General features: G+C 33.7%; 3 protein-coding genes across 10 annotated transcripts in view; 2 read left to right on the top strand and 1 right to left on the bottom strand.

The window, feature by feature from the left end:
* The window catches only part of LOC142323703 (facilitated trehalose transporter Tret1-like), an 84,455-nt gene extending 83,256 nt beyond the window's left edge, over nucleotides 1-1,199 (top strand). For all 4 annotated transcript variants that reach the window (XM_075363823.1, XM_075363851.1, XM_075363833.1 and 1 more), the window contains one exon: nucleotides 993-1,199. In XM_075363823.1, coding sequence (XP_075219938.1) covers nucleotides 993-1,093 — 101 coding nt within the window. In that variant the 3' untranslated portion in view covers nucleotides 1,094-1,199. The remainder of the gene's footprint in view (nucleotides 1-992) is intronic.
* Nucleotides 1,200-25,733: 24,534 nt separating this feature from the next.
* Nucleotides 25,734-52,685, top strand: slx1 (structure-specific endonuclease subunit SLX1). Its single transcript, XM_075363895.1, has 5 exons — nucleotides 25,734-25,932; nucleotides 33,901-34,117; nucleotides 35,943-35,994; nucleotides 39,969-40,151; nucleotides 52,015-52,685. The coding sequence occupies exons 1-5, from the start codon at nucleotides 25,923-25,925 to the stop codon at nucleotides 52,381-52,383; spliced, it is 831 nt and encodes a 276-aa protein (XP_075220010.1). The 5' UTR covers nucleotides 25,734-25,922; the 3' UTR covers nucleotides 52,384-52,685.
* A 14,026-nt stretch (nucleotides 52,686-66,711) lies between these two features.
* LOC142323741 (fatty-acid amide hydrolase 2-like) lies at nucleotides 66,712-184,908 on the bottom strand. 5 transcript variants are annotated; one of them, XM_075363935.1, is made up of 11 exons: nucleotides 184,485-184,631; nucleotides 119,480-119,657; nucleotides 115,588-115,807; nucleotides 112,778-112,995; nucleotides 111,207-111,318; nucleotides 101,612-101,769; nucleotides 96,248-96,391; nucleotides 87,632-87,739; nucleotides 86,111-86,278; nucleotides 72,715-72,897; nucleotides 66,712-68,051 (listed from the first exon to the last, which is right to left on the bottom strand). In XM_075363935.1, the coding sequence occupies exons 2-11, from the start codon at nucleotides 119,651-119,653 to the stop codon at nucleotides 67,956-67,958; spliced, it is 1,581 nt and encodes a 526-aa protein (XP_075220050.1). In that variant the 5' UTR covers nucleotides 119,654-119,657; nucleotides 184,485-184,631; the 3' UTR covers nucleotides 66,712-67,955. The 5 variants fall into 5 exon arrangements, with proteins under 5 accessions (XP_075220050.1, XP_075220040.1, XP_075220031.1 ...); XM_075363925.1 differs by lacking the exon at nucleotides 184,485-184,631 and adding an exon at nucleotides 133,363-133,684; XM_075363916.1 differs by lacking the exon at nucleotides 184,485-184,631 and adding an exon at nucleotides 184,778-184,908 and having other exon boundaries at nucleotides 66,713-68,051.
* Nucleotides 184,909-235,758: the final 50,850 nt, after the last annotated feature.

Below are 235,758 nucleotides of genomic sequence, written 5' to 3' on the forward strand. Positions count from 1 at the left end.
AGCAGTTGCATCAATGTGCCGCTTGGACTAGAAGTAGCTTATAGACCAAGGTCAAAGATGGTGTGCCTACGCAAGCTGCAGGGTTGCCACATCTTGCAAAGAAAAATCAGTCTCATTACTTTATTGCCGCACCTTGTATATGACTGAAACAGATCTTGCTGGGTGATGATTTAGTATCAATATTTTCAACATTTTCTTTTATCTATTTTAGTAATTACAAAAGTTCATTTTCTCATGGTAGTTACCCATAGAATGAGCAGTTTTCTATATTGTTAAGGGATTTTCAATCAATTCCATTTCATGTAATATTGTTAACCAAGACCGTTTGGAAAAAGGTACAGAAATTCCAGTAGTGGGTTTTTGTGATTCTCAATATTTTTTATGTGAATAAATCCTTTGAATATACATTTCATCTATATATGATCTTCACAAGTGATCTGTCTTCTTTCCTAAATTGTGTCCCTGACATAAAAATCTGTAATATTGAATTTCTGGTTTTCAATCAGCACAGATCTGTTGTGTTTATTATTTTTCTACCTAAGATCTAAGCTATGAAGTGCTCCAAGATTTTAATTATTTTCACTGAATATATTATCCTCCTCTAATTATAAATGCAATTTCAGAAATGATGGAATGCATTTTTAATAAAATAGAATTACTTACTGCATAATGGTATTACATACTATGATTATACTATATCTAGGTCACAGCATTCTAGCAAAAAAAATCAACAATATTTGGTATTACAAGATCTGTTACTGTAAGCAAAGCAATTGTTTCCATTTGAAAAGTGTAGATGATTTTCATTTAACTTGCATTTTATATTCAGTAGCTTTAATTTTGTTGAACAGTCACCTTGTTTCAATTAAAATATTCTTTTATTTTTTATAATTAATAGATTCTTATAATTCCTTTTAATCAAGTTATGCCTAGAATAAAATGTATTCATCATTTTAGCATTAGTTTATTGTATTTGGTGTTTTATGCTTTAGGTGCTGAAAAAAGAGCTTCTAAAATCATTGATGACTCCCAAGAAACAAAGATAATGCTATCTAATGTTACGGTGTCTATAGTACAATCTAAAGCTGCTTAGATCATCATAGAAGCTGAGTGTAACAAGTGTGTTTAAAAATTGTTTTTAGATCTATATCAGCATATACATAAATTTTAATTTACAAATACATACTTTTTTATAATAAGTTTGTTATTATTGTAAATGGTCCATTCCCAAACCTTTCTGTAACTTTACTGAAATCATTGTAGTCTCTGGATTATTAAACTGTATATTTTACTATCACTTGGAATTCTACTCTATAGATTTTTTATGGTTTTATTTAGTATGTCTGATAGAATTCAGATAAAAGAAATTTTATGAATGTTTATAACTTCTAAAAATAATTTCTAATTTTCTAAAAATTTGTTTAATGTTAGTATTTTATTTTATCTTTAGATAAAATAATCTGTAAGTTCAGTTCAAATTCTGAACTGAGAAGTGTTGAGTTTTATTGAATTTTTGCGTTATAAATCAGCATTTCTAAAATAACTCAGATGAGTTTATTTTGTGTAGATAAAAAATTTGAACATATGATTATTATTCACATTTTTATAATCATAAAAGTAGAAAGCATATGAGCTAATAAAAGGTGTGGTTATAGTCAATATAATAGTTTAGATCTGGATTCTTATCACATCATAATAATAATGATGGTGATGGTATCGGTGTGATGATTACATAGCCTCATCCACCATTATGATAACTAAAATCAACTTGCTGAACAATAAAGCCACTGAAATCAGTTTTTAATTATCTGTGGAAAAAATTAATCTGTGAAAAATTTGAGTTCATTTTTCCACATAAAAGAAGTTAAATCTAATCTTAAACAACAGAGAGTAGTATACAAAGGGGAAGTTTACTTCTTAGGGCTCATTTTTGATAAAAAAAAACAAAAAACCTATAAACTAAGAAACATGTTCAGGATATTCCATCAAGATGGCGAGACCCTGAGTACAATCAAGTGGAGAGCTCATTGAAAAAATCTTGTTGAGTTTGTAACTGTCATTTATCCAGGAAAAGTAGAAGATTTATGGCTCTTAGGTTTATTTTTCAGTGAAGAAATCTCATCTGAAAACTCTCAATGTTATACATTATGCAGGGATCTGTTTAACTACACTACTTAATGACTGAGTCCGACAGTGTCTGTCAGATAAAAAACTTTTGAATATAATCGTGTCTGGTCTTCTGCCCTAGTGATTTAGATGAAGTTATTACTTTGTTACCTTAGAAAGATGTTGACTTTATCTCAACATAGCAATAATAAATATTCCCATATTCAGTATTTCCTAATGCATACAAGTTAAGTGTGATACTCAATGAGTTATGTTTTTAAAAATGAATTTAAGTTATATAATCAGTGTTATGACTATTACTATACATTTAATCAGAAATAATTAACTGTTAACATCGTTATACGTAAATGCTAGTGAGTTATAAAATAGGACGATGTAACATCGAACGAGTCCTGAATAGTTACTTTACTCCATCAGTGCTGTACAAAGACTAAATAATTGATATTACATTAAGAATAAAGAAACATAGGTTGCAACTGTACATTCCTTCTCACAGTGGCTTTTCCTGGAAACTAGGGATAGGCAACACACATGGCTTATGGAATGTAATGCATCAATAATGTAAATCATCTAATGTAACTCCTTTCACCCAGATAAAAATTCAGGAGTCGCTCAGTGGCTACAGATATTTTTTTTCTTAATATCTTAACATACAATATAACAATAATAATAATAATAATTACAATCAATATGCGATTTTTTTTTTTTTTTTTTGTCTTCAGTCATTTGACTGGTTTGATGCAGCTCTCCAAGATTCCCTATCTAGTGCTAGTCGTTTCATTTCAGTATACCCTCTACATCCTACATCCCTAACAATTTGTTTTACATATTCCAAACGTGGCCTGCCTACACAATTTTTCCCTTCTACCTGTCCTTCCAAAATTAAAGCGACTATTCCAGGATGCCTTAGTATGTGGCCTATAAGTCTGTCTCTTCTTTTAACTATATTTTTCCAAATGCTTCTTTCTTCATCTATTTGCCGCAATACCTCCTCATTTGTCACTTTATCCACCCATCTGATTTTTAACATTCTCCTATAGCACCACATTTCAAAAGCTTCTAACCTTTTCTTCTCAGATACTCCGATTGTCCAAGTTTCACTTCCATATAAAGCGACACTCCAAACATACACTTTCAAAAATCTTTTCCTGACATTTAAATTAATTTTTGATGTAAACAACTTATATTTCTTACTGAAGGCTCGTTTAGCTTGTGCTGTTCGGCATTTTATATCACTCCTGCTTCGTCCATCTTTAGTAATTCTACTTCCCAAATAACAAAATTCTTCTACCTCCATAATCTTTTCTCCTCCTATTTTCACATTCAGTGGTCCATCTTTGTTATTTCTACTACATTTCATTACTTTTGTTTTGTTCTTGTTTATTTTCATGCGATAGTTCTTGCGTAGGACTTCATCTATGCCGTTCATTGTTTCTTCTAAATCCTTTTTATTCTCGGCTAGAATTACTATATCATCAGCAAATCGTAGCATCTTTATCTTTTCACCTTGTACTGTTACTCCGAATCTAAATTGTTCTTTAACATCATTAACTGCTAGTTCCATGTAAAGATTAAAAAGTAACGGAGATAGAGAACATCCTTGTCGGACTCCCTTTCTTATTATGGCTTCTTTCTTATGTTCTTCAATTGCTACTGTTGCTGTTTGGTTCCTGTACATGTTAGCAATTGTTCTTCTATCTCTGTATTTGAACCCTAATTTTTTTAAAATGCTGAACATTTTATTCCAGTCTACGTTATCGAATGCCTTTTCTAGGTCTATAAACGCCAAGTATGTTGGTTTGTTTTTCTTTAATCTTCCTTCTACTATTAATCTGAGGCCTAAAATTGCTTCCCTTGTCCCTATACTTTTCCTGAAACCAAATTGGTCTTCTCCTAACACTTCCTCCACTCTCCTCTCAATTCTTCTGTATAGAATTCTAGTTAAGATTTTTGATGCATGACTAGTTAAACTAATTGTTCTGTATTCTTCACATTTATCTGCCCCTGATTTCTTTGGTATCATTACTATAACACTTTTTTTGAAGTCTGACGGAAATTCCCCTTTTTCATAAATATTACACACCAGTTTGTATAATCTATCAATCGCCTCCTCCCCTGCACTGCACAGTAATTCTACAGGTATTCCGTCTATTCCAGGAGCCTTTCTGCCATTTAAATCTTTTAATGCTCTCTTAAATTCAGATCTCAGTATTGTTTCTCCCATTTCATCCTCCTCAACTTCCTCTTCTTCCTCTATAAAACCATTTTCTAATTCATTTCCTCCGTATAACTCTTCAATATATTACACCCATCTATCGACTTTACCTTTCGTATTATATATAGGTGTACCATCTTTGTTTAACACATTATTAGATTTTAATTTATGTACCCCAAAATTTTCCTTAACTTTCCTGTATGCTCCGTCTATTTTACCAATGTTCATTTCTCTTTCCACTTCTGAACACTTTTCTTTAATCCACTCTTCTTTCGCCAGTTTGCACTTCCTGTTTATAGCATTTCTTAATTGCCGATAGTTCCTTTTACTTTCTTCATCACTAGCATTCTTATATTTTCTACGTTCATCCATCAGCTGCAATATATCGTCTGAAACCCAAGGTTTTCTACCAGTTCTCTTTATTCCGCCTAAGTTCGCTTCTGCTGATTTAAGAATTTCCTTTTTAACATTCTCCCATTCTTCTTCTACATTTTCTATCTTATCTTTTTTACTCAGACCTCTAGCGATGTCCTCCTCAAAAATCTTCTTTACCTCCTCTTCCTCAAGCTTCTCTAAATTCCACCGATTCATCTGACACCTTTTCTTCAGGTTTTTAAACCCCAATCTACATTTCATTATCACCAAATTATGGTCGCTATCAATGTCTGCTCCAGGGTAAGTTTTGCAGTCCACGAGTTGATTTCTAAATCTTTGCTTAACCATGATATAATCTATCTGATACCTTGCAGTATCGCCTGGCTTTTTCCAAGTGTATATTCTTCTATTATGATTTTTAAATTGGGTGTTGGCAATTACTAAATTATACTTCGTGCAAAACTCTATAAGTCGGTCCCCTCTTTCATTCCTTTTGCCCAGCCCGTATTCACCCACTATATTTCCTTCCTTGCCTTTTCCAATGCTTGCATTCCAATCTCCAACTATTATTAAATTTTCATCTCCTTTTACGTGTTTAATTGCTTCATCAATCTCTTCGTATACACATTCTACCTCATCATCATCATGGGCGCTTGTAGGCATATAGACGTTAACAATCGTTGTCGGTTTAGGTTTTGAATTTATCCTTATTACAATGACTCTATCGCTATGCGTCTTGAAATACTCCACTCTCCTCCCTATTTTCTTGTTCATCACGAAACCTACTCCTGCCTGCCCATTATTTGACGCTGAGTTAATTACTCTAAAGTCACCCGACCAAAAGTCGCCTTCCTCTTCCCACCGAACCTCACTAATTCCTACTATATCCACGTTTACCCTATCCATTTCCCTTTTTAAATTCTCTAGCCTACCAACCTTTTTTAAGCTTCTAACATTCCACGCTCCGACTCGTAGAATGTTATTTTTAACTTTTCTGGTGACCCCTTCCTTAGTAGTCCCCACCCGGAGATCCGAACGGGGGACTATTTTACCTCCGGAATATTTTACCAAGGAAGGCGCCTCCATTATTGCTTTTGAAAATGCAGAGCCACATTTTCTTGGAAAAAAAAACAGCTGTAGTTTTCCATTGCTTTCAGCTGCGCAGTACTCAGAGGACTGAGTGATGTTGATACGGCCGTTTAAGTCGTCCTGACTCACGCTCCTAACAACTACTGAAAGAGCTGCTGCCCTCTTTCAGGAATCATTCCTTAGTCTGGCTCTCAACAGATACCTCTCCGATATGGTTGCACCTTCGGTCCAGCTATTCTGTATCCCTGAGCACTCAATATGCGATAAAATATTATAATTCAAAATGATATATTACCTGTGACAGTATTATTTTTCCTGAGCATTAACAAATTATTTATATTTATATTTTCTAATTTCAAACTATTTAGATTAATCAATAAATCTGAATGCTGCACCTTTTCCACATTCAATTCATTTACATCAATAAAATATTTATCATATATTTATTTGTTATTATTTATATTATTTATTATTACGATTATCATTTGGTACAATTATTCTTAAACTTTCTGATTCTAATAAATATTTTATTTCAACATATAATTGCTGGATTTTAAATTATATATATAAAATTTAAAATGCATTTATATAATATATATATATATATATATATATATATATATATATATATATTGTGTGTATTATTCTATTTCATTGTACATAAGTTGTAATATAAACTTGTAATTTTATCTTGTCACATACTCTGGTATGCAGTACAGTTCTTCAAATGTTCAACAAAATATCTTTATATACAGTCTCATGTAATATTAAATTCTTTTTTTATATAATGCATAATAAGCATCACTTTCACACAACATAATTAAATCATTTCTAGTTAAGTATTTCATAATTATATTTCTAAATTTGTAAAATTTTCTGAATTTTTCAGCTAAATTATTTTATTTAAACCTTGTCCTTTAATAATATATTTTATAATTAGTAAAATTTAAATAATTTAATATATCTAGTCTGGTTCAAATTCATTATCACTGCTATTTATTACATCCATTTTCCTTTATGAATTATTAATATATAATATTTTAAATAATCTTTATAGTAATATTTCTTTATAATGATAAATAATGCATCTTATTTTAAAACATACTGTAAAATATTTAAAATAATTCACATAATAATCAACATACGAGTATATCCTCATATTATTAAAACATATTCTATTATATATATATATATATATATATATTGTTTTACTAAAATGTGTAATCAATTAGTTCATAATTACTTACTTATTTCATTAACATCACTTTTACCACAATATTAACTTCATTACTATTTATTATTATTTGGCAACAGTACTGTTTAGCTTATTTTTTACTTCATTTAATATTATTTTGTCATTAGGATCCACATTTCCTGTAATCATTTTTATAATTGAACCTAAGCTATTTATTATACCACATTTTCTATGCCAGTTATTATTATTATTATTACCACTTAACAAAATTATTTCTTATTCACTTATTACTAACGTCTATTACATAACTTTCTCTGTTATAAACATTATACAATTCATTGCTACTTAATATTTTAATACAAGTTTGTATACATCATTTTAATTCATTCACATAAATATTATTCAATTCTATATTATAAAACAACTTGTTCTTAACATAGTAACAAAATATAAAATTACGATAGGCATTCTGCTCTAGGAAAGGGATGGATCGATGATAGGATTTAAATAAGGATTATTACTTATATATTTTTTTATTTTATTGAATTTTATTTTAATAGCATATCTATTGTAATACCTCTTCATAATGCCACTAGCTAAATAATTATTTTGGGTATTCCTTTTTTATTTAAATTATTTAAGGGACCAGTTAAAATTATTACTATTAAATTACGAATATAATTATTTCATTTTTCAAACATGTTTCGCATTTATTAATTTAATTCTACACCAATTACAGTTTCTTGTATTACAAAATGATTATTTTTCCTACACAATAATTATTTATTATTTTTTGTAATTCATCATTATTAACAATATCTAATAATTTATTATTACATTTAAATGTAGTTGGCTATCTTAAAATATTCTGCTAATATTAAATTATATTTAACTGTGTATTTTGTTTCTATATATGTGTGTTTACTTGCTTTACTGCATTAGTATCTTTTTAATGTCAGTTACTTATCTCATAATATGTGCAGCTATCCATCTTATTTAGATAATTGGCTTGTAGAGGTAGGCTGCACTTGACTTACATAGACTTTTATTCATAAAAAATATTTTTACTCCTCAATTATTTCATATATCACTTACTATAACATAATTATTTTCAAAAAATGATGTCATTCACAAAATTATCTTAGAAATACAATCTATACTGTATATTTAATATCAAATACTCTCTGACAAAATTAATTATATTATTAAAAACATTATTTTCAGATATTTCTACATTTAATTTTGTCGTAGTATTTTTCAAACAATTTAGTATTTTTCATAATTATATCTATTGGTTTTAAATGTCAATTATATTATTCTTTGCTAAATTAAAGGAGCTAAATTAAACGTTACTGTTACAATGAATCTTTTATATTTCAATTAATCTGTATATTATGCTACTTGTTCAATAAATAAAATTTTACATAATTCACAATACTTAAATCATTTATGCATTTTAATGTATTTTATTAGTTTATTTAATCTTGACCTAGATTTTTTTCAATGTCACTTACAATTATAACATCATTTCTCTTTATTTAAAAATTAATTACTTATACAACAATTCTCCTTAAAATAAACATATTATTTCTTCATTAATAATATATAACAAAGTATTTTCAAATAATCTTCATAATAACATTTATTCATAGTAATACATTTATTTCAAACAATTATATTGGATGCATAACTTACATATTTTTTATTTTTATTTTTGCATTAAAAATTATTTTCTAACATTTTATTTTATTATATATATTAAAAAGATTTTTCATTGTGATGTAGCCTTGGTAATATCATCTAATGTACGTGACGGTTAATCTTCGTTGTACAGCTGTGAAATTATCTCCTTCTTACATACTTTTATTCATCTTAACATTGTTAACATAATAAATAAAATTATTTTATTTCATAGTAAAATTCAATTCTCTTTTATTTTATTCAAAAAATTGTTTTATCTCAATAGATAAAAATTCTTCATGAAATTAATCCTATTATTTCACTTAATATTTGATTCATTTAAGTATTTATAAAATTTAATAACAATGCCCAACAAAAAATTTTTTTTTGAATGTTTCCTTCACTTCACGAGTCAAATCTTACTAATTTTGGGTTGAGAAAAACAAATATGACAAAGAAAAATTTTTATTAGCTCTAGTTTCTGTGGTATACAATAGGTGGAAGTATTTTATTTTAACGGATTAAGAGAAAACAATACATTTTAATTACATATACCAACAACATAGAAAGTTCATTTGACATTTAATGTTAGTTATATTCTAAGAGTTTTTAATTGATGGAGGAATACCTGGCAGTTGGTTGGGTCTGAAGATAATCATATGTGGCTTCATGAGATCGTTGTCTTTTGGCTTTTCTCTTGTGAGTTCTGGAGCATCCCTACACACAGACCAGCAGTAATCTGCAAGCATTGCTCATTCTAACGGCCCTGATATCTTTGTTTCATTACAGAAAATATCCTGATGGAATCTTTCTCTGTGTTCATCACTGACAACTCCACAACTGAGAGGAAAAAAGTCCAGGTGTGAGTGAAGAAAATGGATTTTAAGGGACGTGTTGCATCCAAGTTGATGGTATTTTTGCATTAGTACTGTCACCAACTGTAGTTTTCACCTTTTTGTTAACTGAAGATCCATAAATGACTGACTTCCCAAGCTTCCTTTTTTTTCCTCTAACATTTGGTCAAATGCAGGATTCTTTACAAGTTGTCGAATTTGTGGCCAACAAAAATACTTTGCTTAACTTTTGTATCACTTAATGTAAGAAACTTGTCTCTTAAGTACTTAAAGGTCTGTCCTTGGTGGTTCATACTTTTTCATAAAAAAAAAAATTTTGACAAAATTTATCATCATACCCAGCTTTATATGAAGGAGTGGAAAAAGAACATCTTTTGGGTTCATGAGAGGCTCTGCGATGACATTTTTCTTGCTAGAGTTAAGATTTCTTGCAGGCCAGTCTGCTTGAAAATAATGTGATCCCTACTGTTCCACATACATAAAAAGCAGCAGTATTTGGTGTACCCCAGTTGCATTCCTAAGAGTACAGCCATGAATTTTAGATTAGCACAGATTTTCCACTTGTGTTCACATATTTGATTGAGTCTAGGAGGATTGCCATGTTTGCATAAGTCTCTTTCATGTGAATTGCATGACCAACAGAAATAGAAGGAAGACTGTTGCCGTTGTGAAGTAATACAGCTTTCAAATTAAGCTTGGAGGAGTCTATGAATGCCTCCAATCAGTTGGATCATGATTCAAATTCAAACATTTTATCAAGCCATTAACATCGCAGCAAACAACATGATTGTTTTTCTTCTCAAAAAAAGAAAGGAGATCCCTATGATGATTGCTTGTACTGTGAGACCCTGACATCACGTTGGAGAAGATTCCATTGCTTTAGTCTTGACCCTAGAAGTTCTGCCTTATCCTTCGACAAATCAAGATCTTGAATGAGATCATTCAATTCCGCTTGACTCAGTCTGTGCGGTTTATCATCTTTTTCATCAAAATCAGAGGAGTCATGGGATGTAAAAGGCTTTCTGGGTTCTTCTTCTTCAACACTAGCTTCATTTTCTACTTCAAGCTCATAATTTTGGGGTGGAGTAGGAACTGGTAAACTATCTGAATGTGGAATAGGTCGAATAGCAGATGGAAGATTAAGGTATTGAACTGTTCCTCTTTTCTTCACTGACAATCCTGCCTTTATAGGTGGAGTGAAGCAGAAATAGCAGTTATCTGTATGGTTTGTAGGCTCCCACCAAACCGCAGGCACAGCAAAAGCCATAGATTGTTTTTTATTTTTCAACCATTCTCGTAGTATAATTGAACAAGAGTTGCAACATATATGTAGAGCCCATGACTTATCCTGGTCCCCTACCTTCATACAAAAATAATGCTGACTGGCAGACTTCACAAGAGGCGTCAAAATGTGTTTCTGATATGAAAATGTTATCTCACCACAAATTTAACAAAAATGATTCACTGAATTTATACATTTTCATAGTATTTTGATTTAACAAATGTTTCACTTCAAAAGCACTCAAAAACCAGAAACTCCAAAACAAAATTACCCCCAAACTAAAAATGTAGATTGGGTAAAAAATGACATGTCATTGTATCTACAAAGCAAAAGATAATTGGTCATTTTTATGGTAATTTTTTAATTCAGCAGATGGAAATACATTAGAATAAGCTGTTTTTGAACCCGAAACATTTTCGGGCAGGGCAGGGTAATCAATAATACTTCTTAACATGTATATAACATTTAATAAGAATTAATATCTTTAGTAATATCTTTTAATAATATCTTTAGTTCCTATTAATATATTTTCCATCATAATTTATTTTTATCAGTACAATAAAAACTATTTAAAATAAATAATTAATCACTAATAATTCTTCTTCGAAATCATTCTATTTCCTTACTAACATAATTTGAGTTAATTACAGGACATTGTTTAAATTCTATTATTACTTTATTTCAAACATTTAATTATTTTATATTCTTACCAATCCAATATCAGAGATTTATTTATTTTAATTATTTCTTACTCATCTTCCAATTCTTACGATTGGTCCTAATATCTAACATAATCAAATTTTTCATGCAATTAATCATATTAAAATTATTACTAATACTTTATTTATAATATTATTATTCTTATTTTTATTACTGGTATTTTTCTTAATTTTTATAGTTTTGGGCAACCAAAATTTATTCATAATATTATTACTTTTGTTTTTCTATTATTGTTTTCATTATCTGGCAACATTTTATAATCATTAATTCTATTTCTTTTCTTATTACCATTATTCCTTTTACTGTAATTATCAGTTTTATTATTATCTTCTTCATTAATAATATTCGATAACATGTACTTATTATTCTTGCATTTCTTCTTATTTTTTGACGATTTATGCTTAATATTCTTTTTATTATATTTAATGTCTTCTTTATTAACATCATTACTTTCATTGCCAATAATAGACTCATATCCAATAACCTTATTATATTTATTACCATAATCATTATCATCAATATCATTGTCATTTATTATTATTATTTCATTAACTTCAATATTATTTGGCAACTTAATATTACCTATCGTTGTTTCATTAACTTCATTCTTCATTCTATTAATTAAATTAAAATTATTATTAGTTCTTCTCATATTTTCCAGCAACATATTAATATTATTTATAATATCATTATTATCATCTTTATCACTATTATTTGACAATTTTTTTTTGTTTTCAGTCATTTGGCTGGTTTGATGCAGCTCTCCAAGATTCCCTAACTAGTGCTAGTCATTTTATTCAGTATACCCCTTACATCCTACACTCCTAACAATTTGTTTTACATATTCCAAATGTTGCCTGCTTGCAAAATTTTTTCCTTCTACCTGTACCACCATTATTAAAGCAACTATTCTAGGATGCCTTAATATGTCCTTAATATGGCCTATAAGTCTGTGTCTTCTTTTAACTATATTTTTTCAAATGCATCTTTCTTCATCAATTTGCTACAACACTTCTTTATTTGTCACTTTATCCACCCATCTGATTTTTAACATTCTTCTGCAGCACCCACCACATTTCAAAAGCTTCCAATCTTTTCTTCTCAGGTACTCCAATCATCCAAGTTTCACTTCCATATAAAGCTATGTCCCAAACATATACTTTCAAAAATGTTTTCCTGATGTTTAAATTAATTTTTGATGTAAACAAATTATATTTCTGACTGAAGGTTTGTTTTGCCTGTGCTATTTGGCATTTTATATCGCTCCTGCTTCGTCCATCATTAGTTATTCTACTTCCTAAATAACAAAATTCTTCTACCTCTGTAATCTTTTCTCTCCCTATTTTTATATTCAGTGGTCCATCTACATTATTTCTACTACATTTCATTACTTTCGTTTTGTTCTTGTTTATTTTCATGCGATAGTTCTTGCGTAGGATCTCATCCACGCCATTCATTGTTTGTTCTAAATCTTTTTTACTCTCAGCTAGAATTACTATATCATCAGCAAATCATAGCATCTTTATCTTTTTGCCTTGTACTGTTACTCCAGATCTAAATTGTTCTTTAACACCATTAACTGCTAGTTCTATGTAAAGATTAAAATGTAACGGGGATAAGGAACATCATTGTTGGACTCCCTTTCTTATTATGGCTTGTTTCTTATGTTCATCAATTTTTACTGTTGTTGTTTGGTTCCTGTAAATGTTAGCAATCGTTCTTCTATCCCTGTACTTGAACCCTAATTTTTTTAAAATGCTGAAGCTTTTATTCCAGTCTATGTTATCAAATCCCTTTTCTAGGTCTATAAATGCCAAGTATGTTGGTTTGTTTTTCTTTAATCTTCCTTCTACTATTAATCTGAGTACTAAAATTGCATCCCTTGTAGAGACAAGGGAAATAATTTCCTTAAAGGGAACAAGGGAAAGTACAGGGGTACTTTCCTGAAATCAAAGTGGTCTTCTCCAAACACTTCTTCCACTCAATTCTTCTGTACAGAATTCTAGTTAAGATTTTTTATGCATGGCTAGTTATACTAATTGTTCTGTTTTCTTCACATTTATCTACTCCTGCTTCCTTTGGTATCATGACTATAACACTCTTTTTGAAGTCTGACGGAATTTCTCCTTTTTTTGTAAATATTACACACCAGTTTGTATAATCTACCTATCGCTTCCACACCTGCACTGCATAGTAATTCTGCAGGTATTCCATCTATTCCAGGAGCCTTTCTGCCATTCAAATCTTTTAATGATCTCTTAAATTCAGATCTCAGTATTGTTTCTCCCCTTTCATACTCTTCGACTTCCTCTTCTTCCTCTATAACACCATTTTCTAATTCATTTCCTCCGTATAACTCTTCAATATATTCCATCCACCTACTGATCTTTCCTTTTGTGTAATAAATCGGTGTATCATCTTTGTTTATTAGATTTTAATTTATGTACCACAACATTTTCCTTAACTTTCATATATGCTCCGTCTCTTTTATCAATGTTCATTTCTCTTTATACTTTTTCTACCAAGCCATGTGGGTTTTTAGTTTTTTTGTATTATTGTGATCTGTTTGTTCTTCGGTGCAAAGGGCTGTAGATTTTTAGGTTCTGTGTGATGCCAAATTAGTTCTTTGGTGACAGTTAGGTGGTGACTGTGGGCATTTCTTGTGGGTCATGAGTCTGGTTGCAGGTTACCTTTGTGATCAATGGATCTGTCCTTTATCTGCGTTAGTCTCACTCAGTCTTTGACTGAGTGCCATAGTTAATAGTTGTGAGACCTGGTAGAGTTTCTAATTTTCCTTCAGTTTCTACCGCTGTGTTTCTTCTACACATTTTGACTAGCTTACTTCTCCTTTAATCTGTGCTGGCATCTGTGGGTACTGTGTCATGGTTAGTTTCCTGGGTGGCTATATTGGATATCCCAACAGTTTGGGTTGTTCTCTAGAAGACCATAGTCTTGAAAATAATGACTTCAATTTCAGTTTAAACACTGAACATTGCAAGGATGTTCTCACTATGGATGGATGCCAAAATTGACATCATATGGACCGTTCATAAGTGTTAATGTGATTCTCATTTATTTTATCATAAACATCTAAGGATATTAGTGTAATCCACTTATAATATTTGGCACATAATTGTTGATTCAGTGCTTTTGTTTCTGTATTGTAATCTTAAATCATTTCAAAGAGTTTGTTAAAGGTTGCCATTGCAACTGTGTGAACACCACTTCATCTTGACCATTGACTTGATACAGCATCAACTTGTGCAAATGTTTACTACATCAAGAATTTGGAATAAAATTTTGTGTGATATCACCAAATGATGTGGTAATGCAATGACATTTTTGTTGGGTTTTTTGATCTTTGTGTACAATTGTCAGCTGAAGTCCACATTTAATGAGAGAATTGTTGGCAATGATTAGTTGATTACGAAGAATTTCATTTTCTTTGTTTACCAGTGAATATTGGTTGGTTTCACAATGGAAATATTATGGTTTTACTTCTTCACCATAAAAATGGTTTTGCTTGTTCATAAATACAGTCTACAAATTTTGCTGCTAGTTTTTCTAAAGTGGACACTAAACACACTGTTACATGAAAATTGTATTTGATTGTCAGTTTGAAGGTAAAGTTCCAAGGAGGGCAGGACATCTGCCCCCTTCAGTTTATACCAAGTACTGCCATTATTCTGCTGAAATTATTTTAAATAGTGTGACAAGGATCTCTGTAGTCTAAGTAATGTCATCTCTATTGAACTAGAATTCATTTTTACCATCTAACTTAGTCTGAAGCTTAGATATTGGATAATGATAATGTATGTTATTTATCATTGATATCACACTGAGATGTATGTTATTTTCATTAAAATCCAACTATGAAATTATAGGCAGAAAAAGTACAAAAACCTCTAGTGTCACACCTGAAAAATGAATTTATAAACTTACCACTTCAACAATCATCTTTTGATTTAGGCTTTAAGTCAAGACTAGAATTAAGAAATTATAATTGAAAAAGAGAATTATCTCATTCAGTTTTATTCCAAACACTGCTATCTTTTTAATCTATTTGTTCTTAATTTATTATAATAAATTTTAAATAACATATTTTATACATTATACGTATATTTTTCTGATCTGATAAGTCAAGAAATAATATGAAAATATATCACAAGGAAAAGTTAAATTGACAGCACATTTAATACAGATTATCTCACTGAAATTTTATTATTATCATTAAATGATCAACTTTGGCTTAGGTCAGGTTTTTCTGACTGGCTTTATTTTTTTTATTACTTTTGCAATATTACCAACAGCAATATTAGAAATGAGCTTAAAGTAGTAACAGAATAAAATTATCAACAAACTTACTTTATAAGACTATAATATACTCATCATCACAGACATCTCTCAATTTTCTGTTAGGAATACTTTCAGATGTACTTCTTGAACTACTGTTAACTAACTGTTGTTAAGAGTAAAACTGAAAACAGAACACAAAAACTTAGTGTTCACAATGAGGAAGATGAATGCTCTGTAAATATAACCTACCAAACTAACTTATTAAGGTAAAGTATTTTTACTCTGTGTTTATTATGCTCTATCATTATAAAATTGCATTAATTAGTAGAACTTAAAAATAACGGAGAATCAAATATTGATTTTTCTTGATGAGTCATAATATTAAAAAAAATGTTAGTGCTAAATTAAAAATAAAAGAAAAAAGCTTGATGGGTAAGGCTCATCTTTGGGAGATTACCATTGCATGTCAATAATACATAAGGAAGTTTCAATGAGAAGATGGAAGTACAAGGCAGAGCATTACAAAGGCGGCATGAAAATTACATGTTAATTTGTGTAATCACAAATTACATATCTACAGACAATTTAACTTTTAATGCACTCAACAAGTAAAATCTTTTAATGAATAATTAATCTAGAAAAATATATCATTATTGAAGTTTGTAACTGTTTATATAATAAAAAGAAAGGAATTTTACACCAGTAATGGGATAATAATGGAGATATTTAAATTCTTGAGAAAATGACTATACTGGTAGCAAACCAAATGAATATTTAAAATCAAATCTAAAGTTTGTGTATGCTCCCTGTTAAATTAGCTTGGAAATTGAAAAAAGACAAAAATTAAATTTTCTGATCTTTAGTTGTAAAATATTGAAAGAAAATTGTTTTAATATAGAAAAATGTATCAATGTTTTAAAGCTATTTAATATCTCTTAACTTTAACTTATGAATGAGGTGAATCACAAATAAAATGAAAGAGTAATTCTTACAGTTTTTCCCTATGAGTATTCAATGTGAGTACCTTTCGTCACACAGCGCACATCCAGCTGATAGTAGAGTTCATCCCGTACTTTAACCAGCATATCTGGAGGAATGGAAACAACAGGTGTTTCAGTCATGTTCCTCAAATTGGATAGATAGTAGATAGTGGAGGCAGATGCACAAGATCCTTTATAAAATTTAAAAGGAAAGAATTAAATGGAGTCAGATCGGGTGATATTAGAGATCACTGCAAACAAATTCTGCCATCAGAAAACATGTAAGTTGGAAAGTCCCTTTTGCATTGTACGAGTTTGGGGATTTTCTGACCCCCTCAGATTTGGGCATTATATGTGCTAACTCTTTCACTAAAATGAAATCTTGACACATTACTAAACACAAAACAACCAAGAAAGTCATCATTTTCATGCTGCAACATTTTTATTGTGACGTCGGCACACACAGCTTAGTTGGTATTATGCTTCAAAGCTTATAGCACTGCTAGTTTGTGGCTGGATTTCCTAACAGATTTTTTAGGACTACACTAGAAAGACTTCTTGACATGTTTTCTTCAGATACCCTTGGTCATCTCATACTCTTCCCTTTACACAAAAATCCTGTTGTTTCAAAGTGATCAAGCCATCAATGAATGCTATTGTCATGCAGAGTTCACAATTAAACTTTTTACAAAATCTATGCCAAATGTTAACTACAGATTCAAAGTATACAAACTGCAAATCACAGAAGGCTTTCAGTTTAGGAGTTTCCATATTTGCTAGTGGCATTGTCAAGAAGAAAGATAATGGTTCTGTAAAAGGGAATCAGTATATGGTCACGTGTGCAATTAAAATATTTCTACCCTGATGCTACTTTAAATTAACACTGTACACCTCATCCAAGAGGTGTTATAACAAATTAACACCTAGATATTATTTTTTATACAACTGATATTTAAAGAAGTGCTAAAAATATGAGTCAAGAAAAATTACAGGTAACAAGAAGTATTTCATCTGATCGGAATATGAAAAACCAACAAGTTACCATTTCAAAAGTACACCATTAGTTAGGCACGGTCAAAACCAGCAACAGAACTGTTTTTAACATGGTACATACAAACAGAAATATAAATAAAATAGAATTAAAACATATTTTGAATGCCAAGGAACAACGCTGCAATCTAATTTCACAGTTTACATTGTTAACTTATTGACCTAACCAACAAGAGTCCTTATGCGATACATGGGGAGTAAGTAAGGAATGATATAGGTAGCTTTTAGTTTTGCTTTTTAACATTTAGCTTTGGTAGTTTAAAAAAATTTAATAGCAGAAGCTTTTATATTTCTTAAAGAGGTGGAGAAACCCCATTTACAGGCACCTACTCAGGGCTCACTTACCTAACAGGTTGGGCTCACTAATAGGTTCCACAAGATGTTATTAAGTGCATATGTGTTCCTGTACACTACCGACTAAACTTCCACCCCTGGCTACCCATCCTTCCTGGTACAGCTGGTGTGCATTACTTCAGGAAGGAGGGAAATACACCCCCACACACTTTCAGACACCACAGTCAACTGACACTGACCTCCCACACTCACAAGGTACCTCACATCAGACTAAAATCACACCACACACTCTACAACATCCAATCATCACTCCAGAATACATACCTCTCACTGCACATTCCACACATCACATCACATCAATCACTCACAACCAATCACATAAACAAACACTTCACAGGCAACTGAACACTACAGCATACTTACCTCACGGGTCACCATCAGTCGCCGTCGGGAGCGAAGTGCCCACGCCCTCATCGCACCCAGGCGACCCCACACGTACGGGGAACCTCCCAGGCTATCAGCCGCGTGCCTGTCCACCTCCACATCTTCCGACGATTCCTTCTTGGCCTACGATTTTCCCTAATTTCGTCATTACCGGTCTTGCAAATCCGGAAATGGCAGATCAATATTCTTCACCCTACAGCATAATCCCCATTAGTTCCTTTGAGTCAAACGTTATGTCCCTTCCAATGGCATCCATCATCTCCTCTCTTTTTGTGTTAAAATGAGGAAAACAAAAGGACACATGGAACGCCGACTCCTCAACCTCACAGTCAGGGCATCCATTCGAATAATCCAACCCAAAACAAAATAGATATTCTCTAAATCCCCCATGGCCTGCCAGCAACTGAGTTAAATTAAAATCCAGCAAGCCATGGGTTCTTTTGGACCATCTTCCAACATCCTTTATTACTCTATAGGTCCACCAGCACTTCTCACATCCGTCCCATCTTTCTTACTATGCTCTCATCAACTCCTCTGTGATCGCTGAACTCACCTCTCTCTTCTCAGTTGGATTCAAGGCACCAAGTTCTTGCAGCCTTCTCCTGCATGCGATCGCTGAGTCTACGGGAAGCATCCCCACCAAGACCTCCGCAGTCTCCAGAGAAACAGTTCTGTAGACTGTTGCAATCTCCGTTTTGGGTGGCAAGGCCTGTTTCACTGCTTCACCGAGTCCGCCAATTATTTCCTGCTTCTCTATGTCCTTTTCCAGGTCTCTTACACGGAGGGTTACCATCCGTGTCCTAGTCTGGATATTTTTGAATTCCCCTGCCTTACATATTTCCTCTTTGACATTTATTTCCATCGCCTCACCTGCCTTCCGGATCAACAGTATCTCCGCCGTCGCAGGTAACCTCACGTCGGTTCTAACTGATTTCAATAATTTAGCATAGGACGCCTTAGACTTCAGGACCAGAGTCTCCGTTTTGTGCTTGCTATCTCCTAGCTCACCACTCCTCCAACTATCGGGGATTCTGCCCACGGGTGCTGTAAGATGCAAATTCTGCCTGTTTTCCTTAGCTCACATGCTACAATCTTCCGTACGTGCATAGACGTACCCTTTCATAGATCTCGACCTGCAGCTCACCCAAATTTCCTCCGTTGTTCAACTTGACTTGTGAAAAGATGTCAACCAACGTCTTTGCGAGGTCAGAAGCGGCCCTCGTGTCCACATCAGCACCATGAAAAATATTCCTCCAGAGTATCACCTCTATCTCCTCCAAAAAGCCTCGCCTCCATCCTTGCAGATAGAACATTGCCGTCCTAACATCGGAGCCGCTCAGCAACCATGCAACCTGTGGGTGCCTTGCGGCCAGACCATCGATCAGCTTGCTCTCAGCTGCCTCCTTAATGTCTACCAGTGCAAGAGTATTCAAGTCTCTCTTTCTCTCCTTTCTGGCAATCTAATTTTAGTATTTCTGTATGCCTCCTTGGGCCAGTTCTTCTTTATAAACTCAACCATCAGCTCTAGGTGCACGCCGTTATCAAGCCCGTCAATTATTGGAAATACTGTATCCATCATAGTCTGTGTGAAGGATTCTGCAGTCTGTCTCCTCTCTACAGATGTAAGAATTGAAGCATCCACTAATTTTCTCAATTCTTTCACAGTTACTGTTAGATCGACCTCAACGTCTTTTATGGCCCGCTTAACATTCTTGTCGACATGACGCCTTAGTTCAAGTGACAAGCGCTCCAACTTTCTCACTCCATCATTCGACTCATGAGAAGTCTTCTCTTCCTCGGTCGAGGATTGGCGGATCTTTCTTGGTCTCTTAGCGCCCTTTCTGGAGTCCGCATCTGATCTATGAGCCACCGGGGGTAACCCTTCGACCCAGAACACGCCGTCGACACACCAGCCCCAGCCTGGGTCCCACAAACTCCTTGCAAATCAACCTTCGACGCAAACTCAGTATCCATCCGCTTATTGGCACCTTCTTCTGTACCAGAAGTGCGGACTGTAAAAATTCTTGCGGAAATGACTCACCCGCCTTGTTCCGAGTAAAATGAGTAAAATATTCTGAAGGAATAGGTAAAAGAAGGAAAGGTAGTAGAGTTAGGATACAGGAAAGTTTCCCTTACAAACCAGGTTAAATCCAAGTTAAACAAATTTACCCAGGTTAACCTAAAATTGTTAACCAACACAATATGGTGACTGATTCCCGCCGACTAGGTTAAAATACCGCCAAATTATAACAGCTGGCCTAAACTTATAACTAATATACCTCAGTAATGACGTCACGTTACTGGTCTTTACTTGTTACTAACCCTAATATATTAATTTATAACTGCAAACACCACTAATATTAATAGTATTACCATATTATCAATTAATAATACTAGTACACAAACCTGCAATAATAATGATCACCAAATATTAATTTTAACTATTCCTCCCATGAGTATTAAGTCTCGTAATAGACAAGTAACAAGGGAGCGATGATCTACTTCCCTCATTTTCACAGGGGTGGCAGGTGATGAGGTTGTGGACTTTGCCCGTAGGAGCTGCCCTGCGGATTGCTTCAGGAGCTCGTGAAGCATACTATTTGCAACTACCTCGAGACGGACACAGTTGCTCTCATCGACTTGATGACCAGTACAAAGGAAACATACGTGCAAAGGTCTACACCAGGATCAGGGCATCCTGGCGAAGATCTTCTTACGTTCTTCTGATGAACAAGCGACTTTAGTCAGGTTGGGCTGGGAGGCGGCCGAGGTTGGTCGGCTTCACCCAACCTTCCCCAACGAGGGAGGTTGGGTGAAGCCGTGTCAGGGCCTTGTAGATAGATCCTTAATGTATAGTTCCTTGTTCTGGCGATACAGAAGAGGTCACACTGTATCAGATCTTTGTGGTCTTTATAGACTCCAAGGGGGCGAGAAACTGGCCGTCAGCGAGGAATAAAAACAGCTCTCTAAATTCATGGAAACATCGGATACGGCCAGGCTTGATATCGGAGTCGCAGCCGACAAGACAGCAGCCAACGATGTGTTCGTCGTTTATAGAAAACCTGGCAAGGCGATCGGATAGGAAGCTCACGGGTTTTTTGAGGGGGTAGGCGCAGACAGGCCCAACAATTCCGAAATACCTACCGTGCAAGGCGACGCTAAGATTGTGATTATCATGTTTAGCGAGAAATTCTTTCCGATCTCCTGAAGTCAATTAAGCAGGAAATCCCCAGTAAGGAAGTGAAAGACATCCTATCTATAATGATAGACAAGATTCAGATCTGCGTCAAAAGCCCAGGGAATGCTGCCAAGTTGCTTCACGAGACTATAAAGAAAAAGATCGCGGGAGCTGATGTGATAATGAATGGAAGGGCGATAAGAAGTCCTTTGTCCACATGAAAGTCTCAAATCTCGGTCTTGATACGTTCTTCAGTCTTAATATAACGACTTTTGGCTATTCCCAGAGGGCTACTGTGGCGCTACTCTTGGTTGTTAATCGTAAGCTCCACGCTATGGGCAAGATCCAAATCGGGTGGATCAGCTACCGTGTCGCCAAATATGAGAAAAAAGCAGTGCTTTAGATGCTGGGATGTGAGTCACCTTGCCTCTAAGTGCAAGAGCCCTGACCGCTCTGCGCTTTTCTTCAACTGTGGCAAGGTCGGCTGCAAAAGGTCTGAATACAAAGATGCGCAGTTTACAAACCTAACTATTATAGAACTGGTAGTAAAGAGTGCCAGAAAAGCAGAAAATAAAAGTTCTCCAAATTAATTTAAACAGAAGCCTATGAGGCTTCTCGGGCGGGCCTAAGATTTGGTTTCAGATATAACAAGATGGAGAAAAGCCGTCTTCATGCTGTGTAGAGAGCCAAATGAAGCATTGGCCGCTAAGATTCAGTGGCCGTTATCGAGGTCTCTGGTGCCTTGTCCGTAATTCGTTGCGGTAGTGGCCCAGGCTATGCCTGCGTAGAGATTTAACACCGCTGTTATTACATTGCTGTATTACAATGCTTTCGAGGATTAGTTGGACGGTTTAATGGTAAAGGTAGGCAAATAGTCGGAAGAAGCCATTATGATAAGAAGTGATTTCGATGCTAAAAACACGCTGAGGGATGGAATGAGGAGTAATGCCTCGGTCGCATTCTCTACAAGGCGACGGCCAGGGCGGGATTCACCTGCCTGAATCAAGACAACTCCTCTAGTTTTAACAAGGATGAGTACACCTCCTACATTGAAGTAACATCCTTGAGACCAAGCGGACTGTGTCAAGTATTAGTGGGAAGCCCTGGAGGACGAGACATTATCAGATCACAACACGATTCTGTATGGTGTCAGTCCTTTCGAGAGTGAGCAGCAGAAGGCTCCTCATTCGTAGTCAGTCAGAAGGTTATGGCTTCCCTTCGAATTAAACTGCTGGCACGTCTCGGCAATACTGACCTCACGGACCTGGAGAGTTTCTCAAGCATCAAGGAGACCCAACCGCGCCGTCAGGCAGACCACCATGGGAAAAGGGTCTATTTCTGGACTGCCGAGATAAATAGGGTGAGACGATCTTGCATAAATGTCAGGCAAAGACTACACAGAGTGCCTGCCATTAGGAGGAAAAATATCGATCTCTGTACTTATTGGCTGTAGTAGTTTAAGGGATCTAGTAGTTTAAGACTCCTACCGCTTGCTGTAAGAAGCTATCTTCGAGAAATAGCTGGCTATCGGTCAAATATAGTTCCAAGCGCTATAATATGGTGGACAGGTACTTTCTGGCTTTCAGCGACCTAGGTGTGGCAATAAATTGCTGTCCTTGACGGAATAAATTTTAATTTATGGACATGAGCGATGGGACACGCAGACGAGTGGTGTAGGGCACCACGCTTATTCCACTCACGCAGTTAGGTAAGCGCTCCAGGAGCTAATTAGGATATTAGTCGCTAAACCGTTTTCAGGCACAGTAGCCGTTTGTGGTACGAATATTCGGTCTTATGCTTTAGGGCGACCGAATGGGGTGGTGGTGGGAGAAATGCCAGGCAAACCAAGTACCTATTGGCTGTATGAGTTTAGAAAGACTAGGCATGATCTGAAGGACAAGATCTCCAGGACCAAACTGCAAAAGTGAAGAGAACCCTGCGATGCCCTCGACGAGGATGTCTCGGGAGCCGGCTGCAAAACAATTACGAAAAAGATTGTTAGGCGTCTTCCCGTTGTCAACAGGGTACTCTATTGAGTTGCGCGGAGACTCTTCTCGTTGCGGCAAGACCGCAACGTAAGGAAATATCTATCATCAATATTCCACTCATCACCACAGAAGAACTCGAGGTGGCCAAGTTTTTACATCAAACACGGTAAGAGTTTCGGTTTGGATGACGTACTCTAGAAGGAGGTTACTGTAGAAGGAGGTTTGCAGGTTTCTGCAAACCAGGAACGGTTTGCAGAATCCTGAATGTCTGTCTTGTGCTCTTCAGGAAAAAGGGAGGCAAGGCAGTGATAGCATCCTTCGGGCCAATTTGCTTGCTCAATCACTTGAGTAAGCTTTTCGAGAGGCTGCTAATTAACAGACTCAACCAAGAGCTGGAGGCAACAGGTGGTTTTTAGCAACCTCCAGTTTGGTCGCTGAAAGAGCACGACTACAGATGCCTAGATGTCTATAGATGCCATATTTAGTCATGACCACCGTCCGGGAGGCCAGATCCGGCTCAAGGCACACGTGATTAATTCCGGTTGGGATTCTATTTGATGTTAAAAATGCATTCAACAGTGTACCGTGAGCCTCGATATTCTGGGCATTGAAGAATCGTTTCATCAGTCCATACCTGAGGAGGATAGTCCAATGCTATCTCTCTGAAAGATTGGGGACGGGTAGTTCCGCTTAGGGAGAGGTGTAGATTAGGATGAGTTGTGGTATTCCACAGGGCTAAGTGTTGAGACCGTGCTGTCGAATATCGCGTATGAGGAAGTTCTGTTTGTCACGTTTCCTATTGGGACAGCCCTAACTGGGGCTGCTGACGACTTGGCACTCTTGTTGATGGCCCGATTGGAACGGGCGGAGATGGAAACTACGAACGAGGCGATAAACATTTTCATCTCGTGCCTACAGAAGATCGGGCTCCAGCTTTCGCTGGAGAATACTCGAGTGATCATAATCTCGGGTAGCTGTAAGCTGATTCTGATTTTTTTAAGGTCGGTACCACGGCAATTTACCCTACCCCTGCAGTGAAGTACCTCTGATAGATGAGAACGCTACGTTCCAAAGACGTGGCAGGAGTGAGAAAAAATGGCTGCCACTACCGGTCTGATAAACATCAACATCGGAGATCACACACATCGAAGAGGAGGGTGTTGCACTAGATTGTGCTTTCAAAAGTTCTGAATGGAGCACAAGTCAGTCAGTCGCGCTGGAGAGAGGGAGTACCCATGCTGTTCAGGACCATCTCAGGTGATGCCGCCAGCGTAGCGGCTGGACATGTCCCCTGGATTTCTTCTTTCGGAAAAGAGAGAAGATGTGTCTATATCCCTACACTTTCATGGGGTTCGAGACCAAGAGGTGTCTGTTAAAGGTTTCCCTTCCACCGAAGAAAAAGAAGGTTAAAAGGACTTAACCAAAATAGTTTAGTTGCTTCACAACCGAATAATTATAATTTATAACTAAGTGTTTAGACTAAAGCCAAACAATATTAAGAATAAAGCAGCATAAGGAAATTTTAATTTACTTCTAGAACGCGGAGTAAGATAATTCAGGAACACTGTTCTGTAGAGCGATAAGGTGATAGATTATTATAAAAAGATCATCGTTTAACTCGGTTGTAATTTGGTATCATTTGCCACTCCATCTATCTCCTTGGAACAGTGATAGCGTCTCGATCTTTCATCCAGAGGTTCCAGGTACGAATCTCGGTCAGGCATGACATTCTTCATAAGTCACAAATTTCCATCGGGCTAATGTCCATAGCAGTTGATGCCCGTAAAACTCAAAAAATAAAAATAATAATTTATATGTTTCATTTGCATAATTTTGAATATGTCAAATTCGTTTCTAAGCTATTGATATATTTAATATCGATCAAAAAAGTTAAACAATCGATTATTTATTTCGATTTGTTGACATTACGTAGCCGTTCGTTTATCTCGGTTTGTTCCGAGTTCTTGTCTGTTTATAAACTAATCAGGTTATGATTTTCTGTTCTCTGTTAACTGAGCTGCACGAGTAGTTTATTTTGAATTTGCCTTACTACTTTGAAACATTTCCTAGTGCTGTTAAAGAGGCTTGATACATTTTTGTAATTTAATACTGAATTTTTAAAATATTTTAATTGAATTGTTTTATAATTGTGTTCATGGATCTGGGTGAGTGTATATAACACTGAGTTTGTAATGAAATATGAGTACCAAATACTCATTGATGCTATGATTTTTGTAGCCTTCTGGAAAGTGGAATTAACTTATTGATCGTAGTTGATCCTTTAAAATCCTTAGTCGCAAACCTTTTATAATTGACTTGTTGAATTAATTTAAAGATAGATAGAAAGCAAATTCTGCTAGTGGTTTATAAAAAATTGCCTTCATTGTGTTGAAATAACAACTGTAGTCAAAACACACTAGGTATCATTAGACGTCTCCAGCAGTGGTTTTTACATTGATTTTTTTTATATCATTTGTAAATTTTCTATATCACTGATTCGAATAATTCTGCATTCCTTTCTGTTGTACATTATCTTTTAATTTAAAAATTTTTACTATGTCAGATATCTGTTCTCTAATTATTACCTGCAACTATCCCCAATGATTGTTTATTTATTTACTTTTTCTGTTAATAGTCTCTCCTGGTTCTAAGTTAGCCTGCACTGGAAGCCTGAAGTCCTCTAGAAGTCTTAGTGTCATCTTTTAAATATTGTTTTAATTGCTTGCAGCATTTCCCCTACTACATTGTTTATTCTGTTATATCTTCATTATTTGATTGTAATTTATTGTAATTTTTTACCATATTTTATGAATCTGATTTAGTTTTGTTATCTTATTCATTTTTTTTTTTTTATATTAATAAACTATCTCTGTTTTAGCATGTTTCAGTTATATTATTATTTAGTCTATGGTATTAAGATGCAGAATAATATGTATGGTGTAGTGTAAAGTATGTAACAGTAAATGTTGTACAGGATAACAAATTTGAAAGTTTGACAAAATACATTGATTCATGAGATAAATTATACTTATTGTCTGAGAAATGCCTGTCTTAAGGACTAATTTAATGCTAAATTTATTTATTTATTCAAGAGTTAATAATATGGCACCAAAGAACTTTTTTGAGTCTCCGTGATGCACCCTTTTTTCTGTTTAGCCTCCGGTAACTACCTTTCAGATAATTCTTATGAGGATGATATGTATGAGTGTAAGTGAAGTGTAGTCTTGTACATTCTCAGTTCGACCATTCCTGAGATGTGTGGTTAATTGAAACCCAACCACCAAAGAACACCAGTATCCACTATCTAGTATTCAAATCCGTGTAAAAATAACTGGCTTTACTAGGACTTGAACGCTGTAACTCTTGACTTCCAAATCAGCTGATTTGGGAAGACGCGTTTACCACTAGACCAACCCGGTGGATCTCCGTGATGCACCCTAACCTTGTATTTCTCCACTGTGTGAAGGCATATCAAATATTAGAGGAGAATTAAAACTGTCAGCTGTTATTTGTTGGACACTAGAAACAAACATGGATTTAAGGATTTTAATCGATTCCATGCCAAATATGGAATTTTATCATAAATGAGAAATTTGAAGCTGTTAATAAGCCCTGTCTTTAGTGTGCCTGTTTTGCATTGAGAACAGGGTTGATTGAGTGTTATGGGATAATTTCATTAAACCCAGTGATTATTGTTGTTAATAATTGAAATTCAAATTGCTGAAATGAAAATAAAAATGAAATACAAGTCATAATTCATAGGAATTCAATGTCTTCAGTCGTAAATGAAAATTTTAACAATACTTAGCTGTATTTAGTCTCATTTTCTCAAACCCATTAATTGTTTTGAAGTATACAAAATAATGGCTGATAAATATTCTATTGGGTTTAATGGTATAAATAATAAAATTCTAAAAGAAATTGCATGTTTGATTTCGGATAAATTAGCCTTTTTAATTAATCTATATTTGGAAAGGGTATTTTTCCTAGTGTTTTAAAGCAATCAGTTGTACTGATTCCAAAAAGGGGTAATCCTGAATTGATCACAAACTACAGACCAAATTACTCTTTTATCTACAATTTCAAAAGTACAAAAAAAAAAATAGTAAAAATAAGACTTACGAATTTTCTTGAATCAAATAGAATTTTAGTTAAAATCAGTAAGGCTTTTACAAAGGTTGTAGTTTGGAAAAGGCACCCATTAATCTATTCTCTGTTAAAAATAAAGGTATTAACAACAGTGAGAAAGTAGCAGAATGCAGAAGTGTTCTGCATTCTTAGATATGCAAAAGACTTTCACTGTAATATGGTGCAGTATTCAATTTTACTATATAAAATGAAAAAATGGGTATTAGAGGAATTGTTAATAAGTGGTTCTCGACATATTGGCAAAATAAAATTCAATCAGTTAGAGTTGGTAATGTACTAAGTGGACCAGGCAAAATCACATGGAAATCACGATGGAGTTCCACAAGGATCTGTGCTTGGCCCGTTCTCTTTATCATGTTTGTGAGCAATTTTTGTAATGGAAAATTTAGAAGTGATGTTGTCTTTGCAGATGATGTGGTTATCTGTTATTGATCAATTAGAATATAGTAATTATATATTAATATTGTCAGTGATCTCAGACACTGAAGGCCTTGGCTAATATTTAATAGAATTACTTTAAATGTTTAAAAAACAAATTTGTAGAATTTAGTTTAAGATCTAGGGGTAAAGTAAGTAATACTTTAAAATACCATAATGTAAATTTTATGGTTGGAAACTTGTATAACTGTGTATCTTTCATTAAGGTTAATATTATTAAATATCTTGGAATGACCTTAGATAGCCAATTGACATGGAAAAGTCATGTTTAGTATGTTAGAAATCTTATTGGTTTTCTTATAAGAAAGTTTTATTACTTAAAAAATATATATCCAAATTATATAATGAAATTAAAATGTTGTATTTTTTCCTTGTGCAATCCAGAATCAATTACACAATAACTTGTTTTGGAGGTACATATAAATCGGTTATTGAACCATTAATTGTAATCCAAAAATATATTGTGAGGTTAATTACTAATGAACCTTGGTTAAATTCATAGTTACCTATTTTTAGGAAATTAAAAATATTACCTGTAAGACAATTTCATATCTTTAGTTAATAGATAACTTTTATGTAAGAAGAGGATGTCTTGATAAAGACCATAATATTGTAGAGTCTGTAAAAATAGGAGAAAAATTATTGTTCCTTTTCCAAAAAGTGAATATTTCAAATGATTGTATGGCTCCTGAAATTTATGACTTATTATGTGATGATATCAGGGAAGCTAGAACTTATTCTGTGAGAAAAAGATCCATTTTGAAAAACTGGGATAAAAAAAAAATTGGGTTTGGTTTTTTCATTTTTTTGAGGTGGATGATCCAGAGCCTTTCTTCCTGTTTATTAACTAATTGTCTTGCTTATGAGGTTTGATTGGTTGGTGGCTTTATTTCAGGATTGCGTTATTTGAATGAGTTTTTGCATTATTTGTTTGATTGAGTTATTTGATGAATATACTCACATTAATTGGTCTGACCTTTTTGTTCAATATAAGTGATATACAACATATGATATTGATCGTGATATGATATTTATCTTTTATATTTGAATAGTTAATTGTTTGAATTTCATTACAATAATCAGGGTCGGTTTGTCAATTGATTGTAATTCTATATTTATTTAATGGCAGATGTGTTAAACGATAAGTTTATGGAGAATACCACTTGTTGCCTCCTTTTAAGTTGGGTTTTTTTTCTGAAGAGGTGGAGGAATCCCATTTATGGGTGCCAAAGCAGTGTCAGGCTCACTAACAAGTTTTGCAAGATGTTATTATGTGTGTATATATATACACCGGCGCACTACTGACTAAACCTCCAACCCTGGCAATCCGCCCCTTCCTGGAAACCATTAATAAAGTATTACTTCAGGAAGGGGGTGCTCTTGCACTCATTAAGTCATCAAAAGAATAACAACCATCATGCATGCATCAGAACAAATGCAGCACCAATTTCAGGGCAATGAACTCGAGAACACACAGACTGGTACAGACATCATGCACACTTACTACAACACACAAGCACTTGCTGTACACATACACATTGTAACAAACACAGCATCCCATTCAGAACATTGCATTGCACCAACTCACCAATGCGCACAACTGGCACACACTGCAGGTACACTTGCTACCACACACCTACTGACCACAATCAATTACACGCATCCACCCATAACACTTGCAGACAACACAGCTTACCTCAATCTCCATCACACTTACCTCAACTGCCAACAGGCATGCTACAGGGGGGGGGGCAGCACCGTCAGGCACAGGGGAGTGGAGTGTCTGTGGCCTCACTGCACCAAGGCGACCCCTGCATGCTCGCGGGGACCCCCAAGGCGCTCATCTGCAGACCTGTTCACTTCACATCCTCCGGCGCCTCCCTCTTGCACGAGTCTCTTTCCACCCTGAGATTTACCATCATTATCTTTGCGAATCTTGCTGCGGCTCTCCATGAATCCTCTGTGCTCAGCAAGATGTCTTGCAATTCCTCAGGTTGGAACATGTTTTCTTGACTGAGATTAGTTAATAACTCTGCTCGAGCTTCCTCATATCGAGGACATTGAAAGAATACATGATGTGCAGTTTTCTCGTCTCCACACACAGGACAGGTACAGGCGCTCTCATTACAGAACCTGTGGAGGTAGGCTCTAAAGCCGTCATGGCTTGCCAGCATCTGCCGAAAAACACCATTGTAGGCTGTATTCCACAGTGTTAGTCCGAGAACCGATCCCTGTGGCACCTATCTATTGACTCTCTGCTCCACGATACCAACCTCTACTTCGCACAGAAGCATACGACCAGTCAGGTAGGACTGAATAATTCTTCAGTTGCAAGTTCCTCCCCATGAGGGAAAATCTCATCTGTTGGGTACCTGACATCACATGCACCTTGCAGTGCTGGTGTTCTGTATCTGAAAGCTTTTTTAACTATCAGCTGATATGGCCTCCCCCATGGATGGAAGTCAACCTCTGTTATTAGCTGGTGCCAGCATGCTCTTTTAGAAACATTTATGAGTCTCATAAGCTCCCATCTTAGTTTCTTGTAGTGAGTCGTATATAAGGTTTTCAGTGATAGCAGGTGAGCTCGTATCGCCAGTCTCCTGGCTTTATGGCACTTCTGTCTTTTATTAGCAATGTTCTGCATCCACCAGTAGACAGGGGGGTGGCTCTTCCTATTGCACACCTTCGGGGGAGGATTCTTGTACAGGTCTTTGATAGATACCCAACCAAATATGAGGCTTTTTCATTCTCCGGCAACACCTCAAAAATCAAGTATGTCAGTAAGAGTGCTGGGATCCAGATCCCTGGTGCCTCAGCCTCAAAAACCAGGGCTCCTACCTCTCCTGGTACCCCCCAGTCAGCGATTGTCAGTATGATGGCTTGGTGGTCACTAGCCGAGTACTCCTCCAATACTCTCTTATCCTGGATCCGTAGTAATAAAGGTTAAATCAACAACTGAGCCAGTGGTCCCCCTTCTGAACATCTAGGCATCTCCGGTTTTGAGGCATACAAGATCCAACGTGCCGACAATCACACACAATATCCTTTCCCTGGCCATCCATGCTGGCCTTTTAAGTTAGTATTAAATTGATGTTTTATTTAAGAGAAATTACTCTTCTAATAAGCACCCAAAAATTCCATATTGTGAGCAGTATAAATATGCTGCTCTCTCTTATGATAATAATCTTAACAGAATTAGCAGCAGTATGTTTTACCTTGCAATAATTTTTGCAGAATATTCAGTTTAATTCTTTTGACTATTCTTTTACGTAAAATCGATGAGTAGGAAAATTAAAAAAAACAATATACGAGAAGGAGAAGACAAGGCTCCCCACTGCCCTGTATTATCCTGAACTCCTAAATTAACAAAATTTGAAGTTTTGAATTATTGAAAATATCTTTTTCAAAATAAAATATTTGTCTAAATAAAAATTGAAAATCATACCGGAAAAGAAGAGACTCGTGTCTCTTTGCTTCTTAAAGGGCTCATTCTTTCTAGCCCATGCCCCAAATAAGAGTGGAAATGTGATAATATTCCAACAAAATTATTCAAAATGCATTTTTGAATTCTTTTTCAAAAAAATGTGTTCTTCTGTAAGAAAGTAGTTGAGATACAGGATAGTGTCCAAAGATTTTAGGCTCCCCAGTGTAATAATTGAAGGCCTCTTTTTAGGGTCCTTAAATTATGAAAATCTGATGGCCTCGCATTTAGCGTACAATTAATAATTGAGAAAGTTAATAATTGTTAATATTTTCATTAATAAAATTACATTTTTGTGTATGTATTCTCATATCCATGCCTTTTTATTATATCTTATTAATGTCTAAAATTCTTATGCAAACAAATCCATTAGAATATCATTTTGCATCATTTCTGTTATTTAATTTTTTCTTATCACTAGACTGTGGGTACAATTGCAATAAAATTTGGATGGAAAGTTAATAAAGAACTATGACTGAAATATATTCTACCTGTCAGTATGAAATACTTATGGAAAGGAAATCCCCTGATCTGACAATTTTCAAATTATCCCTCCTTTACATAATCAGAATTTTAAAAGTTATTTTGTGTTTATTTGGTTTTATAAATTTTTTTCTGGTATTGTTATGTATGACTTCTACAAGTGATGATAATAAATGACCTCCTCCTGGGTGAAACCCAAGATGCAGGTAAAATCCTTGTCTGAAGCATACCAGTTATGCTCATACCATAATGCCTCACCAGTTATCGTAACCTTGAAGAAGAAGGGACCAATCAAACCACACACTGATAGACCACACCACACAGCAATCCCCCGGTAGATTCATTTCACATGAGTGTGAGGATTTTCAGGAGCCCATTAGACACAATTGTCATTCACAGTATCGTTAAGTCTGAATTTTTTTTGCCTTGTCAGTCCATACAAACGTCCCAGCAATTTCCTCATCCTCACTAACCATGTGCTGAAACCATTCATAGTACTCCATCCTTCGATCTGGGTCGTTCTCATTCATCATGTGTAGCAGTCTTAGAATGTACACTCTCCACTTAGCACTCTTCAGAAAGCATCTTGCACTTGACCGACTCACCCCACTTTCGTGCAGTCCCTGGTTCACTGATTTTTGTGGTGATCGGGTGAAATGTTGCAGCACTGGATGCCAGATGCTGTTCTTGGTCGGCTGGATCTGTCTTTGTTCCAAACTCTCTGCCACTGCCGTTGTACATCATAGTTGTTCTTGTATTTCCAGTACAGCCTTGTGTTCAACTTATTAAGGTGAAACAAATAATTTGTGTGAAATTTGATGAATGAACATGTATTTGTTAAAACAAATGTAGAAAATTAATACAAAAGCTCAGCCTGTTTCTATAAAAATGTTATTATAATTGTAAAATTGTAATTGTTTTTGATTTACTGTCAATAATTATAAGTTCCAGAAATTATGCAAATAAAAGTAAATTAAACTTTAATGAATCTTCTGATAATTTTATTCATTATTGAATTAATGAATAATACTAATATATCATTACTATAATCTATAAACATTACTACAATCACATTCTCTTATTACATCTTTAGCATGACCATCATGCTTACATAATTTACACTTATAACCAATTTCTTTGTAACTTTGTTACATATTGTGAAGTTATAAATGTTTAACTTTGTTAATGTTTTATAAAAACATTATTCAATAAATAATACCAATTTTTGGGGGGTAAATTTTAAAAAAAATCACAAAACAGCAGTTTTTTGTTAATGGGAAGAACAGCTTTTGTGCAAGAGCACATAACTCATGTTGAAGTACAGGGAATGGTATGGACTGTAACATATAAAGAGCCCAAATCTTTGCAAATATTCTTGCCATATTTATCTGATTTCAAATTCAACTACTTTGAAAATGTTTTAATTTTTTTTTCTAATTACTTATTTGATTTATTTAATTTTCTCCTCTTATGAAGGATAAGACAAGTATTAATTTGATATAAATTAATATTTCTGATTTCAGAATTCTTTCAGAGATCTAACTGCTGATCGTATGTTTCATTAAGTTTAATTTTTTTTTAGATGAAGCTCTTGGAGAAGTGGAAGAAGAAGATGATATAACTCTTTCTAAATATAAAAAAGGAAACTTTTTTGGAGTTTACATGTTACACTGTTTAAATCCTAAATACAAAGCCAAAGTCTATATTGGATTTACTACCAATCCAAAGAGGCGATTGATGCAGCATAACAAAGGGAAATGGGCTGGTGGTGCTAAAAAAACAAATTGTAAAGGCCCTTGGTAAGTTATGATTATTTTTTTAAGTTGTAAGTTGTACACTTTTTATATTAGCAGATCATTGATGTCACTACTGGTTGATGTCTACGATTTCTGTCATTATTTTACAGATACTTATCACACTTTTAAATTAGTTTTGAGAAAGTATAATATCAAGGAATGTATTGCATTCTTTGAAAAAGACTATACATTTCAGAGTATCTGTACATTTATTTTTCTTTGTGTTTTGTTTTTTCACAAAATCAACTGTTTGTATGGATTTGTGCTTTCAGTAGACAGAGTATCATTACAAACAACTAAACTAAACTAACAACTAAACAAACAACTTATAAACATAACTACCTAGGATTGTACAAATTATCCTGCAGTCACTGCTGTACATGTCACACCATATAATTTTCCCCTTTCTTGGCCATTAAGTGTAGAGACAAGTTTTATTTATTAAATAAAGCATGAGGAATATTATAGTACTTGTGACAAGTTAAAAAGTATTCATTCTAGGTACAAGAAAAACTAAAAAATTATCCAGACTTTAATTTAAAAAATTTATTTATACAAATGTAGGAGTTAAAACCATGTCAGTTTTCCACATACTTTCCTTGGTTTTTTATGCACTTGGTCCTGTAGTCCATAAGCATGTGTTTTCCTGCAAAGAAGAAGATTTTCTTTTGGCATAACCTTTGCATCAAACACACTTGGGTAGAAGTCAATCCATACACAAGTGTAGAATGCATTTTTCAACACCAATTTAGTGTGGTCTGGTTTACGATTGGACCATTCATTGTCACCGGACATCTAAACTTGAAATTCCCTAAGAACAGTTGTTGCTGCTATTAGATTTACCACTAGCATCAAGGTATCGCATGTACTTTCATCATGATGGTGCACCTCCCCACTTCTCACATGCTATATTGACATACTTAAATGAGCAATTTCTAGAGCGATGGATTGGCTGCAGTGGGCTACATTCCTGGCCACCAAGATCATCTCATCTAACACTGTTAGATTTTAGCATGTGGGGTTGGATGAAAAGCATTGTGTTCATGAGAAAAGTTCATACATGTGAAGAATTGGTTGCTCGTATTACAGATGCCGCCGTATAAATTAAGGAAAGTCATGTAGAATTGCAGAGAGCAATGCTACCAATCGAAAACATGCAGCCAAATATATTGAAGTAGAAGGACAGATTTTTGAAAATTTACTGTTAACTTTATTAAATGTATTAATTACATTTTTGTTTTTTCAACGTTGTATCAGTTGTATGTTAATTTCATTTTCTGTAGTTGATGACATTTAAAAGTTTTCATTTGGTGTTGTTAGTAATAAAATCAAATTTCTTGAACCTGTATTTTTGTTTTATTGGGCTATTTTACATCAATTTTATATGACTGTTTATATCGACGTGTTTCATTATTTTTGCTAGTAGAATGAGCTCAGAAAGTGTCAGTAACAGTATGTGAATTACTCTATATTAATGAAAATGTTTATCAGCGTTATGAAATGGGATTTAAAATTAAAAAGTCACTCTTTAAAACTTTCAAAGCAGTTGCTTTTTAGATTGTTTAAAAAAAAGATTTTCATTACTCTTTATTAATGAAAATGTTTATCAGCGTTATGAAATGGGATTTAAAATTAAAAAGTCACTCTTTAAAACTTTCAAAGCAGTTGCTTTTTAGATTGTTTAAAAAAAAAGATTTTCTCTTTTTTACAGTCATATATTACACTTCATATACTTATTTAACTAAGTTTGCCTAATTTATAATAATCTAATTAAAAAGTTTTAACTTTCATCTGTAATTAAATAAATAATAAGAGATTTTTTTTTCAGGGAGATGGTGGTTATAGTACATCAATTTCCAAACAAAATATCAGCACTGGCTGTAAGAACACTTTTTTATATTACTGTAACTACATCTATCTAAGTACGTGTGTATGTGTGCATGTGGGGGGCTATTTTAAACATCTTATCCATGATATCTTTACATTATTGAAATTATTTTTTATGCATATATTTTTTAAACAATCAAAGTACAAGGGCAGATCCAGAAATAAGGTTACCATCAATTTTACAAATAGACAGCATTGTTTATTCTCATAGAAATTTACATTGTTGGAAAGAAGAAACTTTGCTCTATTTTTCTACATAATCACCATCTTTTTCGATGCATTTTTGTAGACGGTGCTCCAATTTCTATATTCCAATGTCATAGAACTCTGCCGCCAACCCGTTGAGGAAGCGTTTCATATCTTCTTTGACTTCATCGTCGCTCCGGAAGCATTGGCCATTCAACTGTTCCTTTAACTTGGGAAACAAGTGATAATCACTAGGCGCGAGGTTCAAACTGTAACGTGGGTGGGGCATGACAGTCCACCCAAAGTGTGTCAAAAGTTCTTGTGTTTGAAGGGAGACGTGAGGTCGGGTGTTGTCTTGAAGCAGCGTTACACCGCCGGCAGTTCTGGATAGCTTGCCTGAGTTTTCTTGGTGTTGCACAATAACTGTCTGAGTTGATTGTTGTCCCAGATTCCATGAAATAGATCAGCAGTATTCTCTTACAATCCCAAAAAACTGCGACTGGTGACGCTGATTGACGCCACTGTTTGGATTTTTGTTTCGTTTCAGGAGTGAAATGAAACATCCACGTTTCATCTCTTGTAACAATGGAGTCCAACAATCCTTCCTTATCTTCTTGACACTCTTGAAGAAACTGGTGAGGACAGTCAAGGCGTTTCTCCTTGTGTTCTGATGTCAATAGCCGCGGTACCCATCGAGCACAGCACTTGTGATACCCCAATTTTTCAGTCAAAGCTCTTTCCAATGTACCGTAAGAACTCCCAGGAATCCGAGCAACAAGTTCACGGATGGTGATCCTCCTGTTTTGAAACACTTTGCGTTGGACCATCTCTATAACCGTTTTCGAAACTGACGATCTTCCACTCCATTCTTCATTGTGGACTTTATTTTCTATCATGCCACAATAATACTCGCTGTTGATTGTACGTTGATCTTGCAAAGAATTGCTATAAATTGGGCCTTTCTGGTTCTAAAACACTGTTGCCATCATTTTAGTGGTGGGTGTGTAGGTTTTGAACTTTTTCTTGGTGAACTAATTCTGATATTTCCATTGTTTATTCTAATATTTGGATTCTGGCTTAAAATAATGAATCTAAGTTTCATCACAAATTATTATGCAGTCAACAAAATAGCATTATTTTAAACCATTTTTTATGTTCTATACGATTGTGAATTTGGATGTCTGTGATTTTGATTCGAATGACCCAGAACTCATCTTAAATAAGTTTTATGATAATTCAGCTAATCATGGGTAATGATGAGCTGACTTTACATATTGAGTTCAAATTTCGGCAGTTTTTATATATCTGCTCTTTCAAACTATCATTAATGTGATTTTGCAAAGATCAGTCAAAACTTCCTGGTCTTTCACTATGATGAAAATTGCTGACATTTGTTTTAACTGGTTTAAACTGTTTCTAAAGTCGAGAGTTCCAGTGTTCAAGTCTTAGTAAAATTAGTTATATTTACACGGATTTGAATACTAGATCGTGGATACCGGTCTTCTTTGGTGATTGGGTTTCAATTAACCACACATCTCAGAAATGGTTGAAGTGAGACTGTGCAAGACTACACTTCATTTACACTCATACATATCATCCTCTGAAGTATTATCTGAACGGTAATTACCTGAGGCTAAACAGGAAAAAGAAAAGGTTTAAACTGTTTGATCCGCTTTTAAGAATTTGTATGATTAATACAATTTTACCATTCTGTTTTAATATCTGTGGGTGAATTTCAGCCAGTTTACACATTCAGAGAATAAAAATCTATCACAGCATGTCATTCTTTTATGATACATGTTTTAAATAGAGTCAGAATTTTGAAATAATCAATTGATGTAATAATAGAAATTCTTTCTGAACAGCTGGTATCTTTTATCAGTTCTCAGGGGTGCCATCTTGAACATCAGATAGTTTCAATTTATTGTTAAGTAGTTTTTATGCTGTATAGTCATTTGCTTCTGTAATTATTGAATGATGATCATATAATTATTCACAGGATAGCAAAATGATTCATTTCAAAATGAGATAATTCAGTCAATTTTTAAACAAAAAAATTTTTATATTATCTTGTTAAACAAAATTTAGTCTTTTGTATTAGTTAAGTTATTAAGTTAATCTTAGAATAAGTTTTTTGAAGAAAATATTGCCAAGATGCCTAACATCTCATTGTATGCATTCTCACAACCTTTCCTTAAAATCATTTCATTTAGTTCTGTATAGCATTTCCTTCACATCGTCCATAATTTCATTTATGGTAGTGAACTATAGTTCATTAAATATCAGAATTCTGTATTGTACACATTTATTGCATTGTGAGAAGCCTTTTACACAATAAACAATTAAAACATTTATAATTTATACATTATTTTGATGTACTACTTCTTTCAGCTATGCTTGTAAAGCAGATGTTACAATTTACAATTTCTAAACACATTAATCTGGTATGTAATGTTTAATTACAAATTATGTCGTGTGTTTTAGTTTTTTCAAACAGTATTATTAATCTGTAAGTAATATACTATGTTTTAGTTGTAATGTAATCTTGGACTCCTGCAGTGAGGATTGCTGTAAAATCCTTTACAGAAATCGGTAACAGTTTTGTAATTGCCCTACATGAATTTCAAGACAGTTAGAAAGAGAGGCTGTTTGGTGGAGTTCATATACTCTGCACATCACCCACCATTCTGAGTTATTTGGTCTATCTCTATACTAAACAAAGATTGTGTTAATAAACAACAACTACATGAACAAGAGTATAAAAATTAAGCTAGATTTTACCAGATATTTTATTTTAATTAACGAAAGCCAAAAATAGTTTAATAACGTAAGTTAATTTTCAGTTATCAGGATTTGTTAATGAACAAAACTTTTGTTACAGTCATTTTTCGTGAAAGACCAAATCACAGTGTGATACTCACTCTTTCTTTGGAATTACTGGATCTTACGTTTTTGAAGATGAAATGCTTCTGTTACCAGAGTGCTTTGTGTTTACATGTTGGATCCCGTTTTAGTTCCTGAATTTGCTTATCAACAAGTAAATAAGGAAACTTTTTTTAACAAGGTAGAACTATGAGCCATAACATGTTTTTAAGGCAGTTTTGCAGAACTTTTTCTTTAGTATATTATCTCGTATGTGGGAAAATCATATGGCTAGCCAAATTATCTAATCTCTGAGCTTACTTTCTTTTCTTCTTATTTATATAAAAACTCAAGTACATATGACACAAGCACCACACACAATTCAGGAGTTGAAAAGTCAGATTTAGCATGAAATTAATTGAATTCATATGAAAATAATGCAAAGAGTGTGGGTGAACTGTGCAACATACTTAACAAGTGGCTGTAGCAAAATGATCATATGAATGATAATGACGTAGTTTGAATGCTTTTATTTGCACATCTGGATTCAAATGTGGCTAGTGTGCAGCATCATGGAATAGAAGTAACAGCACCAGTTTTTATGGTAACAACTGGTACTTCACCGTGAGTTTCTTGGGATTGTTCTTGAATTTTTACTCTAAAGGCAAGACTGTTTCAAGTAGTAGAAATAATCATAAGTTAATCAGCATTTCCTGAGGATCTTCAATAAAGTAAGCTTATTCAACATTAGAGTGTTTGAATGAATATTAATAAATTCTACAATCTTAATTTTATTATGGTAACAATCTATGCATAAAAAATATTCATGACAAACTGCACAGATAAATATTTAGTTTTAATAGTGTTACTTTTTTTAAGGTAGTGTTAATTTGTTATTTGTAATTTTTTTCCTCTTTAGTTTGAATGGGCTTGGCAGCATCCAGAAAAGTCCAGGAGAATGCGAAATTTTGAACAAAGACGTTTTAGAGAGTCACAGTTCAATTACTATTGTCGGGCTCTTCAAGAACTGTTATCTGTTGGTCCATGGAACAAACTTCCTCTTGAAATGTCTTGGCTTAATGATGATTATATGAAAAACATAGTATGTCTTTTGGTATCACTTATTTAAGGAAATAATCAGTTCTGATCATAGTCATTTTCATAATAGTTTTAAATTGCAGATTGATTCAATTAACCAATTTTGATATTCATTTCATTGATTCACTCTGTAGTGATGTGTACCAAACATGTTACTCCATTGAAAAGTTGTCAGGTAAATTAAACATTGTAGAAAGATTCTCTATAATGAAGATTACATTATAATTAAGATTGCATTAGTTTTTAACAATTTGACTATTAAATTCGACTATCAATTTCAACTTTCAAGTTATTAATTTCAACTTTCAATTTGGTTATCAATTCGACTATTTTTCTTAATGTATGTTAGGCAATATCTCCGACATTAGTGAACCGAGTTTGATAATTTTTTTTCAATTGAAAGAGTATACTTTTAGAATGGTCCCATATAAATTTTAACCAAATTTGATATTAATCTTAAGAAAATACCAAAAAACTTAGACAGCTCAACACCCTTAGCCGCTAAGTGCATGCACCAGTACCATGTTGCTCTGTTCATGTATTTATTTTTTAATAAATGATCATTAATCATTATGATCAATATAATAATCAATATGATTATTAAATGATCATTTCTTGGCAACTTTCCTTTAAACGTTGCTGTATTATTTGAGCAGAATGTTTAGTAGACCTATCTGTATTTTAATTACATAATATATATTTATATATATATATATATATATATATATATATATATATATATATTAGGTACTAGATACCACTAAAAATTGTGAAATAAAAAATTTATAAAAAATAAAAATAAATACTGACTTCAAAAAATAATAGTTCTAAAAAGTTACAAATAATTATATTTTTATTTATTAACTAAAGTAAAAGTTTTTACCACAAATAACATTTTTGAAGTCGATGCTAACCTACACAAATATAAAGTTACATAAAATTAGTACTTCAACTGGCTGGTTAAATGGGTTAAATTGGTTGTTAAATGGGATTCTCACATGTAAAGTGGGGTCCCAAGAGCATATAAGAGAGAGTATCTCATGATCATACCTTATCTTGAGTTCGTTAAGGCATATATACTTGGTGATATTATATGTACCTAATCATCTGTATAAAGTATTCTTAAAAAGTTATTTTTTAAACTGTATAAATACCTTTTTAACTGTATTTAACCTATTTAACAGTAAATTTTTAACTGTATAAATACCTTTATACAGTTAAGAATAACTGTATAAAGTTATTCTTAAAGTATAATATTTTTATATGTCGCATTTTATTGTTGTATTATATTTTTTAAATCTCAATTTATTGTAGTAAAATGTCTGTTACCAACTTGGCATTGTTTGAAGTAGGATTTGTATTTTATAGATCGTAGGTTTTTTGTTTAACTTGTTTTGTGTGGCACCGACTTCAAAAATAGTTATTTGTTGTAAATACTTTTACTTCAGTTAATAAATAAAAATATAATTATGTGTACCTTTTTAGTACTATTATTTTTTGAATTTGGTTTTTATTTTTATTGTTTATAAATTATTTTATCTGCTATCATATGATCAGCTGTTATTAAAATAAAAATTCTATATGCTATAGAATCAAGAGGTTAATTTAATCATTTATTGCTGTTTACATTTTTATAAAATTACCAACCTAATAAATTAATATTGAGGTACTGTAATCTAAGTTTATGATGGAAGATAATTTTAAGAAGGAAAAAAGAACCAAAAGCTTTAATCAAGAGGAATTCAACTTGCTCTGATTTGATTAAAAAGTAGAAAGAAAGTAAAAGGTTTGATGAACGAGGAAAAAAGAAAAGTGTACGGAGTACTTAAAGTTTTCTGAAGAAGAAAATATATTTCATTATAAAGATTAGTCTTCACCTATTCATGGGCTTTATAAAAATGATTCAGAATCAGAATTGTAGCTTAGCAAATTACTTGATTTCAGAACGTTTTTAGAAAAGCAATTAAGTATTTCAGAGTATCTTTTTAAATTAGTTTTTGTAAGAGATTTGTTTTAAAGAAATGTGTTTTTTTGAAGTTTTTATTTTTAGAAATAGAAATACACATTGCTTGACGCACCTGTTTTTACTTTTGCTATAAAGGTTTTTTTGGGAGATTTCAGTCATTTTTCTGAAGTCATGAATATGAATAATTTATCTTTTTCAAAGTAGTAAGAACATAATATGATAAATATATTGTAAAATCTTCATGAAGTATTTTATTACTAAAATAAGCAAAAATATACAAATTTTCAGTATCATAATAGATTCACACCAAGTGGGCTATTCCCTCCCCCTCCCCCCACAGTAAATGAAGGAAAGCAATACAGAATTTAGAATTTTTACCTTCAGGTATTCATGGTCTAGTGAAAACTGTATTTCCTGGTTTAAACTTTACATTTGATTGAACCATCAATAAATCTTGAAAATAATCTTTGGAAGTGTTTTTAAGGCAGTAGTTATTATGATATCTCAAAACTCTTTACGTAAACCAAATGTATTCATCTTTCACAAAAATCTCTTTGTAAGTACTTTGAAAGTATTCGAATAAATAACAAACTATCATATTAAGAGTAAAACTTCCATTCTTCAAAAAGTACATTATTTTATTTCTATAAAATTGAGGTTAAAATTAAATGATTTTTGAGATTTGTTTAACATAATATTAAAAAAAATACAGTAGGGCCTCCCTTAACAAAAGTCTCTTTTAACTGGCCTGCATGGTTGAGTCGTGTCTCAGCCTTTTATTTGGCAGTTGGGGGTTCGAATCCTGCTTAGGCATGGCTTTTCACTATGTTACAAATCATTCATTGAATTTTTAAATAGTCTCGGATACAAAAAGTAAAAAAAAAGGTACAAAAGAGAGAAAGAATTAAATTTAAAAAAAAAATTAACCAAGATGCTTTTTACTCAGTATAAATTTTATTACAGCCTATTACTGAGGATTATTCATTGTACGCAATTACTATTGCATAGTAACTACATGCATGGCAGTAAAGCAGAACAATAAATTCTCTTTAGTTTCTGTTACCTACTATATGTGTAAAGATTGGCCTATATTTTGTGAGTGTGTATTTTCTGTCCTGTATAGTACAGTGTAGTAGCTGTAGTATGTTGTATCGTTCACCTGTATGTACTGTATTGTGGTTATTGTTATAATGGCTATTTGTAGCAAAGTTGTTATGAATAAAAAATGTAAACAGATGGTAGTGTCAATGGACAAAAAATTAGAAGCAATTTAAAGATTAAATGCTGGAGAATTGATTAAAAAAATTGCTTACGAGTTTGGTGTCGGAGAAACAACTGTCAGCAATTGGAAACAGAACAAAAATGAAATTAAGGAGTACTCTTTAAAAAGTTCATGAAAAGTTTTAAAATAATCTATGCTGAAGAAGCTTGCCCAGGATGCTTTAGATGATACAGTTTCCTTGTCATTTAGGCATAAAAACTTAAGGTCTCTTTTAACCGCGAATCCTTTATCTGAGCTGGCAACTTTTCCAATTACCTTGGAAGGGGGAATTACCTTAGAGAGGCCCAACTATATACAGACAATATCATTCATATTAGTTGCATAAAAACTAAAATAATATTAAAATCATTGGCTAAAAATATTTTTAAAAATGGAGAACTGAAACTTATCATGAGTCATGAATAATAATATTTTAATTTGGTAAGTTTTTGTAAAATTATTTATCACTACCTGATTATTGATTAGATTGCACTTTACATGGAAAAAAATTTTAAATGTCTGAAAAAAAAGGTACAAAAGAGAGAAAGAATTAAATTAAATTAAATTTCACGGTTTTATGAATTTAGAACTGTAAATTGATATATAATGAAAAATAAATTTCAGCCAAACTCTAAACTTAAGTTTAATGTAGGTGGCGTGTTTATAGCTTGATGAATGGAACATGACTGTGTTTTTTACATTTAATTCTTAGCTGTTTTTAAAAACTACTATTTTCACCAACCATAAGTTACAATTTTTTTACATTTTTTTTTATAAGGTGTAAAAATTACCATACTCCTTGATTTTTTATTTGTTCTTTATTAAACTATGAAAGTGGTTAATAAATTATTTACTCTTGCCTGAGAGTATTTTCTGATCTTGCTGGATGTACATTACATTCTTGTTAAATATTATCTGTTGCATTAATTGCAGTTAGCTCTTCATCTGTGGTTGACTGGAAATTGTTGCTTTCTATACAGGGAATGTTATTTAATGCTGCAGATGCTATGATTATGCTCTTTCAGGATTTTATCTTATTCCTGTAGCTAAAACTGGAAATCTCCATCAACACACTCCCTAGCTTCTTTCAACGTGGTTTCTTGTTCTCGTAAGAAACACTTGAAAAAGTTTATTTTCTGCAGTCACACACTGTTACTGGTGTTATAAGAAATCTAATTAAAGAATAACACTGCCTTCTGCCAGTACAGGTATTTTGTACTTAGCTGCTTTAAATTCCTTAATTTTTCATGAATTAAAAAAATGAGGAGTTGTGAGTTGAGTCAGGTGATCAATAAATTTGAATCACTCACAGTATGTACATTTAACGAAAAAAAATCTCTTACATTTTTTAAATGTTTTAAATTAGTTTAATCCCCATTTCTCTTTTAATCTCCAAATCTTTTTTGTGATCTAAATGGCTTAATCTTCACCAGGTGTATTTTTGTGTGATTGCAAGCAACGGCTCCAATACAATTCTGTAAGCGAGTCCTTACTGTATTTTATCTTTATGTACTTTATCTTATGAGAGACTGCCAGCAATTTTAAACAGTTTTAAGGAAGATGTGCAATTACTGTACTAACTTTTATTATTACTTAACTTGTGTTAAATATACGAGGTGTGTGAGAAAAGTAATGAGACTGACTTTTTACTTACCAAAGCTTTTATTCTTTTCAAACAATAATATTATCCCCTTCAAAGTAGTTTCCTTGGGCAGTTATACACGGTTACCAGTCTCATTACTTTTCTTGCACACCTCTTATGTATACCACTGTTAGCTCCAATATTTGAAGGGAATGGGGAAATAAGCTGCTAACCCACACTTTTATGAAAATGGAGTTTTTAACTTTTCTGAATTTTCTAATTTTATACTATAATTTAAAAAAAAAAAGCTATGTTGCTGCCACTGTTGTAAATCATGTGATAATTGTACGTTCCACTCAGTATATGTTTCCTTTACTTGGAGGAAGAAGCTGCTAACTTACATCAAGGTGGCTGCCAACAATACTCATCTGAATGCTCTTAGAGAAAACAGTTTATGTTTAAATGACATTGAACATGATTAGCCTGTGATGATATTGACTTGATCCAGATTATCTCTCTGAATCATCTATGAAAGAAAATCAATCAGAGGTTAGTAAAATTGTTTAATTTGTATTAATATTAGGCTGCTATGTGTTAAACTCTTCTTTCATCAAACTTCAATTTTTTTGTTAGTTACATTAATATCAAGTAATATTAACCTAGTTTGTTATTTTTTCTCATTTATTTATTTACTGTTTTTTTTTTAAATTTTATTTATGATTTGTGATTAAAATGAACAGTAAAATTTTAAACTGATCAATATTTAATTCAATTTATTTCTTATAGCTGGGTAATCCATTTAATTTTTGTTCCAGATAGATTCAAACATTTCACAACCTGTGGACATAACTCTTATTAAATCTGGTTTGAGCAGAAAAAGAAAAATTTATGCTGATTTATGGCAAAAAGTTAAATAAAAAAATCACAGAAATAAAGGGCAGGAGTATATCTCATCTAAAAAGAAAACAGTTCCTAGAAGATAAGTTGGTAAGCCATGTTCTTGCCCTCTTTAACTGCTGTAATAAGCGATGTAATGAAACTGGGCATACTTTTAATTCATTTTGGGATTTGGGAGATTATTTAGCATAAAGTACATACCTATTACAATGTATGAAAGTGGATACTAAGAAACATTGTTATAAAAATGTTGAAGGATCAAGCAGAGATTTTACTTTTTCATTTTTTATAGAAATTAATAGTGTTGAAATAAAAATTTTTAAAGTGATGCTGTATATGGGCTACAGAACTCATGTAAATGGATTCAGCTTCTTCAAACCCAAATTAAAAATGGAAATAGTGTTTGCTAAACCTGATGGTAGGGGCAAACACCAAAATTGCCCCATGCCTACTCAAAAGAAATTATACATTCAGCTAAGAAGTTTATAGATTCCATTCCAAAATATTTGTCGTTACAGTAGAAACTAAAATCCTAATACATAGTATCTAGACTGTGATCTCACTATAAATTCATTATTCTCAGGAAAATATATTCCTTGGTGAAATTTACAGACAGTTAAATCACTAAGTGCGGATAGGTTTTATTAATTGTTCTGTGAAGAATACTGCATTGGGTTTAAAATACCTAAATCTGATATCTTTTCATTTTTTGACTCTTACAATTAAAATTGTTGATGTGAAATTGGAAGGTCGTACAGATCAGGTCACTGATCTAGAAATAACTAAGTCCATTCACTTGAGCAAAGCAGAAGCTGCACATGAAAAGTTAAAGATTTTGATGGAGATGGCTAAATATCAGCCAGAAAAGTATCATGTAATAACTAGATTTGCAACAAGCTCTTCCAACACCATAACTTTCAGTCGGTCAGCATTTTATAAAAGGAAGTTATGGAAAACTGTAGAATACGTGATTGTAGAAGAGATGTGGGACATGTTTAGTTGGAAATTACCAGAAGACATGGATCATGTAAAATAAGTTCATGTTTGCTGAAATATTTAACACTAAGTGCAATTAAAGTAGATGAACTTCATTTAATAAATGGCAACTGTAAAGGTCAAAACAAAAACTGGACTTTAATTTCAATTTATGTGTTCCTTGTTCAAATAGGTATCTGTAAATCTGTGTCATAATTTTCTGGTAGTGGTGCATACTCAACTTCCCTGTGATTGAGACTTAGACCGAATTGGATTCCATTTGTGAAAGCATTTTCCACAAGTGTACAGTACTGATGATTGGTTAAAATGCAGTTTACGGTTAAATAAAAAGAAGAGATTTCAAGTTACAAAAATGAAACTTCAAACATTTTAACATGCTCATGTCAAACATCCTAAAGAAAAATAAAACACATGACAAAGAACCATTAAGGTTTTCTGATGCAGCTGTATTCAAAATTTCAGCAAGTGATCCGCTTTTGGAGTTTGTTTTAGTTACAATCATGACCTACTTGTGTATAAATCTGTTGGTATTAAAAAAAAGCATCAACCTGCATTACTGACAGCAATAAGTTAGTTATTACCTGATATGTATTCCAAGCCAGTAAAAATTGACAGAAAAACATGCTGGTATTCTTTCTCTTCTGAACTGGATTTCCCCAGTGTTTCTTATCAAGGATTTTACAAGAATATTGAATGTACAGAAAATGATGAAGACAGTCAACCACAAATTATTGATGGACAATTCTGATAGTGATAATGCATAAACAATATAATGTATTAATAACTTTTTTATGTTAGTTTCTGTGGGGTTGTATGTAATAATTTTTCTTGTTTGTTTGTTCAGTATTATCATTAAATTAATTTAAAAGTGAACCATGTTTTTATTTTCAACCCATCATAATATGTCAAATATTGAGGGAAATAAGGTGCTAACCCATATGGTAAATTATATGGCAGTTAATTTAGTATGTATGTGACTGATAAATAATTTTTTCTTTAAATTTCAATCATAATATAAAAAATGATTTGTAGAAATGCTAAGATATAAAGAAAATTGCTTGAAATTTAATATTCTTTGTACATTTTTTAAAACTTAGAATTGATTTTCTCAAAATCAGTTAGGTGTGGGTTAGCACCTTATTTTCCCAAGCCCTTCATTTATCAAAAAACTTACAGAAGCATAATATCTGAGAGTTATATGGAACATAAGCTCTTGTGAAAGAGCATGATTTTTGCTTTTCATATTTTGATATTTGTTTTTAATTTAAAATATAATTTTCTGTACTTTTATTGTTTTAAATCTGTCATCATGGTCTAATGATAACATCAAATTCATTATTCTCAGTTTCATAATATATCTAAATGAATTCTACCATAATAATTAAGAATTTGCTTACAAAAAAAAAAGAATTTATTTACTTCAAGTACTCACTTTACTTAATATAGTTGCTTTTTAAAAAATAATATCTATGAAAATTAATTATCAATAAAACAGTCTATAAATAAACCATGCTGTGTGCAAAACAATCATTTCAGAAAATTAGGTTCTGATTTTAGTATTTCAGATTAATTTTAATAGGATTTAAACCAGCCTCACCAAGAGTGTAACTTTAATGAAATTTAAAGTTAGTTTAAACCATAATTAATTTTGGAAAATATGATTTAATATATAATAGTTACCTTATATAATGCAGCTTGGTTATTTAACTAAGAAAAAGCAGAAATTGAATAGTTAAATTCACAGATGAGGCATGAAACTAAAGAAAAGAAAAGGTTAAGCTGCAAACAGCTATTATTTATGTTTAACATGCATATCATTATGCACATATTATTATGTATGTCATTTAACATATTGATATTATTATAATGAGTTACAGATGGAGAATATCAGTTAATATTGTTTAAACAATCTATCTTTTAATTGTACTTTAAACTGAGATGGAGAAAGTGGCGCTAAGAATTTTACTGCACAATTTTGTAAGCCACCAATCATTGAGTTAATGAATGTTGATGAATATCCATCTAATTTTTTAATCTGAAATAAACTGACTCATTTGTTATACAAATTTCAGCACATTTTTTTCAGTTCATTCTCTCATATATAAATAATTTATTAAAAATGTTTTGTGATGGTACAAAAAAAGTAGAAAAGTTGTTTTAAAAATGTTTCTCTAACTTTTAACTACTCCTGAGAGTTATACCTCTAAATTTATTTCATCTGATCTAGAGTTAGGTTTTCAGAGTATGCAAAATTAAGGGGCTCTATAATTTTTCAATTTTACACAGCTTACATTTAATGTTTACTCATGAACCAAATTAAGTCAAGCTTAATCATAAAGTTTATTTATTCAGATATTTATAAGGTGCCTTTTTTTAGAATAGTCCTTGTTCACACTGCTTGGAAGTATAAAATTAAGCACATTAAATATTAGCTGCCTGCAGCTTACTTCCTTTAGTATCATGACTTCATCTGTAAATTGTGTTAACTTTTCAACTCTTGATTTTTTTATTTGAATAATTAAATGTTGCCAAGTTTTAAGATCTAAGGTGAATGCCATATTGGTTATTACATTAATCCTTTTCCAAAAAATTAGTAGTGGTGTTAAATGCATGGGACTATGTATGTCAAGAGTAGGAGCTGTATAACATTTTTTTGAAGGTCTAATATTTTCTGTTTATGCTGTAATGTTCAGCCTTACTGATTTTTAATATCATATTATTAAAAAACAAATGAAAATAAATCTATTCTGGGCAAAAATGTAATTTTCATGACTCCCTTGTACTTAGAACAAAATTTGTGTTTTTCAAGTGAGTACTGATTTTTTTTTAATTTCTCTGCTATTAAGTTTCTAGATTGAAGTAGAACATTTAAGACTCTTCCTATGTCAAAGTACTGTGAAAAGATTTTTATGATTCATGTTCATGTTCAAGTGTTTATCTTTGCAAACTATTTTAGAACTAGTGATGATTTAAGGAGAATTTGCAGATAAGACATGATACTTCACTTATACTAGACTGAGTGCTGCCATTAAGATATTCAATTATCTGGCTAAAGCATGAGTTCCTTTACCCAGGGAATTGTCTGACTTGTACAAGAAGTGTTTGATATGTCTATAAAAATAAAGAAAACACAATTTTTTGGAAAATTTTTAAATTTACCAATTTAAAAACTTGAACATTATTTCCTGTCAAGTCTATGCATGGTCAAATGATGCTCAAGTTTTTCAAATCCATCCTTGTAGTATTATTATCTAAGTCAGCAATTATTTTGTGTAAATCATAATTTCAATAAACTTTTACAGCAAGCCGCTTCATATTTGGAAACAGGTAATAGTCCAAAAGTGCTAATCCTGAAAAGTAAAGATGCAGAAAAATTTTGCAGCATAATTCAAACAATTGTGTTATTACAGTTACAAGAGGAGTGAGTTGGTACATACTTTTTGCTGAAAAAGAAGGTTAATTTTCATTTACCCTTCTCCAGAAAACCAATGAAGATTGTGGCACAAGATCCCAAAAGACAGTGGCCATTTCTGTTGATGGAGTGGTCTTCTTTGGAGCAACTTAGTCAATTAAAACTCACTTTTAATTATTCCTTGGTTCCAGATTTTTTACTAATTTATGTAAGTTTATCAGCTGTTATGAAACTATGAAAAAGTTATTTTCAATTAGATTGAAACAATTCCAAACTGCGCTTAAAAATGTTTACTAATTCAAGCTTTTGATTAATTGTGGCATCCATCTTGCAGACAGCAAGACAAGATATATTTTTAAATATATTTTTGTGTATCTAAATATTCATCTAAAATATGATGTATCCATTTATTTGAGATGCCTATTGTCTTAACATTCCCATACACTTTCATTTTTCTATCCTTCATCCATCATAGCTTGGATTTTTCAAGTATTTTCTTTGTAATATTAACAGATTGTCTGCACTTTTCAGCATTATTTTTCTCACAAGATCACTCTGAAAATAACCAAAATACTTGCAATATGTTCTAATCAATGCAGCTAATTATTAATTAAAATGCAGCTCCTTATTATTTAACCAGTTTGATTTTAGTTTCCTGTGTTGTTCTGGCTTTTAAAAAATGTTTAATTACTACATGAAAATTTCTTTTGTTCATTTTTCACAAATCACAGTACTTATCGACTCAAATGGTTGCTAACAGTGGAATTTTGAATGTAACTGACTGAAACTTGTATGCTAATAGAAGAGAAGCAGGAAACTAAGAATGATCTTGACATGCTACAAGTGTCACCTTTCAACTTTGCACAAACTTATCAAATACTCCTTGCATGGTGGTTAAATATGAAATATGTAAACATACATAATCACACATGTTATTGTAATTAATATTTTTTATGTGCAGTGGAAATTGTATTTTGCTACTTATCTTTGACCATTCTCATAACCTCCTGGAATTGTTTGTTCTAAGAGTACTCACTAACTTGCAATTTATCCCCTTCACCAAATATGTCTTGGAGCAACTTAGTGTTAATTTCACAGATAATGACTAGTTAATTGTTGCTTTTTATTTGCTTCTGTTTCATGGAATGCATGAAAAATTGACAAATATGTTGAAGCAGCTTGTTTATAATGAAACTGATATTCAAGTATTATGTAATAATAGGGGGAAGGTAGTTTATGCTACCTATTTTTTTTGAAAAGGGGAGGTGCCATTTAATTGGTAATGTAAGCTACAAAAGCCCCCAACTCAATGTAGAAAATGTATTGTTAATAATATTTGATTCATTTTATTTTCACAAATGTTACATTCGTTTCTGGTATATTCCAGGTGTGTTTCATTGACATTTGGTTGCTGGACTATTGAGAATTCTAGGAAAAATTCAGTGATATTTTCATTGAATTTTTAATTAATTATAATTAATATTGTATTTGTAATGTAAATTCATGAGATTATAATAACAGAATATTAAATAATACTAATGGGTGATTTTATTTTATACTAAGATTAAAAAAAAAACTTAAGCATTTCTTGATTTGCCCCAAACATAAACATTTCATTTTTTCTGCACAACCTCAAGTTTCCATGTTTAATTTAATTTTTCTCACCATTTCTCATCTTTATTATTTAGTTTAGTATAAGGTAATCATTTATGTTCATTCTGTTATATACTTATACAAAATTCTGTGTTTTCAGATAGATCGTGTTCCTAAACACATGCCATGGCAAGTAAACACAGCAACATTTTCTTTGAATCTTAGTGGTAAAACCTACAAAAACTATGAAAAGATAAATACAAAAAGAGGACAAGTCTTTATCTCAGAACAATATATTATGTGCCCATTATGTATGAATATTATAATACGTAATGAGAAGATGCTTTGTATCAATAAAAAGTGTGAGCAAGTTTTTCATATTACCTGTCTAGCAGAATGTTTCTCTGAAGAGGGTTCACTTTTACCTGTTGAAGGAACATGCCCCAATTGTAAAGAAAAAATGTTATGGGGTGATCTAGTTCGTAACAGAGAAAATTTACTTAAACAATTTTTGCCAGAAATTATGTGATGTGCTTTCAAATGTTGTTGCTTAGTGTATCAATTTACAAATATCATGAGAGCACTCCTTTTGCTGATTGTACAAAGACTTGTCTCGTCTGAAATGATGATGCTGTACATTAGCATAAGTGGAAACACTAACTTTGGATTCCTACTACAACAGGATTCTATGTGTCCAATAAAAGGAGTGTTGGATTTTCTTTAGCTGTTTGTTATTTGCTATAATGATTTATCATTATTCAAAAATGTTTATTTTTACATTTTTATGTGTGAATAAAGTAATTGTAATAAGTTTTTGCATTTTTAGAAGGATTTTGTGGATGAAAGTTTATTTTAAGGCATGTTCTTGTCCCTTTCACTTTTTTCAAAATCAATTACTTATCCTACGAATCAGTCTATCCTTACATACCAAGCTACTATTCTTATTTAAACTGCTCTTAATTCTTTCTTCCATTCTTTTATTAAATATATTATTTTTTACGTTTTTATTACTTCTTGTAAATTCAAATGTCTGTTGATGTAGTTAACCACATCATGTTAAATACACTATAATGTTTAGTGGGTTTTGAGGCTTTACATTACATCCATATTTTCTAAGCTATAAATTAAATTCAAGATTATTTAAAGAATTTGAATTGGTATTATAATTAAACTTTTGAGGAGTTTATTTTTTTTTTAAATGTGATTTTTAGGAGTGGAAGTAAATTAGTTAATTATGAAAGGTGATAACAAACTTGAATATATCCGAAATTAAGATAGAGATTGGAAGAACATCAAATTCATGTTTAACTCTTCTAAAAAAAAAAAAAACCGAAAAGACTGTTAAAGTCATAATGAGTGTTGTCTAAAATGGTTTCATTAGTATAAATAAAATACTTTTATCACTTAAATGTTAAGTTTTATTTGGAGTTACTAGATCTATAACGTTACTTAAGGATTACAAGTTTTGGGATTTAAGGTATATGATATGATAACTTGGAAAGCATTCAAAGAATTTTTGTCTTCTTAAAAAAGACCTAAATGATTTATTTATAAACCAATAGAATCTGCTTTTTTGTGTTCATTTAAACTGCTCTTTGATTATATTTTAATTTGCTTGAAAATCATCTAAGTCAAGGTATTAGAAATTTGTATTTAGAAAGAGTGAATAAATCATGGTATCACTTTTTGTATTGCAAACTTAATTTTAATCCAGAAAATGATATGGATAACAGAACAGGTACTTCATCATCCTTATTTTTAAATCAAGGGTGTTATTGGATTTAAATTAGAGTCCAGGCAGGGAAAGTGGGTTGCTTAATTTTGTGTTTGCCATTCTGGCACGTTTGGAGAGGTAAAGCATTTTATAGACAGATGTAAGTGCTTGTTGAGATTACAAAGTTAGTGGTTGGCTAACTGGTATTTTTTTTAAGATTATTTGAAAGGGGGGGAGTGAATTGACGTAAACTGGTACATTATGTTCAGTTTTGACTGGAATACATAGTACTTGGCTGATGACCCAATTTAATTAATTAATTGCTATTTGTGTTATTTAGTTTTTTCTCTTGGTAGGTTCCGGAGGTTGTTGTTTAACTGTATATTTTATTAATTAATTTTGTAATTAGGTTTATTAAAAAGTAGGGTTTGTTTGAAATAAAATGTGAAGAAAAAAATTATAATTAACAGTAAAGATTCATAAAATTTAATTGTTCAGATACCTTAGTTTATTTAAAAGATGAAACTTGTTTTTATATCTATAAAATGTGAGGAGAATGCTACTTGATATAATTCAAATGTTTGGTTTTTATCTCTATACATTTATAAAGTTTTATTAGCTCTTATTTCCTGATAGGTTTCAGGGTGTTAAGTTTGTATTGTTATGGGTAAACAGTCTGGTCACAGCCTGTGGGTCATGTCTTATAAGTTTTTGTGATACATAAGAGTTGCAATGTAATTTGTATATATAGTTTTTTTAAATAAAATAATAATTACTATATATATATATATATATATATTAAGCAGTTAATATAGTCTTAAGTTCTAAAGTATATTTTTCATTTCCTAAAATAATTTAAAGAGATTTTGTCACTCTGCAATTCAAAAACATAGTTTTCTCACAGTTAACATAAATCACTAACTGTTGATTACTGTTGTTAGTTATGTATACTGCATAATCGCTCATTTGTTTCCCCATTGTATATATTCTCAGTACACATTTCACCAACACATACCCAGATGCAAGCAAAATGAAGTACTGCTCATCAACTAACTAGGGCTTGCAAAACTTAGACTTACTGTACCTTTTGGTGACAAGCTATAGTTGTTACATAAATTAAAGAGTGGTTTTATCATTTCCAAGATGGCTGAACATCTGCCAAATTGTTCATCTGAACATCTGACAATTGTTCTGGTAGACCTACCACCAGCAAAAATTCTGAAAAATCAAGCAAGTTTGACAAATGGTATGAATAATCATTGAATAACAATTAGGAGCTTGAAGATTAAGTAGGAATTTAACCCATTCCCAATGTTATTATGTTTATAATTTTTTCTGTGATATGTCACTTTTATTTTGATTTGTATTATTAATTCTAAAGTATATGGACATTTTATTAACGTGTTTTTAAAAATATTTTTATACATATTTCCTTTATTATGTGAACTTGAATAATAATAAAACCAATGAATTCAGAATCTGTGTTTTTGTCGTAAGAAATAAAATTATGTACATTCTTAGAACTGATTTTTTTTGTTTTGTCAGTTTAATTTACTGTTGAGTCATTTTCTTTATTACTGAGCTTTGGGTTTCTTTGCTTTTTAATGGAATATGCAAGTGTTGCATTGGCACAACATTGGGAATTTACTGCTAGTTTAGGTACAACTGTCTTGTACAGTGCCTCGATCAAAACAAATTGTGTCTGTTATTACCGTAGCTACATTATTTACATCTTTCAGTTTTATTTATAGTATCGATTTTAGTGTGTGATAAATAGCTTTTTTATTTCATAATGTAAATTTAGTTATTAGTTTCTAGTGTGTACTTTGTTATTTCCAAATAGTTGGACATAATTAATTAGCATACCAATATTCATATATTACTTTGACCAGTATATTCTGCTATGAGTTTTCAACAAGAATGTTACAGAACAATAGAAGAGCTGTTTGCAGCACTCGATGAGATTGAGGAAGAGGAAGCAGCATGTGGGGTCGATAAAGTAATTATATCACTGGATGTCAATGAAAATATGGACGAAGAAAACATTGGTGATAACCAAGTTATCAGCGATGGGGGTGATTTCATTCCTTCAATACCGTTGATTCACTAAACATAAAATGGCAAATCAAAAATTCATGTAACTTAAATAGTATCCAAATCGGGAAATTTCTTTACCAACTACATAAAAAAATTCATTATTATAATGACATTAATAAACTTGTGGAAGAAATAAAAAAGCAATACGGTGGTGTAACAGTTCTTGAAACATTCAATTCAATTTTTTAAATGTGTTCCTGGACAAAATTTTTGAGTTTTCTGTTTCATATGCTAAGGAAAAAATTACCATAGCTTTAACTTATCCAGAATTAAAAACTTTTTTGAATTCTTATTCTGATGGGCTATCACTTGCTGCTTCCCCAATGTAAAATGTACTGGAGTAAAGATCTTGATAAAGATGTATCTCTTTTAAGAGACAATGCCACGAAATAGATTTGATGAAATTAAAAAGTACATTAATTTATCAGACAACACAAAACTAGATAAATTGAAACATTTTTCAAAACTCCGTTCATATTGTAATGAATTGAATTCCAAATTCAGCCAATTTGGGATGTTTTCTCATAAAATTTTAGTTGACGAGCAACTGTTCCCTTATTTTGAACGTCATTCAGCAAAGATGTTCATTAGAGGAAAGCTGGTGCAGTTTTATATTTTATCAACAAGAAATAAAATTAGCCAGATAGAATTTAAATCGCAGTTAGTTTTGTTGTTACCTTGGTCAGCGAAGATTGAAGAACCTGATGTAAGTGACAAATTTTCTATTAGGACACTGCAGTAAAACGAGTTTACCAGATAATTTACAAAAAGATAAAATTGACTGTTGTAGACAGGAATGAAAGACAAGTGTGTCAGTCAAACTGTTTATATTTGTAAGAAATGTCAAGTGTTTTTAGATGTAGGCTGCTTTATGGTTTGGACATTTTTAATGTCCACATAAGCACCCGACAGCTGTCCGCATAAGCTGGGATGGTGATTCACATAAGCTGAAGGCTGTTTGGTAGCACGAACACCGATGTCACTGTTGGTAGGTACATTCCTGCCAGTGTCTGAGGCTGGAAGGTAGTTGATTGCTCAAGCGGTCATAGACTAATTGTCTTCAAGATTCACTGGTGGTTTGAGTGATAGCTATAAATGTAATGTTCCAATTCAACAAGGATATTTCCTGCACAGAAGAGTGGACTTATGTAAATTCATAAATCTTCTTTCACTAAGACAATGTGTCTTACACAGGAATCTGGAAGGCTTAGAATTGGAAGACCTGGCAGAGAGATTGTTGTGGGCATTCATCAATGCTGCTAAACATTCCATTCGCTGCAGTTCTGGTCGAGAGAGGGTTGCACTATAGTAAAAAGGGAATTGACTGATCTGAAACAATCTGTTAATCGTTTAAGGAAAGCTGCTCAGTACAATGATGATCCTGAACAGCAGGCAGTACTTGTTACCGATTGTAGTGAATGTAGATGTTTCTATTTTCATGAAGTAAAGAACATTAAGAGGGATTCCTGGCTTTCTTTTTCAGTACTATTTTTGAGCTGGTGGTTGAGTGTGTACCTTCCCCAGTTTCACAATCTTGCTATCCGAGAACTGTTACAACAGTTTTGTGCTCTTATTGTTAAGATGATTCATACCCCTTTTTACAGGGATTCAGAGATTTTGGCGCACGATTTGTTCGAGCACCCACCTCATCGCGGCAAAAAGAGTGGCAATGACTCCTGATCGCAATTCCCTGTTATGACCAAAGGGGCCTTTACCCTTAGTCCTGCTCTTTTAGAGCGGAGGCCGTAATCTGTAACTGTGTGTTGATCTTTAATTTCACACATTTGACCCAGTAGCAGCGAAGAGGTGCAAAGAGTTACAGGAGAATACAGAAGGTCTCCAGCTGCCTGTGGCTCACTGGGAGTAGTCGTCACGCTTGTGAGCTTGTGTCCAATATCTATAATAGAAGGAATACAGCAAGCATTTTGTTCATATACTGTTAGGTCAGGGCATCTCCAACCACAAGAGATGTTAGTGAGGTAGGTAAGAAGTCTAGCCGGAGCTTTTTCCTTCGACTTCCTTGAACACTGATTCTGACAACGATAGTTCAGAAGTAGATATAGGGAAGACCACCTGGGAGGATGTGAATCCACTTACTGAAGAGTCTTTGCAGGCCTGGCAGTTCTGCTCCATTGGTCTATGATGTTTTGTGTAGGAACTGAGTGGGTTGTCTTCCTATTTAGCTAACCCCAAATGTACTAGTGCAGCTACCAAGAAAAGATTATTGTCTCGGCTCGAATTCTTCCGAGCGGCTTTCACAGCTCTCGTGGAGGGCTTAGAAAATCTTGCCTCAAAGCCTAAAAAATATCCGTAGCTCAGAAACCAGCCCCGGCCCCGATGCCTCCGCGAAGGTATGCTGAGGTGGTCAGGGCAGACATGAAACCAGCCAGTCCTCTAAGAAACGTGAGGTTACATTTGTTAATAGGGCGGAGGGCTTGACTGTGTCCAGTAGTCAGTTGAAGAAAGACCTTCAGGTTGCCCTTTGAGGTGACCGGAAAGGTCTTAAAATCAGGAACATTAAAGAGACCGGCAATGGATTAGTTGTGGTAATGGATGACCCAGAGACCATTCAGGCAATTAGAGATTCCACGGAGTTTAAGCGATTGAATGTGAAAAAAGACCCGAAGAGAACGCGTAGGCCCCGCATTATAGTCTATGATATACACCGTAACCTGATCGACGAAGATGTCTTGTCCCTCATTAGGGAGCAGGACACTGAGATGGATGAAGCCGCCTCTCGGCGGGACTGCAGGTTGGTCTTTAAAACGAGTAGGCGTGATACTCAGATTATCACAGAGTCTTTGAGGTAAGTTCTGGTCTCTTTCAGAAATTTACGTCTGCAGGCTGACAATTTATCTATTTAGGGTCTTGCCGACTAAAAGAGTAAGTGTTTCAAGTGCTGCAGATATGCTCACAGGGCTAAATTTTGTAAGTTTGCCTTGGTGTGTGCTCATTGTAGCGAGGAGGGCCCCACAAACGTGACGATTGTTCGCATAGGTTCGAGGCTCCGGCCTGTGCTAATTGTAAGAGGTTGCACAAGAATCAGAGCACCCAGTTGTTAGTAAGTAGTGTGACTGGTACGTAAGTGCCGTTGCGTTGTACTTTAATTCTTTAGATGGTTAGGTTCACAACTAAATGCCCAGTGCGCTTATGTAGTCCACGTTGAGTTAGGTGAGATTGTAGAGAGATGAAGCCTCGATGTTGTCCTTCTGCAGCACCCATATGCAATTAGGGGTGATCTGCCAGGCTTTCACAGCTGGAAAAGGTTTTGTGTAGGGTATATCTGTATATTTGCTATTCTGTGCAGGAAGTCGCTTGATAGTGTATTTATACGGCAGGTTTCTGACGAGCATCATGTTGTGTTCAGAATTGCCATTCGCGGACAGAACCTTACAGTTGTTAACTCATATTTCTTATTCAGGAATCCCACTGAGGCACACCTAGCGAGTTGGGATAGGATCCTTCGTATTGTGGGTAATGGTCCAATCCTAATTGGTGCCAATGTTAATGCGAAGTCGCTTTTCTGGCACAGTGGGATCACTGATAATGGCGGTGGCCTAATTGACAGTTTGATTGCGTAGCACAATTTTGAGGTCTTTAATGTTGCAGACCAGTTGTCCACTTACGTCCGTACGACGACGTGCCTTTTCAGGAACAAATATTGACACCACCATTGGTAGGGACATCCCTGGCAGGGTCCTTGATTGGTCTGTGGTCGACGACTGTTCTAGCGATCATCGGTTGACAGTATTCGAAATAGTGCATGAGCTGTGCGACGGCCATGAGGGATACTGTCCTATTTACTGGAGGCGCTCCCTGCATAAAAGAAGGCGGACTGGCCGAAATTCTCCTCTTTGTTTGTGTCCAGACTTTTTCTTGAGACCTTGCCGGTCTGCCATTAGATGTCCTTGCAGAAAAATTCACCTCTGCGGTGATGGCAGGGGCTAAAGCCGCTATTCCTAGAGGCACTGACCAGGAACGTATATCTGGTTGGTGGTCTCGGAATCTGACAGCAATAAAGCAGTCTGTGAACCGAATCAGAAGAGCTGCGCAACGAGAGGGTGATCCGGATCGGTGTGGGGCCCTAACTGCAAATTACCGCAGAGCGAGGACTAGGTACTTTCATAGCATTAGGTCCTCCAAGCGTAATACCTAGCGCTCCTTCGTTCAGGAGCGAGGGAATAGAGACCCTTAGGGCGTTGTGTTTAGAGCCCTTGGACATAAGTGCAGGAAATATGTCCTCCTGTCAGCTTTGTAAACTCGGTGTGATAATTGATAAGAACCGTGTTTTTAATATTTTGTTGAATGATTTGCTCCGGGATGACACTATGGTGGGTGAGGTTTCATACCGCCGGTGTGTCAGGCTGGAAGTCACGATTTTTGAGACCGACATACAATCTTCTGAGATCACTGAGGCGGAAGTGCATCAGGTGATCTGTAGCATGGCATGGAACAAGACCTCCGGATATGATTGTATCACAGTGGAGCTTCTCGTCCGAGCGCTTTCAGTAGTCCTTAGACCTCTAACTAGAATATATAATAGCTTGCACTTCGCCGGCTACTTTCCGGCGTGTTAAAGCGTGGAGACTTGGCGTGGTTGTTCAAAGGTAGCGATAAAGACCTTACTGTTACTTCTTCTTATCGTCCACTAACGCTCTTGCCCGTGATTAACAAGTTTTTTGAGAAGGTCTTATATTTACATATAGGGATTTTTCTGGACATATCCGGGACATTTAACAACTTATGGTAGCCTTCTGCCCTGTTTCAGATATGGAAGCGTAAGTGTACACGAAATGAACTAGAAGTGCTCTCAAGTTATTTCAGCCATCGGACAGTTTCTCTGTATGATGGCGGCTCGGAGGTTCGTAATACCTTAACTAAAGGATGCCTTCAGAGCAGTGTTCTGAGTCTCCTTCTTTGGATCATAGAATTCGATTCGATGTTGTGTTTTAAGGTTGCCATGTGGTTGTCGTGTCATCGCTTATGCTGACTACGCGCTGCTTTTGATTGAAGGGAATTCGCGTAATGAGGTAGAATTACGAGCTGCTCGTGCTTGTGAGACACTCTGACTGTGAAGTCTCCAACATAAGATGATTTTCTGCACAGAGAAAACCACAATGATGTTGCTTAAGGGCCGATTGGCTGCTTCCCGACGAATCCGGGTTCAGATGGCTGGTCTCCGCATTCGGTACGTTACGACTCAAAAATACCTAGGTGTTATCCTTGAGGAGAATTTTCAGTTCAAGGAACGTCTACAGTATGTAGCAAAAAAGGCCGCTGACGGTTTTTATGGAATCTATAGTCATTCATCCCGATTGGAGGTTGAATTACCGTACCATCGTATCCTTTACAAAGGTGTCAGCGAAGCTATTATCCTGTATACTGCGCCTGTCTGGGCTCACCGCATGGCTTTTAGGTATTGCGCGGACATTTTGCTGCGGGCCCAGCGACTCCTCTTGGAGACTGTTATAGGCGGTTACAGAACAGTCTCACGGGAGGCGGTCTGAGTTATAGCCGGAGCCAAACCAATAGATATCTTGGCTAATGAGCATAAATAAGGAACGGTACATTTTCAAGGTAAATAACCTATTGACGTCAGAACGAAAGCAGGAGATTGAAGACCGGGACCGTGCTTCTTGACAGGTCAGGAGGGACGAATCCCCCATAGCTCGCTACACGCATGGTATATTTCCTATAGTGTCTAATTTAGGTGCGATTAGATGGGTCTCCGCATCTAATCACACAGTTTCCCCATCGGTACATCACATAGTTTCTCTCCGGGCATGGTGCCTTTCAGGCGAGTTTGGCTAGTTTTCGTTTGGTGGATTCAAGGCAACACCCGGATTGCGGGACTGATGATACAGTAGACAATGTCCTCTGCATCTGTCCTCGATACGAGGTCGAACGTTCGTGAGCTGTTAGGAAACTTGAGAGAATACATTCCTTCGTGGATCTCCGTACCAACTGGATGATCTATAGGAATCCGATGGATTCTATAGGATGACCTATAGACCGAACGAGGAATGGTCTATAGTTGCTGGTTTTCTTCGCGTCCTCGCAATGTGTAGATCTGCAGAAGGAGTTTGATCGTGGTAGGATCCCGGGTGGCTAGGGTTCCGGCTTAGGCATTGGATTGGTTGGGGGTAGGCGCATTGGCATCGTTCCACAGTTATATTGGTATTGTTTATGATTTGATTTGGGGCTCCAACTGTGGGGGGCGGGGCAACCGGGGTAGCTCGTGCGACTGAAAACGTGGCTTCCCTCCGCCGATAGCGGTCCTGATCGTGATTTAGTAATGCCACACGAGACACCTTAATGGGACCGGGCGGTGGGTGTGCTCTTGTGCGGATCGGAATGAGGTTGCGTTCCACATGTTAGGTGACCTAAATTGGTCAACTTATTTGGGTATAGGTCTGAATTTCTATATTGCGTAAAACAAAATTTTAATTGGTATGAGTATAGCACTGATTTAACTTTAAATTCGTTCGTTTTCTGAGGCATTCACAGTCAGGAACGGTGTTGTCAAATCTGTACTAGGCGCGGGGTTCGTGCTTCCGCGGTTTCGGTTAGTTAGTTTGAGGGAATCATGTTAGGTTGGATGTGAAGATGTCCGTTTGAGGCCTATGTGAAGGCAAAATTTGATATGTATTTACTGATGCAAATGTCTGCCGAGGCATTTACATCGGTGGCATCCCGATCGAGGCCTGGCTGATGACTGTGAGATGTAATCAGTTAGATGGTCTAAAGACGACCTCCGGTAAAGCCCCTCAGGGCTTCGAACGGAGGGGGTGGTTTGGCGACCGGTAACGTGGGTAAAGTGGGTGTCTTCCCCCTACGGGGTTGGGATGTGATATTTGACATGTATTATTCTTTAACTATTTTCCCGTTTTGCATATTATTGATGCAGGCACCACGGTGTGGCCGCCCGGCAGGACGGTTTGTGAAGCTGGGCATACACGTTTCTTTAAGTTACTTCCCTGTTGGTCAAACACTTTATAGAAGGATGGCACGGCGTACTGGCCGCCCGGGAGGCAGGCTGTGACGTCGGGCATGCATGTTTCTTTAACTTATCTACCGTTTTAAGGCTTTACATTTCCTTCGGCACCGTGGGAAGTCCTCCTGTCTGCCCCGATGTGACGTTTTTCTTGCACGTTTCTTTAATTTATTTCCCATTTTTGGTTGTACTCTTATCATGGCCCGCATAAAGACCACCCGGCGGCCCGCTGTTTTATTTGGTACGCACGTTCCTCTAATTTTTTCCCGTGTTAGGCATGCACTTTTTTTAACGTTTTCTCTGTGTCGGGTAATCATATTTACCGAGGCACGGAGAAGCCTCCCGGCTGAAGCACTCTGATACTGGGCATGCAAGTTTCTTTATTACTTCTGTTGTGTATGAACATTTAATGCGGCACCATCCTGACCCCCGTAGGGAAATACAACCGCCCTGCGACTTGTGACGATCCCGTTCGCCACACCACTCCTCCGTTCCTAGCCCTGATGGTCTTTAACAGAGGTCGTCTATTAGACCGTCCAAATCTGATAATACATCATAGTCATCGGTTTGGCCTCCGTCAGGATGCCATCGATGCAAATGCAGATATTTCCATCTGTGAATTTACAAAACTTACTATCGCCTTCGTATTGTTTCTTCCAACCACGACCACCTACCATAACTTACAACTCTTATCAAATTAAACGATTCGCGGAAGGGCGATCCCCGCGCCTTCTTTGAATACCGAAGATTTCACACAAAAACTATTCCCATACCATACTTCAGATAGACTATACACTTAGATCATTATTTGATAGTCTTTTAAACATATCAAAAATATTATTTTTATACCAACAAAAAGTGTTGATCGCAACGACAATGTTTGTCCTGTAATTAAATTTACTCAAGTCTTCTTGAAAAAATTGATATTTGACAAAAATTATCCAACCTTGGTTCATTAAAAAAAAGTGCTTAAGCCACCTTTTCTAAATTTTTCAGTATTTGCGACTAAATTTTCAATCATAATTTTCATCGAGATTCCCTCCATTCATACAATAATAGTTTATTTTGAGTATATTGATGCTAAAGCTACATTAAGACCTTAATTACAAACCTTACAAATTACCAAGAATAAAGTAAATTTATTGATATTTGGCAACACCGACCGCTGCATTGACAAAACCAGAATCGATGCCTCACTATTGCTCTCTTGTCTAATGTCGGACATTCTCGCGGCTTCCCGAGAAGTACCGATTTGTCTCGAACATTCTGGTACGTCTGCACAAACGTATATAAATGATGCACCTCGTTCAATTCTAGCAATTCTTAGAAAGTGCAGGCCAAAGAAGAATGAAGAGGTCTTCGGAAGAAGAAGAGGGAGAAGAAGAAGATGAAGAAGAAGGAAGACCCACTACTCGTCTCAACATCACGGACTGGAGTCCGGACCAGAGCCCAGCAGAGATGCGTCCTGAAGGGCAGCCATAGCAGAAGCGGATGAAGAGCTTCTATATAACCCTTCCTCTAAAAACTTACAATAAAAATTAACACAAATCAGCAATTGCGACTCCTCCGGAAAAGGGGACGCATTGCTCCCTCCATAAAGTTAGTGCCCCGTTGTGGCGTATTCCTGCTAGCCTATTAAGCGTTAGCACCGAAAGGACTTAAGTAGACGGTCTGAAGGGGAATTACGTCGGGAGGACAGGCTTCATAAGCCTAGCCTTCCGCGGTCGGCCCATAAAATGGGTTCGATAACGCTGGTTCAACAACGGATTGGAATGCAACTAAATCCGTCTTAAATTCACTAAAATAATAATACACAAAACTTGAAAAATTAGACCCGCGATATAAAATAACCCTTTTAAAAACACAAGCCCGATTAGAATCATCTAGCAGCAAGGGACTCTGTCCAGGTTCTGCGATAAGTAGGGAGTAATAAACTCCCGCCAACTTTGCATTCCATTCCATTCCAATTCTAGCCAGTCTCAGTCGAGTCGATTATTCTGTTGTTATCGAATCTACGGTGATTGTTTATGTTGTAATTTGCATGTTAATTGCTATTCACGGCAGTAAATTTTTACAGAATCATGGATAAATTTTTAAGTGGACTAAGCGAGCATTACACGATAGTGAAGCATCAACAAGTGCACACACTCTCGTGGTTGCGAAAATAAAATCAAGAAAATATTCTCAACAATACTTAAATTTTGGATTTACCAGTACTGAAGTAAATGAAGAAGAAAGGCCTCTGTGTGTTTGCTAAAACGTTTGGTAGCAGACATGTACGCTAGTAAGTAATTGAAGGCGATGCTACAAATACTCAGTGAATCCATGTTAGAAGTTTGGAATGTGGGAGATGGTATCAAAGGCCTTGGCCAAATTCAGGAAAACTGTTCGAGTCTTTATTGTATGATTGAAATTTTTTGTTTTTTTTATCATCCCAAAAAATAGCATCTCAGGTGCTTTTGTTTTCCTGGAAACCATATTGATTTTGTGAATTACATTGTGTTTATTTAAGTAGTTAATTAGTCTGGATCTGATTACTTTTTCCATGATTTTAGAAAAGTTGTTTAATAAGCTGATAGGGTAGTAGTTAGTGAGGATTTTTGAATCACCAAATTTAAGTAATGGCACAATTTTGGCAATTTTAAATTCCTTGGAAAGTAACCTTTTATAAAACAACTATTAATTATTACTGAAATAGATTTTACTATGTAGGGTGAAATTTTTTTTAATACAGGTGTTACTTATTCTGTCTGTACCAGATTCCGAGTTGTTTTTGAGAGAGATTTGGTTATACCCATAATTTCATTTTAATCAGTCAGTGTTAGGAACAACGAGTGAGAGGATGATAGTGCAGAAATAAAATATTTATCATATCTAAAATATTAGCATTTTCCTTCATTAATTTTCTCATTTATTATACTTACTTCAGCAAAATATCTATTAAAGGTATCTTGATTTATTTCACGGAATACATCCTTGTGTTTAATGTCCAAAGTTCATTTATACATTCCTATGTTTTTTTACTGCTACATTTAAATTGCAAATTTTTTTTATTGTAGTATTCATATTTACATTGTTTTAAAAGTTTACAGGTTTCTATATTTTTTAAATTCAATTTTATAAACAGTGTTAAAAGGTTCTTTAAAAGCAGGTTTCCTGTAAATTAGATCATGTTTTTTTAGAGATTTTAATTAATCCAGTTGTTATTCAATTTTTTTAAGGCTTAGATTTATGAGGAATTATTTTTTATTATGTGATGGGATAATTTATTTGTAAAAGAATCAACCAAATCATTAACAGTTGTGTTAACACTAGACATTTTATTCCAACTTTAATTTTAAGATTTCTTATTAGATCAATAAAATTTATTTTTTCAGTAAGCTTTACAGTAAGCTTCAGTAAGTTTTACAGTTTTGATTAATGTATGCAAATTTATCAAAATTTTTGTTTAGGCTGTGAATATTCATTTGAAAAAAAAGAAGAGAATAGTTACAGATATTTTTAGTATAAAATTTTTGGCTGAAAGTGAACAGTATCATCAACTTAGTGCAATAACACTCATGAGAAATTTCATCATCAAAGTTGTAAATAAGTACTATAGTATTAAATTAATTAAAAAGAAAAGAAAAGGTCCAGAAAGGTTTACAAAAAGAGAAAAGAAAAGATATAAAGAGGAGTTAAGATAATTTTCCATTACCATATTTAATAAATTGCTGAACCATTTGAAGTATTTTCCACCAGTTTATTTAAAATATAGTTAAAAAATTTTCTTTCAAGGAAACATTATTATTCTGCTTATGAATTTTTAAATAATACCAATTTAAAAAAAAATCAAAACATTTACTTGCATCCTGTTCAACATTAGCATGTGCTCAAAATAATTTTAATAGTGGCTTCTGAATTGTGAATTACTTAAAAATACATTTGTATTTTTAATAAATAATACTAATACAGTTAATAAACTGTATTAGTTAATAAATAATATTAAGTATAGTTGTATAACTGTATACAACTGTAATATTTAATACAGTTGTATTTAACTTTTTACCTTCATTATTTTATATATTTGTGTTTGAATAGTTAATATGGTATTTAATCACATATATTTTTTTATCTTTTAATTTGTTTTTATATTTATCTTATGATGGGGTCTATATAATGTATTATGTATGCACTCATCAAAATAAAAGGTTTACTTATTTGTCAATCTTTTTATTGCATGTCTTGTATTTACATGAAATTCTTAACTAATGTTCTTCTGTCTTCAAAAATGTAATATCTGCCTTGCTTTATAGCAAATTATCCAAATTCCTATATAATAAAATTCTACAATTTTCCTTCAATTTTAATATCAAACATTGTATAAAATTCTTTCAGCGCTTATTTCTACCGTAAAAATATTGCACTTTATAGATTCCACTTTAGAGGAAACACTTTCTTCTAGATCTTTATTCATATTTCATTTGCAAATAACATTTGTGTTACTAGTATAACTTACTATTTTTCTTTTTATAGTATCATTGAAGTTTTTACATGCAATATAAATAAAAATGTATCTAGTCGCAGATCTGTGATACACCTTAATGGACTGTGCCAACAAAAATTGAACAGAACTTGTAGTTTAAGAAAGAAATTAATTCATAAGCCCTTACCTAAAAACCATAAGGCTCAGGGCTATGCAATGTTAATTATCAAAGTAATTATATGGAATTCAAACCCGTTAAAATGTATCTACACTTTCAAATAGATTTTGAATCTAGGCTCCTACATTTTTCAGGACTGCTATCTGAAACAGCTGATTGATAGTAACGGTAATTACTAACGCCATCAACAGATAAACTGTGAAACAATTTCTGGAATTATTTTCACTAGAGAAGGTATGTTAGCATGATAATTGATGTGGCATATGCCTTTCTTATTTGTTGTTAAAAAAGGGTTTTCTTTTAAGATAACTCTCTTATCTTTCTTTTTAAGATTAACTCTAAATTTTCAAGGAGAATTGGTTTCAGATGGTTCAAGAGTTTGATTATTAAGGTGTTAAGGATTTTCAGCTCCTCCTTACGTTGCAATTATCTTTTTTAATGAATCTTGTTTTAAAAATTGTATTTAACCTATTAACTGCTATTAGAATTGAGAATGATGCATTTGTACTAAAAATATTACAAATAAGTTTACATCTATGTGGTAATTATTGAAGTGTTGTAAGGTTTTTTTTTATTGTAGTGGCATAAATTTGTTATCACATTTATATTGTCAACATATAAGTTGTTATATTGTTAAGATATTTAATTCATAACTATGATGAAGGAGGTGGTACCCATCCTTTGAATGCTGATTCGAGTTCCTTTGCAACAGCTAAGCATAACCTGTCCTGACCTGGCCCTGCAACTACCTAAAACAATACAAACAGGTAACTGCTAATTAGAAGTGATGTAATCAGACAGTTTTTGATAAATGAAATATTTCTTATTTAATCATTTTTTACACTTAATATTTCTTAAGTGTATAAAATATAAAATGCTATATTAAGTTAAATGTTTAATACATATCTCCAGCTGTGTTTTAGGTGGTGTTTCAGGAAGTTTCTGCTATACTGTATAGATGTATTCCTATCATCAAAATAATGAAAAAAGTTCTATAAACATATATCAGAAAATGATTCTTTGTTTTTGAGCTACAGCTAGTGAAAGAATTCACCCAGATTTGTGCTTTAACGTTCAACTAAAACTCTACAGATACAAATTGTTTAATTAATACTAATTAAACAAAATTAGTGGATTTATAAGCAATATTTTATGAAAAATATGAAAAAAGGTTTCAGAACTGTGTGTAGTTGTTTCCAAGAAATTTGTTGAACGAACAAAAAAATTGGGAGTAAAGGATACACTTTTTTAGACTTGGTGTAAATTTACTTTATTAAATTGCTGATAACCAAATAAGCTTCATATTAGCATTTCAGGGAATTTATTTCTGGGAAAATTTATGTAATTAGTCAAAATCAATAAAGTTTTTAGCACTCTATTTTTATTAAAAACAAAAAAAATCTGAAATTCTTTCTCAACAAATGATGAGTTAAAAGCTACATTTGCTTCTACCTAAATAAATTTTATAACAAAACCAATTTATTATTTAATATACTGTTTAATTAGCTTACAGCTATAACATTATATTAACTGTGAAAAATGTTCATCACCTCTGTCAATCCATCAATCCACATAGTGCAACGATTTACAGATAGACTATCATTTCCAACATTCTTGGGGGGCAAATATGATTCTGTCTAAAAGTTTTTATCTTCATTGTTGGATCTTTTGGTAAACATTAATACGTTCTTGTTTCTTTATATGAAAAAATATAAAGAATTCAATGAGGGTTTTGGTTGGCCACACTAGTGGTCCTGCTCCAACAATTTGAAAGCATTTTATTGGAATGCTGAGTTACATGGTGATCAGAATAAGTATGTACTCTGTGTTACTCTAAATACTTTAGTGTTCATTTTACCAGAGGGATATTTTCTAAAATTGCCTTACTTATTTATTTAATCAATTAATTAAATTTTTAAGACTATCCATATAAAACTGATAAACATAATTTTTGTTTCCTAACATGTGATATATGATTTTAATCTGTTTTTTGATGCTGAAAATGAACATGAACTCAGAATCTTTCTATCGCCCACCATTTTTGAAAAAAAATTCAATTTTAATTAAAGGATTTTTTTTTCATTTTTCAGCATTTTAAGCTCTTGTGTTGTATTTTGTTAGCTCATTTTTTATTGTTTAACTTTGTTAACATAATTTGTAAGCTATAAATAAACAATCATGGACAAGAGTAATTGTGTCTGTGCAGGTCAAAACACGTACATGAAAACACAGCTGTGTTGTTTGTATTAAGCACTGGATTTAGGAATGAATTAATTTTGTTCTGTTTTATTGCTGTCTTAAGTTTGTTAACAGTGGAGTGTCATAATGGCTCAAAATTGTGTAAACGATGTGGATGCATTTTGTTATGTATGTGATAGTGAGTTTACCGTAAAATCAAATAGAAAAAACATTACACCTTTAATTAAAAAAGCATATCATTTGTACTTTCAGTGTAAAATTGGTGATCAGGATAAGACATGAGCTCCTCATATAGTATGTACTAATTGTTCTGTATATTTAAAAGGATGGCAGAAAGGTACACGGAAGGCTTTGCCATTTGGTGTGAACCAAAGGAACATGTAACCAATTGTTACTTTTGTTTAACAAATGTGTCTGGAATTTCTAAACAATCTAAACATACTGTAAAATATCATTCATTGCAATCTGCAATCAGGCCTGTATCTCATAATAAAATTATTCCAGTTCCTGAGCCACCTGTGAATGTATGTTTCAAAAGCAGCAATGAAGAATCAGGCAGTACTGAAGAAGACAACAATGATTTTGATTATGAATTATCTTCCAATAAGTCACATCTTATATCAGAAGGTAAATTAAATGACTTGGAAGGGATTTTAATTTACCAAAAAATCAAGCTGAACTGTTAGGATCAAGACTGCAAGGCTGAAATTTACTTCAACAAAATACAAAAATTTTGGGCTTTCAAAGCCGATAAAAAGAACTTTCTCAGTACTGTATTGATGAAAATAATTTGGTTTATTACACAAATATTGATGAGCTTATGTTGCACTTCGGACAAGTTCATAAACCTGAGGACTGGCGCCTTTTTATAAATTCATCCAAGTATGGTTTAATAGTGGCTCTACTACACAACGATAAAAAATATCCTTCGACACCAGTCACTTATGGGATAATTTGAAAGCGACATACAATGTGATGAAGGATGTTCTTGAAAAAATAAATTGTAAAAACATAACTGGAACATATGTGGTGATTAGAAAGTTATAGATATTTTGTTAGGCATGCAGTTTGGCTATACTAAGTACATGTGTTTTCTTTGCGAACGAGACAGCCGAGCTAGGGATAAACATTGTGTTACCAAAGAGTGGAAGAAATGAGACAACTCCAAATGGAAAAAATATTATTCATGAGCCCTTAGTTGAGCCCCAAAAAATGTTTTTACCCCCTCTCCATATCAAGCTAGGACTAATGAAAAATTTTGTAAATGAAGAAGGATAGTCCTGGATTTTTGTACATCAGGCAGAAACTTCTGACTGTAAGTGAAGGAAAAATTAAAGAAGGAATAATTGTGGATTTCAAATTTAACTCGATGTCAAATAATGTAGAAAGTGCAGCTTGGGCTTTATTTAAAGACATTTGCAAAAACCTCTCGGCAAAACAAAAATCCGACAATTACCATGATTTTATTAACTTCTTACTTCATACACAGTTATGGGATATAATATGTCTTTGAAAATACATTTCCTCCACTCACATCTGGATTTTTTCCTAGGCAACCTCGGAAACTTAAGTGACGATCACAGTGAATGTTTCTACCAAGACATTTCGGCGATGGAAAGCCGCTGCTACAAAGGGAAATGGAATACTTAACATGCTTGCTAGCCAATTACTGTTGAAAATTAATTCGGGATGTACCTGAGGCTACTTATAAAAGAAAAGCATCAGCGAAATCATTCTAATACAGGTATGGCCATGCAAAACTATAAATTTTTCAGATTTTAACAAAATTTTCTCTTAATTCTTTTTGAAGCGTAATTTATTTAAAACTAAGGGTGATAGAAAAATGTTATTTGCAGATGTGTAATGTACGCAAAAAAGCAATTCAGTAAATGGTATCATACTTAGAGAAACACTAACATTTTTTTTTGTTTATCAGTGTAATCTGATCGTTCATGCATATGTTTGGGTTGCATAGTACATAATTCCATTTTGCCTATAGTACTGGCAATTCTCAGTCATTCTTCATCTATAATGTGTGTTTATCTTTAATACAGAATTGCCTATGCACTTTTTCATCTATTTCCATTACTGGTATTTATATTATAGTAAAAATTTGACTTATTGTTGATTTGCTACACAAACTGCTAATCTGAATATAATTATTGATACTATTTAGTTGGGATACAATGATTTAATGGTAGTAAAATATGAACAGTAGGGAAGACAAAGAAAAAACAGGGGTTTTTAAAATGAGGTTTTGGAGGAGAACATTGCAAATTAGATGAGTTGATTGCGTACAGAGTTTTTGAGACAAATTCAAGAAGTTTGTGGTAGAATCTTGTATAGAGAAGGATAAGTTTGGTAGGTCATACATTTAGTGAATCAGTTGTGGAAAGAAGTCTAGAAAGTAAATACAGCAAAAGAAAACAAAATTTATCATTCATGAAACAGATATTGATGTAGGATATATGTTAAGACTGAAATTTATACTAAACCAAAAGAAGTAGAGAAATGTATCAAAGTGATCAAAAGGTAAATGGCTAAAATATTCTGTAGATACTGTTAAATAACAAATATTAATATCATGTTTTGGTGTAAAAGGTTTATGATGAAAAAAAATTTTATTCAGTTTTATTAAAAATATTTAGTATTGTTTTTTTAGTGTTTTAAAAATCATACTTGTAACATCGTGAATATTCTAAATGTATTAATTTACATCTTATTACACTTTATTTTAAATTAATTGTAATAGTAGCAAATAACTTAAGAAAGTATTAATCATTTTGAAAGGTAACATTTTAAATATTTAAAATGAGTATCACGTGAACAACTCAATCTACATTCTCCAAAATATTTTTTTATTTTCATTCCATGAATAAAATGTGAAAAGTAAAGATATAATATAAATAGCTGATGCCACATTTCATTTGCTGGTTTTTTTAAATTACTGAAATGAAAGTTGTCATTACTGGGCAATTTGCCTTGTACATACTGTTCTTTTAAGTTTTACTACAGGACAACTTAGTGTATAAGGGGCTAAGCTCCGGTGCAATTATTTAATGTACGTAAATGCAATCTAACAATTTATTTGATGAATTACCTGATTTTCTCTTCATCAAAGTTAATTTTAATACTTCTGTAAATATAACTTTATTAAAAAAATAAAATAAAAATAAAACTGTTGAAAGTAAAAGCTGGATAAAACAAACTAACCTGAATCCCAATCGGTAAACCATCTTTATTTAATCCCATTGGTACATGAGTTGCAGGTAAACATAATATATTAAATATCATTGTGTACATAACACCAGCAGACTTCATCATGTACTGATTGTGATAATATGCTGGTTGTGGATGTGTAGGATAGAAAAAAACACCATCATCTCCCAAAAGTTCCTGCAATATTTATATTAATTAAGGTATTAATGATATTTATGATTGGCTTCTGGTATCTGAAATTAAAAAAAAACAAGCAAAGTATAATTTTAATACTGAATTTATAGTGTATTTATGAGTACAATTCAGGGCACACAGACGTTTTCATAGCACTGGCATGTTTTTCATTTGTACAATACAAACATTATTTAGAGTGACTTCTATGGCACTTACTGAACAGTAATGATTATTTTACTAACTAATCTCAATAAAGTAAATGACTGGTTGAAGAAGGCTCGTGAAGAGTCCTTCTTCAAAAAACCATAGGTCACTTGACATTAATTTTAAAATACTCAATGCCTTTACCCATCACTGTAAGTTTCTATTTAACCTGAATTATAAATTTAACCTCAGCAGATCGATTTCACTGATTAAAGGGGACCAGGATCAGTTATTCTTCAATAAATTGTTCTGGAGCTTAGATTCAACTCTGGAATTTAACAAGTAATACTGGATGATGGGAGTGGTAAGCTTTGTCAGCCTGAACATGGTTTTCCAACCTGGCATTCTCAAGGTTCTGTAGTTGAGGAGTACCAAGATATCCATCAGCCTTGCAAGTGTATAAAACACAATCAGTCATCGGTGGGTGCAGGTGGAGAATTCTTTAGATGCCTTTAATTGGTCATCGATCTAATTCAATGTCTTAATGAACAGCTAAGCTGTCACTAACGAATGCACAAATTGAAGGGAGGCAACAAATTGATAAAGTAAATTTAGTTTGTCCGGGTTTAAGATTCAGCCTCTGTACGGTAAGAGCAGCCTCCATAAGAGCAGAGATTCTGTGCTTGGGAAGCATGGCCTTTCTCAAGGAAAAGTTCATCTCAAGAAACCAGAACTGTTCATCCAATTGTAGAGACCAAACTCCAAGACTAGGCAGAAACTTTAGTTGGAATCGGGGCACACATATGATTTATTTTTGTACTTTAAGTAGTTCATAAAACATTTATTATAAATCAATTTTTAATTCGTCTTTAAAAAAAAGCTTAGACCGTGAAAAGTTGGTCTTCTCTCACATCAGGTTGATAAGGCAGCAGAGCCGGATCATCAGTAAACCCAATGGCACTAGTCATTCCATCTACTTCACCCATTTTCTAAACATTAATTAAATTAAAAACCGGGTCAGTTACATTGTGAAAAGAAAAGCTTATAGCTATTCACCTTGCCTCCTCCATGAAGAAAATCTATAGCCCAAATAACTTCAACCACGGGGTCTGGAAACCCACGTGCCTTCAGCGATGACCAAATGGCATTATAAAAAATAGTATTGAAGGCTTTCTCAAGATCAACCATTATTGAACACTTCACCCTCCTCTATTTGCCCTGCCTCCACGAATCAGTTGGTGACCGTAGGATGCGGCGGACTGCATCCTACAGGTTGGTAGGACCGATGGACTTACTGGCCGATTCCAACCTTGGTAGAGAAGAGATGGCCACACCCATCCATCACATACGGAAAGCCCCTTCTTCCTCAAGGAAGCTGACACATTATATTTTGACTGTTGCAAGTAAGCTGCTATATAATTTGGATACCAAGTAGTGGCTCATTTATCCAGGCTCATTCAATAGTAGTCTTGCAATGATTTTTAGTGTAAGGTACCACAAGCCCATTCTTACCTGCAGCATTAAGATAAAGCAATGAACAATGCTTACATTCCAGCTGTTGATAGAGAATATATGGATGGTTTACCTTTTCTAGTCATCATTTTTCGAAATAGAAGTCTCGATCCCTACTTAAAATTATTAATATAAAATAAGTAAGTATAATTTAAAGAGGTTAATATACAAATCCTTATGGCTATTACAACCTGGCACAATAGTAATAACCAATAAATTATTTTTCAAATCGCCAACTTATTTTTACAGTAAATGCATTATAAAAAACGATCAATATCATAGGGAGGCAATATACAATCTACCGCACCTGCCAGTAGGTCTTGATTATAAAAAAAAACCTTGGTCGATGAAAGATTTATAAAAAAAGAGTTTATTAATAATTTTCCATACAAGTGTATATTATATTCTTCAAGAGACTGATAAAGGTTCGTTATGCTGGACTCTAGCTTCTGAAAGAATTAGACAGAGAGGAAATAAAAAGATGGAAACACTGCCAGTTTGGGTTGGTAGGTCACTGGGAACCTAGTCATAAGACCATAGATTGCGTACAGGGAATGCAGCCACTGACAATACTCTTGAACAGCAATCGCAATCCACATGTGGAATCCCAGGCCTCATGTCTCCATGGGGAGCCACATAGGGCATCCCTCACTGAACAACCAGAATGTAAAAACCCTGGAGAGAATTGAGAAGTTAATGCTTCCAAGGAAATGTAAGTTCCCAGATCTATATGGTAACTATCAACCACATAGATAGTTTACAGAGATCAATCTCTCAATAACACTGATTACGGCATCAAGCTAGGTTTTTGTGTTACCGTCCCAGTACCTTCCTGATGTATGGAACGGTATAGGTTGGCCTCGTGATTTCACATTTGTGTATCTTTATTGTAGAATGCTATTCCCAGAGATGGATGACTAAAATCTAACATCTGGACACCAGGTTACATTTTGATCCTCATTGGCTTATTTAGATGATCATTCTAAGGGTAGCTTTATTCACCACAAACCACATCACTCATAATGAACACTGAAGCAGGATCCCTTTTCAGAAGCCACTCGACCTGGGTGAAGACAGCAAATGTGGCTTTCCCTTACTGCAACCTTGGGACGCACATCATCGTGTTGATACTGCTGAGTATCTTCCCTCACCATTTTGCAGCACCAGTGAGTCATAGTTACTTCCGTTATAGTTAATAGAGGGACATCAACTTTAAGTTTTGAAAACACTATCACTTAAATTAATAAACACACTGCTGCAGTTTTACTCTTTTTGACTGATGTTTGTACAGTTTGATTGATATATCAGTCTGAAATTGACATCAAAATACAGTATTCAACTTAAAAGAGGCCCCATCACTCATTAGTTAATACTAAATGCATATTTTTGTTAAAATGCATACTGGTATAAGGTGGGTAAAATAATGTGGAAGACGTTGGCATGACTGGAGTGGAGTGAGGATAACTGTTTATTGCCTACACATGTGAGTATTGTCCTTGTAATAAGGTTGTACAATCATGTTTTTTTTTGTTAAAAGATGATTAACTGTTGAAGAACATGTATTTGTGATGGAAACTTATTTAGAGACAAAACTCTCATGTTGTGTGTTTGGTGAAGGTTCAGGGAGAAATTTGAAAAGGAAGCACCAGTAAAAAGTGTTTAAAGTTGGTTAAAAGATTTAATGAAACAGGATCAGTGTAAATCCACCAAAAAATTCCCAACCTGATAATTCCTGGTTGACAATGCTATCCAGGAATTAGACAGAGTGCAACTGTCAAGAGTAGTCTTGCACGTTATGAATGTTTGTCAACATGTTTGACATGCTCAACATAGATGAGTTTTAATGCCACAGGATGTTAAAGTGGCAGTTACAAGATCTCCTCATAAATCTTTGCAAAGAACGTTCTTTTCTTGCTTTGTTAAGCAGGAAAAGAACATTTCAGTAGGTTCAGCCCACATTGAAGTGAGTGGAATGCTGAATATCTGTATTGAATGCAGGTTTTTTTTGGGCTAACTAATGCCAAAAGGGTTCACTACTGTCAAAAATTTCATTAGAGGCAATATTGACATTATAGATCAACTATTTTTCGCTGTTGAAGTGTGGTTTCACCTTGGTAGGTATGTCAGAATGTCCAACAGTCAGAACTGTTGGACCTTGGATGCTGAAAACTTGCAGATTTTCTTTGAATTTCCCCTGCACCTCAAAAAATAGGGACATGGTGTATAGTTTCAAGGTGACTAATAATAGTACCTTTATTTTTTTTAAAAACTGTGGATGCTGTTATCTACCAATAAATTTTCAATCTTGCTGCAAGAGGATAAAGAGCTGTTTGTAAAGAGTTCTATTTGCAACAGGATAGCACCACTTGCCATACAGCTTGCTCTACTATTTAGATACTACAGGTTTTTTTTGGTGAAGAACCAATTCTAAAAATTGTGGCCACCAAGATCCTCTGATATGACTAGTTCAGACTTCTTTCTGTGGAGTTACTTAAAAGAAATTGTTTATATGAGCAATCCACATAACCTGCAGGAATTGAAGACAAACATTATCAATGCCATCCAGGAATTAGACAGAGTGCAGCTGACAAGAGTAGTCTTTTATGTTGTGCAAGTGCATAGAAGTGGATAGAATTCATTTTCAATACCTTCTGTAAATTATTTTGTAAGTGTTTGCAATAAACTATTATTTATAAACTAAGTGATGGGCCCTAGGGCCTCAGGTTGGACACTCTGTACAATGGACAGTGTGGCTACTACAAAAGTCATACAGTTAATTCATTAAAAGCAGTTAAAAATGATACAAATTTGTGCTTTATCTGCAAAGAAAGTATATCTGGCTTAACTATAAATTGATGAAGTGGTAATTTAATAGATCACAAGAGAATAGCCAGAATCAATATTTAGAGAGAACCTGTTTGTTTTAACAATAATTATATTTGTTTGTTGATCAGTATGATGAAAACATGATTAAGATTTAAAAAATAATTATTTAAAAAAGGCTTCCTTTTTGAATAAATGGAAACCTGCTTTCAGAAGGTTTTTCTTTGGATCTGTTCTGCAGCTCCTTCATAAATGGTTTTGCAGGTAGTATTGTTAATGAATAGGAGTGCACTTGTAAATTTTCTAGTACTAGAATGTTTGATTTTATATTATTGCAGACTACAAGAATATGGTCTGCAGCCACAGGTGGCTAACTACATGACAGTGTTATGAAAATTCACATTCATTTCGATGTTTGTATTTATAAGAAACAAAACTTATTTTTTTATGTTTAACTTTTTTCTGCTAATTAGATTTTTAGTGACTTATTTTGTTCTCATTTGCCTATGGATAATCAAAAGCAAGGGCCATCTTGTATGGTCTGATTTTTGTAATTATGAACAGTAATTATGTAATTACTTTTGTGATTATGTAAGTATATAAACAGTATGTTTTGTCATATATAATTTAAGAAAATTATCATTTATCTTTCATTAAGAAATATGATAACAGTGAATAATACTTAATGTTAAAATAAAACCCTCTAACTTTTTACACTCGTAGTAATAGGCCAGGCCTCATTGGGATGACACCAAACTTGATATTATCGATAACATTTAATATAATGAGTCCTTTTTTCTTTAATTATTTATTTACACTTGTAGAATATATAATTCTTCTTAGGTTAATGTCAGTAGCTTTCCCCCAGTTTATGAAAAAGATAAAAATTTTTTTCATACAAAAATTTTTGTATGGAACTCTGCGCCTCACAGTTCCAGTGGTGTGGTGTTTGGCTGTTTAGCGCATGTGCACATAGGAAGCTGCACACAACAAGGCTGTGAGAGAGGGAGAGCACTGTCATCTCTGCAGTGCCGACCCTGGCGTGCTGGTGAGAAGGTAGTTTTTTGTTTTTACTCTGCGTGTGTATGGAACATTCCTTGTTCGTTCCCTTTTCTACTTTAGTCGGTGGAAGAAATATGAAAGTGGTTTAGTTGTTTTTTCAGTAGTGATCAGAAGATGGCAGAAAGCAAGGCCCCTTTGATTGCCAAATCTGTCCAAAAACACGTTGGAACGGTGAAAGAGAAGGTAATTAGTAAAAACTAATTATGTATTTGTTTCTGTGCACATAGAAATTTAAATTAAGCACCACTGGACTACCATGTTTTTAGCGGATGATTATTTAGTTATTATCTAATAATACTAAAAAATATTATCTACATTAACATTTTATTATTTATTCGGTTAAACCGAATATGATTTTTAAGCACAATGTGCTTAAAAATTGTATACCATATTCTTGAATGTGATAAAGTATAGAATTAAATTATTATCCTGCTTCCACTTATTCTATTTGATTCATTTTTTGTGGTTTTTTTATTTTACAGAAAACTTTAACCATGGCCTTGAAAAGGCCTAGAAAAAATTTTCTAGAGCAGCACCCCCACTAATTTTAGTTACGAGCTGCCACTGTTATTATCTTTATTGTGTCAAATTTAGCTTGTTTCTAAATTTATTATAGTAATGGTGTGTAAGTTTAGGAGTTTACGTCTAATGTAGCAGTTTTAATGTTCTGATTATTATATTAATATATGTGTACAATTTCTGTGAGATGACTCCCCAAGGTTCCTTCTGTTTTTGTTGTTATACTAATTTTTTTTGTATTTTTATATTAATAAAAATATCTGATCTGCCCAACATAATGTTTGGTACAGTCATTGGACTTTCAATCTGCTGTATTTAGTTGTATGTGCTCTATTAGTTTATCTTTTGGATCTTGCACATTTTGTTTATTGTTTTGAAAACAACAAAGTAACCTTTATTTCTGAAAATTTTGGCAGTTTTTATGATTAGTATTTGATGTGTGATAGCAATCTGCATTTTCTATCTCTAGGTTTGTTTTTGATTTTGTTGTATATTTATAACATGTTATTTATACTTATAAGTGAGTTTGAAGTATTTGAAATATTTTATGGTGGTGAGTTCATTGTAGTTATCAGTGTAGATGGATATTAGGTGATGTTATAATTACAGTTGGAGAAAAGCTGTACAGATAGTTAGATATGTTTTGTCAATTGTAGTGGATTTTCTATCTACTTTAAAAGTATCCAGATTGCCTTTGGGTTTGGAGAAGGCTAAATTGGATGATTTGTTATAATATGGGCTATTTTCTGTTCAATCCATTTTGAACATATGTAAGACATAAACAAGAAAAACAAGATTTCATATACACTTTCTGATTCTGATAAGACCCATTTTCTCTTGAGACATAATAATGTCTCTATAGTTAAATCTTAAATTCATGAGAATCGCTGTCAGAAACAAAGTTTTAATAAACATTGATTAAATCAATTTTAATTCTTATTGAATGCTGTTTATTTGAACCAATATTCAATAAAGCAAAAGTACGAGCATTAATTTGTCTGATTTTGCATTAGAATTAAATTTTGTTTTTTTAATCTAATCCTTAACAAACATAGTTAAAAGTTAAATATTTCTTAATCTACACACAAAGGAGGTGCTGTATTGAAGCCTAATAATTTTCTAATTAATACATATTAATGAGAAGCAAATTTAAATCTTACTAATCAATAAAGTTTTTTAAAGTTTTGATTATTTTTAAACTTTTCATTTTTGATCTGGGTTGAAGCTAATGTTGCACATAATAAAAATTCTGGGTTTTTGTTATATTATTCCATTAGAACTCTTAGCTATTGTCATATTAAGTAATTAAGGAAGATCTCTGCTTTGAAAATCTAATTTAATTTCTATTCGTTAAAGAATTATTTTACCATATTTAATGCCAGTAATTTATTTCTCTTGACAAACCCTAGAGACCTTCTATCTCTCAAGTGACGTCTCTGTCTAGCAGTGATTGTAAAAGGACGTGATTTATAGTGCTCTGTGGTGTGTGTGTGTGTGTGAGTTCCTGAATAACATTTCCAGTCTTGTCACAAACACGCTGGTCGGACTGTGGTTTGGACTCCCAGTCCGACCAGCGGCAGCGTTATATCTTTTGTTTGAATTTCCGATCAAACTAGATAAGTTTTAGCATGGTTTACTTTTATTTTATTTTAAATAAGTTCTTTCTTTTGCCAGTATCTAACAATTAGTTAAATATGTAGATTTTATTTTTAGGCTTACGACAAAGTAAGCCTATATTATTACTTTCGAACTATTTTATAGATTAAGTAGTCATTGGTATTAAGTAAATCATTTTTACTTAAGTTTTATTTAGTCATTCACCTATAGAGACTTTTCCAGATTTAACCACCGCCTTGTATTAGCAATTTACATTAATGTAAGCCGTTATCCATTTAATTTTTTTTTCATTAATTTATTATTTTTGTGAATTTAAACTTTATTGTTAAAATTACTATTGTTAAAATTTAGATATAATTTTTTTTAAATTTAGGCTAATGGTGACTAATCGTCCACAACCTCCTCGTTCTCCATCCACGGAAATTTCCGGCAGACAGTTTCTAAATGCCACCAGGGGCATCTATGACCTGACAGTATGTTTTACTGTAAAATAACTGACGACATTCGTAACACGAGGTGCCCCCCTCAATGCCACAGATGTCAAACGTTCGGCCACTCTTCGAACTATTGCCGTAGGGCGCAGCTCTGCGTCAAAAGTAGTGGGGACTACGAAACGACGTCTTGCCTAAAGTCGCGAGAAGAGAAATTCGTGCGCGAATTGCAAGGGGCCTCACTCGGAAAATTGTCGGGGAAGCCCTTATTACAAGGAGCACTTGGCTCGGCTGAAGGGGACCCCGCAAGAGATTCAGCTCGCGGCTACCCCAGCGGTGAGAAAAGAGGCGCCACCTCCTCCCACGCCGCAAAAGCTCCAACGGGTTCCGGCGACCGAGAAGATCGCGGCCACAAAACCGACCAAACCAAAATTAAGACTACCTCACAGGCAACAAAAGAAGCCAAAAATTCAGGAAAACCACAGTGGATGAAGACTCAAACTGCAGCAAAACCCGCAGGAGCTCTCGAGGCTCGGCACCCACCACAGTTGGCGTCAAATACACCCAGCCGCCCCGGCGGGAAAAAGCCGGAAGCCGCATCCTTAAAGGAGAGCGCCGGGAACGAATTTCTGTCAAGGATGTCAATAAAGGACGTCCTGTCCGGAATTTTGGCTGTATTGCCCCGCTTGTTACAGGCGAAATCCATTGGGGACCTACTCCAGTCCTTGAATGAACGCCTCATGACCTTACTCACCCGGTATGGCTAGGCAAACTTTGAGACTGCGGCAGTGGAACGCGCGTTCCGAAGCAGGCAAGATGGCGGAGCTATGCCGTCTAGCCGATGACACACAAAATGATGTAATACTGTTAGCAGAAATGCACCTCAAGCCGGACAAATCACTGACCCTTTGGAACTATCTCACCTACAGAACCGACATGATAGTGCCACCCCGAAGCCCCGCCACCGGCGGAACCGTTATTTTAGTCCACACACGAATCAGGCATATGCGGGCGAAGGTCCACACCGATGTCATGGAACAGACCTGCATACATGTGCAACATCTAGGCGCAGTATACAGAAAGGTCTCGGGTTCTAACAGGCCGAACTCAGCTGTACCCGGCGCTGACCTAGATGCCGTGCTGGAAAATTGGGATGGTCGCTTCATACTCACGAGCGATCTTGATTCTAAGCACACGTCTTGGAATAGCAACGTAATAAATGCTAATGGCAGGCTGTTATGCGAAGAGGCGAGGGCCCACAGGCTAGTCGTCACAGGCCCTGAAGTGCCCACCTTCGTGAGTGCAAATGGTCGGTCGATACCTGACGTACTCGACATCGCGATTCTGAGGGCAGTACAAATGCCGTTAGCAATAGAAACGATCGAGGACCTCGGCTCGGACCATTCTCCAGTCTTACTGAAGAATGGGCCTAGTAGGGGCCGGTCGAGACCCACCACCAACTCTCCGAAGGTCAGTGAACTGGAGAAAGTTCCATGAGGCTCTCCAACGGGATTTTAGGCCGGTAGATCCAGAACTCCTGACCACACTGGAGGACATCAACGACACGGTCGATCGCGTCATGTCGTTCATAAACGAGGTCTGTCTTATAGCACTACGGAGGTCTTCGCGGACACATTGGAAGAACAGTTCATTCCAAACCCCGCCGACCCGTATAACGACCATGCAACCGATGTGGAGTCTTTCCTCGCGGACTACTTTGCTCAGGTAGTGGATGCTCCCCGCGAAATAGACCGCGTCACTAAAGCAGAAGTGACCGCTGCTATCAAAGCCACAAGCCCTGATAAGTCCACAGGTGTGGACGGGATCAAGAGGCCCGAGCATACCGGAACGTTGCCCTCGCTTTCATAGCGACCATGGCCACTCTTTTCACGTCTATATTGTACGTAGTGTATTTTCCGTAATGCTGGAAAATGGCGAAGGTAGTATGCCTGTCCAAACCGGGGAAAAGTCTATATTCCCCCCCGGAATTACAGGCGATCTCCTTACTACCGGCATTGTCAGAGTTGTTTGTAAGAATTTTCCTCGAGCGACTTCGGCGATGTTTGGGGCCGGAAGTTCGGGTTCAGAGAAGGCCACTCGACGACCCTCCAACTAGTTCGACTGGTGGATAACTTTGTAGGAGGCTTGAACAGGAAAGCGGTAACTGTTTCTTTGGATGTGTAAAGCCTTCGATAGAGTTTGGCATGGCGAGCTACTATATAAACTCACTCACACGACGGTCCCTGGCCGCCATGTCTGGCTAATAAGGTCTTACCAACTGGCAAGACAGTTCGCAGTACGCGTTGTGGGATCCTTATTAACTACTAGGGCGATAACCTCCACGGTTCCTCAGGGGACAGTCCTTTCGCCGATTCTGTACACTACATATACTAAGGATATGTCGTTGTCAAAGGCGTCAACACCGCTTTATACGCCGATGATACGGCATATTACTACAAATCCCGAAATGTGGATTACGCGGTCGAGAGACTTCAACGGCAATTGTATTTAGTGTAGCCGTGGCTTGATAATTGGAGAATCAGGGTCAACGGGGGAAGTCTGTGGCCGTGCAATTCTCATGCAAGCGACGTGCTCCGGCCAGACTCCTGGAAATCTCAGGAGAAAAATACCCTTTGAAACAAAAGTTAAGTATCTAGGAATAGTCTTGGATAAACGGTTTACCTTAGGGGAACATATAAAATATGTTACTCAGAGGGCAAAGGCCGCCAGGGCTTCCCTACACCCAGTGCTTAATCGAGCCAGCCCCATTCCGCTGGTGACTAAAATATTCATATACAGACTTCGTGTTGCCAATTCTGACATACGCCTACCTGGCATGGGGAGCTGTATTGTTCTCTACGTTCCAGAAAAAATTGGAAGGCGTCCAAAACGTGGCGCTGCGGACGATTTTCGGAGCAGAAACACCACACTTCGCTACTTTGTGGACATAAAAACCGTGTCGGAAGTGGGCGTAGCACAGGCGCGCGGACTGTTCGGGAGAGCGGCCGTATCCGAGCACAGCCATCTCAGGGTCATCTGTCGAGAGGACCCTTCACTGCAAGGTGCGAGAAAAAGGCCTCACGCCGTGTTAGATGAATCGCCGTGAAAAGGCGGGACGAGGGTTTGAGTAAGATAAACCAGGTCAGGAGCCTCTACATCGGTTGAGCCAATAGGGAACTCCCAGAAACGATTGCGAGACTTTAAAAAAAAGGAGTTCATTAAAAGATGTGCGCGTCTCATATTGAGCGTAAAGTTGTACAGCTCATAAATGTATAGATATACGGTTTTTTTTTTACCAAAATTAAATCAATTTTATTTACTCCATTTCAGTATCATACAATACTACTGAATTAGAAAACATAATATAACACCCTAACTAGTGCTTAACAAATAATTAAACATTTAGTTATGTTGTATTTTATTCAAATTAAATGTAAAATAAATACTTGAACCAATATTACTTTAATCTAACCCATTATAATATCCTACAGTAGTATAGATGTAGATAAAATCTAATGTCCTAACGAGTGCTTAATAATAATTGAACTATTGTTTTGCTGTATTGGTGTCTTTAACAGGAAATAGATAAAACGCTGCTACCTGGCCGGACCCTTTTCATTGTCTACGGTCAAGTTAGTGGAAGTTTTCAATTAAATAAACAAAATAAAATAAAATATCTTTTAAACCTTTTACAGCAAATCCATTGACATTGTATTATGTCGATCCAAACCTAATTTAATAGTCAGTATTACTAATGGAAACATATCTTACCTGACCAGTGTTAACTGCTAGCAGACCACTTAATTATTCAAAATGATATATGAAATAAACTGTTAACTTTCAAATTTTATTGAAAATATTTGAATCTAAGTCCATACTATCATAATTAATATTTTTCAACATTATTAGGGGTTTTTTTTTGCGCGCGCGCGAGCGGGAACGTTAAGAGCGATTTTGCCGCGCTTCATAAAAAAAAAATAATAATAATACATTTAATTTTATAAAAATCTAATAAGTAGGTAAGTTGAAAAATGAGAGGTTTGTCATATTGTCCTGAACGAGGTCTGTTATAATTTTTTTGCAATACAGAACATGTCTCTTTTTGTGCTGTTTCAGGTGAACTAGCACAATGGCGGTGCCCACGCGATCCCCCCAAACCCTTCCCGGACACACGTGTATCTGAAAGCCTCCTCCAAACACTAGCACCCTCACGAAAGGCAAATTCCTGTTTGACCGAAAGGACTTCAGAGGACGGATTGAAGGGGGAAATTGTCGGAAGTACAAAGCACATGCACGCTTAGTATCCTCGTATCAGCCCCAGTCAATTGTTTCTCATTGGTCTAAGGGACCGGAACGCAAATACGAAATCCGTCCATAAATAAAATAAAACAAATAAAATCTTTAACCGCCATAAAACAGATGATAACCCGCCAGATAAAATAGAAAGACACAGCAGCAAGGGATATTTGTCCAGGTTCTGCAATTAGTAGGGAGAAAACAAACTCCCGCTCTCCTTGCTTTCCGTCGTAAGTGATATGTTTTCCATCATCTAGTAGAATTTTAAGCTCACCGGACTGGTGTAATGGTTAACTTATCATTGCAAATCAGTTGTTTAACAGCTGATTTTTGAAGTCGAAGTTGCTGAGGTTCAAATCCTAGTAAAAGTTGGTTGCTTTTATAAAGATTTGAATACTAGAAGCGGATACCAGTTTACTTTGGTGGTTGGGGTTTAATTAACCATATGTTTAAGAAATAGTCAGCCTGAGTCAAGAATACACTTCATTTAAATGTCATAAATGACATCCTCATCTCATTGGACCGAAGAGGAGGGGTTGCTTATTGTTCAATAGTGGAACTGATTGCAACGTACACTGCACGTTAAAACAATCTATTAGATATTTTAACAACCACAACAATTTTCATAGCTTTAATAGTTAAATTTTTAGTTTTAACAGTTTAACAATGTCTATAACATTTTCTTTCTCTTGTTTATAGGTTTGTGTGCATCTTATAAGGAGGTATAATAAATAATAATTTGGAATACATAGCTTGGATTTAATATTTCTAGTCGATTGATGTTTTATTGATAATTGTCAAAATATTCTTACCTTAAATTTATTATGAAGATCTTCACTTTGTCTACGGTATTCATCACACTTTGATTGAGGGATGAAACAATTTTTTTCATGTAATGCTGTCAACAACAGAGAAGGAGTTGAAAAATCTGATAGTCCAAACATTGCTTTAAATATTTCAACGTAAACATTTTTCCTTTTCTGAAAAAAAATCTGCATTTAAAATTGCTTTTTGTGAACAGGGAAGTAATTAATTGAAGACTTAATTCTTGAATACGTTTATAGATTATTTTGAAATTATCTTTTCTCAAGAGACTAATTGTCTGTACTTTGTAATATAATATAAACTTTTTGTGACACAGTGAATTTTTAAAATATTTATTAAATTTGGTTCAGTTATTTAAACATTTTGAATAAGATTCATGGTTGAACATCTTGAACAAAATCATTAAAAAAAAGTTAAACCAAGCTCTTTTTATATTTCTAAATTTTTTTACTAGTACTACTGCATATGTTAAGATAAATAAAAATATTTGGTGTAATTAGAAATAAATATAATTTTCATTATCCATGTTCTACTTACAAAAAGAAAGGTGGGTTACAATATCTGTAAAATTTTAGAAGTGAGTATTTTGTAAGTTTCTTTTTAAAACCCCATTCAAGCAATTAAATCCTTCAGTTTTATAATTTGTGTCTATTTATCCAAAGCGGGATATTCTACAGCCTAAAAGTACTCGCTTATTCACTTCTCTGATTTTTATATCAAAATTATTAATTTTCCCATATTGACTTCAGAACTATACTCTCTTAAAAGTCATTATTTTGGTTTTATCAGATGAAATACTTAAATAAAATTTTTTTTACCAGTTTTGATGTCTTTTTAGCTCGCTGCTTACTTATTTTTTCCAATTTATCCTAGAAACTTTACTTACCGCTTAGCTTTCAACTGTTTCTACATAATCTTTTTGCATAATACTATTTTTAGAAGAAAAATAATTATAATTTATTTTCATCGAGGCATGTCAGTGTCTATTTTTATTGTCCTAAGTTTCACTCCTCACATAGCAAACAGTAGTAGTATATTAATATAAATAATATAATTTTTTGTTAGTAGGTTATTTTTAAAATAGATACATAATTTTTTTTATACATTAGCTTTTTCATTAACATAGGGAAGTAATTAATTGAAGACTTAATTCTTGAATACGTTTATAGATTATTTTGAAATTATCTTTTCTCAAGAGACTAATTGTCTGTACTTTGTAAGTGTATTATTCTTTGATAGTAAAAACAAAAAGGTTTTATAGTAAAATCTGATTTAGCTTTTACTAGTGTTTCTGTTGAAGGAAGGAAGCATTTTATTGCTCACCATTTACTGTGCAATAAATTGTTTTTTAACACTGCAAGCATTGATTTATCAGTAACAAAAATCAATTAAGTATATCTACTTGCAGGAATTGATAACAGAATTGCCAAATGATAAGTATTTGTACACTTTAAGGTATAATTACCTATAATATTAAAAATTATTAATTTACTATTTAATTTTTTTACCTTTGGATCATCTGGATTAGACATACTCATAACTTGGGGAATTCCTTCCATACCAAAAAATACAGTTGTACTAATTTCAACTGAATCGATCATTTCTTCAATTTTTACCTAGGAAAAGGAGATTTGTCATTTGAAATGAAAATAAAATTATACTTAAGTAAAAATCTTATTATTAAGGACAGATGCTAAAAGTAATCAAAATCTTACCTTTTTTTCTTACATACTACTGTTCTTATTGTAGGTCAGAAAATTAAAATACCAATGATTATTCACTTACCACAGCTCTTTACTGTTGAAATTTTTTCTGGAAAACTCATAATGATGTGTACAATTCCTGGTTATGTATGTTTTCAGTGATACACCATCCAATATAGATGTACCATACTCAGTGGTATCAGTATGTTCTCCCTTTTAGCTTGATCTTGATTGTTGAAATTCTAAACATCCTTGAGACAACTAATCAAATCTAGCAAGCAAGAAAGGTGGTAGAAAACAGACTATTTTTGAACAAAAAATACTGAGAGCACTATGAGTCAAAATCAGGGTGATGCTTATCACATCTCCACTCAATTACCTCAGTAAAGTAAAATTGAAAGTTTCGGCAGCAAATAAATTCTTTATGCATAATCTTAATATGAAAGAAAAAGTAAGAAAGAGCATTAAAAAGAGTTAATAAGAAAGAGCAATGAAAGAATTCATTGCTGGATTGACATTAACCACACAGGAGGCTATGGGTATATTTGGTTGTAATGCCCAGCATGTCAAATTATTGGACAGAATTTTCTGACATATTCCAAAACCAATGTCTACTTTCTTATAAAGGTTGTGTCCGATGTTCATTTTTAAGAGAAGTTATTTAATTAGTGATATTTGAAGTGGTGTGCTGTTTGAGGATCTTCCTATAAGATATTTGTACTCAGGCAATGCTGACTGGTTTTGAACATTACATGCCTCTGAAGAGTTATGAGTTACTAAGAGATTTCTCAGGAAGAAATATTCTTAGATTTTCATATTGGTTGTTATTGATTCATGTACACAAGTACAAATTTATACCTACCTTTAATAGGTACTAGATGTATGCCTAATAAGAAGACTAGCCCGGTTCCAGTTGATACACTGACTTAACACATGCTAACAATATCATTTAACAGTGAACTGGATTATTGTGAATATTTACTGGATTACAATCATAATATAGCATTAATCGATTTGAGTGTTATTTTCTGCTTTTCCTAACATTAATACTCTAACATTTGTAGTTGATATGTTTTGGAGTACTTCCATTCTCAACACTGCTTTTAGCATGAGGGTGACAATGCTAGGGGAGAAAATAATACTTCAATTAAGATAATCCTAGCAGAAATATAAAATATTGTGATAATTTTAACCTGGTCAGCCAGGTCTGTGTTAGTGAAGAAATTTGAATGTAGTATAGAGCATTATAAACCACCGGGTTGGTCTAGTGGTTAACGCGTCTTCCCAAATCAGCTAATTTGGAAGTCGAGAGTTCCAGCGTTCAAGTCCTAGTAGAGCCAGCTATTTTTAGACAGACTTGAATACTAGATCGCGGATACCGGTGTTCTTTGGTGGTTGGGTTTCAATTAACCACACATCTCAGGTATGGTCGAACTGAGAATGTACAAGACTACACTTCATTCACACTCATACATATCATCCTCATTCATCCTCTGAAGTATTATCTAAACGGTAGTTACCAGAGGTTAAACAGGAAAAAGAAAAAAAGTATAGAGCATTATACATTGTCTTGCAAATTAATTTGTTTGTGTTACATGTTAGTAAAATAAGCAGCGACCAAAATTGTATTTCATGGATTTCAAACATTCTGATTTTTAAAAATAAATATGATATCGATTGGTTAATTATCTCATTATCTCCCATGACAATATAAACTACAAACCTTTATATAAAATTTTTCTGTTTAATCTGTGCCATCCTTTTTTGTGGTTGTGACACATGTAAAACGTGTGAGGTACAAGAGGTTCTAAGCAGAGTGGCTTTCTTTGATAGTGATGGTGTTCATTAATTAGGTAGTCCCTGTGGTTATAAAATAAATGTGTCCACAGTGTGGTAGATTCTAGGCTATCTATTCCTGTTTAAAAATGGAAGAATCATTCCTGTTTAACAATGGAGAAGTGTTATTTTCATAACACATACTTTCACGAAAAGATGAGTTATATTCCTTCTTTTGTTGTAAGATGTAATATTCCTAGTATTTAAAATTTTCAGAATGCAGATTTAAAAAAAATTAATATTTTCAAATAAAAATCAAACTACTAGATATATTAAAATTTTATCCTTTAAAATTTACATGCTCATTGTTGTATTGCCAATGCATTAATTACGACCAAAATTTGGCATATTATAAAGCAATGATAATTCTGCAACCAGTTTATTTCATCTAACCTTGAAAGGTATGGCTTATTGTTGCTTTACTATTTTTTTTCTTAGTAGACAGTTTTATTCCTTTCCTTTAAAGTTTTATTATTTTATAACAGTTTTTTTTTTTTTAGTTAAAAATATTACAGCTGGTTGCTAATTACATCATAATGGACAAATATGTATCCATTGCTTGTTTTTAATGACAAGGTTTTTTCTTGTTTTGTAAAAGTTTTTAAAAAACTTGTGGTATTCAATTCGTGTTAGGAAATAAAAAATGATTTTTATTTTATAAAAGTAAATTTTAAATGACATATGTGGGTATTAGGATCTGCTAAAATCTAAATTTGTATTATTAATTTTTCTAGTTACTGTTTTAGTTTTTGTTTATTCACATAAGATTCCTATCCTTTTCTGATCTGACATCTTGTACTGTATTTAATCGTTATATCCTTTTAAACCAAATTTTATAACAATTGTTTGTAATATTTTGTGCAAATTAAATTGTTTACTGATGAACATATTTAACAGATTAAAACTATAGGTGTATTTTTACTGACTTTTTGAAGAAAAGTATGATATTACTTTTAGTTATATGGTGGGTGTGGGGGTGGAAATGAGTTTTCTTTACGTTTTGAGATATTAGGAGTACGAAAATACTATTCAATTAAATTGGGGTTTCCTTATAGATATATATAATATATTTGAAAAACGCTTTTATTTTAATTATCTTGGTTAGCTTCCATCTGGGTTATATTTTTACTTTCAATTTCGATTGGTCAATTTTCCATTTTAAAAAAATTCTACTTTTTAATTTCCTTATGCCAAGTTACACCAGGAGTAAAGTTGTTTTTAAACCAGTTATATTTTATTATATTTTTTGTCTAAAATGGTTATTTTCAAATCTTAATAACACTATTCATAATGTTTAGCAGATCTTGTATTGAATGTGTAATGATGCACCTTTTCTTTTTTCTAATTAGTTATTAAAATTTTGATTCATGTTGACCAGAGCCCACATTTTGTAAATTTTTCATTTTTGAAATACATTATAAATATTTAGTTTGTTCATTTGCTGATACATCATATCTATCACACACACACACATGCACACACACACACACATTTTACTGTAAGTATAGAGGAGAGTACAATTTCTGGAAAGGAATTTGTCACAACTTAAGGTAAATTACCTACATCCCAGTAACATAGATGAATATTTTCTCTAATGAGTTAACCAGAGAAAGCTGGTTTGACAGTGAGGCCAAGTATGTGTAGAGACTAACAAATATAAATCAATCTTTTTTATAATAAAAAAAAGTTGTGTCTAGCTAAGCGATCGAATATTCAAAAATATAGTCCAAATTGCATTTTACTTTATATAGTAAAATTGTTATTAGAGAATTGTGAGTGGTAGTATATGAGGTTTATATTTTTAATATGCATTTATATGTATGTGTATATAAAGGAGGCTTAAGAAGGGAGTACAAAATCATGAATGTAATATGGATGAAATACTTTGCAGAGGCTTTTCTTTCAGATAATGAAATTAATTCAAGTGCAAGAGGAACTCGGTTACTTACAGAGATATTTAGCATTGTATGTGACGAAGTAATTAACTGTCTCACCATTAGGACAGGATTGCTTTTCAAATGAAAATCAATAGATCCTTGTATCACTAATTAGAATAGTGGTTAAAGAAGTGGTGAGAAGAAGAGCTTCTTAAATATTGAAATGCCTTTTTTTTGTCTTCAGTCATTTGACTGGTTTGATGCAGCTCTCCAAGATTCCCTATCTAGTGCTAGTCGTTTCATTTCAGTATACCCTCACATCCTACATCCCTAACAATTTGTTTTACATATTCCAAACGTGGCCTGCCTACACAATTTTTCCTTTCTACCTGTCCTTCCAATATTAAAGCGACTATTCCAGGATGCCTTAGTATGTGGCCTATAAGTCTGTCTATTCTTTTAACTATATTTTTCCAAATGCTTCTTTCTTCATCTATTTGCCGCAATACCTCTTCACTTGTCACTTTATCCACCCATCTGATTTTTAACATTCTCCTATAGCACCACATTTCAAAAGCTTCTAATCTTTTCTTCTCAGATACTCCGATTGTCCAAGTTTCACTTCCATATAAAGCGACACTCCAAACATACACTTTCAAAAATATTTTCCTGACATTTAAATTAATTTTTAATGTAAACAAATTATATTTCTTACTGAAGGCTCGTTTAGCTTGTGCTATTCGGCATTTTGTATCGCTCCTGCTTTGTCCGTCTTTAGTAATTCTACTTCCCAAATAACAAAATTCTTCTACCTCCATAATCTTTTCTCCTCCTATTTTCACATTCAGTGGTCCATCTTTGTTATTTCTACTACATTTCATTACTTTTGTTTGTTCTTGTTTATTTTCATGCGATAGTTCTTGCGTAGGACTTCATCTATGCCGTTCATTGTTTCTTCTAAATCCTTTTTACTCTCGGCTAGAATTACTATATCATCAGCAAATCGTAGCATCTTTATCTTTTCACCTTGTACTGTTACTCCGAATCTAAATTGTTCTTTAACATCATTAACTGCTAGTTCCATGTAAAGATTAAAAAGTAACGGAGATAGGGATCATCCTTGTCAACTCCCTTTCTTATTACGGCTTCTTTCTTATGTTCTTCAATTATTATTGTTGCTGTTTGGTTCCTGTACATGTTAGCAATTGTTCTTCTATCTCTGTATTTGAACCCTAATTTTTTTAAAATGCTGAATATTTTATTCCAGTCTACGTTATCAAATGCCTTTTCTAGGTCTATAAACGCCAAGTATGTTGGTTTGTTTTTCTTTAATCTTCCTTCTACTATTAATCTGAGGCCTAAAATTGTTTCCCTTGTCCCTATACTTTTTCTGAAACCAAATTGGTCTTCTCCTAACACTTCTTCCACTCTCCTCTCAATTCTTCTGTATAGAATTCTAGTTAAGATTTTTGATGCATGACTAGTTAAACTAATTGTTCTGTATTCTTCACATTTATCTGCCCCTGCTTTCTTTGGTATCACGACTATAACACTTTTTTTGAAGTCTGACGGAAATTCCCCTTTTTCATAAATATTACACACCAGTTTGTATAATCTATCAATCGCTTCCTCACCTGCACTGTGCAGTAATTCTACAGGTATTCCGTCTATTCCAGGAGCCTTTCTGCCATTTAAATCTTTTGATGCTCTCTTAAATTCAGATCTCAGTATTGTTTCTCCCATTTCATCCTCCTCAACTTCCTCTTCTTCCTCTATAACACCATTTTCTAATTCATTTCCTTCGTATAACTCTTCAATATATTCCACCCATGTATCGACTTTACCTTTCGTATTATATATTGGTGTACCATCTTTGTTTAACACATTATTAGATTTTAATTTATGTACCCTAAAATTTTCCTTAACTTTCCTGTATGCCCCGTCTATTTTACCAATGTTCATTTCTCTTTCCACTTCTGAACACTTTTCTTTAATCCACTCTTCTTTCGCCAGTTTTCACTTTCTGTTTATAGCATTTCTTAATTGCCGATAGTTCCTTTTACTTTCTTCACACTAGCATTCTTATATTTTCTACGTTCATCCATCAGCTGCAATATATCGTCTGAAACCCAAGGTTTTCTACCAGTTCTCTTTATTCCGCCTAAGTTTGCTTCTGCTGATTTAAGAATTTTAACATTCTCCCATTCTTCTTCTACATTTTCTACCATATCTTTTTTATACTCAGACCTCTTGTGATGTCCTCCTCAAAAATCTTCTTTACCTCCTCTTCCTCAAGCTTCTCTAAATTCCACCGATTCATCTGACACCTTTTCTTCAGGTTTTTAAACCCCAATCTACATTTCATTATCACAAAATTATGGTCGCTATCAATGTCTGCTCCAGGGTAAGTCTTGCAGTCAAAGAGTTGATTTCTAAATCTTTGCTTAACCATGATATAATCTATCTGATACCTTGCAGTATCGACTGGCTTTTAAGAAGTGTATATTCTTCTATTATGATTTTTAAATTGGTTGTTGGCAATTACTAAATTATACTTCGTGCAAAACTCTATAAGTCGGTCCCCTCTTTCATTCCTTTTGCCCAGCCCGTATTCACCCACTATATTTCCTTCCTTGCATTCCAATCTCCAACTATTATTAAATTTTCATCTCCTTTTACGTGTTTAATTGCTTCATCAATCTCTTTGTATACACACTCTACCTCATCATCATCATGGGCGCTGGTAGGCATATAGACGTTAACAATCGTTAACGTCTAATGTAATCGGTTTAGGTTTTGATTTTATCCTTATTACAATGATTCTATCGCTATGCGTTTTGAAACACTCTACTCTCTTTCCTATCTTCTTGTTCATTATGAAACCTACTCCTGCCTGCCCATTATTTGAAGCTGAGTTAATTATTCTAAAATCACCTGACCAAAAGTCGCCTTCCTCTTTCCACCGTACCTCACGAATTCCTACTACATCCACATTTATCCTATCCATTTCCCTTTTTAAATTTTCTGGCCTACCAACCTTTTTTAAACTTCTAACATTCCACGCTCCGACTCGTAGAATGTTATTTTTTAATTTTCTGGTGACCCCTTCCTTAGTAGTCCCCACCCGGAGATCCGAACGGGGAACTAGTTTACCTCCGGAATATTTTACCAAGGAAGGCGCCTCCATCATTGCTATATGAAAATGCAGAGAGCCACATTTTCTTGGAAAAAAAAGCAGCTGTAGTTTTCCATTGCTTTTAGGTACGCAGTTCTCAGAGGACTGAGTGATGTTGATATGGCCGTTTAAGTCATTCTGACTCACGCCCCTAACAACTACTGAAAGAGCTGCTGCCCTCTTTCAGAAATGCTTTTAAAATGCTTTAAATTTTAAATGCTTTTAAAAGACGATTAAATTCCTTCATAATTGACTTGACTAGAGTACATCTTATTTTCAGATAATGAATTTTACTTTTGTCTAAGGTGACCTTCTCTCCTAGTTTACCTTCAGAAACTAAAGTTTAGAGCACCGAGTGTTGTGGTGCTGTTATTTGAATTGACTTTTGGAAGATATATATTTTTTTATGATGTATTTGAATAGAGGGGTGTATGAGATTTAAATTAATATAACATGGAAATTAATACAACAAAAAATATTAGGATGCTATCGACATTTCCACGTGCAAGCCATTTAGGATAAATTGATTTCTAAACAAAATGTTGTATGTCAAACATATTTAAAATCTAAATACAAAGTATTACAGTTCATAATTATTAATGTACATATAGCCAAGAAATCACCTTTAAATGTCCTTCAATATTTTTATGTAGATAATATATTAAGGAGTTCAAACTATTGTACTGACTTCAAACTGAATTTAGATCTAAACAGATCCAGCTGAAGAGTTATACAGAATCTTAATACATTCAAAGTGTTGACACGTATTTAATAACAGATACCAATATTAATGAAGTACATAGACAAGTTCATTGTGACATCTAATTCAGTAATTCTATTACAATCTTGTGAGAATGTTGCGTCCCAATTTGTAGTTATAATTCATTGTTTATTGCTTTTTTATAAATGAAATAACATTGTATTTATTAAAATTCTGTTCTGAGTGATAAGATGGACCACAACAACCAACCCATCTGTATCATTTTTTCTTCATCATGATTAGTATTTTTAACTCCATCCAACAGTTTTAAATTATCTGCATCCATCAAAATACTAGAAAATATTTATATTGTCATTGGGAAATAAAACAAAAAGTAAAGATCTGAGATTTTACTCTTATCACACATATAACCGAACTAAGTGCCTGAAAAAAACTATCATATAACAAATCTAGTTTATTTCAACTAAATAAAAATGAAAAAGTCAGCAAGATCATCAGACAAGTTAAAGTGAAACAATTTATATTGTAAAATACAATGATTGACCTTATTTTACAAAATGTCTGTGCACTTGCATTAAATCTGAAGAACACTTTCCAAATAATATTATATTGTTGGGACTCTGAAGTAGGTATCACATTACAGTTACACCAGAAGTTATAATTTGTTTCACTGTGTGGATTTTATCCAGGTAATTATCCTTAATTAGTTAACTTGTATAACTTTCTTGACTGAATCTTAAGCAGGTATCATAGATAATGGCAGGGAAAGTATTAGAATAATAAATTAATTATTAATTTTGTAACATACATACATTTTTTGCAGGACATCCATGCGTTGTTTTAAAATGTTCAACGGCTTTGTGAATAGTTTTCTTAATTTCCTGATCTACTGGAATGGTTACAAGTGATGGTCCTGCTTCATACATGTAATAGATCTTGAGGTTCTTCAAATTTACCTAAAATTTAATGTATTCATCACATTTAGTATGCATTTTTTTCAATTAAATACAACATTTATATATATATATATACGGTAAACATATATATTATTCAGCGCATTTTAGTGGTTAATAAAAAATGAAAAAAGCAATTTAGCGTACGTTGATGACCTTGAATGAACACGACGGCGCGATGTAACGACAGAGGGATCGTCAGTTCAGCAATGGCTCCGTGCAGGAGAAAGCAATGTGCGTACTATAGTTTCATGAAAGCGGATCTGTTATTACTGTTCGCATACGTTTTCGTTAGATAGCCGTGATCCTCCTAATAGAGACTTTATTAAACGTTAGTATCAAGGTTACAGGAAGTGTAGTACACAGAAAAGGTACTGGCAGACCTGTCTCCAGGAAAGTTGTGTTTCGAGTAAGAAAAATCTTTCAGAGACTCCCGGATAAATCGACGCGTCCTGCGAGTTTAGAACTGGAAATACCGCAATCGACAATCGTAAAGATTCTATATAACCGCCTAAAATTTCATAGTTATAAAATTCAGTCGGTGCATGCAATTGAAGATGAATAAAACCACGCAGTTACAATTATGTCGTGAACATTTTTGATAAAGTGAACGAATAAAATGCGTTTTTAGAAAAAGTAATCATCCTGATGAAGTTACGTTCCATTCTGGTCATGTTAACCGTCATAATTGTCGGATTTGGGGTAGCGAGAACCCTCATTCTCGTTAGACTTAATAGCCCGAATTAACGTTTGGTGTGGAGTAACTGCTTATGAAATGATTGGACCATTCTTCTTCGTCGAGCTAACGGATATTAGCATTAGTTATCTAGACATGTTACAGGAGTATGCAGTACCGCAAATTGAACACCGGTAACTCAACGTTAATTTAAATGGCGCGCCACCACACTGGCTACATGTTAGAACTATTTACATGAACAATATTCTCAAAGTTGGATTAACCGTGATGAACCAATTCACTGGCCATCTCGATTTCGTGACATTACCCCACTCGATTTCTTTCTTTAGACATTTGTCATAGATAGGGTGTACGCAACGCAGGTTGTCAACATTAATGAACTAAAAAAAAATCGAATGTGTAACTAATGGAATCACTCCAGACATTCTAAGTGTAACGTGAAATTGGATATTGTCTAGAGATTTTACGAGCCACAATAGATGCTAATGGAACTTGTTTGAAGATAATAAATGTTGTAAATAAAACTATTTGAAATGCCCGTAGAAGTATGAAAATGGAAATACTGCATCAACAACCTATCAGAGCGCAGCATTCCCACCACACTCCAAAGGTCCTTCCCCCTTTCACCTCCCTTTTCCTGGATACGCCTCTTCTCCCCGACCCCTATGCCAATCATTTCCTTCCAACTTCACGTCCTTGACCAATCAGAGTCCATTTTTTCTGTTCTTTCACTGGCGTCGGCCCTCCGCCATCTTGGATTCATCACCATCTTGAAAATTCCAATTTTTCCTATGGAAAATTCCCTTTACTCTCAGGGAGATGCCAACCTAATTATTCTTTTTATACAATAAATATTAATTCGAATATTTCAAAGTAAGGTCAGCTGTTGTTTTCGTCTATAAAGTTGACTTCACCGGTCAGTGGGAAATTAAATAAACAAATAATAAATAAATAATTATATAGGCTAATTTAAAAACAAAATTAAATAAGTAACTATATTTTTGTGTGTGTGCGCGCACGCATTAATAAATGCTTTATTTAATCAATCATGATGCGTATTTTTTTAGAGTTGACGTTGAAATGATGACGGGTACGGTTACGGCCGAAATATTTATACCTGACAGCCACATACTTCATATCATCACTTCCCACAAAACAGCCATACACAGCTCGTGGAATGAAATAAAAATATTTTTCACATTTCATGTTCTAAGAAGTAATTGACTCCGGTCATGTGCCACTAATTAACATACATCTTTATGTAGATAGATATATGTGATATGATACATAAAGCTCTTCTTTATATTTGACACAGCATCATCGGTGAGATTGGTTAGATTTTTCCAGTCGAAAAGCCGTCGTACGATCGTAATCTACAGCGTTTCCACACGCTTTAAGTATCAGCGTGGACGTCAATCGTTTCAATACGGTTAGAGTAATTTTCAATTATAAAGTAACTTACGATGAGATTCACAATTGACTGCAATAATATCTTGACGGATTAAAGATAGATATTCTAGAAGGATTGTGTTGTCGTAGTTGTGTCGGTGGTAGGGGATAATTTTAAAACTAATTGTGTAGTCTTATTGTTGGTGGGAGAGCACAATTTATAATAATAATGGCAAAAGAATAGTCCGTTATTTGAAGTGATGCAGTGGAAGTGGCTTGGGTGGTGTCTTTCTTACCGACTGGTCCGACCGCAAAGCTAACCCATCTATAGAATATTATTTTCAGACTTTTTTCGTACACGCTAATCGATAACAATCAGTAACACCCTAATCGAGCTTAATCGACTTGGTCGTGATGGTCAAGTGTGATATCCGTACATTTTTGAAGAAAAAATAGAAAAAACTCTAGACAAATAGAGTCGAGACAACGAATTTTGAACGATTGCAAAGAAGTTTTGTTTTTGAACCATAAGTTATAAAATATGAATTTGTAATGATGATCATGATTTGTTTGACAAAAAAAAGACTTTTACCGAATTGATAAATGGTTTGAGATGGATCACTCCGCACTTGTGCAAACACTTTTATGATGCTTGTCACCCACTCTATTCTATATATTAGAGGAAGGTTACCGCGCTCTCGATTGTGAAAAATTGGATTATTACGAACTCGGGTTACCCAAGTACTTGTGCTTACGCGAAGTGATTATCGATATTCAGAAAGCTTTCCTACTACGCCAGAGCCTCGTCGCTATCTTCTTTGATATCAGGAAGGGGTTCAACACAACCTGGCGACGTGGTATTCTAAACACCCTCAAAGAATGGGGAGTCAAGGAATATGCTTGCTTTTATTAGCGGTTTCTTGAATGGCCGAACTTTCCGTGTTCGTGTTGGAGATTCTCTCTCGGATAGCGTCGACTTGGAGAATGGAGTACTTCAAGGAACCGTATTAAGTGCCACCTTGCTGTCAAATTTTTAGATTTATTTTTTGATAGCCGCCTTACATGGGTCAAATATATCAAAGAATTAAAAACGAGGTGTTCCAAATTTTTAGATATGCTGTGAATCCTTAGCAGTACCAATTGGGGTGCCGATCGGTCGTGTATGTTGGGGTTTAGTATTCCTTAGTTCGTTCCTGTTTGGATTATGGTTGTGTTGCCTACTTTTCAGCGCGTAATACCTTGCTTAAAATGCTACATGCTGTACATCATGCTTTCCTTAGGCTTGCTGCAGGTGCCTTTAGATCAAGCCCTGTCGTAAGCATCCTTGTTGACTGCGATGAGCCGTCATTTTGGGATAGATGAAACCAGGTACTAGCATCTTATTTTATCCGCCTTAAGGAACAGCCAAATCACCCGTCTTTTGGCGCAGTTCTTGGAAATACATATTTCCGAAGATAAGAGGACCGTCCACGTTATACTGCACCTGTAGGTATTCGTATCCGACGTTTACTGCACCTTATAAATGTTGACGCATCTTATATTTTCCTATTATCCGTGTTCATACTCTCCGTGGACAACCAACTTTATGCATTTTATGTTTGACCTCATGAAATACAATAAAGAATCAACACCACCTATTTTCTTTCAGCAAATGTTTCACCATATTCTCTCCAAGATAATCTCGGACGCAGTGGCTTATACAGATATATCAGAACAAAACGATACCGTAGGATGCGCATTTATTGTTAATGTCTGAACCTATATGTTTGGTCTAGCTGGTATTACGAGTGTCTTTACTGCTGAACTATACGCTTTAAGTAAGGCTTTGAATATCATTGACCCTAAGTACCACCATATCCTTATTTGTAGCAACACGTGTAGTGCTCTCCAAGCCTTAGAAAAGTTTTATTTCAGGTATCCCATCGTCACAGAGATCTAAAATGCAATCATAGAGTTGAACCATCGCAATACACAAGTGAGTTTCTGCTGGATCCCTAGCACGTGGTGATTCCCGGTAATGAACATGCCGATTCCGCTGCTAAAGACGCATGTAGTCAACCATCCTTCACTACCCGTGTTACTACATCCAACTTTATTAACTGTGTAAAGCTCACTCATTGCGCAAAGTGGCAAGATGACTGATTGGCTACAGCAGATACCAAGCCGCTAGTTGAACTAAAAAGTAAATTAAGCAATTTTTTTTATGTTGATTGAATTATATTTTAGAGTATTTTTTTTTTAGTTAAATTAGTTTTATACATATATATATATATATATATATATATAAATGGCTTCGACAGTTCGTATTCCATAACCTTGTGGTGGCCCTGAAAAGAACCGCTTTTTTCGTTAGCTCTGAGAAAAGCTGGTCTCCGGCGAGGTTGGGGAGTTATGGCTCGTCCATTGAAGTCCGACTGGGCTTTCCCTCAGCGGCAGTTGGGTCCCCACTACAGCGTAGCAGTGGTGGCCCCCAGAGCCCCGCAGTGTCGGTCGTCCATCGCTGGCGCGGCCGAGGCAGTTCTCCCCGAGCAATCCCACACTGGGCCGGCTCCTGCGGCTGAGTCCGCCGGTCAGGGAGATTGAAGCCCGGCAAGCTGGAGCTGGAGCGGGAAGGTAGCGTCCGCATCCAGCGACTTCCTCGGTGGGCCGGCCAGGCCTGCTGCTCCGGCGAGGACGTTGGCATCCGCTGGGAGGTTCCACGTTGAGCCGGCCAGGAACTTCTTCTGTCTTCTTCCATCTTCTTCTTGTTCTTCTTGGTCTTCGCCAGGTGGTGGTCGACGATTGCCAGTGGTCGACGAGAGTGAATTGCCATTTCACTCTCGTGTACGCTGTTTTAGCCTGAGAGTGGTGGGGCTGCAGCGCCGCTATGATGGTAGAAGTGCGCGGTGAGAGTGATGCTTGTGTGAGTGCGTCCGTATACTGTGCACTTGCTCACATCGTTGCTACCGCCCGCCGATATTAAATTAGACATATATGTGGTAACTATATATAACTATATATATTAATATTTTGCAATATTAATATATAAATATTTATATATATATATATATTAATATTGCAAAATCTTTCTGTAAAGTTTTTATAAAATGTGATTATTATGTAAACAAGTGTTACAATAAATGTTCATAAATTATTACCTTTTCATCTAACTTAAGCGCCTCAGCATTCTTTCCTGCTATAGTTTTTAATAATAATTTAAGATCTTCTGCATAACGTGTCATTGGACCGACGCAAAGGAAATTTTCAAAATCGTCATTTGCTGCATAAGGATAGTGACCTCCAAGACCGATGTAACCTTAAACCACAAAAAGGAGTTAAATATGAGTAATTAAGCAAATGGTATACTCGTATGTATGTATAATGTTTTATTTAATATCGCCTATGGCTACAGTCCGACTAATGAAAGAAGGAACCTGAGCTTGATCTGTTATAACTGTGACCGATTAGTATACGGTTTTGAACGACAAATACGCTGTTAATACTTAAATAGATTATTCTTAAGTCGTAAATATGTTAAATGTTAAAAATAGGACTTTTAGCTTTACGTTTCCGCAATTTCAGAATTTTTGGATATCTTAGTGTTTTAAGAAAATGATATCTTAATACAGGCATCATGCCTAAATAATAATAATAACAATAACAAATATTACTGATTATTGAAATCGAGATAAACTAATAGTATTTAAAAAATTAACGTACAATTTTCGAAGGGCGTGCTCATGAAGAGGAAAGAAATTAATTTTTATTCTACATAAATTTCAGTTGAATAATAAACAGCAATGTCGGTAATAACCTTTAGAAGGTGGAAGAATGAATACTTGGACTATAGAAGACTAATGCGAAAAGTTCGAAACGTAATAGCTTATCTAATAATATTTCATTAAGTAGCTTATGAAAATATTAAGACTTACGGATAATAATATTGGCATATATTTTATATTGTCAAAAACGAAAACAAGTAATTAAGTAGTTTATATTGTCAGTAATAACAGAAATATTTTTTTTTGTGTTAATTTCTGAAATAATTCGTTAATAACAAGCATAATAACTAACTTTTTTTATTGTAATATCTATTTTATTATTTTTTATGGTCGTTGACTTTCAAGGTCATTAGCCCTCGTCACATTGTTTAAAAATAGAATAAAATCATCAGCAGGATCATCAAAATTAAGGGTGTATAGAGCCCTTATATTTTAATAAAACACAAAAATAATAGTTACATGAAAATATGTTAACAAAAAATACATATGTAACACTTACAGGGTGTAAAGTGCCCTGACATTTACGTAAAACACAGACATAAAACTAAAACATTAAACACACAGTAAAATAAAATACACAAAAATGTTGGATAGTACCATGTAAATTTGAGAACTCTATGATCGGGTATAAAGTGTCTTCAGATAGAGAATTCTCAGTCAAACATAATGTACTGACTTCGTCGAAGGATTACTATAAATGCGCTAATAATCCGCTGGAATGTAGGTAAGCAACTATTTTTTCTTCTTTGCCATTTTCTAAATCAGCAATATTATTTCTTAATCCGTACCTCTTTCTGAGGTTTTCGTATATTGCACCCTCTTCCAGTAGATGCTTAACAGTAAATGGCTTATCACATATAGTGCACATTAATCTTTCTTCGCCGATTTGCAAATATGAATCGATTTTTAACGTCTGCCGCTCGAATAGGAATCATGTCCAAATTCTCACAAACTTTTGTCATTCTGGCGACTTCATCTGCGCTTTCATTTCCTCAGATAACATCGTACCCGGGAGTCCATACAAATACATACCGCTATATATATTCGGTTTAATACATTTAAAATGAAGAGGATGTTTGCGATAAGAGCATCTTCAATATTCTTGCTCTGAATAGCAGTTAGTGTGCTTAAAGAGTTGGAGCATATAAGCACTCTTTCTTCGTAGTAATGTTCTGCGTAGTGAAGAGCTTGCTGCATAGCAATGAGCTCTGCCGTGTAAACACTTGCCATAGCTGGTAATTCCCACGAATAAGCTTCACCTTTTATCAGTGGCAGTTCGTGTGTAGGTACTGTGGAACTGCAGCACCCCCTATTTCCGCTTGATATTATCGATAACATTTAATATAATAAGTCCTTTTTTTCTGTAATTATTTCTTTACACTTGTACAATATGTAATCCTTAAGCTTTATGTCAATAGCCATCTCGCAATTTACGAAGAAGATACAAAAATCTTTGTATAGAACTGTGCGCTTCACAGTACTAGCAGCATGGTGTTCGACCGTTGTGCGCATGCACACATAGGAAGCTGCACGCGAGGCTGCGAGGGAGAGAGAGCACTGTTGCTTTCGCAGTGCCGACTCTGGCGTGCTGGTGGAAGGTAGTTTTTTTTTACTCCGTGTGTGAATGGAACGTTCCTTATTCGTTCCCTTTTCCAGTTTAGTCGGTGGAAGAAATATGAAAGCGGTTTAGTTGTTTTTTCAGTAGTGATAAAATTGCCAAATCTGTCCAAAAACACGCTGGAACGGCGAAAGAGAAGGTAATTAGTAAAAACTAATTATGTATTTTTTCTGTGTACATAGAAATTTAAATTAAGCGCCATTGGACTACAGTGTTTTTAATCGGACGATTTATTAAGTTATTATCTAATAATACTAAAAAATATTATCTGTATTGACATTTTATTTATTCGGTTAAACCGAATACCGTTCTTTAAATATAATGTGCTTAAAAACCGTGTACCGTATTCTTGAATGTGATAAAGTGAAGAATTGGATTATTATCCTGCTTTCAGCAGGGTTCTGTTTCTACAGAAGTGTACACAGAAAGTTTTCTCTGGTGAACATTTTAACTCGTTATTCTTTGCAACTTTGTAGAGGGCGTTTATCTTTCGTTGCTATTTATACTTCAGCATAACTGTATTATTACTAGCATATACGATTGCAGATCATCGACGTAGATGCTTTTGCCGATTTCACTTACTCCTGGAATGGCTAATATCTGTTTATTGATGGCGGTCGTAAACAAGATACCACTCAACGACGCGCCTTGTAGTATTCCATTTTTAAATCGTTTTTCTGACAAGTATTCATTATAAATCCGTACTTGAAAAGTACGTTCGTTAATGTAGTTGCCAAGTAATTGCCTGTGATGTGTTTTGAAATATTATAATTAAAATGATGACATTTTCATTTATATTTAGTTGCCAAGTAATACGAAGCTGGTGTAGCTGAACGGTTTAAGTTTCCAAGTAATATCGCTTCTCGGCCTCTTGGCTAAGATCAAAGTGTAGTTGCCAAGTAAAACCGGTAAATTGTTACAAATGCCCGCCCCATTCATGTAGTTGAAGCTTTACTCCATGACGCCAAGTCACATCAAAAACCTCCTGTAGATCAAAGAAGACTCCGCGCATTGATACTCCCTAGTGATGATACTGCTGTATATGGTATTTTATAATTGATCATTTGGCCAGTAGTTGAATGGTACGGTCGAAATCCTGTTTGATGCGAGGATAAAAACCTTCTCTTTCTGAAATCCAAACTAATCGATTATTTATCATTTATTCAAAAGTTATCCCCATAACACACGTCAAGGAAATAGGACGGTAACTATTGGGATCGGTCAGATGTTTATCTTTTTTTTCTAGAATTGGAACAATATATCCTTTTTTCCAGTGTCGCGGGTTTATTTTATCCCGCCATATCTGATCATATAATTCTAACGACCTGTTTTGCAGCAGTGTTTAGCTGTCTGATCATGACATAATATATTTCGTCTGGGCCTAATGCAATATTGCTTGTTTTCTCCAAAAATTTCACAAGTTCGTCTATTTTGAAAGGTACATTGTATGAGAAATTAATTTTGGTTCCAAAATTTTAGTGGTCTTAAATTTTTTTCATTTTTAAAGCACTTGTCATAATTAGTTTTACTGACTTCTTCGAAATGATTGGTTAATATTTCAGTAATTTAATTTGTAGTATCTATTAGATCATATTCACATTGAAAGCAAGATACGGGGGGTAAAGTTTGTAGCCGACAGTTAGGATCGTAGGATTGTACCCATAAACAGCCAGGATCGTTTTTTTTTTTACATACGCCCTATGTTTTTTAAAGGCAATTAAATTTTCCGATGTTAAGATTTTTTTGAAAGCGTTATACGTCTTTTTCTTCCTTTTTATCGCTTCACTAATTTCATCATTCCACCACAGAAGGGGTGGCTACTTAAATTTCACCAATGTTCTGGGAATATATCTTGATGCCGAATCAAATATAACATTGGTTATAGCGTCGACAACATTTTCAATAAATTCAGTTATTTCGAGAATTTCGCATCAGCAGTGAAGCTCATCCAACCTGCCTTATTAAGCAACCATCTTTTGGAGATGGGATATTTTTTCATTGAGACATCAGTGAAATTTGCACCGCAAAATGGTTAGTACCGTAAAGATCTTCTAAAACCTTGAAAAAATACTTCGCGCTATCGATACACTTTTAAATAATCCGTGTCTGGCATTAGAATAAGTTCTTGAGCCGTCGTTTAATACAACAAAGAATTTAAAAGGGATTTTTCCAACTCTCTTCTCCGGGAATCAATCTAATCCAAATAGGTTTGTGCACATTAAAGTCACCTATTAATAGTATAAGTGGGGGAAGCTGGGTAATTAAATTCATTATTTCATCCTTCTTTCAATCAAAATCCGGCAAGTATATGCTGCAGATCACTATCTGCAGCATATATCTGTGGACTATTCATTCCGATTGCGACCGCTTGCAGATTTGTATTTTTTCAACCGCTTCAGTGGTGACTGTCGTCGACGCTAATATGGCTACTCCACCTTTAACTCTTATATCTGGTGGTTGATCTCACCGGTAAATACTATACCTTCTTAAGTTGAAATTTACATCTCGGCGGAACTGTGTTTCCTGCTGCGTATACAAATTGGGTCCACATCATGAACTAAGCGTTGGAGTTCAAGGATGTTTGACAAACATCTACTGATGTTTCATTGAAGAACAAGTTGTTTATATTGGGCAATTGATTTCGGGGTTTGTCCTTCGGCCAACTCTTTTTTTCCTTTTCTATCCTCTTAACTATTTCATACCCTAAAATTATGTCATCTCCTGTGAAGCTCCCAGCTTCCGAGTCGGAGTCTAACGAAGCGGCGGACGAAGACGGTTAAGGCTTGGCGATCTGTGTAGACGCCGACTTAGAGGCGGGAACGAAGAGAACCACAACGAAGGGGGTCGCATCAGCCGCCGCCTCGGAAAGGAGTAAAACAGTCATCCCTTGTGTGATTTTAGAAGGTATCTGTGGTTTACGTAGTGAGATCACCTAAAAAGAATATGGCTTCAAAGACTTCTTAGGCTTAGAGGGTTCCGAAGAAATCATCTTTTTAGTAGTTCATTTGACAGACTATGTAGCTGAATCTGAACTTGAAATTTGTGTTCCTTTTTGTTCTACTCTGATGGGCTGTTTGCTTTCCACTCAAAACATTTTCTGGTGGTTGTAACTTGGATGGTCTCATAGCTTCCTTTTGAAAGAAAAATTTCATTTTATTGTCGATTATTCTTTAACATAGCAGCCAAAGTTTGAGCAAGGCTACTGAAGAGCTGATCTGCATCAATACTTGGTGTAGGAACAATGGCCTCTGCCTGCACATAAGTTGTTGTTGCTCGTGGTTTACGGCTGTTTTCAATTTTTTGGCTTCGAAATAGTTGACCTTCTGTAAGGTTTTCACTTTTTGAACCGCTATTTCTTAAACAGAACAGTTTCGTGATCGACATGGATACTTTTCTTTGCAGTTAACGCAGATGGGAGGATCTTTACATGGTTCCCCTTCGTGAATTTCTTCACCACATACACATATTTGAATTTTCTCACTTCAACCTCAATCTCTGCGTATCTAAATCGCTGGCACCTGAAGCACCACAAGGGTTGCGGCACGAAAACTCGCACATCCAGATGGTGTAAAAAAGGGCACGCACTTTCTCCAGCATGAAAGGTCTATCAACGGTGTGGCCATGAGGCAGAAGGTAGGCATCATTTCCTCTCATGGTCAGCCTTCGGCACTGAAGGCAGACCATGAGAACGTAGGTAGCAAAAGGTATTACTACCTACGTGGACAACGCCTTAACAATTTCTTGTTTTGAACATTTTAATAAATCACAACACTCTTTGATGTATTGAGAGTGCTGTGATAATCGACGCAGCAAACTCATTTATTTTGCTTAAAGCAAGAATCTTTTGTGACTGGTTGTCTCAACGCAGAGACCGTTGAAAGTCTTTCGTATTTCTTTTACTGGGCCACCAGTGCAACCGGTTATTTCACGAGCAATAAGTAAAGGAAATTACCATCTTCTTTCTTAATTATCAGATACTTAGGTCTGGGTGAAAAGTTTTGAAGACAGCTTTCTGCAGACTTTTCACCTCATGTCGAATTGATTCACCTCCTGACTCATGAATTTTTCCTTTCGCTTCCTGTGACACGGATGGTTTTTCACGAAGGTGTTTACGTGAACTCTCGGTCGCGATAGATTGTTCAAATTGCATGATGAAATTATTCTTTCTGTAGTAAGGCTAGGTGCAGAGATACACCCCCACTCCAGGGATACCAATGCTGGAGTTTGGCCCAGTATTCCGCTGGAAACTGAAACTGGCAGAGAGTGGTTGCATGCAATCATTGCAGTGATTCCAGGTCCTTACTCAATGAAGTTTTCAGGCATCGAAACACATGGGCACCTTACTACATGCTAGCCATCGGGGGGGGGGGGGGGGTAGCATGTGGACAATGAAGGGTCTTTGTTCAACCTGTTATCACATGATCACATGGACCCTGTTCGCTGCTAATAATCATCACCAACTCTAAAGATGATGTAAGTCCAATTCCATAATCATTTTCAATTATGCATGACCTGCAGGTGGCCGAAAAGTTCAATCCTTATAATGAAAATCTAGTAGTAGTGGAAATCTTACTTTTTTCTTTTTTCCTGTTTAGCCTCTGGGAATGTAGTTGGAAATCTGGTCAAAAGAAAGCTAACACTTCTGAGGAAAACACTTGGTACCCTGTGAGCCAGCTATATGCGTTGTACTTATGTATAACTGTTGCGGCCAGGACTTGGAACATGTTTGATATGTTCAGAGTATGGGGATTATCTACCTCAGGGCAGAAATTATTATTATTTATTATTATTAATTATTATTATTATTACTATTATTATTATTTTTTTTTTTTTGAGGTTTTTAGGGGCATCGACTACTTTGGTCATTAGCCCCGTCCCACTTCAAAAAAATTAAAAAAAGGTTCTAAATTTCATATTCTAATACAACTTTGAATACAATGTTTACCGTCTAGGCTTTCCTTTCGGCCACCTTTTCTTGCACCGTTTTTCCATTCTTGCAACGGCCTCAACTTCCGATGACAGTGTGTTTGAGGCCTCGGACATGGCATCTTCTTCTCTTTCTGATGCCAATGACGTTCGCCGGCTTACATCAGGTGATGAAAGCTTCATTGGTACTGTTAGCATCGTTGCTATGGAATCTAAACTAGCAAGCGATGCACTTTCGGCGGCTGATGAGCTGGACTCGATCTCTAATGGAGTGCTGGGTCCAGCTGAAATAGACGCTCTCACCGAAGCTGTTCTTTGAGCTTTTGGAGGCTCTATTGGTACAGTTTGTATCGTCTGTGTCTGGTGCTTTCTCAATAATAACTTGCACCTCCATTCCGGTAGACTCAGATTTTTCCTGTACTCTTCTCACAGTTTCCTTAGCCTTCTTACTCGATGACGGAGTGATCTTTTTGTCTTTGCCAGATAAATCAAGATTTTTATTCATTACGTTAATTGATGGCGTTATAATCGCAGGTTTTGCCAGTTTTTTAGGTTGCGCTGGCACGTGTCTTATGTCAACGACGTCAGTCTGGGAATGAGCCTTCTCATGTTTACTTTGTTCTCTCCGATGAGTCGACTCAATCTTTGAATCAATGATTCTTTCTATCATTGTTGGAAGACTTGGTGCCATCGTATGAAGTAACTGCTCCACGTTAATTTTAGATGCGGAAGGAGCAGCAGCCGCTTCTGCATATGTAGTCGATGGTCAAGGTGTTCTTGAATTGACAATTTTCTTCGCTTCAGGGTAACTAACTTTTTGAAGCGTTTTAACTTCCTGAATGGCCGTTTCCAATTTACTGGGCAGTTCCTTGATCGACAGTTGTGGTGCCCTTTACAATTAATGCAGATTGGAGGGTCTTTACATGGATCACCCTCATGTGTTTTCATTCCACATATACATATTTCCTGCGCTTCACAGATGTGAAGCGCAGGAAATGTTTTGGACACACTGCAGCTAGATAGCTGCAGTGTGTCCAAAACAGTGTGTCCAAAACGTTGACACTTAAAACATCTCATCGGCTGCGGAATGAAAGCCCGTACATCAAGCCGATGGATGCTAGCTCGTACCTTTTCAGGAAGATTCGGCCTACTGAATGTCAATACATGTGAGGCCGAAGGAAGAATCTCACCATTTCTTCTCATAGTGAGTCTGCGACAATGTGTCACTCCCTGACTAGACATTTCCTGTACTATTTCTTCTTTTGAACAGTTTAGAAGATCACGGCAAACAACAATTCCTCTGGATGTGTTAAGGGTACTATGCGGTTGGACAGATACCGCAAATTCACCGATCTTCTTCAATGCCTGGACTTTCTGGCTTTGAATGTCGTTGATAGTTTCGACATGCAATCCATTAAAAGTCTTCCGGATTTCCTTGACAGGACCACCAGTACAATTAGCAAACTCTCCAGCGATTAAGAATGGACTAACCTTTTGGAAGTTACTATTCTCTTTCGTAATGATAAAAAATCTTGGTTTGGGAACATTATTTCCAAACAAAGCTCTTCTTAAATCTCTACTGATTTTATTAGCATCTTTTCTAATCTTATCTGACTCTTTGCTTTTTTCCTCTTCGCTTGTGGCGAATCGGCGGTTTCTAAACGAGGGTGTTTACGTGCACCCTTTGCCACGTTTGTTTGTTCAAGTATGTTCATTTGAGTTGGTTCCTTTTGTAGCAAGGCTAGCCACCGGAGTACACCCCCATTCCAGGGCTACTAACCTTGGAGGTCTGATCCGGTACTCCGGTGGAACCGGCATATGTCCTGGCAGAGAGCGGATGCGCAATCTCTGCACTGACTCCAGGCTCCTACTCACCGAAGCTTTCAGAGCTCCCATGCTACGACATGCTTGCCAACGCAGGGGGCATGTGGACAACGGAAGGGTCTCCGTTACACCTGCAATAACATTGACCCTGGCCGCCACATCGCCAGCTCTAAATATGGTATGTGTCCACTTCCTAATCATTTAATTGTTCATATCCTGCTGATGGCCAAAAACTCCCATCCATCTGGTGACCTGAAGATGGAAACAGGTCAAAAGGAGTAGTATATCCGAGGAATTTACTCGGAGCCCCGTTAGCCAGCTATAAGTATTGTACATAAGTACAGCTGTTGCTGCCCTGGACGTGGAACGTAGATGTTGTGTTGCGGACGTGGGGATTACCTACCTCAGGGCGTTATTATTATTATTGTCAATTCACTTGACTCAGAACAAAAAAATTACAAAAATCTGGGTTTTTTTTATTATAGCTGGAAAGTGGCCTCTTAGTTTTTCATTTAAACAATTGCCATTATTTCTATAAAACATGTATAATTTTCAGCAATAAAATCTTAAATAGAGAAAAATAATATTATTTATGTTTATTACCCGGTGTAGGCTTATGACCAAAAATTCCTGTGAACATTGATGGGATTCTTACAGAACCAGCTATATCAGATCCAATTCCTGCTACTGATGCCGCTGAACTTATCAATGCTGACTGAAAATTTATTAATAATTCTTTGAACATCTTACAAATATAACAATTTTTATTATTACCAAGCTATTAAAATAAAAGTTTACTAATCTGTGTTTCTGTTAATCATACAATTTTTTTTTATTAGTTCTGCATCAGTAAAATTTTCTGTATTAAAACTTCAGTACAATTTTTACAATTTCCTTCCTCTTTCCTCCTTCCTTCCTTTCCTTTTCAGAAATTTAATAAAAACAAATAAAAATATGATGAAATGTTTTAGTTAAGAACAATTTATGTTTATAATGCAAATTCAATATAGTAAAATACAAGTAACTAGCAGTTGTACCTTCACAAAAACTGAATATAATAAAAACATTAAATAGTATAACAATAAAAAAATTATGGTGTTTTTTGTATATTTAATATTTTAAACTGAATTTTAAAAAAATTAGATAAACATAATTTTTTTTTTGGTTAATATTATCATGTATTAATATTAATATTAAAAGTGTAAGTTTATTATTACTCTTAATATTATCAATATATTAATATATTGGTTAATATTATCATTGTAATGTATTATTATTAATATTAAAAGTGTAAGTTTATTATTACTCTTATATTATGCCTTAGAGTATTGTGTACTTTGTATGGTAGTTATTGTTAAAGTTAAAATCATGGTATATAAGGTCTAAATATGCTCAACTACTTTGTAAATAGTACACTGTATTTTAATTTATAATATATTGAGTCTATTCCTAGGAAAAATTTACATCAACCTGTCAACTGATACAAAATGCAGTAACAGACGATAGATGCATAAAAAGTCTTTCAGCTAGTGTGGTGATGATGGAAGAGATGTATTTATTGCTTTTTTTTCATGGTTTTGTCAACAGTTCCATCTCCAGGTTTGTTTTATTGGTGGTATGCCCCCTATAAAAGGTTTGTTCCATAATGAAAAGACAGCCTTCTTTAGTAAAAATGATACATTTTATCATTCTAGCTGGGATGTTTTTGTACCAAACTTTTTTTAAGTACCATTTTCATTTCAGTACAATCATTTTTTTATTAATAAAATTTTATGCCATTTTTCAACATAGCGTACAAAGTTCTAGTTTAATCCTTGAAAATTATAACATTTGTTCAGAAAATTATTTTCCACGTAAGAGATATTTCATATAACAAGTTATGATATTGCAAATTTTTTCCTGTAATACAGAAATGTACCATAAGTCAACTAAACTATTTTGCTACAAATATTATAAATGTAAAACTGATACCAATTTTACAACTTGTAATGTAATTTACAGCAATGTTATTTCCTTCTTAAAGAAAGTTTTCCTCTAGAAGCTAGAGTTGCCTATAATTAAAAATCTTAAAATATAAAATATTGTACAGGCAATATATCTAATGAGATGACTTAAACACAAGATCTTGTTATTTTATAAAGAGATCGAAAAACATGATTACAGCAACAACTTACTTCTCCACCAGAAGATCCACCAGGTGTTCTGTTGAAATCATAAGGATTGTATGTGCAACCAGTTAAAAGATTATTAGTTTCCCAGCAAAGGCAGAGTTCAGGAGTGTTGGTCACAGCAATTGGAATTGCTCCTGCTTTTCTGAGATTTTCCACAGATTCCCCATCTTGTTGGGCTTTTATGTTGGCTCTGATTTTACAGCCTACACTGAGGCTCATTCCTGCAAAATTAATGCCTGCATTCTATTTGTTGTTAAACATTAAATAAAATTCTCATGCCTAGGTAGCAAAAATTTAGTATACCTTAATAAAAATATTTTTACAGTATTTCCATTTTTCTTTAATGTGAATCATATTTTTAAGTTTAATAACAAAAAAGCAGAATATAAAAGGAATAAATAGGATTTATAAATAAATAAATAAATCATAGTATTCCGAGGAATATTTGACCAATATCTCACTATCAATCATTTTTTCTGACATGCTAAAATGGTAAAATATGTTATATATCATAGTATCTAAGTAGTGTAGTCAAACTAACAAAAAATAATTTAATTAAGAATTTTATACACAGGAGAAGTTTCATTTTTCTTTTTTTTGTGTGATTGAGGTAATTTGTTGATTTTCTCGTTTGAAATAAAGATCTTTTTATTCTGTGTCAAGTTCTTTAATATATGCATGTGCTAGTCATATGACCAGCTTTGCCTGTATTCCTTGAAATTAGAGACATCTCCTGAATTTTTTGATGGAACCGTCAAAGTAAATTGATGCAAGTAAATTGTTAACCTCTCAGCAAATTTTGTAAAAAGTGAACTTGACTTTCTCACATTAAGAGCATGCTAGAGCATGTAACTGACTGACTGACAATACCATTGATCACTGAGCCTTAGACAAATATTAATTTTACATTAAACTTATAAATACTCATTAGGGGTTCACCAACAGCTTTCTGTAAATATGACTTATATGGAACCAGTTAATGGATAGAAGGTTCCAGATTGGGGAAGTTGATAATACATTTTAAGATTGTATGAATATATGAATATTATGCATGCACATTATGTATTATTGTATCCATGTATGTATGTATATATGTATGAATATTTTTACATAATAACTATTAAAAGATTGTTTACATTAATATTATATAGATATGATAATCCATGTAAATTCCATCAGTGATTCTAGCAGAGGTAAGTGAGTTGACATAACCAATTTGGGAAAACAATGATTACTTTATTCAAAAGTGTTAGAATCTCATCAAGTGCCTATTGAATAAAAATCCCTGTAAAGATGAGTTACTTAAAATTAACTACTTAAAATTAAGAGTTACTTAAAATTAAAAACAAATGATCTTTTGTAGTGTGGTATTGTCCAGAATATTCTAGAAATTCTATATAGTTTAAAAGAGTGTGGTGATAAAATTATAGAGAATTATAAACTACTTATTTCCAAATTTCACAAAAATTATTCTTACTAAAGATCTTTTCGTAACTTCAGTAAAGTTACCAGTGATATTGTTATTAATGACACCAGTCTTAAAGGTATTTGGCAAAATAATATAATCAGTATATTATTTTTTGCCAAGTTGATTGTCTTATCAAATTTAATTTGTGTTAAGATTTTAATTTTGATGTGATATTTGTTTTTTCTTTTGGTGTTTGATGTTGTTAGTATGTGCTGTACTGTGCGTTGTGCACTGTGTTGGGCTGCATGTGTGCATTTATTGTTTCTACATGTAAATTTGCATCTCATCTGTCTGATGTGAAAAATTAACTAACATTAGCGGAATTAATCTAGATATCAGTGTGTGTTATTTAGTTTGTAGTATCTTGTGTCTTATTATATTTGTAGTTTTGAAAACAAACTGTAACCTACTTTTCATGAAAGTGATGCCAGTTTTGAACAACTGTAGGTTGATATATATTAGCTAATCCTCTTTCTGACACTAGTAGATGTGTTTGTGATTTTTGTTTCATATTTTCAGTAGTGTGTTGTACTTCAGTTGATTCAAAATGTTGCACTTTGGATAGTATACAAGTATATAGCCATTAACCTTTGTCAGATTTGTTATTGCATTGAGTTCTTCAGCGTAGCTGTTTGTTAAAGAAGGTATTCGTTAAGTAGTGTAACAAATGTGTTTCCTTAACTTTTAAAAAAGAGTGCCATTAATAATACCACAGTGGAATACTCTACTGAAGAAGATGCGGCTATTTAACTCCAACAGGTCATTTTGAAAAACAATTTCCATGGTTTTTAAAATAAACTTTTATCATTTAAAAAAAATTTAATTATTATAAATACTTATTTACTTTAATGATAGTCTTTTAACAGGGTAGGCTATTTAAGCTGTGGTGAAAGTTATCAACATGAAAGAAGGTAACTACTAATATAAAGTTATCTGTTCTCCCATATTGGGGTTTGTTCTATGGCTAACACCATAAATGTACGAATTACTACCTTATTATTAAAGTTTACATAAAAGCCAAAAGAAAAAACTAAGAAAAAAGATCTGAAAGAAACGAAATTGAAATACTTACAGAAGAAAGTTTACAGAGTTGAATCATGTTATATTTTCATCTACACAGATTAGTATAGGAAAGAATCTTATAGAAGTATTTCTTTAAATATAATGTAGATATCACAGCACATCAAGAATGTAATGACCAGACAAGAAGAAAAAATCTATATTTTGTACAGGAGATTACACACTTAAAAAAATTGTTCCATGAATCTGATTTATTCTTATCATTTATTTACAGATCATATCTATCATTTTTTCTGGACATGAATAATTTTATTCAATGCATTACCTTTTAACCCACAGCTTTCTTTTACAGTAAATGGAACACCCAGTAGTGGAGTTTCTCTTTCCAACTGTTCTTGTGATTTTGTGTGTGATGCAATAATTTGATCAATTTCATAAGCTTCTTTTGAAGCTTCATCAAACCGTTGTTCTACTATTGCATTTAAGTGTGGATTAACACTTCTGCAGCGTTTGATGTATGCTCCAACTACTTGCTCACAAGTGTACTGAAAAAATTTACTGAATTAAAAGATTTAAAAATAAAAATATTAGTAAATTTGTTTTGAATTACCTGGTTCAACAATGTACGTTCATCAAATAGGTCAGTATTTATGGAATCTTTTGTAATATATTATCATATACTATATAATTATTATTACTTCTAAAAGATTTGTCTTTCAGATTGAGCATGTGAAAAGTTACGGCCTTTAGAAATCACCACATTTTTTTATGAATTAACTTTTAGTAGAGTGTGGACTGTACTTGGCATATTGGTAAAAGGATAAACAGTAGAGAATGACTGCTGTAGACTATAGACTGCTCAACACTATGACAAAAACCAAAACTAATTCATGAAAAAAAATCGTGGAATGTAATCATACTTAGCAGATGAAAAGCATTTCATTTAATGAATCTATTACACTGATAAACATAATTTTTGATTCCTAACATGCGATACATAATTTTAATCTGTTTTTGAAGCTGAAAATGAATATTCATTCAGAATCTATCACCCACTATTTTTGAAAATTAAAAAAAAATTTTAATTAAAGGATTTTTTTTTCATTTTTCTACAAATATTTAACATTTTAAGCTCCTATGTTGTATTTTGTTTTAGCTCATTTTTTATTGTTTAACTTTGTTAACATAATTTGTAAGCTAAAAATAAACAATACTAGACAAACAATTAAATCATATTATGATCTAGTCACATATTATGACACCTAATACTGTAGAGTGAGCCTTCATGGACAAGATTAATCATGTCTGTGCAGGTCAAAACATATAGCAGAAAATACAGCTGTGTTGTTTGTATTAAGCACTGGATTTAGGAATAAATTAATTTTGTTCAGTGTTATTGCTGTCTTAAATTTGTTAACAGTGCAGTGTCATAATGACTCAAAATTGTGTAAACGATGTGGATGCCTTTGTTATGTTTACCATAAAATCAAATAGAAAAAACATTACACTTTTAATTAAAAAAGCATATCATTTGTATTTTCAGTGTAAAATTGGTGATCAGGATAAGACGTGGGCTCCTCATATAGTATGCAGTAATTGTTCTGTATATTTAAGAGGATGGCTGAAAGGTACATGGAAGACTTTGCCATTTGGTGTACCTGTGGTTTGATGTCAACCAAAGGATCATGTAACTGATTGTTACGTTTGTTTAACAGGTGTGTCTGGAATTTCTAAAAAACTAAACATACTGTAAAATGTCGTTCATTGTAATCTACAATCAGGCCTGTACCTCACAGTAAAATTATTCCAGTTCCTGAGCCACCTGTGAATGTATGTTTCAAAAGCAGCAATGAAGAATCAGGCAGTACTGAAGAAGACAACATTGATTTTGATTTTGAATTATCTTCCAATAAGCCACATTTTATATCACAAGGTGAATTAAATGACTTTGTTAGGGATTTAAATTTATCAAAAAATCATGCTCAACTGTTAGGATCAAGGTTGGAATTTACTTCAAAAAATATAAAAATTTTGGGCTTTCGAAGTTGACAAAAAGAACTTTCTCAGTACTGTATTGATGAAAATAATTTGGTTTATTGCACAAATATTGATGAGCTTATGTTGCACTTCAGACAAGTTCATAAACCTGAGGACTGGAATATTTTCATAGATCCATCCAAGCGTAGTTTAAAAGTAGTTTTACTACACAATGGTAACAAATATCCTTTGATACCAATTGCTTATGGTATTAATTTGATAGAGCCATACAATGTGATGATGAAAGACATTCTTGAAAAAATAAATGATAAAAAACATAGCTGGAACATACGTGGTTATTTGAAAGTTGTAGCTATTTTGTTAGGCATGCAGTTATAATATACTAAGTACATGTGTTTTCTTTGTGAATGGGACAGCCAAGCTAGGGATAAACATTATGTTACCAAAGAGTGGAAAAAACGAAACAATTTATCTCCAAATGGGAAAAATATTATTCATGAGTCCTTAGTTGAACCCAAAAAAATATTTTTACCCCCTCTCCATATCAAGCTAGGACTAATGAAAAATTCTGTAAAAGCAATGAAGAAGGATAGTCCTGGATTTTTGAACATCAGGCAGAAATTTCTGAATGTCAGTGAAGGAAAAATTAAAGAAGGAATATTTGTTGGTCCTCAAATAAGAGAGTTGGTCAGAAATTACGTATTTAACTCGATGTTAAATAATGTAGAAAGTGCAGCTTGGGCTTCATTTAAAGATGTTTGCAAAAATTTTCTTAGCAAACAAAAATCCAACAATTACCATGATTTTGTTAACTTCTTACTTCATACAGAGCTATGGGATGTAATATGTCTTTGAAAATACAATTCCTCCACTCACATCTAGATTTTTCCCAGACAACCTCAGAGATATAACTGATGAACACGGTGAACGTTTCCATCAAGACATTTTGGTGATGGAAAGCTGCTATTAAGGGAAATGGAATACTAACAAGCTAGCCAATTACTGTTGGACATTAATTTGGGATGTGCCTGAGGCTATTTATAAAAGAAAAGTATCAGTGAAATTATTCTAACACAGGTATGGCAATGCAAAATTATAAATTTTACAGATTTTAATTATATTTTCCCTTAATTTTTTTTTAAGCATAATTTATTCAAAACTAAGGGTGATAGAAAAATTGTATTTTCAGGTCTGTAATATACGCAAGAGATGGTGTCACACTTAGAGAAATATTAAACATTTTTTTTTTGTCTATCAGTGTTATTAATCAGTAGTATAGTAGATGCAGCAGAACACGGACTGCTTATAATACCAGTAGATTAATTCTCAAGGTTAATTCATTCAAGGTTATTCTCTCTCTCTCTCTCTCTCTCTCTCTCTCTCTCTCTCTCTCTCTCTCTCTCTCTCTCTCTCTCTCTCTCTCTCTCTCTCTCTCTCTCTCTGTATGTGTGTGTGTGTGTGTGTGTGTGTGTGTGTGTGTGTGTGTGTGTGTGTGTGTGTGTGTGTGTGTGTGTGTGTGTGTGTGTGTGTGTGTGTGTGTGTGTGTGTGTGTGTATGTGTGTGTGTAAACAAAATGTGATATGTAAACAGAATATGTTTACAGTAATATGTACAGAACGACAATATGAAACATATGAAATTGCTAAGTAAAAACTTTCAACTTTTGAGTTGGAGTATTAATCAGAGATAAATTGTTCGGTTTTTATTCCCTTACATTTCCTTTTTAAAACACTGTGTATCATTATTAAAAAACAAAATAAATAAATAAAAATTAATTCATGGAATAAGGAAAATATAAAGAAGGCTTTGTGTACATAAAGAAATACAATAAATAATAAAAAACAAATACTTTTTCACATTCCCTTTGTCCTTATATGATTTTTAGAAAGAAACTTTTTAAGAATTTAAAGAAAAATTGAAATATTTGAAACATGAAAACGTACATAGTACATTTAAGGAAAAGCATTTTTTTAGATGTCTGTTATTGATCATCCATTGAAAGATGTTATAATTATTTTCATTGTTGCATTTTTTTCTGAAGAAATATAATTTGTCTGTTGATTCTCAACTCTTTAGCACACCAAAATGTGTGTTTTTTGGAGTGATCGTAGGAGATAAGCAATAATCATTTTATATAAAGATGATAAGAGTATGTTCATTTACTTATTGTAGTATATTTAATAATTAGTTTCAATTTATAGCATGAATACACAACTTACTTCTTCTTTTCTGATTTTTGCTGCTAATTCAGTCGCACTATGTAATAATATGGGATCTGAGATTGGAGGTAAATATTTCTTACCTCTTTTCCACGCTATTAGCAAGTATAATGGAGCTGTAATCCAGGCTAAGAATATCTGTACAGCTCCAAGGAGGCGTAGACCTATCTCCATTTTTCTATAAAATAAAAAGCACAAATAAGATTGAGATATAATTTTATATATATATTTATGTATATATAAAACTAAACATTTTCGTGTTTATTCTAAACCAGTTGTTGGTTATATTTTGAAACAGCCCACGATGAGTGAATTTTATAACTTTTTCAAGTTTTTGCATGACTTAATTTATTAAATATTTTTTCTCAGCATTTGAAGCAAAGAATTGTGTTTTAGAGAAGTTTGAGCATTGCAAATAGTATTTATTTTCTTTGTATATGAATATTTTTCAGATTCAGCAAAAACAGTAGCTTTTTAAGGGATACTTTTTACATTTTAAATGTTTCTTGGGGATTTGTACCTCCCTTATTTATTTTATTTAGCATTTTTTTTTTATATATACAACATTTTTTTGGTGGATAAGGAGCTACACTAACACTTGTATGATGAGCTTGGTTTTTTGGTGACTGTGATTATATATATATATTTTAGTGTACCTAAAATTGTAGACTGGTTATATATTTCAGATTCTACATGTCAAATGAACGAAAATATTTCCCCTTCATTTTTCTTCTGTTCACCATTTTGTGTTTATTGATCAAAAATATATATTTCAGAATCAGTCTGAGGAGTCACAATAATATTTGGTACTCACTTTTTATACAAACGTTTTCTAATAAATTAAAAATTACAGTGTGTATGTGTTCATAAATTTCAAAATTGTGGCCATGTAAAATTTTCAATCCTTTGTATCTCGGTAATCCTTGGTTTTATCATTATATGTTCTATTAAAAAAAATGTTAAGCATTTTATTGTGAACAAAATGAACCTTAATTTTGAAAATCCGTCAACAAATAACCAACGTATGACACAGTACTAATTACACCAATTCAGTATACTCATTAGGCCAATCAGTATAGCCAACCAAACCACCATTTTAGGTACACTATATATGTATAAATATATTAAAAATAAATATTTTTATTTTTAATATAATGTCATCCATGATGATTCCTAGTGAGGATTATACAAGATGATTATTCATTTATTTAATGACAAATAACCAAATTAAAAATTAATGGATATTTTTATTTATACCGAAGTGTTCTTACAATCATCCTCAGTGACGCTAATGCTGATGTTTTGCTCTATGGTTCTACCTAAAGTAATTGTCAATTATGTGTTTTTTTTTTTTTTTAATAAAGAGGATGTGTACACATACTTTACATATGAAAAAGATTTGAATCAAGTGTACTTATTTAGTGAACATAGGTAAAACTGTGGTTTATTAACCTGTGTGGTTTGTAAGAAAACACTTGTTCTTACAAGCAAAGTAATAAATTTTTATTAAAGTAAATTATCAAATGTGTGTTATAATTATTTATCCTTTAGCCCAATCCTATTTTCTGTATATTAAAACTTTATTATCTGTGTCATTAATCCCTTAGGATAAAAAAAATAATTAAGATAAACCATCATGCAATAGAATAAATGTCTTTTTCAAGTATACAGTCTCATGATGTGATGTCAATACATATCCCTACTGATTTGTATACATTTAATGAAAGTATTCCCAGGTAAAGTTAATATAATAAATTACATTTATAAAAATAAAATAAATTAAAATGTTAATAATTATGATGTCTGTAGTCAAACTGCTAATCGTAACATATTAACTATTATTCTTTCTACCTTTATAATTGTATAGGTGATAAATTTCCCATAATATTCACCACCAAAGAAATAAAACTAAAGACCTTGAAATAATTTTTGTAATGATTCATTGGACTGGTATGTTTTTCACAAGATTAGATGATCAGTAGAAAGAGCATTTCAGATATAGGAAATTTTGAGTTTTCTGAAGTTTTTTTATAGAATTTCACTTTCTGATAAAGCTGAAAGTTACCAGGAATAGCTGATTCTTTTGCAACCCTTCTAAATACCAAATCCTTTTTTTTAAATTTCTAATAAATTCAATGTTACACTATGATTTATTTTAATGCTAATTTTCTTAATAAATCTAGTCAAATGATGGTGTTAAATTCAGTTTGAACTAGCATGTCAAAATATTTTTGAAAAATAAGTTGAATTTACACTGTTATATGAATGATAAATAATATTTTTACAAACACAGATTTACTTGATTTAACTTCTGCACATTTTTGCAATTCATTGCGTAACAATATCAACTTTATGAAAAATTTAATTAGTTTTATAATACTTTTAAAATGATGTAGCTCTTAACTTTCAGTTTAGTGAAAACTAAGTGGTACAGTTAAGCACAAAAAGAAAATTACTGGATGTTATAAAGAAATTAAAAAATCTTTCACTATTCTGATTGTGTTAGACAACCCATTTAAAAGATTGCCCCACTAATTAATTAAGAAGTAAAATTATTTAATTTTCTTTTACAAATATTACTCTACAGATAAGTTTTTAAAATATATTCATTTAGGATGTAGTTAACCTTAAATAAATAGGAGATATCATTAATTACTGATGGGAAAAAAATAAAGAAAATCCATCATGCAGTGAATCAAATGTCTTTTGCAAGTATACATTTAATGATGTTGACGTCAATACATATGTCTACTGATATGTATAATGTTGGTAATCGTATTTGTATTTGTACAAATATTAATCAAATAACTTCAGTTACTCACTTCCAATTACCATTTTGATTATTATCATATCATATATTGATTATTATAATATTATTATCATTTCACATATTTTCTTTATCTACTGATAACATTACTTTTTTTTAATCCAAATTCTGGTTACCAATTCTTGTTTTTTTGACACTGCCTGATTTTCCCAGATTCTCTTGATCAATCCAGGCAAATACAAGACAGTTATTATTTCTATCCATGCAGAAGCAAATTATTATAACCTATTCTGCTATCCTATCCGTTCTTGATGTAATCTAGACATATTTATAGTCCTAAATTAAATAACAGTTTGAGCAAAATATTCATTCACTGGAGCATTGATGGAATTATTTCAATGTTATAACATTTTTACTGTTTCATGCCAACCTTAAAGTACTAACTTGTCATCTGTTAGTACATTTGTAATACTTGTCATGCTGTATATTTTAAAAATAGCTAAAGATTATTCAAAGAAAATTTTTACCAACGAGTGATAGCTGGATTTCTCGGTGTTGAAATTTATCCATGTTGATGAAATAGCATCCGCTGTTTCACTAAAATTTCCCTTTAGTAAATTCAAAATGTATCATTTTTTTATACATAAAATAACAGCAGTAATCCTACTACAGTTAATCAGAATGTCAATTTAAAAACGACACAAAGTCTGAGTCAAAGTTATGAATGTAACTTTTGATGGAGCTATTTCAAATGAGTGCTTTGAAAAATTTAGGACATATTTGTATATATATATATTTTTTTTTTATTAATTTTTTTTCCAGACAAACTATGTTTTTAAATCAATCAAATGTTTTTTTTTATACTGGACTGGGGGTCCAGTAACATGTGAGGAGTCACATGTTGAAATTAAGCCATAATGGTCTGTTGTATGAGAGTTATTAAATTCTTTAAAAAATATTGTTGATTTTTAAATACATATAAGCTCTAATGAATTTTAAAAAATCAAGGAGTAAAGCTAATTAATAAGTTATCTGACAAGCATGTATATTGTAGAAGTCTGTTTAGAAATATTATGTAAAATGAAAAGTAGCTGGACATATGATAACTTTAGCCGATGAATTGAAATTTTTGAGCTCCATAAAGCATTGTCAGTTTGCTATTCTACTGCTACAATACAACTTATGAGGGTAAAAGACAAACTGTTTGATTATTTTAATAGTATAGTCCCTCTAGGAAAGGGATTAAAGGTCCAGTAAAGCTAATAAACAAACTTAACGATGAAGAAATACTAAAAAATGCTGAAGTTTACTCGTCTATACTTTGAACAGATACCATTTTGGACCATCCCAGAAAAACATTTGCTCTTTGAGTTTAAAAAAAAACTGTTACTGGTGCTGTGTCAAATGAAATACCATAAACTTACAAAATTAATTTTATGTAGCAATGTGTAGTATGAGGTAAAAAAAAAATCTGTACGATAATGAAGATCAAACATTAAGGATAATAAAGATTAAATGTTAATTTTAACGACTATGTAATAAACATTTTGAAAACATACTGTATTCAATTATTTATCTGTAATGTTTTTATTCATGCTCATTTGTATTCAGTAAAATTATATATTCATTTAAATACCCAAACCATAGTAAGAGTGGCATAATAAATTATGTAATTATTCATACAAATAACTCATTCAGTTATAAAGTTATTGGGTAAATAAATAAAGTGACAGAAAATGCGGATTCTAATGAAACTGTATAGGATAACTATCTAGCTCAACGTAAGAGTGGGGGGAAACTTTGTATAGAATTGAACCGTAATTACAGTTCTTTGATTGTAATCCATTTATATATGTCACTACTGTAATGTTCAACCTGTCTTCCACACTGAATGAGATTATATTTCATCTGATTATCAACCTGCCAAGTTTTTTGCTGTTTTTATGCTAGTCTGTAGTTAACAGTAGCTGAAGTAGGTACTTCAAAATACTGTATAATTGCTATTTCTATATGAGCTCTTTATAACTTTTAGAACTTTTTTTACCTTGATTCAAATGAGGAGTAGGCGATTAGCTAGCTGGAGCACGATTACGAAAAGGAATAAGCAAGAGTGAAAGTGATCCTTTAACTCCCAGATCTGCATTTACACGTGATCCAATTGGTGATTGATATGGAAAGAGAGGATGTTATATTACGATTTTGTAATCTGATTTTTTTGTGATAGTTTAACGTAATATAACTGGTGAAACAAGTTAACTCAACAAAAGCAAGGCTGATTCGACGAATTAAAAAATAGATTATTCTTACTTCTGCAAATTACTCTTACTTACTGATTATTCTGCAAAGTGTAATAAAAAAGACTTAAACAGTTGTTGTATTGGATGAAGAAGACTACACTTCTACGCATTTTTTGGGTAGGTAAAATGGCATATAAACGATCTAGAAATCTGAAGATATATCTTCGCTTTTTTGACAACGGTAATTACTATCCAAAAGTTCAAACAAATCCAAATTAAAATGGGACGTTTGTCTCATTATAAAAGAAAAATCTCGAACTCTTTATGATTTAAATCGCGATGTTATTTTCGACGAAATTTTACTTTTGTTCAGGTAGACTAAGTCGCATGATTGCTTTGGGAACTCCCCATTTGAGGCATAAGGCACTCAAAAGACCGAGACCCGGCCCTTGGGGTGGGGATGAAGGTTACGGCATTGCTGGATCTGGAGTCTCCTCGCTGGCGGTTAGAGGCAGGCATAAAGTAAAAGATCCAACCGGCGGGCCTACCTGCCTCCCCGGATGTTCAGCTAGTGGGCGGGAAGGCCCGTTAGAGTTAAAGGATACTCCCTTGGACTGCGTTATACTTAACTGTGGGTCCGGCTCAGGGGAGGGGGTATAAAAAGATAAAAAAAAGAAAAAAGTTAGCTGGATGCAATATGTTTCACTGAAACATGTACTATTTGGATTAAAATCATATATGCTTAAAAATTTAAGTTTGACTATGTAAAGAACCGCATAAAAAGCAGCGATTTGATAATGATTAAAAAAATCTGCCTAACTAAAGGAGAAATAAACATTTTCAGGCAAAGCAAAATCTCGTCATAAAAATACAGGATAAAAGAGAAGTTACATTGACGTCGGTTGTACAAAATTATGAAATGGTTACTAGAGAAAAAGAGCTGAGACATTCAAAAATTCAAAATACGTAGTTTATAAAAACAGTACGAGAGAGGTATTGATTATATCGATCAGCACCTTGAAAATCATCCAATTACCAGAAAACTTGGGAAAGGGTATTGTAAAAAAGTATTTGTTTTCCTTAGAACCATTCAATCTAGAATATATTTATTCTATACACTTAAATGAGATAAAAAACAATCCCTTAGAATTTCAAAATATATTTGAACGAAAAGTCGATGGAAAATTACAATATTTGTGATGCCGAAGTCAAATCGCTCAGCCAACCATCATAAGAACAAAAAATCAACAATTTGCCACTAGTAGAAAAATCCAACCCGTATGTGCTACTTCTGTAGTCGTAAAAAATATTTTCCGAAAAAGAAGGTGCTACAATCAATATTTTAATTGATTGATATGTGGCATAGAGATGTGTAACTTGTTTCAAAATTTACCATACCACTTCTATTTGGGAATAAATACTTCTGTAATTTGTATTTTCTGAAATTTAAAAAATTATTTCATTATTATTGAATTTTCTCAATATTTCTAATTTATTTCTAAAATAAAAATAACCTCGCTTTTAATCAATTCGTTTAATTTTATTTGTAAAGGTATACGATTACAATTATGATTATTAGAATTTATACATTTTTAAAAAGCAATTACTGTGAGAGGACGCGGGCCTCTCCCGCCTCCCTCTAAAAGCTCTTTTATCCTAAAACGGTAATAGAAAAATCAGTAAATTTTTGTAATTTACTGTATTTGTATTTTTGAGTCTGGATCACAATAAATTGAAAGACTACGTGCTCGTTGTTAATTTTTTACGTGCAACTGAGCAAATTCTGATGTACGACAGTAAAACATAAATCAGCGTCTTCTCTTAAAGAAATTACAAGATTATCCCGTTGAGTAGGTAGTTATGAATTACAATTATAATAATGTTAAAAACTATAATGTTTGTCACTTTTATAGCATTAAGACAATATTATGAATCAGAATGATGATGTAAGTTTTTAATTCCTCTGAATTAACATTTTTAAAGGCTTTCTTTGGTATTTATCCGCTTCTAGATTCATTACAATAAAGATTACAATAAGATAGTCATAACCGCCATCATCCATTTACTTTTGTTAAGTTTCATTTTAAAATCCATAATAGTTCGATTAGAGTTACGTTAAACTTTTTTCTTCAATGCGTATTAAAAAAATTCATCTCTACAGAAAACCTTTTTTTTTTTTTAAATAAAAACTGTTAAAAGTTAAACAAACTTCTACTAACAGATTTTTCATTGTTATCGGGAGGATGTTTTTCTGTTTTAATCGTTGAAAATGTCCAAGTTTAAATTTAGGTTCCTGAAGTCTGATTTTATGAGAAAACTGTCTTAAGTTATTGTAATATCATTACGTGTGCCTATACCTAATGATGCTTTAAATGAAAAATTAAAATATTTTAATCAGCTCAGTGAATGTAGCTGGAAGTACAGCTAACACTATGAAATAACAAAAAATGATTCGATTCAAATATCGTATAACACAAAGTATTACTTATAGAAAAAAAGTATAATCTGACATAATAAACGATTTTGTCTTTGATAAGTGGCTTTCAGTTAGCGAAATCTAAAAAAGTGGTAAGTACAAATTTTCTTCAATGTATGTAATAATTAAATTTTATCGGTTAAAACCACTTTGGCAAAATATATTTAGTGACAAGTCTTACCGGTTTACACTATTTTTTTTTTGAATCGTCGTTACCTTTTCTTTCGATTTAGTCCATAACTTAGTTCAAAATGTTATACAGCGTGTTTTATAATTCATATCATCAGTCATTTGTGATTTTTGAAACATTTTCATTAATAGGTTGCTGTAAACGTGATGACCTGGACCAATTATGACGTTTGTTCGGTGTTCCGTTGAGAGGCTTGGGGGATCCCGATGGGTGAGCTCCTGGCAAAAGGGGCCCAGACAGGGAAGGCAGAAACTGCTGTCACGACACTTTGAGGTGATCGTGTTATGTTTGGTGGCGAAGACCGATTGGTTGCCTTGGGGGTATTAAAATAAACAAAAAAAAAAAACAATTATGACGTTTAACCATGACTGTCGAAAGTAATAAAAATTTATCATATTAAAATGCAAAACTAACCTTAATGTGTGTAACGTAGTAAAAGAATCTATTTACAATGTTTCTTGTGTAATTGTTTTTTTTTTAATATCATACGGATGCTATGCATTAAAAAAAAAAAAAACAGTTTTAAAAAATTCTTCCTTTAATAATTAAATCATGATATTATCTCTTGTAATCTATCGTTCTTTCTCCCTTTAGAGTATTCCATCTTGAAGGTGGGGCAGTCAGCCGGCAATGAGTGTACTTTGTAGTTTGGCATAATTCGTTGGATCATTCCTCATCCTAAGTGTTGTCAGAGCAAATGTTGTACATTAGGTTAAAAAAGAACTGATAAGACTAAATTTTATTCAGTTTCTGGGTAAGCGACTTATAGAGCCTAGAAGTGTGACGTGCAAACTTTGCAAATCCATAGAACATCCTAAATTTAGTGTTCGAGTTGAAAAAGAAAGTAATTGTGAACGAAAGGCTGGACAGATGATAGAGAAAAATTTGTAATCCATTAAAAACAGGAAAATGAGTGACTATTTTTTTCATTAAAAGAGAAAAAGGTCTATCGGTCTTGGAACGCCTAAAACCTGTATTAACTACAGTAGTATCTATTTTTAACGGCAGAAATGAATTTTAATGCATATCAGAAATTTAAAAAAAATTGCTCTAATCTGATTTTTTAAATTAGGTTTTATTTTAGGATGTGTCACGTGAAATATTATGGAAGATTAATGTAGTGATCTAATTTTTCATATGTGTGCAAATCGAATTCACTTTAACGTTAACTCGATAAGCTGATTTTTATATTTTAAACTTCGCGTCCCATTATTAATTTGATAATTAAGTACAAAATTAGAAAGTATTGTGATAACGTTGGTTTTCACATATTATCTGGCTTCAGAATCGTCTGTTCACTCTCCAAACCTACGAATCGCTTCCGGCACTGAATCGAGAAACAAAACAATACCAGAGCTGATACAAGCTTGCAAGTTTTAGGCAACTAAAATTAATATCTATCGTTTTAAAATATTTTTCTACGTTCTAAAAACAATTAGATCGAAAGTATGATTGCAAGAAAGTCTGCTTTACTGAAAAATTTGAAAAGATTGTAACGATTGAATAAAAATAACGAGGGATAGCAGAAATGTAACGCATTCTGTCGAACGGAAGAACAAAATGTCGCACAAAGTGACAGGTGCTGCCATCTTGTATTCCGTTATTACTAACATTCCAAAACTCGTTGACCTATGCCCTCTCATTTTCTGTCAGTCGCCATCGTTATGGATTGAGAACGTCTGCTACATCAAAGCGTCTAAAACAACGTGTATTGATTGAATTTTTAACACTGGAAAAGTGAACGCTGGTGATATTCATCATCGTCTAAAAGTTTATGGTGATGAGACCATGAGACTATTGATCAAAATACAGGAAATAGGTGGGTAATAAGATTTCGGAATGAAGAAATTGGTTCACCAATGTGAGAAGCGTGTAGCTGCAAGTGGTAGCATGTGGAAAAATAAATAAAAGTTTTTGTAGCAAAAGAAAAATTACTTTAATGCCGTATTTGTTTCATTTGACGAACTCTTTTCATTTGAGACTTATGAACGATTTTGTTACATTTCAGCCACTTCTGTTATTTTAAAAATGAAACTACTAATTTCTTTCTAAAAGTTGAATAAATACTAGATTAGCTGCTCTTTGGTTTTCCCTAAAATTTTACTTTTACAGTCGTTTAATATATCAGTAATGAAAAAATAAAAAAATACAGGTTCGAATTGCAACGGGTAAAAAATATATACAAGAATTAAATTAACAGTAAAAATTACCTGATTGGAAGCTATACAATGGTATTTTTTTTTTAAATTCCATTGAGATAAAAAGAATGATAATATCTTTCATTGGGATAAATTTTTAACTTTATTATCGTTTTTATTTCACTTCTGTTCGTTTAGTCATTACGAGGGTAAATCAAAAAGTAAAGGAAAATTTTGATTTCCCTCCCAGTCACATGTATGGCAGCAATGATTGTTCTGCTATAACTCATAATTTCTATCAGCTGTTTATTGAAAGCACTGTTTCATTGTTAGCTATTTTTGATTGTGTTTAAAAGTCTATTTAAAATGAGTACTCCTTTGTCTGATTGGACCAAGGAAGAAATGCGACCAGTGATAAGTTCCCTCAATTCACAGGGGCTGAAACCAGCAGAGATTATTCGTCGATTGCAGCAGCAATATGGAGAGACTTGTTTAAGTGGAAACAAGATCTACGAATGGTTTGATCGCTTTAAAAATGGTAGGATTTCTCTCTGTGATGAACAGCGGCAAGGTAGCTTCAAAGACTAACGACAATATTGAAGCGTTTAAACAAGTGATTCTCGGTAATCGATGAATTACAGTCGATGACATTGCAAGTGAGTTGAATATAAGCCATGGCTCAGCATTTTCAATCATCCATGATTCTTTAAACTTTCGAAAAGTGTGTGCTCGCGGGTTCCACGTCAATTGACCAACATCCACAAAGAGAATCGTTTGAAAATTTTCCAGAAGCTTTTGAAACGTTACAAAGATGAAGGAGACTCATCTATTAAGCGAATAATAACTGTTGATGAGACATGGATCCATCACTTTGAACTCGAGAATAAGCGACAAAGTTTAGTGTGGAAACATTCTTTATCTCCCACAGCAAAAAAGTTCAAAACTGAAATGTCTGCAGGAAAGGTGATGATGACGTTATTCTGGGATATAGAAGGTTCACTTTCGGTTTACTTAAAGGTCAATCAGTAAACAATGACAAATACTGAGAACTACTGCGTTTACCGAAATAAAAAATCAGTCCAAAACACTGGGTAAACTTTCTAAAGGCGTGATTTTGCTTCAGGATAACGCTCGACCTCATACGGCCAATAAAACAGTCCTTTGCTTTCAAGATCTCGATTTTGAGCTACTGGACCACCCTCTATACAGTCCGGACCTGTCTCCAAGCGATTTTCATCTTTTTGACCCATTAAAAGAAGAGTTACGAGGAAATCATTATCGATCTGATGAAGAGGCCGTAGAAACGGTGACAAATTTTCTGTACACCAGACCGAAAGCTTTCTTCCAGGAAGGAATTGCAAAGCTCGTTGAAAGATGGATTAAGTGCATAGAAGTAGGAGGGGATTATGTTGAAAAATAATGCATGTATAACTTATGTAAGTACAAATAAATATATTGATTTTTTGAATTTCACTTTACTTTTTGACTTGCCCTCGTATAACGTCATGCATCCATTAATATATATATTTTATATGTCGGAGAGGCGAGGAGATCTGTCAGGGATTCAACGTTTTGTGCTTCACTCATTCCCACCATTACAAGTGGAGAATATATAAGATTACAATAAAGTTCAATTAATAAAAATGAGTAGATAACTCGTACAATGAAATAATTACAAATGATAACTATCACTTATCAATAACTCAGTAGCACACGAATTACAATATAAGATTAATTCAATTTAGAATTCAAATAATATTAAAACAACTTGCGATAGACCGAGGCTCAGGGAAATAACGAATTCGCGACCATCAGGACGTCCGTTCGATCTGGGTTCCAAAGCAAGACTACCCTTTCTCAATATTCTCAAATAATATGCCTACTGCATATTTCCTTTTCCTTATTAATTTTATGATACCCCTATCGTCCTGGGATCCCGACTACGTTGACAACCATGTGCCTACCTAGGCCTAAGCCTACCGCAATAAAACAATTTAAACCTTATTTTACAAAACATTACAAGTAATAGTCTATTTCTTAAAACTACTAAAAATACAGATATTCTAAAGAATATTCTCATCGTTTTGTCGGAAGATACTCGACTGTACTTTATTCTCCGACACGGCCATTCTGACAATCACACGCCCTCGGGTGTATCTAAAACATTGAGTTACAGTGGTATTTTAATTTTTGTTTTCAACTGACCTCGGTCATTATAAAGCATTTTACAATAGTTAAAGTACAAAAGATAGATTCAGAAGTCCTCTCGAGTAACAGAAATCCATTAATTATTCATTATCCTAAATAGTCATCGTACAGTACTCAAGAGATCGAAAAGCCATCAATCATTATTCCTTATCAGTTAACTGTCAAATAAGATTTTATTTCCTCCACCAATAGACCTCTGCACTATCTCTAGGCTACCCTGTATGCCACATACAGTATCATACATATTCTGTAGTTGCCACAACTACCTGCCCGACACATCATCAGGTGCCCATCGCGCCCTGATCAAACTAACATTAGCCACTAATTTAGTTTGCAGTTACGACTACACACTGATGCATGTGCGAAAAATAAAAATTCCAGGTCCACGACCTGCTGCCAGCCATTAGTGCATTGCGTCATTGGTGGTCTCTTTTTAAACCATAGTCCCTGTTTCAGGACCAACATCAACAGTCTCCTCGGCACAACTTTCATTGTCCGAGGAAACATCCAACTCATTAGGAATATAATTCTCAGGCATTTCTCTCAACTTATCATGACTATACTTATAACTTCTACTACTACTTAAAGATTTTAGTGTGTACCTGTCGGTACCAAGTAATTCTGTTACTACGAATGGACCTCTAAATTTCCTATCGAGTTTCGTTTGATTACGTTCTTCGTTCTTAATCAAAACGTGATCTCCTATTTTAAACTTATTAACCTGTTTTGGTAAATCGGACAAAGGGTTTCGAGAGAAGAAATCCGCGTGCGACATACGTTTGCCTTCTCTATAAACTATATCGAACTGAAAAGCCTGTAAATAAGCCCACCACCTATGGACTCTATCATTAAGATCAATCTTATTTTGAGAAGATTTCAATGAATTACAATCAGTTACAACAGTAAATTGTCGTCCATGCATGTAATGCCGAAAAGGTTTAATAGATTTAACAACGGCCATAGTTTCGAGTTCGTAAGAATGATACCTGGACTCGGCTGGGCTTGTCCTTTTTCTAAAGTATTCAATAACTTTATTTTTACCGTCTACTTTATGCATGAGTATTGCTCCGTACCCATCGGAACTAGCGTCGGTATGCAGTTCTATAGGGTAATCTGGGTCAAAGATAATTAAGACGGGTTCGTTGGTCAAAGTATGAATTACTTTTTGTCGGGCGTTTTCATGTGTCTCAGTCCACTCAATATATTTTTTACCTGAGGTAAGAGCATATAATGGTTTCATGATTTGTGAAAAGTTAGGGACAAACCGTCGGAAATAAGATGCAAGGCCAATAAACTGTCTAAGCTGAGTAACGGTCCTTGGAGCGGGTAACATTGTTAAAGGGTTTATTTTACGAGGGTTTGGACGAACTTGTCCTTCTTGAATCTCATACCCAAGGTATGAAACAGATGTCTTGAGAAAAGAACATTTTGAAAAATTAAATGAGAATCCCGCATCTATAAGAATTTTAAATACCACTCGAAGTCTTTCAAACGCTTCTTCTATCGTATCTGCAATTATCAAAATTTATAATTTCGAATTTACTACGTTCATTTACTACTTTAGATTTACAGATTTTAAAATTATTTTGAGAAATATTTACTTCAAAACCCAAGCTCAAAATTTCTCGACCAATTAAAATATTATAACTCAAATATTCATCTGGGACAACGTGAAAAAGAATCTCTAATGTAAACAAATCCATAATCACAATAGATAAAATTTGCATGCTACAATTTACTACAACATTTCCGATGCCTTTCAAAATTATTAATTCATTAATTCTACGTCCAGAAAACTTAATCGCTATCGATTCCTTTATTAATGAGCATTCCGCTCCTGAATCAAAACAATATGGAAGCGACTCACCAAGATGGTTTAGAATACCAGTAGGGGCTGCAACTGTGCAAAGATTCACACGGCGTTCGACGCTACCATTCTCCTTGTTGTTCCCTGGACCGCTACGGCTGCTGAACCTTCCAAAGCTTTGCTAAGCGCAGATATCAATTCACTGCCTTGAAGAGGATTTTCTAATAGACACAGTTCTGCTGCAGAGCACCAAGCAACAGAATCCGATCCCGCACTCTCTGGATTAAATCGTGGTAACGCAACACTTTTCTTTGTCGATAATGGCTTTTGCATACAACACTTCATAAACTCAAACAATGTATTCCACTGATCAGGTGATGGACCAGATGGAGACGATCCCACTTCTGATGTCGGAGAGGCGAGGAGATCTGTCAGGGATTCAACGTTTTGTGCTTCACTCATTCCCACCATTACAAGTGGAGAATATATAAGATTACAATAAAGTTCAATTAATAAAAATGAGTAGATAACTCGTACAATGAAATAATTACAAATGATAATTATCACTTATCAATAACTCAGTAGCACACGAATTACAATATAAGATTAATTCAATTTAGAATTCAAATAATATTAAAACAACTTGCGATAGACCGAGGCTCAGGGAAATAACGAATTCGCGACCACCAGGACGTCCGTTCGATCTGGGTTCCAAAGCAAGACTACCCTTTCTCAATATTCTCAAATAATATGCCTACTGCATATTTCCTTTTCCTTATTAATTTTATGATACCCCTATCGTCCTGGTATCCCGACTACGTTGACAACCATGTGCCTACCTAGGCCTAAGCCTACCGCAATAAAACAATTTAAACCTTATTTTACAAAACATTACAAGTAATAGTCTATTTCTTAAAACTACTAAAAATACAGATATTCTAAAGAATATTCTCATCGTTTTGTCGGAAGATACTCGACTGTACTTTATTCTCCGACATATATATATATATATATAAAATATTTACACATTATTTTATGTTTTGTTTATTTTCATCAAATCGCTGCAAAATATGACAATTTACTTCATGAGATTTGATGTAAGCAAAGTATTTTGCACACATCATTGAGAGATGATGGTGTGCAAAATGTTTTGCAATAAATCGTAATGAACTACGAAAAAAATTAACGTTAAATTAGTCGCAAGTTAGTCAAATTCCTTACTAATTATCAGTCACAAACATTTTAATTTCAATATAATCCCCATAAATGGAATTCCAACCAAAGAGAAAATACCAGTTAAACTAAGTAATCTTTTTTTTTAGTAAAGTTTTTCTTTTTTTACCGTGTAATCTAATCTAATCCGATAGTGTAATTCTACTCGAAGACATAATTTAACAGGCTATAATAAAGAATAACGGTATATTGTACTTACTTCATCAAAGATTATACATAATAATAATAAATAGTTTTTAATTACTTATGTGTTAAAATGGAAACACAAGCCAAGCTATTTTTTTTTTTGTCTTCAGTCACTTGACTTATTTGATGCAGCTCTCCAAGATTCCCTATCTAGTGCTAGTCGTTTCATTTCAGTATACCCTCTACATCCTACATCCCTAACAATTTGTTTTACATATTCCAAACGTGGCCTGCCTACACAATTTTTCCCTTCTACCTGTCCTTCCAAAATTAAAGCGACTATTCCAGGATGCCTTAGTATGTGGCCTATAAGTCTGTCTCTTCTTTTAACTATATTTTTCCAGATGGTTCTTTCTTCATCTATTTGCCGCAATACCTCCTCATTTGTCACTTTATCCACCCATCTGATTTTTAACATTCTCCTATAGCACCACATTTCAAAAGCTTCTAACCTTTTCTTCTCAGATACTCCGATTGTCCAAGTTTCACTTCCATATAAAGCGACACTCCAAACATACACTTTCAAAAATCTTTTCCTGACATTTAAATTAATTTTTGATGTAAACAGCTTATATTTCTTACTGAAGGCTCGTTTAGCTTGTGCTATTCGGCATTTTATATCGCTCCTGCTTCGTCCATCTTTAGTAATTCTACTTCCCAAATAACAAAATTCTTCTACCTCCATAATCTTTTCTCCTCCTATTTTCACATTCAGTGGTCCATCTTTGTTATTTCTACTACATTTCATTACTTTTGTTTTGTTCTTGTTTATTTTCATGCAATAGTTCTTGCGTAGGACTTCATCTATGCCGTTCATTGTTTCTTCTAAATCCTTTTTATTCTCGGCTAGAATTACTATATCATCAGCAAATCGTAGCATCTTTATCTTTTCACCTTGTACTGTTACTCCGAATCTAAATTGTTCTTTAACATCATTAACTGCTAGTTCCATGTAAAGATTAAAAAGTAACGGAGATAGAGAACATCCTTGTCGGACTCCCTTTCTTATTATGGCTTCTTTCTTATGTTCTTCAATTGCTACTGTTGCTGTTTGGTTCCTGTACATGTTAGCAATTGTTCTTCTATCTCTGTATTTGAACCCTAATTTTTTTAAAATGCTGAACATTTTATTCCAGTCTACGTTATCGAATGCCTTTTCTAGGTCTATAAACGCCAAGTATGTTGGTTTGTTTTTCTTTAATCTTCCTTCTACTATTAATCTGAGGCCTAAAATTGCTTCCCGTGTCCCTATACTTTTCCTGAAACCAAATTGGTCTTCTCCTAACACTTCCTCCACTCTCCTCTCAATTCTTCTGTATAGAATTCTAGTTAAGATTTTTGATGCATGACTAGTTAAACTAATTGTTCTGTATTCTTCACATTTATCTGCCCCTGATTTCTTTGGTATCATTACTATAACACTTTTTTTGAAGTCTGACGGAAATTCCCCTTTTTCATAAATATTACACACCAGTTTGTATAATCTATCAATCGCCTCCTCCCCTGCACTGCGCAGTAATTCTACAGGTATTCCGTCTATTCCAGGAGCCTTTCTGCCATTTAAATCTTTTAATGCTCTCTTAAATTCAGATCTCAGTATTGTTTCTCCCATTTCATCCTCCTCAACTTCTTCTTCCTCTATAAAACCATTTTCTAATTCATTTCCTCCGTATAACTCTTCAATATATTCCACCCATCTATCGACTTTACCTTTCGTATTATATATAGGTGTACCATCTTTGTTTAACACATTATTAGATTTTAATTTATGTACCCCAAAATTTTCCTTAACTTTCCTGTATGCTCCGTCTATTTTACCAATGTTCATTTCTCTTTCCACTTCTGAACACTTTTCTTTAATCCACTCTTCTTTCGCCAGTTTGCACTTCCTGTTTATAGCATTTCTTAATTGCCGATAGTTCCTTTTACTTTCTTCATCACTAGCATTCTTATATTTTCTACGTTCATCCATCAGCTGCAATATATCGTCTGAAACCCAAGGTTTTCTACCAGTTCTCTTTATTCCGCCTAAGTTCGCTTCTGCTGATTTAAGAATTTCCTTTTTAACATTCTCCCATTCTTCTTCTACATTTTCTATCTTATCTTTTTTACTCAGACCTCTAGCGATGTCCTCCTCAAAAATCTTCTTTACCTCCTCTTCCGCAAGCTTCTCTAAATTCCACCGATTCATCTGACACCTTTTCTTCAGGTTTTTAAGCCCCAATCTACATTTCATTACCAAATTATGGTCGCTATCAATGTCTGCTCCAGGGTAAGTTTTGCAGTCAACGAGTTGATTTCTAAATCTTTGCTTAACCATGATATAATCTATCTGATACCTTCCAGTATCGCCTGGCTTTTTCCAAGTGTATATTCTTCTATTATGATTTTTAAATTGGGTGTTGGCAATTACTAAATTATACTTCGTGCAAAACTCTATAAGTCGGTCCCCTCTTTCATTCCTTTTGCCCAGCCCGTATTCACCCACTATATTTCCTTCCTTGCCTTTTCCAATGCTTGCATTCCAATCTCCAACTATTATTAAATTTTCATCTCCTTTTACGTGTTTAATTGCTTCATCAATCTCTTCGTATACACATTCTACCTCATCATCATCATGGGCGCTTGTAGGCATATAGACGTTAACAATCGTTGTCGGTTTAGGTTTTGAATTTATCCTTATTACAATGACTCTATCGCTATGCGTCTTGAAATACTCCACTCTCCTCCCTATTTTCTTGTTCATCACGAAACCTACTCCTGCCTGCCCATTATTTGACGCTGAGTTAATTACTCTAAAGTCACCCGACCAAAAGTCGCCTTCCTCTTCCCACCGAACCTCACTAATTCCTACTATATCCACGTTTACCCTATCCATTTCCCTTTTTAAATTCTCTAGCCTACCAACCTTTTTTAAGCTTCTAACATTCCACGCTCCGACTCGTAGAATGTTATTTTTTAATTTTCTGGTGACCCCTTCCTTAGTAGTCCCCACCCGGAGATCCGAACGGGGGACTATTTTACCTCCGGAATATTTTACCAAGGAAGGCGCCTCCATTATTGTATATGTGAAAATGCAGAGAGCCACATTTTCTTGGAAAAAAAGCAGCTGTAGTTTTCCATTGCTTTCAGCTGCGCAGTACTCAGAGGACTGAGTGATGTTGATACGGCCGTTTAAGTCGTCCTGACTCACGCCCCTAACAACTACTGAAAGAGCTGCTGCCCTCTTTCAGGAATCATTCCTTAGTCTGGCTCTCAACAGATACCTCTCCGATATGGTTGCACCTTCGGTCCAGCTACTCTGTATCCCTGAGCACTCAAGCCCCCTCACCAACGGCAAGGTCTCATGATTCATAGAGGAGGCCAAGCTATTAGAAGTAGATTTTTATTACATTAGGTAATTCTAGAGAGGTTTGAAAATTCAGCCTTATTGTAATTTACAATGTTAATGTCGATATGTTTTGTTGAAGCAGTACTTAATTTTAATGTTTACGTCTAAAAAAAAAATTAATATTATCAATCATATTACACTTTTTTTTATTACATCTAATTTTAGTCAATATATACAGGCAAGAAATATTTGTAAAGAAATATTTTTTTGAATTTCATAAATATTGTACGAACTTGATAGAACTTGCTAATTATTGAGTTGTAAGTGAGCGAACAATTTGCAGAGAGGCAGGAAAATGTGGATCTGTATAGTAAGAAAGAAAAACTTCAGTATGATATATAAAAAAATAAAATAAAATATACAAAAAAAAAACTGTTGTATTAAAAATTTCCCACCTTGAAAAAGACTGCGTGTAATACAGTAGAACGAAAGCTTCTTAATTTTTCCATTACTGAATGCATTATCATAAACTATTTTACGTTGAATTCAAACTAAAAAAATTAAACAGGCTGAATTCATAAAACGGAAGAATACTTCATTAATTCGATGTAACGTTTTACGTAAAAAGAGTTCTTTATTCATTAGAATTAATTATTTTTTTTTTATTAATAGTTAAAATTGAAGGTCTTAACGTCGTACAATGTTTCCGTAAAATAAAACTGAGATTTATAAAAACAAAAAAACAATTCAAAAATTCTAGGACGAATTCAATTTATGCGTTTGAGAATATAATTAATAATAAAATTTTAATATCGTCATTAGATAATTTTCGGAATTCGTAACCGGGTTTTAAAGTTTTTTTAATTCGAATATTTCTGTAATTACAATGCGACCAACATTTACAGCTTTGTCTTAATATGAGTAAATATTAAATGTGCACAAATAGTTTACCTTAAAAATGATGTCTTTTTTTAGAGGCCAGATGAAGTTTCCTTCTATTTAAATTGTGAATGAGCACTCGATATCAATAATAGATTCTTGTAAATTACTAAGCAAACAATTAGTTATGTGGACAAGGATTCGTGAAGATAATGTACCAAGTCCGTAATCTTGCAAAGCAAACATGTTCCTACAAATACACCTAATGCGAGTACAAATAAATAAATGCAAACAGAGTTATATTATGACTAGTGACGACATCATTTTAAGATCACATACACTGTGTGTCTGAATTGATAGCACCAGCCGTAAAACTCTCCATATGAATTAGATAGATTAGTTAGCATAGGATGCATTATTATAGAATTTGTTAGTGATCCACGGTACCAAAGTTCTCTTTGATAATTTCGTAATCTAACGTTTTGTTCACGCGTTATGTAACACAATTTCTGATAAGAACAACAAATCATAATAAAGAATACGTTATCGAAAGCATTGGCTAAGTAAAAAAGAAAATATTGTTTATCGACCATAATACTCTCTGCTTATTCGGTGAGGTTTGAAACTTACTACTGTACTTAGAGAATTTTTTGTAAAAACTCAGCAAGTATACTGTGTAAAGAATTTCGTTATTCAATAAAAGCTTAGGGAGACCGGAGAGGTGTAACAAAGCGCGTTCAGATGGAGTCGTTCGTGAACTTCATTCTTTTCTATCTTGAAGTATTTTTTTAAAAATAATTAAATATCTACAATCTGTTACCTCGGAATAACTAAGAAATATCTTGAATATCTACAAAAAAAGAAAGCCCTACAACAATTAAATTTTCTATATTCCGTTTATTCTGGCTGACAAACTGATTTTGATGAAGACTAAAATTTGATATATTTGTCAACGTTTAAGCTAAAATGGATGCCGCTACAAAAAAAAAAAAATCTCTAAATAAATTTTTCTACAATTTTATATATTATTTACATTTATAGAGTTTAACATTTTCGTCGTGTCAATATTTTAAATTCTTAAAAATTTAACTCATTTGGAGTATTTAGAAAGTTCAAATTATACATAAGAATATATTTTTACTTATAATTATTAATAAACGATCCATATTTAATAAACAATATATGAAGAATTATCTAAAAGAGAAATAAATAAATACAAATAAATTAATGTTAATAAAAAAATCTTCCATTTTTACCTCCTTGTACGAAGTAAAGGAAGTATTATGAACGCAAAAAATTTCGATTTTCAGATTTCAACGGAAATACCCATTTTGACCATCCCTGAATCTATTTTGACTAGTTTCGGTGTGACGTCTGTACGGTCGTACGTATGTGCGTATGTATATCGCATAACTAAAACACGATTAGCCGCAGGATGTTGAAATTTTGGATTTAGGACTGTTGTAACATCTAGCTGTGCACCTCCCCTTTTGATTGTAATTGACTGAACCAACAGTATCTAAAAACCCCAAAATAAAAAAATTGGAATTTTTACTTTTTCCTAATTGCATTAATAAGCCCTCATTGAGAGCTTTTCAACGATATATTATATGTGGTACTTATTTTCATTGGTTTCAGAGTTATAGCTAAATGAAATTTTAATTAATGAAATATTTGGATCTTAGGGGATGGCACATCGATTCGAATCAGACTTCATCTCCTTAACTTCTTTTTTAATTTAAATATATTGATTTATTAATAATTTTTAACCTCAGATTGTAAAAAACTTTTACAATAAATAATAATTCAATAATAACAATAAAAAAATATCAGAAGTTATTAATGAAATAAAATGTCATGTACTTTTCATTTTAAAAAAATGTGTATATGTAATTTAATAGGCGTACAAGGAAGTCATGTGGTGTCTACATCAGATTTGTTTAATATTCTTTTCTATTTACTATTTCGAAAAAAAAAATTTCATAGTGATTGTAATATTAAAGTTTTTTTTAAAAATGAAATTATACAAATTTACTTTCTTGCAAAATTAGTTCCTTAAATATTTATAATATTTCTCTGAAATACATAATTTTATGAGCGGTAAATCAAATGGATATTTCCGTGATGTCCGACTTTTTAACATTTTTTTTGAAATGTTCATCGCCAGAAATGTCATTTAAAGAAATTGCCTGTCCTATAAATTTTTCAGCTCGGTTTCTAAACTATCCACATAGGGTAGAATTCATCACATGACGCAATTAACAGTATCCAATACTAGAAAACAATTTTTTCTGTAAAATAATAGTTCCTGAAATTTCTAATCATCGCCTATCGGTCATTAATTAGCTCCGAGTATGAAGCACCATGTGTAACTCTGTTCTGATAATTGTCTAAAGCATCTGTGGTCAACCCGCGGCACGCGTGATACAAGTGGCACGTAGGAGTGAGTGACACGCGGAGGCTATAGAACTAAAAACCTTTTTGGAATGTCAACCTTGGACAAAAAAATAAAATCTGCCGCAATTTGAAAACATAACCGAAACAATAATTAATATTCTACTTATACTGTATAATAATTACTTTGTTTGCAGTAGAATGCACGAGTATTCAGGCTACATTTAATATAAAAATTCTTTATTTGCGATCGATTGTAAATTTATCACTTACGAGTCGCCGGTGTAACAGATTTTGGAATCTTCGCGGGAGCATCTTATATTTTTTGGGAAAAAAGGTGAACCGCACGATGATTGCTTGCTTCTAAAAAATGAAGATTGGCTGTGGGATTTGGCATTTCTTACAGATATTATAGAATATTTGAAAAATTTTAACGCAAAACTACAAGGTAAATATTGCTTGTAATAATGTTATTTAGTTCTATATCTTCTTTTAAAGTTAAACTTTCTGTTTTTGAATGATTTTAATGAAATAAACTTAAGTATCTCAAACAAATTATAGAGTTAGCGATCAAACTTGGCAACCTTCCTAATTGTGATAGATAAGACAAGTTAATTTCTAAATTAAAATCTCATTTGAAACAAGATTTAACTTTTAACAGACCCTTTTCTAACGCTATAGAAAACTTGTGCCACTACCCTTCTGAAATTCAAACAGAAATAATTGATCATCAGCACCGTAATGTTTTTAAAAAATAATTTAAGGAAGTAATTCAATTCCAGGTAGTAAAATTATATTGAGTTTTGAAACTTTCTCTCAACTACTGATTTCCCAAATTTGTAAGAGTTTGCTCTGAAAGTTTGTTGTAGGCTTGGCTCCATATATATATTTGTGAACAGTTAATCACAATTACGAATATGAGAAAAAACAAATTCCGATCAAAGACAACTGATTCTCATTTAAAAAACTTGTTATTGTTGGTTTCTTCAAAAATCAACCCAAATATAGATGAAATTGTGAATACCTTGCAAATTCAACAATCTGATTAGAAATAGTTTCCTTTCTGTTGAAATAGTCTGCCCCTTAAAAACAACTCATTTTTTGTAGGATGTTATTATTTCTGAATAATTCTCATTATTAGTTTTACTGTCATTTACATCTGTAATAATTGTGCATGTTTCAATTACTTTTTTACAAGTTATTATTATATTAGGTAATACAGTAGCAATGCCAATATTAAAGTGTTAATAATTCAATGAAAAATTAATATTTTGACACATTGTTAAACCAGAATGTTTATCTGTATATTTTTTTATTAATATTACATTAGCTTTATAAATTTGTACAGCACCTCAATAAATAAAAAAATATCTAATATGAAATATGATACCTGTGTACCCGTAACCATATGAATAAACGTTATTTTGAACGGGAAAGTTTGTCGTTTAATTTTTGTTGCTACCTGATATGATATTTAGGGTAACATGCAAAAAATAAATCTGTTAAGAAAATTATTTGTTAAGAGGTAAGTGAAGTCATAAGCTTAAAGATAAAGAAAAGGTAGAGGGTGGAAAGAACTTGGTCATGAAAGTGGCACTCTTAAAATTCAACGGTCAAAAAGTAGCACCGTATTGAAAAAGGTTGGCTACGGATGGTCTTAAACCACGTACAGGCCCAAAACTAAGTTACCTTTTCTGATCATGTAGCCATTAAACTGGCTATGTACGGCGTCAGTTTTAAAACGCTGTTACAAAATCATTTTATATGGCATCTAAGTCTGTTATTTTGTTTTGTATTCACAAAGGAATCAGTTTTATTAAACAATTTGAACAAGGTTTATACGATGTAAAATGTTTTTAGACTAGATAGAATATGACCATTTTTTCTCAGAAATGTGCTTGTGTGTGTGTGTGTGTGTGTGTGTGTGTGTGTGTGTGTGTGTGTGTGTGTGTGTGTGTGTGTATGTGTGTGTGACTTGTGTATTATCATTGCTATGAGGGTTACGGGTTTATTTATTATTTACAAAAATAGCTTATTATATTAGCAACATATCGATGTATTGAAACACATAATAAATTATGTTATACGGCACAAAAAAAATGAAGGAATTTGTGGTCATAAATATGTCACTTTTTCTTGAGGTCTAAAATATCTTTTCTGACAAAAGATATCGGTAAATATGAAACGCATAACAATTCGTAATGATTAACAGTATACAGTAAAAATTGTTTTTTGTCAATCTGATTAGCCTTTTAAGTGGTGGGAATTTTTATAAAACGTAGTTTTCTGAATCTACTTTACTTATACTAACATATGTGATTTATGACACGGGTTTTTCATCATATTTTGCCCAATTTTCAACTGATTTGCTTGAAAGTATTATTTTTAAAATCAGCAAACTATGTTTCATAAACACAAAGCAAAAAATTCCTGCAATTAAATTATCGTAATTTCTGTACTGTTTCAGTTTTTTTGTTGTTACAGGCATATAAAATATCCAATCGTAGCGGTTTTTATTTGGTCAGAATCTGTTAAATCTCTTTAATATACTGTAATTTCTTGAAATTTTTTCACAAGAGGGTAGCATAAGAATATGAAGGGAGGCAATCAGATACCAACATATTTTCGCGGAGCGCTAATCAATCGCGGATGATTGTGATGGGAAAAGGTTAAGGAATGCCATTTATACGTTGATTTGTACTGCAGTTATGTCTGCCGTACAAACCCGCAAATATGGAGTCCATTTCACCTGCTCGTTGTGCAATGGAGACTGAAATGACGGACAGTGAGTAGAGCAGATTTGCATGCGAGTGTAAAAGCACGGTTTCTTTTTATTATAAATAGCGGTGCTTGCAATCATAAACAACATTTCAACCGATCCAAAGTGATCGCGATCCATTGATGAAGCGAATAATGGCATCGTCATTCTGCGTTTGTTGATTTTTACCCCAGACAGAACCACTGAATAAGTCCTAACAAATAAAATAAACCAGGTTGAAAGTTTGTCAGTATATTATATTCTTCTAGAAATTTAAAAGCCTATTTTACAAATTTTTTTATATACGTAAGAAAATACGGACATAACAAAACTGGCCTATAATTTTGTAAATTAATTGCAGAACCTTTATTAAAAAAGAAAGTTTATTTTAATAGTGGAAGAGTCTGGGAAATACTCTTTGGTTATATTTGATTAAATTTGCAATTGGAACAATAATGGGACCTGAGATTTTTTTTAAAGTGTTCTCAATAATTTCATCAATATCCGGTAAATATTTATATTTGAAATATAAGTCATTTAAAAACTCTTTCATTTATAATATATATAAATTTTGAATTTCTGAATATCAACAGGAAATAAAAATATCGATTGCTAAATAAAACCGTTCAAGGTAATGACTTTGAATCTGATCAATAATGTTATTATTCTAATATCGGAAAAGGATTTATTAAATTAATCTGCTGCGAGAAAAGAGGATGAGATAACGGAAGTCGAGTCTTTTTATATTATTTCTGAAGTTACCCGACCCGTTTTATTTCCAAATCTGCTTTCACATTAAATACTTTCACTGTAAATAACTGGGTTTTAGACACCTCGCCTAAGATCCGGCAGGTCTTGGTGGCCGGTGGACGTCTGTTTTTCGGGTGGACCTCATTTAGAGTTGTCGACCATATAGAAGTCGCCCAATGCTTCAAGTGTCAGTATTTTGGTCACATTTCTCTCCGCTGCAGAGCGCAGTCGGAGATGTGTGGTCACTGTGCTTTTCCGGGGCACAGGGCAGCCCCGGAGGTGGTTTCCGTGAGGTGGATGTTATTCATTCTCGTGAGGAACGGCCGCTTTCCGCGATCGTGGTTAGCTCAGATTCGTTGGATGACTTGCTGGAAAAATTGGGCAGGATTCTGGACGGTCTCCCGAGCATCAGAGTGCTGGTTGCTCTGGATGCTAACGCCAAGTCTACCGCCTGGGATTCACCACTCACTGACCCCAGAGGCGCAGGTCTCGAACAGTTTGTTGAAACCAGGAACCTCTACTTGATTAACGACGCAGAACAACCGCCAACTATCTCTTCCTAACTGGGGGAAAGTTACATCGACGTCACATTGGTGACGGGCGACTTGCTACGAAGTACAACTAGTTGGACTGTCTGGCCCGAGGCCAGTGTGAGCGATCATAGGCTTATAATATATGAGATTGTTTACGGAGGCGGTCTGAGAGCTCCAGATTCGGGTTGCTGTAACCTAAGGAGCCTGGATCAGGACAGGTTGCGGCACGAGTGTGCAGCTGCCTTGCAGGGGTTGGAATGGCAGAAGGAGGAGAGGGAGGAAGTGGAATTGATGGCTGTACATGTACAATTCGGCCAGGCCATCAAGACTGGCTGCGATAGGGTCCTACGGCGGCCTCGGCTAATGGATAGACCCTTAGGTAGTAGCCAGTCCGCTGATCGGAGAGTACCTGGAGCCTTCATGACCGCTGATTCCGGGAAGTCGTCTGTTAAACGCAGGCGGAAACCCAAGAAATAGTGATGGTCCTCTAACCTTAAGCATGCTGCGCGCAAGAGTTAGGTCCGCTAGAAGAAGATACCAGCGACATGCCCTAACGGGAATTATTATTATTATTATTATTATTATTATTATTGATGACGTGCGTGCTGAGGGTCTGCGGATCTACCGGCGCGCTCGTAATGTTCATGCCATCAAGGAAGCAAAACTCAAGCTATGGCAAGACTCTGCGCGCGTTGCAGCGCAACCCCTGGCACCTCGCAAAATCATGTTACCGGCTAAAGCCATTGCACGTGCTGTCCAATGTTCGATGCGGGTTTGGTGGTCGTGACCACACTTTAACATCTGTGGCAACTTACTAGGCGTTCCTGGATACTCTGTTTCCAGTTGCTCCGGAGGGTGAAGCAGAAGTCGACGTTAGTGGAGGGGGCTATGCCCTTCGCTGGCGTACGGGCTGTGGATCCCGTACATATAGACCGAGTGGTTTCTCGAATGGCACTGAAAAAGGCACCGGGGATTGACCAACTTGACCCGGATAAATTATTCCATCTGCTGCCTGTCATAAGAGAGCCGCTTGACCGGTTGTTCTCGGGGTGCCTAAGCTGGGGCTGCTTCCCTATTTGTTGGAAAGTGGCCTTTGGTGAGGGTGCTCATAAAATCAGGAAAGGATCGTAGTGAGGTCGGCAGTTATCGACCCATCAGCCTCTTGCTGGTAATCGGCAAGTCGCTTGAAAGGCTGGTTGTGGAACGGCTCTGCGAAAGCATTGAGGTGAACTGTTTTTTTAAATCGAGGCCGGTATGGCTTCACGAAAGGGATTGGCATCGAGGATTGCATCTTAAACGCTCTTGCCGAGGTGGAAAGCGCCGACTGTAAATATGTTTTGGCAATTTTTATAGAGATAGAGCCAGTATTTCCTTCCTTGTGTTAGAGTTCTGTCCTCTATGAGTTGAAATGCCGCAATGTTCCCATAGCCCTGCAGGCCGTGGTACGTGACTATTTGTCTAACCGAACGGCTCTGTTTAAGGATGCCCACCTAGTTTGGAAACATCCGTTACCAAGGGAAGCCCGCAGGGTTCCGTTCTCGGTCCTCTGCTGTAAAACCTGGTTTTTCATGGATTTCTGGGGTTGAAGGGAATGTCGACGACTGTCTCCTTTTAGTTCGTGGAAATTCATGACCACAACTAGAAGACTAGGCGCAGTCAGCTTTGTCAACCGCAGAAGGCTGGATGGACATTCAAAATTTAAGTATTTCTGTGCCCAAGAAGAAGAGTATGCTTCTCAAGGGCGCAGACAAATTACCGTACAGTCGTAACCCCCATATTAAATATAAAGGCTGTAAGAAGAACTAACAGTAGGATCTTTGTCGCCACCTATGAACAACAACATAAAGTCTCCACGCCGGAAAGTGGCCGGCGAAGAGCAACCTATTATATATTCTAGTGAGAGGACCAAGGACTACTGGAAGCGTTCGGACGAGGAGCTTCAATGTGATACAATCATATCCGAGGGCTTAGTGCCGTGCCATACTACAGATCAGCTGGCGCACCTCCACCTCGGTGATCTCAGAAGATTGTAAGTCGGTCTCGAAAATCGTGACTTACCGCTTGACACGCCGGTAATATGGAACCTCATCCACCATAGTGTCATCCGGGGGCAAATCATTCAGCAAAATATTAAGAACACGGTCCTTATCAATTACCACACCTCCACGTGTAAACAAAGCTGACAAGAGGACATCTGTCCTGCGCTTATGTCCAAGAGCTCTACACACAACCCTCCAAGGGTCTCTATTCCCTTGCTCCTAAACGAAGGAGCGCCAAGAATTACGCTTGGAGGAGCTAATGCTATGAAAGTACATAGCCCTCCTTCTGTGGTAATCCGCAGTTAGGGCCGCACGCCGATCGGGATCACCCTTTCGTTGCACAGACCTTCTTAGGCGATTCACAGACTGCTTCATTGCTGCTAGAATCTGAGTCTACCAACCAGATTTACGTTCCCAGCCAATGCTTCTAGGAATGGCGGCTTCAGCCGCCGCCATTTTAAATAAAAAGGGTGCGTAATCAGCCGAATTAGAGTTTATAAGTAGCTAGGTGTTTTATTTGATGAAAGGTTGCTGTTTAGCAACCACATTAGGCAAGTAGGCGCCTGTTTGGGCGCATAGATTAAAAATGAATAGAGCGCTTCTTCAAAATTTAAGGAATGCCCAGCGCAGAGCCTTAATTGTATGCACTGGTGTTTTTAAAACAACCTCCTACGAGGCTACCACCGGATTGGGAAAGGCTCTCCCAATCGATTTAGTGGTGAAAGTTGGGGTAGCCATGTGGAGATTGTGAAGAGGCCGTGAGGCCGAGGTATTTGGGATACGGTTTTAAGCCGGGCCAGTATCGGAACGGAACGGCGATCACAATGCACCGGGTCTAAATTTCGTTCAGTTGCCCATCTCCCGCCTGCGAGAGGGGCTGCAGAGCCTCCCGATGGAAGCATGGCAGCTGGAATAGGACACCACGACTAAGGAACGATCCTTGTACAGGATTTAAGGGATGGTATGTCTCGAGCTCGTTTTTAAGGGCAACGGGTGCCCAGGTGCTCACCAACTACGTTAATTTGAACCAAAATCTATTTCGGTTCCGCCTGGCAGCTGATGAGCTGTGCATCTGCGTGGAGGTCCAGTCAAATGAACACCTGATGTTTGACTGCCTTGCTCTTGGGGATCCAGAGACCGGGCCACCCTGGAACTTAGAGGTCAAGGGAAAATTAGCCATTCACAAGCGGCGAGTCAATGGCGAGAGCCGCATTGAGTCAATGGCGAGAGCCGCGTGCTCCTAGATGCGGTTGCTTTGTTCAACCGGCATCTGTAGTTTGCTTAAGCGAAAGACTCTTACCGCATTGCCGTGGGAAGCTAACCCTGAGTATGGCCGACCACCAGCCAGTTATTATGGCGCCAAACGCAATAAAATGGTGGACAGGTACTTGCTGGCATTCAGCGACCTAGGCGTGGCAGCGAATTGCTGCCTAGACGAAATAAATTTTATTATGGATGTCATATATTTTTAGTAGTTGACGGGGTACGCCTACCCATTTTAGAAAATATATGACAAGTGAGCGGTTGGGACACGTAAGTCGATGGTGTATGGCACCACGCTTAGTCCGTTCACGCTGATAGGTAAGCTGTCGGTGCTATGTTAGGATATTGGTCGCTAAACTGTTCGAGGCTCACTAGCCGTTTATGGCACAGACATTCGGTGTTATGCTTTAGGGCGACTGAATGGGGTGGTGGCGGGAGAAATGCCAAGCAAACCAAAGTTCACTTTAAATAATTTCAACAGCTTTAAATTTATTTAAAACTAAAGATCTGTACAATTTATTACAGATCTTTTAAACACCACGAGATTATTCAATGTCGCTTATAAAAACAATTCTCTGATCGTAAATTAAAATACTGACTCGGAATAAAAATTTATTTAAAGGAATTTGCAATATCTTGTTGTAGAATGTTTTTTCGTGGATGTTGCAGGATAAAATTTAGACTGGCAACATAGTTTGCCGAAGTGATCGGTAAATTGCTAGACAATCGGTCATGTAATCTGCACTCGGCTTAAAACCGACGAACAAAGTATTAACTATATGTTGTTAGAGAACTGCATTCAGCTGGACGTAATAGGGTTACGTATAGACTAGAAAATATTTAGCATACTGTTTAGTTTGCAAGTTTGTGCGCGAGCTAACATTATCGCGTAATCTCTATTGTCTTGTAAACATAAGGATGATTTTGTATTATATAAACATAGTTATAAAATTACACGATTGAGAGAAATTTATTTATAGCTTTACTGAAACTGTTACAAGTAAAAACGTAATATAATTTATTATTTAAACACCTACATAATGTTATTAACTATAATGGCTGTACGTTTTGAGATATAATTTATATTTCCTATTTATAATCTACTTTTTTCCTCCGTCTAATTATTGAAATAACAGTTATTGTTATAGTCTCGTGAACAGAGTTAATCATATGTTTGATTGGTAATAAATTATAATACTGTTTTATGAAAATAGTATGTAGAAATAATTGTATATTCTACTTCCTTTTTATATTGTTATTTTTCTGAAATTAAGATTAAATTGAATAACTGAATTTTTAATACATCTAAGCTTCTAAGAATAATATTCAAATTTCTTACTAATTCATGCAATGAATTAGTAAGAGTTCCTTTGATATTGTATATCGTTCTAGATTTTGTATAAACATCGAAGAAGGCAGTTTTCAACAGATTCGTTGAAATAATTAATTCTGAATTGCTTTAAATATCAATTACGATTTAGAATTAATATATATATATATATATTTTTTTTTTCAATAGAAGTTGATTTTTAAATACAAAATTTTTTAATTTTAATTTATTTTACCAAATTACTTTGTTCATAATTAAATGTTTAACAGAATGAATTACGTTTTTAAATTTATTGTAAATTTAACAAAATCTATTTACTCCATATAAAAAGTAATTTTATTTTTTGTATTAAATTCTATAAATATGCAGTAACATAATAATGGAGATACAGCTTTGAGATTCATTTTTTTAATCCTTCAAGTAAAATTACACTTAAAACCACAAAATTTCCTTTGTAAACTAATCAGTGGGGTAAATGATGTATGTTCGCTCCCTCATAAGAAATTCAGAATTTTGTGGATTCTTTTTAATGATTATTTCACCAGATAAGCTTACAAGCTTAAAGCTTGTGTGTAGGACTGTGATATGGAAATTTGTTGCACTATAACTTCCCACGACAAGTTGTTATCGTGTAAAATTTTATTAAATGGAGTCTTTTAAGTTAAAAAAATAATACTAATAAAATAAAGCATAATAAATCGATGTTTAGTGTTTATTATGTTTTATTAAAAAAAATCTCTGGAGGAAAAATCAAATACAACGACAACGAAAGTACGAGTGAGCAAGATGAATATCATTAAGGCTGAGGCAAGAAAAAAAAATAGGCGGTTCTCTTCCTATTCAACTAATACATTCGTTCTCAAACTGGGCGATAAGGCTCCTTGTAGGCACTGGAGGCCTTCAGTGAGGGGGGGGGCAGTAGAAGGCCCCCTGAAAATTGGGGGCGTTCAGGTGGTCTAGGAAGGCGATGGCTGATTAAAAAAAATGCAAAAATTATGTTTTCCTGATATTTCAAACTAAAATTAAATACCTACTATACTAGTACAAAAAATTAAAGGGACACCTATAGTTTACAATAAAAAATGATTGTATTCAAACTACTTTAATTTTGCAACCAAGAGGCTAAATTGAATACTCTACTTTTTGACAGTATACTTTATACTTCAAAAATCATCGAATTAAAAAAAAACAATCAGTGAAAAGTTTTCAAAATTTTAAAGTTTTCCTTTGTGAAAATTATGGACGATTGTTCAACGATCTGATAGCATTCCCATCGTCGTATTTGTCTGAACGTGGATTTAATGCTAACAAAAAAGAGAAATCGGCTGTAAGTCGATGTAAGTTTCAACTCAGAAATATTATATCACGTTTAAAAACAATAATTTTATTTGTTTTTAAGAGCGCATCTTAAAAACAGCAATTGCAATTATTATTTTTAACAGATGGCGAGTTTAAAACTTTTGAGGGTGCTAGAAAATTTTTGATTCTTAATGTGAGCGTTGAGCGAAAAAGTTTCAGAATCAATGGACTAACAGTTCAAAAAGTCTTCCTGCTAAGGAAAACCGGTCTTAAAACTGATGAAGAGGGAGATTATATTCTGTTGGTAAAGGAAGCTTGAAAATAAATTAAATTAAAAGGATTTACGGAACAAAACCATAACAAGCAGGCCGCTTCTGATAAGAAAGCAAAGCACATGATTCAGTTGATTTGAATTCTTGAAACAAATTATACGTGTAAATATTTAGGGAGCCCGATAAAAATAAGTTGCACTACGAAAGAAGTCTGGAATAAAAGCTTGAAAAAAGAAGAAAAATTTGAAAAGAAATTTATTTTTAAAGCTAGCTTTCACTAGGTGAAAATCAAACACGAACAGGAAAATGAAATGGATTTTAGAAATTATTAAAAATTAACAGGAAACAGTGCTAGAAGAATAATTAATAGCTAGAGGAGAGTTTAATTTCCAATTTGACCGATAAAAGTTCGTTATTTATAAACAGTGAAAGGTTTCTTCTAGTGAAACAGTTACAGTGAAAGGTTCATTCTAGTGTGAGAGGGTAGCAAATTCAGCGAAAAAGGACTAAAATGCATAAATAATGTTAATAAGTGGGAACGTATTTCTTTTAGAGATTACATTATAAAATAATCTTAAAATAAATGAAATATTATTGCAGAAAAACAGCGGCATGAACTTTATTTTATCGAGAGTTTTTTTCATTAATAAACGTATATTATGATTTCCTTTTTAACTAACCGTAATGTAGTTTTAAAATTTTTGTTTTGAAAATATTATAAATATCTTCTTCCATAAACGTATAGAAATTAGATCTAAAATATTTTAAGTCAAAAAGTAAATAAAATTCATAAAATAATTATCATTAGATATTTATGAATGTTTTTATTGATGTAAATATACGGTGTACAATAAAGTGTGTGTATATATGCTCGAGAAAAATGTACGAAGAAAATATTTTAGTATTTTTCGTGGAATATTTAAAGAATACAAAAAATGGAGACGAGTTTGATGAACTAACCGACTTCAAACGATTGGATCGTGCTCTAAAATATTTCTTTCCATATTAAATCGTGACTTTGTAAATTATTATGAAACATGAACGGTAGTTAATAAAAAATACAAAGGAATTGATTGAAGGAAATTAATATATATTATTTGGATAAATATTACGCGCGGTCGGTTCGGAGGACAAATACCTCAGAAAATGGACTATCAGATTTTTATTAACCGTAGTAGAAATTTTGCCTGATATGAATGCCTTTAAAAATTTTGTCTCATAAATCAGGAAATCCACCGTCAAATTACTTCAAATTTTTAAGCCTTATCCGTAAAAGTGTTTTAATTGGAACTAAGAAATTTAAAATTAATATTATAATTTTCCATTCCTTAAACCTTTTTTAAAGCTTTTCATATCACAGAAAACCGCAACGTAACCCTGCCACTTATTTTAATAAAGTACTCTTTAAGTAACATTTTTATCACTTGGAATTTATAATAGGTTTTCTCTCTAGTTACGCTATCGAATTTAATTAAATCTTGTTCGTAATGACAATCACGGAATACACTTGAACAGACTTGTGCGACCGTGATTTAAGAATATACAGTTAACATATTTTGCTAACAATTTGGTAAACACGACTTTGTTCGTCAGCCAGGCAGACGGAATAAATGAACTTTAATATAATTATCTATTCCTGAAAATTTTTCACGAACAATATTTTCCATTAAGTACAAACAATTCACATTTCATCTCGGTTTTCGGGAAGAAAAATGTCATTTTTTTAATAAAAATTCTAATAGGCCGAGAAAGACCGTTTTCTGAATTTGAAAATGTATTTTCATAATATTTCTGCATTTCTTTCTACTTTCCATTAAAAAGGAGATCTGTTTTTACGATCAAATAAGTATCTAATTATGCAATTTTATAAACGTTTGCCGTTATGTTTGCAATGTCTCCGTCTCAGTTATGAGTGGCAGTTAAACTCAGTTTCATTTCAGAGTGAGATTTTTATTTCTCTGGTTATTTAAATTTTTACTGTTTTCGATTTGGATTGCAGGAGAATAATCCACTTCTCCTGAAACCATTCGCTATTGTGTTAGAATTATTGTATTTATGTAATAAGATAAATAGTTAATGAAACAAAAATAGTTATATTTTTGGATAAAATCTAATAACAGGTTGGAGGGAACGATTTTACTAGGAGTAAGCGCAGTTGCTACATTAAATTCACCTACCGCGGAAAAAAATTGTTTATTTTTTAATCTGCTTACAATAAAACAGTATGTTTACATTATTTCACATAATACATTACAGCTAAGTTTCCCACAAATATCCCTCAGTATGCATTTAACAACTCCTTTCGTACTATAAAAAAAAAAAGTTTGATACTTCACAGATGGTACATCCGTTATAATAATGTTTGCTTTTACTAACCCGTTGTAATAAACTGGTTTACATTGTCAAAACAGATAATAATGTAGTAAAACAGAAATACCTGAGTGTGGGTTATTAGGATATCAGGTGATTTTAGGCACACTTTCCTACAAATGTAGTTTGTACAGATTAGTTATGAACTCTTTAAAGAAATGTAATTCTAACTAAACAAAACTTGTACAATATGCTAACCGAACTACAGACTCCAAAATGATGCATTAAGCACGTATTTACGTGAGTAATACAATATACCTTTTTCTTTATTACCGTTTGTTTGATTTGTTGTTATTTAACGACATATTTTTGTGGATTTCTGAATAAAACAAAAATTGCGAATTTCAAACGAATTTTCTGTTGAAAAATTTAATAAGCCTAGTTGTCACATATTTTAATTTTGTCTGTAACTAAGAAAGATTAAACACTTCTTTTTTTTGTACTTTAAAAAATAAAACAAAAGAAGGTGTTAATTTTTTCATTACATCTTACGTTTCTATGTAATTGGTTTGTAGTATTTCAACACACACTACTCGTCATCATAAACTCGTACGAATTTGAATAAAATGAAATACGTTGAAGCGCTTACGATTTAGAATAGGTAAGCTCTTGGATCGGTAAAAAAATAATAAAAGTATTCAAGGTTATTAACGACGAAACGTTAAAAGGTGTTAATTAATAGTAAACGACAAACGATGAAGTATCTGCAAACAAAAATTAATCATTTTTACCTAAGGTAATAAAAAATGTTAATTCTAGCTGAAATAAATTTCATCTGCTGGACGTAATTACTTCCTGTTGTAAAAAATAATAAATTAAACTTTTAATTAGAGGTACTCGTGTACGTTTAATTTACCAAAACAGGTTTATTGTAATGTACAAGATTAAACGTAAGAAGAAGCTCAAAAGATTTAGTACACATACTATACTAATTCAAAAACCAGTATTATATTTTCTGTCTTTGAAAGAAGCAGAAAACGTATTTTTAATTATAATTACGATCTAGTCTAATTAACCCAGTATTTAGTTTGGGAAAACCATAATAATATTATAACGCAATATTATATTAATAATACATAAAATAATTAAAATTTGTACTGTAATATATTAGCAATTATTATTAATATACATTGTTTGAGACAGGAATAGGAAATAGGATATTACACAACTAATGCTATTATTATTATTAATATTATTTCAACATATTCGTATATGATATCTCCATTAGACTATCTCGCCTGCTTTAATTTATGCTGAAAATTTGAAAATTTATGCGAAAATTAATAATTTTCATGCTTCAGCGTAACATCGACCTTGTCGTAAAATAGTCTGAAAACAATACGATGGAACATAACTTCAGGAAGACTGTTGTAATTTCTTACAGCCAAAAGAATTAAATATCAGTGTGTTACGTCAGTTTGTCTTAATTCTAGAATCGATAGTATCATAGACGTAGGAAATAGTATGGATTCTAAACTTCTGTTTTCTCAGAATGTTACCGATATTGTTTCCCGGGCGAGGAAGATCTTACGTCTGATTCAATGGACTGGACGTAGTTTTGTGAGACCAACTACTTTGATCAGACTATTTCTTGCATCTACCCATTTGTTTCAGTGTATTGCTCGGTTACATGGTGTTATGACAGGGCATATACGTACTACTGAAGCTGTTCAAAAGAATTTCATAATATTTTTGTGAATAGAGGTTCTATTCTCCCTCCCTTTGTATGGAACTGTGCCGTGAATTAAGATTAAGTTCATTACACAGGCTCTGCAAAAACAGCCGTTGCAAGTCTCAAATTTGCATGTTGTAGGATTCGTTTCCCTGATGGGTTTGCAGTACCTTATGGAGACCCTCCACATTACAGGCAGTTTTACAACACCGATCATTTGATGATAGCTCCTATAGCAAGATGCATGGTGATTTCAAACGAGGATGCGTAATCCGCTGACGTTTTTGACACAAACATAAGAAATTATAAAATTCAATTACTGGACCTACAATAATGTTATCGTTAGCGTGTGAATTGAGATAGTTTATGTTTTATATTTTACCTTGAGTTTCTACGTTTCATGCCTCTTCGTTAGACCTTCTAAGTTCTACGTTACATGTTTCATGTTACCTATTATACGTTTTGTGAACTTTGAATTTGTACAAAATACAAAGGTTTAAGATTGTTTTGCTTCACTTTTTCTCTCGCTATACGTTTTAACGTGATTTGTTTTGGTACACTTGTAGGAGGAGATGACAGGGTGTAGAGGTGAGTGGCAGCCCTGCATGAAAACGCGTATATATCTAAGTGCCAAATTTAACCCGACCTTCGAGTCGGAATGTTAGGTCTCAAGCTTTTATCCTGAAGGTCCCGGGTTCGAATTGAGATCAAGCGTGGCATTTTCTTTACGTTACAAATTTTCCACTCCATATTTTCACGCACAAATTTTGACTTTAGGTGGTGAATTTATCATAAGAGAGTTCCTAATTTACTTTAAAAGGCGTCTTCACAGATTATTTAAAAGTATAGACCTAACATATACCAAATTAATAGCAATATTGAAACTCAAACCAATATCTATGGCCTAGTACTATATAAACTTAAAAACTTAACGATGCGTATTTGCATAGAAGTAAAGATTTGTAATTTTTTAACAGACGTGTTTTTTCACTTCAGTTTTTGCACGAGATGAGGCGTATCTTACAATTTGCTATAAGCGTGTAAAAAAACTTACAGATTTTTTTTGTTCTAAATAAAACTGGACAATTGTATAACTACTGAACAAACGTTTATTTTCAGGTGCTGAATAATTTAATAAACTGAGAGCGATCTTCCGAAGATAAAATTAGTAAATTCATTGATTACTATGACAATTGTTTGGTCCTGAGAAATGTTTCATAGTTTCTGGAGTTACTATTTGTACTAATTTCAAGTTTTTACGACTTTATTTTACAATAGACTGTTGTGTACCAACTTTCATCGCCAGAGATAGGTGGGAAAATGATTCCTTAACGGGAGATTTCTGTCTAAGAAGAATATCCATGCCAGGTCTCAGTTCCAGCTCATCTGTGTTCCGCAAAATCTTAGGAGTTGTTAATAAAAGTAAATATTTCTTTCTTTTCCTGAAATCACCTTTGAAATAAATGTGCCGAATTTTATTTCCTCAACTATTTAAGAAAAAGGGATAATTTGTTAAGAGGGATTCGGTGATATATCGTGGCTTTTCCATTTAAATATATAGTTCGATTTGTATCCCTTTTCATCCCCGAACGGGTGGGTGAAAAAATTAATTAGTAGTGTTAGATTATTCTTAAAGAGAAACATACTTGCCTGGTTCAAATTTCCACCTCTTCCTATCTCAGTACGCATTTTCAAGCCCTATTTAATTCAACTCTGAAGAGTTACTGATTATTAATTTTTCCCTACTTTTCTTATATACGCTTGGAAATATGTATGGAAAATTTCACATTCCTACCTTTCCGAGAAATTGGCGAATAGGATGAGGGATTTCCTACCTTTAAATATAGGGTCAAAAATCAGAATATCATATGAATGTTTGATTGCTTTATGTTCCGATATTTGCTTAAAATTTAGGAACTGTTGGGTTCAATCTGAATTATTCTTTTACTACTATTATCTTTATTAAATTTAGCGGACGGTTTAAAAATGTAAATCTATTCTGGTAACTATGTTGTTGGTTGAAATTAATAATTAAACAGAGCGTGTCGTATTTTACAGTAACTATTTTCTTGTAATAATGCTTCAATTTTCTGTAAAATATAGCTAGGTAAATTCTGCACGTGAAATTTATTTAAAATAACCGACTTTTATTTTGGAATTGAATCTGTCAATATCGGATGAACCGTTCTCGAAATGTTAGTGTTTTAATATAAAAGTTTCTTGATCAGAATTTTCATAGATAGGCGAGTAACTTAATTTTTTGTAGAGATCCTAACCCTACTTTATATAAAATTAACGATATCTATGTAGGTTGCTAATGTAAGTTTTGTTTTCATATTATTTTTGCGTTTCACACAAGAATGAAGTAATAGGAATTTTGTCTCAATGACTGTTTATTTCAATACATTCCAAAATGTGTTCAAATTACACGATTTGTCTATTTCTTATTAGGACGTAATTATATATTAAAACTTGACGAATGATCTTACTGTAAGTAGAAAGATCCCATTTAATTATGAAATCTTAGAATTGTTGATGTTGCTTCACCTAAAATATTTATCAATGGGTTGCTTCCTCTTTGAAGAGAAATACATGTTTAGCTTTTACTCACTCAGGACGCATTAGAAAGAAAAAATCTCTTCTCGTAATTTTTTTCTTAATTTTCTCGATCAGGGTCCGTTAAAGCAAAAACTTTCAATGGATAAAAAATTAAAACGAATAAAATTCTAAGCAAATTTCAAGTAATACTTTTTATAATTTAAAAAAAACTCTGTCGCAGTAATTGCGTCAGAAGGATGGATTTCCGGTTTTATTTAACCTTGAAAACCTACCCAAAAACCCAGTCTTTTGCCTCTAACTTCGGTTCCTTTAAATCGATTCACTCGAAAATCATTAGGACCCTATTCCCAATAGGTTTACATCACTCCACCAAGTTTCGTCAAAATCGGTTGAAATTTGCGTCCGGTAGAGCGGACGAAAAAATCCTATACATTCATACATGCATACGTATCTATATAAACATGATCGGGCGCAGTACGATTTCCAGATTCTCTAGAAATCCGTTCCTTCCTCCATCTTGCAATGGTTTTTGGTGATTTAATAGCTCCGAATAAATTTTAAAGACAGGATTTAAGGTAACAAAAAGTTATAAAATTCTAACCAAATTTTATTATGCGCTCCTGATGTCATAATCCTTTTTAAATTATTTCAGAGCTCTAATAAATTCTCTATATACTTGTAGAAACATAAAGTTACAAACCGTTTATATTAGGATCGTTTGAAAAGTTCGTGGCCTTATAGATATGACGCGATTTTGACAGAAAGACTATGAAATTTGTCAAGCATGATCTTTAGATGGCTTATTTTAAAAGTTTCAGGCGCGTGCGTTCAGTACATTCATTGAAGATGATAGACGCTCAACAACAGCTACGACTGACGAAAACATCACAAAAATTTTCATTGCCATATAAAATGATCGCCAACTAAAGGTACATAAGCTTGCTGAGATTGAAAACATCTCGTTAGACTGTCTCTACTACATATTACACGATGTTTTGCGCATAAAAGTTTTCCGCTCGATGGGTGACGTTTTCGTTAATGCGATTGTATTGGATAAACGAATTTGACTGAACACTTCTCAAATGTGTTTAGACTTATTTAAACGCGATTCTACTGAGTTTCTTCCGTGTTTTACAACAGTAGATGAAACATAGATTCACAATTATACTTCAGAGACCAATAGTAGTCCAAACCGTCGATGGAAGCAGATGGAAGTGCGCTAAAGAAAGCGAAAACGGTATTTGAAGAAATGACTCATTGGAATAAGATTCACTTCAAATGATGAGGTTAAAGCTAAGAGATTTTGCGGAATTGAACAAATCGCATTATTCTAAAAGTATTAAAAAGTTGGAAAATCGTTGGTGTGAATGTATGAATTGCAAATTTACCGCGTTGAAAAAAAAAAAGAAGGTCTGATAAATCTTGTGATTTCTTTATCAGGCCGAGAATTCTCTGAACCGCTCTCGTAGTAGAGCGATGTTGTTGTTTCGTTAACAGTTTCTTTCAAGAATGAGCAAAAAATTATTGTAAATGAATAGTGAATAAAATTGTACAACTCATAATTGTATTAAAACTTTACCCAGACGACTACTCCTAATATCTAATTTCTCGATTCTTTATTTCTCTGAAAAACACAAAATAATATCACAACTATAAAATGGGAATTTTTCACATTACAAAAGAGAAATGTCTGAAGTAAAAGTAATCACTATATTTTTTTATAAGAATAAATTAATAATATTTAAATAAGAGTACACTTAAACATATTAACATCTTTGATATTGATGGAAAAGGTACTAATCCATAAAAGTGAATAAACCGCTCCCCGTCAGGCAAGAACAGCCAAGATGCTGTTGCAATACTAATGTTGCATTACTTTTCCTTATTTGAAATTATACATTTTTTATTAATAAAAACATATAGAAAAAAAAGTAAAACAGAATTTTAAAATGAAGTTTGATACAACTGCTGAAAAATATACTAGATAGTAGAAAAAAGTATATTTTAATATTTTCTTACTTCCTTGTTCGAAGTAAAGGAAGTATTGTGATCGCGAAAAATTTCGGTTTTCAGATTTCAACGAAATATCCATTTTGACCATCCCCGAATCCATTTTGACTAATTTCGGAGTGAAATTTGTTCGTACGTACGTATGTATCTCGCATAACTCAAAGACGATTAGCCGAACGATATTGAAATTTTGGATTTAGAACTGTTGTAACATCTAATTGTGTGCTTCCCCTTTTAATTGCAATCGATTGAACCTAAAGTCCAAAATAAAAAATAAAAAATTTTGGACTTTTGCGTAAGTGCAGTAATAAGTCCTCATTGAGAGCTTTTCAACTATATATATAAGTGGTACTTAGTTTATGGTTCCAGAATTATAGCCAAATAACATTTTAATTAATGAAATATTTCGATCTTAGGGAAAGGCACATCGGTTCGAATCAGACTTCATCTCCTTTTTTATCTATTTTTTTAATTTAAATATATTGATTTATTAACAATTATTAACCTCCGTTTATAACAATTTTTTTTCAAAAACTAATAATTCAATAATAATAAAAAAATAAGATAAAATGTGAGAAGTTATTAGTGAAATAAAATTTTACGTACTTTTCATTTTAAATAAATGTGCATATGTAATTTAATATGCGTACAAGGAAGTCATGTAGTGTCCACATCAGATTTTTTAATAAATTTTTACTTTCCCGACGAATATATTTATAATAGCTATATTAAAGAGGAAAGCTTAGTGATCATGTCCAAAATGGGCTATCGGTTTTTTTTCTAATCTTTATATTTTAGGGTTCAATTAGTTCATTTAGACAAAAAAAAACTTATGTATGTATGTATGTGAATACATGCATGATTGACCGAACCGATTTTCTTCAAATTTGGCCCAAATATTTTTATATGTGGGATATTGGTCATATTAAATATTTTTATGAAAGAGCGGGCAATAACAGCTATGGCAATTAGCTTGGTAGATGTTGGACAGCAATGGTCATTAGCCTGGAGGATGCAGCACAGTATCTCCTTGTATCGAACGCACAAATGAGTTTTTAAGATAAAAAATATAAGCGCTCTTTGCTAACCACTTTGTGTTTAACTTTGTTTTTTTAAAAATTCATTTAATTTGCAAAACTATACGAAATGTCATCGAAACAACCATTGGCTTTGGTTGACGGACTATGGACGCAGATAGCTCGAAGAGGCTTTTTAGATCGGTCTTGTTTCAGTCGTACTATAAAGTCTGTTATAAGCTTTTCCTTACCTGTTATTAGTGCCGGTGGATATACTCGTCTGAATGCGTTTTTGCCTAATTTAAATAGCTATTTGTCACATAATTTTTAAAACGTTTTTCTCAGTGTTAGCGTAATTTTGTATTTTTCTGTGATTTTTCATAACGTATGTAAAATGTACTTCCTCAAGCTCTTTTTGGACCCGTTCGATTTTTGTCTCGACGGTGATGCAAGTGGTGTTGCTTTTTAGGTACCTTTTGTAATTAGTCAATTCCTTAAGTCGTCATCGAATAGTACATTAAACCTGTGCTGAGTAAGTTTCTTTTACGTCTGAGTTTGCTCGGTCGGAGACTTGTTCGGAGCAGAGAACTGAATTCCGGGATCCTACGACTCAACCGTTTGGTGTTGGTTCTTTGAAAAAATCCGTTTTCGAACCAAAACTGTGTAATTTTATTAAGCGATCTAGATTTTACTTCAATAAACTTCTAATTTTCCTTGAATAATAATAATATAAGCTACTTAAATAAATTCAGCGATTTTACTTTATGTGTGTTGAGTTTTTATAATTTACTACATCAATCGATTTTGAAGATACTTTTCTAATTTTTGAAAAACTTTATTTTTCGGATACAGGTAAGTACAAGTTTTCTAAATGGAAGTTTGTATTTTTTATGTAACGATTTAAAATATTTTTCATTATGTTTTCATCAACAATATAATAATATAAGGCAAAATAATAATAAAACATAGAATATATCTTGCATGCCAAAAAAACTTTGTTTACACTCGGTTGCAATCTGTTTAGTTTTCTTCATTCCTTTTGTTTTATTCTTAACAAGACAGATTTCTTTCATCTTTGTTTCTAGCGAAGACCATTTTTTCCCCAAGGATAGAGTTTTGGCCTATCCATATTTTAAATAAAGTAAACAAAAAAATCAGCTAAAATAGATTTCTGAATAATTAATTGGACCTTATGGAAACCCTACTAAAAATTATAATATAGTTACGGATTATCTTATGGACTCATCGTCTTGAAATACCAATTTTTTTAAATTGGTCCCAAATCAATCGCTAGTAATCTGAAGTCACTTATTTTAACTTGATCCTACTTTTTAAAAACTAAATTTAAAGAATTGAAAGTATTTACTATTTATGTACGGTTTTAAGCCGGTTTTATTTTAAGTCGAAGGAAAAATAATTGTTAAACAAAACATATAATATTAATATTAATGAAAACAACTGCTATGAATGTAAAAAATTGTATTAGTTAAGTTGAAGTTCGAATAGTTTCTTTTTTATAGTTCAATCTGCAATTTGTAATAATCACAGACTAATCATGACTTATCTAAGTTTTTCAATTTTTGGAGAAATTAAAATAATTTCACTGTCTTTGTGATGTTAATCGTGTGAATATTTGTCGCTTTTTAGTTCCTTGTACGAAGTAAAGAAAGTACTGTGATCGCGAAAAATTTCGGTTTTCAGATTACAACGGAAATATCCATTTTGACCGTCCCTAAATCCATTTTGACTAGCTTCAGCGTGACGTCTGTATGTACGTACTTACGTATCTCGCATAACTCAAAAACAATTAGCCGTAGTATGTTGAAATTTTGAATTTAGGACTGTTGTAACATCTAGTTGTGAACTTTCCCTTTTGATTGCAATTGAATAACCAAAAGTGTCCAAAAAGCCCAAAATTCAAAAAATGTTGATTTTGGACTTTTTCTTAATTGCAGTAATGAGCCCTCCGTTGAGAGCGTTTCAGCGATATATCATAAGTGGAACTTATTTTCATTGGTTCCAGAGTTATAGCCAAATGAAATTTTAATTAATGAAATATTTGGATCTATAAGGAGGAAGGCATATCGGTTCGAATCAGACTTTCATCTTCTATTTTATTTTTTTAAGTTTTTTTATTTTTTTTAAATTTAATATATTTATTTATTAATAATTATTAACCCATGATTGAAAAAAATTTACAATAAATAATTTTCAATAATAACAATAAAAAAAATGAAGAAAATCACAAGTTATAAGTGAAATAAAATTTTATGTACTTTTAAAAATATGTATATGTAATTTAATAGGCATTATTAGATATGTGTTCTTGTAATAGCGTTGGTGAAACATCTGATTGTTTAATATTAATTGAAAATTGTAGTTTAGAATCGTATTATTTTTGGATTTTGTAGTTTAATTATTCTGGAATTTCTGTTTAACTTTATTTACATTAAAATTAACTACAGAATGACTGAAAAATAGGCCCTCACAAGAACAACATATACACTGAGGCATACATGCCCGATCTTTAATAAATTGCAAAAAATTATTATGCTTTAGTTCATAACTCCTCTGATATTGTCGGACAATATTCTGCCTAAGTCGGAGTTGATCATTTCGTTTATTTGTTTTTTGTTGCCAATTATTTAATCGCTCTTTTGTTTGATATCATTCTTCTGATCTTAATTTGAGTATCCGTTCTGTAGTTTTCAAATTTTCTCTCTCTTTACATTCATCATCCTCTCTTAGTCTTTTTTATTCTTTCCTTGGTCTTCTTCTCTCGTCAAGTAAAGTTCTGTTGCAGTACTCGCTCAATGTACTTCATCGTTCTATTTAATTCATCATTAATATATACGCAAAATAATGTTAAAAGTTAATTATTTACAGTTAATGTGTACCAATTGTAATAATGTTAATTATATAAATATAGTTCATGTTTGATTTATTAATAATTATTAACCTCTGATTGTAAAAAAAGTTTTACGATAAATTAGAATCAAGTTATTAATGAAATAAAATTTTATATACTCTTCATTTTTAAAAAATGAAATGATTTAATAGTCGTACAAGGAAGTCATGTGATATCCACATCAGATTTATTATAACGTTAATATTTTTTACTGCATTTTTACAATAAAAAAAATTCACATTATCAGCTATTGTAATTTTTATTGTAAATTAAGGATGCAAATATTTGTACGTTCTGCCTCTCAATAAGAAGCATTCTGGTTTAAAAAGTAAAGACTTAGTAACTATTTTGGCTTCCCTGTTAATATCATGTTTAAATCAATATTTTTTAGCTAAACAATTTTAACAAAAGAAAAATGTATAAACATTAACTAATACTGATGTTTTAACTTTTAAGAAGGAAGTAAATAAATTTTTAACCGCTACAGACTAAGACTATTGATCGTAATTATGAAGTAAAATATACAACAAAAACTTGTTTTTATGTTATATTTCATGAAATGTAATCCTATTAAAAAAAAAGGCGAGAGTATATATTTAATCTACAATATATTTTTTTACGGTACAACTGAAATTGCTCAACTAGCTATGGACTCATCCAATAAATCTCAGTGAAAAAACCCATCAAAAATAAAAATTTAAGATCTCAAAAAGAACACAAATGCTTCAAAATTTTCTTCTATTTTTGTAGAAAGAAAATGCTCAAAAAAGCTTACAGTAATATCTAAAACTAGATCCTCATCTCAATTTTTAAACAATCATCATGAGTAAATTTGGGAAATCGTTGAAGGTCCACAACACACATACACACACACACCCTCGCTCTCTCTCTCTCTCTCTCTCTCTCTCTCTCTCTCTCTCTCTCTCTATCTCTTAATCTCTTATACACACACGCGTTAAAATAAATAATTATGAAACATAAAAAGTTGACCATAAGAAAAAATAATAAACTAATAATTTTAGTACTATATCGTGAAACAATATTACGAACACAATAAAAAGGAAAATCTCTACGTACGTAAGTTTTTAAGATAAAAAAAGCACTGGTCATTAAGAAATTATACTTCATCCTCAAATTAAATTATAATAATTCAAAATAAGTAACTTTATTCTAAAAAATTATACTGCAACCCAAGTGGCTGAAGGTTAGTTTAAACACACAAAGTAATTAAAATCCTCACATACAGTCAGAATACTCATTTGTAGTATTTCATCATAAGTATTTCTTATTTATTAATTTTTTTTCTACTGTTAATGTTTCTTTTATTTATTTTTCGCTCTCTTAACCGAAGATTCTTTCGGAATTGAAATGCGCATCTGATTTTAGATTTTAATTTATTTTACAAGCAGTTATCGTAAGTTTACATTTTATAAATTTATTTCAATAACAGTTTAGCAATAGCTCTGTTTTTGAATCGCTCTGTTTTATTTATTAAAGGTTTTACATCATCAATTGTGGCTAGGGTTCTAAATTTGATCCTTGTGGTAAAAAAATTTAAACCATACTTAACAATCATTTCACAAAATAATAATTTTCTGCATCAAAATTTAATGTTTTCATACTTAACGTTAATATTTAGAAGTAAATAAAAGTAACTTTTTATTTTACTTTCTTTAACCGCAACGCCTTTACTTCTAAATATGTCTTTATATTTCTTGTTTTTGGAGGTGGATGACTACACGAGTAATGTTTAATATAACAATTAAAACATATTTGAAGCCTTCGCAGAAAAGCGACTGAAAGAATTGTTCACATGTAGACTTGATAACTTAGAAACAGTATGTATTGTAGTTAAGATTTAGGGTACAAAATCTGGAAATTATTCTAATATCGAAACCGATGCTGTTTTTCATAAACGAGCATTATTCCAAAAGGCGACCAAAATAATATTGTTTAAAGAGTAAGGTATTATATTTGTCTATTTTTACAATAACAAATCCTAAAACTACAAAATATATAATCGGTAAGTTTGATGTTTTCATTGTTCACTTTGTATCTTAACCGTGCGTAAACTATTAAAAATAATTTTTTTTTTCATGAACAATCCAAATAATTTTGATCCCACTAAGTATATTTATTCAATTATGATTACGTATTCTACTAATAATATTATATATACTGTCGAAAATTTTATAAAAACCAAAATTAAAATAGTAATAACAACAGTGTGCATTTTTATGTAGACGTTTTTGTATAAATTAAATAATTTAATATATTTTATTTTAGTTTTATCAAAACCTAAACCAACAACGATTGTTAACGTCTATATGCCTACAAGCGTAGGCTTGTAGGCATAAATGATGATGATGATGATGAGGTAGAGTGTGTATACGAAGAGATTGACGTAAAAGGAGATGAAAATTTAATAATAGTTGGAGATTGGAATGCAAGGAATGAAATATAGTGGGTGAATACGGGCTGGGCAAAAGGAATGAAAGAGGGGACAGACTTATAGAGTTTTGCACAAAGTATAATTTAGTAATTGCCAACACCCAATTTAAAAATCATAATAGAAGAATATACACTTGAAAAAAGCCAGGCGATACTGCAAGGTATCAGATAGATTATATCATGGTTAAGCAAAGATTTAGGAATCAACTCGTTGACTGCAAAACTTACCCTGGAGCACACATTGATAGCAACCATAATTTGGTGATAATGAAATGTAAATTGGGATTTAAAAACCCGAGGAAAAAGTGTTGTAGTAATTATACCAAAGAAAGCAGGGGCAGATAAATATGAAGAATACAGAACAATTAGTTTAACTACTCATGCATCAAAAATCTTAATTAGAATTCTATGCAGAAGAATTGAGAGGAGAGTGGAGGAAGTGTTAGGAGAAGACCAATTTGGTTTCAGGAAAAGTATAGGGACAAGGGAAGCAATTTAAGGCCTCAGATTAATAGTAGAAGGAAGATTAAAGAAAAACAAACCAACATACTTGGCGTTTATAGACCTAGAAAAGGCATTCGATAACGTAGACTGGAATAAAATGTTCAGAATTTAAAAAAAGTTAGGGTTCAAATACAGAGATAGAAGAACAATTGCTAACATGTACAGGAACCAAACAGCAACAGTAACAATTGAAGAACATAAGAAAGAAGCCATAATAAGAAAGGGAGTCCGACAAGGATGTTCCCTGTCTCCGTTACTTTTTAATCTTTACATGGAACTAGCAATTAATAATGTTAAAGAACAATTAAGATTCGGAGTAACAGTACAAGGTGAAAAGAGAAAGATGCTACGATTTGCTGATGATATAGTAATTCTAGCCGAGAATAAAAAGGATTTAGAAGAAACAATGAACGGCATAGATGAAGTCCTACGCAAGAACTATCGCATGAAAATAAACAAGAACAAAACAAAAGTAATGAAATGTAGTAGAAATAACAAAGATGGACCACTGAATGTGAAAATAGGAGAAGAAAAGATTATGGAGGTAGAAGAATTTTGTTATTTGGGAAGTAGAATTACTAAAGATGGACAAAGCAGGAGCGATATAAAATGCCGAATAGCACAAGCTAAACGAGCCTAGTAAGAAATATAATTTTTGTCTACATCAAAAATTAATTTAAATGCCAGGAAAAGATTTTTGAAAGTGTATGTTTGGAGTGTCGCTTTATATGGAAGTGAAACTTGGACAATCGGAGTATCTGAGAGGAAAAGATTAGAAGCTTTTGAAATGTGGTGCTATAGGAGAATGTTAAAAATCAGATGGGTGGATAAAGTGACAAATGAAGAGGTATTGCGGCAAATAGATGAAGAAAGAAACATTTGGAAAAATATAGTTAAAAGAAGAGACAGACTTATAGGCCACATACTAAGGCATCCTGGAATAGTCGCTTTAATATTGGAAGGACAGGTAAAAGGGAAAAATTGTGTAGGCAGGCCACGTTTGGAATATGTAAAACAAATTGTTAGGGATGTAGGATGTAGAGGGTATACTAAATAGAAACGACTAGCATTAGATAGGGAATCTTGGAGAGCTGCATCAAACCAGTCAAATGACTGAAGACAAAAAAAAAATAATTTTAATTCAATTTACTTTTTAATTTAACATTTTTATGTAAAAATTCTTAATTTAGATCTCATCTAAAGTATCTTTAAAATTTATTTTAGCCCTTCCGTAGTCTATGCGGTCGTAACATATTTGAAGAACCTGACGTGCAGAAGGCTGCGATCAGAGTTAAATTCTCAAACTGTAGTAATATTCATTCTTCGCTGCCGGAATACAGCGAAGGCATCACCGTTCACTGATATCTTAATTTTTGTGGATTTAAAACCGATGCGAAAAACATAGAAATCTGATATGAAAAAGAATTTTCGGCTCGATTACTATATTCTTCGTTTCCGCTAGAATACTTGTTATTAAATAAATATGAACTATTCAATAAATGTATGCCTCAAAAAATTTTAGATGAAAAAATATACATATATATTTAATCTATGATACTATTAGTTTTTTTAATAGAAAACCAAACATCAGTAGTACGTAAATAGGCATACTGCGTCAAATCTAAGATAGCGGATGATGCCATCTTTTGATGATGCTAGAAGCCCATCATGGTTGCAACTTTTTTTTGTGTCAGTGTTACCAACCTGGTTATATATTTAAATTATTGAAGTAATATTTGAAAGGTTGGTAGCACTGTTGAATAGCTGTTGTGGAGCGGTCGGTTTGAATTAAATAAATAAATAATATTTGAAGTGAAAAAGAACCTGTTCGGCTATGACTCGAACTGTGCCATGACGGGACGCGACTGATTGACGCCTTAAACCAATCGGCTACAGCGGCTCCCTGATGTAATGAGTGAAACATGCTCTACATAAGCGGTTAAATGATGTATTATGAGTTTTAACGTCACATCAGTCTGTACAAACACACACACACACACACACACACACACACAGAGATGGTACTGAGTCACTAGTTCTCCTGGTGACCTCTAGGAGCGCTAGGGTCGCAGCCGCCATCTTGGATTTTCACTTTTTTCCCGTGGGAATTACCCTTTTTCCTTTTTTCCTGTGTGAATTTCCCTTCTCCCTATTTCCTCGTTGGAATTTCCCTTTTGCTGTTTTTTTTCAGTATTTAGTGAAAAGTGTTGTATATAAGTTGTACAAAATGAAATATATTATCTGTGTGAATAAAATTTAGACGTACCTCGAGGATGTTCCTGGACGTCGTGGTCGTTGCACCGAGAGGCGTCACCCTCCACTCCAGCACCCTGACGTGGCTCGTGCATCAGGAGGCGGCGGCTGCGTGTGTGTTCGCGTGCGTGTGTTGATGTAGCGGCCTGGAGTTGTTGACAGTGCGAGGTGTGGCGCGCGACTGATGAACAGCTGACGAACATGGCCTAAGGTTGAGCTGGCGGCTGCGATAATAGCGCTCATGTTACACAAAGTTTTTATCGTGTAATTCTAAGAAACGACTACTATTGTGTAATTCTAAGAAACGACTACGCATTTTCTCAGCAGGTGGTATAAGTAAGTGGAAAAACTCGCGCGATTTCATCATTCACAACCTGCTATTTAATGCCATCACATCGTCTGCTGCGAGATTATTACCTCTTATATCTGTTCACAAATTACCACGTGTGATTTCATTTTAATTAACAAGGTAAGTTTAAATAATTTTCAAACAAAATAAAATTAAAAATAGTATTATTGTATAAAATAATAACTATTACAAAATAATTACATAACTAAAAAATTGTTAAAAAATTTATTACATAAATTAAAAATATTATTTACATTTTTTCCGCCAACTGAAACACAAAAACACAAATAAATAACACCTTTCTCTGTTAAAAAAAACAATCTTACAATGTATTTTAATTTGTTTCAGATATAATTAGAAATGGCATCACTGGCGGTTATCCGTGGAATAAACAACAATGTGATCCGTCTTCGATGTGACCTGTCTGACGTTGATGAATTATACGTTCACTCAACCCTTCTACGGTATCAAACGAACATCCTTAACCGTTTAAAGGAAGAAGGGAGGCGTTTTGACGGCAACGTAAAATGGTAACTATAGAAATATTTTATTTCGATTATTATTCATTATGTTTAATACGAAGATATTTGCTATTAACAATTTCTTTGTTCAGCTATAAAAAGAAAAATATTGAATATGTACTAATATATTTATTTTCGTTTCTACACAGGTATGTTGCTGTCAACGTTGAACTTATGAAGAAGACACGTCTTGAAGACGGAGTAGAAATGATGATCACAAATCTGTATTTGCACGGTAAAACCAGGAGAGTGATATATTTGGAGGAAAACCCCGACGTCGTCGATGAACTTTGGATCGAATAGATGAGAAAATCGTGTACACGCTGACAAAGTCATCAACAACGGCAGTGGATGGGTAATGAATAAAATAATTTATATAGATTTTAAATATTATTCGTTACCGTCCGCTACACGGTGCTTCTTCCTTTATAAAAACTCCATCTAAACTCGTGAAAAGAAAAGCAATAATTAATATACAAAATTCGCATGATGAAAAATGTTTCTTTTGGTCCGTGTTAGCATACTTACATGACCAACCAGATCCATACATGGATCTGGTTACCATACCAACCGTACATGGCATACCAACCGGAGTTGGTATGCCATGTATGAGCGTGACATTAACATGACCGGTATATCATATCCAGTGAAAGACATTGATGGCTACGAGGCGTCATCACCCAACCACCAATTCGAATTGTTGAAACGTTTGACAAAACCGCCGACGGGAATTTCGATATCAAAAAACGACGTTTTTGCAATGTTGGAACGCCTATTGATGAGGACGATGGTACAACATTTGGTTCCATTAACAAAATATACGTAAAGAAAAGCGATTTTAATAATAAATACTTACCGTCATTTTCACCGATGCGGACAAAACCGCACTCTTCTTTTCAAAGAGGCGATTATGCGATATCGGTGAACCAATTGAAAAAACAGACGTCGCTATTGTCAACTATTTACGGACAAACCTTTTCGATGAAAAGAAGATAATTAACGCTAGAGGTTGCGTTATCACTAACGCTTGTATACCTAAGAATAGCTCCGATCTCTCTACAAAGTCCTACGTAGACTATATGGAATTGCATCAACGAAAATTAATGAGTAGTATTATGAACACCAAAACACCTATAAAATCGACCGATCTCGCGACTAAGAGATATGTCGATGAACACTATTTAAATTTTACAGATTTCTAATAAACGTTGACGTCAAAAGTAACAAACACTTTGATCAAAAAGTGCTAATGGAATTATTAAACAATGACAGAATTAAGACGAAGAAGAAGGAGGAAAATATGGTACGACCACCGATCACGGATCCAATGTAAGTTTGTAGAAGATTGTAAAAAGGTTCATTGTCTGTCCAACATGACAAGAGTGAGGAGGTCAAAACTTTCTCCGTTCGAAAGGATAAGGTGAGAAGATCTAAACGAATAGTCAGTCTTAACCGAGGCGTAGGACTGTTAACAAGTCTAACAGCAAAAGCTGCAGGGGTGTTAGGATCTTAAATTCGTGAAAAATCATTAAAAGGGTCAAAAAGAAGGTGAGTAAAATTGTAAACAAAGGAATCGATTTATTGCTGGTAGAGTTACATATTCCTGGATATCAGTACTGCGGATCGGGAACGAATTTAGAAAAACGATTAAAGATAAACGATCCCAGTGTAAAGAAGTTGGACGCAGCTTGTAAAGAACACGGTATCGCATACGCTACGTACAGCGATAACGACAACAGAGCGGCTGTAGATCGTAAATTAGCCGATAGCGCTTGGGAAAGAGTTAAAGCTAAGGATTCGAGTATCGCAGAAAAGACTATTGCATTGGCGGTTACAAACGCGATGAAGTTAAAAGGAAAGTTCGGCGGTGGAAGAGTAAGAAGAAGACGATCAAAAAGGAATAATATAAAACGTCTTGTTGAAACGATGATGATGAAAAGAAAAGCCGACACTGCAGGGCAGGGATTATACCTTAAGCCCTACCATTTGAACGGATCGGGGATGGGTGGTAAAAAAAACGTCGTCGTCGTCGTCTCCAATAAAGGGAATACCAGAGCGTCCGCTATCGAATATAGAACTGATGTGGTACGCGAGAAAACAAAATATAACCGATTTTCGAGGAGTCTTCATGTTGGACGCATTACCCAACAAACCGAAGACGAGTCTTCGGTAGTTAAGACCGTTAACGAGTCTGCGATAGTTAATCTTGATAGAAGTACCGGTCATGGAACACTTTGGGGATGTTATAGAAAACGTGGACGGATGGTCGACTATTTTGACCTAACGAATTGATGCGTTATTTTCCATTCGATTCGTTTATAAACCCAGACAGAGTATAAACACGGTTATCTGCAAACATTTATGTCATGAATTTCTCGGTCGTGGTTCGTCAGCCTATAAGTAAACATCATCATCATCATGTTCTACATAAGTGGAAATACGTCGTTATTACATGCTACATTCTTTCCGCCATTGGATTTGTCTGATGGTGATTGGGAATTGGCGTTGATAAACCTAACCACATACAACTCGATTCCGAATGTCGAAGAGGGAATCAACAACACAATTATTGCCGTTTCAAAGAAATTTGAAAAACGATTAAGTTGACACTACCGACCGGATCGTACGAAGTGGATGATATCGCTAAACGGTTGAGCGATGAACTCAAAGACAAACACCAAATAAATTTACTTATGCGACTGAATAACAACACGTTAAAATGCGAACTTAAATGCAGTGCTGTGATTGATCTGTCATCAGGAGATAGTTTGGCACCGCTGGTGGGGTTTGAAAAAACCAATCTAGCGGCGAATGTATGGAACGAGTCATCGAACCCGGTTGCCACTAACAGCGTGAACACCGTACGGGTCGAATGCAACCTTACACGAGGCTCCTATACGACCGGATCAGAAGGACACGTGTTGCACAAATTTACGATAAGCGTACCGCATGGTTTCAAAATAATCGAATCGCCGAAGAATATAATATATCTACCGGTAAATACAAAGAGCTTTGACGAGATCGCTATAAAGTTTACCGATGAAGACGAAAAACTGATAAATTTCTGCGGTGAAACCCTAACGTGAGATTGCATTTACAAAGAAAACCAAAATAAAAGAATAATATATAATAACGGTGGTAATAGTAGCAGCGAAACGACATGCAAACCGGTCAGTCGACGTGCAAACACCAAAGCGTTAACATCGCGTAACGTGTTGTTTCTTCAAAAACTTGGTTTTATAGTTGTGGTGAATCGTAATGGCAGCAATGGGGGCGAATATGTTGATGTCGCTGAAAGTGTTTCTTTCAACAACACGATCACCCAGTACGAATATCACACTCATCTACCGTACGCTTCGTCGACTTACAACAACAACGATGAAATCCGGATACCGATACACCAACAGCATGTGTACACATTACCGCATAAAAGGTTTTTGATGGTCGAAGGGCAGCTAACTACTAAGACAGGTGATAAAATGGCAACAGAATCGTGTTTAACAAACAACGCGATACCATTTCTCTTCGAGGAGATACGATGCGAGATAAACGGAACGGAGATGTGTCATGTACAAAAGTTAGGAATAACGACAACGATAAAGAATATTCTATCGATGCATAAAAGCCAAAAAATATTTTGAAAAATTTCGGGTGGAAGTTCGATGTGTCGAATAAATTCGATTTGGATGAAAACACGCGATGATTTTGTTTCTACGTACCGCTGCGTATGCTGATGGGTTTTTCCGAAGTCTTTAAACTCATAATATTGAACGTCAAACATGAATTGTTTTTGCTTAGATCTTCCAACGACGTGAACGCACTAGTATCTTCCAAAGAGGCACCCAATTCCAAGTTGAAAGTCACTAAGGTCACACGGAAAATTGTGTATGTTCATGTTGCCGATACGATGCGATTGTAATTGTTGAAAGTAGTAGAACAAGATAGACCGTTAGCGATAGCTTTTCGTACATGGCAAATCCACGAATATCCAGCTTTACCACAAACAAACATTCATTCATGGACGGTAAAGACATGTGCGAGAACGGAGAAACCGAGATACGTGATATTCGGTTTACAGACGGACAGAAAAGATAAAGCTACAAAGTCACTGACACTCTTCGATATGTGCGAATTGGTAAACGTTCGTCTGTATTTGAATTCGCATTACTATCCGTACGAAAATTTACAGGGTGATGTGAATATGATGTATAAAATGTTCGCCACCTTTTGGTCCGGTTATTACAACAAACCGGAGGATGATTGTTTCGCTTACAGTTTGGCAAATTTCAAGACCAGTGTACCATTAATAGTTATCGACTGTTCCCGTCAGAACGATTCGCTTAAAACAGGAACCGTAGATGTGCGTATCGATTTCGAAACCAAAAACAATATACCAGCCCAACCGACCGCCTACTGTCTCAGTATACATGATACTATCGTCACATACACTCTGCTTACGGGAATAGTGAAAAATGTTATGTAATGCGGGAGGTATTTAAAATCGATCAATTAGGAGGAGCAGAAGAAGAAGATAAAAAGAATCACTGACAACATGGCACCAGTTTATGAAATGGTTTTTAACATTGGGTGTATTTAAAAAGGGTATTGCAGTTGGTATAACTGTAACACTATTAATTGGCAACTTTTCGCATGAAACTTGTACAACGATGAAACCGATACGATGTAGAGTGGTTTGTCTGCTCTATCGCTGGTTAAAATTTTGTTAATATGGTGTAATTCATCAACCGTGGAAGCGTTGCTCATTTTTTACAACGTATCATCATCAAAAAATAAATGCTGACAATGTAAGCAACATCACAGCATCGTTACCTTCAGAAAAAGCAATGGTTAACGTCGCTAATACGAGTTTTTCATTAGCTAACGTAACGTTAAATGATAATATTGACAAAATTGTAGTGAATATTACATCATCATCATTACCTTCAGCGATGGCAGCAGTGTTACCAATAGTAAACGCTACTAATACTAATATCTCATTACCTAACATAAAGTTACATGTACATAATGATGATGATGGATTTGTAGAAGGAAATTGGAGGGGGTTACCCCTACCACGTCTACGGTGATATAATAAAGGGGACTAAGAAAATTATCTTTGACCTCGCATTCGCAGTTGAGCAACGGTCATGGAAGGAGTTATCGAATATTCCAGCTTCCTCAGCAATCGAGGTGAGTTCATAGTGTAAGAACTCGCTGTTGTCAGTGACAGCGGATGCTACATGATCATACATTTTCGTTCACCGTACCCGCGCGCTGAATTTAAATCGAAATACAGACGGATGGCCGCTTGGTTAGAAAGAAACTATCACAAAATAGATTGCAAGTACAGTGACGCTGTATACAGCAATGATGTTATGAAGAAACTTTGTTCACAGTTGTCAACAATATACACAAAGGGGTTGGAGAAATCTGAATTTTTGCATCGATATCATAACGATGTTCGAATGATACAAGAGGACCCACCAAAGCCGAATTCGAATTAAATCGTAACCTGTCCGTACCATAAACTAATCCATGCGGAAAATGTGCGTTACAAACCGGATGTTCCTACATGGAGTGGTTGAAATTGTGTAAAAAGCGGTTGGATCTGGTCAGAGAAGCGGATCGTTTGATAATCCAAAACAAGAAAGAAGAATTAGCCAAGAACGGTTTTTACTATTCCTTCAACGATTTGTGCATAAGATGTTGGTGCAACGAACCGATTAACACGCACAATTTACCACAATGTAGGAATTGCATCAAGGAAAACATCCGGCTGTTATTAGAGTCTATTTATCTACTTCGAAGAGGGTTGCCGCTATAGAGCTCAGTCTGCAGCAAGATGTTGACCAAGCCACATCTTAGGTTGGAGGTCTCAGTTATAGTTGTAGCCACCTATCTTGGCTTAATGCCGGGAATATTATTTATGCTTGCTTTGTGGGTTACATCCAATCATTTTCAAGGAAAACAAACAAAAATGTATAAAATAGAAAAAAAGGATATAAAAACCAGTTCGAGTGTTTTATATTTACCTCTCTAGAGGAGAGATTACACTCATGTAAAAAAAATCTCAATGGGCCGTGGTTGCTACCTCCAGTGTGGTGTGGTAATGCAACTGGTAAAAAGGTACAGTTTCAAGATGGATGTTGATCTAGCCGCATCGGTGTTGGTTATTTCTCCTATCGTCGTGTAAGGACGTTGCGACATCTGATTAAAATTGTAAACGCGGCGTTCAATAACCTTTGTTGGATTTAGCATACAGTAACATCTCAGTAACATCTCAAGTTTCGTAGAATTACAGGATGTGGAGTTTCCGATTACTTACGCTATTAAAAGTGCTGAGAAAATACGTAATCGTTTCTTAGAATTACACATGGTAGTCGTTTCTTAGAATTACATTTTGTAACATGATATTCCGTTTCCGGTTACTTACGCTATTAAACTGTTGAGAGAATGTGTGGTCGTTTCTTAGAATTAAAAGATAAACACTTTGTGTAACATGATATGCTGTTTCAGGTTACTTACGCTATTAAACTGGTGAGAGAATGTGTAGTAGTTTCTTAGAATTACACGATAAAAACTTTGTGTAATATGAGCGCTAGTGTCGCAGCCGCCAGCTCAACTTTAGGCCATGTACGTCAGCTCAACCTTAGGCCATGTTCGTCAGCTCAACCTTAGGTCATCTTCGTAACCCATCGGGTTGTTCTACTGGTTAATGCGTCTTCCCAAATCAGCTGATTTGGAAAGTCGACAGTTAAAGCGTTCTAGTGCTAGTAAAGCCAGTTATTTTTACAGGGATTTGAATACTAGATCGTGGATACCGGTGTTCTTTGGTGGTTGGGTTTCAATTAACCACACATCTCAGGAATGGTCGAACTGAGAATGTACAAGACTACACTTCATTTACACTCATACATATCCTCATTCATCCTCTGAAGAATTATCTAAACGTTAGTTACCGGAGGCTAAACAGGAAAAGAGAGATAGAGATAGAGGGTGAGAGGTCATGTTCGCCAGCTGTTCATCATTCGCGCGCCACACCTCGCACTGTCAACAACTCCAGGCCGCTACGTCAACGCACGCACGCGAACACACACGCAGCCGCCACCTCCTGGTGCACGAGTCACGTCAGGGTGCTGGAGTAGCGGGTGACGCCTCTCGGTTCTACGGCCACGACGTCCAGGAACATCCTCAAGGTACGTCTAAATTTTATTCACATAGATAATATATTTCATTTTTCACAACTTATATAACACTTTTCACTAAATACAGAAAAAAAACGGGAAAAGGGAAATTCCAACGAGGAAATAGGGAGAAGGGAAATTCACACAGGAAAAAAGAAAAAAGGGTAATTCCCACGGGGAAAAAAGGGAAAATCCAAGATGGCGCTGCGACACTAGCGCTCCTAGAGGTCACCAGGAGAACTAGTGACTCAGTACCAGCTGTGTATGTGTGTGTGTGTTTGTACAGACTGACGTGACGTTAAAACCCACTATACATCATTTCACCGCTTATGTAGAGCATTTTTCACTCATTACATAAGGGAGCTGCTGTAGCCGATTGGTTTAAGGCGTCAGTCAGTCGTGTTCCGTCATGGCACAGTTCGAATCCTAGCCGACCAGGTTTTTTTCATTTCAAATATTATTTATTTATTTCATTCAAACCGACCGCTCCACAACAGCTATTCAACAGTGCTACCAACCTTTCAAGTATCACTTCAATAATTTAAATATATAACCAGGTTGGTAACACTGATACAAAAAAACAGGTTGCAACACTGGCGGGCTACTAGCGTCATTCCAAGATGGTGGACTGTCCGCCATCTTGGATTTTGACGCAGTATGCCTATTTCCGTACTACTAACATCTTATCTTTTTTTTATAAGTCTTTAGTTATGTGACTAGTTTTATCCATTTTCCACTGCTTTATTTTGACATATATATTACATTTACATTCATTATTATTTGTTTTATATATTACGATCTTTGTCTTCCTTTGCATTCTTTACTTTCTGCATATCCTTTTATTATCAAATTAACTACTTCTTAATAAATGATCACCAACGTTTTCCCTATTTCGTTCCTGCAAAATTCTGCTTCAAGTTCTCGGGTCTCTTATTCGTCTTACCACCTCTTAATTTTGAATTTTATCAGTTCACCTAATTTTCAAAATCTTATTTTAACGGAGCATTCCTAAGTCCTCTATTTTTACTTTTCTGTTTTCCACAACCGGACCGTATTCTGTCTTTATTGTCCATAATTCGCTACTATCCATTTAATATTTTCAAGAGTTTCTTTCTAATTTTACGATCTTATTTCATACTAGCAAATTTATTTTTCGCTTGATGCCTCTTCTTGTTTATATCAGTCTGCTTTTTATATTTACCTTATCACATGTATATAAATATTTGGAATGATGAATCGTAAGAACGTGTTTTATAAGATGATCGACTAATAACGATAAAACAAGACGACTTAAAATTTAGACATCAAAAACAAATACAAAATACAATATATTTTTTTTAAACAAATAATACAATATAATTAATTAAGCAAATAATAAATACGATATATATAAACTTATACATCGGACGCTTTACATGAGTCGCACTCGTAATATATAAAGCATCTGTACTCAGGATACGTATTGGTGTTATTAATTTATCGAAGGAAAAAGTAAGAAAAGGAATCCCATTGTAATCGATAAGAATTATTAAAACTTTATACGATGGACCGTGTTCTGAATGTCTCAAAGAAGGAAGATGTTCCAGTTATTTAGGAGTTTGACAAAGACGTCCTTTGTTACTTGTTCTTTTTTTTATACTTAGATGATCTAGTAGTCCTACGAAACAAAAAGCAACGTTTAATATAAATTTAAGATATAAGTACCTAAACCCCCTCCTGTTTGCTGATTACAAGATTATAGGGGAGGAAAGTTAGACAGATCGCAGATGGAGGTAAAAAAAGTTTTATAAATTATCCTTCTTTATTAAAAAACAACATTAACTTTACATCAGGATGATTCTATAAAATAAGAAATTTTGATCTCAGGGGAGTTATCGGAACGGGCCTAACAACTTAATTCTTTTTGTGCTACGTAAAATATTGGTAATTTTTGAGTTAAATATCTTACAAGTTGGTGAAGTGAATCTGAATTTTCTTCTTTATGAATTTTTTTGTAACTTTGCAGAGGACTAAGTCATAAGTTTTTCTAAGACATCTGAATCGGGTCAATAAAATCAGAATATCAAATATGAGTATGAAATGAATACACGTTTAATGGCAGATATTTGGAAAATTGTATCCTAAAATAAATGCATCCATACAAACTAATTACTCAATAAAATTATTTTTTTTTTTTAAGAATCCACGATCAGTACTATTGGAGAGAACTGTAATCAGTGATTAATTAGTTACTGATTATAAAGACAACACTCTACAGTTTTAATATTTTAAATTGTCTTTATTTTTTATTTTTTTTAAAAGTTCTCATGAGCAGAACGTAGATTAAAAAAAACACAAAAGAAGAGAAAGAAAAAAATTAATTTTAATAAATAAAACTTTTTTAGTTATATTCGGATTTGTGAACACAACAAATACAAACAAAAAAATATTATTTAAAATGAGATAATTTAATAATCGACTGCGACTGACTAGGTACAGCGACCTATTTTTGTAAACATAAGCTTAAAAGAGAAATTGCATCATTCATTTTCTACTATACACTATACGATACTACCTGTAATTAGACTGTCAGAACACCCGTTAATTAACTGAAGGCATAAACAAACCATATTCAAAAAAGAAAATAGTATTCATGATACTGTATGCAATGCACACGATGATTACCTCTTCTATCCGGTAAAAAAAAATAGCTGTTATTAACTAATGATCAACATCAAAACAAACTTTATTCTAATTTTCACTTTTTCTGTCATTATCTACACTTAAGTATAATGTTTTTCGTAGAATGACCCAACCAAAAAAACAGTGGCGGCTTCGAATAGGCACTGTGGAACTGCAGCACTTGATATTATATTATATTTCCACTTGATATTATTGGTAACATTTAATATAAAGAGTCTTTTTCCTTTAATTATTTGTTTATACGTGTAAAATATATAATCCTTAAGTTTAATGTCAGTAGTCATACCCCAGTTTATGAAAAAGATACAAAAATCTCTGTATGGAATTGTGCGCTTCACAGTTCTAGAGGCGTGGTGTTTGGCTGTTGTGCGCATGCGCACATGGGAAGCTGCTCACGAGGCTACGAGGGAGAGAGAGCACTGTCGCTGCCGCAGTTCCGACCCTGGCGTGCTGTTGGAAGGTCGTTTTTTTTTACTCTGCGTGTGTGTGGAACGTTTCTTGTTCGTTCCCTTTTCTAGTTTAGTCGGTAGAAGGAATATGAAAGTGGTTTAGTTATTTTTTCAGCAGTGATCAGAAGATGGCAGAAAGCAAGGGCCTTTGATTGCCAAATCTATCCAAAAACACGCTGGAAGGGCGAAATACATAATTAGTAAAAACTAATTATATATTTGTTTCTGTGTACATAGACATTTAAATTAAGTATTATTGGACAATATTGTTTTTAAACGGACATTTTATTAACTTATTATCTAATAATACTAAAAAATATTATCTGTGTTGACATTTTATTATTTATTCGGTTAAACCGAATACGTGGGTTCTATTATTATAAGCCGTATATTCAATTTTATTAATTTTTCTTCGGTTCTTTTAATTTACAAAAAACTTTAACCATGGCCTTGAAAAGGCCGAGAAAGATTTTGCTGGAGCAGCACACCCACTAATTTTAACTACGAGCCTCCACTGCAACCAACCTCTAATTACCAATCTAGCGATCTAAATCTGTAATATTATTTTATTTATCGACTAAATGTTAAGTGATTTCAGTTATTTTAATCGTCTAACAATCTATCAGCTTGTAATTCACACAAACTCGTTTCACTTAAGAGGGTAACAGGTCCATTTTATTTTGTGGGATTTTATTCTTGTCCGATTTCAAGGTTTCATTCTAGGTTAAGGCAAGCTCATAGAAAGCAGTTAAAGAACATGGGATTCGGTTTTGAATGTATGCAAATACGTTGTTCAAAAAAAGAAATCTCTGAATATTATATGAAAATATTTGAATTGTTAATGTTCAGTTATTTAAACAGAAATTATAAATATTATTAAAACGGAAGTGAATAAATAAAGGCAAAAAACAGTTGAATAGAACAGTTCTCAAAATGACAAAACCTAACAGTGAAAAGAAAATAGAAAAAATAAGCATGAAAACGTATTATCAGTTCATCAGAAATTGAAAATCAGAAAATCGTGTTATCAGAAAATTTTAAATTAATAACAGATTTTGATAATAGAAATGTTGTGTCTTACCTTTTCTGATATCAGTATCGTTTTGTTAAAAACAGTTTTATTTATATTACAGAAATTGTTGTTTTTGAGCGGAAGAAATGACATCTGAGAACAGTTTACAATTTCATTGTAATTTTTTTCGATATCACTGCGTTTTGTTAGATTATTCCTTAATTTTTTTTTAATTAGTAATTTTTAACTTATGAACTTATTATAAAAATATATTGCCTTAGGACAAACAAATTGAATTTCACTGCTAATTTATTTTGTTGATAGTCATATCATTCACTTCATACCATATTTTTCCTTTTTCAATAAAATTTATATAATGATCTTTACGAATCGAAAATCCGTGATGTAATATTGCACTTATTACTTAATAAGTGTGTTAACCCTCGATTTTTATCGTTAAATTCGATTTTACGGATCGAATTTATTTCTGTTTTAATTATTCCTTTTTTAATAAAACTAGTATAACATCTTTTAAATTAATACTTTTATCTTTTTTTATAGAAGTGATGGAAATTAAAAAAATTGTTTCATCATCAGTACTTTCATTTACATAACAGCATTTACTATTAAAAGAAGCTGTAGTATATTTTCTTTTAAATTTTATTATTTCAAGTGCATTATCAAATTTTTATACGCCACCTAGTACTATCAAGTACTGCTATCTAGCGGCGCGATTCGTAAAGGTAAGTTAAAATAATGAATACTATGACATATTCGAGTCCCGCGATTCACCAAATGGAAAAAAAGCGTTTGTATAACAAAATTCGAGGTATTTTTTGAAAATATTCTTTATTACAAATATAATTGAACTGATAATACGTTTTCATGCTTATTTTTTCTATTTTCTTTTCACTGTTAGGTTTTGTCATTTTGAGAACTGTTCTATTCAACTGTTTTTTGCCTTTATTTATTCACTTCCGTTTTAATAATATTTATAATTTCTGTTTAAATAACTGAACATTAATAATTCAAATATTTTCATATAATATTCAGAGATTTCTTTTTTTGAACAACGTATTTGCATACATTCAAAACCGAATCCCATGTTCTTTAACTGTTTTCTATGAGCTTACCTTAACCTAGAATGAAACCTTGAAATCGGACAAGAATAAAATCCCACAAATGACTAATTCGAGTCCCGCGATTCACCAAATGGAAAAAAAAACGTTTGTATAACAAAATTCGAGGTATTTTTTTAAAATATTCTTTATTACAAATGTAATTGAACTGAAATACAATGTTTTCACGCTTATTATATTTTTTCCTTTTCATTTCACTGTTAGGTTAGATCATGTTTAGAACTGTAAACGTTGACGTCGTTGTCTCTTACCGATGAAGTTCTAACGAACTCCTTGATAAACTTAACAGTAAAAATCTGGGTTGGGAATAAAATCATTTAATTCTTCTGTCTTTATATTTCGTTAGTTAGCCAAATTTCTCAGAGCGATTTCTGGGTAACGATCTTTAAGTAATAAATTTTCGGTTAAGCGATGGAGAGTTTCAGAAATATAATCGATATTAGATTAGCGATATTCAAAATCCAGAAGCCTTTTATCAAAAAGATTTAGTTTACACTCGTTAGAAGGAAAGTCAAAATACTCTGATCAAGCCAGGGTTTATTTTTATGAAAACTCCAGTGATATCAAGAGTATTTGACGAGCAATGCTCAAACCTATGTAAGAAAAGAAAATCGCGTCAGTTTATGAAGACACTAATTCATAGGTATATGCAGTATACCGAAATATTCTTTCTGTCAGGATATGAAAGGATTTATATTCTGAAAAATTTGATTTTCACTCTATCCTAAAAGCAATGAGTTTGGGTTAAATAGAATGAGTATGAAAGTTTTATATGATTACAAGATGCTAAATACAGAAAATTTCAGATAGGTAAAACATTGAAGAAATGATTGAAGTTTATTTAAGTATCAGCAAATTATTGCACATTCACGGGAATGAAGGGAGAAAAAGTATTTCTAGAATATTAAGAAAGTAAAGAAACATGCGGTAAAAAATGATAGAGATATCTTTGAGTGATTCGAAAGAACGCGATTATTAATAAATACAGAAAAAATTAACAGAATCCATTAAGAAGCAAAATGTATGGTATATGCTAGTATAACGATAAATAAGTACAGGCCAATCAGATTTTCAGTCCGCCAATAGCCAGTAGTCTTTACAACAAAAACATATTTTAAATCGAATTCGAATGGTTGATCAAAACGAATTCCCCTTGCGATGTTCTGACGAATCTTTGGATTCGAAATCTTTCAAACGCAGTTTTTACGGACAGATCTTTTGGAAACATCTTTTGGATTTTTACTGTTGCGTTAGAAAGTATTAGTCTATCTGCATATAGTTTCGAAAATATCAGAAATGTAAATCAATGAAAGTAAAAACAACTGATAATATTGGTAAACACAGTGGTTTATTATGTTTCTAACGTAAGTTTTTACAAAACATTATGACGTTTTACAGATTAATGGTGAATTAAATAACACAAAATTGATATAAATAAGATCCGAAAATTTTCATTAAAAATACCTGAAAAAATCATGAAAAAATACTATAACAACAGTATTCTAAAATTAGCAGTTTATTAAAGTAATATTACTTAGTTCCTAATCGATTCCGTAAGTAAAAGTAGACTTAAAAATAAAACTACTGCTGGTTATTTAAAGAATATTTAGAAATAAACAATTTTAAAAATAATTGTTTTTTAACAGTTTCTCGTGAGCATTTAAAATATAAAAACAAATGCGCCTGTTGAATTTGCTACTTAAAAACTGGTTTGTTATGACATTTTGAATGATAAACAGTTATTGTTTCATATGAGATAATCTACTTTCAATTAAAGTAAAATTTAGAAAACTACTATCCTACATTGTTCTAAGGAAGTGCAGTAAATAAACCTACCGTCATTAACCATTCCTAGAAATCTCAATTAAATTCTTCCTGATGAAAATTATAAATTTTTTTCTAACTTTTCTCGAAAAAAAGAACTTTTTACACGGGGGTCTGGTCTTACGTTAGTTACTATTACTTCTAATTTAAAATATGTAGGATTTTTTCTTAAGAGTAAATATAAACCCGATTACTATTCGCACGACGTTTTGCTTATTGTTTTTAAAGAATACAAAAGCAATTTTGGTTACGCGTGTTTTATACATCTATATATAGTAGTTTATAAACAGATAAGACTTGCTTACCGGCTTTGACTGCACGATTCCCTCGGTTTAAATGCGAACTTGTCGAATGTGTAGTTTCTACTGCTTCTTAATAACAGAGCTTAGGATCTCCCCACCAGTTAATGCAAGACTGAGCTGCAGGTGTCGTGAAGAATGATTCACAAATAATAAAACAATCCTGTTTTTCAATGTCAGTAAACGTTTTTAACCGTAAAGATTATATTTCTACTTCCTAAGAATATCTGATTGCATTTTTTTTTATTTTTAAAAATCATTTAATTATTATTAAGTTCTTCACAGTCATCATCTTCATTTTAAAACAAGAAATTAAAAACACGATTACGAGATATCGACATAACGTTACTGACGATCCATTTCGTTTGTTTGTTAACACATAAAATATACGAGGACAATTATTCACTCGTAGATTGTAAATGCGGGTCTTCATGGACCAAAATAAATGAAAACGTATTGTTTTTATTTAATTCAGTTTTACGTTATTTAAACGGTTAAATGACAAATATTTGTTAAATATCTGAATTCGATACTAAAAATATACTGGTGCATCAGTGACACCAGTATGCTATTTAACAAGCGCGGAACCATGAATTGGCAAATCTGTATTCGGTTCGTTTCTAAAATAATTAAAAATGAACTTGTCATTTTTCTACTTCTCTCGAAACGATTTAATTATTATAATACAAATTGTTCACGTCTAGAAAAGTCAAAAGCATTGATATCCTTTATTGACATCTACTTTGTTGTTCTAACTTTCTGTTCGAGTTTTTTCTCGGATAAACCAGCTTTTCGTACGGGTTTCCTCATTTAAATATGAAAATATGCATTTAAATATAAAACGGATGCTATAATTTTTACCTTTTTTCAACGGTCCATATCTACCTTTTAATGACTTCTACTTTCTCTAGTGTTTTTACAGGTCGTGTAATTTTCTTCCGTTCCATACTTATGAATTATACTTTATTTATTTATTTGTTAGATGTTCCAGTGACTGTATATTCTTTTAACTGGTTTCAAAGAGGATCATTTTTAATACGGTAGTAGGACTAATTTTATCTTGAAAAAATAATCTCGTGACTACTGATGGCTTAATCATGAAAAAATTGATAGCCGGATTAACAAAGATTTTAATAGAACACAATGTATACAAAAAAATCATAATTTTTTTTAATATGTAATAGGGAGGAACGAAGCCCATTCCAAAAATTTCCTTCTGGTTTAGGACAAAAGGAGTAATGAAAATAATGAGCTGCTGTAAATTCTTTGAAAGAATGTAAAAAAAAACAAAAAACTAGAAGTCGTTTTCGATAAAAGAAGGATCTAGTTCCGTTCGAGATTTCCATATTTTTTTCAAATAAAACATTTTAAATTGTACGGAAATTATTTTTTCTTCACTTACAGTCTTTTTAAAATGAAAAATAAGCTATAAAACTGCAGAAAAGTCCCACATTGGCGCCGGACAGGAGCCACTGTTCAGAACTAAAATAAATTTGTGGAAAATGCACTTTTACTTTTGACTGATCAAAGTAATCTGCCATTCTTTCTTAGCATCAAGATTTTCTAGTAATAGAAATTTCACTCCATTCTGTTCAGCAGTTCTTAAATTATAAAGTAATATACTGACAGAAAATTTGTAATGAAAATGATAGAAACCATTTCGATGCGGCAAGATTGTAAAAGGTAACCTTTAACTCTAAAAACTTTCACTGTATTTACGAAATTTCTGTTATTTTGTTATCGTAAATTCTTTATCAGTTCAAAGAGGCATGCAGCCTAATAGATGAATAGCTCTGTTTGAGGTGATGGAAAATGGCAAATCGAATCGAACACATAGTTGGTTTCAAGGCTCGCTCGTGTTTTTTCCGACTCGAAGAAGTTTTGAGTTTTTTGTTGTTTTTCGTTCGTTTTGTGTTCCGTTTTCTTTGTTTTTTGTTCGTTTTATGTTTTTTAGTTATGTTGTTTCGTTGTGTTATTTGGCATTTTTTTACTTTACGGTTTCATCGCCAGCCTTTGGCTTGGTTTGGCGTTGTTTTATTCTGTACTATCGCGGATTGACGCGTATTTGTATTTGTTTTGTGTTTATACGTTATTTTTTAACTAAATTTTGTTTTGTGGTGACTATTTTACCCATTTACAACGTTAAAATTAATATTTTTTATTTGCAGACTACACTTGCTAAGATCTACTAATTTGGTGGACTCAGCTGTGAATTTAGCCCACGGTTTATTTACAATCGACTTACACAGTCTCTCAAGTCGAATTGACGATTATTTATTGACTTAGAAAACATTTATTTAATCACGGAGTTCATTAGAACTTCGTCGGTAAGAGGGAAGCCAACGAGCTACGTTTACAGTTCTATGACCTAACTAACAGTGAAATGAAAATGGAAAAAAATAAGGGTGAAAACGTTATATTTCAGTTCAGTTAGATTCGTAATAAACAATACTTTCAAAAAATACCTCGAATTTTGTTAGACAACATTTTTTGCATTTGATGAACCGCGGGACTCGAATAAGTCATTTTATTCATTTTTTATAACGTACCTTTACGAATCGCGCCGCTAGATAGCAGTACTTTACCTTTTTTGATGTCAGTATAGTTTTGTTAAAAACAGTTATATTTATATTACAGAAATTTTTATTTTTTGAGAGGAAGAAATGATATTTGTACTAATTACACTACAGAGTGGAAGAAGATTTCAATAAAAATCTTCTCTCAACTAGTGCGGTCTTGTTTACATTTTTACTTAGACCTTTTGTTGTGGCTTTTTGGCTTCAGTGCGGTTATTTTTATTTAATATTGACTGTTCCGGGGCGACTTTTTCTGTTTATTACCTTATTGTAATATGTTACCTTATTGTAACCTTATTGTACCTTATGTTACCTTATTGTTATTTTAATATGTTTATTACTTTATTGTATTCTGTTTTGCTATCCTTTCTGTGATCTTTTTTATTGTTCATGGTTTTGTCTGATCCTGACCGCTCCAGGAGTTCGTCGCCGTTTCAGGAGCGGGTAGTGAGGCGTCGGCCCTCTGGGGCAGGCATTTCACTCTCGAACCGAGAGTGAAATTCGAAAATGAGTTGTTTTTTTATTTTCGTCACAGTTGTCAACGTTCACGTTTTACTGTAAACACAATCTGATGTTTTTTAGAAAAACTCTGTAAAACTTGACCAAATGGTGGCCATCCATCTTGACCTTGCTTTTCCTAGTTATTTTATTTGCTCAAACCAAATAAAGTAAGGGTTTTTAAAAGATACAGCATAAAGTAAACGGTAACACTCGTAATCGCAGACACTTTGTAGTAATCGTACAGTATTTGTACGACCTGCATTTGCGTCATTTTCTTTATTTTATGCTAATTAGAATGTTTCAGACTTACTTTTTCTAATAGTTCAAGTAGTTCAGGTAATAAATTTATTCCCATATCTGCCATTCAATATCGTTCAAAGTATAAGAACAAAAGAAAAAAACAATTAATTTAAAATTATGTATACATTTTAAATCATGTAGAAAAATGTAGAAGTTAACTAAAATTAGAAACAAAAACATTCTATCACATTCTCTCACACAATCTCACTCACTCTCTCTCTCTCTATATATATATATATATATTTCCTTTTTTTTTACGGTTATAAAATATTGAAAAAAGAAGAAAACAATTGAATAAATAAAAAAAAAAATAATAAATGTAACGAATAATTAACAAGATAAAGGTAAAATAATTATCTCAAAAATAACTACATAATTTAATTTTTACATAATAAAAGTATCATAAAAAATGTAAGTATTAACAAGAGATAACATATATCTATACGATAGTGATAATATTAAATAACGCGTTCGGAAATGGGATAAGTCAAGATTTCCATATCCGTGACGTCAGTTTAAAAAAAGAATATAAAAGTTACGAATACGAGTATATGACGGCACCGAGATGACATTCAGACATATATGACATAGATGACATCCATATCAAGGATCAGGATAAAAACTTAAAAATGAGTTTCTGTTTGCATTCTCCTCCTTCCCTGCAGCGAACCTCTTTCCTTCTAAGACGGAGAGAAGAGGACAAGTAGCAAAAAAAATAGAAAAAAAATCATACAGCAAACAGCTAAAAAGTTAATAATGATTGCATATATCAAAATTAGAGCAAAAAAATTAAAGGATTAGGGTTTTACCTTGACTAGTACCCTGGCCCATCTAATATTCTAAAGTATACGGTGTGGCCTGGTAACAATTAATGGACAATACTTTATCTTTTCCTGAGAGATCTTAAATATTTGTAATATTTGTTTGTTCAGTACTCCATGAAAGATGTTCGAATAGAAAGTTAAGGCGATGCAAGTTGAGAGAGGATTTCTTCTACATTTAAATATTGAAAGCACGCAAGTACGAGATGCTACACAAAAGTTCGGGGAATTTTACCATAAAAATAAAATAGCTTACCATAACTTATTATTTCCACTGTCTCCTTCAAAGTAATCCCCTTGGGCATTGATACAGTGATCCCAGCGTTTTTCCCATGATTCCATGCATCCCTGGAAGTCTGCAGGTGTAAGTGTTCGAAGCAAGTTCTGCGTTTCTTCCTGAATCTCCTCAATTGTGTTAAAACGACGGCCTTTCAATTGAAATTTTTTTTTCGGAAAGAGAAAAAAGTCGCACGAGGCAAGGTCAGGCGAATAGGGTGGGTGGGGAATCACTACCGTCGTTTTGGAACCCAAGAAATTCTGAACGGCTAGCGATGTGTGCGCGGGCGCGTTGTCATGGTGCAGAACCCAGCTGTTGTTGTCCCGCAGATCTGAACGTTTGCGCCTAATGCTTTCACGTAACCGCTTCAAAACTTCACAATAGAACATCCCATTGACAGTTTGACCAAGACCAGTTTGTTCTGTTGCATTTTTATCATATTTTTAAAATAAACTTAATAATTTAACGAGAGAACGTTAAAGATGTTCTTCAGAAAAAGAAAGTAATCAAGTTTAAGAGAATACATATAATTTTAACTATATTAACAAGTAGGTATTAGAGGATATTAACTGTTACTTTGTGATCCTTATTCTTACTTAATGGAAGTTTTATAATCTAGAGAAACAGTACATTCAGTTTTGTTTTTAAATTAAATTTTTAATAATAAATTTATATTTTTAAAAATTTATTTATACTATTTTTCACTGAAAAAATGTTTGATAACAGTCACTCCATTCTCCCAGTGAAATGAATTTTGTATGAATATACAAAATGAATATACATTACACAAATTATTACTATTTTTATTTTGTAGGCAGGAAATTTATTTTTCAAAAAAATTTTAATTACAATAAACAGATGACATGCAAAGAGAGGGCTCCATTGAAGCCTGTCATGAATTATAAACGCACACACATGTACGCGTACGTATACGTACATATACAGTACACTCAAGTATATAATAACTATAAACAATTAAATACAATGACGAGTCCAAAGAACATTGATCAAGTCCATAACATAAAATTAAAGCAAAGAAAACCTCAAGATGTATACCTCACAGTTAAACGAGAAATTGCAAAAAACAAGCCAAACGAAGAAATATCAGAGAGAGAGAGAACAGAAAAAATGGATTAATAATAAATAATTAAAATGAAAAAAAAATTAACAAAACAACGATGAAAACAAAACTAAACGGCGAAACAGACGAGATATTTTGATGAAGCATAATGTCCCTATGCAATGGATTCATCCAAATATTGTTCAACCTTACAAATCCAATGCGTGCAGTCGCTTTAGGCGCCAAACGTCCTTACTATCCAAGAGGTTTTTCTTTTTCCTGTTTAGCCTCCGGTAACTACCGTTTAGATAATTCTTCAGAGGATGAATGAGGATGATATGTATGAGGATGAATGTAAATGAAGTGTAGTCTTGTACATTCTCAGTTCGACCAATCCTGAGATGTGTGGTTAATTGAAACCCAACCACCAAACAACACCGGTATCCACGATCTAGTATTCAAATCCGTGTAAAAATAACTGGCTTTACTAGGACTTGAACGCTGTAACTCTCGACTTCCAAATCAGCTGATTTGGGAAGACGCGTTAATCACTAGACCTACCCGGTGAGTTACTATCCAAGAGGTTAACTATGAGCCACCTCACATGACTGTTCAGTCTCTTTTTGTATTTGGTACTGAATTATTGTATCTCCTCTCAAACGCTCGGCATTCCCAGATGTTTGTGTTTCTTGTAAACAACGGCACCTCTGTTATAGTTCTCAATAATTTAATCTGAAATCGCTGAACGATGTCAGTGCCACTCTTTCTTGTAGTACCCCACAGCTGGATCCCGTTGGTCCGAGTAGGTTTCAGGATTGTTTTATACAAAACTGGTTGTTCAATAATGATAATTGAGACCTCCTGCCTTGCAACCGTACATTTCCCTGAACCCAAAGTTAGGCTGTTTCCCATTTCTCCCTGATGTGATTTCCCACGTCATCCAGATGGCGATACAGATTCGGGCCCAAGTATCGCACGCTGTGAGAATGCGGGATGAAAATGCCATTCAACTGAACTCGAGAGAAGTCACCTCCCTCTCAATCGTAGCGTGTGTAGGCTTTGCTGGATTTACATTTATCTTTCACTTAGAAAACCATTCACTAAGTAGATCTAGTACAGTTTGCGGCTTACTGGAAGCTGCTATAGGATCGCATCTACAACCAGGAATGCCATTTCATCCGCAAACGGTGCAACCGCGACGTCTTAGAAGATGGAAAATCTGCCATGAAGATCGAGAATAAAACAGGTCCTAGAACCGACCTTAAGGAACAACCGACTCGGTATCAAAGAAAACCGACAGGTCCTGATTGTACATCACTTGATAGAAACGTCCGTCCAGGTAGCTTGGTATAATCAAATAATACGGCTGAGGAAGACTCCTTTTCAACTTATACAGTAGGCCAGTGAGTCGTCCTTATCAAAGGCCTGCTGAACATCTAGAAAAACAGCCGTGCATTATATCCTCTCTTCTAGGCGCTTGTAGGCGATTGCTGATAACGTTGACAATTCGGCGTATTTGTTTGATCGTCGAGTGACCACTCCTGAAGTCGATCTGGTGATCAGGAATAATAATCTGGTAATCAGGAAATAATAATACAATAATTGTTGTATGAGGCTATATCGTGCTCCGGTTTACCCGGTTTCCGGACCATTATCATTTGTGACACTTTCCATTCCGTCGAATAATACGTACTCCGAAGAATGCCGTTAAAGAGCTATTGTATATCGGTTGAACGGAAGTATGAACATCTTGTTAGTTATCAAGACATACCCAGTTTTTGAATTCAGTCCTTTTCTGATCACTTGCATATCCTCTGCCGACGAAAAACATTTTTCTGGAAGGCTCTCAGGAATAGAGATACTCAGGAATTCACGCATTACCAGCTTCCCGTTTATCAAAAAGCTGAAAGACCTTGCCAAGATGCCTAGCGAATACTTCAGCTTTCTCATTGTCAATCCGAGTCCACAACCCATCCAACGTTTTTAGTGGAGGGTTAGTTGGTGATTACCTCTTTAAGTCTCTCGTGGCCTTCCATAGGCAGTAATCACCCTCCTTTAAAGGGAATAGATTTACTAGGGAGTTTCTAAACGTGGCGCTCTTAATAGATCTCAGCAGCCACTTTCATTTTCGAGGAGCCCGGATCAATGATTCTTTATCCTCGGATCTTCTGTAATATTGCTATCTATCTTGTCAGAAATGAGCCTCCTCCGTCTTGTTTCCTCTTGTCAGAAATGAGATCTCTGACCTCCTTCGAGCAGGTCGCATCTCCCTGTTACCCGCGTCTACCTCTAGTGTCGACCTTCAGGGCGCTTTTTGTAGCAATGCGGTCAACTAATACGTCGCACTGTCTATATCGGTACTATTCTTCAAAAAGATGTAGCTAGTCCTCGATCCAGCTCTGATACGAGCCCCAGTCAGTCTTACTGTTGTTATTATGTAACAAGTTTGTCCGTTTTTACGATAATCGTGCTAATGGGTAAGAAGAACGGCTGAATAATCAAACGACGAATCAAGGCTATTTCAAAATCAGTGTAAATCGGCGAAATACCCAATGTGACAAAAATCTAGTAAGTCAGGGGTTTTCGCCGGTCCGCGGCCAGTACGTTGATTGCCCAGAGATGACATTCAAACACCTGTTGATAGCACAATTTCTCAAAGCTCTTTGCCTTGCACTCACGAGGTGAGAGCCCAGACAGGATGCTTCGCATTCCAATCACTTCCTCTTGTAAAACGGGTACCCAGCGTAGAAAGGAAATCAGAAAACAATTAATCCCCAATCACGTGACACGGTGGACAGTAAACTGCAGAAAACACTCCAACCCGGTCGTGAAACTCAATTGAGGTTGCTTGTATATATTCAGCCTTGTAGTTAGGGATGTTTTATAATATTTTTGACGTGTATCGCATTAACTGTCGGATTGATTTGTTGTGTGAACGCAGTATCTCCGGAGATGGAAATAACTTCTACCTGTAGATTGTGTCTAAGACATTGATATAGCATCCAGTAATTCCAGTAATATAGCACCAAAGCTTCTAATTCCTGATGCCACCGCTGATGCTCAGTCTACCGGCTATCTGTCATTTTATTTTTTTAACATAAACATTTATTTCTCAACAATAGTTAATCACATTAAGCTGTAATTCGTATATTGCTAGGGTACTTAGAGGTTTACTCGTGTAAAAATAATGAACCTGATTTTTCAATCCGTTTCAAAATGGCGGCCATGTTACTTTTTAATTGTTTTTATTTTTTCAACCGCTAACTTATTTAAATGTTATGTTGTTAAAAAAAAAAAATTGTTAAACATTTACGAAGGAGATGAAAAAGGAAATGACACGTTATTTATTTAAATCCGTTCATAAATAACAAAGTTACGGCAAACATTCTTGAAGTGAGTCGCTCTAGATTAAAAAAACAGTTTTCATCTCCTCCTGAATAAAATTAAATAACTCGACACGATCTCAACTACAATAATTTTATTAATGTTATCATATAATAAATTATAATAATTTAACAATCTTGAAAGTATTACAGTAAAATATTATTGAATCATGAAAATACTACAATAATAAATAAAATTACTGTTGAAAAATAACTTGCATCACACGATTTTTCGTTTAATGAACATATACTGTCCCCATTTAAGCGATTTATCTAATAGTAGATCTATTTATCGTATACTGTCCTTATATTGGGTTGGAAGATCATCAATGGTCAAAACAGGCGGTGAGGAATTCTGTTGCTACAAACATGTACACAGTACATTTTCTCTGATGAAAATTTAAAACCATTATTCCTTGCAACTTCGTTGAGGGTGTTTGTCGCTCTTACAATTTATATTTCACCATAATTGTAGCGTTTCTGGCATATACTGCTGCCAGATCATCGACGTAAACACTTTGGCTGATTACTGCTGGAATGGCTAATTTCAGTTTATTGATGACGATCGTGAAGAAGGTCCCGCTCATCGGCGAGCCTTGTGGTATGCCACTTTTGAATCTTTTTTTCTGATGAGTATTCATTTTTAACACGTACTTGAAAAGTACAGTCGTTCATATAGTTGCTAAGTAATTTATGAAGCTGGTGTAGCCAACGGATTAAGGCGACAGACAGCCGGATCCCGTAGTTGCTAAGTAATACTACTTAGCAACATAGTAGTAATAATACTACTAAGATGACAAAGTAGTATACTACTTAGCCGTGCTAAGTAGTATCATTGCAAATTATCGTGAATACCCCATTCGTGTAGTTGAAGCATTATTCCATCACGCCAGGTCATACTGAGTGCCTTCTGCAGGTCAAAGAGACTCCAACACATGTTTCGTTGTGATGTAGCTGTTGTATATATAATTCTCTAAATTGATCATTTGATCAGCAGTTGAATGGTACTGTCGGAAATCTGTTTTCGGTGTGAGGTTCTAAAATCCAAACTAGACGATTATTTATCTTTTTTCAAAACTTTTTCCGATAGCATACGTCAAAGAAATAGGACGGTAACTATTGGGATCGTCAGATTTTTATCTTTTTTTGGTACTGGAACTGTGCTTTTTTCCACTGCTGCGGTATATTCCATCCCGCCACATCTGATTATATAGTTCTAACAATCTAAGTTTTGCAGTGGTGCTTAACTACCTGATCATGACGAAATGAATTTTGTTCTGACCAGAAGTTGTACTGCTGGTTTTCACCAACGCTTTCACAAGTACTTCTATTTTAAACGGCAAGTTACATGAATAATTCATTTTAGTTCTGAAACTTAGCATACCCTCAAGTTCTGATTTTTGCCTTCTAAAACATTCACCATAGTTAGCTGTTTTGCTGGCTTCTTCGAAACAATTGGTTAGTAACTCTACAATTTATCTCTCTAGCTTCATCTTCATGTTGAAGTCATGTTTGGAAGTAAAGTTTGTGCGTCCACAAATAGCCATCACGTTTTTCCAAACTTCTTATCAGTTGTGTTTCTGTTAATAGATGACATATATTGTTGTTGCCAGGATCTTTTTTTTTAATCTGTCATAAGTCTTTCTGCATACGCCCTGTACTTTTTAAAGGCAATTAGATTTTCTATTGTTGGACGTTTCTTAAAAGCGTTGTATGCTTTTTTCTTTCGTTTTATAGCTTCACTTATCTCATCGTTCCACCATGGGTCGCTTCTTGAATTTCTGGGAGTATTTCTTGATGTCGAGTCAAATATAGCATTCGTTGTAACATCGACGTCGGCTTCGGTGACTCCAGTTGTTTCTGAGAGTATCGTATTAGTAGAAAAGCTCGTCCATTCTGCCTCATCAAACAGCTATTTTTAGGAGATGGGGTATAATTTTCTTGTTACATCAGTTGTAATTTGCACCAGAAAATGGTCACTTCCGTGTAGATCTTCTAAAACTTTAAAGTGTATTTCGGTGCTAGCGATGCACTTATAAATGCTGAATCTATGCTTATAAATGCTGAATCTAATCGACAGGACGTCGATCCATCCCTGGATTTGAAAAACGTTCCTGAACCTTCATTTAAAATAATAATAATTCAGAACCAATTTCAAAGTATTAATATTAGAAGCAATAATAATATTGTTTCTAGTACGTAAGAAGATTTTTCTAATACTAAAAGTACTTAAATGCTTCTTTTTAGAAGCATTTAAGTACTTCTAAGTTCTCAAATCGCAAGAAATCCATAAAGATGAATAAAACTAGTTTTCTTTACAGTAAAAATTAGGACCATCTGGTCCTGCTAGCTCAATCTATTTCACCTGAGATAATGCCACAATTTCAGTCAAACAGTTCAACCTCCAAAACTCCCTGATACTGCTCCAACACTGAAAAGGTGACATTAAGTGGTTAAATAATGACTTTCAGTAAGAAAGTCACAATTATTGGATGTTGCATCATTAAGCCGAATGCTTTATCAACAGTTTTTAATGAGCATTTAGTTTTACTTTTTACGTTTTTTTTTAGAAAAAAGTTTTTAAATTCTACAGTTTGAATCTGATGTTTAGTTTTCAGATTGCCCTGGCAGCCGTCGCCCATGATTCGGGAATCACGGACAAAAAATCTATTGACTGAATAATCTTTAAGTAGATATTTTTCTACTGTATTAATTAATTAAAAGTTATTTAAAACATTTAAGCGGAACTTTTAGAAGTTGTAAAAAGATAAACTAGATTTCTAGTTAAGTAAAAATAATAAAGCGGGTTGTTTTGTTAGATCATTTTATTAACAATTTTCATTACATTTTATTAAAGACAAAATTTAAAAAAAAAACATTAATTACAGTGTGCCTTGTTTTTAATAATTCACTGAGAAAAATTCATTTTTATTTCATACTGTGCGATTAATTTCTGTCCAATTTTTATTTCATACTGTGCACAGTATTTCATACAATGTAATTTAATAACACATGATAAAGTGGTAAAAGCTTTGATGAAAATAATGTTGTACGGTTAAATTTAAGAAATATGATAAAAGTGTTGACTCAAGCATGATCCGTATGATCTTTACTGATTAAATTACTGAAGGTGTTCTTCTCACATCATTACATTCTATAGGCTTTATTTTTTCACAAACTTCTTTACAGTTTCCTAGAAACTTTTCCAGTGATTCAAGGTTTAGTTGAGTGCTTTCAATTTTCTTCTCCAATCTACTTACACGATCCAGAAGTTCTTCAACTAGGAAAAATAATTGTTATTTTCAATTAAAATAGCAGTTTAATACATATTCTATATTGATCCATTTGCTATTTGAACTAAGCCTACTGATATTTAAATAGAGATGGACTATAAATACTGATAAATTAAGGAAAACATACATTTATTGTATTTCAGCTAAATTTATAAAGAACAGTCTATTAAATACAAGAATTCAACCGCGATGAACAAAATGAGATTATTACCTCAATATTTCTAGCAACAAATACACAAGCCTGCAAAAAATTTGGATTGTAAAAGTTTTTAACTTTTGATAATCGATTCCTATGTATTTTTTAAAGCTGAATCCGAAAATAACCTTCATTTTTTTCCATTACTCGGGATTTTTCGCAAATCACAAATCTCAATATTAGTAAAAATTGTAAAATTGCGAAAACGTGATATAAAATAGACATAAAACGTTTTTTTTAATAATAAATGAATATAATATATTCACTTTTTTGGTTTATTCTATACATTCTTATAGCTAAACAGTTGAGTGGTCTAAAGGAGGATGAGGGAGGGTTTACATTGAAGATGACGAGACGGTGATAAAGCTTGGCCAACAGGTTGTGACAAGACTTAACAAGATGTAACATCTTTATTTGCAGCTATCCGCTCCACTCATTCACCATCCAACTACTATCAGTACTGCTTCAAACATCAGCAAGCGTAAATCGTTTTTTTTTTCGTTCTCCTTAATCAAACGCGTTTTTGTTGGTTGAAAATATATTTCCAGGCCATACAGCAAATATTCCGTTTCAAAATGGCTTCAAGACGCTGCAAAAAATTCTGCAGCTTCTTTTTGTTACATTTGTGGTGAGTTAATGGTGGAAATGCAAAAAAGAAACATAACGAGTTTCGTTCGACAAGTGTACTTCTCGTATTTCGGTGTGAAAATAGGAGATCAAGACAAAACTTGGGCACCCTACTAGTTTCGTACACATGTGTTGTAGGACTTAGATGGTAGTCAAAGGGTGAACAAGAAGCGTTCAGATTTGGAGTTCCAATGTTGTGGCGAGAGCCACGAAATCACACCAATGATTGTTACTTTTGTTCAACTGGTATTCACGGTTTCAATTTGAAGAATAAAAAAAGAATCGTCTATCCAAATATGCCATCCGCTTTACGCCCGGTTCCTCATGGTCCAGACGTACCAGTGTGTGCCAATTCCACCAGAAAATTTACTTAAAATAGACAGTTTCACAAGTGATTTAAATGAAGATAACATCGAGGAGTACAAACCCAGAGATAGCTGTGCACCAAAGCTTTATTCACAGTCTGAACTAAACTATTTGGTTGGACTAACATCTGACCAAAGAAAATTCAGAATCGCTTGGTTCGAGGCTTAAAGAGAAGAACTTGCTAGCAGCTGGTACTTCATTTTCCTAATTCAGGTACAGAGAAAAAGGATTTTCTTCCATATTTTTGGAAGAAGAAAAATTAGGCTTCTGCACTGACGTACTTGGATTTTTGACTCGAGGGATACGATAATTTGGAATTCGTTCTCGATAAAATTAAGTACAACAATCATAAGTAGATTACGTGCGGAGATCTCAAAATAATATCGATGCTCCTAGGACAGCAAGGAGGATAAACAGAGTGTTTCATAATGTTCTTAGGAATTACAAAAATTCAGTAAAAAAAAGTATTTCACTTACCTAAATGAAAGTTGTACGAGGTGATGCAGGGACTCAAACAGTTTTTGTTAAAATCTATAAATGTTCAATATGTGTTCCTCTGGTGACACGGCACTCATCAACACGAAAGTCTAGCTCTTGCCAAACTCATTCTAACATGTCATTTTCGATAGAGTTGATTGCATTGATTATGTGATCCTTTAGCTCAGCGATATCGTGCGACATTGGTGGGATAAACACGTTATCTTTCACGTAGCCCCAGAGAAAGAAATCACATGGCATGAGGTCTGGTGATCTTGGTGGCCACAGCATAATATGTTGGTTTTCTTCAGACGCACGTCCTATTCAGCGCCGAGGTAATGTTGTGTTAAGGTACTGTCGAACCTCGTTATGAAAATGGGCAGGACAACCATCTTGCTGGAAAATGAAGTCGTAGAGTAGCTGAGGCATAAGCCATAATTGTAACATATCCAGGTATATCATGCCGGTTACTGTCGTTTCCATAAAAAAGAACACTGCCTCACGAGAGATCGGACAAAAAACGTTTACTTTCGGAGAATTCCGAATGTGTTCCACGTAAGCGTGTGTTTTCAGTTCCTCAGAATCGCACGTTATGACGGTTTACTTTGCCGCTAATATGGAAAGTAGCTTCATCGCTGAAAATTATCTTGTTTAGAAAACCTTCATCTAACAACATCTTTTGCTGTAACTGTAAACAAAAATCGAGCCTACGTGTTTTATCTCCATCAGAAAGACGCTGGATTAATTGAAGATGGTACGGTTTGCATAATAAACATTTACGGAGAACTCTCCACACTGTTGTTTTCGGAATTCCTAATTCTCTGCCTGCAGCCGTAGTCGATTTTGACGGGCTGCGATTGAAACTTACACGACCAGTTGATTTTCGCTTGCACAAGCAACCAGTTTCACTGAATTGTTTATACCATGCACGAATTGAATTGTCACTTGGTGGCTCCTTATGAAATTTCAACCGAAATGCACGTTGCACAGAAATTACTGACTTTAAGTGAAATTCTAACACACAGAACGACTTCTCGCTTCCCGTAGCAGCCATTTTCTCTACTTTCGACGCCTAGCGAACAAATGGTTTACTAACTGCCTAGTATATGTGGGAAAACATTATTTGAAGTACTCTTTCGTACAGTACTTGTTTTATTCTTATGAGTGAAATATTTTTTTGTTAATGAATTTTCGAAACTCCGAAGAACATTATGAAACGCTCTGTATAAAGTTTGTTTTTTTGTGTGAATAGGATATTAGAGACAGAGAAAATCATTCGATAAGGAAGGATTGGCCAAAAAGAGCTTCATTACAACCTGGAACCAAAGATGTGCTCCGAAAAGCTCTCATAGATCCGAATAAAGTTCACCTTCCACCTCTGCATATCAGTTTAGGATTGATGAAGAAATTTGTCAAAGCCTTACCAAAAGAAGTTAAAATATTTTAAATACATCTATGACAAATTTCTACTCTTATCAAACGCTAAACTAAAAATGTGTGTCTTTACCGGTCCTGACAGTAGAAAACTTCTCAAAGATGCTAATTTTGAGAAACAAATTGAAGTTGCAGAAAAAGAACCCTGGGAAGCCTTTAAAAACGTAGTATCCAAGTCTCTGGGCAATAAGAAGGATCCGAACTTCAAATCAATCGTTGAGAACATGCTGCAGAATTACAAAAATTTAGACTGTTCCACGAGCTTAAGGTTCAGTTTCTAAATTCACATGTGGACTATTTTCCTAAAAATCTGGGTGTCGTTAGCGAAAAGGTACGTGAGAGATTTCATTAGGACATGAAAGAAATAGAAAGGAGTTAAAAAGAAAAATGGACTACTACGATGATACAAACTGTTGCCGATTGTTACACCGAGATGAACCCTACAGAGAACATAGAAGGAAAAGCGCGAAGCAGAGTATAAGCCGTCCAAAGAAACTTTGACACATGGAATAAAATTGTAAGTATTTTGCATACTTCATCATTATGGTGGCTGAAGATGAAAAGTAGTTTCCAAAGGCATGACGTACCTCATAAAAATTAATAAAATAAATAAAAATAAATTAATTTAAAAATGCACTATAATAGAAATTAGACTTATTTTGTGGTAATTTTCATTAAAAATCAAGGGATCTTTTTTAAATCTTTTCATAAAAAAGTCAATAGTTCTAAAAAAAAATTGACATTTCTGTAGCACAATAAATGGTTCAGATCAGTTATAATAACGAAATGTAAAAATTAATTCTAAAACTGATAGAAGCCCACGCTGTAAGTCCAGATCCACTATAAATTAGGTTCAAACTCATGAACACGATGTGTACATGTGCTATTGTAACAATTTCAATGAAAATCTTACCTTTATTATTCTGAATACTGATTTCAGATTCCGAGGCGGTAACCGAATAAGATGATACACTCGATCCTCTCATTACCCTCCTCGGATATTTGTCGACTTCACAACGGCTGTTTACTCGTGACATAATAAAAAATTTCTGAAACGAAATGAAATGTTTTATTATAGAAAAAATATATAATCCTAAAATTACTATTTTAACTAATATTTCGTGCAAGAAAATTAAAAAGTTACATCTTTAAAAAGTATAAAAAATTGATTAACTTATGCATTATAAAAAATAATAAGTAGATATTTTTTTTAAAAACTGTTTCACCAGATTACTCGATACAAACGTTTTACGAGTGAAATTTAGGTCGACGAAATACGATATACTAGATAGATGTTAGATAACTAGTATGATGTACTAGCAATTCGTTTACATTATATTCGCTGCTACACTGAAAATTCTGTATATTAGGTAAAACCTTTTTAGTTTTACCATTCATACGCATCTACACGCACAACTACAATTTTTTGGTACACTAAAGCTAATTTATTTGTTCATGCAAATCTCAGGATTTAGAATTTGGTGATCGTACAGAACATGGTATCCGCTTCCGATTATTTCATCCGAAGCGGACACCACACAAACCTTCTTTCCTACCCGATTACACATTTCCGTTGTTTTTTTGCCGTTCGCATATTATTCCAGAAAATAAATTTTAATTTCACAACCTTTGTAAAATATATTTTAATTTTTCCAAAAAAATACGTACTTTTAATGATTATTTACGCATTTCTATTCCAAAATATAACCACTTCTCTTTCAAAAATGTAAATCCACATGCTAGAACAATATATAAGTATAATAAATGACTCTAATGTTTACACTATTTTTTTTTTTCACCTTCGGGACCACCGTTAGATATTATTAAAGATGAAATGAATGACAATTTTTGTAGCGTGTGAAATTTGTCCATCCGTAGATGATCCAAAAAAAAAATTGTTCAGTTTTTCTTTTTTTTGTGATATTGATGTTGAAATATCGTCATTAAAATTACTGGAGTAGCAATAATTTTAAACACGGATGAAGCTCCTTTCCTTAGCGATGAGTCTTATTTTACAGTTACAATTGCAGTTTGCGGTCAGAGATAAAGTGCGATGCGATATAAAAAGTTGATTTAATACGATTAAAAATGTATAGTAATGGTAGTGTAAACAATAAAGTCGTTTATTACACTTATAGATTCTTCTGCCATGGGAATTTACAAATATAGTTGATCTTGAGATTATGCAAGCCCAGTTTTTAACAATAGTTAAAAAAATGAATTAAATATTATAATTAAATATTATTTAATCAGTATTACCTTCTTGAAAAAAAATCTGCAAAAATATATTTCTAAATGATCATGTGAATAAGATAATACAGAAAAAAATTTTAGATAAAAGATTATTAAAAATGATACTTGAAATCGGCAAAATTTTTGTTATTTTAACCATAGAAACGAAAATTTTATTCTATTTATTTGTTTTAATTTTATGTAGCATTGAAGGGAAAAAATAGCATTTGCAAAGAATAATAGTTATGAAGGACGATTTTAAAGTTCAGCGACGGGTCTTACAATTACTATTAGTAACATTTCATTTACACTTTTTATTTATAACTTTATACTTTATATTCATTACATTTTTATGTTATATATTTCACTTTATAACATTCAATTCTAGAAACTTTTAATAACCGAAATGTAACGGAGACCGCGGCCGCTCAGTTTATGGCAACGCAATATCCTCAGCCGGCCGGACCGGATAACGGTACCTGTATGTGGCGATACTTTTAAGTTGATTCTCACAGCCATTGTACATCATTACGAATGTATACATTTAAGTATTGCAATATATAATAATCTCTCCTATTAATATATAATTATGAATTCTAGCAAATAAAAAATTTATTTAAATATGATTTGAGTTCCAACAACAAATCAAAGAAATTCATGAATTACGTAAAAAGAGTATAAAAAAGTAATTTTATTTAATAAATAAAATAATAAAGTTATTTGTGTAAATATATTAATGTGAATAACTTACTTTTCTTAACTTGAATTAACTGAAAAGTTTTTTTTAATACTTTTATTTAGTCACATCAACAATTAAAGTCATTAGCGACTTATCAGTGTAATGTAACTGTACCAGTAAATTTGTAGTCTTGAACAAACTCTGGTCAACTACTCTTGAGACGTGTGGTTAATTGAAACCCAACCAATAAAAAGAAAAGTAGAGTTGGAGACTTCACTATGGAGACACGTGTCATTTGTCGCTCTGCGTTATTACTCCTTTTGATCGCTTTTTTGGTAGAATTTTATGGATACGGACGCAGGATATGGTGGTTGAATAGTTAATGTACACGGATAACAAGTTTTCAGATTTTCTGTTGTGGATTGCAAAAGTTATAAAGGCTTTTTCGAAGATATCCCATTTTAAATGCTAGCGAAAATTTAAACATAATTAGAGTTAGGTACATTTACAGTATCTTAAGATAACTGGTGTATATGAGTGAGTAGTTATTTTGAGGTTATACACATAAACTCTATATTACAAAGAATTTTTCTAAGTTAAACTCACAGGCCAATACTGGTCTGTGACGTCACTTGATGTAACGTAAACAAGGACTTGTAATTCTTTCGTTGTTGAGTCTCTCTAGTGATATTTTCCGCCTCAGCCCAAGTTATCCGAGTAGTAGTAGGGAAATAGGGGTACGGGCGCCAAATCCAAGGTTGTGGACAGTCCGCCATCTTGAAATGACGTCACGAATTCAAGATATCGTTGGTCGGCCAACTTGGATTGTGACGTCAGTGTTGCCAACTTGATTTATTTCGTGTCAGTGTTGCCAACCTGGTTATATATTTTGTATTAAATTATTGAAGTAATATTTCAAAGGTTGGTAGCACTGTAGAACAGCTGTTGTGTAACGGTCGGTTTGAATTAAATAAATAAATAATATTTGAAGTGAAAAAAACTTGGTCGACTAGGACTCGAACCGTGTCATGACGGGACGCGACTGACTGACGCATTAACCAATCGGCTACAGCGGTTCCCTGATTTATTGAGTGAAAAATGTTCTACATAAGTGGTGGAATGATGAATTGTGAATTTTAACGTCACATCAGTCTGTACACACACACGCACACACACACACACACACACACACACACACACACACACAGAGCTGGTAATGAGTCACTAGTTCTCTTGGTGACCACTAGGAGCGCTAGTGTCGGAGCCGCCATCTTGGAATTTCCCTTTTGTCCCCGTGGGAATTTCCTTTTTCCCCTGTGGTAATTTCCCTTTTACCTTTTTTGTATTAAATGAAAAATGAAATATATTATATATGTGTTATGTGTGTGTGAATAAAAATTTAGACGTACCTCGAGGATGATCCTGGTCGTCGTGGCCGTTGCATCGAGAAACGTCACCCGCTACTCCAGCACCCGGACGTGGCTCGTTCACCAGGAGGCGGCGACTGCGTGTGTGCGGCAACACAAACAAACCCCATTGTGGGCGAAAAGGACGTGACAGAGGCACTCTCGGGAGTACTCACTAAGGACCTAATTGAGTTAATACCAAGAAGATGGCTTACAATGTACATAGATAAAATCTATATAATGAAGAAATTACTGGAAGAATCATGTAACACCTGCAGTTTACACGACATACCAAGGAAGTCAGGCGTTGAAGACGTTACATCACGTCGTCCAATGTATAAACCAGGAGACATACTAAAGGATGAGACGTCGATCATGTGTGAGGAGACTACAGAACTATAGAGAAGCAAATGTAGAATACATCAGTTTCAGAGAAGACGTCAATGTTACTCATTCTTGGAGCTATAAGAAGAGTGCTACAACAATCACTAGACGTAGGCTGTTAAGAAAGCTCTTTCCTGTACCTCAAGGGATTGAATAGAACCAGTACAGGTGCTGATTCAACAGGCAGATACTTCAAGACAGGTCAGACCAGGGCAAGTGCCGATTAAAAAGCTACTCTGCCAGCAGAGGGAAGCAGAACTGTCATAGTAAAAGCGGCGAGGAAGCCCTACGCAGACCTACTGCGAACAATGAAGGCAGCGGTAACAAACGATGAGGCAAGTGAAGTCATCTCACTTCGTAAAAGGCGAAATGAAGAACTACACGTGAGGATTCAGGGTGCGCAGAAGGCAGTGGACTTCACAACGGCGCTTAGGGATAAAGCAGTTGATCTCAAAGTAGATTTGAAGACTAGGGCGGGCAGAACTATAGTATATATCCGCGATGTAGAAATGGATACATTTGAATTCGAGGTTATGGCCACTATTAAAGAAATAGTGGGAAATGCAGAGGATGTTAAGATATCGTCAATGAGGCAAGGTTATGTTGAAATCCAAAATACATCTGTCATCACATCATGTAGAGCAGCTTGTTGATTACTTTTCAATACTTTCAATTTTAAAATTTAATAATTATTACATTTATTTATTTTTTATTTGTTATTTATTAGATTATAATTTATTTTTTACTTTTCAGTGCATTTTTATACTTGTTTATATGTTATACTATTTTGTTTAAAATTCTCAATTTGATTTAACTCTTACTTTTTACACGGTTTTTCTAATTTGTTTCCTTTTTTATTAATGTTAATATTAATTAAACAAAAGATTTTTTTAAAAATATTTTTTTATATGTAACCAAATATATTTTAACTTTTTTTGTATTTTTTTTAAGACTAAAAAAAAGTAAAAATATTTATTTTTACACATTGAAGTTACATACGTGTACCAAATTTCAATCATTTTCATACGATAGTTCATGAGAAATGAAATTTTTCAACTAAATGTATGAATTTAGCGTAGGGGTAGCGCGTGTTGGCGTGGGGGTGTGGGTGTGTGGTGGTGTGGGGGTGGGTCATATCAAATTCCAACACCGTAGTGCTGTATTGTCATCGAAGTTACATACGTGTACCAAATTTCATTTATTTTCATACGATAGATAAACAAATATAGCAGTTGCAAGATTTGATTATTCCTAAAGCGAGTTAAATAAAAGCTTTTAAAAATAAATATCTTAATACTCTATCTCCGTTGATTGGTTGATATATAAAAATATTACTTTGTGTGTAGAGTACATACAATTATGCATTAAGATATTTTTTTAACAATATTATAATTTTAATCAGCCTTTCGTCCGGAAGATTCTAAATTTGAATCTCGGTCAGACAACATTTTTTTCTTATGCTGCAAAATGTCCATTTAATAATATTCTCATTCACGAGCTTCGAGTTTGTGTTGAATTAAATCGTAAATAAAAGCTTTTTTTATAATTGAATCGACTCCAAAAAAAATATATATATATATATATGCATTATAAATTAAATGAAATAAATTTAAAAAAACAGATTGCGCGGAACAGGGGAAAATATTTTTTCCAGTACTCTCAATACAATCTTTGAAACTTATTTTAAGTCGGCATCAAATTCAAACTAATTTCGTAATCTGAAACTCGTGTACTCATAATTCATTCAAAAATGACAGCGATTTAAAAAATAAAGTAAGATTATTAGTAGAAAATATTTTCTTTCAGAGTAATTTGTTTTTCAAATTTATTTCATTTTATTTTTTATTTTTTTTGGAATCGGTTCAATTTTTGTTTGTTTTATATTTAACTCTTGGAGTTTTGTAACTTTGTTGAAGTTGAAATATGAGCATGTATGTCTACAAAAAAACTGCTCGTAAGAGAAAAGTGTGCCTTCTTTTGAAATAAAATAAGAGCGGTTTTTTGCTCATTATAAATGAAAAAGTCATATATTTGCACTTTTGTGATGCGTTATTTTTCACAAAATACAGGTACATTTTATTAATTTTTTTATCTTTTATGATGATCCATCAACGGCGGTAGTCATTGATGAACTAACTTGTTTTCTCTAGAGCAGCTGTTTAAAATTTTATTATTTCAGTACCACTCATGTGAATTGTAGATCAGTAGCGTATCACTGAACTAATAAATACGTCATTAATGTAGCTATAGAGTTGTATCTCAGAATGATAAACAAATATAAAATTATAATCTTTACAAAGTATGTGTATTCATTTTATAAAAAAAAATTATTACAATTTTTTTAATGATTTAATTCAAAAACATTTTTTTACGTCACAATTTTATGTTAACATTATACACATTTACCTACATTTTGATTACAATATACTTGAAAACTAAATATTCAGTGAGAAGGATGGTACTTATGAAACGTTTGGAAAGATATCTCATCTCGTTCAACTAAACTTAATTTTAATGTTACGTTTGGGTCAATGTTCAGTTTATTAGGAAATTTATCTTTTATTATCATCATTGCAGAAAATGAGGTTTCACAGAAATATGCGGTACAAAATAGAATTAAAAATAATAATAATACCTTACTGGACACCGAGGATTTTTAATCTTTAGCCAAAATTAACATAGTAATTTCATTTAAAAATCTCCATTGCAAGATAGTTCTATCAAAGATTCTGTTTTGTTGTTAGTTAGGTTTTCAGGAATGGTATCCAGTAAGGAGTTTCGTATCCATAGGAATTCAGAATAACCTTCTTTAAAATATTTCTCAAAAATTTCAATTAGGCAATGTCGCTTATATGAGTATTAGGTCGCTTATTGGTTGAGTATTATTCCATTGTTGGAGTTTTATATTATTAATGAGAATATCTTAACTTTAATGTTATGGACTGTCACAGAATTTTCCAAATTTGAAAAAGACTGCAGGTTTTCATTCGAAACATTCCTGTTCATCATTTGATATTTTCTTGTTAAATGGTCTGCCCTAAGGCAGAGACCCACTAAAAACCCTCCCCCTCCCACGGCGTGGTGGCGGAACGACCTAGTGAGGTACACATCGTCACCACGCCTGCCTACGGCTACTTCGGGTGTGGTCCTTCCGCAAGGGCTTTCAGCGTCCTCCGGGGGCACACAGCAGCGACAATTCTCTTGGTCCCCCACCGACAACTACCGAGGGCTGGCCTTCAACCCCTACTTCGAGACTGCACACTACCCTATTCTCTTTCATATTCTTATAATTTCACGGAGAGAACTCTTTTGAACCATCTCGAGCACGTATCCCAACCTGCGCTCGAGCCGATCATACTCTCCATTACCTCCTCAGGTAAAACCGCCCTATCAAAGGGTCGCTCCGAAGCCCATCTTGGACATCTGAGAAAAGTATGTTCTACGTCGTCCTCGTCGTCACAGTAGCGACATAGAGGTGAGCCACGCCTGCCCTTGCCATGGAGGTACACCTAGAAAGATCCATGGCCCGTCCAAAAGTCCACCTCACCATGTCTCGATCCAGGTCTTGATCCGCGGTATCAACCTGAAGGTCCATCTGCCGGTAGACCATCTCTCTTGCAATTTCTCGATCAATTCTCTCCTGACAACCGCGGCGTCCCTTCTCTTGTATCTTTCTAGACGTTCAACCGCCAACAGATCCACTGGAGGCTTGCCTGTTATCACCAGCACCGCCTCAAGCGACACTGATCGGTACGCCTTCACCACCCGAGTGCAAGCTGTCGAAAGACACTATTAATCCTACATCTATTACGCTTAATTTTAAGGGTTTCACACCACACCGGTGCTGCATACATGATCGCGGAGGTCACCGTAACAGCAATAATCCTTCTTTTGGAGGCTCTAGGACCTCTAACATTCCTCATGAGTCTGGCAACTGTTGAAGTCAATCTCTGGGCCTTTTGGCACATGTTCGTTACGTGTGTTGTATACCGGCTCGTTTCAAAGAGCCAAACACCAAGTTACTTAGCTCTCCTCAAGGAGGTTACTTCTGTGTCCTCCAGTTTAACCGAAAACCTTGGCATCCATCTCCTGCCCGTCATCAGCAAAATTTCGGTTTTATGCGTAGATACTTCAAGATCTCGCGTCCGCAGCCACCGCATCAAATCTGCCAGAACATTGTTTGTTAAGGCTTTCACCTCTCCGGGTATTATCAGGGGAATTTTCCTCGTATGTCGAGTACCCGATACCGCCTCATTCACCATTCCCATCACTTTCTTGATCGCATCAGAGGTGGATCTCTTTTTCCATAACTTTTATTGAACCAACTTTCTCGTCGTTCCAATTCCGCCTCCAGACGTCTTGCCAATAGGGCCTTAAAGACCTTCCCAAATGTATTTGTAGAGGCAATGAGTCTGAATTTCTCCTCTTCCTTTGGGATCAACACCAGGCATGCCGACTTCCAACTTCCAGGGATTTTCTCGTACTGAACAGCCTGATTAAAAACGACAGTGGAAAAATCTCCGCAAAAACGTTAAGTACTTCCACCGAGACGCCGTCCGGACCGGGACTTTCCCGCGGTCTAAGCCTTGAGAGTGCATGTTCCAACTCCTCACATGTAAACGGAGGTATCTCCTCTGCCACCATCTTTTTGCGCCGCCAATTCATATCTGCAGGAAAAAGCTCATGCAGAACATCCCTCAGTTGATCATCAGGTAGTCTGGGCAGCGATCTCACAAATTTGCCTCTCACTATCTTGTAGACCTTGCCAAACGGATTCTCGTCCAATTCATCGCAGTGCTCAGCCTATTCTGCTTTCTTTGAGCTAATGATCGCTCTCTTTAGTTCTTTCCTGGCCATTTTTAACCTCCGAGTTGCATCTTCATTCCCGGGTGAGACCTCGCGTTTTCGTTTCCGAGTCAAACACCGACGTAGTCTGACACACTTCTTCCGGAGTTCTTCGATCTGTGGAAACCACCAATCGACAGGTCTATTCCTCTTATCCTTGTCTTGTACTCTCAGGATCTCTCCACAGGTATCGAAAATGGCCTCGTGCAGTCCCTTCTATTTCCAAGCTTACAGTTCCAGTTCACAGTTTCTGTTCCAAGACAGAAGTTCACAGTTTATTGGACAGTGGTATTGTATCTAGCTGTTTAACTGACTAATCTCCCAAAATAGAAGTCACCACACCTTTTGCAGCAAGTAATAACAGTTCTTCACCGACTGTATGAGCTTTTCCACACTTTGCTATTCTTAAGCTCACTAAGAAAGATGCTTCAATTCACCTCAAATACTAATTCTGATGTAGAGCACGATGGCGCAGGATTTTAACTGACAATCTTTTATCTGTTTTTGCTCTATTAAACCACTTATCCATCTCGATGTATATCTTATGTCGAATAAATTAACTAAAGTAAACAAAATTAATTCAAGCAAAGTACTTAAATAAATATACATATAAAAAAATACCTTTCGAGATAAGAAAATCAACAGTACCACTTCAATTTTATCAAATGAAAAATAACGTAACAATTTTTTCAAATCAGATTATCACAGAATATGTAAAACACCGGAAGAGACTGTACACCGTTTGTCTGTAGGATAAGCACGACCAACTCGCTTAACTGGTGGTGGGAAGTACGACAATCCTTTTGTAGTGGCCGTTAAGAAAGTTGTTCATACATGTGCGACGCGGTGCATGCATGGGAAGACAAGTCGCTACATGTGTACTGTGACATGTGAGAACCCATTGATTTTATGTATTCGTTCTTGCCAGCCGAATGACTGATATTTTTATAGTTCTATACGTAAATAATTAACTCAATTTAAGAAAGAAGGAAATGCAAGATAAAATACATGCACTATTGTATTGTACAAAACGTTTGACTACCGGTAATCCACCGCATTAATTTTAATTAATATCTTTGTATTATTTTTTTATAATTTTTTTTTTTATTATAACAGATTTTGAATTGTTGTGTCTGTTTGCGTACCACCTTGAGAATCTCTGCGTACCACAGTCTGAGAACGGATGTCTTAGAATAATGATTTCTCTACTCAGCTAGTTCCTGAAGTGAAAATGCAACTTGTATTGAAGAATATAAGTTTCATCTCTGTGATTTCGATATCCTGATAATATGATGCATTATATTTTGCTCCTTGAAGATGACATCTCATGTACCACTTCGCTTCTCTTTTTGACATAAAACGTCTTTAAAATCACACCGAAACATACGGGTACCAGAACAGAAATTTGTAGCATAACGAAAAGGTCTACATCGTCCTGCATTAATAATTTCCTAACTATTAGTCTCAGAGACGAAAATGCGATGTTATTTTATAACGTACATGGTCAGCTCGTCGATACAACTTTGAGTTTGCGTTACTGGCGAGCGGGTTGGCGGGGAGGGATCACAGCGAAGATCGGCCAAAACTGACGCTCTCGCTCATTTCCACTCAGAGTAGCTCACGACTTGGACGTGATAGCGCAGTGATACTTGTGTTTCGGATTAGAGTTTGTCGAGAAAGATCGATTTAAATAATAATAAGTGTATTTTGGATAACATTTATGTGTAAAAAATTAAAGTAAATATGTAAAAAAAGTATAAAAATTCAGTATGTCAGCCTCAGCTCGCGCAAAAGCCAGCCTCGAGATATAAATTACGCAGGTATAAATCCAGCCGGAGATATAAATTGTCCGGTGGCAAGCGAGTGAGACTGTTTCGGGAGCGTCGCACTCAGTGCGACGCTGACGCTGAAGCTGGGACGGCGCACTCAGTGAACACCTACAGCGCGAGCACTTCTACCGCTGCTTATTATGTCTTTTGTCTCTTACTTCTCATATCACAGACCAATGTTGAACAAAATTGTCGTCGAATAAATGTCAAAATAAATATCATATACCATTCAGTGTATTATGTTAAAATTAAATTTAGTACGCAGTCAATGTCTCGTTTTTATTTCAATCCGATACACTAAAAGTGATTCACTGACACACAGACCAACCAATTTACCTGTAGAGTTGGCCAAATGAAGAAACTAAAATTTTCCATTGGAGACTTTAGTGTTGTTAAAAAATATATAGGATGGTGGCTCTCTCATTTAGCTCTACAGATAAGTTGGTCGGTCTGTAGCTCGGAGGAACTTCATCCAAGGTCTGTAACGTTTCACGTTAAACCAACGGCCGTGCGCCCCGACATAGCCCCACGCGATTTTTTTCCTATTAAAATAAACATTGTTTGTTAGTAGATTAGTTAGTGGAGGTGGATCAATGCCGAGAAAATTAAAAAATAGTTTTTTTTTTTTTTTTGATATCGGTGCCTAATTAAGAATTAGAATTTTTTTGCTTTACAATATACATATATATATAAAAGAGATAAATGAGTGTAAAGTATAAATTATAAAATGTATGAACTAGGTGTAGATGTAATGTGTAACAATTATATTAAGGTTAGAATATTAACTTAGAGAATATTAACATTCTCTATGACAAATTCTGAATGACAAAAAAATTAATAGTTGTTGGTAATTTAGCACAAATTTGCAAAATCGAAATTCATTGTACTCGTAAATAATGTCATTATGAAAATTACTTTTACATGATAGTCTGAAAATTGATTGGAGAAAATTTTAATTAAAAATTAAAGGAATGATTTAAATTTAATCGAAAATTTAAAGAAAAATTGTATAATGAAAGTTTTCTAATAACTTTAATGTTTCTTCCGCGAAGAATGTGGATAAGTTTAAAACATGATAAATAAAATTTTAAAATGCCGACCTTCGTGGCTGAGTAGTTAGGATCTTGGCTTTTCGTGCGGACATCCCGGGTTTGAATCCCGGTCAGGCATGTCATCATTTCACGCACTACCAATTTCCACCGGGCTAATGACAATAGCTATTTAATAAATAGCTCGCCCCTTCATAACAAAAAATTTAAAGTTAATATCAGTTTTCAAACTTAATCAATTTTAAAGTTAAGTATTGGTGCCGCATTGATTTTCAACATAGAAAACAATTATGCAATTCTATGAAGAAAAAACGCAAACACAACCAAACAAACACTATATAATAAAAAAAATACAACAAAAAATTGTATAACAATCAAAATTATTAGTATCAAAATTATTTATTAAAATTAATGCAGTGAATTAGCGTTTCTCAAAACAAACGTTTTTGATATAATACAAATGTACATCTAATTTATCTTCCTTTTTTCCTTAATTTGAGGAAATTATTTATGAATAGAACAATGAAAAAATCAGTTATTCAACTAGCAAGTACGAACACATAATGTCCGAACACATAATAAAGAAAAGAATTATTAATTCTTTTAATTTGGTTTGAAGACATCCCTAGTGTAACAAATTTAGGCCCAACAGATTATGATATTAATTTTTTTATCAAATTATTTCAATTTGGCATCATAATTCCGACTAAATTTACGAAATGATTCTTTTGAGATCAATTGCACTGACTTCCCTGATAAAAATTCTACGTAAAATTATTTGATTAGGGTGTTTATAAATATCAATAATATGTAAATTCCTACTGATGAGTAGATGCAGAAAAATTATTTATTATTTGTTTCTGATAAGCCGGAAAAAGTTTAAAGAATTATATACATCGTTGGTTTATATAATATTTTTTTTTTATTATTTTTAAAAATATAAATTGTATAGCGCTCTTATTAGCATTTATTTAAAATTTTATCGTTCATTTTTACTTCCTTGTTCGAAGTAAAGGAAGTATTACGATCGCGAATAATTTTGATTTTCAGATTTCAACAGAAATAGCCATTTTGACCACTCCTAAATCCATTTTGACTAGTTTCGGCGTGACGTCTGTACGTACGTACGTACGTAGTACGTATGTATCTCGCATAACTCAAAAACGATTAGATGTTGAAATAATGGATTTAGGACTGCTGTAACCTCTAGTTGTGCACCTCCCCTTTTGATTGCCATCGACTGGACCAAAAGTGTCCAAAAAGCCCAAAATCCATTTATTTTGGATTTTGGACTTTTTCTTAACTACAGTAATAAGCCCTTATTGAGAGTTTTTCAACGACATTCCGTAAGTGGTACTTATTTTCATTGGTTTCAGAATTTTAGCCAAATAAAATTCTAATTAATGAAATGTTTGGATCTTACGAGGGAAAGGCACATCGGGTCAAATCCGACTTGATCTCTTTTTCTTTTTTTTAGTTTAAATATATAAATTTATTAATAATTATTAATCTCTGATTGTAAAAAGGTTACAATAATAATTAAGTAATAACAATAAAAATAAAAAATAAAAAAATATCATCAGAAGTTATTAATGAATTAAAATTTTATGTACGTTTCATCAAAAAAAAAAAAGTGTATATTTAATTTAATAGCGTACAAGGAAGTCATGTGGTGTCCACATAAGATTTTTTAAGATCCATTTCTCATTTATTAAGTTAGAGTTTACAATTATGGAGGGTGACATGCACTTACGTATCGTTTGTACTGTTTTAGTTAAGTGAAATTTTTATTGCGCCGCTTGATTTTGTTTTCTTTCTTTTTTTTTAATAAAATAATTATAAACAATTTTATTTCAAAATATTTAATATGTCCATTATATAACGATGGTTAAACATAATCATACATGCCAACTCTAATTTAAAAGTTAAAAAAAAAAAAAACAACTTAATAAGATGTTTATCAACTTTTCTATTGAATCAAGTAATAAAATAATTTATTAAAAGCGCATTTGTGTGCATGTATTAGTAAATGGAAAAATAAGATTAATTAGCTTATGAAAGACATAATAATATTATAATTAAAATAAGAGAGAAGTTAACAAAAATAATAATAAAAATAAAATAAAAACTCTATGGCGCTCCCAACGAGAGTCAAAATCCCGTTACTCTCCCCCCCTCCCAGTCGATATATCAAGTCAATATATATATTTATATATATATAAAATAATATAAAAATATTATTTTTCAGAAATTAACTTTTTTTTTTTTTGGAACGAAAAAGGTATTCGTTGAACAACCATCCTCATTCAAAGTAACGTGTGAAAGCAATATACAAAATAAAATTATAGATATAACGCCAATCCTTTCATCCTACGAATTATGACGATATCTTACAATGTGATTTTCAGGGCAAATCGGATTCCAGTTTATCTGAAATCTTTTCACGAAGCAATGTTAGTTTTATTTAAGACAAAGCTGAGTTACAGGGTTTTATTAGATAAACTTGTTACGGAGTGATTAATGCTATCTTTCGGTGCGATAGGTTGATAGTTTGAAGACCAGACTACGTTATGTTTTAAACTAGTTAGCACCGGTTGATAGCTTAAATAGAAATTTTCGAAGAGAAGTTGTTCCCCATAAACTACTACTACCGGTAATTAGCGTAATTTACTTACCACCCTCCTGTTTTGTAATGTAATTAACAACACATCTGGCCTATTTATTCCAGGTCTATTAATTTAATAAGATACACGAACAACGGACGAAGCTGCCTAATGGCACCGGATTAAGAAAGCTGGAGTAAATAAACGGAGATTTCCAGAAGAGCATCCGAATCATTCAGAACTGAGAAAACAATGATAGCGTAAAGAAAAAAACGAAGAAAAATTATTCAAGAAAGGCACAATGACTTAAAACTAAAATTACTGATAAGAAAGAAGAACCGTATAAGAGTTGTATATAGGGTTACATAAGTCAGAATTTATGCGAATATTTAAAGTTTGCATTTTGAGAGAAAAAATTTCCGTCCGCATATATTTTCCGAAATTTCTTGATTTGTCCGCATTTTTAAACTCAAGTGTATTGTCTTGCTAATGTGGTCTAACGTGGAAACAACGACTTCATTAACGTCCGATTCTTTCTGACGAGCTTTGCTATGTTAGTGTTTTGTGAACATATTTAAGTTGTTAAATCTAAACAAACCGTGTTTCCATCTATTATCATTAAGCTTATTAGATTCTTTCAGTTTATCAGCCAAGTAATTCTAAACAGAATATCATTATCAGATCACATGGTAAAATTAATTACAATAATTGCACTATTTCAAGACCTTGTAACAAAGCCGAAAATTTAATTTGAACAGTTATTATAATTCTCGGTGTGATAATTATTTCAAATAACTTGAAAAATGAGTAAAAGGAAGTAATAACTTAGCGATAAATATAACGAAAATTTTAATGCTTTCCTCAAGGATGCTGTCGTGGGAGACTGCATACATATCAAATCCGATTCACCATATGCGGTCCAGGAATATACGTTAAATACAAAATTTGAAGGTAAAGTTAATGCTGCTGAAGGTGCCCTTGCATTCCACACTGTTGTACATCGCAACAGTTAAAATTCTATGTAATGTATACCGAGAGTGTTGAAAGAATATTTCGCGATTCTAAAATTGCAACCTAAGCGTCATCTGGACGTACAGAAACATAAGTTGTGATAAATTCCGCTCTAACTTCACATTCTATAGAAAATATAATAAAATATTTGCATAAATTACCCTTTAAAACCTTTATAGTCGTTACAACTGATAATAGTAACTACAGAAGTGTGAAACTATTTCCAATCACGATTCACTATTTTGATTATAAAAATAATAGTTTGTGAAATAAAGTGGTCAACAGAGAGAATAAATTACTTCTATTTACGTCAGTTAAGCGCTAGTCTGGAGCTCTAAAATAGGTGTATCACCTTTGGGAGTGATAACAGCAATAAAGTTTTTGGGGTAATCGAAGCAATGTATTTGCCAACTTAAAAAATTCTGTCAATCAGACACTGGTTGGAGTAGGATATCCTGCACACATCCTGAATAATTTCATTCAACGTGGTATAAATTTACTTGATGTAGACTTAGAATCTGAGAGTGAAAATATATATTTAATTTTCAATTTACATTGCAAGTATTGAAAGAGTTCTGTAACTTTGTGGACGTAGAATACAAGCAACTTTTGAATCACAGCAAAACACGATGGTTATCCTTGAATCCTGCAGTTCAAAAGTCTTTGAACTATTACAAATATATCCTGCTCTGAAGTCCTTTTTTTATACAAAACAAACCTCTAGCAATAATTTATAATTTTTGAATGATCCCTTAAGTGAAATCAACCAATGGGATATAGTTTTGCGTCGTTTAGGAAATTACCCTCTACTCTCAGAAACGTTAAATACAAAACTAATTCTGTTACTTTAGCGGGCATTTATAAAGGAATCTATTAAGACGATCGCAATCATGAATACGTAAGTCGATAAAAGAAAAATCGGTACTAAAATAAATTAGAGTAATCTCACCGTACAAAAATCGACCGCGGCTTGACATTTCTTGGAAACCGGTCAAAATTAAGACATCGACTCCTAATTCCCTTCGTTCAAAAGTTTTCAAGAACGCAAATATCAAGGCCCTACTAAACTCTAAAATTCCTTTGAAGATTAAGAATCCATATATATATCTAAAACCTCGTCCAGTATCCAAATGCAAGATGACAACACACAGACATGCAGTACTGAATTGTAAAAAATACCGTTCCTTTTTCAGTGTGAAAGCCTCAATACAGTCTAATCTATTTCTAAAATGACACTGAACTATTTAATTCATTTTGTTAGAGTCCCTTTATAATACAATTTTAGTACAAATTTTTAATAGTTCTCCCGCAATAGCTAACGAAATTCTCAGTCGGCGACACCATCAGTTAGCTGTACTTGAGTTATAACATTTTCGTTACATAAGATTATAAAATAACTGTAAGTTTGTGTGTTAAAAAATGGTTGTAGTTGCGTATTGTAATAATTGTTTTTTTGTTTTTTTAAATTAGTGCATTTGAATTTTTGTTATAACAATTTACATAGTTAAAGAAGTATCGCATTTTCGCTGTAGGATAATGAAAATGCGGTAAGTGCATATGTAATTCTGATAACCATGTTGATAGCCACTATTCGCTGAAATACAGTAAAAAACAAAGATACTCCCTTCGACATTATGACTCTCGTTATCGTTTTAATTTGAAGACTAACAAGAAATAATTTACTTAAAACGTTATTCTTTGCTGATGGCTGAGGAAATCAAAACGTAAATAAATAAAATAATGACTTCTAGTTAAACTATCGATCTTCGCAACATCTCAAAATACTAAAAAAAAAGTAACACTAAAAATATTTTTTCTAAAATTCAAATATCTTCTTATTTTTTCAAGAGTATTCATTTGAGCCAACAGACAGACAGAGTTTTAGACATATAGAGAAAGATTTGTTGGCAGTTGATGTTCATTATGAGAATTTTATGTAACTTGAATTGACGTTAAGATAGGCAATAAATTTCAAGACAACTAGAAGAAAGCGTGGAAAACGTCTTAAAAAACAAAATCGATGACGCTTCCGCTTTTCAGTTCAAAAACTTTACAATAAGAACGGAATATCCGAAGTTCAACTTACATTTCAAGATCAAACTTCATACAATACCGACCTTGAAAAGGTTAAAAAGGTATGTTAAGTTATCTAATTTGCCTGAGTGAAAAGTGGCTAGATACGTAATTAGTGCTGATAAAGTTCAGCCGAGACCTAAATTCTAGCGCCAGTAGTAATTGACTGCATGTTAACTATCTATTAATGCCTGAGCGCCTAAGCAGGTCTCCAGCTTCCGTACATAATAGTATTATATAAAGTGTTTAAGGTTATTTTTTAATAATATTTCTCTGAATAAGTAACACCCATTGTTAAAAAAAATTCATTCCTGTTACTTCATGTAATTTAAAAAACTTTTTTGTTACATATGTGGCCAATTATGAGTTCCTGCACATATTTATCTAACGCATTATAATGCTAAACAAGATATTTACAATACAATGCCAGGAACGTTTTTGTTTCTATGAATTACTTCAACAATGATAGATTTATTACTTACAACGAATAACTGAATTACACGCCGTTATTCGAAAAAATTATTATTTTTTTACCGCTATAAACAACAATTTTTTTTTGCCATTGGTGTGCGTGCGTGTATGTTAATAACTCTTTTAAGATAACAAGTTTACTTTTAAATTACCATTTACGCAATAACCTCGAGGAAACGACAAAATCTTTTACATTTTTTCCCCTAGAACTGAAAAAAATCATAGCGACCTTCACTACTAAATATGATATATTAATATTTTCAACGAAAGAAGAGTTCGTTATTAAATTCAATATGTATATGTGTATATGTGTATATGTGTGAATATTTTTTGTCTCAGATTTTGATTTTAATTCCGGATTCGAATTAAGCTTTGTTAAAGGATTAAAAAAGTACACGAATAGCCGCGATCGGCGGTCGGGTAAATTTTGTAATAATCATTACGCAATAACGTTGTAAGCTGCCAAGTTGGTTCAAACCACTAAGGTAACGTTAACCAAAATGCATGAAATAAATAAATATTAATTTTGTAAATCAAGTGTAAGACCCCCCCAAAATGGCGGAAAACTAACTTTTCAATAAATAAACAAAAAAAGTCATAAAACCGCCAAAACACAACTTATATAAATTATATAAACTTAGCGTATATAGGTTCCCAACAGAGATCTATTAAAACCATAATAAACTCATTTGGACCACCTACAAAATAAAAAAATAATATTAATTCAAAATTTAAAATATACGTAACTTTTTTAATTGTATTAACATAATTAATCCAGTCAATGGAAGAAAAAAGGTAGATTTTTAAAGAAAATTAGTAGATTTTAGGGAAGTACATGGGGTTGTAGATTAGGGTAAGTATAGCTTGTTTATATGCGACTATACAAAATGGCGGCCTTTCAAAAGTGGTGAAAATCGGTTTTTCAATTTTGTAAGCCAAGTAAATTTCCTAGGCGAAAAGGTACTAAATAAAAGTTGTGGGAATTTGCAGTAACTATAATTTAAGCCCTTAGACGTTGAATTTCGTTAATTAGTTACTGAAAAAACGCCGAAAACCCGTTAAAAATGGCCGTCTTTTGCAAAGCCAATATTTATTGCATAAATATCCTTTTTACTATTTTTACTAGTTAGCTTTTGGAATTCCGAATTCAATCAGTAATTAGACAAGAAAATTGGATTATTTGTTGTTGAGATAATGTAATTTGTTTATAAAAAAAACTCTTCAGGCAGCCGCAATTATTTTGGCTTTTAAGAACTTTTTCGTATCCATTTCAAGTGCAATCTATTCTTAAGACTTGTACTTTCAAACGATGAAAAGTTTTAGACCAAAGAATAATGTAAAATTTGTTTAAACTTCTTCGAAAAAATGAGTAAAAAATAGATAGACTTTCGCAGTAGTGTGGAGGGGGAAGCGGCTCACGGCAGCCGCGCGCGAATAAAGCTGAATTCGTAACTTCATATCGGAGGAGTGTGAAAAATCGCTCTATCTTCGCGAATTTTGGACTCTTTTCTCATCACGTAAATAAAACCACCAGGGAAGTAGAGCTAAAAAGGAAGCGTCACACAATTTTTTCATTTTCTGATCTTTTGCTCTTTGCAAATTTTTCTCTGCATTAATGTGTGAAAAGTTTTCTTATGTTCAGAAATATTTTTACGCAAGTAGTTGAACAAATTTACTAAATTTCCGTATGACGATATCAGAATTGAACTCCATTTTGTAAAATACTTGCTTCACCTTGAGATTTAAAAACTGAAAGACTTTTCATCTCAACGCATATCTGACATCCGATTTTATCAGAGGCGCATTTAACCCAAGGATATTTTTTCCTTTTCTTCCACATATCTAGTCCAAATATCTGGACAAGAATATGAACAATTGGCAAGTGATTTGCATTCTGTGTTTCTATCAGGTTGTTCATTATCACGTTGCTCATTATTTTCTTCATTACATTGTTCGTCACAATTATTTATCACTATTGGATCTAACCTAACCTTTTTGACAAAGAAATTTGTAATGTTTGTTGATCCGTTTTTCACTCATTTGTTATTTGTTTATTTAGATTTAAGATAATATTTACAAATAATTTTTACACGTTTTCTTATTAAATTTATCAATTATTTAACGTCAATAATTAAACACGACACGAATAAAAATTATTTCGAAATGCGATTAAACGTTAGTATTAATATTAAATAAACAGTTAAGTACAATTTATATACATAAACCGAAAGCCATTGATCGAGACTGAAGCTTCGTGAAAAATAAAAATAGTGAAAAAATATTCTTCTATTGTTGATACTCGCTCTTTGAAATTTTGCCGACTTTATGACCAGCCGACTAGTCGTCTAGCCTAAAAGACCTGTAAAATGGAGGAACTTGTATCTGTTATTTTTAACATGAGCGCAGAATGTAAACAATTATTCTTCCAGCTTAAAAAAAAAATCTTTCCAAGATTTAGAAAAGTAATGGTACACACCTCGGCTTGGAAAAGAAGTGCCGGAACGACGTTCCGGCCCCACTACACCCCTGAAAACACCATTTTTATTCTTCTCCGAAAGCAAGCAAACGTACATTTCATCTATATTTCGTCAGATAGCGCAGGCTACAGTCACATATTTTACTCTTTACTCAACAAGAAAAGTGAACCGCCATTTTTCTGTCTACATTTCCTCAGATGAATAAGAAGGTCCAGAGAATATAGGATATTTATCAAAAAGTTATTATGAAAAGACTGTTTAATAAATTATACATATAAATATATTCTATAATAGTAATAGTAGTGTAAAAAGAGGTAAATAAGGACAACCTTGGCCCTTATGACATCACACCACGTGCTAGTCAAGTGATCATACGTGCTGATTTTTTTTTGTTGTCTTCAGTCATTTGACTGGTTTGATGCAGCTCTCCAAGATTCCCTATCTAGTGCTAGTCGTTTCATTTCAGTATACCCTCTACATCCTACATCCCTAACAATTTGTTTTACATATTCCAAACGTGGCCTGCCTACACAATTTTTCCTTTCTACCTGTCCTTCCAATATTAAAGCGACTATTCCAGGATGCCTTAGTATGTGGCCTATAAGTCTGTCTCTTCTTTTAACTATATTTTTCCAAATGCTTCTTTCTTCATCTACTTGCCGCAATACCTCTTCATTTGTCACTTTATCCACCCATCTGATTTTTAACATTCTCCTATAGCACCACATTTCAAAAGCTTCTAATCTTTTCTTCTCAGATACTCCGATTGTCCAAGTTTCACTTCCATATAAAGCGACACTCCAAACATACACTTTCAAAAATCTTTTCCTGACATTTAAATTAATTTTTGATGTAAACAAATTATATTTCTTACTGAAGGCTCGTTTAGCTTGTGCTATTCGGCATTTTATATCGCTCCTGCTTTGTCCATCTTTAGTAATTCTACTTCCCAAATAACAAAATTCTTCTACCTCCATAATCTTTTCTCCTCCTATTTTCACATTCAGTGGTCCATCTTTGTTATTTCTACTACATTTCATTACTTCTGTTTTCTTTTTGTTTATTTTCATGCGATAGTTCTTGCGTAGGACTTCATCTATGCCGTTCATTGTTTCTTCTAAATCCTTTTTATTCTCGGCTAGAATTACTATATCATCAGCAAATCGTAGCATCTTTATCTTTTCCTTGTACTGTTACTCCGAATCTAAATTGTTCTTTAACATCATTAATTGCTAGTTCCATGTAGAGATTAAAAAGTAACGGAGATAGGGAACATCCTTGTCGGACTCCCTTTCTTATTACGGCTTCTTTCTTATGTTCTTCAATTGTTACTGTTGCTGTTTGGTTCCTGTACATGTTAGCAATTGTTCTTCTATCTCTATATTTGAACCCTATTTTTTTTAAAATGCTGAGCATTTTATTCCAGTCTACGTTATCGAATGCCTTTTCTAGGTCTATAAACGCCAAGTATGTTGGTTTGTTTTTCTTTAATCTTCCTTTTACTATTAATCTGAGGCCTAAAATCTCTTCCCTTGTCCCTATACTTTTCCTGAAACCAAATTGGTCTTCTCTTAACACTTCCTCCACTCTCCTCTCAATTCTTCTGTATAGAATTCTAGTTAAGATTTTTGATGCATGACTAGTTAAACTAATTGTTCTGTATTCTTCACATTTATCTGCCCCTGCTTTCTTTGGTATCATGACTATAACACTTTTTTTGAAGTCTGACGGAAATTCCCCTTTTTCATAAATATTACACACCAGTTTGTATAATCTATCAATCGCTTCCTCACCTGCACTGCGCAGTAATTCTACAGGTATTCCGTCTATTCCAGGAGCCTTTCTGCCATTTAAATGTTTTAATGCTCTCTTAAATTCAGATCTCAGTATTGTTTCTCCCATTTCATCCTCCTCAACTTCCTCTTCTTCCTCTATAACACCATTTTCTAATTCATTTCCTCCGTATAACTCTTCAATATATTCCACCCATCTATCGACTTTACCTTTCGTATTATATATTGGTGTACCATCTTTGTTTAACACATTATTAGATTTTAATTTATGTACCCCAAAATTTTCCTTAACTTTCCTGTATGCTCCGTCTATTTTACCAATGTTCATTTCTCTTTCCACTTCTGAACACTTTTCTTTAATCCACTCTTCTTTCGCCAGTTTGCACTTCCTGTTTATAGCATTTCTTAATTGCCGATAGTTCCTTTTACTTTCTTCATCACTAGCATTCTTATATTTTCTACGTTCATTCATCAGCTGCAATATATCATCTGAAATCCAAGGTTTTCTACCAGTTCTCTTTATTCCGCCTAAGTTTGCTTCTGCTGATTTAAGAATTTTAACATTCTCCCATTCTTCTTCTACATTTTCTACCTTATCTTTTTTACTCAGACCTCTTGCGATGTCCTCCTCAAAAATCTTCTTTACCTCCTCTTCCTCAAGCTTCTCTAAATTCCATTAATTCATCTGCTAACTTTCTTCAGGATTTTAAACCCCAATTTAGATTTCATTATCACTAAATTACGGTCGCTATCAATGTCTGCTCCAGGGTAAGTTTTGCAGTCAACGAGTCGATTTCTAAATCTTTGCTTAAACATGATATAATCTATCTGATACCTTGCAGTATCGCCTGGCTTTTTCCAAGTGTATATTCTTTTATTATGATTTTTAAATTGGGTGTTGACAATTACTAAATTATAATTCGTGCAAAACTCTATGAGTCGGTCCCCTCTTTCATTCCTTTTGCCCAGCCCGTATTCACCCACTATATTTCCTTCCTTGCCTTTTCCAATGCTTGCATTCCTATCTCTATTATTAAATTTTCATCTCCTTTTACGTGTTTAATTACTTCATTAATCTCTTCGTATACACACTCTACCTCATCATCATCATGGGCGCTTGTAGGCATATAGACGTTAACAATCGTTGTCGGTTTAGGTTTTGATTTTATCCTTATTACAATGATTCTATCGCTACGCGTCGTGAAATACTCCACTCTCCTCCCTATCTTCTTGTTCATCACGAAACCTACTCCTGCCTGCCCATTATTTGACGTGCTGATAATGTGAGAAAAAATTTTTTTAATAAAAAAAAATGGTTACATGCTGGAAATGTGCACAAACACATGATTGCTGACATTGCCATAACCTTGTTTACTACTTTCAAAATTATCAAATGATAATATATCTACGTCAGTGTCAAAGTTTAATAGTTTTATGTAAACACCCGCCAAATTTTCTTGCATTCATACCACGTTCTGACCTTATACTGCTACTGCACATATTTGCGTCATCAAGAAATCTATCAATTACTCCTTTACAATACTTCATTCAAATGAATGAAGTAACTTCTTAAAAATAATTATACACTTTAATTAATAATAATTACATATATATGCAGAATTTCCATAATAATAATAATAATAATAATTATTATTATTATTATTATTATTATTATTATTATTATTATTATTATTATTATTATTATTATTATTATTATTATTATTATTATTATTATTATTATTTATTTCGTAAATTCCAGGTTAATTAGAAATTATATATAGAAAATAAAATTAACATTGTTAATAATAGCTAAAACAGAGTTGTTTAAATAACTACATTTGTACTAGTTTAATTTCGGTAGGATATTTTTTGAACCGAATAATTAGTTTGTTAAAAATAATTATACACTTTAAATAGTCCGTTTTAAAAAATTCAAACAACACTGTAATCTATATCAGCTATTTTATAAAACTGTATAAACGACTCATGCTTCGTACGGGTTTTATATCTTCTTTTATATTTAAATAACTACGATAAATAATATATTCAATAAGGTTTGTGTGTTGTGTGTTTGTGTGTGTGTGTGTGTATATATGTGTATGTATGAATAAGAGAGTTTTACTTGAGGATGAGCCTGATCGTTGTGACTGCTGCCCCGGGAGGCGGCGATTGACGGTTGACGGAACAGATACTAATCAAGACCTGTACACCGGCAGTTTTAGAGGCGCGGGAGATGTACTGTCTCTGCGAATGCTGACAGGCCAATGAGAGCGCGAGACGGATACTTGTGCTCACGTTATCAAAACTGATATAGCTATGATCGCAAGTCAATTTTGTTTATTTCATTAGATAAATATTTTTATTACGTCAGCAGTATTTGTGTTCAACACGTAGCCATCGCAATGAGATAAATATTAAATGAGGTTTGCGGGTTGTGGTCCCAGGTCGACATTGCACAGTAGTTGGTTACTCGTTCATTATCGATTACGAAACTGTTTTATATTAATGGATTCCTACAGCGTTAAAATCACGTTCCGAGTGAACAGTACCGCTACAGGAATCTGTACTAGTACCTGCTACTTACTTTCATCTACCTCTGACGCACTATTTGACGCATCATCTAGTTTATCAACAGTTGAGTGAAATAACTTAAATATGCGCTTACATACTTGCTTAATTCATTAAGTCATTAATTAAAATTAGTCGTTAAATAAATTAAGACGAAACTTGCGCATTACTAAATAATATTTCTAAATTAAGATATTAATTGTGCATTGGAGGTAAAATTAATATTGGGTAGACATTAGAGTTAAATCTTCTTTATTGTGCAAACAAATCTGTTTTGTTTCAGTATTGTTTCCTTCCGTTTTCATTCGTTCAATTCTGTTACCAATGACTGTCGGAATGATTACATTGCCGTCGCCTGCATCGATAAGATGACCAGATGACCATAATTAATATTTGCTTAAAATAAAATTAATACCAAATGCTGATAGGTTTAAATAATATTTGCATGTTTATAAAATTAATGATTATCATACTTACGTACGTACAGATGTCACGCCGAAACTAGTCAAAATGGTTTCAGGAATGGTCAAAATGGATATTTTCGTTGAAATTTAAAAAATAAAAATAAAAATCGCGAATTTTTTCGCAATTACAATACTTCCTTTACTTCGAACAAGGAAGTAAAAATTACATGATCAATACCCCATTTACAGAAATATTTTATGCAAATTAGAAGAAAATCGGTTTGATCAATTCTGACGTATAAGACCAAAAGTAGCTCAATTCACAAATATATAAAGTTTCTTTTTGTCTAGATCAATAGTTGGATCCTTAAACAGAAAATTTTTCTAAAAGAGGATACCCCTTTTTTATATGATCACTATTCTTTTGTCTTTAATTTAAATATTTTCTAGGAAAGTAGAATTTATTTTCAGTGACTTACACTCATTTAGTTTGTCATTAAAAGCAAAACATAGTTATTTTATACAACAAACACACAAACAGAACTTGCTTCAAATCCAGTGAGTGTAAACAAAACACGGAATACAATTTTGTCTGTTACAAACTGACAAAATAACCGTGCTTTTATTATTTAATGCTTGCAGGTTTAAAGTATGAAAAAAATTAAACTTATGTAAGATAATAATTTGTCTAACATCAAGAAGAGCAAATAAAAATTAAAAAAAAAATGCTTACTTCGTTACTTTAAACTGATTAAATTTCCTAGTTTTCTTCTTCTAGATTTTAAGCCAGTTTATCTACTGTGAAAAAATTATTACATAAACCAATTAAAAATATTAAGTTAGGTACTTGTTATTTACTTTCCCCTTTTAAATCTAATCTCTTATGATTTAATATTTTTTATCACTGCCCTTTAAAAACTAAATAAGAATTTAAAAACAGTTAATAATACTGTGTTAACTTATGAAGAATATTTGCTTTCTTTGTAAAGTACGGTAGATGCCTTTGATGTTTTGTGCAACATTCACTCCATGAAGATATGTGGGTTCATCTGGTTGTAATGTAGCATTGAGAATGGTATTTCTTCCAAAGTATACTTTTTACATTTTACCCTGTCAGTACTTTGAATAAACTTATTTATAAAAATAATAATATAAATTAGAGTAACTCAAAAAAGTCTATCATTTTTCTATTTTAAATATAGGTTTAATATAACTATGACTATTTGATTTTTATTCCATATGTGAATTTCTGTATCTCATTTCATCCTATTCAACTTATATTCATGATCTAAATTTTCTTTTTTAAGAATTCTCTTTTTACTAAGTTCTCCTCTTTCAATTTTTGCATGAAAAAATTTATCTGTATCACGTTGTCACATTTTAGTCAACATTTTTCAGTTATAAATGCCACTAAAAAATTATTAAATGAAGACTTTCCATCCATCACATATGGTTAAATGATATAAAAATTATAAAACAGGCAGAAGAAAACTGCAAATGTGCTGGATGAAAATTCATTTCTGAAACCAGCATTCAATTGTAAAGGAGGCAAGACGCAGAATATTAAATGTGATTCTGTACTACAGAGAAAGAAAAGCTCAGTATCTATATTTAAAAAGGAACTGATAGTTTATAAATTATAAAATTATTTCCAATTTAATCTGTATTCTAAAGCTTAGGGACATATATTTACCTGAATTCCTGATAGGTTCCAAGTTCAATTGATTAATCCAATTCCACCAATATTATTTATCAACTTATCAATATGAACCTTTTTTCTCCCTTCCCCTTTCAGGAACCGCTCTTGGAACATTACCTCTGACAGGGGAAGTATACAGCCATCAGATGCCGGTATTTTTAGACGTCTCAAGGTGCCGAGCATCTCTCTACGCTCTATAGCGATCGCGGACACAAAAAGAAAACATGTTGGGGGGGTCTCTTCCACCTCGCACTCCCGCCAATTTTCAGATTGATCGACCCCGAATCTATACAAATAAGATCTGAATCCCCCATGACCCGCCAGGAATTACGTTAACTCAAAACTCAGCGTGCCATGGGTCCTCCGGCACCACGCCCTGATGTCCCCAATAAGGCGGTGGGTCCACCTACCCTTCGTGGCCCGATCCCACCGCTCCTGCCGTGTTTGTGCGATCTCTTCTAGTTCTTCAGCAGAATGCTTCCTTTCCTCTAATGGGAGTGTTCTCAATTCCCTAGTTCTGCTACTCCGCATTATCATCAAGTCTACAGGTGGGAATCCAGCAACCACCTCAACCGCCTCCCTGGACACCGTCCTATAGGCGGCCGTTACTCTGATGCAACACCTCCTATGGATGGATTCCAATTTACCCCTGTATTTGGCAAATCTAACAACACCCGCCCACAACTCGGCACCATATAGCAGAGCTGAATAAACCACACCAGTAAGCAATTGCCTCTTATATTGGGAGGGCCCTCTTGTATTCCGGAGTAGGCTAGCAATAAGCCTGCACAACAAATCCTATCTCAACTTTATTTGTCTGGTACAAGAACCACACAAATAATTAAAGATTACCATTTTGTCCTTAAAGTGTATAAATAATATATTAATGCCAGTATAAAGTTAATAACTTCTAAAAAAAAAATTAGCCTTTTACTAGGGTGTCTGTAACATTTTTAGAAAGTAATCAAGCAGAAAAGTCACTAATGTGGTTCTGGAACCATACCATTAGTTCATGAATGTTAGTATGTGGTTTCAGAATCAAGCAGTCTTTGATGATTCCATTTTGCCCATAGTGTTGATAATAAAAACTTATTTTAACATCAAACTATACTAAATATCAAACAAATTATACATTTTTTTTAGTTGCTTCAACAATTCCTCTACACTCTTCATAATTTATTTTACTACTTACTCTACTACCCTCCTTTTTTAGCTGCTTTGACCCAAAGTTTATTTACTCATAACAATGAGAATATTTCATTCAGATCAAAACATGATAAGAACAAAAATCAATAAGTTCAATGATAAAAGTCTATTTTCTTTGATTAAAAATAAATTTTGTATTCATGTTTCTTTTTTTTGCTGTGAAAAAACATAATATTCTATTTTGTACTCATGAATGCCAACTAATTTTTATTTCTATAGGTTCATCTTGATAGTTAGTACAGTTAGTACACACAGTGTGGACTTGTATTTCGTTAGCTCCACGATTTTACCATTTTTGGTTGGTCTTTTCAGTGAATTTTTTGCTTAGGACGACTGGGATTGATTGGTGGAATTTTAATGGAAGTGTCTTGTGAAATTTTTTATTATCGATTTATGGGCTTACTTTTTATTCTGCCTTTTACGAAATCGGCTTCATTGCCTCTGGCAATAGAATCTATTTTCGCTGTTTTCATTGAGGAGTGAAGGTTTTGTTATCTATCGATAAAATTGTCTTTTTTATTAGTTGATGGACAATACTTAATGATATTATGTTATCTTATCTCATGAGATAATATTATTTCTCAGTACTGATTATAAATTTATATTATTTACTGGCGTTGTCGGTTTAAGCGATAGCTTTGTTAGTATCTTGACTACTGAAGCTACGTTATTAATATTTTATTTATTTTATTTTTGTTTATCTTACCGGCCCCTCAATAATACTGGAAGGGAAGCCGGCAGAAAATTTGGAAGTCGTCCCTGAGCCTACGACGTCGAGACAGGAGGCAATGGAGGATCTGCCCATCCCGGTTACCACCGGCGCTGTAACATCTGACCCGTTGGTGGAGGGTTTGACCCCCCAACCACCCACCAGAGCGACTGTGGAGTGCAGGAAGGGAGTCAAACGCCTGAAAGTGAGGCAGTCCTCCACCGAGCAGGAGGTCATACCCCATGACATGGAGGTGATGGTCCGGCGGCTTGAAAAGCTAGCCAAAGAACTCAAGAAAAACATGAATAAAAATGTTAAAAGAAGTTTAAAGGAAATTGATACGGAGTTCTCCGCTACTGTGAAAAATTGTAGAACAGTCTCGCGGGAGGTAGTCTGTGTTATAGCCGGAGTCAAACCAATAGATATCTTGGTTAATGAGCGTAGGGAGCGCTACATTTCCAAGGTAAGTAACCTATTGACGGCAGAACTTTCCTGAAGTTGACAAATTAATCCAAAATATGTCTTAAATGCTTCTGTTGCTGTGTTAGAATTAGCTTCCAATTTCAGAACTACATTATTAAATAACTGTAGAGAAACATAAAAATTTCAAAAAAGTTCACTTTCTAGATTTTCAAAACATCAAATAATAATTTTTGAAATTTTTCACAAGATAAGAAGTATGATTTTAGGTCATCAAAAATGGAAAGAATACTTTCTATTGTAAGTACCAAACTAAGGAACCTTTTGCTGCTATGAGATAATTTTTTTTTTTTTAACTTGAATTCCCTCCTCCAAACTGAAATATCTTACAACATGCGCCGTTCTCGGCCGACCACGCTTCGCCCTGCACCGATGATGTGCCAAGAACGACACAAAAAAAATTAAAAATGAAAGTTTCAAATGGCCTCATAAAATTATTACTACAATGCTGAAATTGTTTGGTTTTTGAAGGATCCTTTTTAAATGAAATGAAATACAACGCTAAGAAATTTGAATGTTTGAACAAAGAAATTTTATTGACATAATGTATCTTAAAATTAATAATTTATATATTACGATTCACCCTTCGATGCCGGCCGGACGCTCGCTACATCATAAAAAGAAAGTCATCTTCATACGCTTCGACTCTTCACTACGTTATTCGTCTTCCGCCGTTCACAGCATACCCGGTCGCCGATCTTAATGTCTTGATCCTGCTTCTTCCAAGTACAGAATGAGATTGCCAGTGCCCTTCCCACACACTTACTAGCCGGCCGGAAAAAAAAATAATTACCTTCCCCTTCCAACAAAGTTTCTTACGTTACAGATCATATGCGCGAGAACTTCAACATCTTAACAATAAAATAATACACATCTACTTAACACTAGTAAAAAACACGTTACTCATGTTAAATCTAATATAATGTCATACAATTAAATACAAGTTACATAGTCAAAAAAAAAATTACTTATATTAAAGCTAATACAATGTCATACAATTAAATACAAGTTACAATGTCAGCTTTATTTTTTATTTATGAGGTTTGACACGCCTCAAACAACTGGAACAAGTTTAACTTCACTTCTGTTTGAGCTATCCATTGTTACTGTTACATAATTAATGTTTTCCAAAGAACACAACATATTATAAAATACAGATGGCGGAATAACGTTAACAATAATTGCCTCAGTTTTGGTTCTAGCAGATGAAACTTTTGGGTCATATAACTTTTTAACCAGTTTATATGTGCAGTCTGATGTTTGACACGGTGCACCATGTACATTTGACTGCCCAACAGCCCATAGTCTTTTCGAGCATTCCTCCTAAGCTTGTGCATCACAGAGACAGCATCCGCCGCTACTTGTTTAATATGAATGCTAAACAGCAACCTTTCATCAACAAAACCCTAGTTACTTATTAACTTTAACTCGACTGATTACACAGCCTTTATAATTAATGTGAGGGTTTCGACTCTATGATAATTTGTTTGCGCCCTTCAAAAGCATATACTTCGTCTTGAGTACTAAAATCCTTAAATTTTGATTGTTCATCCAACCCTCTGTGGTTGACAAGGCTGCCTGTGCTCTTTCTTCCAGCTGTGGTCATGAATTACCTTGAACTAATAGGAGACAGTCATCAGTGTCAATCCCACAAATCTGTCAAAGACCAGGTTCCAACAACAAGTGACTGAGAACGGAACCCTGCGGGCTTCCCCTGGTAACTGATTTTTTCACGACTAGGTGCGCATGTTTAAACAGAGCCGTGCAGTTAGACAAATAGTCATGCACAACAGCCTGTAGTGCTTCGGGAACATTGTGGCATTTCAACTCATAGAGGACAGAATTTTCTTGAGTTGGAAGAAACTCAAGAAAGGAAATGCTGCCTTTATGTCAATAAAAATTACCAAAACATATTTCAAGTCAGCGCTTCCCATCTTGGTAAGAGCATTTAAAATGCAAACCTCAATGCCACCCCCTTTCGTGAAGCCATATTGGCATCGATTTAGAAAATCGTTCATCTCAATGCTTTCCTGGAGCCGTTCCACAACAAGCCTTTCTAGCAATTCACCGAAAACTGGAGGAAGCTGATGAGCTGATAACTGCTGAGCTCACTAGGATCCTTTCCAGATTTTAAGAGCACCCTCACCAAAGCCACCTTCCAACAACTCAGAAGGCAACCCCAGCTACAGCACCCTGAGAACAGTCTGCCAAGTGGCTCCCTTATGATAGGCAGCAGATGGTATGTAGTATCCAGGTCAAGTTGGTCAATACCCGGTTCCTTTCTCAGTGGCATTTGAGAGACCACTCGGTCGATATTCATGGGATCCACAGCCCATATGCTAGGGAAGGGTGTTTCACCCACCCTAATCCCGACTTCTGCTTCCCCCAGAGCATCTAAAACCAGAGTATCAAGGAACTCCTGGTAAGTTGTCACAGATGTTAATATGTGGTCTCGACCACCAAACCCACACTGAACACTGGATAGAACATGTAACAGTTTTGGCCAGTAACAAGGCTTTGTGAGCTGCCAGGGACTGTGCGGCATTTCGCGCATGGAGTCCTGCCAGCATCTGAGCCTGGTTTCCTTGATGGCATGAATGTATTTATTACAAACGTAATGGTGGTAGATAACGGTGGAGTAGTAAATCTCTTTGATATAGACGAAACCAAATGATGCTCCTAAATAGCTCCTTAAAATGCAATCAAATTATCCAATCTTTGACGCCGTGTTCTCTAACCTGCATCATAATCAATATCAGGAAGAGCTGAGATCTACTGCTCTGGAGGGAATCATAGCTCAGCGCCTTTTCTTATCTGTAAATATACAATTATCCCCAGTTCTTACTGTTGCTCCATATTATTACCCCCCCCCCCCCCTTCATGGCCTACTCTTTACTCTTACTGCTTTATTCTTTGTCGGTATCATAAAAAGAACATAAATCCACAATATTACAATAATATTGTATATAGCATGAATCCTGATACTATAGTTTATACAGACAACTCTAAACACAATAATTCTGTTGATTGTGCTTTTGTGGTTCACAATAGAACATACATGTTCTATTGCCATACATGCCTTCTCAGCATCATCAGTGTTTTTGTCACAGAGCTGTACGCTATTAAGAAAGCCTTAATTGTAATTGTCGAACATATCAACACATACTTGTCTGTTCAGATTCCATAAGTGCCTTGCAGATTAGTGACTTATACTCCAGACATCCTCTTGTTTGTGAGATACAGACGATTAGTGACATGTACTTCAGACACCTTGTTGTTTGTGAGATATATTATTTCTGAAATGACTCAGTGTATCACAAGTGTGAGCTTCTGCTGGATCCCAAGCCATACTGGAATTTCAGGCAATGAGCACTCTGTGTGAGAAAGAGGTTTGTTTGCAGCCTCCTTCCACAAATCGCATTGTTTCTGATTATCTTATCTGTTTTTCTTAAGAAGGTGATTCGTAATGAGTGGCAAATTGAATGGAATGTTAACATCAACAATAAATTTTTTCCAGTTAAGAACACTTTATCACTGTGGAGCTTCTCATGCAGGAGTAACTGTTGAGAGGAGGTTATCATTTGCCATTTGCAAATAGGGCACACTAGACTCACACATGAATGTCTCATGACTCATATTGATGCACGTGTTTATGTTTGCTTTGACTGTCAAGTGACAGTACACCACATACTTGTGTCTGTTATACAGCACTGTGTCAGAAATTTAAATTAAGGTTTAACATCCAAAATATCTTAGAGAACAATATGATGATTTTATACAGTCTTGTTTTTTTAAGGCTGTCTGATTGTATTTGAGTATTTAAAAATTATTGTGATTTTTTTTTAGAGTTTTGTAATATGTTTTAGATTTTTACTATTTTGCACTGATATTGTACTTTTTAATCATTAATTTTATTTGTTTTATAATTACTGTAGTAATGTTATTTATGTGTCTGTAATACTTTGTGTTCATGTAGATGCACTAGTTTATCACATAATCAGTGCTTCTGGGTGCTAATAAATTAAAAAAATTTGTTGTACAACCCATTAAAAAATTTAAAAAAAAAATCATACAAAAGTACAAAATCCAACAAAATTAAACTATCCTAAGAATCACAGCATTTCTCAATTGTATCATTTTATTACACAATTAAAAATTTCCTAACCTTATTAAGATGGATCCCATTAACCATGATAATCCACTGATGAAGAAAAAAATAATTACCCCAAATTCCTTTGGAAGAAAATGTTCACTATTTTGAAACTGAATTGTTTAATTTTTATTAATGAATAAAAAAAGCCAAACCATTTCAAAATGGAACCCGTTAAGGTAGAATGAGAAAAAAGTGTGCTATTTGCTGAACCAATTGGCTAATCAGTTGCAGAGCATTTACAACTACAGATATAAGAGTTTGTAATATAGTAGTTAACATTGATAAAACCTACTTCAATTCATTCAAGAAGTGTATTAATGGCAAAATGCTAACTGCAGAATGAGTTGTAATCAATACAAAGCCTGGAAAAGCCTTGTTATTGCCCTTGGTAAATAAACTTTCTGGAAAGAATGCCATTAATTTTTAAGGGAACCAAAATAAGCAAGTTGATGGATGAAGATTTTTTAGAATGATTAGAATCTCAAAATGTAATATCAACAAACAATCTCAAGTATTATCTGAAATAATTTTGTAATAAAAAAATTACACCTCTTAGATGATGTGGATGTATTTTCCATTTTCTATCATTACTAGGTAATGATAATAATTGATGTTATTTTGATATTATAAATACTTTTACATGAAAATTAAAAAAAAAATAGTTGAAAATGTTAAGGTAAAATATCATGTATTACAGAATTATCGTAATTTACATTGTTATTTAGTAAACAGTGAAAATATTAAAATTTTCAATCATGACTTAATATTTTTTCTTGTTTACTCTATTTTGCTGGTAGTATAAATTATATCAAAGGATGGAATTAAATGAAGGACAAAGCGTTGCCTACCGTAATGCTAAAATAGCTAAATAATCTAGTAAAGTATAAAGTAAATAGTTAAATTGCCAATAAATATTTAAAATTCTATCAAAAGTAAATTAAATATTGGATTATTATTACACATTGACACAGGACCCTCATGAAATATCAACGAGTAGCACTTTTACCTATTTATTTTGTCCACATGTCACCTGATGATGCATTTACTTGTTTTATATTATGTAGATGTGTACATCCCATTCTATTGACATAGTTATGGGCTTCGATAACCACCATATTTTTAACATTAATCACAAGTAATGTTAGACAAAATTTTAAGCATCTTTTAAAGGATTTTTTTCATTTATTCTGCTGATGTTTTTTGTAGGTAATGTTAGTCAATTTAAAACAACTCATCAAGAAATAAAGTACTAGTATTATATTTTTTTTTATAAGTAGTAGTGCTCTAAATTAAATCTCTGGTTTACTCAAAATTAAATTAAGTTATTTTACCCAGGGAACTAGGTGAGAGCTTGAACTATAAAACAATAATTATTTTTATATTGATCACATTAAATTAATTTGAGAATTTTTGTGACAGTTTTGTAGATAGCAATCTACAGATGGGTGCAACCATAATAGTAAATCAATAAGTAAATGGCTGGTTGGTTTTATGCATTTTTATTGACTACTATAAAATAACTGTAACTGTCTTGTTGTTACTAATGCTCTAATGTTACAATAATTTCACAGTGAAGATGTGAAGTGCAGTTGAGTCTCACAACTC

Source organism: Lycorma delicatula, chromosome 1, assembly GCF_047948215.1.
Source record: "Lycorma delicatula isolate Av1 chromosome 1, ASM4794821v1, whole genome shotgun sequence".
In the NCBI taxonomy this organism is placed as follows: domain Eukaryota; kingdom Metazoa; phylum Arthropoda; class Insecta; order Hemiptera; family Fulgoridae; genus Lycorma; species Lycorma delicatula.

Bases quoted from the DNA above. Each gene is read 5' to 3' on its own strand.
- slx1 (XM_075363895.1), top strand. The intron at 34,118-35,942 runs GTAAGTTATGAT...TTTTTTTTTCAG, and splicing joins ACAAATTGTAAAGGCCCTTG to GGAGATGGTGGTTATAGTAC. The intron at 35,995-39,968 runs GTAAGAACACTT...TTTCCTCTTTAG, and splicing joins ACAAAATATCAGCACTGGCT to TTTGAATGGGCTTGGCAGCA.
- LOC142323741 (XM_075363935.1), bottom strand. From the start codon at position 119,653: ATGGAGATAGGTCTACGCCTCCTTGGAGCTGTACAGATATTCTTAGCC. The intron at 86,279-87,631 runs GTAAAAAAATTA...ATTTTTTTTCAG, and splicing joins CTAATCCAGATGATCCAAAG to AAAAGGAAAAATGTTTACGT. The intron at 72,898-86,110 runs GTAAGAATATTT...TAAATATTGCAG, and splicing joins ATCTTCATAATAAATTTAAG to GAACTTTTGGGAGATGATGG.